The sequence below is a fragment of the Neolamprologus multifasciatus genome, chromosome 5, assembly GCF_963576455.1.
Source record: "Neolamprologus multifasciatus chromosome 5, fNeoMul1.2, whole genome shotgun sequence".
In the NCBI taxonomy this organism is placed as follows: Eukaryota; Metazoa; Chordata; class Actinopteri; order Cichliformes; family Cichlidae; genus Neolamprologus; species Neolamprologus multifasciatus.
In genome coordinates this window covers 10602177-10890534 of record NC_140443.1, presented here as the reverse complement: position 1 = coordinate 10890534, position 288358 = coordinate 10602177, and the positions used below count along the sequence as shown (strand labels likewise).

General features: G+C 39.8%; 12 protein-coding genes and 3 long non-coding RNA genes across 22 annotated transcripts in view; 4 read left to right on the top strand and 11 right to left on the bottom strand.

Annotated features, from left to right (window-relative positions):
• cpne1 (copine I) overlaps window positions 1-10138 on the top strand; it is a 25580-nt gene extending 15442 nt beyond the window's left edge. For 2 of the 4 annotated variants that reach the window (XM_085159276.1, XM_085159277.1), the window contains exons 2-16: window positions 2631-2759; window positions 2851-3030; window positions 4014-4088; window positions 4176-4247; window positions 4634-4717; window positions 4920-5009; window positions 5094-5192; window positions 5275-5361; window positions 5823-5882; window positions 6096-6229; window positions 6408-6462; window positions 6641-6695; window positions 7156-7289; window positions 7377-7613; window positions 8280-10138. In XM_085159276.1, the coding sequence (XP_085015402.1) occupies window positions 2631-2759; window positions 2851-3030; window positions 4014-4088; window positions 4176-4247; window positions 4634-4717; window positions 4920-5009; window positions 5094-5192; window positions 5275-5361; window positions 5823-5882; window positions 6096-6229; window positions 6408-6462; window positions 6641-6695; window positions 7156-7289; window positions 7377-7613; window positions 8280-8396 (1608 nt within the window). In that variant the 3' untranslated portion in view covers window positions 8397-10138. Of the gene's footprint in view, window positions 1489-2630; window positions 2760-2850; window positions 3031-4013; window positions 4089-4175; window positions 4248-4633; window positions 4718-4919; window positions 5010-5093; window positions 5193-5274; window positions 5362-5822; window positions 5883-6095; window positions 6230-6407; window positions 6463-6640; window positions 6696-7155; window positions 7290-7376; window positions 7614-8279 lie in introns of all 4 variants that reach the window. The other 2 variants (XM_085159274.1, XM_085159275.1) reach the window with 2 other exon arrangements.
• Window positions 10139-11450: 1312 nt separating this feature from the next.
• Window positions 11451-60582, top strand: fer1l4 (fer-1 like family member 4). The gene is made up of 48 exons (XM_085159269.1): window positions 11451-11981; window positions 13762-13817; window positions 30166-30254; window positions 30838-30937; window positions 31029-31126; window positions 31253-31297; window positions 32043-32207; window positions 32352-32412; window positions 33213-33344; window positions 33423-33485; window positions 33587-33671; window positions 33752-33920; window positions 35498-35675; window positions 36339-36525; window positions 36926-37005; window positions 37835-37960; window positions 38177-38243; window positions 38925-39031; window positions 39344-39452; window positions 39750-39978; window positions 40395-40527; window positions 40617-40717; window positions 40839-40926; window positions 41014-41130; window positions 41241-41393; window positions 41768-41975; window positions 42196-42320; window positions 43524-43658; window positions 47376-47549; window positions 47829-47939; window positions 48045-48206; window positions 48344-48515; window positions 48663-48775; window positions 48901-49017; window positions 49314-49353; window positions 49739-49839; window positions 51230-51364; window positions 51437-51556; window positions 51695-51822; window positions 52196-52366; window positions 52889-53043; window positions 53359-53540; window positions 53622-53806; window positions 53936-54053; window positions 54990-55113; window positions 55407-55711; window positions 55950-56050; window positions 56639-60582. Exons 1-48 carry the CDS (start codon window positions 11903-11905, stop codon window positions 56817-56819), a joined length of 6180 nt encoding a protein of 2059 aa, XP_085015395.1. The 5' UTR covers window positions 11451-11902; the 3' UTR covers window positions 56820-60582.
• LOC146518099 (uncharacterized) lies at window positions 42327-43112 on the top strand. The gene is made up of 2 exons (XR_014874062.1): window positions 42327-42675; window positions 42893-43112. It is a non-coding gene; the product is annotated as an uncharacterized LOC146518099 (long non-coding RNA).
• On the bottom strand, window positions 42715-46411 carry LOC146518098 (uncharacterized). The gene is made up of 2 exons (XR_014874063.1): window positions 44368-46411; window positions 42715-43932 (listed from the first exon to the last, which is right to left on the bottom strand). It is a non-coding gene; the product is annotated as an uncharacterized LOC146518098 (long non-coding RNA).
• Window positions 52925-60643, bottom strand: LOC146518096 (uncharacterized). Its single transcript, XR_014874061.1, has 6 exons — window positions 60506-60643; window positions 56445-56698; window positions 55359-55569; window positions 53880-55109; window positions 53701-53794; window positions 52925-53037 (listed from the first exon to the last, which is right to left on the bottom strand). It is a non-coding gene; the product is annotated as an uncharacterized LOC146518096 (long non-coding RNA).
• A 206-nt stretch (window positions 60644-60849) lies between these two features.
• unm_sa1614 (un-named sa1614) lies at window positions 60850-82620 on the top strand. Of its 2 annotated transcripts, XM_085159767.1 has the most exons (28): window positions 60853-61905; window positions 65820-65892; window positions 65983-66128; window positions 66728-66802; window positions 67028-67077; window positions 67196-67325; window positions 67414-67499; window positions 67589-67664; window positions 68131-68211; window positions 68302-68399; window positions 69487-69556; window positions 69692-69779; window positions 69958-70006; window positions 70388-70560; window positions 71774-71907; window positions 74767-74858; window positions 74943-75129; window positions 75305-75390; window positions 75495-75610; window positions 76186-76253; window positions 77024-77131; window positions 77541-77823; window positions 77931-78101; window positions 78224-78287; window positions 79048-79091; window positions 79658-79812; window positions 80244-80369; window positions 80958-82620. In XM_085159767.1, the coding sequence occupies exons 1-28, from the start codon at window positions 61780-61782 to the stop codon at window positions 81030-81032; spliced, it is 3030 nt and encodes a 1009-aa protein (XP_085015893.1). In that variant the 5' UTR covers window positions 60853-61779; the 3' UTR covers window positions 81033-82620. The 2 variants fall into 2 exon arrangements, with proteins under 2 accessions (XP_085015891.1, XP_085015893.1); XM_085159765.1 differs by having other exon boundaries at window positions 60850-61905; window positions 65820-66128.
• st3gal8 (ST3 beta-galactoside alpha-2,3-sialyltransferase 8) lies at window positions 82100-111302 on the bottom strand. 2 transcript variants are annotated; one of them, XM_085159768.1, is made up of 9 exons: window positions 111168-111302; window positions 97112-97451; window positions 96862-97018; window positions 96646-96784; window positions 95212-95405; window positions 94880-95059; window positions 92631-92676; window positions 90027-90146; window positions 82100-89153 (listed from the first exon to the last, which is right to left on the bottom strand). In XM_085159768.1, exons 2-9 carry the CDS (start codon window positions 97260-97262, stop codon window positions 88923-88925), a joined length of 1218 nt encoding a protein of 405 aa, XP_085015894.1. In that variant the 5' UTR covers window positions 97263-97451; window positions 111168-111302; the 3' UTR covers window positions 82100-88922. The 2 variants fall into 2 exon arrangements, with proteins under 2 accessions (XP_085015894.1, XP_085015895.1); XM_085159769.1 differs by having other exon boundaries at window positions 96862-97015.
• Window positions 111303-147650: 36348 nt separating this feature from the next.
• LOC146518093 (uncharacterized) lies at window positions 147651-150941 on the bottom strand. Its single transcript, XM_085159405.1, has 2 exons — window positions 148041-150941; window positions 147651-147891 (listed from the first exon to the last, which is right to left on the bottom strand). The coding sequence occupies exon 1, from the start codon at window positions 150869-150871 to the stop codon at window positions 148403-148405; it is 2469 nt and encodes an 822-aa protein (XP_085015531.1). The 5' UTR covers window positions 150872-150941; the 3' UTR covers window positions 147651-147891; window positions 148041-148402.
• Window positions 150942-153037: 2096 nt separating this feature from the next.
• LOC146518092 (uncharacterized) lies at window positions 153038-156587 on the bottom strand. Its single transcript, XM_085159406.1, has 2 exons — window positions 154944-156587; window positions 153038-154794 (listed from the first exon to the last, which is right to left on the bottom strand). The coding sequence occupies exon 2, from the start codon at window positions 154647-154649 to the stop codon at window positions 153180-153182; it is 1470 nt and encodes a 489-aa protein (XP_085015532.1). The 5' UTR covers window positions 154650-154794; window positions 154944-156587; the 3' UTR covers window positions 153038-153179.
• An 86-nt stretch (window positions 156588-156673) lies between these two features.
• Window positions 156674-176046, bottom strand: LOC146518091 (protein SSUH2 homolog). Its single transcript, XM_085159409.1, has 12 exons — window positions 175589-176046; window positions 171707-171787; window positions 171556-171631; window positions 171343-171472; window positions 170603-170663; window positions 169632-169753; window positions 168541-168603; window positions 168372-168451; window positions 166478-166570; window positions 166256-166361; window positions 165590-165697; window positions 156674-158801 (listed from the first exon to the last, which is right to left on the bottom strand). The coding sequence occupies exons 1-12, from the start codon at window positions 175599-175601 to the stop codon at window positions 158661-158663; spliced, it is 1074 nt and encodes a 357-aa protein (XP_085015535.1). The 5' UTR covers window positions 175602-176046; the 3' UTR covers window positions 156674-158660.
• A 1492-nt stretch (window positions 176047-177538) lies between these two features.
• On the bottom strand, window positions 177539-205088 carry LOC146518090 (protein SSUH2 homolog). Its single transcript, XM_085159408.1, has 15 exons — window positions 204499-205088; window positions 203844-204414; window positions 197702-202607; window positions 189160-197098; window positions 185570-185650; window positions 185419-185494; window positions 185206-185335; window positions 183991-184051; window positions 183429-183550; window positions 183122-183184; window positions 182958-183034; window positions 182577-182669; window positions 180353-180458; window positions 179963-180070; window positions 177539-179344 (listed from the first exon to the last, which is right to left on the bottom strand). Exons 4-15 carry the CDS (start codon window positions 189242-189244, stop codon window positions 179204-179206), a joined length of 1143 nt encoding a protein of 380 aa, XP_085015534.1. The 5' UTR covers window positions 189245-197098; window positions 197702-202607; window positions 203844-204414; window positions 204499-205088; the 3' UTR covers window positions 177539-179203.
• Window positions 205089-207402: 2314 nt separating this feature from the next.
• On the bottom strand, window positions 207403-222036 carry LOC146518089 (protein SSUH2 homolog). The gene is made up of 14 exons (XM_085159407.1): window positions 221784-222036; window positions 221510-221606; window positions 219717-219797; window positions 215960-216040; window positions 215809-215884; window positions 215596-215725; window positions 214504-214564; window positions 213930-214051; window positions 213539-213601; window positions 213375-213451; window positions 211409-211501; window positions 210317-210422; window positions 209901-210008; window positions 207403-209207 (listed from the first exon to the last, which is right to left on the bottom strand). Exons 2-14 carry the CDS (start codon window positions 221520-221522, stop codon window positions 209067-209069), a joined length of 1152 nt encoding a protein of 383 aa, XP_085015533.1. The 5' UTR covers window positions 221523-221606; window positions 221784-222036; the 3' UTR covers window positions 207403-209066.
• Window positions 222037-225351: 3315 nt separating this feature from the next.
• On the bottom strand, window positions 225352-244583 carry rem1 (RAS (RAD and GEM)-like GTP-binding 1). Of its 2 annotated transcripts, none has more exons than XM_085159410.1 (6): window positions 243727-244583; window positions 242615-242731; window positions 238196-238575; window positions 235134-235216; window positions 232871-233090; window positions 225352-232764 (listed from the first exon to the last, which is right to left on the bottom strand). In XM_085159410.1, the coding sequence occupies exons 3-6, from the start codon at window positions 238539-238541 to the stop codon at window positions 232487-232489; spliced, it is 927 nt and encodes a 308-aa protein (XP_085015536.1). In that variant the 5' UTR covers window positions 238542-238575; window positions 242615-242731; window positions 243727-244583; the 3' UTR covers window positions 225352-232486. The 2 variants fall into 2 exon arrangements, with proteins under 2 accessions (XP_085015536.1, XP_085015537.1); XM_085159411.1 differs by lacking the exon at window positions 243727-244583 and adding an exon at window positions 238947-238984 and having other exon boundaries at window positions 242615-243423.
• Window positions 244584-249960: 5377 nt separating this feature from the next.
• LOC146518087 (uncharacterized) lies at window positions 249961-253937 on the bottom strand. Of its 2 annotated transcripts, XM_085159412.1 has the most exons (5): window positions 253883-253937; window positions 253133-253296; window positions 250958-251238; window positions 250379-250462; window positions 249961-250264 (listed from the first exon to the last, which is right to left on the bottom strand). In XM_085159412.1, the coding sequence occupies exons 2-5, from the start codon at window positions 253246-253248 to the stop codon at window positions 250134-250136; spliced, it is 612 nt and encodes a 203-aa protein (XP_085015538.1). In that variant the 5' UTR covers window positions 253249-253296; window positions 253883-253937; the 3' UTR covers window positions 249961-250133. The 2 variants fall into 2 exon arrangements, with proteins under 2 accessions (XP_085015538.1, XP_085015541.1); XM_085159415.1 differs by lacking the exons at window positions 253133-253296; window positions 253883-253937 and adding an exon at window positions 251941-252072.
• A 1132-nt stretch (window positions 253938-255069) lies between these two features.
• Window positions 255070-263331, bottom strand: pnp4a (purine nucleoside phosphorylase 4a). The gene is made up of 7 exons (XM_085159404.1): window positions 263084-263331; window positions 260840-261003; window positions 260083-260186; window positions 259090-259265; window positions 258638-258828; window positions 256308-256387; window positions 255070-256185 (listed from the first exon to the last, which is right to left on the bottom strand). Exons 1-7 carry the CDS (start codon window positions 263104-263106, stop codon window positions 256033-256035), a joined length of 891 nt encoding a protein of 296 aa, XP_085015530.1. The 5' UTR covers window positions 263107-263331; the 3' UTR covers window positions 255070-256032.
• Window positions 263332-288358: the final 25027 nt, after the last annotated feature.

Here is a 288358-nt window from a genome sequence, read left to right as displayed (position 1 = left end):
CTGTTTGGTCTCTTCTTCTGATCACCGCAGTACATCTGCTTCATCATTCATTCATTTAACTGCAGCTGCAATAGCACTTCCGGCCCAAGTATGTGATCTTCAATATAAAACTAAAACGTTTAAGTCTTAAAGCACATGATCTTTTTTCCCTCAAACATAAAGTCAGATGAAGAAAAAAACATAAACAATAGCACCCTCCCCCAACACACATTATCTTTCTTATAGCTTCGTTACAAAAGAGCAATGGCAATTCAACTTTGGAGGACATAAAAATGAGGTTGAAAGCTTGAAATAGATATTAATAAAAGATTTTTCTATTAGGTCAGTTTTGAAGTGAAATTTGATCATAGCACTCTGTATCAGAAAGGGAAAAATAAATCTTAAATTGGAAATGCATACATAAATCTCCAAATATTGCTACATCTCTATAGAGATGTCCAGCATGTTTACCCTCGTAAACATGCTGGACTTTAGCAAAAACAATACACATATTAGGATGCATTGTTCAGCCATGATAATTTAAACTAAAATTAAGTGGACTGAATATTATCTCTGATGGCATGCAGTCATGATCATTTATAAATTACTTGTACGATTTATAATCCTCAAGGATTATGAATTTTGTGTGTAACACGTCTGTTAAACATTTTTGCATTATTGCACTGGGATATGCTTTAATCATTACCATATCTTTAAGTCTTGTTGTGCTTGTGTTTGGAAGTAAAGCCTTAATTATGCAAGATCTCGGGGACTCTGGACGTTTTTCTCTCTGTCCTGTCATCCTTGTGTTTGGGGTTATCATCTTTGGTTTGTTGTTGGTGCAGTAATCTTTGCAATAGTTTCCACGTTTGCTGCAGCAGCTTAATTTCGAGGCGGGTGTAATAATAATATCTTCAGGCTATGCTAAGGTTTAAAGGCGGTGGTATGATTTCTTTTTTGTCGTTCTTGTCTCTGTACCAACATTACTACTAATATAATTATTAATTACTCAACAATGTGCATTATACCTTGTCGGCTGTAATGTGATTGGAAAGTTAAACGAGTGGGAGGATTGATTGCGTTTGGCGTTATTGAGCTTTTATTGTGAAGGAGTCTACAGGACATGTGAAAGGTAGTAACGTCACCATACTCTTGTTCGGGATCAGAGGGCGTTACTGACAGTTGTTTTGGCCAATCAGGAGTCGAGTACGCAACCGCATGTTCAATCAGAGAATAGTTAGCCTGGCCACCACCCTCCGTGACATCGAAGGCTTTCGAGCAACGACAAACGGAGTTATTTTCGTCTCAGTTACTCAAGGCTTGTATTGTGTGGTGTGTATTTTACTAGACATCCTGATAAACTGGTCAGATAACGTTTAGTGAGCGCTTTAGTGTGTTTAACAGAAAAAACAAGGTGTAGTTTCCGTTCGCGGGTTGTGGGAGTGGCTGTACACCGCCCTCGGTTTTTATTCCTGTTTGAAGGGGATACAATATAACGGATCCAATAAGGTGACTTTTAGCTTGATGGAATAATTCTCTAAATGTGTGTTTGTGCGAGAGTGTGTGAACTTTGTGTGTTGGAGAATTGTGCTGGTTTAACTGGTTTTACAGGTCAAGTCAAATCTCCATTCAATCTCATACTGATGTTGCCTTTAATGGACTGCTACTCCTTAAGTTCGTGCGGGTGGTGCCTTTACCTGCTTCTGCTCCTTTTGTTGATTTAGTTTGTAATGAAAACGGCACATCAAGTGGCAGATGGTGAGAATATGTCACATGAGTTGTTATAGAAAAGCCTGACTGACTTTATGGCTGCTGATAAAGACGATACCGCCACATTTCCTCTGTTTATTGAGTGTCTGAGACCGGTGGCCTCTTTTGAATGTGGAAAAGATAAATGAATACAGTCATCAGAGATATGCTGATTTACATTTGGGCTGTTTTATGACTCTGTGGTGCAGAAAGTTGCAGAACACAAAACTAAGATCTTGCCAAACTTCAGTTAAATTCTGCAGCTGTTTGTGGTTAAAGAGTGATTGCATTTGTGGTGTTTTTGAGCTGCTGTTTCATTTGGGGACATCTTGGGGAACTCGGCTGAAAGTTTCCGGTTTAAGTGGCATACCAGTAAAGAGGTTTTGGCTTGCTACCAAAAGGAAACTTATCAGGATTGCAATATAAAATAATTTGTTTTTATTTTTAATCAATATGATTAAAGTATGTATTAATGTATAATGAGTGGAACAAAAGTGGCACAGCACTTAGGTTATATAAGGTAACCGACTCACTTCCTGGACCAGGTGGTTGCTTGCAAAGACCCAGTATGGTTAAAAAAAAATCCTGTTACCAACGCGTGTTTTTGAGCAGATGTTTAACTAATGTACAGGAGCAGGAGATGAGAAGAGTATGATAGTGATTAGACACTTTCGGTAACCTGAGGCTTTGTGTTTTTAGTGATTCAGTGCTTATGGATAAGCATTGGTGTTATTTGCAGTTGTGTTTTTCTGATACAGGGTACTATAACTGGTGTAAAGACACACATTTCTACTCTTGAATGACTATTTTAACGTTACAGCTGTCACTGTAAGCTATGCTGATATTGAACTCTTAAGTTCTGAAATATGCTGATTTTAATTTCTTTTCTGCTCCTCCTTCAGATGGCAGACTGTGTCAGCAAGGTGGAGCTGAGTGTCTCCTGTGCTAACCTGCTGGATAAAGATGTGGGGTCAAAGTCTGATCCTCTGTGTGTCCTGCTGGAGAGCACTGGAGGAGATAAGTGGGCTGAGGTAATATGACAGTCGTGCTTCAGAACAGAGCTTTGTTTGGCTTCAGACTTCATTCTAATGTGAGAATCCTGTTGGTGTTCCTCTGCGTCAGTTGGGCCGCACTGAGCGTCTGAAGAACAACTCCAGCCCGTCCTTCAGTCAGCGTCTCCGACTGGATTATCACTTCGAGAAAGTTCAGAACCTGAAGCTGGGTGTCTACGACATCGACAACTCCAGCTCTGACCTTGGTGATGATGACTACCTGGGAGGGGTGGAGATCACACTTGGCCAGGTACACACCTAATGTGATCAGCTATTACTTTCAAAGAAATACCAGATTTATTAGAATCTATTTTTCAGTAGACTAAGTTTCAGCTCTTCAAAATGCAGTCAAGCTTTTTATATATGTATGTGTATATATATATATGTGTGTGTGTGTGTGTGTGTGTGTGTGTATACACACACACAAAAATAAGAGAAAGGCACACATTAGAGTACAAGTTGCAAAGTGCTTGGGAGTAGTGCAAAAGAGGGGGTCACTCAGATTAGTGAGGTGGGTGGGCAAGGGTGGGGTACTTTTTATAAAGTTTATACATTTTTCATAAATGTATGTGACATCAATCATATCACAAAACTTTTACTATAAAGTTACTGAAATAAGTAGATGTACTTTCTTTATTGAAAGTGGAATTGTAACTCATTAACTTTCATTAAAACTTTTGTTGGCAACGTGTCAGAAACTAGCTGAAATGCAGAATATGACCAAGAAATAAACAATTTGAGATGCAGGAAATGTTTCATGGTTTTTAATTATTGTGCAAAGTTGTTGCAAATAAATTTTCTTTTAACTAACATAATGATTCACGATCAGCTGTTCCAGTCTTACAATGTGTAGATTATTCAATGCAGATTATTCTGCAGTTTTCCAATGTAATGCTGGCGCCCTCTAGTGGTGTCATTGAACCATTACGAGCTATGCTGTCTGTGCTGCAGCTGATTGGCTGTTTTTAATTCTGAAATGGCGTTTTGTTGTTTTTTTAAACTTACAGATTCAGGTTGAGTCTACTGGTTTGAGGCATGCAAGCTGATATAAGATTATAATCTGATATCCATTAAAATGTTCAAGAACACATTATTTTTGTTAGACAAGAAACTAAAAAGTTCCTCTGAGGTCAACATTGCCCTCTGCTGGACAAACTGTGTTATGCAAATTCAGGTTTGGGAGCTGGCTGTCAATGATTAAGCTGCAAACATTACCTTCTTTGTGTGTTCCAGATAGTTTCCAGCAAAACTGTGACCAGACCTCTGCAGCTGAAGAAGGGCAAACCTGCTGGGAAGGGAACCATCACTGTATGTAGAGTATTGCTGTACTGAGAATAAAACAAGATTAAGATGACTGTGACTTTAACATAAGTGTGTGTGTTTCTGTGTGTGTAGATCACAGCAGAGGAGATAAAGGACAACAGAGCCATTGAGTTGGAGTGGGAGGCTAAAAGCCTTGACAAGAAGGTATCTTCTACTTCCTACTTTATTTAATTCTTAATTATTACTCAGTGAGGTTTGATCTCATGAACAGCTGCTCTGGATGGCTGATGGTGTTTCTTGATACTCCCCATCGGTCTTATTTTTCCTCACCTTTGTGCTTAAAAACATCATTTAAGTGTATTTTTTAGCTTTTTAATTTTGAGCTTTTCTTAGACTCTCACCTCAAGCAGAATTATTTTTATTACAAAGCGTTTGGTAATGTGTACTGAATTTTCCTTTTATATAGCTGAGCCACTGATGACATGCAGCTATATCAGAGTATGTGTGTTGCTTTCTAATCTACCCTCACAGCTTAGTAAAATGCATCACCAATAAATGAGATTGCAGCATGCTGTCCTCCGTTTGTTTAGGATACGTTTGGGAAGTCTGATCCATTCCTGGAGTTTTTCAGACAGGGAGATGATGGAAAATGGCAGCTGGTCCACAGGACAGAGGTAAACACACATGCACACACCTTATTTCATGTGAGAGATGGCTGTTAATTGCTATGATCCTTCTCAAACTCTTTCTTGTTGCTGAAATACAAAATATCCCCAATTTAAACATCTAACACTCTTAGCTTAGCTAACAGAAAAAATATGGTGAAGATGACCAAGATGAGGACGGTTTCTGTGTATTTGTGTTTTCTGTTTGTAGGTTGTGAAGAACAATCTGAATCCAACCTGGAAGAAGTTCACCATCCCTCTGCAGACTTTCTGCTACAGCGACCTTGAAAGACCTCTGAAGGTTCCACCAATTAGAATCCACCTCAGTTCATGACAGCCAATCAAATGTGTAACTGTTCCATTAAATCCTGTCCTTCCTTTGCAGGTGGATTGTTCTGATTACGACAGTGATGGATCTCATGATCTGATTGGTTCTTTCACCACTAAAGTCTCCGATATGCAGAAAACAGCACACGGCTCACCGGTGAGTCCACCGATGATAAGACACGTGACGTATTTTAGTTTGCTGCTGAGAGGTTATTGAGCTGTGCCGTGTTGTTCTCCAGGTGCAATTTGACTGCATCCATCCTGAGAAACAGAAGAAGAAGAAGAGCTACAAGAACTCTGGAGTTGTCTCTGTCAAGAGCTGCAAGGTAGACTACATGACACACGGTTCTCTTCAAGGGGTTTACTTTTTTAAAATTTTCAACTTTAAAGGAATTCTCATTTAAATAAAGTTAAAATCTCACTTTTTTTAATGGGGACCTGCCCAAGAAAGTACACATTACATGGTTATTAACATTATAAAATCAAGTAAATCAAAAACATATATCAGATAAAAATAAACAAATGAGAAAACGATGTGCATAAAGTTCAGCTTAGGGATACTAATTCTACTCTTCCTTTACAGTTACTGTGTAAACCACTGTCAGACAGACTGAACAGATTCCTCCTCTCTTGAACTGAAGTTTCTATTCATTGAGTTTTCTTGAACTGTTCACTGCTAATCAGAGCTCTGTTAGCTTGGCTTGTTGGTGACTATTGCAGTGACGGAAATGAATCTTTAGTAAAGATGCATGTATCGAAACATGATTGATTCTCTGTTTGTGTGCAGCTGATCACTCAGCACACCTTCCTGGACTATGTGATGGGTGGCTGCCAGATCAACTTCACCGTATGTCAATGCCAGCTCACATGCACACATTTTAAGTGGTGTAATTTATCTAAGCAAGCTCAGTAACTCAAAGATAAATAAAATAATTTGTTTATAGGGTGGCTTATCTTTGTCATTTGACTTTTCAGCTACTGATCACAACTTATCAATCAACTTGAGCAGTTGAAAAAGAAGTTAATAAACTAACACAGTAATTTTATGTGAACATTTTAGGTTGGGATTGACTTCACTGGCTCTAATGGTGATCCTCGCTCACCCAACTCTCTCCACTATATGAGTGCAGATGGGCTGAACCAGTACCTGTCTGCTCTGTGGTCTGTGGGCCAGGTGGTCCAGGACTATGACACGTCAGTACTCATTCACTACATCCAAACAACTTCACATCTCCAACCTGAGCCTTAAACTCTAAACTCTGCTGCCTTCTAAGCTCTTGTTCTGCTCCCCTGACTGCACTCTAACCTCTGGTGAAATGAAAATGTTTCTGATCTTTATGTCTAACAGTCATTATTTTGTTTCCTCTTTCAGCGATAAACTCTTCCCAGCGTTCGGTTTTGGAGCCAAATTACCTCCAGACTTCCAGGTCAGCTCTCTAACCGACCAATCACAAAGCCTGTTTCTTTAGTTTCTATTTGTTTCTGAAGTGAGAGATCATTAATTCCCTGAGGTGTAAAAATTATTTTGTAATTTTCTGATTTGATTTCGTTGATCTAAATCAGTTACGTCCAGTTTACTAAACTGTTCTACTGTTGATCCTACAGGCGGCACACCACGAATTCGCCCTCAACTTCAACCCAACTAACCCTTACTGCCAAGGTACACACACATTTACTGTAGCTCAAAAGTGATATGATTTACTAGATTATTCCATTTAAAAAAACAGGTGAGGAAAGAATTAATTAAAAATTTATTTAAGATAGTTTACCTGTTATTTGACAAAAAATTGCCTTTAAAAAAAAAAAAAAAAAGACTGTACCCTGTACCCTTAGTCATGAGTTTTAACATCTTATTATATATCAATAAAGATGGTGATTTGATGAAGATTAGAATGGGTTTATGGGTTTTTCCAAAGGTAGCTGCATAGGAAGAGATCTCTCTCACTAACGTCTGATGCACACACAGTCATTTTGTTCTGAAGCAGACCTGAAAAATGACAGAAACCGCTCAGTTCAAAAAAGAGAAACATGGTTACCCTTAGTAGGCATCCAAGGAGGGAAGAGTTAACAGATTTTCTTTTTAAAGTTTGGTTTTTCTGCTTTGCTGCTGCCACTCTTAGGCATCCAGGGGATTGTTGAAGCCTACAGGATGGTTTTGCCTCAGATCAGGCTCTCTGGACCAACAAACTTCTCCCCCATCATCAACCACGTTGCCTCCATTGCTGCCGGTGCCGCACAGGCTAATGCTGCCGCTGTGAGTGAACTCATAACAACTAAAGCTTAAGACAATTAACCTGAAATACACAGTCTAACTTGGACATGTATCTTCTTGTCTCTGCAGCAATACTTTGTCCTGTTGATCCTCACTGATGGCGAGATCACTGACTTTGACCAGACGAGGGACGCCATCGTTCGGGCATCAAGACTCCCCATGTCAATCATTATTGTGGGGGTAGGACCAGCTGACTTTAAGGCCATGGAGCTTCTGGACGGAGATGACGGTGTGCTTAGGTCAACAGTTGGAGAATCAGTCGCCAGAGACATTGTCCAGTTCGTGCCGTACAGACAGTTTGCAGATGTAAGTGTGATGCATAAGAAGACTAAAAGAAAGTTCAGGCTCAGTTACAAAGGACTCATTCCTGTGGCCTATCATTTTAATTTTTTTAATTCTTTAGTTATAAATTTAATATTATTCCAACTTAAAAAAACTATTATGCTGAAAACCTGAAAGATAAACAGAAACAAAACTTCTTATGCCGACACGACACAAAGCAGATTTTTAGATGCTTTAAACTAAAACAGTGCAGTCACTGTGCCTAAATAGACAAATATAGACAGAATTAAAGTGGATTCTTGCTTGAATTTAATGAAATGCAAGGACATTATTTTTTTTACATCTTCCTCCAGAATGACATCTTTTGTCATCCAGTTTTGTTTTATTCTGAAGTCTGACCCCTCCCTCCAACTACCCTGCTGGATTTACCTGTGTACTTTTCTAGATGAAGGGATATTTCTTTCATAGAAATGATAAGTCTCTACATTCCATTCATGCAACCACTCTCCTCAGAGAGGGCACAAAACAAAAATGCATCAACAACAGAAAATAATTTCTTAATTTAAAACCTGTTCAGGTCTAAAATAATATACTCTAAATGTTAACCTGTCTCTGGGGGTGAAGTCATTTCTGTGCATGGACTCTGTGGTGTTGGAGGAAATCATTAACAACGTCTCTCTCTTTTTCCAGGCTCCTCAGGCTGCTCTGGCTCAGTCTGTGCTCGCTGAGGTTCCCAATCAGCTGGTCTCTTATTTTAAAACGAGAGGGCTGGAACCACCAAAATCTCAGGCTGCTGCTAAACCCTAAACCTAAAAATCCTAAACATTCCACATGCCTTAAAGCCCACCCTCACATTCCCCAAAACCACTCTCCAAAACCGAAGGCCCACCCTCATGTCATTCCAACCCACCGCTAGACCACATGCCCCCACTCGGCCTTCAGCCACAAAGTTGACCACTCTTCAAGGACCACGCTGATGTGTTAGCCAATCGCAGAACAGCACCCAGCTGTTAGCCAATCAGGATGCCACAGGAAAACATCCCAGTTTTGTTTACTCCATTTAAGAATGTCTTTGTTTCCAGATCTTCGTCTTCTATAGGTGGAATGATAATCTTAGAATAGAAATGGCAGATTATTTATTCCTTCTGCTGCTTCCACAGTATCTATGCAGATCACATGTGTTTGTTAGCATGTGTTTGAATAACAAAGAGCCACCCACACACACAGGGCAAAAGTGTCTTGTTTTTGTTCCACATGTATTCTAACAGAAGAAGAAAGTTACTGACAGAGGAGAAGTGATCTCTAAAATCTGTACAGATGTCTGGGTTTTCTCATTCGTTTAAGTTTTATCACAGCAGCCCCTAGTGGACATGAGTGGCACTGCAGCTCCTGGTTCCTCAGCTCTGTGTGTGTGTGTTGCTCTGATTAGCTTTTTTTAATGTGCCAATACCTTGCACTTTGCTGGAAGATTATATTACAAATGATATATAGCTTTACACCTACCGCCTTACTATAGACTTTAATGCTGCCTTATAGTGTAGCCTTAGTTTAGCTTCTTTCTTGCTACTTGAGCCTGAATGCTTCGGTATAGCTCTCTTGTGCTGCTGGTTGTTAATACTGCCATTTTGGCTCCCAGAGCTCCATTTTGCACATTATGTCAGTAACATTTGCAGGTTAGTGGTAAATCTGAACGTCTGCAATTCAACTGCAATCAATTGATTGAAATAGTCGAGGTTGAATGTTAAAGAAAATATAATGTGTGCTTTATAACAAAGCAATTAGTATCAAACATAATGTGCAAAGTGAAGTCAAACAAAGTTTAGAACAATGACAGTAAAGTGCCTTTTTGAATAAACCTGAAAACATTTCACACTTGAATGATTCCTGGGAGCCAAAATGGCCACCTGTGCTGCACAGTGACATCACTGCTCTATTTAGATCCTATGCAAATAAGATGTTTTTGAAGTTGGAAAAAAATTGTTTCCAAAGCAAACACGAACACTTTAAAACATGAATTTTATTATATATAGTATTCAAGCTTGAACTCCATATCACAGCAACATGTCCAGGCTTTGTGAAGGATTAATGCCAAGGAAAACATGAGATGAAGAAGTAAGCAATTAATAATCAGACTAAGCTTTTATGTAACTGAAACGCAGTGAAGTCGTAAAACAGCAAGCCTTGTGGACATTTTAAGAAGCCTCGAGATAAACATGGCTTCTACAGCCTGGGATGCTGGGATTTAAAACGTGTCAAAATATGTTTACAGCATAGTCACATTTAATTTTGTTATAAAATACTGTTACCACAGCTTCAGCTGTAAAGACTTCTAAACAATTATTAGATGTTGTGCCTTTTTTTGTTTTTTAAAAGATTAGCAAAACGAAGGAGGAAAATGGGGAAAAAGAAGTGCTTGGTTAAACTGAAACGCTCAACTTTGTGGTCAGTGTCTTGAACTCCAAACTCATGGGGTGGCAAGATTGAGCTTTTTTTACTCATGTCACATCATCACTTTTGCGCAAGATGTTGATTTTAAAAAAAGAAGAAAAGTGACAGTTGTTAATCAACGTTCGCTTTTCACGGCTAATTTTAGGTCAAATTCTTGTACTCTGTATTGATTGTATTTTTATTTTAACTTAAGCCAAGATTTCTTGTTTCAGTCTCATGAAAGTGCTGGTTTGATTTTCTTCAATTAAAACTCTGAGAGATCAGATCTCCAGGGGAACAGGTCAGGCAAAAGTGATCAAACACGTTGTTTTATCTATTTTTAATCGAAACAGTATTTCACTCGCAGGAAGTGAATCCTCTGCTAATTTTGTCACAGAAGTTCAGAGATCAGCTGAATGGGATAAACTGATTCTTATTAAAACACCATCTCCCTTGTTTTGCTTTACTGTTTGCCAAAATCCTTTTCCTTGCAGAACTGACTATAATTATCACAGCAGCGCACACAACTACTGTATTAACAGCTGTGATCAGTTCAACAGAAAGATACGTATCATTTAAATACATTTTTAACAACGGGTTCCACATATTGGACAAAATCTGGGCGAAAAGTCAGTTTTTGTCTTGTATTCTTTAAATTTCTTTTCTTCATTTCATGATCTGCTCTATGCCAAGCTTTAGATTGGGAGCTGCTGGTTTATTTCTGCTGTGGCAAAGGGGTTAGGGTTGGTCTTAGAAACAGGCCTGCAGTGTTTGAATCTTCTGCAAACAGAAAATTCTAAACTGTTGTAGAAAAAGATAATAAAATCAGAACAATAGTGATTTCATTTTGGTTGTTTTGGGGTTTTTTTTGTACCAAACATTAGTAGATTCAGTAGGAAGCTTTTTTCTTTCAGGTTGTTTTTCACCCTCACCTGGTGCTTCTAAAGAAAGGGAAACTTCTGTTTTCACACGTTGAATACTGAAATATATCTTTGTTCTAGTAAAACATATTTTAGGAGACAATTGTTGATCATATTGATTGGTCACATGGTGCAGTCATCTCACAAACCCACAGCAGCAACAAATTAAGCTTAAGATTAGGTATTAATAATGATAAAGCACCACATCTCCCATAGTATTCCCACACTGCTGCAGGCTGTGATTAGAATAGTTTGTGGAGCCACAGCATAATGTGACTAGCAGCTCCACTGCTTGTTCGGCTAACTATCAACTTACCTGTGTAACTAAACCAGTATAACCAATAATAAACCTGTCTGTGAAGAATGCTTTTCTCAAGATGGTAATAAAAACTGGGAAAAGGAAAACATGGTGTTTTGTGTTTCATTGGAAGAGCTGCTGCTGTTCTTGTAAAAACATCATTTTCTTCTTATCTTTACTTACTGAGAGAAGGATGACTGTGTTTGTTTAGCTAGTCTACCTCTCAGCATGAATGATTTCTCACACAAACATACTGACGTTCATATTTCAGCTCCATCGGGTTGAAATGGAGGCTTTTCTCTTTATATTCAGTCGAACACACTCAGAGCTGGTCAGACTATCTGATCAGCTGTGCTGGAATCAAACATTTGTTTCCCCATCATAGTTCATCGACTCAAAGTTAAAACTGCTTCCTGGAACGGTGCAGGTGAACGCTGCAGAAGCCTGGAGTGTGTACGTGTGTGCTTTCTGAGGAGGAAACTAGTTGAGCAACTGTATTTGCTTTCTCAAACATTTAAAAGGACCTGCCCTACACACACTTTAACAAGACTAACTGTACAGTCACACACACAGTTTCATACCGCTGAAGATTGAAGACTGAGAAGAAGCAATGAGTCGACTTCATAAGAATATGATGTAAATAGAGAGAAAAACGGGTGTCTGTTATCATGTCCATCACTGTGAATCTGAAGAGGATCTTTAACCTGCCAGGACGATCTGACAGAAAGGTCGAAATCTGCTTCAGAGGTCGGTAACACACAGCAGTAATGTCCGCACACACCTTTGGTCTCTTTGGCACATTAAATGAAACAAAAGTGTGAGGACACACATGATCTGTGTTCTTGGTTTGCTTTATTGAACTTCTATCGGGTTTTTTTTTTATCGGAAAAGTAACAGTACCAAACTGTAAAAATACAGCAATGTAAATTCTACATAAAAATACTGAAAGTATAAAAACTAGCAGAAAAGTGCCAATAATTTAAAACAAGTAAATCCAGAGTATTACATTTAAAAGCTGCATTACTGATTTGTAATTATGGGTTTTTATTGTGGTGGCAGAGCAGTGTAGAGTTCATTGTCACTGCGTTACATCTTCTGTTTACATTTGAGACTCTGACGTTCGAGATAAACTGTTTTTTTAAACTTCAGCCAATCCTTGATTTTGTTCTGCTTCACTTCCTCTGGAGGGACACTGGTAAGAGGAGGAGAAATGGGAACAAATATATAAACTACAAACAGATGTAGCAACTGAAACAAGTGAAAAGTTATTTTAGCACTGCTAGCATGTGGAGATTTATATATTCAGTTTATTTTTAAGCTGAGAAATTCACAGCATGAATTTAAATTTCATACAGTGAACAAATAAGAAAATCATTCATGGAGCTCAGATGATGAGTAAAAACACGTTGAAGCTCAAATGATTGACAGGATTAAAGAAGCATTAAACTACACAAGGAGGATGTTTATTGTTTGGGTTCACATTTCCAGTGTTTTTTGTTGCTGTTGTTGTTGTTTTAATCAATTTTATCTAGTTTTTCCTGATATCTACTGATGATTTTTTGACGTGGTCCGAAGCCAACTTCGGCCTTGACTGAAACCAGCTTATTGTTTCATTATTGCCAGCAGCTGTACTGGTGTAAAACAGGCTGTGCTAAGAAGAGCGTTAAAGTGTACTCTGTGATGGTCTTTTCATTACAGCGTACAGAAACGTTTATTTGTCAGCATTTGAACAAACATTAAATTGCTACACATGTACACGTATGGGTGTTACTCAGTCAACATTAAAATAAGTCCCTATACTGCAGAGGTGAAGTATTCAGATGCTGATGCGTATATTATCAGGGATTCAATTAGAAGTAAAGGCAGTGCATTTAAAGTGTTTAAGTAACTGTGACCACCACACCATTATAAACTGGTTTTAGAGTGTTTTATTGATGCAGTAACGTGTAAATAAAACATTGCTGTACTTCAGTTGGTGCTATTTTGTAAGATCTTTATAATGTTTTCATAATCTTACAATCTGTTTATTATCTCATTCTAACAACTGCTCTGGTTTGGCTTTGTAATAAATTCATACTATGATGACGATGAAGTGAAAATAATTAACAGTGAATGAGCTTTTGGCCAAAATATATTTATTATATATATTATATATAATTATTGTAATTATTAAAAATAATACCATTTACATTACTTTGAATTAAATAGTCATTAAAGCTGTATTTGTAAATGTTGTCAGATAGTTTAAATTAAAACATATTTAAGAATAGGATTACTCATTTCTGTGCAAAAAACCAATGAGGTACATTTTTTCTGAAATGTAGCTTGAAATGATGAAAATTACAGCAAGTTATTGAATTACACATCTTTTTTAAGAAGAAAGAGACATGTAAAAACAAAGCAAAAAACAAAAAAACATAGCCACAAAGTGGAACATTAGACAAGGCAGTATTGTTTTATTGCTATGTTTATATTTTATTTACAGTGTGCAGACAAAAGCATCACAGTCTGTCTGTCTTTCCTTCAGGTTTCACCCATAAAACCAGAGTCCTGCAGTGTCAGAATGTGGCTATCTTTAATGAGGTCAGTAAACCATATTATGCTATGGACATGCTCATGTCATTCAGAAAAGCGCCAGCTGGATGTATTCCTGTAAGCATATTCTGCAGATGAACATTTAAAATCTCTAACCAAAGGATTTTTGGTGCTGGAAGCTTTCTGGTTTCCATCTGCTTTTTTCTTGTTTTCTGAGCACCATTGAACAATCACAGGCATTAGTTGGATTTGGGTAAATGGTCTATGCAGACCTCCAGAGTCTAAAGTTACCAGGCTAGCTTACCCGTCCTCATAATCCCCAGATGTATAGTTACCTGACAAATCTGCTTTCCAAAACTATCTTCAAACTATGACCAGTTATAAACCCAGTTCCTTGAAACCTGCATTTTTCTCTAATGATCTCCAGGGGGCGACTCCTCTGGTTGCACGAAGATGCGAGTCTGTCTATAAAACAATGACGCTAAATCGTATTTTGACTTTACTATGGAGTTTTTATTCTCAGTCTGTATTTTGAAGTCTTCCTCAACACAGCGAGATATTTAATTTGTAAGTTAGATTAAAGCAGGGGTTAATATAGCTGTAACAAAATTGCGATGGAGAAGCTGGCACTTATACCATGCTCTCAGTTTCTCAATTCAGATCCACAAGTTAGTTGTGTCAGATTAAAAAACAAACAAAACAATCAAAAAAGAAAAGCGTGACGAGAAAATGTTTAGCTTGCATTTTCTAAATAGGAGGCCACAAATCAAAGGGAGGCATCAGTATCGATCGCTCGTTTCTCGTGTGACTCTGGCGTTTAAAGAGATGTCTGTTCAGATGGGAGTGCGGAGATTAGCCTTCATTCACTAATGGAAGCCCACATACACATGATTTATGCACAGGTTTGTGCATACACACTTTTAGTAAGTGAGAGCATGTGAGATTTCAGATCAAATGATTTTTCATCCTTTCTGTCTGTTCTGCTCTGTACTTCTTTGTTTATTGTTATCAGGACCACGTTGAACTGGGGGCTGTTTGACACGTCGGACAATAAATGGTCAGTTTGAGGCTCCTCACAAAGACAGAAACGCTGTGCGTGTGTTGGAGCTGGTAGCTGCTGCTGTTTGCCTGCTACAGATTGAAACTTTTTTAATTAAACTGATATGAGAGTGTATCCCTCCTACAGTGCACACACAGCCACTCCTTCAGCACACACGCCTGCTACTGGCATGAATTGACGTTAATCTGCTTCACTCTGTTAAACCGCGCTGCCAGTCAAACCGCGCAGGCAGCACGGTGTGATGGGTGTGACGGACAGTGTGTCGGGTGTGATGGCAGGGTGTTTCTAATCTGTATGACCGATGTGACGTCATGCAACCTTCGCAGACAGCAGCACCTTGTTACGTCACGCTGAGTGGTGTGACGGGTGTGACGGCAGTGCGGTGTGACTGGTGCGAAGTCACACAGCCTTCACAGAAGGCGGCGTGGTGTTAAGTCATTCAGCCTTAGCAGACGGCAGTGCGGTGTTACGTCAGGGGTGTACCATCTCACCCTCAATGTCACAAAAACAGAAGAGATGGTAGTGGACTCAGGGCTGGACTGGGACAAAAAATCGTCCCGGGCATTTTGACTAGAGACCGGCCCACCAGGTATTATAGGAAAAACCATCAAGCCTTTGAATGAAAACAAACGCTGTTGTCACAGTGATGTACACTGTCGTGTTGGTATATATGTATCAGTCTAATAAACTTACACCATCCTCCCTATTCTGGTACTCTAAACAGTACCCGAAAGTAGACTGCTTGGTCGAGTTAACCTCCCGAACTATCTACAACACATGGTGAAAACCTGAAATTAAGACAAAGACTAGAGGTGAGACATGATCATTACTGATTACTGATGACAGATTTAGATATATTTTCATAAACCATTCATTTGCCACATCAATAAACAGCATGGCAGGGCAAAATATTTTTTCTAACATGGTAACCTTTAAAAAGTGAAAAGAGACAGAAAGACAGGTGAGAAAGAATAAAACTTAATTGACTTTTTGATGGCATTTTACACACAGTACTGGTACAGAATCTAGAAAATGTGGGAAAATACTGGCATCATATACAGTACTTAGCTACTTCTGAAGAAATTGTGATGGGACCCTAAAAAAAATTACTATGTATAATAATGGATTTCTATACATTTTACATCAGATGAAAACATTTGTTGTAAGATTCAGATAATTATTTGTTAAAAGCGAGACATTTTAAATGAGAATAAGAAAGAAAAGTATTTCTTTGTGCCCTCCTTTCCCTGTTAATGCCCTACCTGGGCCCCTGGCAAAACTTTGCTAGATCCGCCCCTGCACAGTTGCCAGCTGTCAGCTACTTAGAAAAGGACCCTGGTGTTATTTGTCTCTCAGAAACAGTTCATAACTTCCCTTCAACTCATTCATGTCACCTAAAAGGTAAACCTGTTTCTCCATCACCTGTTCAGCTCTGATGATTCAAGACATTTCCTGGTTTCATCTTCATGTTTCCCTCTTCATAAATAAATTCTAACAACAGCTGATCAAGCTCAAACGTGCTGCTGTTGTTTAGCGCGACATCCGCTGGTTTCCTCTTTCTGGCGCAAAGTGGGCGATAAACAAACAAAAGAGAAAAGCCGATCAGCTGATCATTGATCAGTTTCACAATTGAAGTAGGAACAGGAGAGGGAGGGGGGAGAATGAGAGAAGAAGAGGCAGCTGTGCAGCAAAGACAAAGAATAACTGCAGCTTTGTGTCTTTTTCATTGTAGCTGAAGTCCGGGACAAACTGTGTTCCTTTTCACCTCAATACCAAACGCTCAATATTTTCTCTGAATACGAGACGATTCCGTTTTTTACGGGACGGTTGGAAACTCTAATAACTAACCTTATAAATAAAATAAGATAAAACAAGTTCAACATCAATAATATCATAGCACCCGCCCAGCAGTATATAAACTCCGTCATGCTAGCTAGTACACAGTACAGTTATTGTAACTGACTGTAAAAAGTCAACATAACAAAAATAAACTCCACCTAAACTTGGTTTATATCTGACCCAGATAGACTGCAGGTCAAAACTTCTTACCTGAAGTTCAGTTCACCGCCTCGGGTCTCTGCTCCTCCTGCCTTTCCGTCATCCACCTGCCAGCGTGTTGCATCTGCTGGCCTCCACCACTCGCTAATGTTACTGAATCTGTGGCAGCTCCGTCATAGCCACTACCAAACAACAATTGAGTTATTTTTACACATCTCCCAGCATCTGGCCAATCCACCACCTTTCGGTGTTTATACCTTTACGAAAAAAAAACCCATCGGCCCATAAAAACAAAAAATTACCATCGGCCCACCGGGCAAATGCCCGGTATGCCCGATGGCCAGTCCAGCTATGGCGCTGCTGTGGAAAGATTGAACAACTTCCGTTTCCTAGCTGTACATCTGGCGGAGGATCTCACATGGTCAGTTCACACGAACAACATACCCCTTCATAGACTACGCAGTTTGACGGGTGTGACAAACCGTGCTACCCATGACACTGTGGAACCCGTGAAACCGCGCTACCCGTGAAACCGCGCTACCTGTGAAAATGCGCTACCCATGAAAACGCACTACCCGTGAAACTGTGATACCTGTTAAACCGAGCTGCCAGTTACAAACATGCAGGCAGCACGGTGTGACGGGTGTGACGGCAGCGCAGTGTGAACGGTGTGAATGCTGTTTTGTGGTGTAACATCATGCTGCCTTCGCAGACGGCAGAGTGGTGTTACGTCAAAGGTGTGTACTGAACTTGTATACGTCCCGCAGCGCGGTTTGACGGGTGCGAAGTCATGCAGCTTTAGCAGAGGGCAGCGCGGTGTTACGTCATACAGCCTTTGCAGAAGGCAGCACGGTGTTACGTGAGGGGCGTATACTGAGCTCTCTCCTGTCCTCACTCTACACCTACGACTGCATGGCCACTGGTATCTCTTATTTCATTGTGAAGGAGGATCTCAGTGCCTTTAAACTCACCCTCAACCATCTCACCCTCAATGTCACAAAAACAGAAGAGATGATAGTGGACTTCTAGAGGTGTAGTAAAGCACATACCCCGATCACCATCAATGGCGCTGCTGTGGAAAGAGTGAACAGCTTCCGTTTCCTAGCTGTACATCTGGCGGAAGATCTCACATGGTCAGTTCACACGAACAACATACCTCTTCATAGACAGCACAGTTTGACGGGAGTGACACTGCGCTACCCGTGACACTGCGGTACCTGTGAAACCATGCTGCCCATGAAAACGCTCTACCCATGAAACCGTGATACCCGTTAAGCTGCGCTGCCAATAATAATAATAATGGATTGGATTTATATAGCGCTTTACAATGCCATTATTCATTCACTCTCACATTCACACACTGGTGGAGGCAAGCTACGGTTGTAGGCAAAGCTGCCCTGGGGCAGGCTGACAGAAGCGAGGCCATCGGCCCCTCTGGCCAACATAGGGTAAAGTGTCTTGCCCAAGGACACAACGACCAGGACAGAGAGCCCGGGGATCGAACCGGCAACCTTCCGGTTACAGATTCGCTTCCCAACCCCCTGAGCCACGGTCGGCTCATTGTAGTTTGCGGACCATTGTTGTATGGTCCGCAAACTATAATGGTAATGGTATCACCAAAGGTTAATCCCGGATGTGACTGGTGTGACAGCAGCGCGGTTTGACCGGTGTAATGTCATGCACCCTTCGCAGACGGTAGCTTGGTGTTACGTCAGGGGTGGATACTGAACTCTCATGTACTCACTCTAAACCTATGACTGCACGGCCACTAATATCTCCTAATTCATTGTGAAGTTTGCGGATGACACAACAGTGGTTGGTGACGGTTACAAGGAGGATCTCAGTGCCTTTAAACTTTATTGCTAAGAGAACCATCTCACCCTCAATATCACAAAAACAGAAGAGATGATCGTGGACTTCTAGAGGTTTTGTAAAGCACATACCCCGATGTGCTGTGGAAAGAGAGAACAGCTTCCGTTTCCTAGCTGTACATCTGGCAGAGGATCTCACATGGTCTGTTCACACGAACAACATACCCCTTCATAGACAGTGCAGTTTCACGGGAGTGACAAACTGCGCTACCTGTGACACTGCAGTAACGGCGAAACCATGCTGCCCACGAAACTGTGCTGCCCGTAAAACCGCGCTGCCTGTGAAACCATGCTGCCCATGAAACCACGCTACCCGTGAAAACGCACTCATACATCATACAGCATCAAAGGGAGTAGGGCCACTGTCAGTCATCTTTTTTAAACAATGTCTTTTTTATTAAGAGGTTTCCTTTTATACACATAAACATCAACATATATATTATACATATAAACAGAAAGAAAAGAGAAGGATTACAGATGATCTGTACATTAAGGTTAAGTAGTACATTTTACCTGGCAGCACGGTGTGATGGGTGTGACGGACAGTGTGTCGGGTGTGACAGCAGGGTGTTTCTAATCTGTATGACCGATGTGACGTCATGCAACCTTCGCAGACAGCAGCACCTTGTTGCGTCACGCTGAGTGGTGTGACGGGTGTGACCGGTGTGACGGCAGTGCGGTGTGACCGGTGCGAAGTCACGCAGCCTTCACAGAAGGCGGCGCGGTGTTAAGTCATTCAGCCTTAGCAGACGGCAGTGCGGTGTTACGTCAGGGGTGTACCATCTCACCCTCAATGTCACAAAAACAGAAGAGATGATAGTGGACTTCTAGAGGTGTAGTAAAGCACATACCCCAAACACCATCAACGGCGCTGCTGTGGAAAGATTGAACAACTTCCGTTTCCTAGCTGTACATCTGGCGGAGGATCTCACATGGTCAGTTCACACGAACAACATACCCCTTCATAGACTACGCAGTTTGACGGGTGTGACAAACCGCGCTACCCATGACACTCTGGTACCCGTGAAACCGCGCTACCTGTGAAACCGCGCTACCTGTTAAACCGCGCTACCCGTGAAACCGCGCTAACCGTTAAACCGCGCTACCCGTTAAACCGTGCTACCCGTGGAACCGCGCTACCCGTAAAACCGCGCTACCCGTTAAACCGCGCTACCCGTGAAACCGCTCTACCCGTAAAACCGCGCTACCCGTGAAACCGCGCTACCCGTGAAACCGCGCTACCCGTGAAACCGCTCCACCCTTAAAACCGCGCTACCCGTGAAACCGCGCTACCCGTGAAAATGCGCTACCCGTAAAACCGCGCTACCCGTGAAACCGCGCTACCCGTGAAACCGCGCTACCCGTGAAACCGCTCTACCCTTAAAACCGCGCTACCCGTGAAACCGCGCTACCCGTGAAACCGCGCTACCCGTAAAACCGCGCTACCCGTGAAACCGCGCTACCCGTGAACCCGCGCTACCTGTAAAACCGCGCTACCCGTGAAAACGCGCTACCCGTGAAACCGCGCTACCCGTGAAAATGCGCTACCCGTGAAACCGCGCTACCCGTGAAAACGCGCTACCCGTGAAACCGCGCTACCTGTAAAACCGCGCTACCCGTGAAAACGCGCTACCCGTGAAACCGCGCTACCTATAAAACCGCGCTACCCGTGAAAACGCGCTACCCGTGAAACCGCGCTACCTGTAAAACCGCGCTACCCGTGAAAACGCGCTACCCGTGAAACCGCGCTACCTGTGAAACCGCGCTGCCCGTGAAAATGCGCTACCCATGAAAACGCGCTACCCGTGAAACTGTGATACCTGTTAAACCGAGCTGCCAGTTACAACGTGCAGGCAGCACGGTGTGACGGGTGTGACGGCAGCGCAGTGTGAACTGGGTGACTGGTGTGAATGCTGTTTTGTGGTGTAACATCATGCTGCCTTCGCAGACGGCAGAGTGGTGTTACGTCAAAGGTGTGTACTGAACTTGTATACATACAGCGCGGTTTGACGGGTGCGAAGTCATGCAGCTTTAGCAGAGGGCAGCGCGGTGTTACGTCATACAGCCTTTGCAGAAGGCAGCACGGTGTTACGTGAGGGGCGTATACTGAGCTCTCTCCTGTCCTCACTCTACACCTACGACTGCATGGCCAGTAGTAAGTTCACACAAACAGCATACACCTTCACAGACAGCACAGTGTTACGTCACGCAGTGCAGTGTGACGGGTATGACCGCAGCGAGGTGTGACCTGTGTATCCGATGTCACTGGTGTGACGTTACGCAGCCTTTGCAGATGGCAGCGCGGTATTACGTGAGGGGCGTATACTGAGCTCTCTCCTGTCTTCACTCTACACCTACGACTGCATGGCCACTGGTATCTCTTATTTCATTGTGAAGGAGGATCTCAGTGCCTTTAAACTTTATTGCTAAGAGAACCATCTCACCCTCAATATCACAAAAACAGAAGAGATGATCGTGGACTTCTAGAGGTTTTGTAAAGCACATACCCCGATGTGCTGTGGAAAGAGAGAACAGCTTCCGTTTCCTAGCTGTACATCTGGCAGAGGATCTGACATGGTCAGTTCACACGAACAACATACCCCTTCATAGACAGTGCAGTTTCACGGGAGTGACAAACTGCGCTACCTGTGACACTGCAGTAACCGCGAAACCATGCTGCCCACGAAACTGTGCTGCCCGTAAAACCGCGCTGCCCGTGAAACCATGCTGCCCATGAAACCACGCTACCCGTGAAAACGCACTCATACATCATACAGCATCAAAGGGAGTAGGGCCACTGTCAGTCATCTTTTTTAAACAATGTCTTTTTTATTAAGAGGTTTCCTTTTATACACATAAACATCAACATATATATTATACATATAAACAGAAAGAAAAGAGAAGGATTACAGATGATCTGTACATTAAGGTTAAGTAGTACATTTTACCTGGCAGCACGGTGTGATGGGTGTGACGGACAGTGTGTCGGGTGTGACAGCAGGGTGTTTCTAATCTGTATGACCGATGTGACGTCATGCAACCTTCGCAGACAGCAGCACCTTGTTGCGTCACGCTGAGTGGTGTGACGGGTGTGACCGGTGTGACGGCAGTGCGGTGTGACCGGTGCGAAGTCACGCAGCCTTCACAGAAGGCGGCGTGGTGTTAAGTCATTCAGCCTTAGCAGACGGCAGTGCGGTGTTACGTCAGGGGTGTACCATCTCACCCTCAATGTCACAAAAACAGAAGAGATGATAGTGGACTTCTAGAGGTGTAGTAAAGCACATACCCCGAACACCATCAACGGCGCTGCTGTGGAAAGATTGAACAACTTCCGTTTCCTAGCTGTACATCTGGCGGAGGATCTCACATGGTCAGTTCACACGAACAACATACCCCTTCATAGACTACGCAGTTTGACGGGTGTGACAAACCGCGCTACCCATGACACTCTGGTACCCGTGAAACCGCGCTACCTGTGAAACCGCGCTACCCGTTAAACCGCGCTACCCGTGAAACCGCGCTAACCGTTAAACCGCGCTACCCGTTAAACCGCGCTACCCGTGGAACCGCGCTACCCGTAAAACCGCGCTACCCGTTAAACCGCGCTACCCGTGAAACCGCTCTACCCCTAAAACCGCGCTACCCGTGAAACCGCGCTACCCGTGAAACCGCTCTACCCGTAAAACCGCGCTACCCGTGAAACCGCGCTACCCGTGAAAATGCGCTACCCGTAAAACCGCGCTACCCGTGAAACCGCGCTACCCGTGAAACCGCGCTACCCGTGAAAATGCGCTGCCCGTAAAACCGCGCTACCCGTGAAACCGCGCTACCCGTGAAAATGCGCTACCCGTGAAAATGCGCTACCCGTGAAACCGCGCTGCCCGTGAAAATGCGCTACCCGTGAAAATGCGCTACCCGTGAAACCGCGCTGCCCGTGAAAATGCGCTACCCATGAAAACGCGCTACCCGTGAAACTGTGATACCTGTTAAACCGAGTTTCAGTTACAACGTGCAGGCAGCACGGTGTGACGGGTGTGACGGCAGCGCAGTGTGAACTGGGTGACCGGTGTGAATGCTGTTTTGTGGTGTAACATCATGCTGCCTTCGCAGACGGCAGAGTGGTGTTACGTCAAAGGTGTGTACTGAACTTGTATACATCCCGAAGCGCGGTTTGACGGGTGCGGTGTCATGCAGCTTTAGCAGAGGGCAGCGAGGTGTTACATCATACAGCCTTTGCAGAAGGCAGCACGGTGTTACGTGAGGGGCGTATACTGAGCTCTCTCCTGTCCTCACTCTACACCTACGACTGCATGGCCAGTAGTATCTCTTATTTCATTGTGAAGGAGGATCTCAGTGCCTTTAAACTGTATTGCTAAGAGAACCATCTCACCCTCAATGTCACAAAAACAGAAGAGATGATAGTGGACTTCAAGAGGTGTTGTAAAGCACATACCCCGATCACCATCAATGGCGCTGCTGTGGAAAGAGTGAACAGCTTCCATTTCCTAGTTGTACATCTGACGGAGGATCTCACATGGTCAGTTCACACGAACAACATACCCCTTCATAGACAGCACAGTTTGACGGGAGTGACAAACTGCGCTACCTGTGAAACCATGCTGCCCATTAAAACGCTCTACCCGTGAAACCGTGATACCCGTTAAGCTGCGCTGCCAATAATAATAATAATAATAATAATAATAATAATGGATTGGATCTATATAGCGCTTTACAATGCCATTATTCATTCACTCTCACATTCACACACTGGTGGAGGCAAGCTACGGTTGTAGCCACAGACTGACAGAAGCGAGGCTGCCATATCGCGCCATCGGCCAACACCAGTAGGCGGTAGGGTAAAGTGTCTTGCCCAAGGACACAACGACCAGGACAGAGAGCCCGGGGATCGAACCGGCAACCTTCCGGTTACAGATTCGCTTCCTAACCCCCTGAGCCACGGTCACCCCCCTGGAGAACTATTCCTGAAGACTACTTAAAGAAACGACGAGAAAGCTTTTCTAAAAGGGTTTCTAAAGAATAAAGAGGGTCATACCAAACACTGGCTTTCAAGCTCAATAGACTGTACAAACAATGAATACACGAGTCCGAGTAGAGTTGACTTTTTACTCAGAATCTTCATTTGACAAGCGGTGAAAACTGTAGTTGAAAAGAAATACAGAATAGAAAAAATGACCGTTTACATAAATATTGAATCACGAAATAACTCAAAATGTGACCTTACACCCTCGTGTTAGCTTTAGCAACAGTAATGATCATCAAAACTGCCCTTTTTTTAAAACCTGTACAAATCAACCTCCATGAATCACAAATAAAATATAATTTTTAACAAATACCGCTATTTATGCCTTTTTAACACCTTCATCATGAAATATATAAACTTACGCCGTTGCCTCAACAATGTTCCCAAGTGGATGGCTGTGGATAAGCCTCAGAGCAAGGACCGCATGTCACTCTCCCTCTTAGAGCAACCAGGAAGAGCAAGTAAACAGGAAATGAAGCAATACAGGTAACCCACCAGAAAGTGGGGTTATTAGCAAGTTCACCTTCAAAATTAAAGCTTCTTAACATTTTTAACTCTTTTTACTGTTCTTTTTAACTTAAATACATACAAAAGAATTATTTTAAAGCAAACATTAAAGATAAATGACATAAATGCCTTTGAGGCATCACACGATGAATGCTATGAACGGAGAATGCTATGAACTGTGGAAGCTACGAACTGAGAACTACGAGGCCAAACTATGAGCATGAAACTCTGACTGAGTGTTATGACTAGGTGCAAGATTTCATGGACGGATCCTGGGAATGGAAAAAAGGGGCAGCGGCTTGGATGGAGGTACGCAGTCACTATAATGAGAGAAGACAAGCAGTCAGTGGCAGTCTAGTGAATCATAGCCAAAGGATTTGACTGTGGTGGTTAGGGCTTACGCGTTGCAGGTGAAAGTGTCATGCGAGGAGGGGGTGTCCAAAGGGGTCCGGGTGAGGAGTGTCCAGAATATACTTGGAGCAAGGGACTTGGCAGGTAGGCAGGCAGGTGGACAGCCAGATGACAGAACCAGCGTCCAGGCGGAGATGTGAGTAGTTCAGCTTGGGAAGCGTGACTGCCAGCTGGGTCCTATGACAAAGAAAACACGGTGAGGAGAAATGCAGTTATTAAGGGCTCTCACAAGGGCTTGGCGGCCTAGCACTAACATGAGTTAGCAGTAGATCTGGCAGAGGTCTGTTGTGAGTGCTGGTCTTATATGCTGGTGACTTGATTGGAATCAGGTGTGAAAGCTGATTGGAGTCTCTGCCTGAAGGTGGAGCCCAGCAGAGTGGAAAAACCCCGCACTCACCCGGACCATGACACTATTTCCATTTTCCTGCCAAAATGTAAAAAAATGGGGGATGGCTCAAGACTTTTGCACAGTATTGCAAGTATTATATAAAAAAAATACAAACCTGGGAGTTATTATGTTTCTCCCAAATATTTATTTGTGTGGTTGCAAGTGACAAATCCTTTTGTAGGGTTATCACTACTCATTTTTGGCTTTTCATACGTCATTTCATGCCATGTAGTCTTGATGAATGACACACTAAACCTTACTTTCATGTGAACACAAAACATGTAACGGTTTTCTTTTTAACAACATGAGAAAAGTTTAAAATGATCACTGACGTGACATAGGATACGTGTCTGCACGCTTTTTATACTCAGTCCCATAACATGTTGAGACAGTTACAAAATCAGCTTCTCCATTTTCCTTTTTAAAGTGATCTCATGCTGTGTTGTTTTCTGGACCAGCATGCTGTTTTCTGCAAATATGAAACACTGTGCATCCTTTTATGGATAGAAAATATCTTTAGATAGGATCTCTAAATGCCATCAGCAGGGCTAAAAATTAGGTTCGGTCATAGCAGAGCTCTATTTTGAACATAAAGTTTCACAGGGGACAGTCTTTAGAAGCAAGCCACTTGAGATTTTTCACTCCTAAAATGACACAGACTTCTATATTTGTTCAATCACGCAATTTTTATTTATTTTAATGTAGGCAACTTCACAAGTGTCACGTTTGGCGATACTGAAATAGGTTCATTGGCCTTTACAGAGCTGTGATTTGTACATGTGGTTATATGTAGATGTAAATGGGATAGAAAACAAAGACAATATTGCTCTCTGATCATCTTTCCGAAAAAATATAGAAACTAAAAGCTGAGAATGAGCTTGTGCAGAACAGTTTACAAACAGTGAGCATGCATTATAAGTGCAAAACTAAAGGCAGTTATGTAGAACAAGCTTATTTGGGCATAAAAACAGAAACATTCAGTGCATACACAAAATTTTGCTTAATTCGTACAGTGCTTTGTGGAACATGCTCAGAGTAAAGGGGGAGGTTATGTTTAAAAACTGAATATTGTTACTCTGCCAGCTGTGGGCGGAGGAGAACGACATTATCTGGCTTGTGCCTTGTGCCATAAAATGCATTCAATTACTGTGAATGTACTTTAATCTGCCGCATAATATTTAATTTAAATAAATCAGGACCATAAAAATATGTTTTAGGATGAATCACAGTTTTACAGTTGGTCAGTAGCCTTTAATTTCTTTTACATACACACACACAAAACCACACAAAATATGTAAAACTGTTATTTTAACAGAAATGTATAAATGCACCCACTGGACATGGCACTAAAATTGAGAGAAGGAAAGTTCAATGAAGAATATATTTTTTTCTTAAGACAGATGTGATAGATGAATCCATCCTCCTGGCATGGCTCACGGTCTGTTAGCTGGTTGGTCCACCAAACTGATCAGGTCTAAAATATTTAAACAACAACTCAACATGAAGGTTTTGATAGACATAACAGCCCATCCAATCCCAGACTGAACTACAACACTGGACATCAACAAATTCTGCTTGTAATCTTGTGACATTTGGTACAGACATCATGCAGAGAGGCTGTATTGTTCAGTTAATTCTGATTCATTCTCAGGGATGTAACTACCATTCACAGTCCTTTATAATCTTTATTATCAGGTCATAGTTTGAATTTATCTAAAGTTGTCATTTATGACCAAAACCAAAAAGTCCAACATTTTAACTGTATGACATGTATGTGTGGCATTTTATCGAGCTGCATTTAGAGTTGTAACTGTGACAGGATTCCTTCCGATAAGCTTTAAGGCGACTTTTATAGTGAGTTCACACAAAAGAAAAAGGTTTAACAAAATGACATTATTGTGTGAACAAAATGTCATAAGACATGAGGAGATTCAACAAAGCTGACAAACTACCAAACCGAGAAACTCGTGCAGAGATTCTTTACTAGTCTATGAATTATTTAATGACATAGAAGGAAGACAAGAATATTTCAGTGCACAGAGGCAGAAACTGTACTTGAAAAAGAAAGCAAACACCATCAATTATACATCCTGAGTATGAAGATAGCAACGGGCACCTTTTTCTAGTTACTTGTGTTTTTAGAGCACAGAAGGCTACAAGAAAAGCTATCTGACCGAAGTTCTTAAATGGGAACCATGACCACGGGCTAATCAGAAATTAATGCCAAAACCAGAAATATTTACGGGGTCTTAAGTATTAAAAGTATTTTGATTGGAGCATTAGGATAGGATGGTGATGACATTTAAGCACAGATTCACCCATGAGGTGAGCTACTTATAATATTTTAATCATATTTATTTATTAATTGGGCAGCACAGTGGTTAGCACTGTTGCCTCACAGCAAGGAGTTTCTAAGTTCAATTCCACCACCAGGCCAGGGTCTTTCTTTGCAGAGTTTGCTGTTTGCCCAGTTTCTCCCCGGATATTCCCACAGTCCAAAGACATGCAGTTAGTGGTTAATTGGAAACACTAAATATCCCATAGGTTTGAATGCGGGAGTGAATGTGAGCGCGAATGATTGTCTCGATGCGTTAGCCCTGTGACAGACTGGCAACCTATCTAGGGTGTACCCTGCCTCTCGCCCTTAGATAGCTGGGACAGGCTTCAGCACCCCCGTGACCCTGAGAGGGATAAGCAGAAGAGAGTGGATGTTTATTATTTTTTATATTATGCATTCTTCTATTTTATTTTTAATTTAAATATTTGTTTTAATGCACACACTTCAGTTTAACATGTTTCCAGGACAGAGCATGACACTCATGTGCTGCATAGAGAGCTGTTCATTTCCAACTAATGCCCCTAATTGGGCTTTTACATCCAACATGAGCACACTTTAGTTTAACAAGAAAAATATTACTACATTTATAAAAGTACAAGAATGTAAAGTCGTATTATAAATAATGAATAATTGGCTGCAGTTCTGACTTGCTTTAAAGAAAAGAGAGCTTTCAACATTCTTCCAAAAGAGATATATCTAAGATGATACATCTCTGCCAAATGTCAGAATACAAGTTTATGGTACCTAATGAAGCACCTGGCAACATTTCTGGGCAGCAGAGATTTTGGCAGCATTGCTGTGACACGGTGTCAAAAATACTCTCTTTAAACTTGACACACTCACGCGTATTGCCATCTTTGGTGTCCCAGTGGAGTGAAAACGATTCTCCACCAGTTAGATGGAGATCTCACCTCATTATTGGCAATGTGACACCTATTCCTACTCCATCAGCAATGCTCCCTCCCATGTGCAGTGGCTCTGTGATACAATGTCTTTTCTTAAACTTGATACGATCAACCATTCTCTCTGAGGCAAACCCACAACTTCTCACATGTGGAAAGCCTTCCTGACACATTTTAGGTCATTATAATCCCCGTCTCCAGATAGTGTCCCCCATCCATGTTCTCCCACCTTCTTGATTCTGTATCTATTGACTTATTAGTTTTTTCTTTTACTCTCTTATTGTTTCTTCTGTGATTGATTTTGGAAGTACTTTGAAAGGCCTTTCCGCCAATAAATACATTAAAAGAAAAAGAAACACTATTTCAAAGATGAAAAAAGAAAGCCGAGTAAAAGCCTCAGTCTCATTACATAACCTCCTGTTTGTTGATAAAGTAACACAGGAAACTCTTGTGACGTGATCATGAGTATCTGAGTATATATTTCTTTGCTTCTGAGTCAGACATCTGTTTGTTCTTCAGGTGTGACCAGGTGAGTGTATCTGTGTGTGTCTGCCACACCGTGATTAACAGCTGAAGTGGAAAATGTCCAAAGTTCTTTCCTGGATCTAGATTTTTCTATTTGTTTAAGGCTCAAATTCTTTTAGTACAACAATTACAAGATGTCATGCTGAGAAAACAGAAATATTAACATTTGAAATAAAAACTGAACTTTGACAAATAAATGAAGCTAAATAACTGTGAATCATGATGAGTGATGAATCCTGACAGATTTGTTTCTTTATGACTTTTATCTGAGAATCCCAGCATGTTAATTAAAAATCATGACGTAATTGTCAAACTGCATCATAGAACCATATTTTGCTTTTATCTATGCTTCAGATACAAGAAGTGTGTCTGAATATGTAGGCACCGGAGGCATTGCACAGTAGCTGATACAAAGTTTTACACAACAAATGTGTAAACCAAGAATATGAAGATGATTTGGCACAAAGATAGTGTGGTTTTATTTTGTTTTTCCTTACTTTTTCACATCTCTTTATTGAATTTTCAAATATATTCTGGTACATAAAAATACACCCCCAATCCATCCCAACTCCTGAACTATTCCCACCCCAGTAGGCTACAGTTATGGTTTTATGGATGTATTATTTATTTTCACAATAAAATGAAGTACAGCTTTCTTTTCTTTGGGATAAATATTATTTTTTGAAATTCTGAGTGACTTCTATTAAAATAAATTCCAAAAAATATTTTCTAAACTGTAAAAAAATCACTTAACCCAGATTTTTGACTCAAAGTGTAATTTTTTTCCCTTCTTGTTTCCATTTTTTTTTTACTCAGACTTACTGGGTTTTTTGGTTCAATCACTGCCTCCAAAAATGTCCTTAGTCAAGGCACTGAAAGACTGTTATTAATGCATAATGTTTTAAATGAAATCAGGTCAGTATAAGTGTAAAACTGTGGAAAACTCCCGTTCTTGATTGTTTTGTGTTGGGGATCTTAAATCTTAGAGTGTGTTTTAAGACCATTAATGGTTTTTGTTTTGAGTCCAGTTTTTTTTTAAAGAAGGAATTGTACAAATGACTGCAGCTCTGGCCAAAGACTCGTTCAATTTTTTGTTCAAAAATGTTTTTTCGTGTAGATTTCTACCAGCAGAATGATAGACATAATCTCAAAACAAATCTACTTGTTGTCGTTGTGTTTAGATGTCAGAGGATCTATAGTGTGTTTTATAGTGTATGGAAGCATAATTACCATGTTTGTAAACCTCTGAACGAAGCTCAGTCATCTGAATTCAGTGAAGAATTCATTAAATACATTCAAAACTGTGTGTGTGTGTGTGTGTGTGTGTGTGTGTGTGTGTGTGTGTGTACTTGCAGCATTTCCGATGGCCTCACTACGGTAAAGAGATCAGTACTGAAGTTTTGACCGTCAGCGTTTACAACTGCAGTAAATTCTTCTCTAACAGGTAACACACACACACACACACACACACACACACACACATACACACACACACACACACACACACACACACACACACTCATCCAACAGATTAACAAAAACTTCATCATCACATCTTATTATCAATTTGTCATAATGAAATAGTAACTAATAATGATAATTAATAGTAAAAGGTAAGTCCTTGGTGAGTTTATGGGGTGCTTTCAGTTATTATGATGAACACTCACATGTCTCTGCTGGGAGGACCTAATAACATAGATTATATACACAGAAATGATCATATTTGGATGAGAGGGTGGAGTGCTAACCCTAGCAAGCCTGATTAGCATCCTTCCGTCCATGATCTGTGCACAGACACAGATTTGCTAATTATTGTTATTCAGCCCTGCAGTTGCTCCATGAATAAGATGTGAGAAAAATGAAAATGAAGTAATGAAAAGTACCTGTGATATTAGAGTAGAAAGAAAAAGAAATTCAGTTTTGACATGTTTATACATTTTTACTTTCTCTGTATTGACTAAATTGTATTTTTAAGCGTAAATATCAAATGCTGTTGTGTAAGTTATACTGAAAGCTTGTTTTTGTAGACTACTTGGGAAGCTGATCATCAGCCTCCAGCATGTCGTGACTTCTGGGAGGTTGGTAGTACGGGAACCGCTCACCGATGCCAGCTACAGCCTGACTGATGTGAGGACGCACAATCACACACCGTGCTGTATGAAAGTCTGGATTTTAAATGCAAACACTCACCTCTGGTTACATCTCCTTCTTTCTGTAGATCTACATAGAGCTGGAAATTCGGTTTCATCCACTTGAAGGAACCGCAGGAACCTGGGATGGACGGGACTTTCTGAGCATAGATGAAGAAAAGGATGAGTAAGTAATATATGCTGGACAGAAAAATCTTTTTTTTAAATCTCATCTGCATTAAAGACCTGTTTTATGAAAGCGGCCACTGCAAGATGCTTTTAGCTTGACTAGTTTTGTTCTTTTGTTCTTCAGATCAACTCTGGTCATCAGAAATGAAGGAGCTGATGACATTGAAGGGTGAGAATTAACATCACTTACACAATCTTTAAAGTGAGCTGACACCAAAGCTGCTCTGTACATAGAGTGAAACTCTTCTTCACAGGAGTCTCCGATTCATTAATCATTCAAGCTTTTTATCAAGCAGTCAGTCTACAGTAATGTCAGTTTATTTATTTTTATAGCCCGATGTATCATGCATAAAGCTTTAATGGGCTTCACATGCATAATAGCATATTAAAAATAAAACAAAAGAAAATAAATATTTAAAGAGTCACTGATATATTCAAACAAACAAACAAAAAAAAGCCCAAAGATACCACAAATACAAAACAAAGAAAAAGAAGAAACAAGAAAATCATCTCAGGCTTGATGATTAATTAATCTCTGCTTCCATCCACCTCGACCCCTCCCTCTGTGGAGGCCATAGGTCTATGATAACATCTTCCTCATGCTTTCCCTTCATCTTTCCTTCATTATTTTGAGTCACACTTTCACTCCTTTTCATGTGTATAGAAGTGTGTATGTTAGAATGAATGTGTGACCCTATGTGTCTGCATGCTTATCTTTGATATGTGGCTTTTATTCAAACTAGGAAACACTTTGTAAGTCCGTGTTTTTTGTTATTATTATTATTCACAAAAGTGTGGCAAGCCTCTCTGACCATTCACGGTGTCTCACTCTAGTCCAAGCCCGTGCACTGCTGGAATAACATTCCTGTAAATCGTGGTTGAGTTTGTCACTGTGTCTCATATTTTCCCATCAGGCAGCGGACAATCGGCCGCCTTGATCAGTTGGACAGAGAGGCTCGGCGCCTGGGGCAGAATCTGCTTCCGAGGGATGAGGAAGATGAGGATGATGATTACGATGATTACGATGATGACGTGATGGACATGGAGGCTTCGAACATCATCTTTACTTCTCTGCTGAGGTAAATCAGGTTACCTTCTCTATGTTATACTACCTGTAGCTTATCTGAGTGAAGTTGAAATGATTACTGTCTGCTGTTTTATGTGTGTGTGTGTGTGTGTGTGTTTGTGCGTGCGTGCGTGCGTGCGTGCGTGTGTGCGCGCAGTCGCTGCAGGCCGCTGTCTAAAAGTTCTGTTGGAGCGATGCCCAGAGTCCAGAGCTTCCAGGTGAGTTCATTCAGCTATTTATTTCTGAGGCTGGTGTTTACAGGACAGGTTCAGGTCAGAGATGCCAAACATGCGCACGCAGACCACAACCTTTTCTCAAGATGGGTCCAATCCAGCCAACTGCCTGGCTTTGCAAAGAGAGAAACCTGTAGGAGAAGAACTTTTGAGTGTATTTTAGAATATTGGAGTTTTATAATGGAGTTAATATTTTTTATTATCTGTTTTGGTTTACTTCTTTACATACCATGAAACAAAAACACATTTCTTACAGTTTTTATGTAAAGGTCTTACTCATCTGGCTACCTTGCCATCAAAATGGGATGCACATAGCCCATAAACTAAGATTTGACAACCCCAATTAAGTAATTTTTCCTCCTTACATTTGCTGGGAAAGTATTAGGAATCTTGTCCCAGGTAGCCATTAATTAAAAGATAAAGTTTGTCTACAGGATAGAGAAATGCTGCTGTAGTCAGTGAAAGAAATCTGTCAGAGTATTTCATAATTAATCAATCATACATAGAAAATATTCAGTCTTTATCAGTGGGAGAACCTGTAAAACCTGTGAAACAGTTAAAAGTCCAAAATCTGTGCCCTCCTTCACATTGTCCAAAACACTGCAGTGGGCCAGATTTGAGTCTTTTTGTCAGGCCAGTTCTCGCCCCTGTGCCTTATGTTTAACACCAACATGTGCTTTAGATAAAGTCAACAGACAGACCTGGATATCACTCAGTCCTCTATCATTACACACTATAAAGACCATAAATGTGAATTGTGTGTGTGTGTGTGTGTGTGTGTACAGGTAAATGTGAACATCCTCGAGGCCCAGAAGCTGGTTGGAGTGAACATCAACCCAGCAGTTTTCATCAGCGTAGGAAACCAGAAAAGACACACTGCAACTCAGAAATCCACCAACTGTCCGTTCTACAACGAGGTACAGTGGAGTGGAGATAAGAGCAGAACACAGTAGACTGCAGTAGAGTCCATCACACTTTTTTTTCTGTTCTTTCAGAACTTCCAGTTTGACTTTCAGGAGGCTCCACAGACTTTCCTTGATAAAGTCATAGAGATAAAGGTCAGCTCTATTAATTTTCCAATTGTCTCTAATAATGTTGCCATGGTGACATACTTGTGGGTATGGCCTAAGTGAACACCTGTGATGTTTCTTCCTCTCAGGTGTTCCACAGGCGGACTTTGGCCTTCCTATTGACCCACATTGGAACCTTCAAGATTGACATATCTACCGTGTACAACCAGCCGGGTATAAGTACTTTTCACAGTGTGGTACTCTGATCTGACTACTGCAGTACTCACTGACCTCTTTTCTCTCTGCCGCTCCAGACCACCGCTTCTACCAGAAGTGGGCTCCTCTCACTGATCCTGCGGATACAAGGTCAGGGATCAAAGGTTATGTCAAGGCCAGCCTCAATGTGCTAATGAAGGGGGATACTCTGAGCATGCCCAGTCTGCCACCGTCCTCCTCGTCTGGAGCCACCGAAGACATTGAAAAGTCAGTTCTAATTCAATCAATAATAATCATTACCAATAACATAAAAAACAGAAGATGTAAAGAGAACCTGTCATTTCTAGTCTGATACTTTTATTATTATGCAGCAATTTGTTTTTGTCTGAAACAAGCAGTTTTAGTTCCCTTCACACTCAACCTCCCTTTATACATCGCCTTATTGTTGCCCCTCATAAGAAACGGTTTGAACAGCAAGTTGGGCTTCTGTATTCAGAGGAAATGATTGTATTGGCTGCACTCTGCTGCTTTCTCTGGCATCATGTCGAGTCAAGACAAGGAACCGACAAGTCATCTCGCTCTTCTAGCTCTTGATCCATCACAATTCAATGATAAAATGAAAAATGTGGCAATGAGGACCTCAAGTCATTCTGTGTTTGAGTAATTCTGAGCAGTGCTGCAGGAGGAGCAGTGATTTTTTTGAATTTTAGCTTGCCATGGTATAGCAGTCCTTGGGCCAACTGAGCTAAAAACTGCCTGAAACTGAGTGTTTAGAGCAGTCTAAAGCCCGTTTTTCCCTAAATGGAATTATTTCCACATTTGTTGACATCATGTTTAAAACAAAATTATACACCCCCTAATTTGAGTATGAAAAATACAATAGCTTCCTTGTTTAACAAAATAACGCAGTCGTGAATGCAGAGATTATGACTTAACAAGGCCACCTCAGTCCTAGCAGACCCCTAAAATCAAGTGTGGGCACAAATAAATCAACACCACCTCTTATTGTTCTGGATAATTTACCTAATGGAAGCACTTAAGTATTATTAAATTCCGTTCTTTTGAATTCTTTTGGCGACAGAGAAAGACTGGACTCAGAGTGGTCAAGCTCAAAACATGATCTTTATTTTACATTTCCGGAAATGGAGACCTGAACACACAAACACACAAGCTCAGGTCTGAAAGCATTAGAAGCCAGCATGCTTATATAGTTCTGCTGCACGTCACACAAACATAGTTTCGATATAAACAACTCCTTCTGTGTTACTAGTTCCGCTTTTTCTGTCTGGTTTCCTGTGATTTATTAATATGTCTCTGCACTAAACTTCCCCTTTCTTTACTTCCCCTTACTGAAGTCTCTGTTGCCAAGGCAACCTGTCACCCTCTGACCTAGTTTCTTATGCCTCTATTACAAAGTACAAAAGACAATATAATCAGAAAAGCATTAAGAATATAAATTTATATCGTAACAGTATGAAATAAAAGAGGTTCTAGGATTGAGCCCTGGTGAACTCCCTGTAAAATAATGTGTTTCAGTATGTTGCCCAAGGATATCTGAACATACAGAAGGGATCAAACCACGTTATTTCTTTCTAAACTTCAGGATTCACTGTGTTTAGATGACGTTATGAGATGGGGTCGTCTGTCTTGCTAGTAATTTTGCTCTTTATTCTAAAGGTTCCAGTTTGCTAACTTTTGTCATGAGTTCAACCACTAAACTTGTGGACGCATCAAATCTCAGCAAAACAAAAACGCAAATCTCGTTGTGAACTATTAAATCTGAGATTGATAAAAACATACAGCACACATCATCAGTAGGTTGTGATATTGTGTTTTTCCTGCAGGAACTTGCTGCTTCCTCGTGGTATGCCTTCTGAGCGCCCCTGGGCTCGGTTCCGTGTCCGGATCTACAGGGCAGAGGGTTTGCCCACCATGGAGGCGGGGCTAATGGGTTTTGTGTCTGTCACTGACAGGACTGTATTCATTGACCCCTATGTGAAGGTGACCTTCGCTGGCCAACAGGTACTCAGATATATGTACAAATGTTGTTTGTGGTCTGAGTGCTGGTTCAGAAGCATTGCTGAAACAAATTTTCCTGCATTTCAACTTGTGTACCAAACTTTGGTTTCTTCTATTGTCACATCTGCAAGAAAAACACAAACAGGATGTTCACAGCTTTATAATATTCATAGGTCAGTTCTAGAATTGCAGTAAATCTTTTGTGCTCATTTTCAACTCTGTTTAGTTTTGCTAGAGTAGCTTCAGAGATTAAAATCATCCTTACCTATATTTTACTGGGCTTGCTTAGCTCCTCCCCCTTCAACCCAACTTTTTTCTAATTAGTTCACCTCCACAAACAGAAGGTCTGGACAGCCTGCAGGTTGGGCTTTCATACTGACAGCCTAATCTTGACCACATTAGGGATGTTCCTTCTGACTGAATAAATACAGAACCAGGAGTAGAAAGAACTGTCTGATATTGAATGTTTACAGCAGTCTAAGGCCTCCTTTCAGCTTGAAGGGTTTACTTGTACATACACTGACATCACTATCTGAATTGTTGGCCATGTATCATATATCACAGAAAATAACGGAAAGCAGAATACATGTTTTTAAGTTGTTTTGTTTTTGATAACAATGTTTGGAGTTGCCACATTTCATAATCTTTTTGTGTGTCTGCTTTCAGGGGGAAACATCTGTCGCCACTGCCACCAACTGCCCAGTTTGGAACGAGGAGATCTCCTTCATTGAACAGTTTCCTCCTCTGGCTCAGCGAATCAAAGTTCAGATTCTCGATGACTCTAAGATGGGTGACATCGCTTTGGCAACTCACTTTCTTGACTTGCAGCAGATCTCTGACCCCACCAGGAATGGTGTGACCCCAGATTTACACTATCTTAATAAAACAATGCATAATGGGTTTTTCCTTAATTCTATAAAAAATGATGAAAAACTTAAAAATCAAATCTTAATCTGCAAAGATAACCGAGTATTTATCACTTCAACACTTCCTGCTCACTTGTGGTATGAAACAAAGCTTCAAGGAAGCTGTGATCAATGATTAAAAATTGTATTATTGGTAAACTGAAAAGTTTTAAGCAAAGCAATAAGTATTGACAAAATGTTTTTTTTGTCCCTTTTAAATACAGCCAACGTTACATGTTTGTCATACCGACATTATTTGAAAAATGTTATTTTGAAAAATGTATTATGCTAAAATGTATTATACTATTAATTGAAACAGCAGAATTTCTGTCCCTCCTTTGTCTGCAGGATTTAACCCCACCTTTGGCCCAAGCTGGGTTAACCTTTATGGATCTCCTCAGAACTCCACCCTTGGAGATGTCCACCAGGTAATATACACCCAGCAAACCAGCATTAAGAAAGGCAGTATAAATATATAAAAAAAAATCTCCTCTACCATCCAAAGTCCCCCCAGAACTTACAATTGTGTTGTCCTTAGACAGAATAATATTGGCTACTTTCAACTACTGACAGTTTGTATGCTAAGCTAATGTAACCTAATCAGCTGCTGGTTGCAGTTTTATACACAACATACAGAAAAAAGGCTGAAGTTAGTTTTCTTACCTACCCCTGAGGGATGAAAGCAGATAAATCTCATCTCTAAATTTCAATTTTTAAAAAACTTCCAAGCATCTTGTGGAGTCATCCGCAGGAATAATATGTAGCCTTTGCAGGATTAAAATAATCGTAACTAGAGGACTTCACGCTAATTTGTAACATAAAAACATCACTGCTTTCACAATGCTACTTAGAAGGAGAAGAATATTACTATATTGGGAATCTAAAAACCCGCCCAATGTGTCCCTGTGGTTTGGCAACCTCAGTTAATTCAATTACAAATAATAAAATACAATCTCTGAGGGTTTAGGGACAAATCCAGTGCTAACATACCTACATTGTTTAAGACTTCAAAACTTGCCCACCTAGCAGCCCTATCACATTAACATTTGTGTGTTTTATGTGTACATGTGAACTATAGCATGCAGGTCACGGCTTCAGCAGTAGTAAACCTATGCGAATACTCGTTTTTTTTATGGACTGGTGTCCTACCATGTGTTCTGGGTGGGTGTTTGGTATTACTTTCCACAGGGAATGTGGAGGGGGAAAATGTAACAATGACAATATGTATACTGATATATCTTTTGCTCACTTCTTCAGGCTTTGAATGAGGGTCTGGGTGAAGGACTCTTCTACCGTGGCCGAATCCTCCTCGCTCTCTCTATGGAGGTCTATTCTTCCTCCTCAGCCATCGCTGCAGACACAGGCTCTGCTGCCTTGGGAAAGGTACCTGAACAGCTGAAACTTCAGTAACAGTCAAAACAATTAGCAAACACTCCAGTTTATCAGCAGTATTTTCTATATGATGTTTCGCTCTAATCAGGATTTTGGATCTCAACAACAACAACATGTAATACAATGTTATTTAATTTTATTGCTGGCCTGATTTCTGCATTAATGACGTTACCAATTCATTTGTGATTCTATAATTTGCCCTTAAAGGTGAAAGGAGCCCTGAGTAAGCTGGGATCGAGGAAGAAAAGGAGCAGTAAAAAAGATAAGAAGGAAGGTCAGTCTGCGGAAACTGAGAGAAAATAAACTAAAGTAATGTCTAAGCTGCCAAAGTGCATTTTTTTCAAGAAAAATTAGATCACTGGAGATGAAGGGACCTTTTCCAGTCATTTTCAGCTCTGTGCTTTTGTTCTTGGACTCACTTTGTGTGAGTCTTGATGCAGACCCCTAGTTCCTCTTCTGACTGATACACCTTCCAGCGTCTTGTTACCGATTGGCTCACCCATCTCATAACCAAAAGATCGGGAAAGCAGGTGATTGGGACAGCAAAGCTGTGCACCTGACATGACCATAGAAGGGTTATTTACTTTCTTTGACATCATACAGATTCAACAATTGAAAAAAAGTGCATTTAGCACAGTCTGAAGCTTGAGAAAAAAATCAGGACTTTATGACCTCCCCCGGTGGCACCTTAATGAGTTTGAAGTAAAAGGAAGTGAATTCAGTTTTGGTGAACGAGAAGAAATTCTGGGGGCAAAACTGTTTCACTAATATTCTCAGACTTCTTTGAAAGCTGAGCTGAAACAAAATGTTTTATCTTTTAACACAATATGTTTTCCTTTATTTACTGTGAATAATCGAATCCAATGACAAAAAGTATAGTTAGGATAAAAAAATAGGTTAAATGTTAAAGAAGTACAGAATAAAGGAATCCACTTGTTTTGCTTCCTTCTTGTAGCAGCAGCGTCTCAGGCTGCTAGTGGACCTGATGAGTCAGGGGAGGCGAGTGTTGAGGTACCAGAGGCTGCGACTGTGGATGTCGAGGAGATCCACCCTCTCCCAGAAGTGAGTACCAATTATACTGTGATAACTGAGAATATTTTAAAAAAAATATATATACATATATATACATATTTTTTGTTCTGTTTTCAACACTGAGATCAAATTTTATCTTTTCTCATTTTGTTTCTGCTCTTCCCTTCTCTGCATATGTAGAGAAATGAACGTAATTTTCTGCTCATCACTTTAGAGAAGTTATATAAAATCTTAGACATATAATCATTATGCTGAGACAGTAAAGTTATTTAAAACATTGTATCACCTGCCTGAGGTGAAGATAGCACAGACCTCAGAGTTTCATCTTATTTTCCTCCTCAGGGTCTCCTGGGACAGAAGGAGGAGTTTCTGCTGTTTGCATCTCTGTTTGAAGTCACAATGATGGAACCATCTGTAGGAACCAAACCAATAACCTTTGAACTCTCCATAGGTAAATGTGGTGGTCAGTTTGCAGGACATGGGAACTGCTGGTTTAGTCACTGTGGGTCAACAGTTAGATATTATCTTCACTGATAGTTTATCTGATTATTATTTTCTTAGTAAATTGTTGATATCAGAGATTGAGCCAAAACTTGTAAATTGATAGCTAGACAAACCTTCTGTGGTTGTGAGGAAGAAACCACAGGTTGCAGTGGCCGCTCTGGTTTTCGCTGCCTGGGGCTCAAATTTCACATTTTATTTGCAACGGTGAACCCTCGAACTCCAGGTACTGATGTGTTTTTCACAGGGAATTATGGGAAAGCAGTACAGGTTAGGAAGTCAAAGAAGAAGCAGAGGAAGGAAGATCTGAGAAGGAGCAGGGAAGAGCTGAGGAGCAGCAGAGAGGATCTAAGCGAGGAGACTCGGAATCTGCTGGATTCAGAGGACGAGCTGGACCGAGAGGAGGTTCAAAGTCCTGAACCTGAGAACAGATCTGTGTCTGCTGCCATGAGGCCCCAACCCACCGAGTACAGCAGGTAACCTCTGCCCCCTTTAGATTACTAGGACACGGTTCATCACAATTTTCTAACTTTAACTTAAGAACATCCAAGATGATGTCTGTTTGGAAAAAGTCTTCCCATTGTTTGTCCATCCCTGGGCAGAAGCTCTGCATTAGACAACTTTCTGCAGAAATAAATTAATCACATTGTGATGACACTTCTGATAAATATTGTAGAGTTCATTCTTCAAATACTATAACCCATGCAGCACATTAACTGAATTAATCAATGAACAGTGTTGATAGAAGATGCATGTGAACTATGTAATTCTGTCATCTCACGTCTTCAGATGATAACCCTGTGTCTTTTCCAATACTTCGATTGCCTGTATAAGGAGATTTTTTTTATATGTGACCCTAACATGACTTTCATTATGTCTTTTGGCCTCTAAGGTCTTTCCAGTGTCTCCAACTTCATCCCCCATTAGTGAAATCGAAGCCTTGTTTGTTTGTCTGGAGTCAGTTTGAAGACCACAGCTTTCGTCTCTATCAGGCTAACTGGCTGAGCAAGATGGCAGACAGGCTGGTGAGACTCAATGGATTTCCAATTTCAAAAATGAAATTATATATGTTAAGTTATGCATACAGTGCCATCCGTGCTCTCTCTACTTTTAGGAGATTGGTCTCGATGAGGTGGAAAAACTTTTGAGGAGGCCGAGGAGTAAAGCAAAGCAGCGACTGGATGAGGTGCTGCTGGAGCTCGTGGTCTCCTGCAAGTCAGTGTCCTCCTTCTGAAAGCTGTATTAGAAATGATTCAGTTTAGTTTGTTCTGATCTAACTTTATTTGTCTTTTGGTCTTTTCACTTTTCTAATGTTCCCCCTTCTTTCTCTCTGCAGACAGTTCAGTGCTTTCTCTGAAAAGAGATCTCAGTCGCGTCCCAACAACCTTGATAAATGCAGAAGGAACTTCATCAAGAAGAATTTGGTGAGTCTGTTCTCATGTCCTTCCTTTTCCCATCACCATCTACCTGCCTGTTTCTCTCTGGCTGATTGAATGTCTTACTTTGTCCAGATACTGCTGGCCAGGCAAGCAGTCAGGACCAGGCGAAGGATTACAAGACGGACTGCCAAACAGCGGCTAATGGAGAGCAAGAGACTCCTCAAGAAGCTCCGCCTACTGGCTGTAGAGGTCAGAGTTCAAAGAGTGTCACTGATAGTCACCAAAAAGATGTTAAAAATTGCTATATCTACAATATGTTGCAAGTTTGACATCTACTGCCCACGCTGTGCTGTCTTCAGCCCCAGAGTACCATCCCAGATGCTTTCATATGGCTACTGAGTGGAAACAAGCGACTAGCTTACGTCAGGATCCCGGCCTACTCCATCCTGTTCTCATTGGTGGAGGAGCAGAGGGGGCGGGACTGTGGCAAAGTCAGCACTCTTTACATGAAGGTAACCATTTAGTCTCTAGTCATCAGTGAAACCCATGATAATTTGCTTCAGTTAAATCCAGCACTGGTAATACCACTAGGGGCAGTTTGTTTTGAAATAAATTCATAAATCAATGAAACCACACAAATCTGTCAAAACTTATAATATTAACAATATAGGTGCGATAAAAAATAAAATAGCAATGATAACTTGACAGTAATAATTATGACAAGTCAAAGAACTTTTGTAGAGGTCCATTCTCACAACGGATGAATAAAGTTTGTTTTTCCAACAGTAACCTGATAACAACAAAGATAATTCACCTCCTCTCATGGTCACGCTCTAAAGTCACTGATGTTTCCCATTTCATCCCATTTATCTGTCTGTCCTTTTAGTCTCCGGGAGGTCCAGCAAGTGAGATCTTTGTGAAACTTGAGGTCTACCTGTGGCTTGGTCTTACCAAGTACAGCAAAGAGGTCATCAGTTGCCTGCCTGAGGACTTTGTGCCAGTTTATGGGGAGGACATAGGAGAGGGAGAGGAGCAGAGGGGGCTTGTTGATACGAGTGGAAGGAGGAAGCTTCCTCTCGGACTGTCCTGCCAAGGTGAGTCAGCTGAAACGTCTGTGTGTTGGTGGAAGCTTAGCATCCAGGTGAACAAAAATAATCTTATTAGAGAAGTAGAGTTTGCAAACATTTAAAGTTCCCTATAATAAATTGATAAATTTGTACTTCTACATAAAAGCCTTGTAGCTTCTTTTATTTTGACTTGTTGATCGTACAGTTTCAGCTGTTTGTTCATGTTGGTTTTGTTCTTTCTCCACAGACCGCAGGTACTACCAGCTGCGATGTCACCTGTACCAGGGGCGTGGCTTGATGGCTGCAGATGATGATGGCCTGTCAGACCCCTTTGCCAGGGTGGTCTTCACCACTCACTGCCAGGTCACAAGGGTAGGTACAACAGGTTTAACAGTTGTAAGTGCAAGTGCAAAATAAAGTAATCGTTGAGGCTAAAATGAGCTAAACTGAGAATTAAGGGTCACAAAAAAAGATAATCATTATTGGGTCTCTCTTTACATTTACCTGCCACTAAAGTCATCTGTTGATCTGTTTCTTTTTTAACATACTATTAGAGCAGGGCGATATGACCAAAAATATTTATCACAATATACATTTGAAAATTTGCGATAATGATATAACTGACGATATAATTGACACTAGACAAAATACTTTACAACTCCACAACTTTATTAGTGCAAAAAATCCCATCAATGTGTTTTCACTTAAACAAGCAGCTGCTTTTTATGTGCATTAAAGTTATATATAAATGTAACAGTGCAAATTCCTTGCTGACAGTTTAACCAAAAGGTATTTCCAGTGGAAATTGACCGACATATCCTCAGCATAACCATGTATAATATCCACAAAACTTAAAAAGAGGTTATACACACACAATACGGTAATATTATGTTGAAGCACAGTACGTATCACTCCGCGAGGCTCCGCCTACGATAGCCGTAAAGCTCCGACAATCCATCAAGCGGTGCGGCTTCGTAGCTTAGCAAAGTTGTACTAAAACATTTGACAGATTTTCGAGTGCCGTGTACGACATAAAATTGTTTCGAGGTCAGTAAACACAACCAGAATTCATACATAAGGCACACGGGATTATAAGGGGCACTGTCGATTTTCAGAAAAATCAAAGGATTGATTTTAAGTGTGCCGTATTTTCCAAAAAACACAGTAATAACGACGGCCCGCTAGCATGCTCTACCAAAAATAGTGCTTTGTTGTGTATCTGATGGACGAAAGCTAAACCAGTTCACCACCACTGAAGTTGCAGCATTTTTACAAACCAATTCTGGTTCATCTGTTTCATCCAACGATCCGCTTTTGCTCTTCTCATTCTGCTTCGCCGCCATGTGCGTATGTAAACATAAGCACTGCGCGTGCGCGTTTAACCCATATTCTATCGCGATATTTCATTTTCCTATCGTTGCCCAAAATTACACCGGTATTACCGTGAACGGTATGATATAGCCCAGCCCTACATACTATCATGGGATCTTTTACCAGAGCTCGTAAACTTTGCACCTGCTGTTCGTCATCCTGAAGCCCACAGAAATGGTGACACACTGTTTTTGATATGTACAGATGTTGCCAGACACACTCTCTCCTGCCTGGTGTGAGTGCTTGGTGTTCGACAGAGTTCTGCTAGAGGGAACGAGAGAGGATCTCCAACAGGATCCGCCCCTCATCATCATCAACATCTACGACTATGATGCTGTGGTAATGTTATTTTTTTCGTTATTATATTATTATAAAATGTTATTATAAAATAATATAAAATAACTTCATTTTTTTTTTAAATAGGAAATATTATCTCACACTTAGTGAGAACTTTAGTTTATAAGTTTATAACGGATTCATATACTAATTTCCAGCTCCACATATATATATACTTGTGTAACCCGTTCATGTGTTACGCCCGTCTTTGCGTGTGTTCTGGCGTGAAAGTAAGAGGCAGGAGACAGTACTGGGTCTTTGGCTCTTTACTGCACATCTGCAACACACAAATAAGTGTCTGTTCTGTGTGTGTCACGCGACTGCCAGTACACCTCTCCTCCGGCTATGCTGAAAGGAGCTGTGCCCGCAGCTTCATTAACACTACAATAATATAATAAATCAAATACAACAAATTGTTTTAAAACATTAACTTAAGCTCTCAAAAACAAAAAGCACAAAATAAATAATATGTCACTGAAAAATCATTAAAAACAACTTATAAGAGCAATAAACAGAATAATTCAAAAACAATTAAACAGTCAGATAAATACAATTCAATAACCAGGACCCAATATTCTAGTGCTTATAGTTCAAACATTATACTTCAGTACAATTATATTAATAACTGCCATCTAACAGGCAATACAACACTGTACTTATAAAAACAATGAATGAAAGACTGCATCTCCAAAACATAAGAACATCTCCATACCTGCAACACAGAAATAAGTGTCTGTTCTGTGTGTGTCACGCGACTGCCAGTACACCTCTCCTGACGAAGGAAAAAAGAGTGCACGCTGTTAAAAAAAACTGCAGCGAATACGCTCACAAGCCGCTAGCGATCAGGCTAACTTAGCATGCTAGCATTTCAGCTGCGTTCTCGGCTAAAACTCATCAAAAGCGTATATTAGCGAACTCCGCCCTCCACAAAACTTATCCCGAATGAGTCTCTTAATGACAAACAAAAACGCGGCGGTTCGGCTGTATTCACATTGCAGCTTGGGCTCTGAACAAACTTTAATTAGCAGAGAGCAACGTGGCAGTGACTTACCTCCGGCCATGCTGAAAGGAGCTGTGACCGGGGCACCCATGCACGCGCCTACGTCACCACGCAGCGCACACACACACGAACGCACACAGACTCAGATCACACAGGTGGGAGATTGAAATGCAAAATGACATATTTAATTTAAAAAAAAGTTGTTTTGGGTGAAATTCAAAAGTATTTAACACATATGTTACACTTGGACTGTACTAAAGTAGCTTTGCATGATAAACAGTTCAAAATAAGTGTTATTTCTCTTATATTTCACCTTGTTGGAGCCCCCCAGCTCATCTGCTGTCTGACACAAATCTTCCTTCTCACTTAAAGCCACTTTTATACTGCTTGTCTGTTTGTCTCATAAACAGAAGAGTGATAGCTTTTGTCCAAGAGTTTGACATTAGGCACTTATAGTAGTTTAGCTCACAGGGTTTACGTTCTAAACACTTTGGCTGTCTGTAACTGGAACATCCAACACTGTGTCAGTATTTAAAACAAGGACAGACATAACAGGTATCCTTTAGCAATCTAGTAGGTGAGAGCTAAATGTGTTTCCACAGCTTTCATAAGTGTTTTTTTAATGAATGGAATCAACAAATTTTCCCTATTTAGACTCTAAGTGGCTCACTGTCATTTTTGCACAGTGAATACCATTTGATTTCTCCAGAAGAAGAAGGTGGAAGAGGACCTGTTAGGGTGGAGGTATACACTGCAGAAGAAACGTGAAAGACAGTAGAAGCGAGACAGAATATATGTGGAAAGGTGAAGATTAGGGATGGGTATCATTTAGGTTTTATCCGATACCGGTGCCAAACCGGTACTTTTGAAACGGTGCCGGTGCTTAAACGGTGCTCAAACCGGTGCTTAAAGAATGGAGAACACAAAATTGGTCCAAAAACCTCTCATGTTCAGCTGTTTTTATTGTAAAAAGATAACAATGTTAGCCTTTTCTGCAGCTATAGGGCATATATGATATCACTCTTGGCTGGAAGCAGTGCTTAAACAATGGAAAAAACAAACTTTGACCAAAAACCTCTCATGTTTAACTGTTTTCCACTTTTTCTTTGGTCATTTTAGCCTTTTTGGCCAGGGTGAAGGGAGTATCTGCCATCAAACAAGAAGACAGCTGCATGTAACTACGACAGTGTTTGCTAGTTCACCTTACATGCATTAATGTAATAACGTGGTTAGCCTACTCAACGTAAATTACACACGAACATCATGAAGCTACTCACGCAGAGAAGAACGGCTGCTGCTGCCATCATCATCCGTCACCATCACACCCGCAGTAGATGCGCTCGGTGTGAGGTCTTGCAGCAAGCTATCAAATACGGCGCATTTTTCTGCTTTAAAAAAAAAACGCTATGCGTCGCCAGGTGTTTAATCGGATTTGAGGTGTTACCTCCTTTGACAGTATCACAGTATCACCTTAAAGCACTTGTTGCAGGCTGCTGAGTTTGCATATTTTGCTGTGAAGTACAGCCAGACTTTTGACCGCTTTGTCTTGGGCATTTTTAATCTGTAGCTCTGCTCTAAAAGTACGTACGTACCTGGGCCCGCCTACTATACTCGGAAACGTAAAATGATTGGCTAGAATTCAAAGTGTATGACATCTCAGAAAAAAAAGCACCGAAATGAAGCACCGAAATGTGCGCTGCTTTTCGGTCTGGTTACTACCGTTTATGTCAGAACCGGTGCCATCATGGCACCGGATACCGGTGTTGTGCCAAAAAGTGATTGTCTGCCAAAAACTGATTTCCACTGTTTCTGTGTATTTTTTATGTGTAATATCTTTACGTATGTTCGTAAATAGACTTCGGTGAACAGGGGATACAAAGGGGTTACATAAAGAATTAAAAAATTATCTGTTTTTTAAGTATCTTTACAACTTGTACTTACATTATAACCAATCCGGTCCTTTATCCCCACTTAAAATATTTTTACAGAACTATTGTAATATTTGCTGCCATTTCTGCTGTCCTGTTGGGCAACTTACTCTTACAAAATACATTTTTAATGTTAATTAGATTTTTTTTTACTGCATAAAAAAGGTTATATAAAAGTCACTGCCAAAAACTGATTGCGGCTTATATCTTGTTACACAAATGTTGTTTGTGGCTCAAGATGACTTTATGTCATCCATAAGGGATCCATTTGACATATGTTTAACATATTATAGCCCAACAAGTTACTTATAGCACTTTAAATATGAGCAATCGCTTTTTGGCAAATACCGGAAATCAGTTTTTGGCAGACAATCACTTTTTGGCACAACACCGGTACCCATCCCTAGTGAAGATGGATCGAGTAAAGGCAGTGAAGGTGAATGGCTTTAAAAGGAGTCAATGATCCAAAACAATGAAGAGAGCGCAAGCAGGGTGGAGTGGGTCGAGTAAGTGTCAGGGGTGATTTGTCACACAAGGTCAGCAGCAAGAGTGAAAGGAAAGGTTTACAAGATGGTAGTGAGAACCGTGCTATCATGTTGGAAATGATAGCACCGGCTGGTAGAGAGAGGAAGACGCTACGGATAGGGTGAGATGGAGGAAGATGTTCTGCCTCTATGTCAACCTCTTATGGGAGCAGGTTTTTTTAAATGAAATGTTTTAGTATTTGCCACATCGTCGATTTATTATTAAGTGATGTCATAATAGCTAATGTGTGTGTGTGTGTGTGCGCAGGGTGGTCCGAAGCCTCTGGGTCGAGCTTTTGCTGAGCCTGAGTTTAAAACTGTGGAGCAGTTGTATGAAAAGCCCCGCCTCCGTTTCTTTGATGTTAACATGGGGAGGGTCTCTGCTGGAGAGCTGCTGGCTGCCTTTGAACTCATCGAGTTGGACTACTCTGGGTTTGGAGAGGTAACGACTGTCAGCCAGTCACAATTTTAAAAAAGTAAAGTTCATATTTAAAGCGAGGATTCTGGAGTAACAGTCTTTTTTGTTTCTAATCTGATAGAAGATCTAATGACAAATCTCAATGAATTTGGTTAATAAAATTAAAGAGGAAAAAAAAAAAAACATGGTCGCAGCAACTAAGTTTAGTTTCCTTCAAATCAGAAACGTCTTTTACATAGAGACACAGGTGGTGTGTCTGAACTGATCAAACATAGTGAATACCAAAAACATTTCCCCCTGCAGCCCACTCTCCCCAGCCACGTGGACCCGCAGGAACTGAACTACGATGAAGAGCACAATTTTTACCTGATCCCTGAAGGAGTGCGACCTGTGCTGAAGACTTTCAGGATTGAGGTCAGGCACACATGGACACACATAGTTTGTTGATGTGACGCAGATGGATAATGTGGACTTTTGGCTTATAGGACGAGATCTGTGTCTTTGTTTGTGTGCGTTCAGGTGCTGTTCTGGGGTCTGCGGGACCTGAAGCGAGTGCACCTCTTTGAGGTGGAGCACCCTCAGGTGAAGATCGAGTGTGCAGGACGACAACTGGAGTCTGAGGAGATTGAAAGCTACAAGACTAACCCAAACTTCAAAGAGGTGGTCCACTACATGGATGTGGTGAGTTACTAGTTAAGGATGCTAAAGAGAACGATTCTGGTATAAAGAAAAGCAGAATTGTACGAATTCAGAACAGGTGCAAAAATGTAACATTTCATTTCCTGTCCTGTTCCTCTTCCTGCCTGTGGTCTGATTAGGAGCTGCCGGAGGATTCGTACCTGCATCCTCCTCTCACAGTGTTTGTGGTAGAGCATCGAGCGTTTGGCCACCTTGCACTGGTCGGGTCCCATGTGGTTCAGAACCTCATGGACTACGGCCCGCGTGAGGTTGCTGGGGAGCCAGAGGAGGAAGAGGAGCCCAAGCCAAAGGGTAAGACCTGCAAAATTAGTCTAATGTTGCTCTCTGAAGCTGTTTCCTGAGAATGCAAGCGAGTAACTCGTACTATCATTTGTTTCCACAAGGTTTCACTAGACAGTGTTCTCAGCATCCTCCAAAAGTTTTTGTGTGTCTTTTCAGCGAAGAACAGTTCAATGAAGATTGACCCTCTGATGTCAGTGAGGAGTATGGGACTCAGCAACCTTTCAGTCAAACAGTCCAAGATTCCCATCAACCCCTTAAAGCTGGTTAATGTATGTGTGTTAATCTCCCACTCACTTTGCGCTGGGTGTTAAAAACTAGGAACTAGAAAGGTTCAGACATATTTCAAATCAAATTTCAACCATCCACATTTTAAAAATATGTTTAATGTCTTTAGGCACCCCTGAAAAAAATTAGAAATAAGGAGGAGGAGCTAGAGGAGGAGGTGCCTGAGAAGGAGGAGTTAGACTGGTGGTCGAAATACTACGCCTCACTGGAGGAGCTCGAGAAGCAGGTGAGACACTAATTTACCTGTGTACCTGTTAATTTTCCTCATGGACAAAAAGGTTAAATGTAGATATAAATTTCAAACAGAGCCGTGGATGCATGCGAGGCTTCAATAATAGTTCAAAATAACTTAAGAATCAATAAAATTCTGCTTAATTAAGACTTTCAACAAGAGACCTCATGTTTAAATAATTTCTTTACACTGAACATGTGTAAATATATGTGCTTAAGCTTATAAGAAATAAATAATCTCACTAATTAGGACATTTTTCAGTCATCCTAATGTTCTGATCCCATCTGCAGGCTGCTGAGAATCTGGAGATGGAGGAACAAGTTGAAACCGGTACAGTTAAACTGCTAAATTTAGTTCAATATTTTACATTTTCCACCCACGAAAAATATTAAATAGTCTGTATTATTTTATATTATTAAATATCAACAACACATCATCTGATTATTTTTACTTGTAAAAATATTATTACAAGTATTTTATGTTTCTTTAAATCTGAATGTAGTACAGCTTTTACACAAGTACAAGGATCGTATGTTTAACAGAAAACACATTCTGACATAAAATCTTCTAAAATATGATTTTATTCTGCATTAGGCATCCCAATCCAGAAAAAATCCCAACAGTCCAAATGTCTAAATATAAAATGTTGATAGATATATATAACAGAAAAAGCACGTGTGTGTGTGTGTTTAATAAAATGTTCTTCTTTGCACAGACGGAGTAAATCTAACCATGGCGAACATTGAAGAGGAAGAGGAGGAAGCCGTCCTTGTGGAGGCTGAGCCTCCCAAACGCAAAAAGATTGCAACACTAAAGGTGTGACTTCACAATCGATCCCCGACCTGAAGCAGCTGATCCATAATCATAATCTTATGGCCACATTACTAAAAGGAGTCTTTAGGATTCTGTCAGAAAAACAATTACAAACTGTTTTGGTCCCACACTGATATGTTAACCGTAAAGTTGTGAACTTGGAGACCTCCGTTCACTTGGATTGATCCATCCATCCATCCATCCATTCTCTTCCACTTATCCAGTTCAGGGTTGCAGCGGGCTGGAGCCTATCCGAGCTGTCTTAGGGCAAGGCAACCTGTCCAGGATGTTGCCAGTCTGTCACAGGGCTAACACATATTCAGGCAATTTCATAAAATCAAAAACTCGTCATAAACATCTTTTTTGCTTTAACTGTTAATAGGGTGTCTAAACTCAAGCCCACATATTATATTTTGGCTATATTGGCTTTTAGAAAAACACATCTGTGCATTTAAACGCTCACAACAAATACAAAATCCAGAGAACTCACTGTAGGCTTCTAGAAAAATAAAAACACAGGAACATTTGCAAGGCTTTTAGGGTTCCCCAGTTGCCAACCTTTCCAATCAATCAATCAATCAATCAATCAATCAATCAATCAATCAATCAATCCTTTATTTGTCACATGCAAAGTTTGCACCTGAAGTGAAATTTGGGTAGAAATGTTAAATCAGTTGAAAGTACTAGAAGTTGTGAGTCAATCCACATAGACGTCATTGTTAGAATACTGTTAGCATAAAAAATTACATGTCTCAATGTTACAGGCAGTTTAAAAGTATCTTGGTATAATCTGGCCCTTTAAAATAACTGCAAATACAACAAAGGGATTGCATTATATTAATGCTTAAAGCAATGCATTATTACAGAAAAGGCCCCTTTGAGTGATTCATGCGCAGCTGTAGCTGGCATCATTCTGCAAGGCTTCACCTCTTCTGCACTGACCACTAAACTCTGGTCTGGATCAAATTTGTGGTGGTGGTGATTGCCTTACAGAGAATTTTTAATGAATTTACCTTACAAGTGATGTGACTTGTTGTGTGATTCAGTCCATCCAAGCAGACTGACCTCAAGTTTTGGTGAGATAAATTTTGCTTTTCGTAGTCTAGCACTAGTTGGAAGATACCCGTCTGCTGTACCTGCAGATTTTATGTGTGCAGCTTACCACAATCATCTGATAACTTGGTACTCCAGCTTTTTAAATTTGGCCCCTTCTGCCGTCCCTACCAAAACAGGATGTGGATGGCTATTTTTCTCAGGTGCACTGTAGCTTCAGTTGTTTTGGGTGCGACTATTTTCTGAGTCGAGTCTTTTCCGCAGCCTTGATGCCGATGAGTAACAACAGAGCAGATTTGGCACATTTTTCTCTCTGTGTTGTGTGTTTGTGTGTGTTCAGCTGTATGGAGGCGATCTGGAGTCAGAATTCAGTCAATTTCAGGACTGGCTGCGGGTTTTCCCTGTGTATAAAGGTCGAGCAAGCGGTGAGGATGATGAGGAGGATGAAGAGGCGAGGCTGATGGGAAAATACAAGGTAATGTATACAGAGCTGTCTGTGTATTATTCTGGTAAATAGTGTTTATTATGTACTTCTCTCTCTCCCTAGGGTTCCTTCCTGGTTTATCCGATTGAACCAGAAGACACTGAAGACACCAGCTGTCAGATCATCAAAGGAATCCCCAGAAACTCACCAGTTAAAGTCTTAGTTCGAGTCTACATTGTCAAGGTCCTTCTTGCTTACACAAACAGCTTTGTGCATTAGATAACCAAATTCACATTCTTGCCTGCAGCTGCATTGCACTAGGTTGATATCTGTTTGGACCCAATTGATGTTTATTTCCTGCTGTGTGTTTGGTGCCTGCAGGCCACCAGCCTGGCTCCCACAGACCCAAATGGTAAAGCAGACCCTTACCTCGTGATCCAAGTGGGAGAGCAGAATATGGACACCAAAGATCGATACATCCCCAAACAGCTCAATCCAGTATTTGGAGAGTCAGTACCGTAGTTATTATGGTTTTATCTTTTATTTTTTGCTTTTTTGTGGAACTGCTTGTTTTATTACTGTTAGTGTTAGTATTGGTTATTCTTTTTACTATAATATGTAACATTGTCTAATTGAACTTGTCTGAAGTTCTTGAATCTTAAAAAAAGCCTGAGACTGACATCCCATAATCATTTGCACCAAAGTCTCCTCAGACCAGTTGTGTTGGAAATTTTAAGTTAACAAAGAATAAAATTGCACAACTTCAAGTTGTTTTTATTTAACTCTAGTTGTTTGATGCGTGTCAGTCTAGCTGTATTTGATTCTTTGTTTACCTGCCTATATGTCTTACTGTCTGTCTGCCTTACTGACTCTGTATCTCAGGGTATTTGAACTCACAGTGTCTTTCCCACTGGAGACGGAGCTGGTTATCACAGTCATGGACCACGATCTTGTGGGGGCCGATGACCGTATCGGAGAGACACGGATTGACCTGGAGAACCGGTTCTACAGCAGCCACAGAGCCTCCTGCGGTCTGGCTCTTTACTACGACACGTTAGTACCGCAAATCATTCAAGGCTCTGGACAATGACACTTTAAATTTAATTCTACAACTTGGACACGTAAAACATTATTTTGCTTCTTACTGTGTATAAACTATATTTTATTGTATCTCACTCATTGTCATTTAAACATAACAATAACTTCAGTACTCAAATGGCCTCCACAGTCCAAATGAGCACCTTTGGCATAAGATGGAACAGACGATTCACATCATGGATGAGCAGCTGACAAATCTGCAGTAACTGAGTGACACTGTCATATCAATACGGGCCAAAATCCCTTAGGAACAATTCCAGTACCTTGTTGAATCTTTGCTATAAAGTATTCACCCTGGAATGCATGTGATTGGTGCTTTGCAACAATCTCACCAATATAATTTTTTTCAAAAAAATTTAAAGTTTAAAGTGTTAATATAATTCTGACAGTAGGGTCAAAACTGGTACTAGCAATGTCTACTTGATGAAGTGGCTGGTGAGTATATATGCTTTGTCTCTCTGCTGTTTCTCACTCCAGTGATGGTTACAATATGTGGCGGGATGCAAAGAAGCCGTCAACTATCTTAAATGAGCACTGCAGGAAGTACGGCATCCCGTCTCCTGAGTACAGGCCATCTGAAGTCAAAGTCCTCAACAAGATCTTCAAAGTACCACCAGATGCGATACCTGAAGGTAAGACAGAAAGAAAAGGAGAGACAGGTAGGCTGCGATTCAGCTAGATCTAAATAGACTTTAGTACTAAGTGAAGCAGTGCTTACTCTGAAGCCAAAGTAAACAGTGCATAATTGTACATCTGTAAATGAATCATAATATCACATACAGTACAACATCATATTGTTCCATCTAGCAGCTCTGAAACGGCACCATAATCATTTTTTATTTCTGCTGCTCGTCTCATACAGCAGCCTCCAGCTCTCATAATACTAATAACAGTAATGGTAATAACAGCTCTAACAACACTGCTGCTGCCGCTGTTATTGTTATTAGACCTGCTGAAGAAGAACCAGCGGTCTCCAGAGGAGGAGGCAGAGATACAGGAGCATGCAGCCCTGAGTGTGCTGCACCGCTGGGGTGAAATGAACGAATTCATTGCTGGAGTTGTTCCTCTGGTACCTGAGCACGTGGAAATCCGGTCTCTGATGAACCAGGACAATCCTGGACTGCCACAGGTAACCATACCACAGCATTAAGGACAACACACTGCTACAGGTGCAAATAAGTATATTCAGCTGTGTGTGTGTGTGTTGCAGGGCTATCTTCATATGTGGGTGGACATGTTTCCCACTGACATCCCAGCTCCGCCCCCCATTGACATAAAGCCCCGCCTACCTGAACAATACGAGCTGCGTGTGATCATCTGGAACACTGATGATGTGTTTCTGGATGACGTGAACCCGTTCACAGGCGACCCGTCCTCTGACATCTATGTGAAAGGGTTAGACACACACACACACACACACTCTAACTTGGTCTGCGCAGTCATCACGCCTACATCTTGATGGGCTTACCTCTGTGTTCCTGCTTAGCCTTTAGGGATCATTGTTCTGTTGTATTCCCTGTGCAGCTGGATAAAAGGACTGGAAGGAGACAAGCAGGAGACTGATGTTCACTTCAACTCTCTGACTGGAGAAGGAAACTTTAACTGGAGATTTGTTTTCCGCTTTGACTACCTTCCTACTGAGGTACACACATATTTTGGTGATGTCTGGACCTTTTAATATCAATTAGCCTTTGCTCTTATGTCTCCAGGGCTACAACCAGATAACTAATAAGTCTATAAAAATGTTAAAAAATATCATCCTTGAATCTTTACATAAAATAGAAAAGCAGAAAACTCCTTTTTCAGAATCAGTAAACATAAGTAAATGCGCTCTTTCTCTGGAGATGAATCATCTTGACTCTTATGTTCTTTCCTTTGGTGCTGCCCAGAAAAAGCATTTAAGTTTAAAAAAATTATTAAAGTACAACTTCAGTTATTTATAAAGCATGAAATTACAAAAATATCCAGGATATTTGTTTTGTACGGTAAAGATCCATGAAGATGACATAACCAAACCTCAGTGATCCAAGTATCCAAATGTATGAGGAAGGACCTGGCAAGAGTGGGGAGGAAAAACTCCCTTCTAACAAGAAGAAATCCCAGGGGATCGAGTGAAGGCTGTCATCTGCTACGAGGAGTTGGAGTGAGGGTAAAAAAGAGATCAAAGAAGAGAAAAAACTACTAGACGGAGATGCTGATCTTCTTGTGGTTCTAGTGGATGCTAGCATGTCTCATAGTGAGCCTCAGTACTTAGTAGTATACTCTGCACCTTATGTACTTAGCTGTCTACCATGTAAATTTCAGGGGGTAGTGCCTCAGCCTGAGCACAGCATGTTGGGTATTTACAGAACTGATGTTTGCTGTGATCGCTTTTGTAAACATTTGAGCTTCTGACCAGAAATATTACTGAGTTTCTCTATAGTTAAGACAGCAATTAAACAAACAAACAACCAACAGTGTCACAATACATGAAATATGTGTTTTTATCTGTTAGTTATTTCACATAGTTATGTAGAGGTACTAGAAAATGACTGGAGACGTATCATGTTTGTTAAAAATGCATCTTCTCCTTCTGTAGAAAGAGGTGGTGTACAAGAAGAAGGAGTCCATCTTCTCTCTGGAGGAGTCAGAGTTTCGTCAGCCGGCTGTTCTGGCTCTGCAGGTCTGGGACTACGATCGCATTGCTGCCAATGACTTCCTGGGTGAGGCACACAGGCTTATCAACACTGTCAATTAGGAAATGCTTAATAGCCCTTAAAATAATTATTAGACCACCACCCAATGTATGGTTTATACCACAGATGCCCTAAAGTAACAATCTTGGCAATTAACAAATGAATGTTTTTATGTTTCTGTAATAGTTATTTCAGTTTTATTCAACTCACGGCTGAGCTGTTATTTTTCCATCCACTGTTTAAAATGTGTCACAAGATTAAAGAGTCATTACCTCCGACTCTTCCACCAAGTCATTCCTCTTTTATGTTTCATCTGCTAGGTGCAATAGAGTTGCGCCTCAGCGACATGGTGCGACCGGCAAAGTCATCCGGTAAGTGTACGATTTCGATGGCGAAGGATCGGGCCAGCCCTCGATTCTCGATCTTTCGTGCCAAGAAGATGAAGGGCTGGTGGCCCCTGACTCGTCCAAAGACCGCCGAGGACTTTGAGAGGGAGGAGAAGGAGAAGGAGGAAGCCAAAAAGAAGGGACGCAAAAAGAAAAAGAAGAACAAAGACAAGAGGAGCCAGTTGAGAGAGGAGGACATCCAGTACACTGACAGCATGGGCAACACTTTCCTGTTAATGGTACAAAAATCCATCTGAATCACTTGTTAGTGTAGAAAGAAGTTCAAGAAGCAGTAACTACATATTTAGTTAAATTACAGAACATCTGTGTCTGTTGGCACAAGAAGAGAAATTTAAACAGGGTTTTTAATTCTGCAGCAGCAAAAGCTTTTTTCCACTTTTGGCCTTCTGGTCTTTGAGTTTATAACGGCAAATGAAGAAAATGAATTTTATTTAACACAAACTTGTCTCTATGAAGGGAAAAGTGGAGGCGGAGCTTCAGCTGGTGACATTGGAGCAGGCGGAGGCCAACCCTGTGGGTCGGGCACGCAAGGAGCCAGAGCCTCTGGACAAACCAAAGTACTGCGTGCACTACCACAGACACACTACAACTCTTTTTTTTTTTCAAGTTAATATATTTATACACTTGAATACTCTCTTAGAACTGTCTTTAACTTCCTTTGTTTCATCTCTAAATTTCCCTGATTAATGTAACTAAAACCATTTTCTTTTTTTTTGACTGATCTCTTTAGTGGTTGCTACAGCAGCTCATTTGCCTCCATCCCCGCTGTCTCCAGCATCTTCCTCTTTCCAGCTAATCCTCTGCATGTCCTCTTTTACTACTCTAAGAACCTTCTCTATAGTCTTCTCCTTTTCCTCCTGCTTGGCAGCTCCATATTGAACATCCTTTATCAAGTATATCCACTCTCCCTCCTTTACACATGTCCAAACCATCTCAGTCTCGTCTCTCTACCTTTGTCTCCAAACTGCTCAGCCTGATCTGTTTCTTTGATGTACTAATTTTGTAATCCTGTCGTTTCTGGTCACTAGCAGGGAAAGTTTATTTTGTGGTAAAACACTGATGTTTTGAATTTGGTGTGACCCAGCCTGTAGGCTTCCACAGCCAAGGCGTGAACACATATAAACTGTCTTCTGTTGTCTCTCCAGTCGTCCCACCACCAGCTTCGCCTGGTTCGTCAACCCGATGAAGACCTTCGTCTTCCTCATCTGGAAGAAATACAAGAAGTATATCATTGCTCTGGTTATCATCACCATCCTCACGCTTTTCATCGTCCTCATTGTCTACACAATGCCACAGCAAATCAGCTCTCTCATCATCAAGGGGTAAAGAAATGGATGGCTGGTTGTTGACCTGACCTGGCCCAGCATCCTTTTTATTCCTCACTTCTGTGTACCTAATCTGTATAACAGGTGATTTAATGTATTTATCCTGACTGCACTACATAATCAAAGAAATGTTTTACATTTGGATGAATCCATCCTCAGAGGAAATTAAATCTCTTTCCTCAGTTTGAAACCACACTGATCTTATTTACTAGGGGTGCAACAATACTCCTATCAATATTGAACTGTTCGATACAGTGCTTTCGGTTCAGTACGCATGTGTATCGAACAATACAAATTTTTAATTTATTTTATCAACTTTTCTTCTGACGATGCTGTCTGTGTTGAGCGCTCAGTGGATCTGCGCTTGACAGTGCAGCCTAGGCGGAGTAGTCGAATGCAGATTCACTGAGCGCAGGGCAAGCTAGCAAGGTAGAAGCTAAGCTAGTTGCAACATGGCAATTTGAACCTCCCCCACCCTCATTCAGATCTGGCGTTTGGAACTATTTTGGTTTTCATGTGATGTATGACCCTGAAGGTAAGCGCCTCATGGACAAAAGTAAAACGGTATGTCGGATGTGCCACGCAATGCTCTACATTGGTGGGAACTAGTGCGTTAGCGCAGTTAGCTCGTTAACGGAGATTTGCCGTGTGGTGGCGTTAACGTCATTTTAACGAGATTAACGCTGACAGCACTAGTGGGAACACAAGGAATATGACTGCACATTTACTCCGACATCCTCCTAGTGCAAAGACAAGTGGAAGCAGATAAAAACAACAAGCACGCATGCTACAAACTTTACCTGAGTCATTTAGACAGCAGTTAGCACATGATTCTCCATATGGGGACCTGATATGTTTAATATGCTGCTAAGAATATAGCCCAGAAGAAGCGTATAGTATAGCTTTTATTTTGGAAAGAGCCATTTCTCTGTAATAAACTCTCTTTTCCAAAGATGAGTGATTCCTTGATCAGATAGATTTATTTTTATTACTTTGTTGTTTCAGCAACATTAAATTTAAAAACGGTACTTTTGAGTTAAAATATATATTTATAATTTTAATAAATGACAAATTAAAAAGGCATGAACATTTTTTTGTTTCGAAAAAATATTGAACCCTGACACCAAAGTATCAAACCGAACCGTGAATTTTGTGTATCGTTGCACCCCTATTATTTACATGTATTTTATGAACTGTAAAATTGCGGAAACCTGATGTAACAAATAAGTATGTATGTTAAAATAAAACACTTTTCTATTCATTGTAATATGTCTAATATTGTGTATTATGCATAGTTAGGTTTATATTGGTGTTATAATTTGAAGGTAAGTCAAATAAGTACATAACCTTCTGGCATTTAGCAGTGAAGTCACAGACTGCAGACAGATGCAACAATCATACTCCATGAAATAGTTCCCATTCTTGCTGTGGGGCATATTTGAAGCCAATAAAGCTGCAAAAGTTCTTATTTTCCAGGGATTATATACCAATTAAAATAAATTATAAATACTATAAGTTATTTTTGCAAATAGATCCGCCTGGACACTGGGTTCTTAAATCTAAATATAGTGAAAGTTACTCCTATTTTCAAAGTTCTCGATCAGAGTATTTTCTCCATTGTCATCTTAACTTTGATCATGAATGCAGATGGACCTGACTAAGAAACCAATAGAAGCCGCATGTAGCAACCTGTCATTCATATGGTGGTGCTGCCCTTAAAGATACCCTGCATTATTGTCATGCTGGACACTGATAGGAACCCTCTTTTACAAAATGAACATGCATTCAATGACACAACAAACTGATCAGGAAAGGATTTAATAACAGCGCGCATTCATGACACCAAGGATCTTTTACTTTTACATTTACTTCTATGTAACTCCTGCTTGCTGTCAGAATTAACAGGTTTAAGGTTAGACCTGAAAGTTCCACCAAATGATCAAACGAAACCTGCAGAGTCCCAGTGAAGGAGATTAACTTTAATTTGCTTTTAATTCTATCCAATTTGGCAGTTTTTCTGGCTTCTTTTATGCACAAATTTGGTGTGCTAATTGTAGTGGGATCAGCGTCACAGCAGCACTGAGAGCTATACGATTTCTCAGTAACTGAAAGACAAAGCAATTTGCACCAAAACAATCTGAATTGAATGTCAGCTACAATAGATTCCTTACATAACGGATGGTTCTATTTCTGTGCTGCATTAAGCAATCTGTTTATGTCAAAGACAATGGCACAGAGTATAATTGCTGCTACATCGGCATCCAGCATCTACTATACAAGTAATACATGCAATGTAGTCCTATATACACAGAACATACAGCATGCTGTGTAATAGTGGTCTCATACATTGGGCCTTCTACATAACGTAATAGAAGAAAAAGATTTAAAGCTGCAATAATGCTGAAGGAAATCACCAACAGGAAAGTTAATTTCGTGAATGTTAGTGTATTTGGGTTGCGCTGTAAACTTTTGACTTTGATACATTTTTAAGTGTATCTGCCACTTCCTGTTTTTGCTCTTGGCAGATCACCCAAATAAGGTAAAAAAAAAAAAAAACCCATAAAAGCTGAATCTGCAGTTCAGGAATTTAATACTTGGTTCTCCAGATATTTTTCCAAAATATTTGACTCTATAGACAGCTAAGACAATGTGGTAAGGATTTGTCAGTGCTGATTTCTGATCTCTGCTTAAGTAATTTCTCTATCTTCTGTCATTGTGCCTATTAACAGCTATCACAGCAGAAAATTCAAGTTTTTTAATTCTGTAGAAAGGTGAGAAACAACATAATTATGAAGTGAGATGCCACGTCTCTACTCACTGTGGTTATGCAGAATTAAAACCACAGTTTCTTCCCTTCGCAAATAAGTTGTGAAATTAGATTAAGTCATTCAAAATTAATTGGCTGGGATTTGAACTGCAGGGACAGAAATGGGGCTGCCTCTGTGTAGAAGTTCTTGCACTGAAGTTATAGAGCACACATCATTTCTGTCATAACGACACATTTAGTCTGGTGTAGGAGAATTTTGCTACATCTTCATTTAAAAAGATGTACTGTTTTCTAGTTTGACTATCATATTTTCTTGGAAAAAGGCTCAATATCACACCTAACTTTAACAGTGGGACATTTTATTATCCCATATCTAAAACAGGCATCAAAGAACTTTGGATGTTTCCTCTTTGTTAGGGGTATTTAAGTAATACGCTGCACTCAGCTGTCAGACTTCATTCTTATCTTCTGTCAGAACAACAGGAAGTTGGAAGTAGCTTGTTTATAGCGGTTTGCTCTGATTGTTTCCCCTAAAACTATGATAATGATGGTTGATGCCAAGACAAACTTTGGCTTTTTGCCTCAGACACTACAAAGGAAATTATGTCAGAAGACGAATAAGAGGCTCAGTCGATACGAATAATTGGTAGTTCACGTCAGTGAACTGAGGCGACCGTGTAAAGAAGAGTGGACCAAAGTTCCTGCACAACAAGAAAGACCGATAAAGTCATACAGAAAACTTCAAGTTATTGCTGCTAAATTATGGGTCGTTCACAGAACTGGAGCGAGTCCAATGGACCTTAACTTTTAACATGCCTGTATACACTCTATGGATCCACTGGTGCAACAGATCCAATATCAGCAGATACCAACATCTGTCTGATAACAGTATATCAGCGAATAAGATGACATTTACTTACGTCATTAGACAACAACTGAACCTTGGTATCGCATCGGTTTTTCACTGGCTAAATGCTCAAAAAACGTGAAGTTTTTTTGAATTATTTTTTATAAAGATTTTTTGGGTTGGTTTGCTAAAGAAGAAAATAAAACTATCAACCCAAAATTAAATATATATATATATATATATATATATATATATATATATATATATATATATATATATGCATGAAGTCTTTGGATAGGTATTAGCCGCTAAACACCAGACAGCATTTATTGTTGAGTTTGTTTACATGCTGGTCCTAATTAAGCCTGCCGGCTGAAACCAATTTAATCTATTTTTTTTTTTTTTTTTTTTTAACTGAAAACGAGTCTAAAAAAGCACAAACATGGATTTTCAGATTGTGGGGTCTTTGAGTAGCTAATCCTGTTTTCATGGTTCCTTTTCTTTTGGAACTAACTTTAAAAAAAATGGCCGTTTGTGGAAATGTAACTCCGTTTGAGTGAATTAAGCGAACAACGAGAGGACGCAGGTGTAACGAGCTGAGGTTTATTTGGAGGAGCATGCGTTTCACACTCCTCCCGGTCAGCAGTGCGCGCGGCCGCGACAGAGGGCTCCGCCGCTGTACACCGTGAACGCGCCTCTCCATGCGGTTTAAATAAAGGAGCAAAAGCAGGAAAAGAAATATCTGTGACGAGAAGACATGAAGCTGCGGCTAAAGCCGAGAGCAGAAGCCGCTTTTATTGTCTCATCTGAGCCCGGAACCGGTGCCCGGCGGGTCCGGTTCTCCTCTCCTCTCCTCCGCTCTTTGTCAGCGGGTTCACACACTGACCACACACGGGCGGGTTTGCTGGTTTTCTCTCAATGAAGACGCTCTATCGGAGACCGACTCGATCTTAGGACGTCAGTGAACCGGCGGCGTTTTAATCTTTTGGTTGTTTCGTGCAGAGAGGCTGGTGGGCTTTCATCTGCTGGTGGGTTTAGCCACCTTTGTTTGGAGAAAAGAAGCTGATGCTGCGGTTCACTCACACTGACGAAGGAGGAATCACCCAGCAGGTCTTTAATTACCCATTTCTTTTTTTAAAATCAGCCAGTTGATGCTAGTTTCTCTTACCGGGACTGTGGGAGTCTGGACGTACCACTGATGGACTCGTTTCAGCTGTATTTTTAATTTTTGTGTGTTGTTGGTGACTCTACGTTGCGCTTGGTGTCCTCGGTCTTTTGTGTGGAACTGGTCTGTCAGTTCCGGACTGTCCTGGTTCTCTCCCGGTCCTTACCGGCCTCAGGAGCACAATGCCGGAGTGTGTGTCGGTATCAGAGTTCGTCCAGGAGGTTCAGGAGGACTGGAACTCTCCCACTACCTCCTCTTTCACCTCCAAGATGATCAGCTGCAGGAACACAGTCTACCTGCTGGAGGAGGTCAGTACTGACAGAGGAGGGGTAGCAGGTAGTGGTAGCAGTCTGAAGATGCTTATCGTGCAGATTCAACAGGACTGGTGTAGGCTACCTGATGAATGAGATTATCCGTACACGGTAAATTGATTATTTGGCTTCTAGCCTACATTCATGGCCGGACTAAAGTGCTCAGGGTCCCCCGGGGGAAAATGAGCAGCTGTGGCCCCCAATCAATCCTTCATACCAACCCCTCTTTGTGTGTAATGTACAGTTTTTCCTTTTAACCCTGTCTCCTACAAATGACAACATTTTTATATTATTTGAATGTGATTAACAAATCATAAAGGCCTTTGCACATTAATTGTTTATACATACTTATTGTAGATGATAAATGCCTGCAAGCATGAAACAGTTTATTCCTTTTAAAATTCTTCTTGGTACCAAAAAAATGTAACCGATTTAAATTTGTCTCCTTGTGAAGCACAGCACAGCCTTTCTGCTGTGTTTAGATGGTTCCCTGGTAGTCCTGCTTTGACTAATGCATTTTAAAACCTCAAACTTGCAAAGAGAGCAAGTATCAACTTGTGTGTCAAAGTGTAACAGCCTTTATATCGCTGTGAAGAGAGTTGGGTCAAAGAACTACGACACGGAGTGTGCGACCAGGAGTGTGCAGGTCAATTTCTTCGTAAATGGTAAATGGCCTGTATTTATATAGCGCTTTACTAGTCCCTAAGGACCCCAAAGCGCTTTACATATCCAGTCATCCACCCATTCACACACACATTCACACACACATTCACACACTGGTGATGGCAAGCTACATTGTAGCCACAGCCACCCTGGGGCGCACTGACAGAGGCGAGGCTGCCGGACACTGGCGCCACCAGGCCCTCTGACCACCACCAGTAGGCAACGGGTGAAGTGTCTTGCCCAAGGACACAACGACCGAGACTGTCCAAGCCGGGGCTCGAACCGGCAACCTTCCAATTACAAGGCGAACTCCCAACTCTTGAGCCGCGATCGTGATTCATGAGGTTATGCACTATGAATTTATTGCCATTGATGGGTTTCCATTAACTAACGATGACCCCTGGTGCTTAGTGTTGTTGGCTTTTCAGCTTGCTATTCACAATTTCATTTAAATGTCTGTGCTACTTATCCCAACCTTTTGACACAAACAAAGACTCACCACACTCTTGTTAAACAGACTAATCCACATTATAACACACAGTTCTGATGGTTGGACTGTTTTACCTCGATATGTCTTTTAACATTTGTTTAGTCACAGGTCTGACAACATTATGGTTTACAAAATATTATCCATTGAGCGGCTCCAGAACTCTCGCTGCTGTGCAGATGTTTCATTATTTTCACTAAATTTCAGGGCCATTTATGAAAGAAGTTGCAGAAAATGTTACCTCTATATAATGCTATTGCAAGAAGCTTTTGACTGTCATGACTGGGTTTCATGACATTGACCACCAGCTCAACACTTGGTTCTATAGGAGTACAATGCAGGCCTCATACAGTTTGTATGCCCGCACCTCCTTCACCACCACCACTGCCTCCAGCTGTTTTCAAGGATCATACTGAAGCATTCCCAAGCCAAATGAGATGCACAAATCTCCAGGAAGGCATCCTGGTCAAATTGCCCAAACCCCTTCAGCTGTTTTATTTTAACAGCAGTGATTGAGCTTGTCGCCATTATATTGAGATCAAAGCCGCTGTAGACAAAAGCTGTGTAAACTGGGCAGTGTTTTGACAGGTGACAATCATTTTTACTAGTTCAGATATATTCTTAGTTACTGCGTACAGAAAAAGTAATGCATTTGTGTATTACTGTACTTTGAGGAAAGTATCAAATTCCTTATCAAAAAGCAATCTACTCAACTGTTTGCTAAATTCGTGCATTGTTTTTAATGACTATACTAGAGCTACATCTTCCATGTTTTATTTATTAATCAAAAACATGAATCTTCTTATTTACTGTCAATCGCCCTTTGAGCTAACATGCTTATTGGTGAAGAAATGTGATCATTTCTGTTAGATAAAAGCTTCAGTCACTGAAGTAAGTCCAGCTTTTGTACTTCATTCACAATCAGTGTTGCTGACACTTTGAGTTTTTGGAGGAAGACACAGAATCATGCTATGCAAAATTTGTCAAAACACAAGGGGTGCAAATGGTTCTTTAGATCAGCAGATTGGTAGCATGGCTAATTAGCACAAAGCTGTTCCTTAACTACTACTCATCTTATATTTGCAGATATGTTGTTTACAGCCTTTCAGAACATCCTTGAATTAAAACAAAAAACAGACTGTATCTCACTACGAAGTTTGACTAAAATACCATTCTGCAGTAACAGCAGTTTCTTTTCCATTTGTCTGCCACGACTTTCATATCACCCTTATAGTTTACAGTGTGCTTGCAGGATTTCAGAAGGAAACGCGGCACAAAATCATGAAATGTTTACATCCGAGTTTTGACTAAACCTCCCTTTGCATGCATATTTGCAAACATTTTGGACCCTTCATCCGTAGACTCAATGGACTGAAGCCCTTTAAATATTTACATATACAGAAGTAATTTCTTGATGTTAAAGTGATTATAAAATGTTCTAACTTTAGACCTAATCTACTAAAGGTCTTAAACAGTTTGTAAATTTGCTCTGCTACTGTGTGAGGTCTGAGAGCTTGAATGGGGATGCCCCTCAAGCCAGCAGGCAGCACAATTCCCTCAACAGTGGAGCTACTGACCCCGAGCCTGGCCTCAAAAACACTGCCCTTCTGCCCCAAACATGTACCCCCAACAGTGTTGGCATATGTTACCATGGCAACAGATTAATCATTCACAGCTATGGTTATTTGATGATAACGAGAAGGGGCCAGAGGGATAATTATTTAAAGGATGTTCTAGCTTGCACACTGGTGCTGCATTCAAAGGAGGCTGAAAAACTGTAAATTACAGATTTAATTTTATAATTTCTAATTATTTATCAATTTTTTTTTTTAGAATAAACACCCATATGGTGGCATACCACCTGTTTATAGTGACATTTATTCTATGTGTGGAAAGTTTTAAAGCCACGAATAATAAGCAACATATAGACAGTCCAAGCTTGTCCAAAGATAAATTCCCAACAGGCATAGATAAATGTTATTTCACTGTTTGACAATAAAGTAGAGCATATTATTAATGCTATGAATACCCCAAAATCTGCTGCAGAAAGGGTCATTTGTTTTGTTCCTGTCATATTTTTTTGCATAATTATCACTTTTCTTTCATTTTAATGGCATTTATGTCAACATCTAGGTCATAAGTACACCTTTGAAAGATGAATGTGAAAAAAATAAATGGTAAAATTTGACATTTTTGGTGGTTTATTGACGTAACACAGTATTTTCAACCCTAACATTTCCAACTGCAATAATAACAACCATCAATCATCATTTCCACACTCAAGTTATAGTGTCAAAAAAAAAGTACTTAATAATCAATAAGAAGCAGCAGCGCATGAAAACTGGCAGCCACCATCTTTCTCTTCCAAGTGACATTAGAGTCCTACGAATGGTCGCCTTCCCTTTGCAGTAATGTGGATTTAATATATGGTCTGACACATTCAGGAATAATCATGTAGAAATTGTTATACAAACTATTAACCTGTTAACCTGCCGAAGGTAAAAAATTAAAATCTTCTCAGAATGGGGAGAAGAGCTTCACTGTGGAGTTTCATGTGGAGATTTTTAGTGATCAGACGATGGTTCTCACACAGGAACGTTGCTGTCATCAAGCGATATCATCAAGTTTGTCCTCTGTGTGTTGAGTCAGCAGGTGAATTACTACCACCTCCCCTTCATGCACATGTACACACACATGCACACACTGCAGGTCCACACACTCTTTATTAATGTGTGTATGTTTTTTTTGTTTTTTTTTCCAGGTTCTGGACAGCGACAGGTTGGTGCTACAGAAGATGAAGAAAGCTGCAAAAGCCAAATACACATCAGGTCAAGGTACACACCCCAAAATATATATACACACACACACACACACACATGCACATCCCCGTATTGTTCCCTTTACTAACAGCATTTCTGTGTCAGAACACGTGTCTCATTTGGAGCAGTACATTAACGCGATGGAGAAGCTGTCGGTCAACTGTCACTCAAACGGAGAGACGGAGGTTGGCTCCGCCTTCTGCCGCCTGGCGGACTTTTCCAAAGAGCTCCTCTCTCCCATGAAAAACCTGGTGAGTGATAGCAACAAAACACCTCCAGCTGATGAGTTTCTACTTAAAAATCTGTAACTTCAGTTCGAAAAAACCCTTAAAATTAGTCTTTGCTCTAGTTTGAAAATATCTGCCTCCTTCCTTTACAGAAAGCCCCATGCAGAGGAGCGCATAATGAGTTCATTTGCAAAATGACTGACTGACCAGCATCAGCTACATAATTAAATACAGACTTTTTGGTTATGTGTTATGGCGAGTGTATTTTATTATCATTTATTGTCCAGTTATTCTGGGGTTTGAAAATGAGGTACTCATATTTTGATTGCTTTACTTAAATCCACTGTGTTGGTGTACAGAAGCAACATTACTGTCACTGTCCGATTAAGGACCTAACTTAAGACCAAACTGTAGTTCTAATTACTATACATCTGGACGGCAGTAGACAGTAGTGAGCTCGTGACACAATCCTTGTGTCATATGGTTTTGTGCTCTCTGTCAAAGTCATAATCACCTAAACTGTCTTAATGTTTTTCGTGTTAAGCAGTTCATAGTGTTACACATGATGGCTTTGAGCAGTATGTGTTTTTCCCTTTAGATAACTTATGTTTCTCTTTGTTCAGCTAAAGAGCATGCTCCACAACATCAACTTCTTCTTGGACTCTCTGGTTAAAGGAGACCTGAGGGAGGTGAAGGGGGTGAGGAAATTCATCTTTGCTTAGTGCATTCATACCACCTAAATAACTCGTATGAACTATAACAGTCACGAGCCTCTGGCCAGTGTTTCTGTCAACATTACACCAGAGTTCAGTCAAAAAAAATGAATCTTTGTAGTCTTTTTTTACGGTTTAGCCTCAGGACGTTGCTGCTTGTGTTCAGTAAGGTTAATAATTCTAATTCTAGTTTCCTTCTGTGTCTCCTAGGATCTGAAAAAGCCTTTTGAAAGAGCGTGGAGGGATTATGAGAGCAGATTGTGAGTGACACTGAATCAACTTATGTTTATTTGCTAGTATCTAAGACTGGAAACTTTAATACGTTTGTATTAGGGGCAGGAAGATTTTTAAATGAAAGTCTTTAAACTGTGTGTGCAGTAAACAGGTGGAGAAGGAGAAGAGGGAGTTAGCTCGGCAGTATGGGATGGTGAGGAGTGAGGTGAGCGGAGGAGAGATCGCGGAGGAGCTGGAGAAGGAGAGACGCTCCTTCCAACTGAGCATGTGTGAGGTCAGTGACTCTTCCCCTTCATTTCCATTCTTATTTTTTTTTTAAATGTGCAGCTTTCCTTCAATCGCTTCTTGTCTTTTTTCCTCAGTATCTAATTAGGGTCAATGAGATAAAGACGAAGCGAGGAGTCGACCTTCTGCAGAACCTCATCAAACACTACCATAGCCACAACAAGTAGGAGCTCACACAAACACAGCTTTGGCAAAGCTACATACAGTAAACTGGAATGGTGCGATTTACTACATCTTTATGTTTGTGTTCAGTTTCCTGCAGGAGTGTGTTTCCACCACTCAGAGGCTGAAGCAGTACATGGATGAGCTCAACGGAGTCCTGACCACGGTACAGGAAGTGCTAACAGCAGCAACACTAGCAGCAGCCTTTAAGTGCAGCTGGCAGACTGTTAATGATTTGCACAGAGATTAAAATCAAGTCATTTACTTTTAAAAAATTATTATTATGAAGAATACAACATACAGAATAGAGAGGGACATTACATGAAGTAAGAAATTAAGTGATTTACTCTCTTTTTGACTCTCCTTTTGGAGCCAGCCTTGAGGAACTATACTTTGCCACTTGGTTGTGCCCTGTCTCTGCAGTCACATGATCAAAACTCATCCATTTATACAGTAACTGATCAGCTCCAGCTCTCTACATATGTAATATACCATGAGAAGTAAACTTGTGATGATTTACTCCAAAATTAAAAATGGAAATTTGCTGAGTGAGATTTGGACGGTGTAAGCGCGGCAGCAGCATGTGATCCTGGATTAGCTGAGCTCTGCAGGTGAGCTGTTTGTGTGTGCAGGTGAAGCAACGTCAGGATGAGGAGAAGAGACAGCTGTGCACACTCAGAGATCAGCTGAGGCCGGTCGTCCACACGGAGCAGGTCAGAGACACAGACACATATGTGGGTTATATCGCTGTTTGGACATGCAAAATAATGAATGTGTGTCTGCACATGTGTGTGCGCGTGTAGGACTCTTTACCTAAGCAGGTGTACAATATGCATCAGCTGCTGGGAGACAAACAGTACGGGACGGAGAGAACGGGATTCCTCTACAAGAAGAGTGACGGGTAAACACACAACATAAAATAACCTGCACGCCTTTTTAAAAATTTACAAAGCAGTGCAATTAAGTTAAATGCCTCAATTACTCTTAATGTGCAAACTGCATTGGTAGTACTGATTTATTTTAAAAAATCATTTAAATTTTAAAAACAAAGTGTTGATAAAATAGGGCAATTCATATAAACAATGTTAAATAGTTAAAAATATCTTCACCTTGACCAACATTTGTTCCTCGACATTAATAACGCATTTAGAAAAATGTATCTGACTTGTGCTCTTAATGGAGTGTCCTTAAGCTTTTTGGAGCTACTGACTGTTTGAATTTGAATAGTTCTTGGAACACTTAACCAACATCGGCCTGCAGCTGTTGGTTTAATGTTGTTATATAATCATGGTCATTGCATCATCTCCTTTTAAAGGCTTGTGTCTCATAGCTTAAGGCACTCTTTTATTCTCACTTTTCTTTCTAATATTGTGGCGTCTTTACCCTACAAAATGAAGTGCCTTGAGGCAGCTGTTGTGAACTGGCGATATAGATATTGAACTGACAAGGAGCGACATTGCACATGTGCTGGATTCGTACTTACATTTGTGTGTGTGGATTATGGAATGGTAAGAAACCGGCCTTTGTAATTTGTTCCCTCCAGACTGGTCAACGTTTTCCAAAATATTTATGTTGGATGGGGGAAGATGCTGCATTTATTGTGAAAATCAGGGAACAGAACTCTCTGTGTGCACCTACAGACTGTATATAAAACATGGCTGTAGATTTCGGGTCTGAAAGGACGTTTAAAGGGAGAGTACCTCAAACTTATGCTTTTCTAAGGCCTCAGTTACACATGCGACTGGTTGGCGACCCACTGGAGACCAAAGTTTGTTAGGGAAAATGTGTATTCCTTGACAGTTACTAATTTGCTGTAGACAAGTATGTGTTTCAAGCTAATGAAGGGCTACTCTGGCAATCTGCTAATCACCAAAACTATAGGGTGGTCTTCCTTATTGATAAGTTGCTACAGAGCGAGGGCACTAAGACGCTATTAGGTCAGTGCTATTAGGATCACTAAAAGGACTAAAACTGTGTTTGTGTTACAGGTTGAGGAAAATGTGGCAGAAGAGGAAATGTTCAGTTCACAACTGTTACCTGACCATCGCGCATGCTACTGTGAGTGCGTGTGTATAAATGTATAAAGAGATAAAAACAGCAGGAAAAATCTGTGTGGCTTAGTTCTCTTTGCTGTCTATGTTTTTTTTTTTAAATTAACTGAATCTTATCAGCAGTGTTCTTTCTGCTTTTCAGCCGAACAAACCTCCCACCAAACTCAACCTGCTCACCTGTCAGGTTAAACCCAGCGTGGAGGATAAGAAATGCTTTGACCTTATTTCTCGTAAGAGTGTCACAAATTTTTTAAATGCTATTCTACATGTAAACTAAAGTTGTACATAATTTAACACAAGATAAAAACTGTATGTATCCAAATATAAATTTAAGTTAAATGCATGTAATCAGTATTATGTACTGTATAAATACGTCTCCGTAAGTATAAGAAACACTTTTTCCTGCAGATAATCGGACCTACCACTTCCTGGCTGAAGATGAAGCTGAGTGTGTGGCGTAAGTAAAACTTTCTTCGGGCAGGTTGTTAATGGGCCACTCTGCCAAGTTTACACGTACAGTATGAGTTATGTTTCTGCAGGTCTTGGGCAGTATGATTGCACATGTGACACTAGACACTTAACATTACAAGTCTGAAAATGTTTAGTTAGACAGAAGAGGAGTTTCCTTTGTTGCTCTACAAACTTTGCACCTAAAGAAGTGAGATGCATGTCTCTTGAAACGCTGTCATAGAGAGGTTGGACTGAGATGTCAGCGGCCGTGTGTGTTTTTAATATAGTAATGGTGGTAAATTGTCGGACTACTCTTTTCTTGTGGTGCTCACATAATCTTGGCTCTAAAAATGAGAACGCATTATTAAGAAGTGTTGTTTGTTTTCAGCTGGATGTCGGTGCTCACTAACAGCAAGCAGGAGGCTCTGAGTATGGCTCTGGACGGGGGAAGAAAAGGGGGAGGAGGGAGTGAGAGCAGCGTGGAGGATCTGACCCGAGCCATCACCGATGACATCAAACGGATGCCGGGAAACAACAACTGCTGTGACTGCGGCGCACCAGGTAATCAAACCAACAAAGTACACTAGATGTTATGCCGAAGAGATTACTGGATTAATTGTGTCATATTTAATCAAGTAAATAGCTGAAAGATTATTTTGTGGCAAATAAGACAGTTGAATGAATAGCTTAGTTTAATTCCAAGCTTGTATTTAATATTTATCAGCTAAATGTTATATAATTTCTTATTAGCAGTCTGTATTTCTACAATCAGGTGGTTTGTGCCAAGGTAGGCTTTTAATGTGAAAAAATCTGCAGGAAGTATTCGGGTGAGCTCTCTCGCTAAATGAAAATAAAACTGAAGTTGTCATTTTTGGCAACTTTGTCAATAATCACATCGATGGCACTCTGGGCCCCCTTTCCTCCTCCTGTAAAACACATGTAAAAAACCTCAGTGTCTACATTGATGGTTCTTTTAAATTGAATAAGCAGGTGAGTGCAGTAGTCCAGTCCTGCTTCTTTCAGTTTAGACAGCTAGCCAAGGTAAAGCCATACCTCCCAGCTAATATCTTTGAACGTGCCATTCACCGTTTCCTTACTTGCAGATTGGACTACTGCAATTAATTGTATTTTGGTCTCAACCAGGCCTCCATTCATCGTCTTCAGATGGTCCAAAATGCAGCTGCTCGCCTGCTAACTGGTACCAACCGGAGAGAGCATATAACCCCAGTTTTAGCTTCTCTACACTGGCTTCCTGTCTCCTACAGGATCCAATTTAAACTTTTACTTTTTGTTTTTAAGTCACTTAATGCCCGAGCCCCTTCTTACCTGTCTGAGCTCCTTTCTGTTAATGCTCCATGAAAAACCATGAGGTATAGCTCAAAATTAATGCTGTCCATCCCAAGGACTAATCTCAAATCTCGTGGTGATAGAGCCTTCTCTGTGGCAGGTCCCAGACTCTGGAATAGTCTTCCTCTAAATATTAGATCGCCACAAACACTTGATCAATTGAAATCACTACTAAAGACACATTTTTATGCCCTGGCTTTTAACACACTATGACCCAAGCATTTTGATCTTATTTTAATAGTTTTAGTTATTGTTTTAATTCTTTTATTGTCCCATCGTTGTTTTATATTGTTATTATTGTTTTACATCGTTTCTTTTTAATGGCATTTTTATATTGTTAAGCACTTTGTGCAGCATCTTCTATCTGGAAATGTGCTATATAAATAAATTTGACCTTGACCTTTGACCTTGACCTCTCTTACTGTAGATCCTGGGTGGCTGTCTACAAACCTGGGTATCCTGACCTGTATTGAGTGTTCAGGCATCCACAGGGAAATGGGGGTCCACGTCTCCAGGATACAGTCTCTGAGCCTGGATAGTCTGGGAACCTCAGACCTGCTGGTAGGTCAGACCTGTTAGCTAATGAGCTTATCAGTCATGCTTTCCAAGTGTAACTGGGTTCACTTCTGAAATGCTACTGTGCAGGGCGTTTACATGTGCTCAGCTGAGAACTGTCATTAGCACGTGTCATAGTTTCAGTTAGCTTCGTGAACAGTTATCAAAGACATTTCTAGAGATAAACTCTCAGGTGGTTTCTACGTTTAGAGTTTTCCTGCTGTGCATTTCCATTGCTTTGCAGCTGGATCTTTAATATTTCAGTGCAGTGTGGTTTATTCTGACATACAGTGGGGCAAAAAAGTATTTAGTCAGCCACCGATTGTGCAAGTTCCCCCACTTAAAATGATGAAAGAGGTCAGTAATTTGCACCAGAGGTACACTTCAACTGTGAGAGACAGAATGTGAAAAAAAAATCCATGAATTCACATGGTAGGATTTGTAAAGAATTTATTCGTAAATCAGGGTGGAAAATAAGTATTTGGTCACCTCAAACAAGGAAAATCCCTGGCTCTCACAGACCTGTAACGTCTTCTGTAAGAAGCTTTTCTGTCCCCCACTCGTTACCTGTATGAATGGCACCTGTTTGACCTCATCATCTGTATAAAAGACACCTGTCCACAGCCTCAACCAGTCAGACTCCAAACTCCGCCATGGCCAAGACCAAAGAGCTTTCGAAGGACACCAGGAAAAGAATTGTAGACCTGCACCAGACTGGGAAGAGTGAATCTACAATAGGCAAGCAGCTTGGTGTGAAAAAATCAACTGTGGGAGCAATCATCAGAAAATGGAAGACATACAAGACCACTGATAATCTCCCTCGATCTGGGGCTCCACGCAAGATCTCATCCCGTGGGGTCAAAATGATCATGAGAACGGTGAGCAAAGATCCCAGAACCACACGGGGGGACCTGGTGAATGACCTGCAGAGAGCTGGGACCAAAGTAACAAAGGTCACCATCAGTAACACACTACAACGGCAGGGAATCAAATCCCGCAGTGCCAGACGTGTTCCGCTGCTGAAGCCAGTGCATGTCCAGGCCCGTCTGAAGTTTGCCAGAGAGCACATGGATGATACAGCAGAGGATTGGGAGAATGTCATGTGGTCAGATGAAACCAAAGTAGAACTTTTTGGTATAAACTCAACTCGTCGTGTTTGGAGGAAGAAGAATACTGAGTTGCATCCCAAGAACACCATACCTACTGTGAAGCATGGGGGTGGAAACATCATGCTATGGGGCTGTTTTTCTGCCAAGGGGACAGGACGACTGATCCGTGTTAAGGACAGAATGAATGGGGCCAAGTATCGTGAGATTTTGAGCCAAAACCTCCTTCCATCAGTGAGAACTTTGAAGATGAAACGAGGCTGGGTCTTCCAACATGACAATGATCCAAAACACACCGCCCGGGCAACAAAGGAGTGGCTCCGTAAGAAGCATTTGAAAGTCCTGGAGTGGCCTAGCCAGTCTCCAGACCTCAACCCCATAGAAAATCTGTGGCGGGAGTTGAAAGTCCGTGTTGCTCGGCGACAGCCCCAAAACATCACTGCTCTTGAGAAGATCTGCATGGAGGAATGGGCCAAAATACCAGCTACTGTGTGTGCAAACCTGGTAAAGACCTATAGTAAACGTTTGACCTCTGTTATTGCCAACAAAGGTTATGTTACAAAGTATTGAGTTGTATTTTTGTTATTGACCAAATACTTATTTTCCACCCTGATTTACGAATAAATTCTTTACAAATCCTACCATGTGAATTCATGGATTTTTTTTTCACATTCTGTCTCTCACAGTTGAAGTGTACCTCTGGTGCAAATTACTGACCTCTGTCATCATTTTAAGTGGGGGAACTTGCACAATCGGTGGCTGACTAAATACTTTTTTGCCCCACTGTATGTAATGTTACATGTTAGAAACTTGGTTATTTAATGTTAATTCAGAGAAGAGATTTATATCCATGCAAGACATAATAAGTTCCAATTCTCAGTCAGCAGTGAGCTCTGACAAACTGAAAAAGATTGTAACGTTACATCTTGATGCATTCTCAATCATCCAGGTAAGTAAATCCCCAAAAGTTGATTCTGTTCATCTGGGCGTAGCGTTTTCAGTGGGGGAAACGTTTCGTCACTCATCCAAGTGACTTCTTCAGTCATGACTGAAACTAGCCATGAGTACCGTTCACAGAGAGTGGAATGGCTGCAATCACAGCATTGTAAGATGGCGAAAGATGTACCCTAAGGCCCCCTCCTCGATTCAGAGATTGTCTTTCACCTTTCACGTAAATGGCCTCCTTGGAACTGACCTCCTAGCCCATTGTTCCTTTAGTGGTGCTAGTTTCAGTAATTATGCAAATATACTGTTTATAAGGTTGGGGAAGCCTGCAATCAGCTGAGACTGAAGAAGTCACTTGGATGAGTGACGAAACATTTCCCCCACTGAAAACGCTACGTCCAGATGAACACAATCAACTTTTGGGGATTTACTTACCTGGATGATTGAGAATGCATCAAGATGTAACGTTACAATCTTTTTCAGTTTGTCAGAGGTCACTGCTGATTGAGAATTGGAACTTATTATGAACAGAATCAACATTTAACTCAATCCAGGTGGGATTTGGTAATGGACTGGCTTCTCATCTACTGAAGTGCATAATATTAATCATCTGGGTTTTCCTTTTTTAAATAGCTGAACACAGTGTAAACACAGTGTAGTGTCCCCCAACTAATCCAATCTAGCTTATTCTGAGTTTAAAAATCATGATGATTCTTATTTTTGATACAATACCCACTGAATGGGTATTACATGGCCCTCATGTTGTTTGCCCTTGAGTGTGAGCTCTCTCTCTCTCTCTCACTGTATCTCCCAGTTGGCCAGGAATGTCGGTAATTCTGGTTTTAACGAAATACTGGAAGCCAACCTGCTGAGCCCGTCACTGAAGCCCTCTCAACACAGCCACATGTAAGAGACGAACACAGGTCCACACACTCAAAGGAAATATTTCACACTCTAACAAATCTGATGTTGTATATTTTTGACGTGCAGGCCGGAGCGTAAAGACTTCATCCTGTCAAAGTATCAAGATGTTAACTTTGTGAGGCGGAGTCATAGCTCTACTTCAGCGCTGCGACTTCGTCTGCAAGAGGCGACCAAGAGCTGCGATATCTACACTCTGATCCAGCTGTACGCTCAGAGGGCAGAGCTGAGCCAGCCACTGCACGCACACATACAGGTAGCTAAACACACTTTATACAGGCACACTGATGTGCATGTTGGATTGCACGTACACACATACAGATATAAAAAACCCAGCTATAATCAGCTACACGCGCACAGCTACATTAGGATGCAAGGTATTAATAATCTGGGAACAACATAATCTCAAGAGATTGTTTTCTTGCCATCAGGAGAAAGGGGAGACGGCGCTCCATTTAGCTGTCCTACTGGCTGACAGGACATCACTGCACATCCTGGACTTCCTGGCTCAGAACTGGTCAGTCTGCTATGGAAACCTTTGTTACACCTCAGTGTGTGTGTGTGTGTGTGTGTGTGTGTGTGTACCTGTGTGTTTACCTGCATCTTTTTCTTTTTTGTCAGCTCCAATGTTGATATACAGACATCAGCGGGAAACACGGCGTTGCACTACAGCTGTCTACACAACAAGACCGACTGTGTGAAGCTGTTGCTGAGAGCCAGAGCCAACACACACATCAGTAATACACACACACACACACACACACACACACACACACACACACACACACACACACTAGTATAATGTATCTGTCAGAGTTCTCATTTATCAGTTGAGCATCAGCTGTGTGTAGAGGTTATTTAATGTCATTCTGATAAAGCATATGAGAAAAATGTCAGACTCTTCACATCCAAAATAATCTGAGTTCACCAGGATTACTGTCCCAAAGATAAAACACTATTTATTTCAAACAACCACATCATCCAGAGGTTCACAGTAAGGATTGCAAAAACAAACTAAAGATAACCTGAAACAGAAGATCAGTGTCTGTAGAGCTGTAGGTCTTCAGCCTCACTCTCCATGTAGCGTCACCTGCCTTCTGCACCCATGCCTATCGACTCCAGCCAATAGATGAGGCCCAATAAAAAAACAACAACACAGGAGGACTGTCAGACAATAAGTAAAACACACAGTTTTAGTGTCCTCATATTATGAATATAATAGAAGTAAGTTTTTTTTTTTGAGGTCTTGGATAAACTGATGATATTTAGTAATTATTTCATTATTAATTAATATCTTAACTGTTTATTTCAGAAAACGAGTTAGGAGAAACCGCTCTGGATGTCAGCCGCAGGTTGAAGCACACCCATTGTGAGGCACTGGTGAGGTCATCGCTCTGATTACAGATTCACATCAGACTGTCTGATAAATCAGTAACCACCTGTTATACTGTGTTATCACCATATTTGACCAAGATGCCAGAGGACTAAATTACTAGTTTTTTAATTAAAAAAAAAAAATGTATTTAGCAGGATAAATGATGGTCTGTTACTATAATTAACTGCACAGCAATGCATCTTATATCTTTAAAAATGTATCAAACATGGTGAAAGCCCCAGTTTAGTGAGTCATATAAGTGGAGGTGAAGGCTAGCAGACTATCTTGTCTATAGTGAGCTTAAGTCACCTACCTGTTAATTTTATTCTGTGTTTGAACTTGATTTTGTATTGCTGTTGTAGCACTTAATATTCTTATTTGTTTTACTCTCTTGTAGTGGTTTGTGAATGTTTGCCTGTGAAACTGTACTTATTTGCTTACCTGTTAACCAAAAGGCCTTGATAAAGTTTCACATTGAACACCTGTGTAGTTTTTATAAAAGAGTAAAACAGATACAGAGCTGAAACTAATTATTTTAGCAGGTTGTAAACAAGTGAATTTCTGTTGTAAAATCTGGCATTTTAAAGGCAGTCTATAGAGAGGCACCTAGTTTTTGGAGCTATCCTCAACTGACCATCTTTTACTCTCAGCATAGATTGTTAAGCAGCATGCAGTCAAATACTGCTCAAACCTGATTGGTCAGTAGCTCTTAAAGCCTTGTCCCTTGTCTTTGAAGGTGATTCTCATTTACAAATATTTTACTGTGTGTGTGCAGTTGCAGAAAGCCCAGTCCAACCAGTTTGACCATCACATCCATGTGGAGTACGAGTGGAGGCTTCGTCATGACGACCTGTACGACAGTGATGATGACTTTGATGACAAGGTAACCATGGCAACTGACAGGCTGCTGAGTTGAGATTTTTACAAAAAAAATGTCCTCAGAGTAATTTAAATGATGTCACTGCCTTTTCTTCGTGTTCTGCTTTCATATATAAGTACAAGGGGGATCTGTTACTTGTATTTATAATTTACTCTACTCTGCTATCGGAGTTTTGCACAGTTCACAATTTGAGATAATCATTATTTTATTGGGTTATGGTGCAGCCCATTGGTTTGTACTCTGTTTGAAATAAACATGTTTGGCTCCCTTCCTCGTTAGAGTAAAAGTCTTTGTGTATAAAATCTGCAGTTTAGTCATGATGCTCATAATGAGTTTTAAGCTGTCGATCTTTATAAATTGTTCACTGCTTTCTCTCTGCTAACGTCTTCATGTGCTTTACCCTCTGTTTCAGAATGGTCCGTTGAAAAAGGAGCGCTCCACTTCCTCCTCATCCTCCTCTTTCACCCCCTCCTTCTCCTTCTCCTCCCGTCCCTTCAGCTTCAGTCAGTCCAACTCCTCCTGTGTCACGTTGTCCTCCTCTGGAACACCCGGAGGACCAGCTGGAGGCCTTCTCAGTGTGGGGAGGAGACTCGCCATGGCTATGGAGCTTCACAGCCATCCCGCTGGCTCTGTCCCCAGCCCACCACCTCCTCCTCCATCCTCTCCTGCGCCCCCGCTGCCTCCCAGGGTCAAAGGTCAGCTCATATAAACATTTTTTAAATGTTTTATCTGGTTCAAGGTCTTTCTCTGGCTTTACCTGCTGCCTGAATGAAAAACCTCAATGCTCTCTTTTGGCTTTCAGCTCCCAATGTTCCTCCTCCTCCTCCACCTCCGTCTGGAGGAGATGGTATGGGGGAGGAAGAGGAGGGAGAGGGTGAGGTATTCTTTCCCCTGACAGGAAATAGAAGGATTACCCCTCCCTCTCCCATTGCTGTCCGACACAAGCGGAGCTGCTCTGAGTCCAGCAAGCATGGTAATATCTGAGAGGCACACTGTAATTAATCAGTCAGAAGGATACTGTGTTATTAACTCTCTCTCTCTCTCTCTCTGTGTGTGTGTGTGTGTGTGTGTGTGTGTGTGTGTGTGTGGGTGTAGATTATGGGTTGCCAGCCAGTCCCAGGATATACAGTGGTCCAGACTCCTCCTTCAGGAAGTGTGTGTGAGTATCCACAGCACTGCATCGAGCACATCCAGGAAGAATCTGGCTCATAACCAGTGTTGTGATCATCATTGGTGCAATAGCTGCTGCAATGATGATGATCACAACACCGGTTGCGTCTCTTTATTATTATGTAAAAGTGTGTTGTTGTTGGTTTTTTTTTTTGTATGAATACAAACTCCAGGAGCACTACAGGAGTTTGTATGTACAGTCCAGTGTTCTAAAATGGTCCACTGAATTTTGTTGTGTTTTTGTATCCTAGCTTTAAAAAAAAAAAAAAAAAAAAAGCTAAAATTTAACCTTTGCTTATGAAGCTTATAATTGGATGTGCGATGAAGGGATGTCTCACAGACCGAGGTGCTATTCAGCTCATGTTGTTGTTCAGAATTCAAACCCGTAGAACAAAGTTTTAAGCAAAATAGAAACAAATGAATTTTAGGAGAGATCCTAAAATTTGAATTTGTTCAAAATCTGTCAGAGTAAATTTATTGGGACAGACAGCAGATATGAATATTGTTGGTTTATTATTTCATACATAACTGTAAAAGAATTAAAGAGGCCATAAAAGGTTAAAGCTGGAACTTTATTCTTATAATTATGAAATAAACAAAGTGAAGCAGTTTCTACTTAGATGAATTGAGATTGCACTGACCTCTGTTGGATAGGAGGTGAAATACAGGTCAGTGTGATGAGCTTCAAAACACCACAGACAATAACACGGACTCCTTCTCCTCTTCCCTGTCTGTCTCTGTTTTTCCAGTCCAGCTTCTCCTCTCAGCTCACTGACTGAACGATCTGACAGAGGTACTTCCTGTCCCAAAACGTCTTCTGAGACCTGAGTCTGTTTTACGTATCAACAGTCTGTTAAATCCATTATGCCTACCCGTGATAAATGTTTACAGACAGCGTGCACCTACAGTCTTTAACCAGAGAGCAGACAAAATCTGAGGATATATTTTGGCTTCTATGAGTTTACACTGACTTCTATGATAGTTATTTTTTTTATTCAAACAAAATTTATCTGAGGATTTGCTGCTTTTTCTTATTTGTGTGTTAGTTTTTGACTGTTCCAAAAAAATGGCTATGTTATCTGACAAAGAAGTGAATTGAATTTAGAGATTAATATTCACATTATTTAATATATGTAAACATGCATTACTTTACATGCACAAAAACGCATTATTAAAAAAAAAAAAAAATTATTTAATTTAGTCATTTCAGGTTATTTCAAACTTAATTATGACTGCATTTTAATGATTATTTTTTCTCTATTATGAAATTGTAAAATATATATTTTTGCTTATATTTAATGTAATAATTGTCCCTGTATGAATGAGAATGTACTTAAAACCTGAATCTTTCTGTCTGAGGTTTTCGGAGGGCGGACAGTGAAAGTGGCTCCTCCCATTTCCAGATCCTCAACAGTAAGGCACCAATAAATGGCTCTCCATCCAATCAGCGCTCTCAGAGCTTTGAAAGTGAAAGCAGAGGCTCCGCCCCTCAACCACTTCCTCGTAGATCACTGGTGAGATCTTTGAAAATATTTAACTTCCCATCAACCTTGCAGTGTTTTTATGTTAGGAAGGGAAAAAAAAATCACAATCCAGTTGTTTCCGCAACACGTTTGCCATCATCTTTCAATGCTGTGATTACAGCCATTGCCCAACTCTCTGTGAATAGTACTCATGGTCTTTGATCAGTGGTGATGACAATTTGCATAGTAAGGATCAAGAAATCCTTAATAGTAAAGGGGTATAATTCAAATAATTTGTGTGCAGGTACAGTAGTTATGCAAGCAAAAGGTACAAAGAATGAGCATGAAATGAAAGAAGTGAATCGATATCATATTTGGACAATAGAGGAACAAATTCCAATTGACAGTACAATTAAATTATAACTGCTACACTGTGATACATGAGCAATAATGTTACACCTGATTTGGTTTGTATCAATTAGCCTCGAGGAGCATCCAGTCGTCGGGTTCAGGCGCTGTATGACTGCCAGGCCGACCACCATGACGAGCTGAGCTTTTCTGAGGGCCAGGTGCTGGTGGTCCTGGGACAGGAGGACAATGATTGGTGGGTAGGTATCAGTATCACCAACCCGGCCTCTCATTAGAGCCTCGGCCGGCGGGTTGGAGAAAGTCTCACAGTGTGACCTCATCTGTCCTCTGAACTTAAGTCTGTACTCCAGCTGAAACATATGCCCAGAGGCCTGTTCTGGTAAGGAGAATTTAAAGCTTATAGGATAAACTTTGGGTTTAGCTGGATTTTCACTGTTAACAAAGGTGGTTCAGTTCTTGCTAGGATACTCTAACCTGTGCCAGAGCAGCTTATATTAGTCATCAGCATGTATGAAATCAAACTGCTATTAACTAATTCTCTGCTCTTGAACCTCAGTAACTTTTATAGATCATCTTTCTATGATGAGCATTAAAAAGAAATATAGATTTTTTAAAGTATACGTTTTAATGTTGATATTACTTTTGCTTCAAAAGTTACCAGGGCTCAAAATCAAATCTTTACCCCTCCTTTAGAATAAAAAAAGAGGACATAATACGAAGGTAAAATTTTGCAGTGATCCACCCAAGTGGCTCTCACTCTTCAAACCTCTGTTTGACTAAATTTCCAGTGAACATTAAGGTAAACATATCTCTCTCTCTCTGTGTAGCATGGTTACATAGAGGAAGAACCAGACCAGAGAGGGTTGTTTCCGTCCTCATTCGTCCAGCCGCTGTCTGACTGATGTGAAACCAGAACTGGGCTGACCTCAGACCAGCACAAATCCAGCTCACCGCAGAGCTCTGGAGAACCAAACCACTTCAGAATACCTGATCTGCAGATGGACCAGGTCAGATGTTCAGAGGCTTCAAATGTTCATGGTCCTGACACTGTTGTGACAGCAACCGGTGTTCCTCATGCCTTCAGTTACCATGGAAACATTATGGATGACCTTCAGTAAAGACAACACATTATTTTTATGTGGCTCCAGTTAGGTCAGGAAAAAAAACAATGAGACAGCCTCGGGCAGACCAAACAGCCAGCACTCGAGGCTGCTGTAGCCCGGACTTTATTTATTTATTTACTCAAAAAGCAAAAAAATATTTAAGCACAAAGGGCAAATCACAAGAAACAGCATTCCCCTGGATTTTTATTCTGAAGGTAATCTGGGCCTCATTTTCTTTTGACTTTATTATAATTTATTTATGTTTTCTGAATTTGTGGCTAGCCAAAACACACAAGCTACTGCTGCCACATTTTAGGTTTCGATAGACCCGGACTCAGGCCATATTATTGATCAGATCTGTTGGTTACAGCTGCTTACCCGGATAGCACAAAAGACTCTGAGATGCCAAGGACCAAAGCTCTAAAGTGAGATATGAAAGGTGGACTTCATGGGAGACTCACATTTCCTTCCAGTTGCCTTCGATGTCCCAAGAGATCACATCGCCTCAGTGAACACAGCAGTGTGTTGCTGCCACGTTTGCAAAATGAATTTACTCAGTGCTCAAGTCTCAAAACTTCTCATCATAATGAGTTACTTCTGTCGTGATTAAATAATTCTGTTTTAAGAAGAACCTTTGTATTAACATTATAACCAGGGATGGAAAGTTTTATTATTATTTTTTTATTTGGCTATTAGAGAAAAATAAGACCTAATAAGACTCAATCTCAATAAAAGTACTGAGTTATTTTAGACATATTTAAACTTAAGCAACAATTTAAAAAAAAGCAAAAGCTTATGTAATATACATATATACTCAAGTAATGGCATCAAGCACAAAAGTAAAGCACAACAATAGACAAACTTGGTACTTTAAGACAGTAGAATTTAATCATTATGCATAACCTGCATGTGTTGGATATAACTTTTAAGCTTTAAGAGAAAACACAAATCTTCTTAATGTATGTTCACTAATAATAATTGGATAAGAGTTTTTAATGTTACATGTTTTATTTTCCCATTAACCGTTTGTGTAATTCTTTTATTTAGTCCGTAATAGTGAGCTAAGCACCGGAACTTCATATAGCACATTTTTTATGATTTGAGTAAAACTTTTAGTAAAATATAGAATAAGCTCTACTGAGGCACCATGTTATGTGGTACATTTAATGAGGCAAAAAAACAAAAAGGGAATTGTGTACTGGACATCCTAGCATAATGTAACTAACACCCATTCAGACTGAATTTAGAACAGCTTTTTGCTTTTTAAGGCATTATTTGTACTTTAGTGACCTGTGGCCACTCAACTTTACTACTTCCATTCCTGGTTACAACAACATATCAGCTTATAATAACCCCTGGCAAAAAGTTTGGACTTATTAAAAAGAGTCTTCTGTCTAGCAAATGAACAAATTGTTTAATTGCTCTGGCTTTATGAAACATGCCTCAACCAAATGTAATACTTTTTTGATAAAGAAGATCATCAAAGTACCTCACCTCAGGCTTATGCAATGGCCTGAGCACATGTACTGGAAGGGACACTAATTTTGACAAGGAGGCATTTTGCTCAACTCATTTTGCTCTGTTATTAAAAAGAAACATCTAAAAAAAAAGTGTGTGTACACAAAACTTTAAAGAAAAACGAGCAACTGTATCCATAATTCTGGATGAATGACCTCTCCTTAGTTCCAAAGAAACACTAAGGAGAGTACTTCCACAAGTCCAACCTACACAGGCCCATGTGCGCCTCCAAATGTCAAACTAGTTACTGCAGTTGTTGCAGAAGCAATGAGCTGCTGTTAACTGAATAATTAACTTGAGCTGCAGTAAGTCAAGCATGATTCAAATTAAACATTGTTGAAAAATGTCAGTAGAATTCAGCTGACCTTCGTGAATAGACCCCCAAAGCTCGCCCATAACATCAACACTGGGTTTCATCCATGAAAAGAAACATTCTCCATCAAGCTGATTCCAGCTTTCTTGTGTAACAGCTGACAGATGAGCTTTGCAGGTTGGAGAACATTTTTTTTTCCCTAAAATAATTTTGCCAGGGATTGTAATAAGATCTTTCCTTATAGCATCTCTGTATAAACTTCTTGATTTTTTTTTTTCTAAAACATTTTCATGAAAGAAAACAGTTCTTGTTAAAGCATCTTCATTTAAAAAAAAGAAAAGAAAAGAATTTGGCATAGTGGCAGAAATTCATTGGCGTAAGAATCAGCTTTTATAGACAAACTCCACAGACGATCAGTTCGGCTCTTACCTCCAGAGTATGGACAATTTTTCAAATAGAAAAACAAAAACCCATGAATTCTGTTTTTTTTTTTTAAAAAAGGTTTTATTTCATTCAAAGTGACAGCGGTGGATTCAGGATTTTTATCTGTTGTTTCAATGCTTCTGTCAGGTTGGCCTCTATAAACGGACTGATAATCAGCAGGTTTGTTAAATGAAACTTACATGACGAGCCGAATTAAAGCTATGGTACCACAGGCCGAACACGTTTGGTCACTTGTTGTCACTTTGTACTAAATCTACAGCTCATGTACAGATGTTTATAATTGAATTACGAGCAGTTGACTAAGTGGATATATCTGCACCTAGCAATGGAAATAAAACTCTACATTTGAAGACTGCAGAGAGTCATTGAGCACAACTTTGGATTTAAAGTCACAACAAACTCCTCTGTTAAAGGTGAGGAAGTAAACTTGTTTACAACAATCCAGCTCAGGACTCAGAAGGGCTGCTGCTCTGTCGTTTTATGGCACATTAAAGCATTCCTCATCTGTGTGTAAACTGGATAATTTCCCAGGTAATTTGGCAGGAAGTTTCCTTCCCTTCCTGGACAAGGCAACAAAGTGTTAGATCTCAGCAGTGAATGGAAAAAGTTTAGAGCAAGCAGCAGATGTTTCATATTAACATTAAGGCTTCTGGCGATGCAGCAGTTGGATTTACAAGACACTGACTTGTTCCAGACAGATAAGGGTAAATGCTTCACTCAAACTAACACCAATGACAGAGCAACAACCTCCAAATGAAAATTCAGCATTTGATTTTTTTGAGAAGTCCTCAGCCTGCTTGTGATTCTCAAAGGGTTGTTTTTTTTATTTTTTATTCCTCCATTATTGGTGTCTGACTTTTGTTTTCCTTTGTGGCAATAAAATAAATAAATTTAAAAAAAAAACCCTACCAACTTTGTACAGTTATACTTGGTAAAGAGGAGTGTTGGACAACACATTGTATGAACATTTTTCTTTGGAGCAGATTGAGCTTTTCACTGAACATCAGTCACAGGGTGGTTTCACACTGGCTTATTTGTATATATACGTCTACATTGTCACCACAAATATGCACGTTTTTGTTGCATTAGAACAGCCTGTTAACGCGCCAACCTCATTACTACAGCAGGTTGTTTGTTTCTTATAACAGCCATTTTTTTAAAGTACACATATGCACAGAATTACAAAGCAAACAGTTGCGTTCATCAACTTGTGGTTTAAAAAGTACATCCAGTAGGGGGCAGATCAGAGACAAATTAGACTCTTCATGACAACCTTAAAAAGTCCACTAAAAAAATAAAAACATGATAAAAATGTCCCCCAGTTTTCACCGGTCTTAAGCCCAGAATCGAATACTATATTTACCTCCTGCCCACGTCGATGATGGCACATGTGACCCAACTGTGTGAAGCCCAAACGCCATGATTCCTCAGACTTTATATAAAAGACATAATAGTTTCTGTGACATCACCCACTGGTTTCTGGACAGTGCATCACACTGCATCCATTAGTCACCATTTTGTCTTGGTTAAGAGTCTGCCTTTGTCGACATACTTCAAAGCTGCCATGCTCCTTTTCCCCAATCTTTACAAAACTCACATGTTCTCAAGGAGAAACTACTCATACTACTGTGATGACTGCTACTAATATAGAATTTCTTAATGTCAAGAAGGAAACCCAAAGTAGAAATGCTTTTCTCTAAAGGCCACTTGAGGCTAGCTTCGAAATGAAATAAAATCACATGTAGGCAGCTCTAACTGCCAAATTTGAATAACATGGCCTGATGTGCCTGATTGTACTATCAGGCAACAAAAACGTCTGTGGTCCAATTTTGGTGAGCAGAAGCTTGCATGCTTTTGGATTTTGTTTCTCAGTCTGTTGTTTAACACTAATCTAAAGTCTAGTTAGTAACCAGGCTTGCAAACATCAGCTGGTAACTGTCATGTAATTAATATATCCTTAGCATTCTTATTTTCTTATTATATTGTTTTATGTACTTTAATAATGAAGGTTTGTAGAGAAAAGGCCACTTTTGACTCATAAACTAAGTGCTGAGCCAGACTGAAAACAGGAAGTGTAGAGCTGTACAGCATATTAATAAATACAGGAAGCCAGACAGAAAAGAGAAACTTTGCCATATAAGCAAAGTTTCATTGTATTGAAACTGTGACGTGTAAAGTACCAAAATAATACCTATATGAGACACAGTTTATGATTCTAATGTTAGAGATCCTGAGACTGGCGTTTTGGTCTGTGCAGGGTTCTCTCTCTTCCAGAAGATGATTGAATAAAAAGAAATATAAATGTTTTAACACACTATGAGTCGGTTTTCTCTGTTCTATCATGGGGACAAAAGAATCGGGGTTAATATTTGGTGTTTCCACCTGGTTCGTTTGTGTCCCAATTTGAATTTCTTCTTAACATCAGGAGAGTTGACATTGAGACCAGATCAGCGGCTGCCACTCACAGATAAATTCTTCTCATTCTTCGTCCCCAGTGTGGACATGGACTGTGGGATGTTACGCTGCAAGTTTGATTTTCGGGAAAAGAGGTAGAGTGTAAGCTGCTTCTTCATTGCATGTGTATTTTTATAGTCAGGTTTAATTCATGCATCCTTGCACTGAGCTGTGGATTCAAACTATCGCACTTCTGATTCTTTCCAAAAATAATTTCACATGTAACAATTTGTGTATGTGTATGTTTTCTATTCATTCACGTAATTGTTAGTTCATGTATTTATCTTTCTCTTCCTTTTTTTTTTTGTGATGTGGTGGACAATCCTAAACCTCCATGAGTTCAGCCTCCATTTTCAATCCAATTATATGGTAAATGGTAAATGGCCTGCATTTGTATAGCGCTTTTCTAGTCCTTAAGGACCCCAAAGCGCTTTACACTACATTCAGTCATTCACCCATTCACACACACATTCACACACTGGTGATGGCAAGCTACATTGTAGCCACAGCTGCCCTGGGGCGCACTGACAGAGGCGAGGCTGCCGGACACAGGCGCCACCGGGCCCTCTGACCACCACCAGTAGGCAAACATGGGGTTAGTATCTTGCCCAAGGATATTTGGCATGCAGCCAGGAGGCAGCCTGGGATCGAACCACCGACCTTCTGATTAGTGGCTGACATGCTCTGCCACCTGAGCTACAGCCACCCCATTAATTATATAATTATATGCTGTACTCTCTCACTCGAACTTGTCCGGGCTTGACCTCTCACTGGTCCCTGTCCCTCTTCTCACAGTGTCCTGTGTGGCCTTCAAATCTCCAGCAAACACAGGCCCCACTCAGCTGTTTCTTCTTCTCTGTTCCTTCTCTGTTAATCTTTCAGCCTTTTCTTGTAGGTTAACTCCCAGCATGGCAAATATCACGTCAAGTGCCTTCAAACAGTCATGTCACTTGTCAAGTTTCCAGCTTGTGATTCAAAGCTCCATCAGTGGTATTCATACATGCTGCTGCTTGACCCTTCAGTGTTATAGGTCAGTTGCACTGTCTTTTGCCTGCTGTTAACTCTTCAAGTCCACTGTGTTCAGACCCCAAAAAGAAGCACAGAGAACCATTGTTCCAGAAAATGTGTTTAGGAGATTAAAAGCTCGTAAGACACAGGTTAAATGTGAGCATAAAAGATATGCGCTGCCCGTTAAAGGGGGCGAAGAAACCAGGCCTAAAGTTTAAAGATGAAACAGGTTAACTCTATAGAGGATGTTACCAAAGGTTGACAAAATAATCTAGGACCTTTTACCAGAAAAGCTACTTGTATCTGTTTGGAGTTTACAGTGTACACTGAGGGAAGTCAGGAGTGGTTTTAAACTGGGATTGAAAGAACAATACAGTATCCACATCTGAACCAAAGAGTTCACAGTGAAATGTGGATTAATAAATATTAGGTCTCTCTCCTCAAAGTCTCTGTTAGTACATGACTTAATAGTTGATCAACAAATCGATTTACTCTGCCTTACAGAAACCTGGTTGCAGCCGGATGATTATGTTAGTTTAAATGAATCAACACCCCCGAGTCATTCTAACTACCAGAAACGTCGAAGCACAGGCCGAGGGGGCGGTGTGGCAGCAATTTTTCACACCAGCCTATTAATTATCATGGGGACAAAAGAATCGGGGTTAATATAACATAGCCCTCCTCCCTCTTTCCTATGCTTCAATAACCGAAGCATATCTGAAGAAGATTGGTAGTTTATACTGACACTGAATTTACATGCTTTTTGCTGAGTTTATTTAATAATAATCATCACGAGGTGCACCTAGCTCAAGTTACAAGCTATGTTAGCCTAAGCAAAATTAACCTCCTGGAACTTTACTTAGAGAGCATAAAGGTCGTCACGCTCACCTTTCATTCTGTGTACATATTACAAGTTTCCATATTGAAGTGTATCTGACATGCAGACTAACAGTGATATTACCTGTGATGTGCCAATATCAGCCCTTATATTTCCAATAACTAAGTTTAGGTTTCAAGTATCACCACATTTTGAGTATTTTTGTATTGACGTGGAACAGAAGGACTGGTTCTCCTGACTTTACTATTCCCATGAAGGTTGGATACAACAGGGGCTTATGTGCGTTGATTAGAAAAGTAAACCAAACTAATATCTCCCTATTTTGGATTAAATCAGCTGCAAACCTTGAGACTGCAGCAGACTGCTGAATCACACAGGCTGAGAACCAAGACAGGACAGGAAGTTCCAAGTATCATTGGCTTACATTCTGAAAATGCAGAAGTAACAAGGCTTAAAAAGTTTGTCATGATCTTCTAGGTCAGGACGGTTTGTGTTAAAATTAGGATCAAATAAAATGGAGGGATTATAAATGATATACAATGCAAGAAATCGTATGTGGCCAAGTGAACACTTCCTTCACTTGGCCTCTTTCCACCATTTCTTCTTAAGGAAAAAGTGCTTTTATTTAAAAAATTTAAAAAAGAAGAAGAAAAAAGGTTATCCCTGTGTACCTATAAAATCCAATAAAAACAAAGATAGGATAAAATAAAGTTTGTGGTTGTTTCCAGCTCACAGCAAAGGTCTTTGTGGTCTATCCCAGCAGCTGCACATGTCAGGAAAGTTGGTTTTAGGTCTAGAAAAACAGACTGATTTTTTTTTTGTTGAGCTTTAACTTCTTTCAGCCAGCAAATGTTGGAAGAGGCAGGGGATCTCTAAATTAGATAAGCCTCACAGATGTATCCACAGGTAATTCAGCTGTCTGAAAAGCTTAACAACATTCATTAATCCAGCATTCCTGGATGTCTGACTCAAGGCAGTTGTGGTGACTGACAGAAAAAGTGCAGGAGTCTAATTTCTACCCAAAACAACAAATGTATGGTCTAAAAACTGGCTCAGATTTGGTTTTTGAGTGCCAGAGGACAGCCAGGTGTTTTGACGATCAGCCAGGTAGAGGTCAGTTGAGTTTATGTGCCAGTCTGTCGTTGGTGCCTAGTTCTGTCTGCACGGATGTGGTTGTGTTGAGGTGTAGAGTGATCTTGCCTTCGTTGGCAAGGTGTTGGATGATATGACTCTCAAAATCAGCGCTGTGGACGCCGGTCTTCTTGAAGGCTCCGGCAAACTGATTCTTCTCCCAGTAATGATGCCAGTTTCCTTGCTTGTCTGCACCATAACCAAACACTGACACCTGCACAGAGAAAAGAAAGCTATTTCATCAACCATGCATGACACACTGCTGACAGGTCATACTGATACTAAATACATCCCGCTTTTATACGCTTCATTTCATGTGTGACTTCTAACCTCACATATTAATTTTTGTGTGAATGCTGGAAGGCCCGGGTTCGAATCCCGCTTATGGCAACATTTTATTCAGTTAACAGTTCAACTTTTTAAACTCTTTTCAACACAAATTTCAGCTTCTTCACCCCATTTCAGCAGAATTTTCAGTTTTTTCACCTCTTTTCAGCACAAATTTAAGTTTCTTCACCTCTTTTCAGCACAAATTTAAGTTTCTTCACCTTTTTTCAGCACAAATTTAAGTTTCTTCACCTTTTTTCAGCACAATTCAGCTTCTTCTGCACAGTACACATTTTTTCTCTCATCACATCTTTGTTTGGGACCAGAACTGGTTTGGCTCAGTGGGATGAGCAGCCGCCGTGAGACCCGGTAGCAAAGGTTCGAATCCTACCTGTGGCGGTTGCCGCACATCTTCTCCCGCTTGCATGCACTCTGCTTTCTTGACACTCTTCAGTCTACCCTTTCAAATACAACTGTCTTCAGCAGTTCAGCTTCTACACTACTTTTCAGCAGATAATTCTGCTTCTTCAGCTGTTTTTTTAGCAGATTCCACTACACGGCATTCAAACTGCATTTTCGCAGGAAATGCAACTTTTTCTAGTCTTGGTTGTATTGCCATGACTTGCTAGTCTGGACATGCTACAATATTGTTTGGACTAGTCTGGTTTTGGTTAGTAACACCATATTTTGTGAATATACAAAAAAAAGAAAGAACAAATGTGGTCTTTCTCTCTACACCCAGTCTTTACTTTCCTCTTACCTGGTCACAGACATGCAGAGCAAAGACGATGGCCAGCATGCCGGTGGATGGGTAGCGACCATGATGCTCGTTCCAACGTTCATGAACATACTTAAAGAACACTGGGTTCACCACAACAACCTACACACACACACAGAGTTTGTTTAAAATTGACATGTTTTACACAAGAGTAGGTTTGCATTGCCCACAGTTCCAAAATAAGCCCTGTGTACTTATAAAAAGACTCTTGTTGCAACCCCTGAGTTTATCAGGGTAGATATGACAGAAAATAAGGAAATGCATAACAGGTCATGTTTGAACATCAAATGTAGTGGGGCATCTGTGTCCAGATCAGACCAGACGTGTGTATTTCATCATGTGTGGTTTCTGGTATAGACACGTCCTTCACTCTCACTCGTCTTATAAAAATACTTCCTCATCACAGAGGAACCATTTCGAAACTCTATGATGCTATTCTGTCTTTTAGTAACCACTCTAATGTTAAGCTTATGTGTACGTGGGAAGGAGAACTAGGAATTCAAATACATGAGGAGTCTTGGGAACAGGCTATAGCGAGGGTACGATCTTCCACCTCCTGTGCTCGTCTTGGACTTATTCAATTTAAGGTCATACACAGGGTGCATTTCTCTAAGTCTAGACTTTCTGAATTGTATCCAGAAGTGGAAAATAAATGTGATAAATGCCATGGTTCTCCTTGTCACCTTAGCCACATGTTTTTTCTATGTCCTGAGCTACAAGGTTTCTGGACAGGGTATTTTGCTATTATGTCAACTGTTCTTGGGGTAACTCTTCGTCCTTGTCCTCTGATTGCTGTATTTGGGATTCCTGTTCGCTCACTTACACTTGATTCCACACAAAAGGATATTATAGCCTTCACATCCCTATTAGCCAGACGTCTAATATTGTTGCATTGGAAGTAGGGATGGGTATCGAAAACCGGTTCTTGTTGAGAACCGGTTCCCACTGTTTCAATTCCTTGGAATTGTTTGCCATTTTTGCAAACGATTCCCTTATCGATTCCAGTCGCCCCAAATGACGTCACCACGTTGCGGAGCGTCATTTACCTGGCAGGAAACATGGCGGCTCAAACGCTAAAAAGTTTGGTTATACTTTACGAGAACGGATGACAACTTGCAATACTTGCAAAGTAGATATTTCATTTAAGGGAGGAAACACTACGAATATGCAAAAGCATTTGCTCACAAAACACGCGATAACCTTAAATGAATGTCATGTTTTTAATTCCGCTCCGGACTCGTGAACCTCAATCCAGCAGCAGCGGTAACATTTGCACTTCCTCTCCTGTTAATGCGGCAGGTAAATAATCAACTAACAGTGCATATTATGTTAGCGCGATCTGCCTTATTACAAAACCTGCCATTACTGTGCGTTTAGATGATCATGATGAGAGAGACAGACAGAGTCTGGCTGGCTCAGATGCTGGCAGTTGTCACTGCTGTCTACCGGTAGCGTCTCCATTCAGGCCAGGATAGACGAATGTCACCGCGCAGTGACTAAGTCTGTGGTAAAAGGCTTGAACCCATTTGCCACAGCAGATGCCCCCGATTTTCGGTAAGTGAATGTGTTTAATTGTAGGCAGGGACATTACTGGATATTCTTGTGTAGTTGCTACAGAATAATTTATGTTATACTTTGTTATTGCTACAGAAGAATATTTATTTTATTATTTTACATTTACAATTTTTTTTTCCTGGGGACCCTGTGACACCCCATTGAAGAGCCGTAGGCTGGATCTCTTAAGATCTCACTGTTGGGTTTGTAAGGCCATGTTATTCCTAAATTTCTATCTTGTTCAAAGAGAAGATATAAAACAAAGATCTAAGCTAATTGACCTTAGTGTTCTCCTTTTTTTTGAAAAAATAATCGATAAGAGAATCGATAAAGAATCGAATCGTTAAACAGAATCGAAAATGGAATCGGAATCGTGAAAATCTTACCAATACCCATCCCTAATTGGAAGTCTGTTAAGTATCCTACTGTTTCCCGGTGGCTTAAAGATGTCATGTTTTTTTTAAAACTTGAAAAAATTAAATATACGTTGAGAGGTTGCACAGCCAAATATTTTCACAAGTGGCAACCCTTTATCTCTTATTTTGCTAGTCTAGAGGTATTGCCTGTTTAAATGTACTTCTGCTACTGTTATATTCCTCTAATATGTTTGATGGTTGTGTTGATCTGTGTGGGACGGGGGGGGGGGGGGGGGGGGGGGGGGGGTGTGTCTTTCTTTTAGAATGCGTTGTTTTGTTTTTTTTCATATATAAGTTTATTTACTTAGAAAAATGAAGAAAGGTTGATTGTATTTCGGTAACTGCAAGTACTGTTGTTTTCTTTTTTTCAATAAAAATATTTTCTCAAAAAAATAAAAAAATAAAAATACTACAAAGATTTATTTGCTTATCTTTGTTCCCTTATTCTTTAGCAAATGCAATTGTAAAAATCTTGTAAATACCGGTAGATAAAACTAAGAACTAAAAATAGGAGCAGCAGCAAAAACAAAACAAAAAAAAAGGGTGAAGCTGAAAGTAAAAATAGCAAAAGAAAGCGCTGTAGAGAAAACAGAGATCAGTCGAGATTATAATTTACCTTGTCTTTATCAGCGTGCACTCTTGCTTTCACCCTCATGTAGGTCCTGAAAAAAAGACACATACACACACACTTACATACAGGTCATATATGTTTAGTGTGTCATGTTTCTTTTTATCTTTTTGCATTCATGTATATTAGTGTATAAACATATGCAACTCTTACTTTTCATCTATCTATCTATCTATCTATATCTATATCCCATTGTGTTATATTTAAATGTACAGAAAGCGACTTCTCTCGCATCTGCTGCTGTTCTTGCTGATGAGTTTGTGCTCACTCATAAAGCCTCGTTTACTGGCAGTGAGAAGCCACGGGTTAGCGCTGTGCAACAGCCCCACACAGCTAAAGTGTCTGGGTCCAGGGAAAACCACGAATGTTTTTACTGTCATAAAACTGGACATGTGATTGCTGACTGTTTAGCCTTAAAACGCAAAACATCAAATGCTCAGCAACCCAAAGGGGTGGGTTTTGTGAAAGCTGAGGCCTGTAATGAGGTGCCGGACCCATGTTTCGAACCATTCATTTTTGATGACTCAGTATCGCTAACCGACAATCCCTGTGATTTAAAACCTGTGCGCATTTTAGGGATACTGGAGGTTCTCAGACTGTCATCCTCTCGAGTGTTTTACCTTTTTCTGCTGAAAGTGAATGTGGTTTTAATTCTGTTCTATGGGGGACTTGTTGATTTGAATAGACTGTGCAGACTGTCCCTCCTGCCTTTGCCCTGCTGCCTTTGAACCTTTGTTTTGAGTAGCTGCCGGTGAGATGTTTAGGTGATTAGTAAAGCTGCACGATTAAGCGTTAGAAAATCGCGATCTCAATTCATACTTATGTGCGATCTCATTTCCAAATGACAACGATTAAAAAAAAAAAAAAAAAAAAAAAAAAAAGACGACGACGATTGTACCGCATTTTGATCAGGGACGTAATCTGCATGAAAACAAGCGCTCACTCTTCCTGCTCAACAAATGACAAGGGCGGAGCCTTATACCACGTGATACAGAAGCTGGCTGCTAAAATTGGCAGGGAAAAACAACGGAGAGCACGTCACGGATGACAAGAAAGTGACAGGAGAAAATCCGTCCCGGTCAACCACCCAAACATCAATAACGGGAACCTTATACAGCGCTTCCCTATATCCGTCGAACTCCCGCAGGCACAAAGAAATTACGGAGGCTATTACTTATCACCTGACCAAAGATATGGCTCCATCAACACTGTGCAAAACGAGGGATTTAGGAAAATGATCAACACCCTAGACAAACGCTACACAGTGCCGTCCCGCAACTATTTTTCTATTGTTGCACTACCTGCTCTATACACGCAGTGTCGAGCGACGGTGGAGATGGAATTTCAAGCAGTACAACATTTTGTGACAACGACAAAATGTGAGACATTTGTTGTTTTTGTGTTTATTTATTGTTTTTATGTTCAGTCTCAACTGTTACGAAGCTAATGTGCAGTTAATAAGCGCAATAAATATTTATACTGGAAAAGAAAATCGTGAGAGAATCGTGATCTCAATTCTAAGCAAAAAAATCGTGATTCTCATTTTATGCAAAATCGTGCAGCCCTAGTGATTAGTGTTCTACTATTGCTATTAGCGTTATTTGAATATATGAGTTGTTTTTTATGTTTGTTTACATCACCCCATTGCCTAGTGAGTTGTTTCACTAACGGTTTTCAGTTGTGGTAATAAACCTTCTGTTTTTCTTTTGGTACCGGGACACGAAAGTTGAGGCTCAGGTTTGAAATTGATGGTTTTCAGGGTTTTTATTGTTAACTCTGTTTCCCTGGGTATTTTTCCCATGTTGTAGTTGTGTGTCTTATTTTGAAAGAAATATTTACGCGTTACCATAGCAACCAGAGAGCATTAAGGGGCAGAGAGGAGGATGTTACTCTCAATGTTGTTGGCGCTGCTAATAAAGTTACACAATCACAGTGAATTTGCGTTTATTATTATATTTACCAAATACCACAGTTTTTTCTTGGTCGTATCCTTTTATTTTGTTGTATATATCAGCGACACCTTAAAGGCCGGTCCATGAAAATACTGACATTAAATCCGTGGCGCAAAAAAAAGTTGGGGACCGCTGGTCTAGACTCCAGAAGTTTAATTTTAGATTTTTTTTTAAATAAACTTTTCCCTCTTACATCAAATAATCTCTCCTGTCTGATATGTTTTTTGATGTCTTTTTGATGGATGCATGAAACAATGAGCGTACTTGTTTTTTTACATATCGTACATTTTGACTGTTCCGGTGGACAGCGCGCTGGTCAGCCACTCCAGGTCTCTCAGTTTGAATGGCAGCAGGATGAGGCTGGTACCATTACTGATGTCCACTGCACTCTCTGGGTACAGGAAGTGATGCGTCGTCCGACGACCGACATCTTCCTCAAACCCTTTAGTCACCGCCTTGTTCATCCTGAAGAAAAAAAAACATGAGGAGGGTGAGGGCTGTGTGCATGTGATTGCGTGTGTGTGTGTGTGCATGTGATTGCGTGTGTGTGTGTGTGCATGTGATTGCGTGTGTGTGTGTGCATGTGATTGCGTGTGTGTGTGTGTGTGTGCATGTACCGGAACACGGAGCCATGAGAATCAATGAGTGCGCCGTGTCCAGAATGCCGTAAGTTGCCAGAGTTGCCAACCACTGCACAACTACGGCAACGTGAGGGCACGGGCTCCAAGTCTATAGAGGGTGGGGATATGACCTGGAACATCTTTGAGATCACTTCCTCCAAGGACTGATCGTTACCGGCCCGTTGAAGACTCTGTGAAAGAGCAGACAAACACTCAAGTAAAACATTTGCATAATGAGTCACGTTAAAAATTCTTAAACTTCCAGTGTCAAAAGGCTTGTTATTGGTGCTTATCTCTGTCTTTCATGACAGTAAAATAATTTTTAGTTAAATCATTTCTTAATTTTAAAAAAGAAGCAGGTGAAAGAGTACTGACACCCCTCCCCCCACCCGCGCGCACACACACACACACACACACACACACACACACACACAGTTTACTGCCTTCTGTGGCCCAGACTAATTATGTTAGCAGCATTACTGGCCTCCTCTTTTTAATCTACTAATGGTTTCTGCAGCAGGAGTTCATCTCTCTAAATGCAGGAAAAAGACTCAGACATTTGTCTTCTCATGCAAACTGCAGCCAGTCTCCACAAGGACAAATTCAGGCTTCTGAAAATACAAAACTTCATAACTGGTCTTGACTATTTACTGCAACATCATCCAGTATGTTACAAAATATCTGTTGGTCTTTCAATTTAAAACAATGCCCAGAGATTAAGCTGATTTGCTGTTGAGTCATTGCCCCTTTGAAGGCTGCAATGATTTCCTGTGAATCTTCTTTGTTCATAAACTAAAGCAAAGGAAATCAAGGGAAAAACTGTAAATGACTTGGTAATTATTTACTTACTTGCAATAAAAGCCATTTACTGTAAAAAACAAAAAAACGCCTTGTTTATTTATTTATGTAGTTTAAAAAAAGCTTTACAAAAGTTGAATTAACAAATGATGCATTATTTTAAAGACAGTACTGTTGCTTAAGTAGTAGTAGTAGTACTATTTTAATAAAAAAAAACACTGATAATTCAGGCTAAGTTTATAATTTGGACATTACCATTTGCAAGAAACTCTTGTTTTATTCACTATTCACAGAAAGTGTTTTGGATTTAGAGTTTAAGTAAACAAAGCAGTCACTGCCACTGGAGTTAGTGACCCTGCTGGCCATTAAAAAGCCACAGTTCTGCTTTTCACATTTCCTGGTTAAAAGGGACAATAACATTCAAAAGAAAGGAAACTTAAAGGGAAAGGAGCTTAAACAGCTTGTTTCAGACCAACCTTCAGACCTTTGGGGGCTACACTAAGGTGGAGTATTAGATAAATAAGGATCATTTTTTAAAAAGTGAATTGTGCAAAACTATCTAGTCCAAGAATAAAAATGTAGATTTGGAAATAATGAAATAAAATCTGAACTATCACTACATTTTGTCCTTACCAGCCACCATTGAAGTGCATCAGAGTCAAAATTATTGCCGGTCTCTTTGATGATGGGCTGCTGTTTAGCGTCGTAGCGCTGGCTGAACCATGTTGACCCATTGTTGTCTGAAATACAGGCATCAGAGCAGCCACACAGCCTGAAAGAGCACAAAACACAGGTGTCAGACCAGGGTATTAGTGGAATATGCAGGGTTACAAGTGTTACATGTCATACTTAGCGTTTTTCATAAGCTGCTCCTGAATCACCATCTCTTCCTCCTCCTCGTCATTTTCTTCCTCAACTATCTCTTCCTCAGTGGGACCAAAGGGAATTTGTTCAGGTTTCAAGTAAGGAGGGTCCTGACCTGAAATTGGGCCTGTGAATTCAGCTGCTGGAAACAGAAAAAAGTTCAGGCCGTGTGGATCAATACTTAAAAAACAACAACAAAAAAAACCCCCATTCATTTCTCACACCCGCTCTTCACCTGTCATCCTGCCACTGGGCGCGCTGTGGCCTCTGGGCGGAGCTGCAGGCTGCAACAGGAAATACCTCCTCTGAATGCTCTGGCTGGCAATCATGAGGAAGAGGATGGTAGCGATCACCAAGGCAACACAAGCCTTCCTCCTAACAATCATTGCTGCACTATGGGTGTTCAGCAGGAAGGGCGTGTTCTTGAGCTGTCAATTGACCAGCTATGTCAGCATAGTGGGAATGTGTCACCTGCTGTCATCTGGACATTTTCCTTTGTTCTGTCACGACACCACTCGGCTTTTTCTCCATTAAGGCTGAGACCGGTGTTGCTTTCTGATTGGTAGATACAAGATCTATTGTTGGAGACACAGTGAATATTGCATCATTAATAATAAACTAAATATGTGAAACATGCATTTTTTTATTTATTTTATTTTTTTTGCATTCTTTGCATTGCAACTCAGCAGTGTTTAAATACCTTAAAAAACACTGCAGAACTGACTAAAGATTCCATAAAAATCTGATACTGACAAATCAGCCACTGGCAATCACACTCTCTTGGAGCCCAGTATCAATCTATATTCAGATCATTTGAAAAACCTTAAGCAAACAAATCGCAGTGCATTTCTGTTTATTCATAAAAAGCCAAATATAGATTAAAAAAATAATATCATAAAACCAGGGGAATATCTGGAAACTGATCATCTGTGACATATTATAAAATTATTATTAGTTCATTCAATCCTTGGAAAATTTGTGCAATATGTAATTTTTTTCCAACTGACAACAACTTCCTATTGGACTCAGTCCAATAAATGATGATAGTCGGTATATTGTCTCAGGTACTTTTTGATGGGCGGAGCAATGTAATCATGCACGGACTGATTTGCTTGTTTAGAATCTACAAGTTTTTTGGAGGGAATGTTTTACTTTCTTTACTTGTATGTTTTAGAACAGGCTTTTCCCCGCAGCACGCCATTTAATAAATACTCACAAAGAAAACGGCGGCCGTTACAACCTATCTCTAAAAATGTACAGTTTCATGCATTGGTTAAAACACTCGACTCCAGGTACACGACGCCCAGCTGAAAACACTTCACGCAAGTCGAGCTGCCCGAGATTCTCAGGATTTACAGAAAATGTTAAATTTTTGTGATTTATATCGTTGTCAGGACGATAAATGTCTTATATCGGGATATGAGATTTTGGTCATATCGCACAGCCCTATATCCATATGATATATTCTGTATTTATACAGTGGCTTGCAAAAGTATTCGGCCCCCTTGAACTTTTCCACATTTTGTCACATTACAGGCACAACCATGAATCAATGTTATTGGAATTCCACGTGAAAGACCAACACAAAGTGGTGTACACTTGAGAAGTGGAACGAAAATCATACATGATTCCAAACATTTTTTAGAAATAAATAACTGCAAAGTGGGGTGTGCGTAATTATTCAGCCCCCTTTGGTCTAAGTGCAGCCAGTTGTCCTTAGACATTGCCTGATGAGTGCTAATGACTAAATAGAGTGCACCTGTGTGTAATCTAATGTCAGTACAAATACAGCTGCTCTGTGACGGCCTCAGAGGTTGTCTAAGAGAATATTGGGAGCAACAACACCATGAAGTCCAAAGAACACACCAGACAGGTCAGGGATAAAGTTATTGAGAAATTTAAAGCAGGCTTAGGCTACAAAAAGATTTCCCAAGCCTTGAACATCCCATGGAGCACTGTTCAAGCGATCATTCAGAAATGGAAGGAGTATGGCACAACTGTAAACCTACCAGGACAAGGCCGTCCACCTAAACTCACAGGCCGAACAAGGAGAGCGCTGATCAGAAATGCAGCCAAGAGGCCCATGGTGACTCTGGACGAGCTGCAGAGATCTACAGCTCAGGTGGGGGAATCTGTCCATAGGACAACTATTAGTCGTGCACTGCACAAAGTTGGCCTTTATGGAAGATTGGCAAGAAGAAAGCCACTGTTACAGAAAACCATAAGAAGTCCCGTTTGCCACAAGCCATGTGGGGGACACAGCAAACATGTGGAAGAAGGTGCTCTGGTCAGATGAGACCAAAATGGAACTTTTTGGCCAAAATGCAAAACGCTATGTGTGGCGGAAAACTAACACTGCACATCACTCTGAACACACCATCCCCACTGTCAAATATGGTGGTGGCAGCATCATGCTCTGGGGGTGCTTCTCTTCAGCAGGGACAGGGAAGCTGGTCAGAGTTGATGGGAAGATGGATGGAGCCAAATACAGGGCAATCTTGGAAGAAAACCTCTTGGAGTCTGCATAAGACTTGAGACTTGGGCGGAGGTTCACCTTCCAGCAGGACAACAACCCTAAACATAAAGCCAGGGCAACAATGGAATGGTTTAAAACAAAACATATCCATGTGTTAGAATGGCCCAGTCAAAGTCCAGATCTAAATCCAATCGAGAATCTGTGGCAAGATCTGAAAACTGCTGTTCACAAACGCTGTCCATCTAATCTGACTGAGCTGGAGCTGTTTTGCAAAGAAGAATGGGCAAGGATTTCAGTCTCTAGATGTGCAAAGCTGGTAGAGACATATCCTAAAAGACTGGCAGCTGTAATTGCAGCAAAAGGTGGTTCTACAAAGTATTGACTCAGGGGGCTGAATAATTACACACACCCCACTTTTCAGTTATTTATTTGTAAAAAATGTTTGGAATCATGTATGATTTTCGTTCCACTTCTCACGTGTACACCACTTTGTGTTGGTCTTTCACGTGGAATTCCAATAAAATTGATTCATGTTTGTGGCTGTAATGTGACAAAATGTGGAAAAGTTCAAGGGGACCGATTACTTTTGCAGGCTACTGTATATGTGTGGTATATTTATGCGTATATCCTTACTCTCATTCCCTTTTATTGTATCTGGAATATGCAACTTCTGTCGGTGCTGTACTACTGGAAACTGTATTTCCTGGAGGAACCCACCCGACGAATTAATAAAGTTTCATCTAATCTAAATCGCACAAAAGACTTAACATTAAAATCTAAGATTTTTTTTTTTATATCACTGGAAAAAATAGCTTAGGAGTTTTTTCCCGTGTAGGAAGAGAGTAAGCAGCTACTGTCAGTAGCTGTCTTATTCACAAGGGGTCACCACAGTGTGTAGTACCACAGTGTGTAGTACCACTTGTTTGATTTGGTAAGTTTTTATGCTGGATGCCTTTCCTCATGTAATCCCAAATGGATTTAGATTAAGGTGTAGTAAACAAAGTGGTAAGTGAAACTGAAAAAAAAAAATAGTTACACCTGTTACAACATTTTCAGAACAAGACCAAACAAGTCAGCCTCATGACGAATGATTATCAACATTGATACTTTTCTCTTCAAGTCATCCACTCCAGATGAGAAGAGTGGCACTCAAAGGACAAAGATTCTGACACAAAGGCAACTTCCTGGATAAACATAACTGCACAGAGCTTAGAGACCCCTGGATTTGTTGAAGAAGAAGAAGATGAAGATGATGAAAGAGACAAAACTGGAATCAAAGAAAGTGATTTTCCCCCACAACGTATTTTCAAACTCTTGTAACATATTCCTCTGTAATATGTGAATCTCTGAGCTTCTGTACTGATGTATCATTAAAATGGTTGTAAAAAGCAACACAGTTGAACACTTGTGTCCTCAACCCAGTGGCTGCAGTACAAAGACCAAGGTTACAAAAATCAAGAGGTGATGAATGGTGCAGTTTGCCAGGCAGTGCACAGCGAGTATAATGGGGCTGTAACTGTATGCCAAGTTGGAATGTCCAAACTTGCTCCAGTACAAAGAGCTTTTAACACAGAGGCAGCTCAGAGCGGATATTATGATTGGCCCTGTAATTCCACACAGGAGGCAGCACACGGACCAACGTGTCTGCTAAAAATCCACCCTGAGAATTAGGAAATGCTTCAAACATCCTTGGGAACAAAAGGGGGGAAAGTTAATTCAAGCATAGTGGTCACAGTAGTAAAAAGTCTCGTATATATTATTATATTTTTCCAATATGCACTGCCCATATATTGGCTTCTCTTTGATGGCCTCTTGTTAAATCTGTTGAATTTAAAATATTTCCTCACACATACAAAGTCTTGAATAATCAGTCCCCATCTTACCCCAATGCTTTAAAGCAAAGTGCAGCAGCCAGTCTGAGACTCGGTGTTTTGTAGAAACTGCACAATAAATTTAAGTAAAAAAAGAAAAGAAAGAAGAAGTGCGATGTAGCAAATTTGATACAAAATACAACTCGTACATGCAAATATTTTATATTCTTTTATTATTTTTGAATTTATTTTTTCCCCCATTTGATCAGGAGGTTTACTAAACACTCCATTTTCAATTCCATGTTATTAGCTTAACCTTCAAGTACCTTATTTTTCCAACAGAGCACTTGGCTCTCAGATTAGGAACCACAAGTAAGTCTGCCGAGTCTGTAAAAGTAGTATGTGAGGCAGAGCCTTCCGCCATCAGCTCCGTCCCCTGTGAACCAGCTAGTTGAAAAGATCAGATATCTCTCAAAAATGTCCTCCTGTTTTCTCTCCTGATGAGTCCATGTGTCCATGCAAGCCAAAAACCACATCTGTTAGAACTGCCAGTTATATGTGGAGATGTGGGACGCAATTAAAGCAATGCAGATTTAATTAATCATGGTGCTCATAACAATATTAACTTGTGTGTATAGCTGGGGAAGAGACCTAAAAGTCACCTAGACTGGCAAGCGATCACTGATTGCTTTGACCACGGTCGATCTCCAAAATCATCATCTACTTCCACAGACCTATGGAGAGGTGACACATTGTTGTTATTGTTGGACAACATCTTCCACACCAGGAGGAGACTCTGACAGCACTGAGCAGCTCTTTCTGTGGCAGGCTGCAGCACCCACAATGTGGGCAGAGGTCTTTCCTTCCAACTGCTGTCAGACTCCACAACAAAGACTGGAAATGACCACACACGCGCAGACAGAAACACACATAACCAATAAACCATGGTGGCCTTCGCTAGTCTCGCTTATGTGCAGTGTAATCTTTCTGACAATTATGACATATTATTTTACTCTATTTCAGTCTTTCTCAAACTGTGTTACTTGGGCTCTCTATGGTGGTACACGGGAAATCTCTATGCAAAGATGACACAAGAGTTCCCGAAGCTCTTCTGGGAGCTGGAGTCAACCAGAAAACGTTTAATGTTTTCTACTTTGTTCTATTTAATCTGAACAAGCCCCTAAAAAAAGGCAGTGATCACTGTCGGCCTCTCTCGGTTTTTATTACCACTGTTTATTTTAAAGCTCAGCTTTTAAAACCTTATGATGTAACTACAGCCCAGCCCATGTAGCAGTATATTAATTGCTAACCTTGTATTGTGGATGGATTGTCTCAGTATTTCTCCTGACTGAAGTTTGGTCTGTTTACATCAACCCGACAAGCAATTGGATTTGTCCCTAAACATCGGGAACCCTCGTGTTAGCGTTCATCCTCCAGCTTCACTGTGCTAATGTGTTTATGTTATGCTAACCCTAGCTGTGTAGCTATCCACCACATAGTACATCATTAAATACCAGCTAGCCCAACTTCAACTCCTACAAATGTCACTGCTGTTTAGTTTCCTGTCTTCATTTATGTCGTAAGTGATAGCAGAGCTGTACGTTTTAATTTTTCTGAAATCCCTCAATCATGGTGTATTATTTAATCTTAAAAGTTTTTTTTTTTTGGGGGGGGGGGGGGGTAGACTTCCCACGTACCACATTTTGAGAACCACTGTATTAACACATAGTGAGTGAGAAAGGTAACTGAAGAAGAAATACTCAATGCATCTTGGGAATCCCACAGCAGCCTACGCCTATTGCAGCATAACTAAGGGAGGATTCAGGGTCACCTGATCCAGTACAATGTGCTTTAGGAAAAAGGAAAGCCTCTTGTCTTTAAGACATTCCTGCAGTGTAACTAATTGTGTGTGTTATCTGGCTTCATGTGTATAGAAATTTCTTTTACTTATGTATTAATCACATTATTTTATTGTATAATGCCTTGGTGCCACTGGATTTTAACAAGTCTCAAATGTTGAAAATGGGGAACAAAAACAAGAAAAGAAAAAAAAAGAGAGGAGTGTAGAAATGTGTGTAAAAGTAATCGTCTCCAACTAGCGGAAGGTGGTGGTACTGCAGGTCACCAGCTCCCCTAGGGTGGACACACAAAAAATTCTTTTTACCAGAATTGTTGATAAAAATAAACAAAAAAAAAAAAAAAAAAAACAGGAAGAGGGTTTGGTGTTTTTCAACGTAGGGCAACTACAGTCTCACTTTCTAGGTTTTAAGAAAGGAGAGTTTAGAACCAGAGAGAGGAGATGTGTTGTTTTAAGCAGTGATAAGAATGATCAAAATGTCTCATAATCGTGGGATCTAATTGCACGATTTACAGCAGGACACACTGCTGGCTAATGTTTTACTTTTTCTTACGACAGGGCCTGGAGTGAAACTACTCCAGGGGAGAATCCCTGGGAATTTTTAAGAGACAATGAACAACTTTATTGTGCATGTCTAATTGTGCTAAGCTGACATAGGGCAAAAGAGGGTTTTCTGGGGAAGCTTTCATTTTTAAATTGCAGAGACCGTGACATGAGGGATATGGAAGGATTGACTGAGGCGCAGATGCAGACCATGACCAGGAGAGAAGGCTTCAAGAGGACCAGTGAGAAGCAGGAACCATCTCCAGGACAACTGACAAACGACAGTGGGCTGCACCACTGAACCTCCAAAAGATTGTCACGAGGAGTTTTTGAACAGCAAAATCTTAAAATAAAATAAAGAGTTTCTACGTTGACGTTGAGGAAGACTACAGGAGTGTACGACTTGCTCTGCTCCTAATCTACAGCTGCGTTGGAACAGAAATCGAGGGATGGAGAGAGCATGCCAAGCTCCAAAAGGGAAAGCGCAAAGGGAGATCAGCGCTGGAATTATGACTCTGTAAATGGCACAGACACCAGGAGCCATGACCGTGACTGGGAATGACCACCTAATGCTGTTTCACTTTGCCATGCAAAGTACTTTGACACTCTGGAGAAGACCTTTCTGTATCATTGTTGTTGCCATTTGCATGTGAGAGCTTAGATTGTGGGGAAGATTAAAGATGAACAAAGGGTGTTGAGAGAACAGTAAAGTGAGCATACACAGTGTGAAACTCCTTTAAGTGTACAATAATGTTGATGTGATATACAGAATGTCAGGAAAGAAATTCTGGTATTAATGTGATTCTTTGATTTAAGAATCAAAGGGTGGGATTGTATAGGAATTTCTTTTACTTGTGTATTAATCACATTATTTTATTGTATAATGCCTTGGTGCCACTGGATTTTAACAAGTCTCACACTCATACAGTAAGACAAACGGTGGGGGTCTAGTTAGGAAGTTGGGAGAAGCAGACAGCTCCACAGGAAGAATCTTTTGTCTCTTTGAGGACTCTGGAAGGTAGCAAGGGAGTGTGAACCTTAAGGTGTGTAACAGCTGTACTGCCTTTTGTTCCTGGAGAAGGTATTTAACTGAGAGCCATGTTAGGCTCAGTGAGACTGCTGACCGTCTGCCCCGCGGTCATGTAGGCTCTCCACAAGCTTGGTTGTCTGTTCTTTGTGTGTTTTGATTAAAGAATGTTAGCTACCGCTCACCGCTCGTCTGCAGGCTTTATTTAAATGGAAAACTTCCACAACACATGGATCGATAGAGCTGGGTGTCATCTGCTTAGCAGTGAAAATCTATGCTGTCTTCTGATGATACTGCCTATACTGAAAACCTATACTGATGATACTGCATTTATAATGTGAACGGAATTGGTCCCAACACTGAACCCTGTTGAAGTCCATAATTAACCTTCCCAGTGCGGGTAGGTTAATTATGTGTGTGTGCGGGTATATGTGTGTGTGCGTGTCTCACCCTGCCATAAATGGTATCAGCAATTGTCAGTTTTACAGAAGGAAGTTTGGACTATGGAGATGCTTGCCAACCCTAAAGTCATAAAAGTTAAGAAAAGCTCTATGTGCAAGTTATGGTCATGCAAATGTGTCTGCCCGCCTTTCCATTTGGACAGCAAGCACGTCACTGGAAGCAGATGACATATGCAGCTGCTGAATGCCTATTGGTTGACAAATGGAACAAAATAGAGAAAAGAGCAACAGCGGAGTTCGTCCAGGAATGGGAGAAGAAAACAAACTAACCTCCTAAGACCCGAACTCTTTCATGGCATGCATTTTTAATTTCTCTTTATATTTGGGCTGATTGGGACCTGATAAATGTAAAAACAAAGAATTACGTGATATTTCTTTTACCTGATTTTTGTTTAAGAAAAATAGGACCCAGTCTGTCTGTCGCAGGGCTAATGCACAGAGACAGGCAACCATTCGCACTCACATTCACTCCCGCATTCACACCTATGGGCAATTTAGATTGATAAATTAAAATAACCCCACAAACTGCATGTCTTTGGACTGTGGGATGGACAGTCATTCATTTCCTCTTCTGCTGGCTTCATGCCTTAAGTTTTTCATACATTTGTAAACCTGTTCAGAAAACCTGTTTCCCTTATTAACGAAATAGGAAACATCAACTTAAGGCAGGGGTGTTAAACTCCAGGCCTCAAGGGCCGGTGTACTGCAGGTTTTTGATGTGTTCTTGATCCAACACAGCTGACTTGAATGGCTAAAAGAGCTCCTCAAAATGTCTTGAAGTTCTCCAGAGACCTGGTAATGAACTAATCATTAGATTCAGGTGTGTTGACCCAGGGTGAGATCTAAAACCTGCAGGACGCCGGCCCTCGAGGCCTGGAGTTCGACCCCCCTGATTTAAGGCAATGTAAATATCCCAGAGAGTTGAGAGTTGAAAAGACAGTGGAGGGTCTGGATGTTGTTTTAGGGTTTTCAGGATGGGGAAAAGGGACAGATAATTTCCTGTCCCATGAACACATTGCAACAACAGGGCTTCCTGTCTTGCTTCCTCCCCTTCTCTGTGATCTCTGACACCTATTTTGAGAAGTCCCTTTTGCGTTTATTAATCCCAATATGCAGCACCAAAGGTCTCTTCAGCTGATGTGTAAAAACGTCCAGGCAACTGCGGACGTTCACTTTAACTGGGTTATAGTGGAGTCTAAAGCTCCATGTTGATAAAGCAAATTAGTCAGCTGACAAAGCAACAGCTGCTTGCTTTCTCAAATTTCTGTAAAAGGAACAAGGCCTTGTCGAGACCCATGGAAAAGTAAGTACAGTCTACTTGATGCGATCAGACCAGATCCTCTGATGTAATAAACTCTTTGGCTCACAAAAGTTTCATTACACTTGTACTAATGAGCTCAGCTGTTACAGACTCTGGGAAAGTTTCACTTTGTATATAATAAAGAACAGCTCTAATGACTGTGACACCGTCAATATAACATTTTAGTTAAAGGGGAAAAAGCAAAACTACAAACACTTGTTTGTAGTTGCAAATTTAAGTTAAAATCTTGCACTCTTGAGCCCTGCACACAGCAGCTGTTGCCTTCCCCAGTCTTTCATATCACTAACAATTCCCCCTCTCTTATATTCTTGTTAAAACTGCAGAGCCTCATATGCTTCCTCTAATGTAAAAAAAGGGGAAAATACTAAGAAGAAAAATAAGTCAAATTAAGTTATTATTGATAATTTCTGCTTTTCTTTATAAACTGTTTTATAACAGTTTCTTCCTGTGATATAGCTAACTAAACTGCTTCACTTCAATACAAAACTGTTGACCAATAGTCTACTGATCCCGACAGATAAGATATTCAACAGTCCAAAGTTTTGTTTAGCCTTCCTGTGTTCCTGTATTTACACGCAAATTTACATGTTTCAGGAGAGACATCTACCACGTCCAAATCTGGATCCACATACCGGTTTACTGCAGCAGTAATAATATGCTTACCATGAATTTACATTGATAAGGTTAGAATGACTTTTGATGCTATTATTGATTCATTTTAAAAGGCCTAATTCTTTCTTGTTGAACTCACTGACTCCAGATCAATGTGTGAACTCCCATCTAAAATGAATATTGAGCACCTTGTTGATGCACACTGTTCATTCACAAAGGAACAAAGTAAACACTAAGCACAATCCTTTGTTAGATACCAGGACTGTAGGAGTATTTAAGTTTCCTTGAGTATAACAGAGACAGTATTTTATTTCTGCCATTTTCAGAAGTATAGCTGAACTGAAATAGGAAAGAAAGTGTGTCAAGCTCTTAAAAGTTTATGAAGGTAAAAGCCACATGTGCGTTGAGCCTTTGAGAGGACAGTGACTGATATAAAATTAATTCCTTGGGTCCAAGTCTGAACCCTTAAACATCTCTTTGAAGGAGGAAGGATCAGCCACGATGTCCTAAAATTGCACTTTGTACAATCCTCGTGAATTACACACTACACCAACAGTCAGAAACGCATTCCCTAGTCTTTCATAAAACACGCCAACTCCAAATTTAAAACCTTGTATTTATCTTCAAACGGTCACTACTGAGGAAAAAAAACATTCTGACTTTCAGAAATGTAACTTACAGCGGTCCTCACCAAGATAGACGATCGACTATACACACAGCACATTTTAACAGCAATACAGCACAGAAAGAAGAGAGGCTAAAAAAAAAAGCTTGCTCTCATATCCGGTACAGGAAGCCTTGACTCACAGGCATGATTTTTTGGGGGGTGGGACCCTTATTACATATTTTTACTGAACCTAAACGTGTCATTGTCCTGTTTTTCTACATAATGGCTGTCCTTGTAGTCTGACAGTCCATTTTATAAAAAGACAACATCTATTCAGCATTAAGTATTGCCACACAAAATTCCTCTGACTCTGAATGTTTGGTGAGGAAATGAAAATGGATTCAGGCAAATGAGCAGACAGTGAGTCTGTAAAAACCGACTTAGTCAGGCCTCTATAATTACTTTAGCCCCAACCCAGTCTAAAAAGAAAAAAAACAAAAACACTAAATGACCACACAACCTGCTCCACTGACTATCATTACATTACATTCAAGTGTACCATTTCAGTTGTCACATAAACATAAATATCACAGACAGTCCCAAACATAATTACACGGGGAGTTTTACTGGTCTGGCACACCTATGATCAAAGTGGGCTGTAGCAAGTCCTCGATATAAAATGAACCACAATTCTGTCACTTCTTTGAAGTTTTGAACATAAAGCACTGATTTTTTTTTTTTGTTCTACCATTTGATTATAAACAATGCAAAGCAGGAGAGCAATAATAACTGGGACTGTAAAATTAAATACAAGACAGTCAGTATCATAGACATGGCTATATGTCCGTGCCCTTCTTCTGTAAATCAACAGCTGGTTTACAAATACATAATCGGTTATGGTAAAATGCTAGGACTGTATGGAACACAGTGACCTTGAAAGTAATATATTCTGAGCCCTGTCAGTTCAAAATAATTTGTAGAAGTCTTGATGTGTTTGTCCCTTCACCCTCTGATTGCTTTCTTCTTCTTCTTTTAAATTCTCTCACCAAGTGGCAAGTGGTCTCTCTCCCGTCAGCACTGGCCTTTCCCTTCAGTTACTTTTTGTAGTGTTGTTTAATTATTATTTAATTTAGAACTTACTGCAAGACCTTTTTTCTGCTTACTGACATTAACTTAGAGGATAAGCCTGAATGACGGTTGGTTCCAGGCCTTTTCCCTCTTTTGTTTGAATTTGCCATGGTGCCATCTCCCTTATTTGTGTTTAAGTGTCTTGGGTTCCTTTGATCCATGAATTTAGAGACCACAACAAAAGGTACACGATGAAGCCACAAATACTACTTGCCAAAGACCTGCAGAGCAACCGAAAATAGGGACGCATCAGGTATCATACAGACTCCAGTAGCACAACTGGCATCTCTGACACTCGGCTGATCTAATTTAATTAAATTGAATTTAGGGTTATTATATGTACATTCATCTTGCATAGGCGAAGCCCGCTGCATTCCAAGAACTAGAGCCAACACAAAAACAACAAATAGTCAGCAGTCCAGGGGCATTTTACACTACCACGCCAAGGTCTGTTTATTTGTTTGCCACAGTTCATGACCTGATTGTGATGAGGCAAACACTGGTCTAGTGAGCTGATGAGGAGGCACATCGCCCTAAAACCGACTGGAAAACTTCTATTGATCCTACAGTTTCATGATGAGATGTCAACAACAACTAAGTGATTAACTGCTATTACAGCGATACTGCAATGCATAATATTGACAGCCAGGGGAAGATGACAAAAAATTATATTTAGCACAGTTGCTCTGTTGTGTGTGTTTTGCTGCAATGGTAAATGTCCTGAGGATTAATTAGATTTATGTTGATAAGGTGTCTGGGACAAAACTGCTGATTGTTTCCAGGATGTCAACAGGAAACGCTGTAATGAAGAAGTGCTACGCACAGACAATCGCAGGCTACCAGCAGACTAATATCACAGAGATGATAACAACCTGGAGTCAAAACAGGCCACACTGTCAACAGCACAAATATTACAGCAGCTGCTCTATATAAACACTTGATGGTCTTTTACCAGTAACACTAACGCTGAACTCTACAGTAGGGCAGCAACAATACACCAAGAAAACCTCAACACATAATATAATATTGTTAAAGCACTAGCAGACAACAGGCCAACTCCACTCCAAGAGCACATTAAATGCACACAAAGCAGCCGAGCACCACCAACTGTAATCTATAAAGACTCAGTAAGATAACTACAGACTAGCGATACACTGAAGTTAGATGTGGGAGGAAAATAACACAGTAGAGTGCAGCTACGTGAGCGCAGCATAACAGAGAAGTACTATTAAATATACATTTTATGTATGTATGCCTGACATTTCTCCTTAACTTCCTATTCAAAGAAGTTCTTTTTTTTCGATACCATGGTGTACAACAAGCTATAACTAGACTTTTTTTTACTTTTACATTCTTCGCTCCGTGCTTATCAGTATTTATCCTCAGGGTTGTAAATAAGGGCACCGGTTTACATTGGTTTACTTGTAAAACTATCATGCAAATACATTATTTTGCTTGACTAAGCATTATAAAGGCTAAGTAACTTGTACAGTTTTTGATGACGCTTCTGCGTGGAACCAACTGAAGGCTTTACTGGATGTCCCACACTGTTACTGTTAGTATATTCTTTGAGGGGGCGGCATTACATGAATCTTCTGGTAAGGTCCTCATTTCCTCATGAATAGATGGGTGGGCGGACAGACTTCTGACAAGCTAATGAATATTACAGGAGTAATATGAGCGATAAGTAAAGTCTATGAGGCAAGCTACAACACACAGGATCACAAGACTATAGACATACTGTAAACCTCCCTTAGGTAAAATATATTACAAGTACAATAAAAACAAACAGTCCGTTTAAACAGATAAACTACAGCAATATTTCAGGAATACATGAAGCAGGCCATTATAGCTAAAGGTACATCAAATACTGCAGAAAGGCATAGAAGTTGACAAATGAGAATATTCTAACACCACCATGAAAATCGCTATTATTATGTAGGACAAGCAAAAATAAGCTAAAATATGATAGGGATGCAGCTATAAAGACCAGAGCAAAGTTCTAAAATAATTTTAAGGAAGCAATTTGTGTAAGTTGTGGTTCCTTAAAATTGGATATACAAAGAACTGCAACTGCATGTCCCCCAGCAGCAGACGGGCAGCTACAAAAATAGAAAAGTACAGACCTCAAGTCTGAAGGTATTTGTCCCCAACCCACCCCCCAACGTTATCTGCCTCCTTCTAAAGTATCTCACGCCTTTTCCTTTCCTTTAAAAATCACAACACAAACAAGCAATCCACGCCAAGAGAAAAACAGCACAATCCGGAGTAAACCTGGCTTCAAAATGCGTTAAGTTTTGGTGGAAACTTTAAGAAGTTTCTAGCCCGAGTTACGAACACGCCGTTACTCAGAATGATTGATACACGGCTTTAGACACATAACGAGCCAGTAAACGGCCGGTAAAACCGCACAAAGCTCCGAGAAGAACAAACCGAAAAGCACTTACACGAAGGAGCAGCAGCTGCAACACACACCAGTTAGATTTTCTTCCTTTCTGTTAGAGGAGCAGCAGAGCTGAGGGAATGATGATGCAGAACAGAGACCCCACCCACCGGGAGGGGAGGGGCTTGGCGAGAGAGGAGATTTTTTTTACCACCCAAAAAACATTTTTTTCTTTCTAACGGTGCGGTTTTTTGGGTGTGTTTGTGTTACAGGCATGTTGCAGAGTTGAGTCTTTAAAATTTTGCAAAATGGCAGCAAAGAGTTTACAGATTTATCTGGTTAGGCCTTCTCGGCTTTGTTGAGAAAAAGCAAGGAGATAAAATCCAACAATAGGTTCAAGTATAGGTTCTTAGATCAGGTTTGATTTATGTTAATTAAACATAAGTTATGAGCTTATTAGGTTAATTTAGGTTCTTTTTAGGTAACCTGTAGGCTGTAGCTAGTTTTCAAGAATTAATACAAGTCAAAGTAATTTATCTCTGAACTGAAATAAACCTGTGTGTATATCCCCATAAAGAGAAGGAAGAAAAAAAAGAAGCTTCAGTAATTTTATCTGTAGTTCAGTCAGCTGAAGTCTTAGAAACTTAATTGGCCCATATTTTAATGTCATGCATTTCATTCCAGTGGTTTTTGGCACTCACATTTATGAGTTTCTGTTCATTTTGTTTTTAAGCTGCAGATGAGACCAGGCCATAAATTTAGCCAGCTAATATATTATCACTCTGTAAACAATTACCAATAATAGTGGGAAAGAGTGTTCAGCAATGTTCACTGAAGGGCTGTACTTTAAATGCTTTTAAATGTAGATGTAATTTACAATGGCATTCGGGAACTATAGGAGCCTGTGATATACTACTACAATATTTCTTAGACTGCCCTGTAATTGTTCTAGAAATGAAGTCTGTTTAAATATGTTTCCAGATGACTTCAGTTTCTCCTTAACCAAACTCCATTCAAATCAAATCAAATCACTTTTATTGTCACATCACATGTGCAGGTACACTGGTACAGTGCATGCGAGTGAAATTCTTGTGTGCGAGCTTCACAAGCAACAGAGGTGTGCAAAAAAAAAATATACAATAACATAAAACAAGCAAAATATAAGAATGGCTAAATCTGAGAGTAATAAATATATGTACAATATAAGAGTGTATGCATTACTGGATGTGTATACTAAATATGTTTTTCTACGTGTGTGTGTGTGTGTGTGTGTGTGTGTGCACGTTTATATATATATTTTACAAATTAAATAGAGTAAACAATAAAATAAAATATATAAAATATACAGAGGTTGGTAGAACATGTGCAAAACAAGTGGCATTTATATACAGTGTGGAGTGTTGAATGTTGAAGTTGAAGTTCCAGTAGTAAGGGTGAGGTGTCTATGAAGTGTTCAGCAGTCTGATGGCCTGGTGGAAAAAGCTGTCTCTCAGTCTGCTGGTACGGGACCAGATGCTGCAGAACCTCCTTCCTGGTGGAAGTAGTGTGAACAGTTTATGGCTGGGGTGACTGGAGTCCTTGATGATCCTCCCCACTTTCCTCAGGCACCGCTTCCTGTAGATGTCTTGGAGGGAGGGAAGCTCACCTCCAATTATCCGTTCAGAGCACTGCACTACTCTCTGGAGAGCTTTGCAGTTGTAAGCGGTGCTGTTGCCGTACCAGGTGGTGATGCATCCAGCGAGGATGCTCTCAATGGCATTCGACTATCCCTTGGTGTGTTAGAGTGAATACTTTTTTATGTTTTATTTTCATATGGCTATAATGAATAGTGCCTTTGAGTTCTCGCCACCATTATCATGAAAATTAAACCAGCCGGAACTATGAATTTAAACAGCTTTATTTATATGGATTAGGGTGAGGGGAGGCCCTAAAGTTGATGAATTTACTCACAACACACTCATATTAATGGTACTTAAGAACCCGATTATCTGCACACACGTTGGTAGTTTCGTGTTAAATTCAGTCTTAAGTTTTTTATTTTTAATTTGCACAGCTGCATCTATAAAAAACTGTTTTACTGGATATTTTCTAACAGACCTTAATCTTCAGTACTGATCATTTAACCTCCAAAGATTCAGCCCTAGTATTGCTCATGTTATGATGAGGCATGGTTTGAATTCAAAACTCAGAGACTGAATAAGTAAACAAGAAACAAAGAAAGTTTTTTTTTTTATTTAGACAGAAAACTAAAGCCTACGATGTACAAAGGTTGAGTGATGAAAGCAAACTAGAATCCGAGAATGTCCAAATGTGACCACCACATTAAAACGAGATTAGACACTCTGACAAACACTGGAAGGAGACCGAGAAGCAAATGAGGTACTCTGCTAAAATTAATGAAAGTGATGACAAAGCAAGTAACGTAAATAGATCACACAAAACAAATGACTACCAAAATAAAACAGGAACACCTGAACAGGGAATCACAGAACACAGAGATTAAATTTTGATAACAAGATATAAACAAAAACTCTAGAAACTAACATTAAGTTTGATTAAACCAGTCTGACATTAATCAAAAGTAGGAGATTTAAAAAAAGAAAAAAAAGAAAAGAATAAAAGAACATACACACTTACACGCCAAAATCATAGAAACCTAGATTACATGGACAGAAATATAATAAAAAAAAATCACCTTAAAAAAATGCACAGTGAGGACGCAGAAGAACAAAACTCAGTTATCGCTTCAAATTTTTTAAATTCCTGGACCCTATAGAAACTCTTGCAAGAAGCTGCTGGGTGGGGCTTCTGTGCCCCCATTAAAAGCTGTGCGTCCTAGATAACTATAGTAGTGCTCTCTATGACATCACATACAGCTGAGAGTTAAAAAAAAGACTCAAAGAGAGAGTTTATAGCGGTCTAAAACCTGAACCTTTGGTTTAAAGGGATTAATTTAACACCCACTGAACATTTTTTTTAATGTTGCCCATAATTAATATGAACATCCGCTATTGCAAAATAATGTGATCAAAAACAAGGACAACAGGCTCTTTTTAACCATAATGGCTGCTTGGGTTAATGACGAGGCTGATTGTATTTTAAGGGTTAACGGGAGCGAAGCAGTAAATGTTTCCCCCTGAGGCCTCAGCAGGTTAATATAGCCATGTAGGCAGACAAAGCACTGCAGTGTTGTTTTGTTTGCCTAACATTTATATTTTTAACATTACAAACAGGTTTTGTGGAGAACTACCTGACCTTTTGTAAAATGTAAAACACATTCCCATGGAGCTTTGTCTTAGGAGTAAATTATCACTTTGACAGCAACACTTCCTCTGTCTCAACTTTCACACTACAGACAAAAAGGACTGAAATACAAATAGAGAATCACATGAGAGATAGTTCATGGCGCCTTCTGCACACGTGTCTCTGTCTCGCATGTGTGACTTCCTGTGAGATAACTATATCAACACTTAAAGGCGATCGTGGCTCAAGAGTTGGGAGTTCGCCTTGTAATCGGAAGGTTGCCGGTTCGAGCCCCGGCTTGGACAGTCTCGGTCGTTGTGTCCTTGGGCAAGACACTTCACCCGTTGCCGCCTGGTGGTGGTCAGAGGGCCCGGTGGCGCCAGTGTCCGGCAGCCTCGCCTCTGTCAGTGCGCCCCAGGGTGGCTGTGGCTACAATGTAGCTTGCCATCACCAGTGTGTGAATGGGTGGATGACTGGATATGTAAAGCGCTTTGGGGTCCTTAGGGACTAGTAAAGCGCTATATAAATACAGGCCATTTACCATTTAAAGGACTAGATGGCAGACACATCTTTATACGATAGGAAAAAGAAAACAAATGAGACAGGCTTCAGCATTTGCCTCGAGCTGATAAGGAATGCCTCAAGCAAAACAGTAGTTTAGCTGTTTTTTGTTTGTTTTTGAGGTGCTGTACTGCAGAAAAGGGCATCTCACAGTTGATCTGATGGTGACGTCTGCACAATGTCAGACTGCACAGAGACAAGGTTTAAGGATTTAATCCAAATGAATTAAAGTAAGTGACAGTGACAGATAAATGAGAGACAGCACAGCTTTCCACTTTTCACTCCTCAGTTTTATTCCTTTTGCTAAACAACACAAACAACCGTAAACACTCGGAGATTTTCCCAGAGTCATTTCACACTTTTTAAGCAGAAATTACACAAAATAGTAACATTTTTTACAGATGGTATTTCACTAATATTGAAATAGACTATATGACCAAAAGTATTGGGTCACCTACAGCATCTATCCATAAGCTTCCGCTTATCCTTTCCAGGGTCATTGGGGCGCTGGAGCCTATCCCAGGGCAAGAGGCGTGGTACACCCTGGACAGGTTGCCATGCTGTTGCAGGGCTAACACAAAGAGACACAGACAACCATTCGCACTCACATCCACTCACAGATTCACTTTAGGGCAATTTAGATTAATCAATTAACCTATCCCCACAAACTGCATGTCTTTGGACTGTGGGAGGAAGCCGGAGTACCCGGAAAGAACCCATGCAAACACGGGGAGTGCATGCAAACTCCACACAGAAAGACCCTGTGGTGGAATTGAACTCAGGACCTTCTTGCTGTGCTGAAACAGTGCTAACCAACGTGCCACCGTGCTGTACACCTACAGCAGTGGTTCCCAAAGTGGGGGGCACAGAACCATTGCGGGTGATGAGGCATATCTTGCCTTTGGCTTCACCTACACAACGGCGGTGCCAAGGAGGGCATTCCCGACAGAATTTGTTTCCCCTGTGTTGGTAGCACGCACCGGGCTGTCCAAATCACAGACAAACAGGATCCCACATTCTTGATTTTTAGTTCACAAACACTTCTTATAATAAAATTTTGGCAATGTTAGCTCTTTATACAGTAAAGTTACAGTGAGATACAAATAATATCAGGCTGATCTTGTCGCAATTTATTCCCCCGGTTCAAATCACAGAAAAACAGTATCCCACAATTGTGTTATGTTTTTGAATCTATTTTGCACGGAGACATTTTTTTGAAAAATGTATTGATAGCAATGTTGAATATTATTACACAGTAAAAAACAAACAAACAAAAAACCAACTATATGTAAAAATAATTACACCATAAAGATGAATTGTTTAGTGGTTTATTTTATTGCAGCCTGTAATTTATTGCAGTTTACTTTTATTTGTGTAACTGTTTACAAAAGGTTTGAGACTGAAAACAAATATGTTTGTGTGTGTTTGGAGGATGTTTTTGTGCCGGGGGTGGGGTTCCTGTAAAAAAACAAGGGGGGGGGGGGAGCTTAGCAAAAAAAGGTTTGGGAACCACTGACCTACAGGAACTTTGATCACTGCCTATTCTAGATCCACAGGCATTAATTTGGAAATGGGTTGAAATTTTCAACCCTTCAGGGCTCTGTGTCTCCAAGTCAAGCTATCATAGCTTAACGGGCCTTGCTTTGTGCACTGGGAAAAGTCGTGCTCGAACAAAAAAGGGCCTTCTCCCAAACTGTTTCCACAAAGTCAGAATCATGGAATTGTGCAAAATATCCAAAAGGTTTAAGAGACCCATTCCAGCCACAGAAACACAACCCCATGCTTTTGTTGAGTGCCTTGAAAATGATCTGTAACCCAATATTTTTGTCTGTATTGTGTATCTCTGTGTTTTCATCATCACCATCAGCAGCAAGGCAGAAAACACATGCGCTCGTCATCTCTTTTTGACATACATTTAATATCAGTCTTAAAAAGTCAGATTAGACGTTCATGTCCTTCTTCAACACATTATTTCTGAACATAATGTCCACGTTAACCCAAATATCCTCAGTCTCCTCTTTATTTATTTACCATAAAATATGCTCCCCTTAAAAAAAGGCGGGCTTGTCTTTACAACATTGACTAAACTCCTGTATAGTTAAAGAAAATAATTATAGCTAGTGCGTTCTTCATGCTTCAAAAGAACAAAAATAATATATTATTTCTATTTTCTTAACCCTTTCACACATGCTGGTCACTACAGTGGACAGCTATTCAAAGGCTGTTTTCTTGTATATGTGTCAGTGTTGATGGTATACTTGCACATAAACCACTACATTGGACACTGACGTGTCACTCCATACCCTGCCACCCACTGGTCGTTTAAGGTTACTGTAGATGTTTGACGCGTTTCATTGTAATTATTGTTATTTAACCCTGTCATGCGTGAATTATGGCAACCTCCATCAGGAATTTTCATTTGTCTTTTCATGCCTAAAGATGAATAAAAATACTTAAGAAAAAATCCTGATGGAGGTTGTCATAATTCATGCATGAAAGGGTTAAGTTGGCTGTCCAGGTTTTCAACCACACCTCCTGCAGTTGATGATAGAAAATACATTTACTCAAGCACCTACTTATGTAGCTGGATGTTACTTTTAGTTTTTCTGTTAGTTAATACATTTACCTTGTGACCGCTCAGGAGGAAATGCTGCATACATTCCTTTGCAGATTCAGAGTACTAAGAAGAAACATACAATTATTTTCATTATAAATAAATCTTTTTGTACTCAAATGCTTAACTGAATTTTAAGATGTATGATTTTATAGTGGGATATCACTTAACTTATCTTACCAGTAAGATAAGTGAGTGGCATGTGTCACATAGCTCATAGGTAGGAAAAAATAGAATACAGTGAAACCTGACAGCTCAACTCATTGTTCATGCTGTACAAGACTGCTTTGGCCATTTTTATTGACAAAAGAACAAAAAGAATATATTATTTATATTTTCAGCAACTGGCTGTACAGCTTTTCAACCACACTGGCAACAGGTTTTCAATGACACCTCATCTCACCCAAGCTCTTGAAATCAATTGTAAAAAAATGTAGTTGTTCAAACACATGCTTGTGTAGTACACTGCAATGCTAAACTGAATTTTACGATTTATGGTCTAGCACCACTCTGACTTGATCATTCTACTGGCTTGCTTTTTTAGGGTTTCAAATAGGATTTAAAGGTCTGCGGTTAATATAATGTTCAGACATCTGAATGCTGAAAGCTGAAACTTCATCCTTTTTTAAAAGGTGTCTACCCCAGAAGTTGTCAGGAAAAGTCAACGTCACGAGCATCTATATGCAAGAGTGGTGATGATGTTAAAATCAGAAAATGCATTTAAGCATCAAAGATTTTTCAAATGGCATCAATTAGTGGAGATTATCTTACTGAAGAAAAACTGCTAAGGATCATACAAATTTTCTTTCCCCACACAGATGCGATTTTATGCAATAATTCAAAACCTCTTGTATTTGTTCTCTCACCCCAACTGGTCTCAGCAGATGGCCGCCACTCCCTGAGCCTGACGGAGTTTCTTCTTGTTAAAAGGGAGTTTTTCCTTCCCACTGTCAAGGTCAAGGTCAAGGTCAAATTTATTTATATAGCCCATTTCAAACAACCGATGCTGCACAAAGTGCTTAACAATATAAAAATGGCATTAAAAACCAACAATGTAATACAATAATAACAATATAAAACAATAATAGGACAATAAAAGAATTAAAACAATAACTAAAACTATTTAAAATAAGATCAAAATGCTTGGGTCATAGTGTGTTAAAAGCCAGGGCATAAAAATGTGTCTTTAGTAGTGATTTAAATTGCTCAAGTGTTTGTGGCGATCTAATATTTAGGGGAAGACTATTCCAGAGTCTGGGACCTGCCACAGAGAAGGCTCTATCACCACGAGATTTGAGATAAGTCCGTGGGATGGACAGCATTAATTTTGAGCTATACCTCATGGTTTTTCCTGGAGCATAAGCAGAGAGGAGCTCAGACAGGTAAGAAGGCGCTCGGTCGTTAAGCGACTTAAAAACAAAAAGTAAAAGTTTAAATTGGATCCTGTAGGAGACAGGAAGGCAGTGTAGAGAAGCTAAAACTGGGGTTATACTCTCTCCGGTTGGTACCAGTTAGCAGGCGAGCAGCTGCATTTTGGACCATCTGAAGACGATGAATGGAGGCCTGGTCGAGACCAAAATACTATGAATTGCAGTAGTCCAATCTGCAAGTAAGGAAACGGTGAATGGCACGTCCAAAGACATTAGCCGGGAGGTATGGCTTTACCTTGGCTAGCTGTCTAAACTGAAAGAAGCAGGACTGGACTACTGCACTCACCTGCTTATTCAATTTAAAAGAACCATCAATGTAGACACTGAGGTTTTTTACATGTGTTTTACAAAAGGAGGAAAAGGGGCCCAGAGTGCCATCGATGTGATTAAAGTTGCCAAAAATGACAACTTCAGTTTTATTTTCATTTAGCTTTAAAAAATTTAATGACAGCCACTGTTTGACGTCATCAAGGCAGCGCAATAAGAGCTGGGGATGGTCTGACCCTGCTTTTAAAGGTAGATAAATCTGCAGATCATCAACAAAACAGTGAAATGAAATGCTGTACCGCGAGAAGATGGAACCCAATGGCAACAAATAACAGGGCAGGACCTAAAATAGAGCCTTGAGGTACACCGTATTTAAGAGGCTATTTTGGAGTTATTGGGGCCCATATTGACATAAAAAGACCTTTCTGACAAGTAGGACAGAAACCACTGTAGGGCAGATCCTTTTAGGCCAGCATGAAATTCTAGCCGTGATAACAGGATGTCATGGTCGACCGTGTCAAAAGCTGCTGACAGGTCCAACAATAAAAGGGCAGCAGGGCTGCCAGAGTCCAGAGTTAAAAGAATATCGTTAAAAACCCTTAAAAAGTGCAATCTCAGTGCTATGAAGTGATTTAAAACCAGATTGAAAATTTTCAGAGATCATATTAAAGTCAAGGTGGGCCTGGAACTGTAAGTAGACCACTTTCTCCAAAACTTTAGACAGAAAAGGAAGCTTCAAGATTGGCCTGTAATTGGACAGAACAGTTTTTTTAAGAAGAGGCTGAACTATAACTTGTTTAAAGCATGATGGGATGCAGCCTGTAGCAAGGGATGTATTAATTCATCTCAGGATAAAAGGCCCAACAGTATTAAAAGGGCTTTTAAGCAAGCTTGGGGGGAGACAATCAGAGGGACAGTGTGATGATCTTAGGTTACTAACTACCGCAGTCAAGTCATTAAGGGAGGCAGGATCAAACTGCTCTAAGACAGCTAAGCACATAGGAGAAAGACTCGGATTTGAGGCAGCAGATCTGTCGCCAAAGTGCTTACTGATAGGAGGTCATATGAATGTTGGGGTTTTTTTCTCTTTATGTATTACTGTACGGTCTACCTTACAATATAAAGTGCCTTGAGGTGACTGTTGTTGTGATTTGGTGCTATATAAATTAAATTGAATTGAATTGAACTGAAAATTGAAAATTTTTAGTTTTTTTAGCTTTTGGTCCAAAAGAAAAAAATTAAATGAAGATGCACATCTATAAAACTGTAGACAAAACAACCTAAATTGAAAACAAGATGCAGCATGCACATAATAAAAGATGCTACAGGTGAGATGCTACAATATTATCTATCCACCTTCTAATATTTAGAAGGCAGCACACAAGAGGAAGATTGAAGACCACTTTAACAACAATAACTCACGACCGGTATGGCATGGAGTTTGGCACTTAATCAACTACAAGCCTGGCAATACCACATTGACACGGCGTTTCTGGAGGAACTGAACCACTTCTTTGCACGCTTTGAGGTGAAGGGACCAGAGGCAGCCACGGCTAAAATATCGGACGACAGCAGCAGCCCAAGCTTCATGGTGCAGGAATATGAGGTGAGGTGCACACTGAGGGCAGTGAACCCCAGGAAGGCCACCGGTCCAGATGGGTTGACCGGAAGGGTCCTAAAAAAATGTGCAGACCAGCTAGCTGGGGTCTTCACTAAGACCTTCAAAGCTTCACTGTCCCAGTCCTGCATCCCGCCATGCCTAAAGGCAGCCACAATTGTCCCACTGCCTAAGCGGACCATTAGCAGCCTCAACAACCACTGACCAGTTGCTCTAACACCTGTTATCATCATGTCCTGCCTGCCACCCACACTCGACCAGGTCCATTTCACATACAGAGCTAACAGATCAACTGAAGACGCCACCATTACAACACTCCACACCGCCATCTCTCACCTGGAACAACAGGGGCGTTATGCCAGGTTGCTCTTTGTTGACTTTAGCTCTGCTTTTAATACGATACTCCCAGACAGACTAATAGTAAAACTGCTGGATATTGGAGCTCCTTCTACCACCTGCCACTGGATCAGAGACTTCCTCTCAGACTATGTACAGAGAGTTAGAGTGGGGCCTGATCTTTTCCCAGCCCTCAGCCTTAACACCGGCTCTCCACAAGGCTGTGTACTGAGTCCCCTACTGTACACTCTGTACACACATGACTGTGTTAGTACCCACCCTGACAACGCAGTCATTAAGTTCGCAAATGATACCACCGTTGTGGGGCTCATCTCTGGGGGAGACAAGACGGCATATAGAGCTGAGGTTCAGAGGCTGTTGGATTGGTGTGCAGACAAAAACCTGGACCTCAATATCACCAAGACAAAAGAGCTGGTAGTCAACTTGCAATAAACATACATTTATTAAGCCATTCCTTTGTTCATACCTTCCTTGCAACCTATAAATCCACTTTAAGTTAAGTTACCTTGTTGTGTTTTGTGTTGTGTTGTGCATGGAGCCGACAAGGGAGTTTCCAATTCCGTTGTACTAGTGTACTGTGCAATGACAGTGAAGACTTATCTTATCTTTATAAAGTTCAGTTCCACCAGAGGCGAGGTGCCTCTTGCAAGATGATAAGAACTGCTGTCTGTTGTCTTGCAAGAAGCAGATTACACCCTGGACAGGTCTGCAGTCTATTACAGGATTCAAAGAGCATCCAATTCAAATAATAATGGCTTGCATGCAGAGGTGTATATTAGCTTTGGAAGGTCTGTGTGAGTTGAGCTGCTTCATTTTTTAAAGTAACGTTTAGGAGTCTTTGCAGTGAGTCTGAGCTCATTATGTGCTAATATTGTGTTTTCAATACAGTTTAACAAATGGCTAAAAAAGTTGGGTGTTTGCTGAAAGCTGAGGAAAGATTTTATTGTCTTTATGTTTTAATGTTTCTCATGCCCCAGAAGACTATTGATATGTATAACTGTGCTTTTCATGTTTTTGTGTTCAAGGTGCTGTGGGTTTATTCCCCTTTGTTTTTTTTTCCTTATAGGTGCAGCAGTTGGCAATGACACGTATTTCTTTGGCAACTGAACAAAACTTGGACTAGTCAGTTTGTAGTTCTTTGTATGGAATGAACAATGTCATTGTTTAAATAGCTTCTTAGTACCAGGCACCTACCTCAAACATGTTACTGTCATTACTAATCAGTTACTTGTAGAAAAAAAAAACAAAAAACTTTTAACACATTTTTTAGTAGATGCACCTATGGTATCGATTCAAAATGCTACATCATCTCATTCTCGAGTTGTCACATTCACAAGCTTTTCAGCAGAACCTTTGACCTTAGGTTTTCAATTACACCTAATTCTCTTTAGGTCATAACCACCAGGCCCTTCGGAACCTTTGACCTTAGGTTTTAAATTACACCTAATTCTCTTTAGGTCATAACCACCAGGCCCTTTTCCTTTCTTCCTTCTCTCAGAATGCATTTAAATACTGGGCAGACTGTCAGAAAAACAAATGTACAGAGGGCAAATATAGAAACTTTTCATGGACACTTAGAGCTCAACAACAACTGACCTTTATAGTGATCATAGTTTATTTTAGAGGCATTAGATGTTTAGCATAAACCACAGAATACATTATTTAAAAGACAAAGTATGAAGAGGCTTCAGTAAATGTAAAAAAAGAAGAAAAAAATTCCAGTCACACCTACATTAAAATTGTGGAGTTTCAAAGGAATTGTCACAGATAATAATTCACTCATTCACAGAAGACAATGTTTTCCAGTGTCAAAGTTAACTTTGACACCGGTTTGTCAACGCCAAACTACTGTGCAGGTAATTTGTATTTAATCCTCTCCTCTCTGTTATAATATAAACTGCTCAAAAATTGAAGATTGCAATTGGCCGACATTTCTTGGCACAAGAGAAGAAAACAATTAACCTAGATAGCATTTTTTTAAACAAATGTTTAAAAGTTGTTTGTTTTTTTCACACAGGGTCAGGTAGGATTGGATAGCTTTTTCCCTTAATAAATGAAATCATCATCTATGGGATCAATTATCTACAGCAGGGGAGGGCAATTAATTTTCCCAAAGGGGCATATCAGAACGCTGAGCTGTTTCAGAGGGCCAAACCAACAATAACCTGAACTTAACTATGTTCAGTATTATGTCACTAATTAACAGACTAAGGATATTCTATTAGGGCAGCACGGTGGCATCGTGGTTAGCACTGTTGCTGCACAGCAAGAAGGTCCTGAGTTCAATTCCAACATCAGGCCGGGGTCTTTCTGTGTGGAGTTTGCATGTTCTCCCCGTGTTTGCGTGGGTTCCCTCCGGGCACTGCGGCTTCCTCCCACCGTCCAAAGACATGCAGCTTGTGGGGATAGGTTAATTGGATAATCCAAATTGTCACTAGGTGTGAATGTGCGAATGGTTGTCTGTCCCTGTGTGTTGGCCCTGCGACAGACTGGCGACCTGTCCAGGGTGTACCCCGCCTCTCGCCCTATGACAGCTGGGATAGGCTCCAGAGACCCCCGCGACCCTGAAAAAGGATAAGCGGAAGCGAATGGATGGATGGATATTCTACTACAATAAAGATATAAAATTGTGGAGTAAGCCAAAAATACAAGTCATAAACAGGAAAACAACAGATAGGATCAAGATCTGATCTACAGGATGGTGACGTAGCAGGTTGCTGGATTGTTGTCAGCACTGACTTTTTGTGCGTGTTTCAGTACACGTAGACGTAGGTGTTGCCTTTCCTCTTGCAGTTCACCTTGTTTACATGTTTTGTTTAAGACAAAGACACATACACAGACACTCTCTCACACACACATGCACACACACTCACACCAAGTTGACTTTTGATTTATATATCTGTGCATTTTCCTTTTTTGTTTGTTCTAGGTGTTGTATGCACCCCGCCCCCTTTTTTGTTACAGGTGCAGCAGTTGGCAACACATTATCCTTTTCAACACATTAAAACAGGAACACCTGAACAGGGAATCACAGAACACAGAGATGAAATTTTGATAACAAGATATAAACAAAAACTCTAGAAACTAACACTAACTTTGATTAAACCAGTCTGACATTAATCAAAAGTAGGAGATTTAAAAAAAGAAAAAAAAGAAAAGAATAAAAGAACATACACACTTACACGCCAAAATCATAGAAACCTAGATTACATGGACAGAAATATAATAAAAAAAAAATCACCTTAAAAAAATGCACAGTGAGGACGCAGAAGAACAAAACTCAGTTATCGCTTCAAATTTTTTAAATTCCTGGACCCAATAGAAACTCTTGCAAGAAGCTGCTGGGTGGGGCTTCTGTGCCCCCATTAAAAGCTGTGCGTCCTAGATAACTATAGTAGTGCTCTCTATGACATCACATACAGCTGAGAGTTAAAAAAAAGACTCAAAGAGAGAGTTTATAGCGGTCTAAAACCTGAACCTTTGGTTTAAAGGGATTAATTTAACACCCACTGAACATTTTTTTTAATGTTGCCCATAATTAATATGAACATCCGCTATTGCAAAATAATGTGATCAAAAACAAGGACAACAGGCTCTTTTTAACCATAATGGCTGCTTGGGTTAATGACGAGGCTGATTGTATTTTAAGGGTTAACGGGAGCGAAGCAGTAAATGTTTCCCCCTGAGGCCTCAGCAGGTTAATATAGCCATGTAGGCAGACAAAGCACTGCAGTGTTGTTTTGTTTGCCTAACATTTATATTTTTAACATTACAAACAGGTTTTGTGGAGAACTACCTGACCTTTTGTAAAATGTAAAACACATTCCCATGGAGCTTTGTCTTAGGAGTAAATTATCACTTTGACAGCAACACTTCCTCTGTCTCAACTTTCACACTACAGACAAAAAGGACTGAAATACAAATAGAGAATCACATGAGAGATAGTTCATGGCGCCTTCTGCACACGTGTCTCTGTCTCGCATGTGTGACTTCCTGTGAGATAACTATATCAACACTTAAAGGCGATCGTGGCTCAAGAGTTGGGAGTTCGCCTTGTAATCGGAAGGTTGCCGGTTCGAGCCCCGGCTTGGACAGTCTCGGTCGTTGTGTCCTTGGGCAAGACACTTCACCCGTTGCCGCCTGGTGGTGGTCAGAGGGCCCGGTGGCGCCAGTGTCCGGCAGCCTCGCCTCTGTCAGTGCGCCCCAGGGTGGCTGTGGCTACAATGTAGCTTGCCATCACCAGTGTGTGAATGGGTGGATGACTGGATATGTAAAGCGCTTTGGGGTCCTTAGGGACTAGTAAAGCGCTATATAAATACAGGCCATTTACCATTTAAAGGACTAGATGGCAGACACATCTTTATACGATAGGAAAAAGAAAACAAATGAGACAGGCTTCAGCATTTGCCTCGAGCTGATAAGGAATGCCTCAAGCAAAACAGTAGTTTAGCTGTTTTTTGTTTGTTTTTGAGGTGCTGTACTGCAGAAAAGGGCATCTCACAGTTGATCTGATGGTGACGTCTGCACAATGTCAGACTGCACAGAGACAAGGTTTAAGGATTTAATCCAAATGAATTAAAGTAAGTGACAGTGACAGATAAATGAGAGACAGCACAGCTTTCCACTTTTCACTCCTCAGTTTTATTCCTTTTGCTAAACAACACAAACAACCGTAAACACTCGGAGATTTTCCCAGAGTCATTTCACACTTTTTAAGCAGAAATTACACAAAATAGTAACATTTTTTACAGATGGTATTTCACTAATATTGAAATAGACTATATGACCAAAAGTATTGGGTCACCTACAGCATCTATCCATAAGCTTCCGCTTATCCTTTCCAGGGTCATTGGGGCGCTGGAGCCTATCCCAGGGCAAGAGGCGTGGTACACCCTGGACAGGTTGCCATGCTGTTGCAGGGCTAACACAAAGAGACACAGACAACCATTCGCACTCACATCCACTCACAGATTCACTTTAGGGCAATTTAGATTAATCAATTAACCTATCCCCACAAACTGCATGTCTTTGGACTGTGGGAGGAAGCCGGAGTACCCGGAAAGAACCCATGCAAACACGGGGAGTGCATGCAAACTCCACACAGAAAGACCCTGTGGTGGAATTGAACTCAGGACCTTCTTGCTGTGCTGAAACAGTGCTAACCAACGTGCCACCGTGCTGTACACCTACAGCAGTGGTTCCCAAAGTGGGGGGCACAGAACCATTGCGGGTGATGAGGCATATCTTGCCTTTGGCTTCACCTACACAACGGCGGTGCCAAGGAGGGCATTCCCGACAGAATTTGTTTCCCCTGTGTTGGTAGCACGCACCGGGCTGTCCAAATCACAGACAAACAGGATCCCACATTCTTGATTTTTAGTTCACAAACACTTCTTATAATAAAATTTTGGCAATGTTAGCTCTTTATACAGTAAAGTTACAGTGAGATACAAATAATATCAGGCTGATCTTGTCGCAATTTATTCCCCCGGTTCAAATCACAGAAAAACAGTATCCCACAATTGTGTTATGTTTTTGAATCTATTTTGCACGGAGACATTTTTTTGAAAAATGTATTGATAGCAATGTTGAATATTATTACACAGTAAAAAACAAACAAACAAAAAACCAACTATATGTAAAAATAATTACACCATAAAGATGAATTGTTTAGTGGTTTATTTTATTGCAGCCTGTAATTTATTGCAGTTTACTTTTATTTGTGTAACTGTTTACAAAAGGTTTGAGACTGAAAACAAATATGTTTGTGTGTGTTTGGAGGATGTTTTTGTGCCGGGGGTGGGGTTCCTGTAAAAAAACAAGGGGGGGGGGGAGCTTAGCAAAAAAAGGTTTGGGAACCACTGACCTACAGGAACTTTGATCACTGCCTATTCTAGATCCACAGGCATTAATTTGGAAATGGGTTGAAATTTTCAACCCTTCAGGGCTCTGTGTCTCCAAGTCAAGCTATCATAGCTTAACGGGCCTTGCTTTGTGCACTGGGAAAAGTCGTGCTCGAACAAAAAAGGGCCTTCTCCCAAACTGTTTCCACAAAGTCAGAATCATGGAATTGTGCAAAATATCCAAAAGGTTTAAGAGACCCATTCCAGCCACAGAAACACAACCCCATGCTTTTGTTGAGTGCCTTGAAAATGATCTGTAACCCAATATTTTTGTCTGTATTGTGTATCTCTGTGTTTTCATCATCACCATCAGCAGCAAGGCAGAAAACACATGCGCTCGTCATCTCTTTTTGACATACATTTAATATCAGTCTTAAAAAGTCAGATTAGACGTTCATGTCCTTCTTCAACACATTATTTCTGAACATAATGTCCACGTTAACCCAAATATCCTCAGTCTCCTCTTTATTTATTTACCATAAAATATGCTCCCCTTAAAAAAAGGCGGGCTTGTCTTTACAACATTGACTAAACTCCTGTATAGTTAAAGAAAATAATTATAGCTAGTGCGTTCTTCATGCTTCAAAAGAACAAAAATAATATATTATTTCTATTTTCTTAACCCTTTCACACATGCTGGTCACTACAGTGGACAGCTATTCAAAGGCTGTTTTCTTGTATATGTGTCAGTGTTGATGGTATACTTGCACATAAACCACTACATTGGACACTGACGTGTCACTCCATACCCTGCCACCCACTGGTCGTTTAAGGTTACTGTAGATGTTTGACGCGTTTCATTGTAATTATTGTTATTTAACCCTGTCATGCGTGAATTATGGCAACCTCCATCAGGAATTTTCATTTGTCTTTTCATGCCTAAAGATGAATAAAAATACTTAAGAAAAAATCCTGATGGAGGTTGTCATAATTCATGCATGAAAGGGTTAAGTTGGCTGTCCAGGTTTTCAACCACACCTCCTGCAGTTGATGATAGAAAATACATTTACTCAAGCACCTACTTATGTAGCTGGATGTTACTTTTAGTTTTTCTGTTAGTTAATACATTTACCTTGTGACCGCTCAGGAGGAAATGCTGCATACATTCCTTTGCAGATTCAGAGTACTAAGAAGAAACATACAATTATTTTCATTATAAATAAATCTTTTTGTACTCAAATGCTTAACTGAATTTTAAGATGTATGATTTTATAGTGGGATATCACTTAACTTATCTTACCAGTAAGATAAGTGAGTGGCATGTGTCACATAGCTCATAGGTAGGAAAAAATAGAATACAGTGAAACCTGACAGCTCAACTCATTGTTCATGCTGTACAAGACTGCTTTGGCCATTTTTATTGACAAAAGAACAAAAAGAATATATTATTTATATTTTCAGCAACTGGCTGTACAGCTTTTCAACCACACTGGCAACAGGTTTTCAATGACACCTCATCTCACCCAAGCTCTTGAAATCAATTGTAAAAAAATGTAGTTGTTCAAACACATGCTTGTGTAGTACACTGCAATGCTAAACTGAATTTTACGATTTATGGTCTAGCACCACTCTGACTTGATCATTCTACTGGCTTGCTTTTTTAGGGTTTCAAATAGGATTTAAAGGTCTGCGGTTAATATAATGTTCAGACATCTGAATGCTGAAAGCTGAAACTTCATCCTTTTTTAAAAGGTGTCTACCCCAGAAGTTGTCAGGAAAAGTCAACGTCACGAGCATCTATATGCAAGAGTGGTGATGATGTTAAAATCAGAAAATGCATTTAAGCATCAAAGATTTTTCAAATGGCATCAATTAGTGGAGATTATCTTACTGAAGAAAAACTGCTAAGGATCATACAAATTTTCTTTCCCCACACAGATGCGATTTTATGCAATAATTCAAAACCTCTTGTATTTGTTCTCTCACCCCAACTGGTCTCAGCAGATGGCCGCCACTCCCTGAGCCTGACGGAGTTTCTTCTTGTTAAAAGGGAGTTTTTCCTTCCCACTGTCAAGGTCAAGGTCAAGGTCAAATTTATTTATATAGCCCATTTCAAACAACCGATGCTGCACAAAGTGCTTAACAATATAAAAATGGCATTAAAAACCAACAATGTAATACAATAATAACAATATAAAACAATAATAGGACAATAAAAGAATTAAAACAATAACTAAAACTATTTAAAATAAGATCAAAATGCTTGGGTCATAGTGTGTTAAAAGCCAGGGCATAAAAATGTGTCTTTAGTAGTGATTTAAATTGCTCAAGTGTTTGTGGCGATCTAATATTTAGGGGAAGACTATTCCAGAGTCTGGGACCTGCCACAGAGAAGGCTCTATCACCACGAGATTTGAGATAAGTCCGTGGGATGGACAGCATTAATTTTGAGCTATACCTCATGGTTTTTCCTGGAGCATAAGCAGAGAGGAGCTCAGACAGGTAAGAAGGCGCTCGGTCGTTAAGCGACTTAAAAACAAAAAGTAAAAGTTTAAATTGGATCCTGTAGGAGACAGGAAGGCAGTGTAGAGAAGCTAAAACTGGGGTTATACTCTCTCCGGTTGGTACCAGTTAGCAGGCGAGCAGCTGCATTTTGGACCATCTGAAGACGATGAATGGAGGCCTGGTCGAGACCAAAATACTATGAATTGCAGTAGTCCAATCTGCAAGTAAGGAAACGGTGAATGGCACGTCCAAAGACATTAGCCGGGAGGTATGGCTTTACCTTGGCTAGCTGTCTAAACTGAAAGAAGCAGGACTGGACTACTGCACTCACCTGCTTATTCAATTTAAAAGAACCATCAATGTAGACACTGAGGTTTTTTACATGTGTTTTACAAAAGGAGGAAAAGGGGCCCAGAGTGCCATCGATGTGATTAAAGTTGCCAAAAATGACAACTTCAGTTTTATTTTCATTTAGCTTTAAAAAATTTAATGACAGCCACTGTTTGACGTCATCAAGGCAGCGCAATAAGAGCTGGGGATGGTCTGACCCTGCTTTTAAAGGTAGATAAATCTGCAGATCATCAACAAAACAGTGAAATGAAATGCTGTACCGCGAGAAGATGGAACCCAATGGCAACAAATAACAGGGCAGGACCTAAAATAGAGCCTTGAGGTACACCGTATTTAAGAGGCTATTTTGGAGTTATTGGGGCCCATATTGACATAAAAAGACCTTTCTGATAAGTAGGACAGAAACCACTGTAGGGCAGATCCTTTTAGGCCAGCATGAAATTCTAGCCGTGATAACAGGATGTCATGGTCGACCGTGTCAAAAGCTGCTGACAGGTCCAACAATAAAAGGGCAGCAGGGCTGCCAGAGTCCAGAGTTAAAAGAATATCGTTAAAAACCCTTAAAAAGTGCAATCTCAGTGCTATGAAGTGATTTAAAACCAGATTGAAAATTTTCAGAGATCATATTAAAGTCAAGGTGGGCCTGGAACTGTAAGTAGACCACTTTCTCCAAAACTTTAGACAGAAAAGGAAGCTTCAAGATTGGCCTGTAATTGGACAGAACAGTTTTTTTTAAGAAGAGGCTGAACTATAACTTGTTTAAAGCATGATGGGATGCAGCCTGTAGCAAGGGATGTATTAATTCATCTCAGGATAAAAGGCCCAACAGTATTAAAAGGGCTTTTAAGCAAGCTTGGGGGGAGACAATCAGAGGGACAGTGTGATGATCTTAGGTTACTAACTACCGCAGTCAAGTCATTAAGGGAGGCAGGATCAAACTGCTCTAAGACAGCTAAGCACATAGGAGAAAGACTCGGATTTGAGGCAGCAGATCTGTCGCCAAAGTGCTTACTGATAGGAGGTCATATGAATGTTGGGTTTTTTTTCTCTTTATGTATTACTGTACGGTCTACCTTACAATATAAAGTGCCTTGAGGTGACTGTTGTTGTGATTTGGTGCTATATAAATTAAATTGAATTGAATTGAACTGAAAATTGAAAATTTTTAGTTTTTTTAGCTTTTGGTCCAAAAGAAAAAAATTAAATGAAGATGCACATCTATAAAACTGTAGACAAAACAACCTAAATTGAAAACAAGATGCAGCATGCACATAATAAAAGATGCTACAGGTGAGATGCTACAATATTATCTATCCACCTTCTAATATTTAGAAGGCAGCACACAAGAGGAAGATTGAAGACCACTTTAACAACAATAACTCACGACCGGTATGGCATGGAGTTTGGCACTTAATCAACTACAAGCCTGGCAATACCACATTGACACGGCGTTTCTGGAGGAACTGAACCACTTCTTTGCACGCTTTGAGGTGAAGGGACCAGAGGCAGCCACGGCTAAAATATCGGACGACAGCAGCAGCCCAAGCTTCATGGTGCAGGAATATGAGGTGAGGTGCACACTGAGGGCAGTGAACCCCAGGAAGGCCACCGGTCCAGATGGGTTGACCGGAAGGGTCCTAAAAAAATGTGCAGACCAGCTAGCTGGGGTCTTCACTAAGACCTTCAAAGCTTCACTGTCCCAGTCCTGCATCCCGCCATGCCTAAAGGCAGCCACAATTGTCCCACTGCCTAAGCGGACCATTAGCAGCCTCAACAACCACTGACCAGTTGCTCTAACACCTGTTATCATCATGTCCTGCCTGCCACCCACACTCGACCAGGTCCATTTCACATACAGAGCTAACAGATCAACTGAAGACGCCACCATTACAACACTCCACACCGCCATCTCTCACCTGGAACAACAGGGGCGTTATGCCAGGTTGCTCTTTGTTGACTTTAGCTCTGCTTTTAATACGATACTCCCAGACAGACTAATAGTAAAACTGCTGGATATTGGAGCTCCTTCTACCACCTGCCACTGGATCAGAGACTTCCTCTCAGACTATGTACAGAGAGTTAGAGTGGGGCCTGATCTTTTCCCAGCCCTCAGCCTTAACACCGGCTCTCCACAAGGCTGTGTACTGAGTCCCCTACTGTACACTCTGTACACACATGACTGTGTTAGTACCCACCCTGACAACGCAGTCATTAAGTTCGCAAATGATACCACCGTTGTGGGGCTCATCTCTGGGGGAGACAAGACGGCATATAGAGCTGAGGTTCAGAGGCTGTTGGATTGGTGTGCAGACAAAAACCTGGACCTCAATATCACCAAGACAAAAGAGCTGGTAGTCAACTTGCAATAAACATACATTTATTAAGCCATTCCTTTGTTCATACCTTCCTTGCAACCTATAAATCCACTTTAAGTTAAGTTACCTTGTTGTGTTTTGTGTTGTGTTGTGCATGGAGCCGACAAGGGAGTTTCCAATTCCGTTGTACTAGTGTACTGTGCAATGACAGTGAAGACTTATCTTATCTTTATAAAGTTCAGTTCCACCAGAGGCGAGGTGCCTCTTGCAAGATGATAAGAACTGCTGTCTGTTGTCTTGCAAGAAGCAGATTACACCCTGGACAGGTCTGCAGTCTATTACAGGATTCAAAGAGCATCCAATTCAAATAATAATGGCTTGCATGCAGAGGTGTATATTAGCTTTGGAAGGTCTGTGTGAGTTGAGCTGCTTCATTTTTTAAAGTAACGTTTAGGAGTCTTTGCAGTGAGTCTGAGCTCATTATGTGCTAATATTGTGTTTTCAATACAGTTTAACAAATGGCTAAAAAAGTTGGGTGTTTGCTGAAAGCTGAGGAAAGATTTTATTGTCTTTATGTTTTAATGTTTCTCATGCCCCAGAAGACTATTGATATGTATAACTGTGCTTTTCATGTTTTTGTGTTCAAGGTGCTGTGGGTTTATTCCCCTTTGTTTTTTTTTCCTTATAGGTGCAGCAGTTGGCAATGACACGTATTTCTTTGGCAACTGAACAAAACTTGGACTAGTCAGTTTGTAGTTCTTTGTATGGAATGAACAATGTCATTGTTTAAATAGCTTCTTAGTACCAGGCACCTACCTCAAACATGTTACTGTCATTACTAATCAGTTACTTGTAGAAAAAAAAAAAAAAAAAACTTTTAACACATTTTTTAGTAGATGCACCTATGGTATCGATTCAAAATGCTACATCATCTCATTCTCGAGTTGTCACATTCACAAGCTTTTCAGCAGAACCTTTGACCTTAGGTTTTCAATTACACCTAATTCTCTTTAGGTCATAACCACCAGGCCCTTCGGAACCTTTGACCTTAGGTTTTAAATTACACCTAATTCTCTTTAGGTCATAACCACCAGGCCCTTTTCCTTTCTTCCTTCTCTCAGAATGCATTTAAATACTGGGCAGACTGTCAGAAAAACAAATGTACAGAGGGCAAATATAGAAACTTTTCATGGACACTTAGAGCTCAACAACAACTGACCTTTATAGTGATCATAGTTTATTTTAGAGGCATTAGATGTTTAGCATAAACCACAGAATACATTATTTAAAAGACAAAGTATGAAGAGGCTTCAGTAAATGTAAAAAAAGAAGAAAAAAATTCCAGTCACACCTACATTAAAATTGTGGAGTTTCAAAGGAATTGTCACAGATAATAATTCACTCATTCACAGAAGACAATGTTTTCCAGTGTCAAAGTTAACTTTGACACCGGTTTGTCAACGCCAAACTACTGTGCAGGTAATTTGTATTTAATCCTCTCCTCTCTGTTATAATATAAACTGCTCAAAAATTGAAGATTGCAATTGGCCGACATTTCTTGGCACAAGAGAAGAAAACAATGAACCTAGATAGCATTTTTTTAAACAAATGTTTAAAAGTTGTTTGTTTTTTTCACACAGGGTCAGGTAGGATTGGATAGCTTTTTCCCTTAATAAATGAAATCATCATCTATGGGATCAATTATCTACAGCAGGGGAGGGCAATTAATTTTCCCAAAGGGGCATATCAGAACGCTGAGCTGTTTCAGAGGGCCAAACCAACAATAACCTGAACTTAACTATGTTCAGTATTATGTCACTAATTAACAGACTAAGGATATTCTATTAGGGCAGCACGGTGGCATCGTGGTTAGCACTGTTGCTGCACAGCAAGAAGGTCCTGAGTTCAATTCCAACATCAGGCCGGGGTCTTTCTGTGTGGAGTTTGCATGTTCTCCCCGTGTTTGCGTGGGTTCCCTCCGGGCACTGCGGCTTCCTCCCACCGTCCAAAGACATGCAGCTTGTGGGGATAGGTTAATTGGATAATCCAAATTGTCACTAGGTGTGAATGTGCGAATGGTTGTCTGTCCCTGTGTGTTGGCCCTGCGACAGACTGGCGACCTGTCCAGGGTGTACCCCGCCTCTCGCCCTATGACAGCTGGGATAGGCTCCAGAGACCCCCGCGACCCTGAAAAAGGATAAGCGGAAGCGAATGGATGGATGGATATTCTACTACAATAAAGATATAAAATTGTGGAGTAAGCCAAAAATACAAGTCATAAACAGGAAAACAACAGATAGGATCAAGATCTGATCTACAGGATGGTGACGTAGCAGGTTGCTGGATTGTTGTCAGCACTGACTTTTTGTGCGTGTTTCAGTACACGTAGACGTAGGTGTTGCCTTTCCTCTTGCAGTTCACCTTGTTTACATGTTTTGTTTAAGACAAAGACACATACACAGACACTCTCTCACACACACATGCACACACACTCACACCAAGTTGACTTTTGATTTATATATCTGTGCATTTTCCTTTTTTGTTTGTTCTAGGTGTTGTATGCACCCCGCCCCCTTTTTTGTTACAGGTGCAGCAGTTGGCAACACATTATCCTTTTCAACACATTAAAACAGGAACACCTGAACAGGGAATCACAGAACACAGAGATGAAATTTTGATAACAAGATATAAACAAAAACTCTAGAAACTAACACTAACTTTGATTAAACCAGTCTGACATTAATCAAAAGTAGGAGATTTAAAAAAAGAAAAAAAAGAAAAGAATAAAAGAACATACACACTTACACGCCAAAATCATAGAAACCTAGATTACATGGACAGAAATATAATAAAAAAAAAATCACCTTAAAAAAATGCACAGTGAGGACGCAGAAGAACAAAACTCAGTTATCGCTTCAAATTTTTTAAATTCCTGGACCCTATAGAAACTCTTGCAAGAAGCTGCTGGGTGGGGCTTCTGTGCCCCCATTAAAAGCTGTGCGTCCTAGATAACTATAGTAGTGCTCTCTATGACATCACATACAGCTGAGAGTTAAAAAAAAGACTCAAAGAGAGAGTTTATAGCGGTCTAAAACCTGAACCTTTGGTTTAAAGGGATTAATTTAACACCCACTGAACATTTTTTTTAATGTTGCCCATAATTAATATGAACATCCGCTATTGCAAAATAATGTGATCAAAAACAAGGACAACAGGCTCTTTTTAACCATAATGGCTGCTTGGGTTAATGACGAGGCTGATTGTATTTTAAGGGTTAACGGGAGCGAAGCAGTAAATGTTTCCCCCTGAGGCCTCAGCAGGTTAATATAGCCATGTAGGCAGACAAAGCACTGCAGTGTTGTTTTGTTTGCCTAACATTTATATTTTTAACATTACAAACAGGTTTTGTGGAGAACTACCTGACCTTTTGTAAAATGTAAAACACATTCCCATGGAGCTTTGTCTTAGGAGTAAATTATCACTTTGACAGCAACACTTCCTCTGTCTCAACTTTCACACTACAGACAAAAAGGACTGAAATACAAATAGAGAATCACATGAGAGATAGTTCATGGCGCCTTCTGCACACGTGTCTCTGTCTCGCATGTGTGACTTCCTGTGAGATAACTATATCAACACTTAAAGGACTAGATGGCAGACACATCTTTATACGATAGGAAAAAGAAAACAAATGAGACAGGCTTCAGCATTTGCCTCGAGCTGATAAGGAATGCCTCAAGCAAAACAGTAGTTTAGCTGTTTTTTGTTTGTTTTTGAGGTGCTGTACTGCAGAAAAGGGCATCTCACAGTTGATCTGATGGTGACGTCTGCACAATGTCAGACTGCACAGAGACAAGGTTTAAGGATTTAATCCAAATGAATTAAAGTAAGTGACAGTGACAGATAAATGAGAGACAGCACAGCTTTCCACTTTTCACTCCTCAGTTTTATTCCTTTTGCTAAACAACACAAACAACCGTAAACACTCAGAGATTTTCCCAGAGTCATTTCACACTTTTTAAGCAGAAATTACACAAAATAGTAACATTTTTTACAGATGGTATTTCACTAATATTGAAATAGACTATATGACCAAAAGTATTGGGTCACCTACAGCATCTATCCATAAGCTTCCGCTTATCCTTTCCAGGGTCATTGGGGCGCTGGAGCCTATCCCAGGGCAAGAGGCGTGGTACACCCTGGACAGGTTGCCATGCTGTTGCAGGGCTAACACAAAGAGACACAGACAACCATTCGCACTCACATCCACTCACAGATTCACTTTAGGGCAATTTAGATTAATCAATTAACCTATCCCCACAAACTGCATGTCTTTGGACTGTGGGAGGAAGCCGGAGTACCCGGAAAGAACCCATGCAAACACGGGGAGTGCATGCAAACTCCACACAGAAAGACCCTGTGGTGGAATTGAACTCAGGACCTTCTTGCTGTGCTGAAACAGTGCTAACCAACGTGCCACCGTGCTGTACACCTACAGCAGTGGTTCCCAAAGTGGGGGGCACAGAACCATTGCGGGTGATGAGGCATATCTTGCCTTTGGCTTCACCTACACAACGGCGGTGCCAAGGAGGGCATTCCCGACAGAATTTGTTTCCCCTGTGTTGGTAGCACGCACCGGGCTGTCCAAATCACAGACAAACAGGATCCCACATTCTTGATTTTTAGTTCACAAACACTTCTTATAATAAAATTTTGGCAATGTTAGCTCTTTATACAGTAAAGTTACAGTGAGATACAAATAATATCAGGCTGATCTTGTCGCAATTTATTCCCCCGGTTCAAATCACAGAAAAACAGTATCCCACAGTTGTGTTATGTTTTTGAATCTATTTTGCACGGAGACATTTTTTTGAAAAATGTATTGATAGCAATGTTGAATATTATTACACAGTAAAAAACAAACAAACAAAAAACCAACTATATGTAAAAATAATTACACCATAAAGATGAATTGTTTATTGGTTTATTTTATTGCAGCCTGTAATTTATTGCAGTTTACTTTTATTTGTGTAACTGTTTACAAAAGGTTTGAGACTGAAAACAAATATGTTTGTGTGTGTTTGGAGGATGTTTTTGTGCCGGGGGTGGGGTTCCTGTAAAAAAACAAGGGGGGGGGGGGGGGGGGGGGGGGGGGGGGGGGGAGCTTAGCAAAAAAAGGTTTGGGAACCACTGACCTACAGGAACTTTGATCACTGCCTATTCTAGATCCACAGGCATTAATTTGGAAATGGGTTGAAATTTTCAACCCTTCAGGGCTCTGTGTCTCCAAGTCAAGCTATCATAGCTTAACGGGCCTTGCTTTGTGCACTGGGAAAAGTCGTGCTCGAACAAAAAAGGGCCTTCTCCCAAACTGTTTCCACAAAGTCAGAATCATGGAATTGTGCAAAATATCCAAAAGGTTTAAGAGACCCATTCCAGCCACAGAAACACAACCCCATGCTTTTGTTGAGTGCCTTGAAAATGATCTGTAACCCAATATTTTGTCTGTATTGTGTATCTCTGTGTTTTCATCATCACCATCAGCAGCAAGGCAGAAAACACATGCGCTCGTCATCTCTTTTTGACATACATTTAATATCAGTCTTAAAAAGTCAGATTAGACGTTCATGTCCTTCTTCAACACATTATTTCTGAACATAATGTCCACGTTAACCCAAATATCCTCAGTCTCCTCTTTATTTATTTACCATAAAATATGCTCCCTTTAAAAAAAGGCGGGCTTGTCTTTACAACATTGACTAAACTCCTGTATAGTTAAAGAAAATAATTATAGCTAGTGCGTTCTTCATGCTTCAAAAGAACAAAAATAATATATTATTTCTATTTTCTTAACCCTTTCACACATGCTGGTCACTACAGTGGACAGCTATTCAAAGGCTGTTTTCTTGTATATGTGTCAGTGTTGATGGTATACTTGCACATAAACCACTACATTGGACACTGACGTGTCACTCCATACCCTGCCACCCACTGGTCGTTTAAGGTTACTGTAGATGTTTGACGCGTTTCATTGTAATTATTGTTATTTAACCCTGTCATGCGTGAATTATGGCAACCTCCATCAGGAATTTTCATTTGTCTTTTCATGCCTAAAGATGAATAAAAATACTTAAGAAAAAATCCTGATGGAGGTTGTCATAATTCATGCATGAAAGGGTTAAGTTGGCTGTCCAGGTTTTCAACCACACCTCATCTCATCTCCTGCAGTTGATGATAGAAAATACATTTACTCAAGCACCTACTTATGTAGCTGGATGTTACTTTTAGTTTTTCTGTTAGTTAATACATTTACCTTGTGACCGCTCAGGAGGAAATGCTGCATACATTCCTTTGCAGATTCAGAGTACTAAGAAGAAACATACAATTATTTTCATTATAAATAAATCTTTTTGTACTCAAATGCTTAACTGAATTTTAAGTTGTATGATTTTATAGTGGGATATCACTTAACTTATCTTACCAGTAAGATAAGTGAGTGGCATGTGTCACATAGCTCATAGGTAGGAAAAAGTAGAATACAGTGAAACCTGACAGCTCAACTCATTGTTCATGCTGTACAAGACTGCTTTGGCCATTTTTATTGACAAAAGAACAAAAAGAATATATTATTTATATTTTCAGCAACTGGCTGTACAGCTTTTCAACCACACTGGCAACGGGTTTTCAATGACACCTCATCTCACCCAAGCTCTTGAAATCAATTGTAAAAAAATGTAGTTGTTCAAACACATGCTTGTGTAGTACACTGCAATGCTAAACTGAATTTTACGATTTATGGTCTAGCACCACTCTGACTTGATCATTCTATTGGCTTGCTTTTTTAGGGTTTCAAATAGGATTTAAAGGTCTGCGGTTAATATAATGTTCAGACATCTGAATGCTGAAAGCTGAAACTTCATCCTTTTTTAAAAGGTGTCTACCCCAGAAGTTGTCAGGAAAAGTCAACGTCACGAGCATCTATATGCAAGAGTGGTGGTGATGTTAAAATCAGAAAATGCATTTAAGCATCAAAGATTTTTCAAATGGCATCAATTAGTGGAGATTATCTTGCTGAAGAAAAACTGCTAAGGATCATACAAATTTTCTTTCCCCACACAGATGCGATTTTATGCAATAATTCAAAACCTCTTGTATTTGTTCTCTCACCCCAACTGGTCTCAGCAGATGGCCGCCACTCCCTGAGCCTGACGGAGTTTCTTCTTGTTAAAAGGGAGTTTTTCCTTCCCACTGTCAAGGTCAAGGTCAAGGTCAAATTTATTTATATAGCCCATTTCAAACAACCGATGCTGCACAAAGTGCTTAACAATATAAAAATGGCATTAAAAACCAACAATGTAATACAATAATAACAATATAAAACAATAATAGGACAATAAAAGAATTAAAACAATAACTAAAACTATTTAAAATAAGATCAAAATGCTTGGGTCATAGTGTGTTAAAAGCCAGGGCATAAAAATGTGTCTTTAGTAGTGATTTAAATTGCTCAAGTGTTTGTGGCGATCTAATATTTAGGGGAAGACTATTCCAGAGTCTGGGACCTGCCACAGAGAAGGCTCTATCACCACGAGATTTGAGATAAGTCCGTGGGATGGACAGCATTAATTTTGAGCTATACCTCATGGTTTTTCCTGGAGCATAAGCAGAGAGGAGCTCAGACAGGTAAGAAGGCGCTCGGTCGTTAAGCGACTTAAAAACAAAAAGTAAAAGTTTAAATTGGATCCTGTAGGAGACAGGGAGGCAGTGTAGAGAAGCTAAAACTGGGGTTATACTCTCTCCGGTTGGTACCAGTTAGCAGGCGAGCAGCTGCATTTTGGACCATCTGAAGACGATGAATGGAGGCCTGGTCGAGACCAAAATACTATGAATTGCAGTAGTCCAATCTGCAAGTAAGGAAATGGTGAATGGCACGTCCAAAGACATTAGCCGGGAGGTATGGCTTTACCTTGGCTAGCTGTCTAAACTGAAAGAAGCAGGACTGGACTACTGCACTCACCTGCTTATTCAATTTAAAAGAACCATCAATGTAGACACTGAGGTTTTTTACATGTGTTTTACAAAAGGAGGAAAAGGGGCCCAGAGTGCCATCGATGTGATTAAAGTTGCCAAAAATGACAACTTCAGTTTTATTTTCATTTAGCTTTAAAAAATTTAATGACAGCCACTGTTTGACGTCATCAAGGCAGCGCAATAAGAGCTGGGGATGGTCTGACCCTGCTTTTAAAGGTAGATAAATCTGCAGATCATCAACAAAACAGTGAAATGAAATGCTGTACCGCGAGAAGATGGAACCCAATGGCAACAAATAACAGGGCAGGACCTAAAATAGAGCCTTGAGGTACACCGTATTTAAGAGGCTATTTTGGAGTTATTGGGGCCCATATTGACATAAAAAGACCTTTCTGACAAGTAGGACAGAAACCACTGTAGGGCAGATCCTTTTAGGCCAGCATGAAATTCTAGCCGTGATAACAGGATGTCATGGTCGACCGTGTCAAAAGCTGCTGACAGGTCCAACAATAAAAGGGCAGCAGGGCTGCCAGAGTCCAGAGTTAAAAGAATATCGTTAAAAACCCTTAAAAAGTGCAATCTCAGTGCTATGAAGTGATTTAAAACCAGATTGAAAATTTTCAGAGATCATATTAAAGTCAAGGTGGGCCTGGAACTGTAAGTAGACCACTTTCTCCAAAACTTTAGACAGAAAAGGAAGCTTCAAGATTGGCCTGTAATTGGACAGAACAGTTTTTTTTAAGAAGAGGCTGAACTATAACTTGTTTAAAGCATGATGGGATGCAGCCTGTAGCAAGGGATGTATTAATTCATCTCAGGATAAAAGGCCCAACAGTATTAAAAGGGCTTTTAAGCAAGCTTGGGGGGAGACAATCAGAGGGACAGTGTGATGATCTTAGGTTACTAACTACCGCAGTCAAGTCATTAAGGGAGGCAGGATCAAACTGCTCTAAGACAGCTAAGCACATAGGAGAAAGACTCGGATTTGAGGCAGCAGATCTGTCGCCAAAGTGCTTACTGATAGGAGGTCATATGAATGTTGGTTTTTTTTTCTCTTTATGTATTACTGTACGGTCTACCTTAAAATATAAAGTGCCTTGAGGTGACTGTTGTTGTGATTTGGTGCTATATAAATTAAATTGAATTGAATTGAACTGAAAATTGAAAATTTTTAGTTTTTTTAGCTTTTGGTCCAAAAGAAAAAAATTAAATGAAGATGCACATCTATAAAACTGTAGACAAAACAACCTAAATTGAAAACAAGATGCAGCATGCACATAATAAAAGATGCTACAGGTGAGATGCTACAATATTATCTATCCACCTTCTAATATTTAGAAGGCAGCACACAAGAGGAAGATTGAAGACCACTTTAACAACAATAACTCACGACCGGTATGGCATGGAGTTTGGCACTTAATCAACTACAAGCCTGGCAATACCACATTGACACGGCGTTTCTGGAGGAACTGAACCACTTCTTTGCACGCTTTGAGGTGAAGGGACCAGAGGCAGCCACAGCTAAAATATCGGACGACAGCAGCAGCCCAAGCTTCATGGTGCAGGAATATGAGGTGAGGTGCACACTGAGGGCAGTGAACCCCAGGAAGGCCACCGGTCCAGATGGGTTGACCGGAAGGGTCCTAAAAAAATGTGCAGACCAGCTAGCTGGGGTCTTCACTAAGACCTTCAACGCTTCACTGTCCCAGTCCTGCATCCCGCCATGCCTAAAGGCAGCCACAATTGTCCCACTGCCTAAGCGGACCATTAGCAGCCTCAACAACCACTGACCAGTTGCTCTAACACCTGTTATCATCATGTCCTGCCTGCCACCCACACTCGACCAGGTCCATTTCACATACAGAGCTAACAGATCAACTGAAGACGCCACCATTACAACACTCCACACCGCCATCTCTCACCTGGAACAACAGGGGCGTTATGCCAGGTTGCTCTTTGTTGACTTTAGCTCTGCTTTTAATACGATACTCCCGGACAGACTAATAGTAAAACTGCTGGATATTGGAGCTCCTTCTACCACCTGCCACTGGATCAGAGACTTCCTCTCAGACTATGTACAGAGAGTTAGAGTGGGGCCTGATCTTTTCCCAGCCCTCAGCCTTAACACCGGCTCTCCACAAGGCTGTGTACTGAGTCCCCTACTGTACACTCTGTACACACATGACTGTGTTAGTACCCACCCTGACAACGCAGTCATTAAGTTCGCAAATGATACCACGTTGTGGGGCTCATCTCTGGGGGAGACAAGACGGCATATAGAGCTGAGGTTCAGAGGCTGTTGGATTGGTGTGCAGACAAAAACCTGGACCTCAATATCACCAAGACAAAAGAGCTGGTAGTCAACTTGCAATAAACATACATTTATTAAGCCATTCCTTTGTTCATACCTTCCTTGCAACCTATAAATCCACTTTAAGTTAAGTTACCTTGTTGTGTTTTGTGTTGTGTTGTGCATGGAGCCGACAAGGGAGTTTCCAATTCCGTTGTACTAGTGTACTGTGCAATGACAGTGAAGACTTATCTTATCTTTATAAAGTTCAGTTCCACCAGAGGCGAGGTGCCTCTTGCAAGATGATAAGAACTGCTGTCTGTTGTCTTGCAAGAAGCAGATTACACCCTGGACAGGTCTGCAGTCTATTACAGGATTCAAAGAGCATCCAATTCAAATAATAATGGCTTGCATGCAGAGGTGTATATTAGCTTTGGAAGGTCTGTGTGAGTTGAGCTGCTTCATCTTTTAAAGTAACGTTTAGGAGTCTTTGCAGTGAGTCTGAGCTCATTATGTGCTAATATTGTGTTTTCAATACAGTTTAACAAATGGCTAAAAAAGTTGGGTGTTTGCTGAAAGCTGAGGAAAGATTTTATTGTCTTTAAGTTTTAATGTTTCTCATGCCCCAGAAGACTATTGATATGTATAACTGTGCTTTTCATGTTTTTGTGTTCAAGGTGCTGTGGGTTTATTCCCCTTTGGTTTTTTTTCCTTATAGGTGCAGCAGTTGGCAATGACACGTATTTCTTTGGCAACTGAACAAAACTTGGACTAGTCAGTTTGTAGTTCTTTGTATGGAATGAACAATGTCATTGTTTAAATAGCTTCTTAGTACCAGGCACCTACCTCAAACATGTTACTGTCATTACTAATCAGTTACTTGTAGAAAAAAAAAAAAAAATACTTTTAACACATTTTTTAATAGATGCACCTATGGTATCGATTCAAAATCCTACATCATCTCATTCTCGAGTTGTCACATTCACAAGCTTTTCTGCAGAACCTTTGACCTTAGGTTTTCAATTACACCTAATTCTCTTTAGGTCATAACCACCACGCCCTTTTCCTTTCTTCCTTCTCTCAGAATGCATTTAAATACTGGGCAGACTGTCAGAAAAACAAATGTACAGAGGGCAAATATAGAAACTTTTCATGGACACTTAGAGCTCAACAACAACTGACCTTTATAGTGATCATAGTTTATTTTAGAGGCATTAGATGTTTAGCATAAACCACAGAATACATTATTTAAAAGACAAAGTATGAAGAGGCTTCAGTAAATGTAAAAAAAGAAGAAAAAAATTCCAGTCACACCTACATTAAAATTGTGGAGTTTCAAAGGAATTGTCACAGATAATAATTCACTCATTCACAGAAGACAATGTTTTCCAGTGTCAAAGTTAACTTTGACACCGGTTTGTCAACGCCAAACTACTGTGCAGGTAATTTGTATTTAATCCTCTCCTCTCTGTTATAATATAAACTGCTCAAAAATTGAAGATTGCAATTGGCCGACATTTCTTGGCACAAGAGAAGAAAACAATTAACCTAGATAGCATTTTTTTAAACAAATGTTTAAAAGTTGTTTGTTTTTTTCACACAGGGTCAGGTAGGATTGGATAGCTTTTTCCCTTAATAAATGAAATCATCATCTATGGGATCAATTATCTACAGCAGGGGAGGGCAATTAATTTTCCCAAAGGGGCATATCAGAACGCTGAGCTGTTTCAGAGGGCCAAACCAACAATAACCTGAACTTAACTATGTTCAGTATTATGTCACTAATTAACAGACTAAGGATATTCTATTAGGGCAGCACGGTGGCATCGTGGTTAGCACTGTTGCTGCACAGCAAGAAGGTCCTGAGTTCAATTCCAACATCAGGCCGGGGTCTTTCTGTGTGGAGTTTGCATGTTCTCCCCGTGTTTGCGTGGGTTCCCTCCGGGCACTCCGGCTTCCTCCCACTGTCCAAAGACATGCAGCTTGTGGGGATAGGTTAATTGGATAATCCAAATTGTCACTAGGTGTGAATGTGCGAATGGTTGTCTGTCCCTGTGTGTTGGCCCTGCGACAGACTGGCGACCTGTCCAGGGTGTACCCCGCCTCTCGCCCTATGACAGCTGGGATAGGCTCCAGAGACCCCCGTGACCCTGAAAAAGGATAAGCGGAAGCGAATGGATGGATGGATGGATATTCTATTACAATAAAGATATAAAATTGTGGAGTAAGCCAAAAATACAAGTCATAAACAGGAAAACAACAGATAGGATCAAGATCTGATCTACAGGATGGTGACGTAGCAGGTTGCTGGATTGTTGTCAGCACTGACTTTTTGTGCGTGTTTCAGTACACGTAGACGTAGATGTTGCCTTTCCTCTTGCAGTTCACCTTGTTTACATGTTTTGTTTAAGACAAAGACACATACACAGACACTCTCTCACACACACATGCACACACACTCACACCAAGTTGACTTTTGATTTATATATCTGTGCATTTTCCTTTTTTGTTTGTTCTAGGTGTTGTATGCACCCCGCCCCCTTTTTTGTTACAGGTGCAGCAGTTGGCAACACATTATCCTTTTCTATTTGTGCTTGTGGCAAAGTGGCTAGGACTGAATTCATTTACCATTTGTCACTTGCATATATTGTTATTTTGTGTTCTGTTATCTTATAGTCTATCATGATGCTTTAATGTAAACACAGCACATGTAACCTTGGCTCTACATACTATCCCGTGTCTGTTTGTGGTGGCATTGGTTATATTCATTTCATCTGAGCAAATTTTCTTAAAGATGAATGTCACTTCATCATTAATTGATTTGAATCTTTCATTTGTTTATGTAGTTTGGTTATACTTACCATTGTGTGTTCCTTTGAGCAGGTCCAATGTGTAAAACAGGTATATGGGAAGGGCCGCCCCAGTACTTCCTGATTTTATAGGATATCATGTCATTGATCATGTCAATTGTACGGAGCCCCGCAGGGGACATGGGAGGGGGAAAAAAATTAAGACAGACTTTTGCGAGATCTCGCAAAACAAACTCGGGATCTCGCAAAACTTTTGCGAGATCTCGCAAAACAAACGCGGGATCTCGCAAAAGTTTTAGCAGCATTCTTCCCGTTAGCTAATGGGAGGTCGAGACCTACTACAGCCGGGAGGAACACCGCTTTCCCGGCACGCAAAAGTTTTGCGAGATCCCGAGTTAGTTTTGCGAAATCTCGCAAAACTTTTGGGAGATCTCGCAAAAGTCTGTCTTAATTTTTTTTTCTCCCATGTCCCCTGCGGGGCTCCGTACAATTGGGTGTAAGCAAATGAAGGGGTGTTTCTTTTGTGTAAAATTGTTTATTTCATTTAAAATAACCTCATGAGTCCGATTAAGTGAAGAGATTGACTTTTCAAACTATTTAGCTGGGTGAATGAGTTTGTTAAGTGGAAAAATGATTTTATTCCTGTTTCTTTGTCTAGATTGTGTTATTTAGTCTACCCTGTTTTCCTAATGGTAGAGGTTAATGAGATCCAGGTGTGAGTGAAATTCTATATAAAGTAGGTGAGATTTTGACTGCCAGGTTCTTATGTTTTGTGAAACAATTGTTGAAAGGCAACACCAGAAAATAAAGAACACTTAAAAGAAACTTGAACGGTGTGCAGATGCTGTCTTTCTATCACTTTCCATGCTGCTTATGCTATGCTACCTCACAGTGCTTTGTCCTTTTATTGGTCCTGCTTTCTCCCCCATTCTTGTTTTCCTGTCTGTCAGCTTAGACACTGTCATACTATACATACAATGTAATAAATGAAATAATACTGATAGAAATGAACAAATACACAGATAAAAAATAAACAAACACATGAACAAGAAGTTTAATTTCTAAACTTTGTTATGTTTTCATACAGTTTACATTTTTTATATTTTCAAAGTCTCATATATATTTTAAGCATCTGTAACTAAACAGTTTCCTTAGAGCGAAACTCTACTGCCAGCTAGTGTTTTGAGGGTAAAATTGCAGAACAACACAGGCACAAAGGTACAAACACTGGCGACGATGCTGGTCTCTTGAATAGGCTATGCATTAGGCTCTAGATGGCCTCAACACAGAAGTCTAAATTAAGCTTTACGAAGCACATTTTCTCTACCAGTAAAACTAAAGATAATTCTATTTCAGCTTTAATGTATTACTTTTCAACTAGATTTATATTTTGATGAGACAAGGATATCAGAAGATGCCTTTTTAGTTTTCTCTTGGGCTGTGTGTTGGTCTACCTGCTGCAGAATCCTGGAGGTTTGATGTTCTTTTAACAAATGCTCAGAGGCCTGTGAGATTTCTGGGTACTTTGCAGTTTTTACTGTTAGCAATTTAGACTCACAGCATGTAATTTTTATCTTTATCAACTAGAGGGCGTCAAATCTCTCATCTTGGCCACAACATTCTTGCAAAAGACATTTTCTAATCTCAATGGGTATTTTTTGCCCTGGTTAAATACAGATAAGAAAATCACTCAAACATAGTGACTGAAAACAGTGTATTTGCAGGTGCACTTAAATAATTATAAAAACCTCATAATTATGAAATTATGAAACACTTTTTTTGCTAGTTTTACAAGAAAAATGTTCACACACCCCCACCACCTAACCCCGCCATTACAAGAAGTGTTTGTGAACTAAAAATTAAGAATTAGGGATACAGTTTGTCTGTGATTTGGACAGCGTGTGTTCCTGACGCAGGGAGTCTGCAGGGGAGACCTACCTTGGCACTCGTGCAGCTGAAGCCAAAGGGAAGATATGCTTCACCATTTTCTAGTCTTTGGCTTGGAAGGAAGTTGGTTTGGAAACATATTTGGCGATGCTTCATCTCCTGCTTTGCATTTGTGTGGGAGCCCTGTCAACCCCTGCAATGGCTCTGCGCCCACCCTAGGGGGCGGGCCCCACACGTTTGGGAAACTCTGTGCTTTTGAATTTCAAGATTTCTGCCTAAATTAGATTTGATAAATCTCTGTTGTTATTAATGGGATGTCCATTAAGAAATAACTTTTATTCGGATGCGGTACTTTTGCCACTTATGAAAAAATCTCAAAAACTAATGCATTAAATCGTTAAGTTAACTCAACTAAATATGTATTTGCCAGTTTAAAGGTAGCTTGATGATAATTTTGAGGACTGTTTCACAATCTCTTTGACGCTCTTGTGCAACAAGTCTTTGCAGATGTGTGAAAAAAGGGGCTGCCACAGTGTCAAAAAACATGACAGAAGACATTGTAGTGTTTTCAACGAGGATGTTGGTGACACCGAGTTAAACCACAAATGAAGACCCTGGAGTTTAGTTGCAGCTTGTTTAATTGTCTCCATGAACATGTGGTGAAAACTGAAATGACAGAAAATAAACTCCATCTCAACAGGCAGAAGCATGTTTACATCAATAAAGTGCATTACTCTCACTAAAACATTCATGTTAGCAAAATATACATTAATATCCAAAGCTATCTGCATGAACTGTCATATAAAGTAACTTACGGCGTTCCAGCCTGATAATTCGGAGTAGATGGCATTTGATTACATCTCCATACTGCCTTTAGCATGAGGAGCCTGCTTCTCAGCAAAACCGAGTGCTTGACCAAAACCGGAAGTGCTTGACCGGAACTGGAAGTGCCCCGCCAGAACAGGAAATACATTTTAGCGATATTTTCCTTTTAACTAAAACTTAAGTAAAGCATGAATTATTCATTTTAACAACACATATTAATTTTTTAATGGCAAATCTTTTTAGAATTATTTATTTCAAACTTATGAACCTATTTATTCAGAGAAATGCCTTAAGGGCAACACACTCCCCGCCTGGCCTTGGGAGGTCACTGTGCTAAACAAACATTATGCATTCAGTCCTTTGGCATGAGGAGGATAACTTCTGTAACTGGTCGCAAAAATGTCTTTATGCATCCTTGATCGCATGTCTTTACCTCAATTTTCCTTACTCGATCGTCCTTGCTTGGGAATGTGGCAGTGACCCTGGCCATGGGCCAGCTGTTTCGTGCAACCTGCTTGTCCTTGAGCAGAACCAGGTCACCAACTTGGAGGTTTCTGCGCGACCCGGTCCATTTCTGCCTTTGCTGCAATGTGGGTAGATACTCTCGCCTCCAGCGTGTCCAGAACTGGTTGGAAAGGGCTTGGACCCGTCTCCATTGTTTGTTGTAGAGGTCTTTATCTGAAAAGTCTCCAGGTGGGGATAGGAGACAAGATTTCTGCGTAAGGAGCATTGAAGGGGATAGGACAAAAGGGTTCTCTGGATCAGAAGACACTGGGATGAGCGGCCTTGCATTTATTATGGCTGTAACCTCAGCCATGAGTGTGCATAACACGTCGTGAGTCAGTTGAACCTTATTTTGTAGTAGCATGGAGTCCAGGATTCTGCGGGCGACTCCGATCATGCGCTCCCAAGAGCCTCCCATGTGGGATGCATGTGGTGGATTAAACTCCCAACTGCAGCCTTGGATAGTTAGGTACTGTTGGAGTGATTTATCCATTCCAAGTTCCTTTGAAGTGCTAATAAAGTTGGTGCCACGGTCAGATAGCAGCTGTTTGGCGGGGCCTCTCAGGGCAAAGAAGCGGCGGAGGGCGTTTATGCAGCTGGATGTGTCCAGAGATTCGATTACCTCAATATGCACAGCTCTCGAACTCATGCAGGTAAACATGATGGCCCACCGCTTACTTTCAGCTACTCCGCCCCTGGTACGCCTGGTTGTTATGGACCACGGTCCGAAGACATCAAGGCCGACGTAGGTGAAAGGAGGACAAGTTTTTAGGCGTTCAGGTGGTAGGTCCGCCATGAGTTGTTGTTCTTGTTTTCCACGTAGTTTGCGGCAGGTTAAACATTTGTGGATTACTGAATTGACTAGTTTTTTGCCGCCTAAAAGCCACAGCCCAGCAGCTCTGATTGCTCCTTCCGTCAGATGACGACCTTGGTGCCTTGTTAGCTCGTGGTAATGGCGAGTGAGCAGAAGGGAGATGTGACTGTTTTTTGGAAGAATTACTGGGCTCTTTTCAACACTCTCAATTTCTGCGTGTTTGAGTCGGCCTCCAACAGAAATGAGACTGTCCTGTAACATTGGGCTGAGCTTCTTGAGGGGGCTCTGTTTTGAGATTGGCTTGCCAGCATCAAGGGCAGAAAGTTCCTTCTCAAAGTATGCCTTCTGTGTCTCTTTGAAGATGACAGTTTTTGCTTGAGCAATCTCCTCTGGAGTTTGGGATAGATGACATTTGTGCCAGCCCTTACATTTTTTGTTTGGATTAGTCCCATTGAAGGACTTTACAATGTGGATAAGATTTGCTATAGCTCTGACTAAAGACTGAAAAGTAGAAAAGTGCTCAAAACGCTTACAGATGAGTACTTGGAGGTGAGTGACGTAAGTTTTTACTTCTGGTCTAATTTCTGAGTCCTTATCTGGTTCAATCAGGTCAAACGTTCCACTCAGTTGTGTTGTCTCTGCGGCAGGACGGTGGATGAAGGGTGGTCCGGTGAACCAGGTGGACTTTTTTAGTTGGAATGCCGACAGTGACCTAGACGCATGGTCTGCTGGATTTTCCTCTGTGCGCACATAATGCCACTGTTCTGGCTTTGATGACTGGCGAATGCGCTGTACTCTGTTGTGAACGTATGTGTAAAACCTTTTTGACTCATTACAGATGTAGCCAAGCACTACCTTACTGTCCGTATAGAAGTGCACTGCATCAAAGTCTAAGTCCAACTCATCTTGAATGAGGTCGGCCATTTCTGCTGCCAAGACGGCTGCACATAGTTCAAGTCTTGGTATTGTAGGTTCTGACAGGGGGGCTAGTTTTGCTTTGCCCATTATGAACCCAACCTCGACCTTCCCATCTGTTTGAATTGCCTTTAAGTAGGCTACAGCTCCTATGGCCTTAATAGATGCATCTGAGAATAAACACAGTTCCTTTCGCTTTGCTCGACTTAGTGAGGTGGATGTGTAGGTTCTGGGAACATGTAGTTCTCTTAGATCCTGAAGGGAATTTCTCCACGTTTCCCATCTGCTTTGTTTGTCCTCTGGAAGGGGTACGTCCCAATCTGAACATTCCGAAGTAAGCTCTCTGAGTAGGGCCCTTCCTTGGATTGTAACGGGTGCCAATAGGCCCAGGGGATCGAAGACGCTATTGACAGAGGACAATACGCCACGGCGAGTGAATGGCTTGCTTGAGGTGGCCACTGAGTAAGTGAATGTGTCTCTTGTTATTTCCCAAATGAGTCCAAGGCTTCGCTGGGATTGTGTCTCTTCACCACTTAAATCTAAGTTTTTAATGACAGGAGCACAATCTTCTGGGCAGAAGGCCTGCATAACTGCCTGAGAGTTGGAAACAAACTTATGCAGGCGCAGGTTAGATTCAGCGAGTGAGACTTGTGTTCTTTGAAGCAAGTCTATAGCCTCAGCAGGAGAGGGGACAGAGATCAAGCGTCATCTACATAAAAGTGCCTCTCCACGAACTTTACTGTATCTGCACCATAGTCTTTCGAACCTGCCCTGATGGCCTTGCGTAGTCCATAAATGGCAACAGCCGGGGATGCTGAGTTGCCAAACACGTGGACTTTCATCCGGTACTCGACAACTTGGTTGTTTAGGTCGTTGTCCCTATGCCACAGAAAACGGAGGAAGTTGCGGTGGTCTTCGCGTACCATAACAGTGAAACATTTGCTGTATATCTGCCATAATTGCAACACTTTCTGTCCGGAAGCGGAGAAGAACTCCGACAAGTGTGTTGTTTAAATCAGGGCCAGTCAGGAGGACATTGTTAAGTGAGACACCCAAGTACTGGGCGCTAGAATCGAAGACAACCCTGATCTGATTGGGTTTTTGTGGGTGGTAGACGCCAAATGTTGGAAGATACCAACACTCTTCTCCCTTTTCCAGTGGAGGAGCCACCTCAGCGTGACCATTGGAGAGGATTTTTTCCATGAAGGCCACGTAATGCTCCCGCATTTCAGGTTTCCTATTAAGCCTCCCCGGGAAAGTCTATGCCAGGGTGCTGGAAAGGAGAGTTCGTCCGCTAGTCGAACCTCTGATGCAGGAGGAACAATGCGGTTTTCGTCCTGGTCGCGGAACACTGGACCAGCTCTTTATCCTCTCGAGGATACTTGAGGGTGCATGGGAGTTTGCCCAACCAGTCTACATGTGTTTTGTGGACTTGGAGAAGGCATTCGACCGTGTCCCTCGGGGTGTCCTGTGGGAGGTGTTGCGGGAGTATGGGGTGTCTGGCCCATTGCTACGGGCCATTCGATCCCTATACAACCGTTGCAAGAGCTTGGTTCGCATTGCCGGCAATAAGTCGGACTCGTTCCCGGTGGGTGATGGGCTCCGCCAGGGCTGCCCTTTGTCACCGGTTCTGTTCATAATTTTTATGGACAGGATTTCTAGGCGCAGCCAAGTGGCGGAGGGCTTTCGCTTTGGTGGCCTCAGGATCTCATCTCTGATCTTTGCGGATGATGTGGTTTTGTTGGCTTCATCGGGTGAGGGCCTCCAGCTCGCACTGGAACGGTTTGCAGCCGAGTGTGAAGCAGCGGGAATGAGGATCAGCACCTCCAAATCTGAGGCCATGGTTCTCAGCCGGAAAAGGGTGGAGTGCCCACTCCGGGTCGGGGATGAGGTCCTGCCCCAAGTGGAGGAGTTCAAGTATCTCGGGGTCTTGTTCGCGAGTGATGGGAGAAGGGAGCTGGAGATCGACAGATGGATTGGGGCTGCAGCTGCAGTAATGCAGACGCTGCACCGGTCCGTCGTGGTGAAGAGGGAGCTGAGTGTAAAAGCGAAGCTCTCAATTTACCGGTCGATCTACGTCCCTACCCTCACCTATGGCCACGAGCTGTGGGTAGTGACCGAAAGGACAAGATCGCGGATACAAGCGGCGGAAATGAGCTTCCTCCGAAGGGTGGCTGGCATCTCCCTTAGAGATAGGGTGAGAAGTTCGGCCATCCGGGAGGGGCTCAGAGTAGAGCCGCTGCTGCTCCACATCGAAAGGAGCCAGCTGAGGTGGTTTGGGCATCTGATAAGGATGCCCCCTGGGCGCCTCCTGGGTGAGGTGTTCCAGGCATGTCCCACCGGGAGGAGGCCCCGGGGCAGACCCAGGACACGCTGGAGAGATTATATCTCTCGGCTGGCCTGGGAACGCCTTGGTGTTCCCCCGGATGAGCTGGAGGAGGTGGCTGGGGAGAGGGAGGTCTGGGCCTCTTTGCTTAGGCTGCTGCCCCCGCGACCCGGCCCCGGATAAAGCGGATGAAGATGGATGGATGGATGGATATTAAGGGTGCGTTTTAAGGAGGAGAACCTTGTGGCCGCCTGCTGTCTGTTGTTTGGTAATTGCTGGCGGGGTTCCGTAAATGGAAGTGGGGCGACCCAACTGTTGTCCACGTCTCTGTACATAGCATTGTCCATCTTTTTTAGAAAGAGAGTGTCCTGTATTGAGTGAGCTGGTTTGTTGTCATTATCTGTCCGGTTAAAAACCGTTTGACCCAGAGTTTGTTCGGGCGCTTTACCTGGCCTGTTTGTGTGTGGCATTTCTTTGAGTTGCAGAATGCTATTGCATGGTTTAAAAACTGTAGGGCGGCCATTTTCCAGAACGACTGTCTTCAGAGTGCTGACTGTAGGCTTATGAACATTACCCAGACAGGAAGAGGAAGGCCTTTCTTTCGTCCAGTGGTTTATTCCTCAATGTTCTGCATCTTTTGAGTGGGTGTGGCTTGTTATGCAGTGGGCAGTTCCGGCTAAAGTCCTTGTTAGGGGGAGAAATATTGGTTTTGTGTACAGTAATTGGCTTGCTGGAATTTAAGTTTTTTGCAAAAGGTTTTTCTGGTTTTAAGTTTTGCTGGTGGAAACTTGGATCATTACGTTTCTTTGCCTCTTTACATATGAATTCACAGAAGTACTCAAAGGGTGGGAAACAGCCTTGGTTGTTCTCTTTATATTGAGAGCCGTGTGACATCCACCTCTCCTGAAGTCCATATAGGAGTTTGTCTACGATTGGGCTAATTCCACGAGAAGTGTCCAGATAGAGTAGACCAGGCGGATGGCCGTCTTCCTTAGCGCCTTGAATCTCTTGCAGTAAATCTCCTAGTTCACGTAGCTTGACATGATCTTTGACTGTTATTTTTGGGAAACTGTCCAACCGTTGGAAAAGTGACCTTTCGATTATTTCTGATGCTGCATAACATTCATTCAGTCTTTCCCATGCTTTGCATAGAGCTAATGTGGGGTTGTTGACATATACTGAACGTATGCGTTTCACCTGATCACTTGACTCCCTCCCTAACCACTTCGTCATGAGATCTAGCTCTTGAATGGGGGTGAGTTGGACCTCAGTTGTTGCGCTGGTAAACGAAGAGCACCATGCTCTGTAGTTCTCTGGCCTATCGTCGAACTGGTAAAGGCCTGAGATTATTAAATCCCGACGTGCCATGTATTGGGCAAAGGGCTCTGCTTGATTTAAAATGCTGGCCGTGGTGTTATAGTTATGTTGAGGTATGAATGGTGAGCCGCATGGGTTGAGAGAGGTATTTTGTTTCTCCACTTTAGGTTTTGTTTCACCTTTCGGATGGCTGGGCTTATTTAGAGCAGCGATATTATCTTTGGTAAGCCTTGTTTCAGAGTCGATGGGTTGTGGCTCTAAATTGCCTTCTTCAGAGGGATGCCATGTTACAAATGTGTTGGGTGAACTTGCTTGGGGGCAAGAAGTGGTTGGTAATTTTTGTGGACTGGGAGATAGCTTGGTGTCCATTTGAGATCGTACATATTCATTTGTACGTTCTAATTTTACACTTTCTGATGGAGATTTTCTACTCTCAGGTTCTTCTTGTATTGCTTCAGCTTCCTCTAGCACTTCTGCTTCAGCTACAGCAGCATCAGCTTCCCTCTGTAATGTTAACACTTCTAGTTCCGCATCTATTTTTGCTTTTTCCAGTTCGCTTTGAGCTTTTTCAACTTTTTCAACTTTTAACTGTGCTTCTTTTGTTGCATAGCATGCTCTCACCTTGGCAGCCTCTGCTTTAGCTCGAGCATGGGCAGCGCTTACTGCTGATCCAGATGAGCGGCTGGTCCTTAAACTGCGTGCAGACTTGTTACTGGATGCCATTTTGACCGTGATGAATCATCAGTAGGCGCCTTTTCACTGTAGTGTTTTCAACGAGGATGTTGGTGACACAGAGTTAAACCACAAATGAAGACCCTGGAGTTTAGTTGCAGCTTGTTTAATTGTCTCCATGAACATGTGGTGAAAACTGAAATGACAGAAAATAAACTCCATCTCAACAGGCAGAAGCATGTTTACATCAATAAAGTGCATTACTCTCACTAAAACATTCATGTTAGCAAAATATACATTAATATCCAAAGCTATCTGCATGAACTGTCATATAAAGTAACTTACGGCGTTCCAGCCTGATAATTCGGAGTAGATGGCATTTGATTACATCTCCATACTGCCTTTAGCATGAGGAGCCTGCTTCTCAGCAAAACCGAGTGCTTGACCAAAACCGGAAGTGCTTGACCGGAACCGGAAGTGCCCCGCCAGAACAGGAAATACATTTTAGCGATATTTTCCTTTTAACTAAAACTTAAGTAAAGCATGAATTATTCATTTTAACAACACATATTAATTTTTTAATGGCAAATCTTTTTAGAATTATTTATTTCAAACTTATGAACCTATTTATTCAGAGAAATGCCTTAAGGGCAACACAGACATATCACTTTCATTTCACATCAAAAGAAGCGTAACTGATATTTATGTGGTTCGTATATCTGACTTCTCTTGCAAAATTCACACAAAAATATCACATCAAAAAATTTAAACAAAATTTTCCTACCTTGGCACTCGTGCAGCTGAAGCCAAAGGGAAGATATGCTTCACCATTTTCTAGTCTTTCGCTTGGAAGGAAGTTGGTTTGGAAACATATTTGGCGATGCTTCATCTCCTGCTTTGCATTTGTGTGGGAGCCCTGTCAACCCCTGCAATGGCTCTGCGCCCACCCTAGGGGGCGGGCCCCACACTTTGGGAAACTCTGTGCTTTTGAATTTCAAGATTTCTACCTAAATTAGATTTGATAAATCTCTGTTGTTATTAATGGGATGTCCATTAAGAAATAACTTTTATTCGGATGCGGTACTTTTGCCACTTATGAAAAAATCTCAAAAACTAATGCATTAAATCGTTAAGTTAACTCAACTAAATATGTATATGTAGTTACCAGTTTAAAGGTAGCTTGATGATAATTTTGAGGACTGTTTCACAATCTCTTTGATGCTCTTGTGCAACAAGTCTTTGCAGATGTGTGAAAAAGGGGCTGCCACAGTGTCAAAAAACATGACAGAAGACATATCACTTTCATTTCACATCAAAAGAAGCATAACTGACATTTATGTGGTTCGTATATCTGACTTCTCTTGCAAAATTCACACCAAAATATCACATCAAAAAATTTAAACAAAATTTTCGGGGGGTTTTCTAACATTTTTAGCTTATACCGTTATCTAAAATACAATTCATACAGAAGGCCAAAAACTACATATAAAAACAATATGTATATATAAGTGTGTGTTAGTTTGAAACTAAATGAAGGACAACTTACAGTAGAATTATTTTCAACAAGTAATTCTAAGTCACAAAAATGAGTTCAAGTTTCATGCTAGACTGAGCAAAAATACAAGTTGTATCACGAAAACATCAGATAGTTGAACCTGAGTTAGACAAAACTCTGGAGTTTCTAGATGGTGTCTGTATGCAGACAGTAAATATGGAGATATTTACTGTCTGCATACAGACAAATGCCTAACTGATGTCATTAAATATGTCAGCTAGACAAACAAATGTCACTGGAATGTTTAATTTTACCCTTAAATAATGCGTTCCATTGAGGGGTTTGGAGGTGAATTTCAGAGCATCACCAAAACATAATTTATATTCTTCTTTACATACAATATACGTGTAAGGCATATATGCCTTCCTCCCCTTTTTCTTGCTCCCTAACAGAACCATCTGCAAAGACTTGAACTGTTAAGTACTCAGATCACTGCAGATATTACAAAATCTTCACTTCTTTCTGTTTATCATCATTTTTATGCATCCCCAGCTTGATGGAAATATGGGAAAGAAGCAGATGAGTCTCAGAGTTTATTTTTCAGTTTAAGGACTAACATACCATTAATAAACCACAGTAATAACAGATAACATGTAATAACATGATCAGGCCCACCAGGTTATGAGCAAAAATGTACCTGTATGAAGGTAAGGCAGGCTATGCAGATAAAAGAGCATTCCACTTAAGTAAATGGTTATGTCCATATTTTAAATGCACATTTTTCTAGAACAATCTGGCGTTAGGGGTTACATTCAGAAGAAACAAAATTATAAAACAGAAAAGTTGGTGGTTATATTATCAAAATAAGAACTGTGTTACCTGTTTAACTAAAAACAAAAGTAAAATCTTCAAATGGTTAACAGAATACATATTTAAGTAAATGCACATAAAAATATTTTTATGACTGATTAAACATTAACAGTAGAGTATTTTAAACGTAAATAATTTCATCCTGAATATCACAGATAAGTAACAGCCAGCAGAGGGCAGACCCTCTGAAACAGACACTGCAGGATGCAGAATGCTACAGGATTTTTGCAGTCTTGAAGAAAGGCAGTCTAAAGGGTTGTGTGGTTTTGTGTATTTCTTTAGTTTATGCAGACATACGATATATAATAGATGGATATAGTCAATGTTCTGCATTGATTAGTGAAGTTCCAATGTGAAGACTCAAAGCCTTAAGTTGATGATTATGACTGCTGCTGTGTTGGTGCTTTAATACCTGATGTGAAAAAGGAGACGCATCACACACTGGCTTGAGGTATATCGTGTTTTATCCTCCTTTCTGACGGTAGTGGTGTCTTGAATTACCAATGCAACATCATGCTGTATTCAGTAAGACCAGAAATTAGCAACTTAAACTTAACTTCATTATAAAAGTCTACTGAGCTTACAGAGAAAGGCAGCTAACGGGCATTTTCTTATACATGTCTTTACATCTGGACTACATTTAGCAACTGGAAGAGTTTAAAAAGCTATTTAGCATGAGCTTTTATATACAGTCTATGGTTGCAATTATGTAAGCTAAAGATGTGAGGGGTCTTACTGTGACTCCTATTGTCAGATGTGCACCTGGAAAATAGTTATGGACACATTCAATCATTTAATTAACTGATTACAGTTGATTATAAAACTGTAATGTTTGAAATCTTTTATATTTTACAATTTTCAAATGCTGATAAGGTGCACCTACACCCCCCCCCCCCCCCCCCCCCAAAAAAAAAACATCAGATATTTTTTATAGAAGGAAGGAGTGCATGGTGAACTCAGGGTTGCTGCCTTAAGTGGAGGAGTTCAAGTATCTCATTGTCTTTTTCACAGTAGATGAATAAGACACTGTGGCAGATTTATAGACGGATTGGCATAGCTGTAGTGCGGACCCCATATTGGTCTGCTAAAGTGAGATGAGCGGAAAACAGAGTCGAGCTACTAATATGTCATTCAGTCACCAACTCGCTTCAGGCCATATGAACTGAGAACGTTTCCTTCCTTCTTTCTCCCAGAATGCATTTAAATACAGAAAAACATGTGAATAAAAAAGCAAATATAGAAGCTTTTCATGGAGACTTAGAGCTAAGCAATAATTAACCTTTATATTGATCCTCGTTTCTTTTACATATGTAGGATGTTTAGCAAATGCAACAGACACTGTATGATATCCTTCAATAAACATGAAAAAGAAAAGAATAAAAAAGTCCAGAGACGGACATGGCACGCTAAAATACTGGCGACTGTAGACAAAGATTTTCAGAAAGCGTGACCCCTGACCACTGAGATTCTAACTCGTGATTTTGGCATATTTAAGACTATGCCAAAGCATCTGAAATGAATTTCAGTCTGAACTTTGTCTAAGCTACTTCAGATCCTTAATTTAGTTCACTCCCACCACTATGTTTACTTTGGTATGATGTTCTTTATGTGGGATGCTGTTTTGGCTTTCATAAATCAAATGAAAACAATTATTTTAATAAACATTTCATGCGCTGATGTTAAAAGAAGAGAACAGTCTACAGGATGACGCAGCAGCAGGTTGCTGGATAGTCGTCAGCACTGACTTTGTGTTCGTTGCCGTACACATAGTAGGCGTGGGTGTTGTCTTTCCACTTGTAGTTCACCCTGGTGATGGGGATCAGCTCGACCGTCTGCCTCTGAAAGAGAGAGATAGAGGTGCGTGTCAGCTTGAGTAGGAAAGCATTAGCTTAGCTTAGCATAGACGAAAAGCTGGAGGAAAGGAAACACATCAGCATCATTCTGTCGTACGTCTTGACCGTCTCTGATTTGCATAAACATTAAATGGTAGATCATTATTAAACATTAATAATGATTGCTGTGACTCATTTGTCACAAGCTGAAATTTGTGGCAATGATTGAACATGACTATCTCAAAGACTATTAAAGATAAAGCTAAAATTTTAAAATATGTTTTTAAAATATGTTCAAATATGTAAAAATAAATATTTAAATATTTAAAATCTGAAAAAAGTGCAAGACTACTACAAAGTCCTATATATGAAAGCAAACTAATAAAAAAAACCTTCCCATTTCAAAAGACAGAAAGTGACAATTTCTAAATAGTATATAGTTATATTTTACAACAATGCTAAAATAAAACTGAATCCTTTTTAACATTAAATGATTATGATTTTCTTCATTTTTGTGATTATTTCCATTTAACTTTCATGTTTAATTGAGCAAATATTACAAGCTGTACCACAAAAACATCAGCAGATAGTAAAGATGGCACGATACCACTTTTTTATATCCAATACCGATATCATAAATTCGGATATCTGCCGATATGAATCCGATATAGTGTATTTTTTAAATATTTTGCTGCATTTTGTATAAGTTCACACTCAAGTTTAAAAAAAAAAACTAAAGCTATTCTGTTATACCTGTATGCAAAAAATACACTGCACCCAAAATATTTCATAGTTCAGCATAGTGATGTGCGATACCACTGATTTCCTTTCCGATCCGATACCAAGTAATATTCAGGATGGTATCGACGATACTGATCCGATACAGATACTTTGTACAAAAACTTATTTTATTTATTGTATCTCAAATTATAGCATCATAATGATTACAGGACATCAGATTTCTTGTTCTTATCATTTAATAATGCAGAGTTCTTCATATAGAAATAAAAAAACTGAAGTTGAACAGCTTGCCTGCCTGCAGCACTAAAGGACTCTGTGAGAGACGTCTGTCTCACCCTAGCAGCAGCTGTCCCCCTCATCCTCTTCAGTTCGCCTCAACATACGCTCGTCATATTCTGTGATATGATTTACTCTGAGGTGTTTGACAAGGTTAGTGATGTTGCCATACATGCACAACCATACATGCCAACCCTCCTGATTTTTCCGGGAGAATCCCGAATTTCAGTGCTCCTCCCGAAAATTTCCCCTAGCCACCATTCTCCCGATTTTCCACCCGGGGAACAAAATTGAAAAACCATATCGTAGAATTCATAGCGCGGTGCAGCCAATTCCAGTTTCCAACAATGGAGTGTTGCGGGTTCAAATATCTCTACAAATAACTCTCACCTAGAACACAGCCTACCTACAGTGTATGCAGGTGTGTGTGTGTGTGTATATATGTGTGTGTGTGTGTCCTGACCTTAATTGGCACTCTGTGTCACTTCTCACCTCACCCACTAACGCTCACAGTCAGACAGAGGCCACTCTCAAATGTGTAGCAGTTTACTAAAACTATATATATATGCAATATATTGAATAAATGCTGTAAATGAATGCCACTACTCAAAGCTTAATAAAAAGGATATAAATGAATAAAAGATAACAATGAATAACCTGGTTATTCAACTAGCATCATCCCACAGCTCCTCAAAGTAACTTACACTTAGACTCTGCTTTAGTTTCACTTTCACAAACACGCTCAAAAGCCTGCAGTTTCCTGTCTACTTTGCACAGAGTGTACTCAGAGTTAAGCCCCTCTTTTATAACCCAACAGAATCAGCACATACACATTTAAGATTATAACAAGCATTCAAAAGCATTTAAGATTATTGATTTAACTCAACAGTTTAAAGTGGTTATAACTGCACCTGTAATAAAGGCTAATTGGGTACCAATATGTTTAAACATCTGAATGCAATATCAATATTAATTATTAATGCAATGGTAATGATGATGATTATTAACAATAGCAGCAAAATATTTCTCTAATCCCCACAGGAGGCAGCGACTTAGTTTTAATATTACTCTTATTTCTCTTTCTGTGTCGCAAAAACACTTTTAACATATTTTCAGGTGAGAATGTAGCTGTGTAAACTTCAAATATCTGAGCCGACCGACACATCGTCTTCAAACCCCCGCGGTCTTTCGCTACTCGGGTTAAACATGATATATAAGTCACTTTGAAAACTTAAAAATGTTATTGTTTGGCTTTTTCAGTGTTTTATTTGTTCGTGACTAAATCGGTTTGGCTGAGATTAAAGTTATTAGATTAGATTCAATTAAATTTAACTTCATTAATCCCTCGGGAGGGTTCCTCCGGGGTTTTCACACAGCTGAATAAACGTTAAACAGAAAACTAATTAAACAAAGTGTGAGACGGTTGAGAGTTTACGTCAGTGCCCGGTTATATTTTAGATAGCAAGGAGCAGATGGCAGAGTTTCACTCCACCGAGGGAGCTCGTGACGTACTACCCGGCTTTCTTTAGACCACGAAGGCCGGGTCCTCAGGTGGAAGCAGCCTCTGAATTTGGACACCCCCACTGTTTCCGGGCCGGTGACATTTAAACTGTAACTGTAAAATGTATTTATCACCCCAAAACAGCCCTTTTGAATGTCTCCCTAATTCTGAGGTCTCAAGGTTGGCAAGTGTGGCCACAACACCTCACTCTTGGAGCACTTTTATGCCACATGTATCGCAAACCACGTCTCAGCTGTTTGTGGAGGTAAAATACGTCCACACAATTATGCTCAGCCATTGTTGTGAGTGCGCATGCCAGCGGCTGCGAGACACTTATACAGCCGTATTTCGCACATGACTATGAAAGGCGGAAGAGGAAGTAGTTCCTTTGAATGTACACAATCCGAATGATATAGTTTCTTTCCACTGTGTTCCTGTTAATGATAAACTACAAATTTACCCTAAATTACTAAAATATCTATATTTTAATGTGAGAATTGATTCTAGAACATAAATGATTGGTATCAGAGGAATCGATATTTCAGGATCGATCTGCACATCACTAGTTCAGCAATACTGATCAATCTAATAAACTTAAACCTACACCATCCTCCCTATTCTGGTATTTTAAAGAGTACTTAGCAGAAATATTAAACAACCTAACTAATAGGGTTTCCAACTCCCAGCAAAAAAAAAATAAAAATAGGGAACCACCCCCCACCCTCCGCCTCGTGATGCTTAATCGACGTAATTACCTTTAATTTAATGCACGTGTGAAAAAAAACAAAACAAAATGCACAGAAATCAATTATTTTTCTACAATAATTAAATAGATTCAACATCTTTCTTCAACAGAATTGCAGACTGCACAGATGGTACCTTTCCAAAGGAAAAAGTAGTATAGCTTACTAGGTTATAAATTTGACTTAATAGTTCCTATATACAATGATGGATTTCTATACATTTTACATCAGATGAAAACTTTGGGTGTAAGATTCAGATAATTATTTATTAAAAGCTAGACATTTTAAATGAGAATAAGATGGAAAAGTATGTCTTTGTGCCCCCTTTTCCCTGTTAATGCCCTACCTGCCCCCCTGGCTAAACTTTGCTAGACCCACCCCTGCACAGTTACCAGCCGTCAGCTACGTAGAAAAGGATCCTGGTGTAGAAAGTAATATTAATCTCCATAAGTTGATTCTGTTGATCTGGATGTAGCATTTTGTGGGAGAAAGGTTTCGTCACTCATCCAAGTGACTTCTTCAGTCTCAGCTGACTGCAGGTTTCCCCAATCTTATAAACAGTACATTTGCATAATGACTGAAACCAGCCCACTGAAGGAACAATGGGCTGGGAGGTCAGTTCCTTAATCATAATTATGCAAATTCTCATGACCATTGATCAACAACCACTGACCAAAGACCACTGATCAATGGCCATGAGTACCATTCACAGAGAGTTGTGGAATGGCTGCAATCACAGCATTATAAGCGTACACTATGTTACTCTGTTTGTGTCGGGGGACCCGATCCTTGGGGTGGACCAGTTTTTGGCGCAGCGTGTTTTGGGGTTTAAAAGCCACAGAGGCCCGGTGTTTAGAAAAAATGCGTCTCAACTGCTCCGATACTCCTGACACATATGGGATCACTACAGGTTTTTGGTTGGGCAGCAGTTGTCCTTCTCTCCTGGATTGGCTGGAGCTTTCTTTAGGTGCCTTTCCAGCTTTGACAAATGTCCAGCTGGGATAACCACATTTACTCAGGGCCGTCTTGATGTGCTGTTCTTCTGCCTCCCTGGCCGCTGTGTCAGTGGGGATGGTGTTCGCTCTGTGTTGTAGCGTCCTGATGACACCCAGTTTGTGCTCCAGTGGATGATGAGAGTCAAACCAGCCCACTGCAGTGGGCTGGTTTGACTCTCGTGGTTGTGTGTGTGTGTGTGTCATTATGCAAATGTACTGTTTATAAGATTGGGGAAACCTGCAGTCAGCTGAGACGGAAGAAGTCACTTGGATGAGTGACGAAATGTTTCTCCCACAACACGTTACGTCCAGATGAACAGAATCAACTTTTGGAGATTTACTTTCCTGGATGATTGAGAATGCATCAAAAAGTAATATTAAATAATTCTAACAGCAGCTTATAAGCTCAAACGTGCTGCTGTTGTTTAGCCGCTGGTTTCCTCTTTCTGGTGCAAAGTGGGCCAAAAACAAACAAGGGAGACGGGACTTGCGACAGAAAAGCCGATCAGCCGATCATTGATCAGTTTCATGATTGATGTAGCAACAGAGAGGGAGGGAAAGAGAAGAGGCAGTCGCTCCATATATTGGTTGTTATGCTTAACGTGGGAATGCTTTACAAACATTCAGAGATTAACTTACACACTTGCTTTACTTCTCTCTGGGATAACTTTCTCGGAGATGAAATGCCGGTTTGGTAGCGAGGCTCCAAGTGCTCAACCAGACCGCCGAGAGGTCTCGCGCGCCACAGCCGCTCTATCACGTGACGCATACTGCTCCGATGTGCTAAGGTTATGAGCTGACCATGGCACAAGTTTTTTTTGAGGCGCTTTCATGATATTTAATGGATTGATTACATTTTTTATTACCGATATGTAATATCGGATTGGTCCATCCCCAGTAGATAGTCTAGCTTAAATAGAACAAAATCCTTGAATTTACGTTCTTTGTAAATTGTACTCTTTATTTGTTTTTTTGTTGTTGTTGTTTTTTTTAAAATATGTGTATACTTTTCATTTTCAAGACCTACTTTAACTACCAACCACGTTGAGACCTATTGCCCTGGAAGAGTCTGAAAGATTAAGTTAAAATATACTAAGGCTACGTTCACACTGCAGGTCTTAGTGCTCAATTCCAATTTTTTGATCAAATCCAATGTTCACGTTTCTCCAACGTTGTCTTCCCAACAATTTCACTGGATGGCCAGGAAGTGTTCGCGATGTCTTCTCGGGCGCTGATAATTGGCGTCTGTCTTGTGTCAGTGACGTAAAAGACGGATTTAATGCGACATGACCGTTCAAACAGCAGTCGCTTTCTAAAACATCGGATATGTATCGGATTCAGTACCACATACGAAAGTGACCCAGATCGGATTTGAAAATATCGGATTTGTGCCGTTCACACTGTCATACCATGATCGGATATGGGTCGCATAGGGTCAAAAAAATCTGATTTGATGCGCTTTTGCCTGCAGTGTGAACGTAGCCTAAGAGGCAAAACATGCATATATTTAGCAAAATCATTTTCTTAGTCTTATGTGGGATAAACATTTAAACATGTATTGCACCGTTGTTTCCAACCTCTGATGTATTACTTGATATGGTTTTTTGAAATCGTTTTTCAAGATCAACTTTGACATTGGGTGCTAACAATAAAGGTCAAGGCCAAATATTTAGTCAACCAAGATATTCGTGTCCCCCCCAACGCCTTTTATATTATTGTGAAGTTTGAAGATGATCCATAAAAACTTGGGTGGGTTATATATGTTTTTGCTGATTTACATATTTTATGTGACCCTTGACCTGATTTTCACCAAAATTAAATCAGCTCGAGCTGTCCATTTGTGTGCTGGCATCTACCATCACACAAAATTAGAAAATGATATCTTGAAAATTGTTAACACTACACTGCTGATAGACAAACAATTCCTTTAGGTAGGCGGATAACTATATACTGTTCAGAAATAGTGACTAGTTGTCTTTTGCAAGGTCAAGTTTTTTTTTTATTAGTGTGTTCTCAAAAATGTATTCATTCATTTCAAGACACCTTCAGTCACGACGCACCACAAAACACTACATGTGGCCATCAAACTGTATATCTCCTTATGACACGTGGACTATTTTCACAAAATCTCGCCGATACTGTACATAGTATTGTTTTAACTTTGGAATATTTCATTTTAATTAAACAATGCACTCTGAAGGTCTTTGAAAACGTTACTTGTGTCAAAAGAACAAACCCCTCTGAAACCCCACATTGTAAATTACACCACAAACTTTCCTGGAATTTTAAATGTATGTGTCTCATCACACTCATGACACTTGTGATTGGCCCATTTGGTGCTTTTGTTTCTTCTACACATTTCTGGTTACTTCCAGAATTGTGTAGTTCGTGTTTTTTTGCAACTGACTGGGAGTGTATGAATCAACATAAAGAGAGAAACTCCCCCACCAACAAGCATTTTGGTGGCAAAATTGCAGAGCAACACAGGCACACTAGAATAGACCTTTTATTTCTCTCTTGAGCTGTGTGTCGGCCTACCTGCTGCAGAATCCTGGAGGTTTGGCCATACTTCGTTTGATGTTCTTTGATCAGACGGTCAGAGGCCTGAGAGACTCCTGGGTTTGGAAACCCAATCAGCGGGTAAACCTGAGGGATAAAAAAGAGAAATTAACATGCAATATACACACAGCTAACCCCAGCAATGTCTTTTACTTCTTACGTTTATGTTTACCTAAACTACATCTGGCTGAAGTGAGCTCCTGTTGTGGTATTATGTTTTACTTATAAAGATTAGTTCATCTTTAAAATGCAAAATTTGGAATACAGCATTCTAAACTATTGTGTAGAAATTACTGTGATGTAGTTTATTGTGTATATTTTGGTATGAAATTACTGAACTGAAAAGTGTGAAGCTACATTAGCTGTGTGTGTGTCTGTGGTTTTCATGGGGGCCAAAAACTGGTAGTTTACTATACTATACTATACAGCCATCGTTTGAAGGCATTTTTGAGACTCAAAATGTGGTTTTAGTGTCAGGGTTACAATTAGGTTAGGTTTAGGGTAAGGGTTAGGCAATCATTTTTGATGGTTAGGGTTAGGGTAAGCGGCTAGGGAAAGCATTATGTCAATGAGATGTCTCCACAAGGATATAAATACACACACACGAGTGTGAGTGTGTGTGTGCGCGCGCGCGCGTGTGCATACCAAGTTCTGGCTGTTCTTGAACAGCTCCTTCCCATTCACTGAGCACAGCTTATCAGTCTTTAAACCAGAGTTATGCTCCACCACATGGTCTTCCACATTGTTTTTCCTAAATACACACAATAACTATATTCATATATATGTAAAAAATCACAACATCTTCAAGAAACCTAGTAAAGCCACTGAATTATAGCAATGTTGGAACAGCTCAGTACTTGTACTCACCACTCCACTTTGAGCTCGATGTAGGTCAGCAGTTGGCGTTTTCCTTTACAGGTTTGACACTCATTTTTCCCTCTGCCATTACACTTACTACAACTAAACACAAACATAGACGTGACACAATAACCTTTTGTTTTTATTTTTGTCACATCAATATCTTCTTTAGGCCCTAGCTGGTGGTTGTTCTAGGTGGTTGACCACATAACCAGTATGCTGCTTTGCTGTATTTGATCACCAACAGTTGGTTTTCGCTGGCAGCAGTCTCAATGTTTTTGTTTCAGGTGTGACCACATATTGAAATTCCATATTGCATTTCAACAAACAGGCCTATCAAGGTTTTATTTCAGCAAGGTCCAGGTTTTGGAGGCGGTCTTCATACTAATGTTAGGCTGCTTCTTCTTCGCTTGGCCCATTCTGCTGTGGATGTCTGCTGTGGATGTAATCTGTGATCTGATTTTTGAACTATCAAATCAATGCGTTTAAATTCACTGCTTAATTGGGGCACCATTGAGATGAAAAGCAGCCACCAATGCTCTGTGGTGTTGATTTAGAGTCCATATGGCCTGGCAATGCAGGCATTGTCACAGAGGATGTCAATCACCTCTGCATCGTCATTTGTATCGATGAGCTGTCATCAGCAAACATTAGTCTTGAATCATACATCCATGAACATACATCATCCAAATAATTCTTATTCCAAAACTCATTTCTTCAAGACTCAACTGTTCCTAAAGCCAAGCCTGAATCGAATAAGAGTTTTTAAATGTGAATTGAAATCAGCTTTGTAATAATCTAAAATCATCTTTGGGAGGTGCTTTTCTAGATTTACCTGGATTTACCTGGCAGGAAAGGTTTGGACCATTCTTGTTTCCTTAGATCAGATTTATTTATTTATTTAAAATTCTAATATTTCTGTATTTCATTTATTATTTTGTGAGTATGTGTACGCTTATTCTGTTAATGTTGCTGCTTATCTTCACATCCTCCAGAACATAATTTAACAGATTCTATCCTTCACGTCTTTTAAAATAAAATAAAAAAATATATATATATATATATTTTTTTTTTTAATCAAAATTGAGTTATTGCGAGATGCAGATAGAGGAGATGATTGTGGTGCGACTATCTCTGCTCATATATTTATCAGGCAAGTCTGTAGTGCTAGATATCAAAAAGTCAGTTGTTGGTTCTTTTGGTTTTATTGCTGGTTGCACTGCAGACAGGATGCAGCTGCTCTGCACACAGGAGCAGACTCTGGTTCAAGAATTGTTTTCGTGGTTGTGTGTGTGTGTGTGTGTGGGGGGGGGGGGCAGTGCTAATGTCACGTCCACTTGTGCTTTCACAGCTTTGTTGTACTCAACAAACATCTTGTTTCCACTTTTAGCAGGATCAGTTTTCTTGAATATTTTGAAAAGTGTGGTGCTTTGCTGTTGGTCTGCCCTCTTGTAGCTCCCTTTTTAGGTATGAAGTCATCATTTGAGGCTGACACACTGCTCTCACTCTCAGACATGTCTGGAATTATCTTGTTGTGGAGTACATTAGGCCACTTAGTATCATTGATATTGATATTCTTGCTTTCTTAATCACATATAAATTTATACACTTATTATTGCAGATAGGAAGATATGGCTCAACCTTAACATAAACTCATCATCCCCGAGTTATCACAGTTATTTATATCACCTAAATTTTAAAAAGAGAAGAAAAAAGAATGGAAGTCTAGTTATGACTGCACTTGAATGGCTAATGAATGAATGAATGGCTAACTAGATATATTATTAATGGTTTACTGCATTGGATTGATTTGCTCTAAAAACATGTACTCATATTCTGAAGTAATAATTGCCTTTTTATTTATGGTAATGCTGTATGCGTTTTGTTCTGAAAAAAGTAGTACCTTTCTTTGCCTGTGCCATTGCAGTGACTGCAGGCCGCATCCAACTTCACTCCAGTGCCATTACACACCCAGCAAGCTTTCTACAAGGACACAAATAAGCAATTATTTTAACGTTACCACCAGAATTTTCCTGTCCGCAATTATTATGCATTGTTGAGAATTTTCTTACTTTTCCAGATCCATTGCACTCAGTGCATTGCTCTATACCCGTTGCATGGCAGGTGTTGCATTCCTAAAAACACACACACATACACACAAAAAAGTTAATAATAAGATTATTGTCACACTGACAGACACTTCTCCTAGGAATCAACACACACATTCCATGTTAACAGTTTAACTTCTAATCAGAGATCAAGCTAAATCAAAACTGCAAATAAAGTTGTGGTAGGAGTTTGCATATGCTCAGAAAAGGTTTTTATAGTCAAATGAGAAAAGAAAAAGAGCTATGTGGCCACAATGACAGGACGTATGTTTGGATTAGTAAAGGTGAGGCATTCAAACCTAAATGTACCAGCTGTTAAAGATGGTGGAGGTAGCAAATTCTTCAAATTCATCTCAAAACAACAGCTACATGATTGAAATGCTGGGTGCTCCAACAGGACAATGATCCCTAACACACATTGTTGTTCTTTTGATTGAGCCTTGGGGTTCTACACTGCTGAAAAAAAAAAGGATTGTTTATTAATCCTCACCTTTGACTCTGCATTTGGGTCATTTTCACATACAATCATGACACTACTGAAATGTCTTGAAGAACTGCTGTATTGAGAACCCTTGAACGCTATCGGTAACCCAAGAAACAACCTCCGGTCCTTTCAAGACCCTGTCAAACCCATGGAACATCTTTAGATTTGACAGCTGCTGACATCTTTTCAAGGTTCCCTGACAGCTTTATTGTGCCTATATATGCAACCATTACTTGAGCCAGCTCAATGCATTAAAAAAAAAAAAAGCTCTAGAAAAATCCCATGGACAACTAGCAACCCAATGAAACCTTTGGAGCATGACAATTCCTTACGTTCATGTAAGGACCACTGAAATCTATTCCTTAGACCTTAAAAACGTTTTCAAAGCTACTGTGATACTTAATATCACAGTATTGGTAGCGAGGCTCCAAGTGCTCAACCAGACCGCAGAGAGGTCTCGCACGCCACAGCCGCTCTATCAGATCAAATCCGATTTACATAATGAAAGTTGTGTCAGCCCTCTTAAAGCTAAAACCAGCACTTTGATAGATAGCTTCTGTTATTCAGTCACCTTGACAGAGGACGTGAATGGCACCCGGATCTTCACTTTATGGTCACTGAAGAGATTGGGGGGCGTGGCCTGGACCTCCCACGGTTGTGGAGCGGGCTGGGTGTAAAAGTCAGCAGGCTCACCTATTAATTACACAAGAGCTCACAGCAAGTGACAGTAAAAAACAAACAAACGGATGTTTAGGTAAGTTACTCCATTGCGAGTAGGATTAGGCAACGATGACCAAAAGAGGAATTCGTTGTAATGAAAGCAGAAGCAAGTGTGTTTCTCCAGTGTTGAATTGACACTAGAAAGTGTCTATATAGGTCCACTCTTTTGAGTGCTAAACATTTTTTACAGTGTTATATTTTTAACAGTAACCTAGTCAGTTTTAAAGATTAACAATGACGTTGAGCAGTGCTGATTTCCTAACACTGGACTATTACTAGCATTTTGAGTTATTTTCCAGTGCTGGAAAATCAGCACTGCTCAGTGTTAGTCATTGCTAACCTTTAAAACTGACTAGGTTACTGTTAAAAATATCACACTGTAAAAAATGTTCATTTAACACTCAAAAGAGTGGACCTATATAGACACTTTCTAGTGTCAATTCAACACTGGAAATTTTGCAGTGGCATTTTTCCATGTAGTTTCTGTTATGGTCCTGGGTCTGTTAGAAAGTGACTTTGAGTTTTTTTTTTAGTAAATCTTGGTATTGTTTGGAATTATATTCATGTATCTGTTCCCCATAGTGGAATATTTGTGGTATTTAGTTTCCTTCCATTGTTCAGTTTTCTGTAATTAGTTTGTTTTTGTATCTCCCTCCCGTTTCCTCTTCCCTCGTTATCTTGTGTATTTATTATTGAGTCGCCCCACTAGCTGTGATTTTCCCCATGTTTCCTTTTTAGTTCAGGGATTTATTTATTTTTTTACCCGTTTCTCGACTGCCTGTAAATTGTTCTGGACTGAATAAAATGAAAATGTGTTTTTACCTTCATATGGTTTCTGGGCCCACTCAGTTGACCTGGACTCAGTGAACGTCTCTAGACGGTACTAAGGAACAGAAAACTGACTTTACCAAGAGAAACTGGATGTGATGATAAGATTCCCCTGTCAACATACAACGAACTTTGTGAGCCTTCAGTGTGTTTCTGGATCAGGATGAAGTTGTATTAATGCACATGTAGATTTAAAAAAAACAAGAGGGAAACAAGTTAGGGTGAAAATATTTTGTAACAAAAAATATTATGAATGGTTGTTGTTAGCATAAAACTGTAGGTAGAAATAACTGATGTTAGCTTACTAGTAACAGCGTGGTGTGCATTACTGCATAACAAATCCAGCTGTAAGACTAATCTACAGTGTAGTTTTTGACCACTTGCAACAGCCCTGAAGATTTGTAATGAAATAAACTGTCAAACCCACAAAACTGCACAATTATTTGCTGCCATGGGGTTGGCAAAGTACTGCTTTAGTAGGTTTGGACACTTACTTAAAGCCCCCAGGTTTCTGAGAAAAAAATCATTATACATGTTAATTTTTCAACAGTTCATTATCATTCAATTATGTCCTTTGGTCAAATATTTGGAAAAAACATTTAAACTGAATAAAAGCAGTTCAAACCAGACCTCTTTAGTAGACTGATCAAGATAGTAAAAGGCAGATATGGAGGTAACTCAGTCCTCAGCATCACTGATGCTGACAGCATTATAGAAAGGGAACATTTAATCACCCTAAATGTGTTGAATGGCTCCATGGAGGTGATGACTCCCTGAGTGACCGGAGCGTCACTGTAGCAGCAATGAGACGACACAAATTCCTTGAATGCCTTACGAGCCTCATCCTCAGAAAGAGAGGGGATGCTACAAAACACATAAACTTTGTGTTAAACCAGAATATTCTACTGGTTGGTGAGCAGCTCAGAAACACAGATAATATGTCGTACCTCCATTCAAGATTTTCAGGGCCGGGTTGGGGTGGGGCTACTGGCTCCATGGGCATGGGAGGAGGCAGGAAACCTCCTGCATCAATGACAAATTTTCAAGTACCAGCAACAGCGTTAATGTGAGGAATTATGTGAACCGGGCTTTTCTTACCTCCTCCTGGCACAGTGCCTTCATAGCCGGGGACATTGCCAAACATGTTGGCTTGGGGTGCCATGACAGGTGGGTACATAGCTGGAATGAAAAACAAGAAACAAAAAATTCAAACCAATCTTCTGGGTGAAATTAAAACTAGTCATGTCTCCAGCTTTCCATGTTTACTTTTTGGTGCAAACCAAAGCTCTGACCAGGCAGTTTCTTCTTCTTGCCAAGAAACTGATTCCACTCTCTAGTTGGTGGCTGGTTAGCTTGGGATAAATACTAAAAGGGAAACAGCTATTCCAAATCTATTCAAAGTTAAAAAAAAAAAAAAAAAAATATATATATATATATATATATATATATATTTCTGAGGAGCTTATTAATTAGCACGTAATATCTTTGTGGTAGTGTGGTGTGGTTTCTTCTCAACAGCAAAAAAAGGTAAGACAGAATAGGTTAAGGGAGAGAAAGTTAACTGGTATAGATGTTGTGGCCTGGCTTATCAACCAGCACCTTTTTATCCAGTTAGGATAGGATGTTAGACCTCGAAGTCTCATGAATACCTGATGAATATAGTGGTGGCTCATGAGGTAGAGCATGTCATAGACTAATCGGAAGGTTGGTGATTCGATCAGTGATTCGAGCTCCAGTGCTCATGCAAAATATCCTTGGGCTACTAAACCCAAGTTTGTGTCCGATGTATCCACTGGAGCATGAACATGTGTAAATGTTAGATAGAAAGCACCTCGGGGTGTGAATGAGGAAAGTTTTACAAAGTGCTCAGGTAGAGTAGAAAAGCGCTAGGAACCAGTCTATTTACCATGAATACAGTGCCCAGGACACAACTGCACCCACATGTGCTTTGCAATTTAGAGGCATGCAGAGCGTTTATTGGTCAGCTATATCTTTTGTATGAGTACAGTGAAAATACACACTGTGGTACTGTACTCTACTGTGAGACCTTAAAGTACTGTATCACGCCATTACACCACTTGCGCTCACTCTTCAGGTTTACTTGTGGTTCCTAGAATATTTAAAAGTAGAATGACAGGCAGAGACTTCAGCTTTCAGGCCCCTCTTCTGTGGAACCAGCGCCCAGTTTGCATTCCAGAGACAGACGCTATCTCTACTTTTAAGATTAGGCTTAAAATGTTTCTTTTTGATAAAGCATATAGTTGGAGCTGAATCGGGGGACCCTGAAACATCCCTTAGTTATGCTGTAAAAGGTCGAGGCTGCTGGGGGATTCCACATGAATACACTGAGTGTTTCTTCTTCTCTCACCATTTTCCCCCCACTCATTAGTTATAATTAGTCACTGGCTCTCTTCCATAGCATGTCTTTGTCCTGTCTTTCCCCCCTCACCCCAATCGGTCACGGCAGATAGCTGCCCCTCCCTGAGCCTGGTTTTGCTGGGGGTTCCTTCCAGTTAAAAGGTTTTTCCTTACCATTGTCACCAAAGCGTATGCTCATAGGAGGTGGTTTGATTGTTGTTATTGTTGTTTTTTGTTTTCTCTGCATTATTGTAGGATCTTTACCTTCCAATACAAAGCACCTCGAGCACCTTAACTGTTGTTGTGATTAGGTTTTGTATAAATAAAACTGAATTAAACTGAATAATATGTCACAACAGTATCATCAACATTAGCTCTCTTTACTCCTATGAAGGAATATTAGGACCATATTAAGAAAAAAACATATTATTGATCATTTTTAGAATGAAGTCGAAAAGATTAAACTCGAAATACTATTTTGAGTAAAAAGTCAAAATGTGAAGCTGCTACAGCCTCTGCAAAATAACATGTGTTGATGTGTTAGTGAAATTGTACTTTAGAATCAGTTTTAGTTACAAGGAACTTAGGTAGAGTAGAAAAGCACTATATATTTAATTCAATTTATTTATATAGCACTCTTCTTCTGTATATTTTTATATATTTTATTGTTTACTCTATTTAATTTGTAAAATATGTATACACACACACACACGTAGAAAAACATATTTAGTATACACATCCAGTAATGCATATACTATTATATATTGTACATATATTTATTAGTCTCAGATTTAGCCATTCTTATATTTTGCTTGTTTTACGTTATTGTATTTTTGCACAACTCTGTTGCTTGTGAAGCTCGAACACAAGAATTTCACTCGCATGTACTGTACCAATGTACCTGCACATGTGATGTGACAATAAAAGTGATTTGATTTGATTCACAGGATAAAAAACACAAAGTACTTCACAGTAATATAAAAACAGAAATACATTGAGAAAAAAAAGGAACCAGTCCATTTACCATGAATACAGTATCCGGGACACAACTGCACCCAAATGTGCTGTGCAATTTAGAGGCATGCAGAGCATTTATTGGTCAGTTATATCTTTTGTATGAGTACAGTGAAAATACACACTGCGGTACTGTACTATGAAGTCTCCCATTGTCTCTCTGCTGTACAAAAATGGCATTTTAATTAAAATTTGATTTTTATTTGGTGTGCTGTAACCACCTTTTTTGGGGGGGGGCTTGAAAAAAAAAGGTGAAAAAAGGCAACCGAAACCCCACCACAGGTTCTCGTTTTTACTCATGACCTTTCATGACAATTAAACTAATGACTTTAAACCAGCAAACCAGAGAACCACTCAAGATTTTCCCTCCACTTCCATTTTGTTTACAATAAGCTACCACATTTTTAAATTCAAAATCACTGATATCTGTCTCTGTGTCTCCCTTTCTCTCGCTCTGCGTCTTAGTTGTGTCTCTTTTTTGTCTCCCTTACTTCTTCCCATGTTCTTCTCTTTGTTTCATCCTTGTCTCTTCAGCCTGTCGTGTGTTCCTGGGTTTGCTTATCTCTATGCCAATGTCAAGCTTGCGTGTTTTATTTAGTTAATTGTTGTTTCATGTGCACTGTGTCCAGCTTTGCATCCCGTTTTGTTCTAATTTGTTCCTGCTATGTAACTATGTATTTCCACTTCCCTTATCACCCATCAGTGTATATATTATCTCTGGCTTCCTATGACATTTGTCGGAGTGTCTGTTTTCCCACCCAGTGTCCTCCAGTGTCCTCCCTGAGCCCAGTGCATGCTCCTGGAAGGTCATCTGATTGTGGAGTTTTCTCTGTACTACTCTTGCAGCTGTTCCAGCATCTCAAAAAAGAATGAGTATGTTAACCTGACACCCGAGCAATTACAGAGGAAGGACTGGGCTCAGTAGTTGAAGAAAAAAAAAAAATCAGACACAAAAAACTGAAATTAGTGAAACAACTTGATTGTAAAAATATAAACAAAAAAATCTGGTTGTTTATTGCCCAAATTGCACTATGTACAAAACAGAAAGTTCCTGTTAATTCGGATTTTTTATTTTATTTTATTTTTTCAATTTCACTTATTTTTTGTCGCTACTACAAAGGCGAACATCTGCATTAAATTTTTCAGGAAATAGGGTTTAGATGGGTTAATGAGTTTCATCTGGAGTTTACTGTCCGAAAGAGAAAACAACTGAAGCTCCTTAAAAAAAACCAAAAAAACAGAAATAGATTAAAGCAGCAAATATATTCAGTTTAGTGAATGCTGAGGTTTAACGTGATTCTGACTTATTAATCTTCTCGCACTGAATGTGTTTATAGAAGAAACAGCGTTTCAGTTCTGTCAAAGTATTTTTCTTTCACAAAAGTACCCTTTTTCTCCTGCACAACTGTAAGCAAATAGAGAAAAGATGCACACGTTGGACTAAGAAATTTCAAGAGTCTAAGAATGCAGATTGTAATCGAAACACATTTACGGAGGTGGACTATCAGAAGCGGAGCCCCGCGCTTGCGCCTTTAATGGCCCGGAGGCGTTTGGTGGTCGGTTTCGTGATAGTTCCTAAAGTCTGCCGTCCTGTGTTTCAATTCTTACCTGCGCTGTTCATTCTGCTGCAGATCAATCACGCTGATATCAGCTGATTTTTATTGATCCGTTATAATCTCTCTGAGTTTTAGTAGTTATCCCCAGTTTCCCCTCCGTCGGGAGCGCGCAATGAGCACGGATAGCGGATCTAGTTGTAGAAAACGTGGACGACGCCCAAAACATGAAGCCAAAACGTCTCTACCGCCCCCTGGTGTCTGGCTGCAGTATGGGTCATAAACCCCGCCTCCTCCATGTTAGCGGATGGGACTGCGGTCAGACTAAAATAAATTAATTCTCCTCAGATACATGTTTTCCTAAGATTCTTTCTTTTGTTATCAATAGTTCTCATCACGCTGATTTATGTCCAAGGGGTCTCCTTTCCCATAAGTTTGATTCAAATTCCTACCGCGGTGATGTTAAATTGGGGCGTAACGTCATGGTAACAGCTTTGACTGGCAGCTGCAGTCACGGAGAAACTTGCGTATCTCTGTTCGGGAATAGCAGATAGAGCGTAGCCTCTGAGAGGAGGGCCAGCGTTTACGCTACGAAAACACGACCGAGTGTTTTAACCTGACAGCTATGGTGTTATTTTTGTGCCACTATTCTGAGCGCACGTAAAAAAAAAATTAAGCGCCTGCAATTTTTTTTTTACGTGCGCTCAGAATAGTGGAAGAAAAATAGCGCCATGGACAGCCTGAGGTGTTATTCAGTAAACTGGACTACCCGACAAAAGGACCCGAGGCCCCGCTGCACTTTTTCGGTAAGTTAAACGTGTTTATAAGCTAACCCATAACTACCGTCCTTAGCTAGGTCCTGAGACCTAGCTAGCTAAGATGGGCACTCGGTTGTCGGGGAAACTTGTTTAGCTAATCCGTGCAGGTGAATGAATTTACTAAAGAAATCAAGAAAAACGCCCCAGGTTGCTCAGTCACTAATTACCGTTACTGTACTTTTATTACAAGCATTATACTGTAAATGCAACAGGCTGCATTCTGCTTCAGCTCCTGTGCAGAACTTTGAGAAATTAACTTTATATTTCAGTTTGTGATAATTCTGTTCTCGTTGTGATTACAGGAGTTGCCCTCCATCCAGCATGTTCACATGTTAACTGCAAAATTAACTGATGAAAACAGTACAAAGGTTAAAGTTCCACATGTGCTGTTAGTGAAAGCTGCAGCTGTTTTATAAAGTTAAAGACAAAAAGTCAAAAGGATTACTCACCCCTGTAACTGTGTCACTATGTATATCAGCATTAACAGGACCTGTTTGGTGTTTCAGAGAGCTGATCTCAGACCTGCACAGCTTCCGTTTTAAACACTTGATGTACTCAGCTGCATGAGCATATTTGATTTTCTCTGACACGATTAAACAAAAACTGATGAAGGTCAAAGGTCACCACTTGTATGTCGAACTACAAACTTGTGATCTGGAATTCTTTCAGTTTTTTGCAGATGGTGTGTTATTTACCATAAAGTGATTCAGAGTTATTCATACCAGAGTAACCAGAGAGGATCGTATATTTTTAAATATATAACTTTCTACAGGACGGATTATAATATCTTTATGTAAAAGCCTGGAGCCTCTGGGGAGTATCCGAGTATTTATAACATTACACAAACCAAAGGTCTCCATCACAGTGTTCATGAAATGCTGGGTTTATCCATCTCCTGGGGCGGGCCTACGGAGGAGTGCTGAAGATTTCCCTGTGAGGGAGTTGCTGGTGAAGATCATGAGTCCTGCTTGGTCAATGCGATGAGCTTCAGTGTTCCTGTTGTTGCATAATGTATTACATGTATTACATAAACCAGGGGTGGGGAACTCCAGGCCTCAAGGGCTGATGTCCTGCAGGTTTTAGATATGACACTGGGTCAACACACCTGAATCAAATGATTATTTCATTACAAGTCCTCTGGGGAACGTCAAGACAATTTAGGAAGTAACTTAGCCATTTAAATCAGTTGTGTTGGATCAAGGACACATTTTAAACCTGCAGGACACTGGCCCTTGAGGCCTGGAGTTCTCAAACCCCTGACATAAATAAACACTCCAATATAAACAGAGACAGAGGCTATAATAAACCCTAAAGGAAACTATCATGCTCAAAAACACAATGAATCACAATACCCCAAATTCACGAAGAAATTGTAAAATAGAAGGATTCTAATGTTATAAAACCATAAAAATGTGTGACATGTTCTTACTGGCTACTACAACCCTTTAAAACAAAAGATCCTTAGGGCTCAGTTGTCCAAGGCACTAAATTTAGCTCCATTAGTTACCAAGTGCACTGAGCTACAGGGGAGCTGCTGGGCCTGCAAGTCTACTCACACTTTGGTGTGTATCAGAGGAAGTAGCCCTGTTGGGCTTTTGAGGCAGTTACAACTGGGCAAGTCCCCTCACACATCGGCTTCATCTAAGCTCTGCACTGACTGATAGGATCAGACAGCCAATCCAGACTTCCAGTATTGGGGGGATCAACACCACCAAGGAAAGTGGTTTTTCCCTTTTTGCCCAATAAAGGCAAAAAAAAAAAAAAAGAGTTGCAGTGGCTGGAGGTGAAACTTTGCAGACATGTAGTGTGAGTTGCAGGGAAGAATAATTTGTAGGGAATTTCCTGTCAACTATCAAAAATGATTTTATTTTGTCATTTTTTTTGTTGATTAAAATAACCTTGTTGAATTTGAGTAGAAATGTTTGCTGGAATCTTGCAGCATTTTGTGATGAAAGTTGGCACACATGTAGAGAAGGTAACCCAGAGAAGTATTCAACTGACAATTTCATGTAAACGATCAGAGATGACTTTTAATTTTTATGTAATGTTATATTCCATTGAGCATGTTGAATTTGACCAGAAATATCCTTCTCTAGATTTATGCAGTGGAATGAGATAAACACATGGACACAAATTTAGCCCAGGTTTCCAAAAAGAGGAATCCATTGAGAAAGTCATGTCAATTGTCAAGCATGATTTTTAATGAATTTTTCAATATGACACAGTTTTTAGGCACAGAAAAACAAGCGCTGTGTTAAACTGGTTGCGATACACAAATGGCTCTACTGTGTCAAGAAATGTGTGATGGCTCGGAAGTGAGAGGGTTAGGTTTTTGGCACCTTGAGTGTTCAGTTGTGAGAAGCCGAGATAAAATTGGAGTAAAATATTGGGATCTCTCGTGTCGTCCTTTGATACCTCCACAGTACAGTGTTTTTATTTTTTATTTTATTTATTTATTTTTATTTTAAGAAAATGTTGAACAGAATACTAGATACTGTTATTTTTCTAACACAGGTATGGTTTGCTTTTCTTACCCTAATAAATGAAATCATCATGATATATGGAAAAAGGAAGACTGATGTTAAAAAAAAGAGAAGAATGAGTACATGTTTAATTGCTTTTAGCTGTGTGTATTTGTCAGTCTACAGCAGGGGTGTCGAACTCCAGGCCTTGAGGGTCAGTGTCCTGCAGGTTTTAGATCACTCCCTGGGTCAACACACCTGAATCAAATGATTAGTTCATTACCAGACCTCTGGAGAACTTCAACACATGTTGAGGAGGTAATTTAGCCTTTAAATCAGCTGTGTTGGATCAAGGACTCACTAAAACTTGCAGGACACCAGACCTGTGGTCTACAGGATGATGCAGCAGCAGGTCTCTGGGTAGTTGTCAGCACTGACTTTGCACTCGTTGCCGTACACGTAGTAGACGTAGTTCTTGTCTTTCCACTTGTAGTTCACCTGAGTGATGGGGATCAGCTCGACCGCCTGCCTCTGAAAAAGAGAGAGATGGAGGGATTCATATTAAAGGAAAACTTTCAACAATATCAGAGTGCATCAGCTTGAGTCAGAATACTTTAGCTTAGCTTAGCATTGACCTCAAACCTTTATGTCCTTTTCTTTAACAAAAATCCCAACAATTAATTCCCCTTTTTTGAGTGTTTATATAACAGCTAACTCTTCAATCACCATCAAATCATTCAAGATGGCTTTAGTTATCTTTATAGGTCACCTTATCCCTCGAGCTTCTGTAGCAGTCAATTACTTGAGTAATTGAACAGTCTATTGATTTTTCTATTGACTAACTGAGGAATCAGTTAAGTTAAATATTTTGCAGAGGAAAGCAATAAATTGCAGAGTAACACAGGCACACCGACACAGGCTGGCCACTGGGGGTGACTACACTATAGCCTATAGACTCAAAACAGAAGTCTAAAGTAAACTTTGCACATTTTCCTTGCTGCTTCAACTACAAATAATGGAATTTCAGCTCAAATCAATTATATTTAAACTAGAACTAACTGCTGATGGAACAAGGATAGCTGTTTTCTTTCCTTCCACACTCTGGACAAGATCTGGATAATTTTTCTCTTGAGCTGTGTGTCGGCCTACCTGCTGCAGAATCCTGGAGGTTTGGCCATACTTAGTTTGATGTTCTTTGATCAGACACTCAGAGGCCTGAGAGACTGCTTGCGGTTTAAACCCAAGCAGTGGGTAGACCTGAGAGAAGAAAGAGTTTAATTCACAATATTCACACAGCTAACCCCAGCAATGTGTTTTCCTTCTCCCCAACCTTTCCTTTACATTTATCTCAACTACACCTGTCTGAGGTGAGTTCCTGCAGTGGCTTTATGTTTAATTTATGGAGATTATTTCAACATTTTAACATTTCAAACATAGAATACAACATTCCAAACGACTGTGTGAAACTACTGAGATGTAGTTTTTTGTATGAAATTTTGGTATTAGGATTCAAAGTGAAGCTACATTGTGTGTGTTTACCAGGTTCTGGCTGCTCTTGAACAGCTCCTTCCCTTTTACTGAGCGCAGGTTATCACTCTTCAGACCACAGCTCTGCTCCACCAGATGATCTTCCACGTGGTTTTTCCTAAACACAAACACACAGATATGAACTATATTCATGCTGTATCCATCAAATATAAAATATAATACTGATGTAACACACACTCTACAGGGTGGGCCATTTATATGGATACACCGTAATAACATGGGAATGGTTGGTGATATTAAAGTCCTGTTTGTGGCACATTAGTATATGTGAGGGGGCAAACTCCTCAAGATGGGTGGTGACCATGGTGGCCATTTAGAAGTCGGCCATCTTGGATACAATTTTTGTTTTTTCAATAGCAAGAGGGCCATGTGACACATCAAACTTATTGGTAATGTCACAAGAAAAACAATGGTGTGCTTGGTTTCAACGTAACTTTATTCTTTCATGAGTTATTTACAAGTTTCTCTTTGTTCACAGCCATTGACTGTCATGGTTCTGGGTCGTTTCGACCCAGCATTTTGAATTTCTTATGTTTTGGTTTATTTTTACATTATGGATTATTTTCTTATTCTCTGGTGCTTTGATCGTGATTATAAATATGTCTTATTCTTGGTGAGGGATTAGTTCTTCGGTAAGCTTTAAACAATCAACTTGCAGCATGTAATTTTGATCTTTATTGACTAGAGGGCACCAAAGCATCTGTCAAACCACCATTAATTCTCTTCCGCTTATTTCTAAAGAACTCTTATCTCAGATGAGAGGTGAAACGTCTTTTCTTTAGACTATGATGACATGGATGACCAAGAACCTTCACAATCATATCTCTTCTGCTTGTTCTTATCAGGGTTGCATCGGAGCTTGAGCCTATTCAAGCTACCATAGGTGAAGAGGCGCGGTACACCTTGGACAGACTGCTAGTCTGTCACAGGGTTAACACAGAGAGACAACCGTTCACACCCAAGGGCAATTTATAATCACCAGTTAACCTAACACCAATCCTTGGATGTGGGAGGAGGCCCGAGTACTAGAGATTTCAAATTATATTTGAAAATTTGCGATAATGATATAACTGACGATATAATTGACACTAGACAAAATACTTTACAACTCCACAACTTTATTAGTGCAAAAACAAAACAAAACATCAATGTATTTTCACTTAAACAAGCAGCTGTTTTTTTATGTGCATTAAAGTTATTTAATATAAAAAATTAACAGTGCAAATGCAAATTCCTTGCTGACAGTTTAACCAAAAGGCATTTCCGGTGGAAATTGGCCGACATATCCTCAGCATAACCATGTATAATATCCACAAAACTTAAAAAGAGGTTATACACACACAATACGGTAATATTATGTTGAAGCACAGTACGTATCACTCCGCGAGGCTCCTGCCTGTGATAGCCGTGCGAAACATTTGACAGATTTTCGAGTGCCGTGTACGACATAAAATCGTTTTCGAGGTCAGTAAACACAACCAAAATTCATACATAAGTCACACAGGATTATAAGGGGCACTGTCGACTTTCAGAAAAATCAAAGGATTGATTTTAAGTGTGCCGTATTTTCCAAAAAACACGGTAATAACGACGGCCCACTACCAAAAATGGTGCTTTGTTGTGTATCTGACGGACTAAAGCTAACCCAGTTCCACACCACTGAAGTTGCAGCATTTTTACAAACCAATTCTGGTTCATCTGTTTTATTCAACGATCCGCTTTCACCCTTCTCATTCTCCGTCGCCGCCATGCTTTTTCAGCCATGTGCGTATGAAGGCACTGCGCATGCGCGTTTTACCCATATTCTATCGCGATATTTCATTTTCTTATATTTGCCCAACATTATACCGGTATTACCGTGAACGGTATGATATGGTCCGGCCCTACCGAGTACCCACAGAGAACATTCACACTCCCTGACCAGATGGTGGAGTTGAACTCAGGACCTTGCTAATTTCTGCGGACTTTTCAAAGCCTTCTAAAACTTCTCCATGGACCATTTTAATGCCCGAAATAATTCATGGATATCTACCAAAAACAGGTTAAATGAATTGAAATGTATAAAAACTTTTTATATACTTCTGAAACCTCCTCCAGGACCATATGAGTTTTCCAAATGACTCCTAAAAGACACTTGAAGAACCCAATCTTCAAGGACTCTGATAAAGCCACTGAAATATAGGAACACTGAAACTGCTGTTGTACTTGTACTCACCATTCCACTTTTAGCTCAATGTAAGTCAGCAGTTGACGTTTTCCTTTACAGGTTTCACATTGCTTTTTTCCCCTACCATCACACTTTGTACACCTAAGCACACACAGACACATGTCTCATTATTTTGGTTACTTACAGACATTACAGATTTTGCTTTATTTTTTTAAAATATGGTATTTGTTTATTTTTACTTCTATTATTATTTTTAAAAATTACTGAACTTTTACTTTTTGCAGCATTTCTTTGCTTAGACATTTTTAGGGCATTTTAATCTAAGCATCTAATTAGTTACTGTAATTAATCGTATATCCCCAACATATGCACAGTCATAAAACTGGTATTTTTTCTGTTTTATTTTCAGTTTGTGTGACCATTCAGTACCTGTCTTTGCCTGTGCCATTACAGTGAGTGCAGGCTGGATCGGACTTTGCCCCACCATTACACATCAGGCAAGCTTTCTACAACGACACATAAAAGCAAATGTTTTAATTGTACCTTGATCAGACTTTTCATGTCTTATTATTTACTATTGAGAGTTTCCTTACTTTTCCACTTCCACTGCACTCCTTGCATTGCTCAGTACCTGCTGCATGGCACGTGTGGCATTCCTAAACACAAACACAAAAAAAAGTTAAAAATGAGCAAAAGGTAAAAGAATTTCACATGTTCATGGTTTTAAAGCCTCAATAAACTCAGGAAAAGATGAGCTGTAGAACCATCTCATGGACAACTAAAGATCCATCAAAATTCATCTGGAAAATTCTTTAAGTATATATATCTTCAAGCTTAAAGCTCAGAACAAAACTGCAGGTAACCCAGCACTTTGATAGATAGCTTTTGTTATTCAGCCACCTTGACGGAGGACGTGTAGGGCACCCGGATCTTCTCTGTGTGGTCACTGAAAAGTTTGGGGGGTGTGGCCTGGACCTCCCATGGTCGTGGAGCGGGCTGGGTGTAAAAGTCAGCAGGCTCACCTTTTGAATACACGAGATCACAGAAAATGACAGTCAATAAACTACTAGTATAGTAAGTTACTGCATTGTCAGTAGATTTATGCAAGGATCAATAAAAGAGGCATTTGTTATGAAAACCAAAGCAAATTTCCAGATTTAACTCTTTCAGGTAAAACACTATTGATTAATCAGTTGTTCTGGGGTTTGATTCATAATAGGCTCTGAGTATCACACTATTGTTTTTAATCCCTCACAAGGCCATAAACTTTGAGTGTGGTCAAGAACAAAGTGAAAAATGTGGTTTGGTAACAGGAAACAACAAAACTCTACCATCAGATTAAAAAGCATCCAGCCTTGCTCTATAATAACAGAACATGGTGGCTCAATGAAACAAATGAAAATGACCATTTTAATGGCTCCACATCAGGTTTTGATTTAACAAAATGAAAATGTGCGTTTACCTTCATGTGGTTTGTGGGCCCAGTCAGTTGACCTGGACTCAGTGAATGTCTCCAGACGGTACTAAGGAACAAAAAACAGACTTTACTGAGAGAAACTGGATTTGCTGATAACATTACTGTGCTAATTTCTCTATATTTCACATCAGAGTGAAAGTGAAACATAAGTTTCTATGCATCATGTGCAAGAAATGTCTCTCCCATTAAATCCTACACAAAATTTGTTAAACCCAATCAGTATCGCACATTATACCATACAATGTATTTCCGGGTTGTTGCCATATAACTGGGCATCATATTACTGCATAACAAATTTTGTGGTAAATACTTGGAACCGGTATTCCATATTCTTTGAGCTTCTTGCAAGAGTCTTGAGGATGTGATGAAAAGTTCTGGCAAACTACTACTTCAGCAGCTCTGGACACTTACTAAAAGCTGGTCGCACTTTCTATTACAGCTCAGTATTAAAGGGGTAATAGTAGGTTAACAAGTTAACCTACAAGGTATTTGTTTTAAATGTGTTTTTTGGATGTTGCAGCTGTATTTCCTGTTTTATTAGGCAAACTGCCACAGTTGTTTTCAGATAATAATCACACACTTTTTTTTTGCTTTAATAGGTTCTTAATATGTTATTAAATTTAAACAGGTGGTTTTGCATTTTGCAGCTCTGTTTCCTGATTTTTACACAGAAACTACCACAGGTAATTGAGGGGTAATAACTTAACACAAATTACTGCATTATTGCATTCTTGTTTCTTCCTTGTGAGTACACACTTTATTGTGGAGCTGTATTTCTGCAGTTTTTGGGTTCTCATTATCCTATTACATACATTTCTGGGCAATATTACTCAACTGTAACCACTGTTGCTACCATGATATTACTTAGATAATATTACAATTACCAAAGTGGTTATTACTTTGGTAATTGCATAGTAAAAACTTAGAAATTACCACATTATTACACTCTTTTTCCCCCTTGTTACCCTACTACTACCCCTGTATTACCTAGCTGTAATAGAAAGTGCTACCAAAAAATTCATTATGCATGTTTCAACAGTTCATTCAATTATGTCCTTTGGTCAAATGTTTGGAAAAGTATGGATAAAAGCATCTCAAACCAGAGCTCTGCAACAGACTGATCAAGATAGTAAAGGCAGATATGGAGGTAACTCAGTCCACAGCATCACTGATGGTGGTGATGGTGGAACATTTAATCACCCTAAATGTGTTGAATGGCTCCATGGAGGTGATGACTCCCTGAGTGACTGGATCTTCACTGTAGCAGATATGAGATGACACAAATTTCTTGAATGCCTCCCGAGCCTCATCCTCAGAAAGAGAGGGGATGCTACAAAACACATAAACTCTGTGTTAAACCAGAATATTCTACTGGCTGGTGAGCAGCTCAGAAACACAGATAATATGTCGTACCTCCATTCGGGATTTTCAGGGGCGGGTTGGGGTGGGGCTACTGGCTCCATGGGCATGGGAGGAGGCAGGAAACCTCCTGCATCAATGACAAATTTTCAAGTAACATCAACAGCATTAATGTGAGGAATTATGTGAACCGGGCTTTTCTTACCTCCTCCTGGCACAGTGCCTTCATAGCCGGGGACATTGACAAACATGTTGGCTTGGGGTGCCATGACATGTGGGTACATAGCTGGAATGAAAAACAAGAAACAAAAAATTAAACCAAATGGATCAGGTGACCCTGAATCTTCCCTTAGTTATGCTGCAAAAGATCTAGGCTGCTGGGGGATTCCCATGATGCACTGAGTGTTTCTTATTTACTCATGTTTTTTCCCCCACTCACTATATGTTTATACACTACTTTGCATTTAATCATCAGTTATTATTAACCTGTTGCTCTCTTCCACAGTGTGTTTTTGTCTTGTCTTCCTCCTCTCACCCCAAACAGTCATGGCAGATGGCTGCGCCTCCGTGGGCCTGGTTCAGCCAGAGGTTCCTTCCATTTAAAAGTTTTTTTTTCTTTACCACTGTAGCCAAAGTGCATGCTCATAGGAGGTTCCCTGATTGTTTTTTTTCTGTTTTGTCTGCATTATTGTAGGATTTTTAACTTCAAATGAAAATTGTCTTGAGACAACTGTTGTTGTGATTTGGTGCTATAAAACTGAATTGAATTGAATAGCTGGAGCTGAATAAGACTGTTCCTGCAGAGAAGAATGTTTGGTGCAATGAAAAATGATTATGCCCACACTATGGTTAGCCACGGCCAGGTGGGCTGGTGTATTTGCGGTGTGAACCCAAAAGCAGACACGGGAGAGGGAATGAGGTATAACAAAAGCCGGGCCTTTTATTGAGGCTGATTTCCAAAAGAGAAAACAAGGCAAGGCAAGTTGGGGGGAAAAGGAAAGCCTAAACTGGAATAACCTAAATTCAATATGAAAACTATGACATGGAACTCAGCGCATGCGAAAATGGTGACCAGAAACATGAACACAAACATGAAGCATGAAAACAATCCTGAGACTTGCAGTGACATGACATGAGATATACAGACAACCCGACAATGAAGAAAGAGAGACAGAGGACTTAAATTGTGTTAAAAAAATTAAAAATTAAAAAGTTAAAAAATTGTGTATGTTTCTGTTCTGTGTCCTGTATACTGTTTGTTTGTATATGTGTCTTTCTGGCTGCTGTCAAAACCAAATTTCCCCTTGTGGGACAATTAAAGGACTATTCTATTTTATTCTATTCTAAGTACACAGAAGGGTACACTCTGTTGAACAGTTCTTGTTTCAGGACAAACTGCCATGGCTGCGATACCCTCTACAAACCGACTTGTGTAGATAAGTTAGTGAAATCGTTCTTCAGAATCAGTTTTAGTTAGAAGGAAATTATTCACCTTCTGTGATATGTGATAAGTAAATGTGAAATGTAAAATGTAAAAGTAAAATGTGATAACTACGATGGTGCAGAAAGCTGCATCTGGTCAGAAGAAATAAACCCCACAGATTTTAAAGATGCAAGGATATCCGTTGCTACCCCCTCATGCAATAAAGAGTTTCAAACATGTTTGTTGTATGACAAGTATGATAATGGGGGTAGTATACTACCCCCATTTTCAGTGTTAGAGTAAACATTTTTTGTTCAGGTTTCTTTTACCATTTTCTCTCTTATCTCTTAATTTTAACAAACATTTCCGAAAAACAAACACTGATATGACAAGAAACTGCATTGATTTCTGAAAAGGGTAATAATGGTGCAGACAGCCCCTAAAGCAGACTTTAATATTTTGTCACAGACTCTGAAGGACTCCATCACCCGTTCCAGCAACTCAAGAATCAATGATTACGTTAACCTGACACATGAGGGATTACAGACGAAGGCACGAGGTCAGTATCTAGAAACAAAGACTCCAAAAACTGAAACTAGTAAAACAACTTGATTAGCTCTCTCAACATGACAGTGTTAACATCCATATCCTTGCATCTGTCCATTTACAGCTATTTAATTTTGTATAAATATGGTCAACTGTTCTAGGTTAGTGTTATTTTTCTTTCTGACCAGATGCTGTTTTCTGCACCATCTCTTCAACGCCCTTATACTTGTTACTAGTGTGTATGTGCTAAAACAGAAATATTTTCCATATCCTCAGTACGGTTTCAATAACTCATGCAAACACAGCATTTTGAAAAGGGTATAGAAGCCGTACCAGTTGTTTGACTCGAAACAACAAATTTAATCTCTACATTTCAACTTTAATCTCAAAATACTATTTGGTCTCTGTCTCAAAAGATTATTTATTATCATGTATTATTATTATTTACATCACTGATTATTTCCTGACTTTCATTATGCCTAAATTGAGCACATTATATTAGGTCTGCACTCCCTTTCTTCACTTGAGTTGATTAAACTTATTTTTAAATCAGTTACTGAAAATCTGACCTTGTTTTCTCTTTCAGAGTTTAGCAATCCATATGTGTCCTTATTTGTTAAGTCTAAAGCAGGGATGGCAAACAAATTTTAAAACTTGGGCCACACTCACCCCATTTTAAATTTAAGCGGCCGGACCACTGGCCCTTCCAACAATAGAAATAAGTTTAACTACACATGTTGGAGCTATTTGTTCTTATTTTTTATTATTTTGAAATTAGTTAACGTTTGTTGTTAGTTTACTTATATTTTGGGATTTATTTACAAGTTTATTTGTTGGTTAATATTTTGTTTCAATGTATGTTTGATGTTACTTTGTTAAATTAGTCAGGAAGAGCTGTAGGGCCATTTTGTTTTCTATAAATAAAGAGACTGGTAGAGGACCAGCATGCACTGGGGTGGGTTTTTTTTTTTACCAGAGCAGGAGAAGCAGCAGGAAGTAACAAAAAAAATGGATCGTTATTGTTATAAATAGCTTGTTATTGCTTGCCAAACTGGATAAATAAACCATAAAACGCAACTGTCAAGTTTGGACAGTGGACTTCTTTTGCCTGCCTACGAAATAGTATCTCAGTGCAGCAGTGGCTTGTGGACTTTTAATTGTGGGATGTTTGGTTTGTCAAACAAAAGGAATTGCCACTACAACACATTTAGCTGAGATGCATTAATCTAAAAGAAATGCATGTAAGTCTTATACTATCTCTTAGTTTTTCTACATGATAACGAAACACTGCTGACGTTAATGATAGAAATATGTCAGTATGACTCTTTGGAATTGTAATTGTAAGAAATAAATGTGTAAAATTACAGAAAAGAAATTGCACAAAGTACAAAACAGAAAGATCCTGTTAATTCGCATTTTCCTCCCAAATCCACTTACTTTCTGCTTTTCTTTCTTTTTTGTCCACTACAAAGGCAAACATCTGCATCGAATTCTTCAGGAAACAAGGTTCAGGTGGCTTGATGAGTTTCATCTGCAGTTTACTGTCAAAAAGGAAAACAAGTGGATCATGTTTGGAGATCCTCTTTTAAAAACTAAAATAGACTGAAGAAGCAAACGAATGCAGTTTAGTGAATGATGAAGTTTAACATGATTCTGACTTTTTAATCTTCGCACTGAATGTTTTTTAATAGAAGTAACAGCGTTTCAGCGCCGACTATCAGGAACCGACCCCTGCGTCTGCGCCTTTGAATAGCCCGCAGGGGTTCTGTGGTCAGTGTCGTGGTGGTTCCTCAGCCTGCTGGTGTGTCCTGTGCTGCCGTTCCTACCTGAGTTGTTCATTCTGCTGCAGATCAACCACGCTGATATCAGCCTCAGAGAATCCGTTACAGTTAGAGTCGTCCAGAACCGCATTTAAATAGTGAAATTCGGAACGCCCCCTGGTGGGAGAGCAGGCCCGCCTACCCCGAGTTAACGACCAAAGATAGAAGCAGTGAATGCAAACAATCGAAAAACTGTAAATCTTTATTTTTCCTGCGGTGTGCTTGTGACTCGCTCAATAAACAGCTGACCAGGGTCTATCCTGTGGCTGCAGTTAAGGCTGTTTTTAAGCGCAGAAAAACAAGCATTATATTGTGATACACCAATAGCTTTGGCAAGAAACAAATCCCGCCTTTTCTACTTTACTATTAGAACTCAGTTCATCATCATTTCATAAACGTATAAACGCGGCCGTTGGGGTCTTTTGTGCCGAAACCTGATCTAAATCCAACTTTTCAATGTTTCTTTCTATTTGTAATACATTTACCAATATTGATGAATAGACTGCATCCAACTGGATTGACACAATTTTGACTTTGAGTTATTGTACGTATCCTAATGAATATGTAAAATATTTATATAGAATTGTGATTTTACATTTGTCGCAATTTCTGCTCCCCTCTTGCCCCCTTAACCTCACTTGTCAATGACGTTTTTTTTTAACCCGGAAACTGATCGCAGCTTCTACCAATGTTCCTTCTGTCTTATAATGATTTGATATAATCCCTGAGGGATTTGTGTGACATTTGTTTGACAGATTATAGGCTAAAAACCTGTTTACAGCTGTTTGAATACCAATCATTTTTTGGCAAAACCTGAAAGCACCTGCTTTGAGTGCATTTTCTAATAACCTTTAGTTGCAAAAGACCCAATTTTCCAGAAAAAAACGCCTTTCAAAATAAAAATGCAAATTACATGTAAGAAAAAAAAATATATATAAAAATCCTAATTTCCAAGAGAGACCTGGACAGGGTATGTAGGGGGGTATGGTTGCAACATTGGGACAGTTGCAACACCCCCAATTCCATCAGTCAACAATAAGATAGGAGTCATGTGATCATTTCAGTGTTTACCCACTTCTATCCCTGACTTAAGGGCTAGAAATAGGGCATGAAGATTGATTTTACTGAGAAAAAGGGATTTTGATGTAACAACACAAAACTTTGTTTGCAGATAAAATGATATGGCTTACAAGAGATTAAATTCTGATTTCATAGATAAACTGTGATGCACCCCCTCGGGGTAACTATGCTAATACAGTTAGCTAAACAATTGATGACAGAGGTGGGGTGGGTTGTAACATATTTTAGAAGTGTTACAACATCCCCTTACATAAAACTACGAATAATTTATTAATTTGAATCATTTTACAGCACGCCTAGGCAGTGGTTAAGTGACACAATGCACACAATGCATTCTGGGATGACATGTAGCAGGGGAGGTGTAGCAGATTGACCCGGAAGTTATACAGAGTTCATTCCCGCCACAATGAAGGGATTTCCGGAAGTGGGGTCAGATGTTACCTTGGTTACATAGGCCTAATGTAGAGTAGTTTTTTTTTTTGAAAACTTTATACAGTCAGGCAATCTGAGAACAAAGCATGATGTATAGTCCAGCAAAGTCATGCTACATGTAATTAAAAGGACGGAAGAATGATGAATGATGAAGGAATGTGGCATTGCTGTTGTTGTCACATAGCCTGGTGTGAATATTTCATAGGAGCGGGTTTTAAAAAAAAGATTTTCTGATTCAAATTGATTCTAGCTTGAAAAATGCAATATTGATTCATTAAATGCTGAATCGATTTCTGAATAAATGTGTATTTTGTAAGAATTGCCAGAATCTCAGGTTAAAGCTATTTCAATAACCACCAAACAGCTAAAACAGCAAATGAAAGCAGGTAAAAAGATTCCACACAAAGATGTAAACACAAAGTGCGGACCCGACACTTCAAAATCTGTGAGTTGTCGGCTCCCCACCCGACACGCCGCCGGGGCTGAAAGCCAACGTCTCACAGATTCTGAAGCTGCAGGTTTTGTCACTCTTCAACCAAAACTGAATGAACAAGCAGCAAAAGAAGATCAAAACTATGCTTCAAATGTAATAAATATCATTATTTCCCTCTTACTTTTGCTGTTTTGCTTCCACCAAAATAAAAATCGCACTTCCTGCACAACTCTCTCTCTCTGTGTACTTCATGGACAGTTTTCCATTAAAATCTGTTTTGTGCATGATTCGCTTGGTTATTATGCACCAGTCTACCGTTGTGTACAGTGGTGTTGGCTGTTGTTTTTTTTTTTCAAAAAATGACCAAGAAAGCTTAATTTCTGCTGTTTAATTTCTACAGAAGGATGATTATGTTAGTTTAAATGAATCAACACCCCCGAGTCATTCTAACTACCAGAAATCTCGAAGCACAGGTCGAGGGGGCGGTGTGGCAGCAATGTTTCACACCAGTCTATTAATTAATGAAAGACCAAGACAGACTTTTAATTCATTTGAAAGCCTGATGCTTAACATTGTCCACCCCAGCTGTGAAACTCAGAAAACAGTCTTACTTGTTATCATCTATCGTCCACCTGGGCCTTACACAGAGTTTCTGTCTGATTTCTCAGACTTTATATCTAATTTAGTTCTGAGCTCAGATAAAATAATTATTGTGGGTGATTTTAACATCCATGTTGATGCTAAAAATGACAGCCTCAACATGGCATTTAATCTGTTGTTAGACTCAATTGGCTTCTCTCAAATTGTAAAAGAACCCACCCACCACTTTAATCACACTCTAGATCTTGTTTTAACATATGACATAGAAACTGAACATTTAACAGTGTTTCCTGAAAACCCTCTCCTGTCTGATCATTTCTTGATAACATTTACATTTACAATAATTGATTACGCAGCAGTGGAGAGTGGACTTTATCAAAGTAGATGTCTTTCTGAAAGCGCTGTAACTAAGTTTAAGAATATAATCCAGCCACTGTTATCATCGTCAATGCCCTGTACCAACATAGAGCAGAGCAGCTATCTGAACGCTACCCCAACAGAGGTCGATTATCTTGTTAATAATTTCACCTCCTCACTACGTACGACTCTGGATACTGTAGCTCCAGTGAAAACTAAGGTCTCTAATCAGAAGTACCTGACCCCGTGGTATAATTCTCAAACACGTACCCTAAAGCAGATGACTCGTAATCTGGAGAGGAAATGGCGTGTCACCAATTTAGAGGAACATCATTTAGCCTGGAGAAATAGTTTGTTGCTTTATAAGAAAGCCCTCCGCAAAGCCAGAACAGCTTACTACTCATCACTGATTGAAGAAAATAAGAACAACCCTAGGTTTCTCTTCAGCACTGTAGCCAGGCTGACAAAAAGTCAGAGCTCTTTTGAGCCAACCATCCCTTTAACGTTAACTAGTGATGACTTCATGAACTTCTTCACAAATAAAATTTTTATCATTAGAGAAAAAATTACCAATAATCATCCCACAGATGTAATATTATCTACAGCTACTCTTAGTACCATTGATGTTAAGTTAGACTCTTTTTCTCCAATCGATCTTTCTGAGTTAACTTCAATAATTACTTCCTCCAAACCATCAACGTGTCTTTTAGACCCCATTCCTACAAAACTGCTCAAAGAAGTCCTGCCATTGATTAATTCTTCGATCTTATATATGATCAACCTATCTCTAATAATCGGCTATGTACCACAGGCCTTCAAGGTGGCTGCAGTTAAACCTTTACTCAAAAAGCCATCTCTAGACCCAGCAGTCTTAGCTAATTATAGGCCAATCTCCAACCTTCCTTTCATATCAAAAATCCTTGAAAGAGTAGTTGTCAAACAGCTAACAGATCATCTGCAGAGGAATGGTTTATTTGAAGAGTTTCAGTCAGGTTTCAGAGTTCATCACAGCACAGAAACAGCTTTAGTGAAGGTTACAAATGATCTTCTTATGGCCTCTGACAGTGGACTCCTCTCTGTGCTTGTCCTGCTAGACCTTAGTGTAGCATTCGATACTGTTGACCATAATATCCTATTAGAGCGATTAGAACATGCTGTAGGTATTACAGGTATTGCACTGCAGTGGTTTGTATCATATCTATCTAATAGACTCCAATTTGTGCATGTAAATGGAGAGTCCTTTTCACACACTGAGGTTAATTATGGAGTTCCACAGGGTTCAGTGCTAGGACCAATTCTGTTTACATTATACATGCTTCCCCTAGGCAGCATCATTAGAAGACATAGCATACATTTTCACTGCTATGCAGATGACACCCAGCTCTATCTGTCCATGAAGCCAGATAACACACACCAATTAGTTAAACTGCAGGAATGTCTTAAAGACATAAAGACTTGGATGGCCACGAACTTTCTGCTTCTTAACTCAGATAAAACTGAGGTCATGTACTCGGCGCTGAAAAGCTTAGAAATATGGTATCTAACCAGATTCTTACTCTGGATGGCATTACCTTGGCCTCCAGTAACACTGTGAGGAACCTTGGAGTCATTTTTGACCAGGATATGTCCTTCAACGCACATATTAAACAAATATGTAAGACTGCGTTCTTCCATTTGCGCAACATCTCTAAAATTAGAAATATCCTGTCTCAGAGTGACGCTGAAAAACTAGTTCATGCATTTATTACTTCCAGGCTGGACTACTGCAATTCATTATTATCAGGATGTCCAAAAAACTCACTGAAAAGCCTTCAGCTAATCCAAAATGCTGCAGCAAGAGTACTGACAGGGACTAGAAAGAGAGAGCATATTTCTCCTGTTTTGGCTTCCCTTCATTGGCTTCCTGTTAAATCCAGAATTGAATTCAAAATTCTGCTCCTCACATACAAGGTCTTAAATAATCAGGCCCCATCTTATCTTAATGACCTTGTAGTACCATATCACCCTATTAGAGCACTTCGCTCCCGCTCTGCAGGCCTACTTGTTGTTCCTAGAGTATTTAAAAGTAGAATGGGAGGGAGAGCCTTCAGTTTTCAGGCCCCTCTTCTGTGGAACCAGCTTCCAGTTTGGATTCGGGAGACAGACACTATCTCTACTTTTAAGATTAGGCTTAAAACTTTCCTTTTTGCTAAAGCATATAGTTAGGGCTGGACCAGGTGACCCTGAATCCTCCCTTAATTATGCTGCAATAGATGTAGGCTGCCGGGGGATTCCCATGATGCATTGAGTTTTTCCTTTCCAGTCACCTTTCTCGCTCACTATGTATTAACAGACCTCTCTGTATTGAATCATATCTGTTATTAATCTCTGTCTCTCTTCCACAGCATGTCTTTTATCCTGTCTTCCTTCTCTCACCCCAACCGGTCGCAGCAGATGGCCGCCCCTCCCTGAGCCTGGTTCTGCCGGAGGTTTCTTCCTGTTAAAAGGGAGTTTTTCCTTCCCACTGTCGCCAAAGTGCTTGCTCATAGGGGGTCATATGATTGTTGGGCTTTTCTCTGTATCTATGAAGCGCCTTGAGGCGACTTTTGTTGTGATTTGGCGCTATATAAATAAAATTGAATTGAATTACAGAAGAAATTAAAACTTTTTAAATTGTGCCAAATTGCAAAACACTTAGGTGTGTCGTACAGATGATATTCAGTTGTACATCTCCTTTCAGCCCCAAGACGTTTCCAAACTACAGATTTTGCATAGGCGCATAGACTCCATTAGCGGTTGGATGGATGATAACTTTCTTCAACTTAATGAGGAGAAAACCAAAGTCCTTGTTTGTGCTCCCGATAAATTTGTGCCCAAGATTATGGAAAATTTAGGTCCTCTTGCTACATTTGGCAAATCCTCTACTACGGATCTTGGAGTAAACTTTGAGTCAGCTCTGACTTTGGAAGCTCATGCTAAATCTCTGGTTTGCTCCTGTTATTATCATTTAAGAAAAAGTGCTGAGTCCATTGTGTCATGCTCAGAACTCGAAATTGTCATACATGCATTTTTCATCTCGTTTGGACTATTGTAATTCTTTGTTCACTTCTTTATGTAATGCCTCCTTGGAACGTCTGCAAGGTGTTCAGAATGCTGCTGCAAGGCTTCTGACCTTGTCTTCCAAGTACTCTCATGTCACAGCCCTGCTGATCCAGCTGCAGTGGCTCCCCAATAAATTCAGAGTGTGCTTTAAGAATGACTTTGACATTAGGGGCTCTGCATGAACAGGCATCGACATATATCAGAGATCTTTAATGTCCATAAATTCCCAGCAGGTCCCTAAGATCATGTGATCAGGGCTTGCTGGTTGTCCATCATACCAGGCTGAAAACAAAAAGTGACAGAGCTTTTCAAACTGTTGCCCCCAGAGTCTCGAACTCTCCCCCTTTGAGCTTGGGATCTTGGGACTCACTGATCTCTTTTAAAAAACAGCTAATAATGTATCTGTTAAAACTTGCTTGTGGTTAATTTTTTATGTTTTAATTTCTCTCTGAAGTACTCTGTGATTTTTATCTTGAAAAGTGCTATACAAATAAAATTTTAATTACTCTGTACTTACTTATTTTGCTATGTATAATGTTAGTTTTTCTGAAAATTCTAAAAAATTTCTTTATTAACAAAGAAAACTAAAAATAGTCTTTATTCTATTTTATAGTTTTAAAATTGGATAACAACTGACAACAAAGCTAGCCAAGAAGCAGTGAATATGTGAAATATAAGAATATAACACCAGCACTGCAAATGTAACAAATATATGTTGACATAAAATGGTGTGCTATTTGAAATCTAAATGAAACAATGACACTATTTATTCTATTTATCTATTTCATTTAAATTTTGTATTTATTTTTTCCCCTAATTGTACAAATTACTCTGTGTTGGTCCTTAGTGTCCCAGAAATCATATTTATACACAACTAAACACAACTGGTGAATGTTTTAAATGGATGTTTTGTCACTTGATGACGAAACATCCATTGACATATTTGACATTGTCCTGAAATTGATGCCACTGAACTTATCAGCACTTGTTTTAACAAAGCCCCAAATCCCCTATGAGCAAGCACTTGGCGACAGTGGGGAGGAAAAACTCCCTTTTAAAAGGAAGAAACCTCAGACAGAACCAGGCTCAGAAAGGGGTGGCCATCTGTCGCGACCAAGTGGGGTTCAAATGTTCACTGAAAATTTAGTTTTATATAAATATGATATTGAGGCCAAATTACTAAAAGGTTCATAGCTCTCAAAATTCATCTGCAAAGGATTTCCCTAAGAGAGAGAGAAAGAGTGGTTAACAAGAACTTGAGGACATTACCTGCATATAAATATATATATTTGCTGTTTTTTTTAACAATGTCAGAAGGAGAGAGGCACTGAGGCACCGTCTTCTGCTGCACAACACAGACACTTCAAACCGCACCTGAGGACAAAAACTACAAGAAAAAAAGAAAGAAAAAGTAGCTTAGAACGATGAAGCGTTACAGGAGACGGCAGCACTGCAGAGGTGAGGACCGGCACCTGTTTGAAAGAGACAATAAACACAAACAGAGAGAGAGAGAGGAAAAAGTGGTTATTAAGAACTTGAGAACATTACCTGCATATAAAAATATAAATAATTATAAATTTATAGCTTTTTTTAAACCATGTCAGAAGGAGAGAGGCACTGAGGCACCGTCTTCCGCCCCCCGGCGCACCTGCTGTGCCTCTTTCTTCTGACAGGAACTTGCCTACACAGCAAGTATGAATGATGCCTGAGTGGACAAACACAACTCAAAGTTCCTGGCTTTCTCGGCTCCTCTGCAGAGGGTTTCCCTAAGAAGGTGGACCTAGCAGGGTCACCGGGGGACGGGGAGCTGTGCCTCACGGCCCTCACTTCGTCGGAGAAACCCTCACGCAGAGTTCAGAAACTTGTGTGTTGTCCTTGTGAGCCTCCACCATTTACTGATGGGTGCAGCCTGGACCATCTAGAGACAGACCAGACCAGCTGCACAACACAGACACTTCAAACCTCACCTGAGGACAAAATCTACAAGAACAACAGAAAGAAGAAAGAAAATGTAGCTTAGAACGATGCAGCGTTAAAGGAGACGGCAGCACTGCAGAGGTGAGGACCGGCACCTGTTTGAAAGAGACAATAAACACAAACAGAGAGAGAGAGGAAAAAGTAGTTATTAAGAACTTGAGGACATTACCTGCATATAAAAAAATAAATAATTATAAATTTGTAGCTTTTTTTTAACAATGTCAGAAGGAGAGAGGCACTGAGGCACCGTCTTCCGCCCCCCGGCGCACCTGCTGTGCCTCCTCCTTCTGACAGGAACTTGCCTACACAGCAAGTATGAATGATGCCTGAGTGGACAAACACAACTCAAAGTTCCTGGCTCTCTCGGCTCCTCTGCAGAGGGTTTCCCTAAGAAGGTGGACCTAGCAGGGTCACCGGGGGACGGGGAGCTGTGCCTCACGGCCCTCACTTCGTCGGAGAAACCCTCACGCAGAGTTCAGAAACTTGTGTGTTGTCCTTGTGAGCCTCCACCATTTACTGATGGGTGCAGCCTGGACCATCTAGAGACAGACCAGACCAGCTGCACAACACAGACACTTCAAACCGCACCTGAGGACAAAAACTACAAGAACAACAGAAAGAAGAAAGAAAAAGTAGCTTAGAACGATGCAGCGTTACAGGAGACGGCAGCACTGCAGAGGTGAGGACCGGCACCTGTTTGAAAGCAACAAAACAATAAACACAAACAGAGAGAGAGAGAGGAAAAAGTGGTTATTAAGAACTTGAGGACATTACCTGCATATAAAAATATAAATAATTATAAATTTGCTGTTTTTTTTTTAACAATGTCAGAAGGAGAGAGGCACTGAGGCACCGTCTTCCGCCCCCCAGCGCACCTGCTGTGCCTCTTCCTTCTGACAGGAACTTGCGTACACAGCAAGTATGAATGATGCCTGAGTGGACAAACACAACTCAAAGTTCCTGGCTTTCTCGGCTCCTCTGCAGAGGGTTTCCCTAAGAAGGTGGACCTAGCAGGGTCACCGGGGGACGGGGAGCTGTGCCTCACGGCCCTCACTTCGTCGGAAAAACCCTCACGCAGAGTTCAGAAACTTGTGTGTTGTCCTTGTGAGCCTCCACCATTTACTGATGGGTGCAGCCTGGACTGTCTCAAGACAGACCAGACCAGCTGCACAACACAGACACTTCAAACCGCACCTGAGGACAAAAACTACAAGAACAACAGAAAGAAGAAAGAAAAAGTAGCTTAGAACGATGCAGCGTTACAGGAGACGGCAGCACTGCAGAGGTGAGGACCGGCACCTGTTTGAAAGAGACAATAAACACAAACAGAGAGAGAGAGAGGAAAAAGTGGTTATTAAGAACTTGAGGACATTACCTGCATATAAAAAAATAAATAATTATAAATTTGTAGCTTCTTCTTAACAATGTCAGAAGGAGAGAGGCACTGAGGCACCGTCTTCCGCCCCCCCGGCGCACCTGCTGTGCCTCTTCCTTCTGACAGGAACTTGCCTACACAGCAAGTATGAATGATGCCTGAGTGGACAAACACAACTCAAAGTTCCTGGCTTTCTCGGCTCCTCTGTAGAGGGTTTCCCTAAGAAGGTGGACCTAGCAGGGTCACCGGGGGATGGGGAGCTGTGCCTCACGGCCCTCACTTCGTCGGAGAAACCCTCACGCAGAGTTCAGAAACTTGTGTGTTGTCCTTGTGAGCCTCCACCATTTACTGATGGGTGCAGCCTGGACCATCTAGAGACAGACCAGACCAGCTGCACAACACAGACACTTCAAACCTCACCTGAGGACAAAAACTACAAGAACAACAGAAAGAAGAAAGAAAATGTAGCTTAGAACGATGCAGCGTTAAAGGAGACGGCAGCACTGTAGAGGTGAGGACCGGCACCTGTTTGAAAGAGACAATAAACACAAACAGAGAGAGAGAGGAAAAAGTGGTTATTAAGAACTTGAGGACATTACCTGCATATAAAAAAATAAATAATTATACATTTGTAGCTTTTTCTTTAACAATGTCAGAAGGAGAGAGGCACTGAGGCACCGTCTTCCGCCCCCCGGCGCACCTGCTGTGCCTCCTCCTTCTGACAGGAACTTGCCTACACAGCAAGTATGAATGATGCCTGAGTGGACAAACACAACTCAAAGTTCCTGGCTTTCTCGGCTCCTCTGCAGAGGGTTTCCCTAAGAAGGTGGACCTAGCAGGGTCACCGGGGGACGGGGAGCTGTGCCTCACGGCCCTCACTTCGTCGGAGAAACCCTCACGCAGAGTTCAGAAACTTGTGTGTTGTCCTTGTGAGCCTCCACCATTTACTGATGGGTGCAGCCTGGACCATCTAGAGACAGACCAGACCAGCTGCACAACACAGACACTTCAAACCTCACCTGAGGACAAAAACTACAAGAACAACAGAAAGAAGAAAGAAAATGTAGCTTAGAACGATGCAGCGTTAAAGGAGACGGCAGCACTGTAGAGGTGAGGACCGGCACCTGTTTGAAAGAGACAATAAACACAAACAGAGAGAGAGAGAGGAAAAAGTGGTTATTAAGAACTTGAGGACATTACCTGCATATAAAAGTATAAATAATTATAAATTTGTAGCTTTTTTTTTTAACAATGTCAGAAGGAGAGAGGCACTGAGGCACCGTCTTCTGCCCCCCGGCGCACCTGCTGTGCCTCCTCCTTCTGACAGGAACTTGCCTACACAGCAAGTATGAATGATGCCTGAGTGGACAAACACAACTCAAAGTTCCTGGCTCTCTCGGCTCCTCTGCAGAGGGTTTCCCTAAGAAGGTGGACCTAGCAGGGTCACCGGGGGACGGGGAGCTGTACCTCATGGCCCTCACTTCGTCGGAGAAACCCTCACGCAGAGTTCAGAAACTTGTGTGTTGTCCTTGTGAGCCTCCACCATTTACTGATGGGTGCAGCCTGGACTGTCTCAAGACAGACCAGACCAGCTGCACAACACAGACACTTCAAACCGCACCTGAGGACAAAAACTACAAGAACAACAGAAAGAAGAAAGAAAAAGTAGCTTAGAATGATGCAGCGTTACAGGAGACGGCAGCACTGCAGAGGTGAGGACCGGCACCTGTTTGAAAGAGACAATAAACACAAACAGAGAGAGAGGAAAAAGTGGTTATTAAGAACTTGAGGACATTACCTGCATATAAAAAAATAAATAATTATACATTTGTAGCTTTTTCTTTAACAATGTCAGAAGGAGAGAGGCACTGAGGCACCGTCTTCCGCCCCCCGGCGCACCTGCTGTGCCTCCTCCTTCTGACAGGAACTTGCCTACACAGCAAGTATGAATGATGCCTGAGTGGACAAACACAACTCAAAGTTCCTGGCTTTCTCGGCTCCTCTGCAGAGGGTTTCCCTAAGAAGGTGGACCTAGCAGGGTCACCGGGGGACGGGGAGCTGTGCCTCACGGCCCTCACTTCGTCGGAGAAACCCTCACGCAGAGTTCAGAAACTTGTGTGTTGTCCTTGTGAGCCTCCACCATTTACTGATGGGTGCAGCCTGGACCATCTAGAGACAGACCAGACCAGCTGCACAACACAGACACTTCAAACCTCACCTGAGGACAAAAACTACAAGAACAACAGAAAGAAGAAAGAAAATGTAGCTTAGAACGATGCAGCGTTAAAGGAGACGGCAGCACTGTAGAGGTGAGGACCGGCACCTGTTTGAAAGAGACAATAAACACAAACAGAGAGAGAGAGAGGAAAAAGTGGTTATTAAGAACTTGAGGACATTACCTGCATATAAAAGTATAAATAATTATAAATTTGTAGCTTTTTTTTTTAACAATGTCAGAAGGAGAGAGGCACTGAGGCACCGTCTTCTGCCCCCCGGCGCACCTGCTGTGCCTCCTCCTTCTGACAGGAACTTGCCTACACAGCAAGTATGAATGATGCCTGAGTGGACAAACACAACTCAAAGTTCCTGGCTCTCTCGGCTCCTCTGCAGAGGGTTTCCCTAAGAAGGTGGACCTAGCAGGGTCACCGGGGGACGGGGAGCTGTACCTCATGGCCCTCACTTCGTCGGAGAAACCCTCACGCAGAGTTCAGAAACTTGTGTGTTGTCCTTGTGAGCCTCCACCATTTACTGATGGGTGCAGCCTGGACTGTCTCAAGACAGACCAGACCAGCTGCACAACACAGACACTTCAAACCGCACCTGAGGACAAAAACTACAAGAACAACAGAAAGAAGAAAGAAAAAGTAGCTTAGAATGATGCAGCGTTACAGGAGACGGCAGCACTGCAGAGGTGAGGACCGGCACCTGTTTGAAAGAGACAATAAACACAAACAGAGAGAGAGGAAAAAGTGGTTATTAAGAACTTGAGGACATTACCTGCATATAAAAAAATAAATAATTATACATTTGTAGCTTTTTCTTTAACAATGTCAGAAGGAGAGAGGCACTGAGGCACCGTCTTCCGCCCCCCGGCGCACCTGCTGTGCCTCCTCCTTCTGACAGGAACTTGCCTACACAGCAAGTATGAATGATGCCTGAGTGGACAAACACAACTCAAAGTTCCTGGCTTTCTCGGCTCCTCTGCAGAGGGTTTCCCTAAGAAGGTGGACCTAGCAGGGTCACCGGGGGACGGGGAGCTGTGCCTCACGGCCCTCACTTCGTCGGAGAAACCCTCACGCAGAGTTCAGAAACTTGTGTGTTGTCCTTGTGAGCCTCCACCATTTACTGATGGGTGCAGCCTGGACCATCTAGAGACAGACCAGACCAGCTGCACAACACAGACACTTCAAACCTCACCTGAGGACAAAAACTACAAGAACAACAGAAAGAAGAAAGAAAATGTAGCTTAGACGATGCAGCGTTAAAGGAGACGGCAGCACTGTAGAGGTGAGGACCGGCACCTGTTTGAAAGAGACAATAAACACAAACAGAGAGAGAGAGGAAAAAGTGATTATTAAGAACTTGAGGACATTACCTGCATATAAAAGTATAAATAATTATAAATTTGTAGCTTTTTTTTAACAATGTCAGAAGGAGAGAGGCACTGAGGCACCGTCTTCCGCCCCCCAGCGCACCTGCTGTGCCTCTTCCTTCTGACAGGAACTTGCGTACACAGCAAGTATGAATGATGCCTGAGTGGACAAACACAACTCAAAGTTCCTGGCTCTCTTGGCTCCTCTGCAGAGGGTTTCCCTAAGAAGGTGGACCTAGCAGGGTCACCGGGGGACGGGGAGCTGTGCCTCACGGCCCTCACTTCGTCGGAAAAACCCTCACGCAGAGTTCAGAAACTTGTGTGTTGTCCTTGTGAGCCTCCACCATTTACTGATGGGTGCAGCCTGGACCATCTAGAGACAGACCAGACCAGCTGCACAACACAGACACTTCAAACCTCACCTGAGGACAAAAACTACAAGAACAACAGAAAGAAGAAAGAAAAAGTAGCTTAGAACGATGCAGCGTTACAGGAGACGGCAGCACTGCAGAGGTGAGGACCGGCACCTGTTTGAAAGAGACAATAAACACAAACAGAGAGAGAGGAAAAAGTGGTTATTAAGAACTTGAGGACATTACCTGCATATAAAAATATAAATAATTATACATTTGTAGCTTTTTCTTAACAATGTCAGAAGGAGAGAGGCACTGAGGCACCGTCTTCTGCCCCCCGGCGCACCTGCTGTGCCTCTTCCTTCTGACAGGAACTTGCCTACACAGCAAGTATGAATGATGCCTGAGTGGACAAACAACTCAAAGTTCCTGGCTCTCTCGGCTCCTCTGCATTGGGTTTCCCTAAGAAGGTGGACCTAGCAGGGTCACCTGGGGATGGGGAGCTGTACCTCATGGCCCTCACTTCGTCGGAGAAACCCTTACGCAGAGGAGTTCAGAAACTTGTGTTGTCCTTGTGAGCCTCCACCATTTACTGATGGGTGCAGCCGGGACTGTCTAGAACAGGGGTGTCAAACTCAAATACACAGTGGGCCAAAATTCAAAACTGAAACAAAGTCGCGGGCTAATGTTAATATTTATTGAAAAAAAAATCTTCCTCTAGATATAAGAATGGATCTTTTCTTATGGACTCAAACAAGTTTTGCTGAAAAACTGAATATGGAACAAGCAAAGCTTAATACTAAACAATATATATATTAGCTGTATAATACCAGTAGGCCAGCTCTAATAGTAATTTGGTATTTGGCCCGCGAATTAGGCAATTAGGTGGGCCAGAGTTTGACACCTATGGTCTAGAACATAGGTGTCAAACTCTGGCCCGCGTGCCAAATTTGGCCCGCAGCCTAATTACATTTGGCCAGCGAAGCCATATCAAATTACTATTAGAGCTGGCCTAGTGGTATTATACAGCTAATATATATATATATCGTTTAGTATTAAGCTTTGCTTGTTCCATATTCAGTTTTTCAGCAAAACTTGTTTGAGTACATAAGAAAAGATTCATTCTTATATCTGGAGGAAGATTTTTTTTTTCAATAAATATTGTTCCAGATTGAATTTTGGCCCACTGTGTATTTGAGTTTGACACCCTTGGTCTAGAGACAGACCAGACCAGCACAACACAGATACTTCAAACCGCACCTGAGGAGAAAAACTACAAGAACAACAGAAGAAGAAAGAAAAAGTACCTTAGAACCATGCAGCGTTACAGGAGACGGCAGCACTGCAGAGGTGAGCCTGAGTGAGTCGTTTTTCCGTTAGTGAAAAAGAGAGAAAAAAAAACAAGAAAACTTCAGTTAGAAATCTGTAGGGTCGTTTCCTCTGAGACATGTTGGAATCTGTAAACAGTTACTCCGAAAACGTGTTTCAAAATACTTCTTTGGTGAACGTTTCAATTCTGCGAACATAAATGCTGCGATTAACGAAGTAAAAGTCGTTGCTTGTCACCCCTATTTATGGGTTTTTACGTATCAAAGGATCAAAGGATCCGATTTGTTGTAAGATTCCAAATATATGTGACGTCATCGTCCTGTGAGCCAATTAGGTTGTCATATTACATTTGTGGACCCTGGTATTTTTTTACTTGGCGAATTTATCAGTAAAGTTTCAATCTGTGTCCCGCCCCCCAAAATAAAAATACGTGTCATTGCAATAACCGATGTTTTCTACAGTCATTGGTGCTAGCTGATGCTCCCTGTTTTCTTTCCTTTTTTTGATAGTGTAGCAACGGTATTAATTAACTTGCCTATCAGTGACCTGGTTACGACTTGTTAGACCAGAACTATACCGGTCATGGAGGCTAACAAGGGCTGTCCAAAGAACATCTGGATTAAGACATAAGGCCTCAAATTGCACGGAGAATCTGTAAAAATAACGATATCGTAAATTTACTGTCTAATAAAAATTAGAATTATATTAATGCTTTTATCATGCGGTTATGCGATACCATGGATAGCTGCTGCCATAAAGTTGAGCTACAACAAACGCTCTCAGTCGCTGTTGCCATTGGCAAGCAGTAGCCGCATAGACACCAGTAGTTTTCCCTCGCTCTCGCGTGACGGATTGTTTTCATCTTCATCTAAACTAAGTACTGGTTGACTATTTTCATCCTCTCTCTCGGTTTGCTCTGGTTCAAACTGGAAAGGTTGAACGGAAGCCATTTCCAGTGCGCTGCTAACTGTGAACTCGTTGCGATGCAACCGTATGACGTCACTACCCAGAGTGCGTTCAAAAGTAAATAACAATGGCGGCCTACTGGTAAATCGGTTTTATATAAAATGTGCTTAAAAGGAAAACATTTGGCGTATTTTAATACCACATATATATTGTTGAAAGCACAGTACATATTTTAGCTAAAACTTGTCTTAATAATGGAGTTCCTTTCAAAGAAAGGGCAAGTTAGTCAGATCAGCCGTGGAAGAACATGAAAGACAACAATATTCCACATGTGTCCAGTGAACTCAATCCTATAGATGATTTGTAATGATTTAGAGTGGAGACTGAGACTAATAATGGGATTTCACTCAAGTTCATAGGCATGCGAAGCAGACGAGTGTATACTTTTGGCAACATAGTGTTTTTGTAGTCAAAGGAGCTTGCAAAGAAAAGCGTCTGGACTTCTTTAAGTTACTTGAAGACGTTTCACCTCTCATCCGAGAGGCTTCTTCAGTTCTAAGGTCAAATGGTGGAGAGTCCCAGATATAAACCTAGTGGGAGTGTCCCCCCACAGAGGGACAAAAGGACCCCCTGATGATCCTCTAATCGCCTGAGCCAAGGTGTGGAACTGGGTGTGGGTCCCAATCAGCCAGAGTTTCAGGTGAGTTCATTGTGAAACCTGGCCCCACCTTATCATGCGAATTCCTGAGGTCAGATGGCCCAGGGTGTGAGTGGGCGTTAAGGCGTCTGGGAAGGGATCTCAAAACTGGATTATAGATGGCAGAGAGTTGGTGTCGTAAACCACCGCCTCTGTTCAAAGATGGTCGCTCACAGTGGACATAGATGGCTTCTTTTACTCCTCTTTCAAACCATCTGTCCTCTCTGTCCAAAATGTGAACATTGGCATCCTCGAAAGAGTGTCCTTTATCCTTAAGATGCAGATGGACAGCTGAATCTTGTCCTGTGGAGGTGGCTCTGCTGTAGCGTGTCCTGCTACAGGACACGGGCACGGTTTACGACGGGGTGGTTTACGAGGCGGTGGTTTACGACACCAACTCTCTGCCATCTATAATCCAGTTTTGAGATCCCTTCCCAGACGCCTTAACGCCCACTCACACCCTGGGCCATCTGACCTCAGGAATTCGCATGATAAGGTGGGGCCAGGTTTCACAATGAACTCACCTGAAACTCTGGCTGATTGGGACCCACACCCAGTTCCACACCTTGGCTCAGGCGATTAGAGGATCATCAGGGGGTCCTTTTGTCCCTCTGTGGGGGGACACTCCCACTAGGTTTATATCTGGGACTCTCCACCATTTGACCTTAGAACTGAAGAAGCCTCTCGGATGAGAGGTGAAACGTCTTCAAGTAACTTAAAGAAGTCCAGACGCTTTTCTTTGCAAGCTCCTTTGACTACGATGACCTGGATGACTGAGAACCTTCACAGACATAGTGTTTTTGTCTTTCCCTGATGAGCCTCGGTAATAGTTTCAAAGACAAAGCTTTATTATTTGATTGTGTTTTTCTGCTGGCAAAACATTTTAATGTTCTATGATCCTAAACCAAGCACTTTATATATGTTCCACATTTTTTCATGTCAGAATCGCATAAGCAGCAAAAGAGAACAGGACTGTAGATAGTATATTAAATGGAACACATAAGGCAACATATTAAGAGGTTAACCCACAGGCTAATGCCATCATCTCATGTTTTTATTTCACCTTTCAACTGTGATTAGTCAGATTTTTTTCTAGAGGAAACATTTAATCACACATTGTTTAAAGTTGAAGTCACGTCTACAGAAAGTAGCACGCCATTGTTTTTGAAAGTTTTAGATGGATAAAAGGATGTTTTCTTGTAATACTGAAGATGCTATAGTGGCACATACTGGCACATGTTTGGAGTAAACTTTTTGGTAACACAGAAACACCTTCAGTTAGAGGCACATGAGGCTGGTTTTTGCCTTCAGAGCATAGCAAAAACCTTCCACAGGAAGTGAAATTAAGTGGGCAGTAAGGAAGAGTAAGTGTACAGCAATTGGTAACTATAGGATAGTAGTTTGATTGGCAACATCATTATATTACAAAAATCACCAACAGTAAACATTTCCTGTTAGTGTAAATGTGAAAACAAATAAACCCAGCCCAAATGTAGCCATCCTTCACAAAGTGCTGCAGTTTTTTACAGCGACTTGCTATAAACATTGTGTGAAGGTACATATTATATTCATAATTCTATTATATAAAAAAAAATTCAAATGTCCTTAAGTCCCTGCAAAAATTTGAATCATCTTCATCTGATATCTCCAAAGTATGATAAGGACACGCATGCAGAACTTGCAGTAAGTTGCAGTAACAGCGGAGGGAGATATTTTATTTCAAGCCTACATGAAAATAATCACAGGAAAGTGTTTAAACAGACATTATGAACCTATTTACATATATAAATATATATTATTATCTGCCCTGCTTAATCATTTCTGGTGATTAAGGACATTGGAATGTACATCATATGTTTTTTGTTCACTACTGACTTGGTGGCTTTAATATATTATCTACCCCTGCTGGTGATGCAACTTCTGCGTGCCTGTCCGTTTCACTTTTTGTAGAAGCAAAGTGTGAAATGGATGCAGTGGACCGGTGTGTCTTGTCCCGATTCGTGATTGAGGTGTGAGACAAACGACTGCTGGTCCAAGTGCGTCAAAACAATGATTTTATTAAACACTTGTGTGAAGGAAATACACCATCACAATCCTCAGCATAAATCCCCCAAAACAGCATACTTAAAATGTTTTTATATGTCAGGGTATAACGCCCCTTCATGCGCCAAAGCAGATACATAACATGCATAAGTTACAGTAACCACAGCTCTTCTGCTGACAACCTTTGACACACACTCAAAAAGACATTTTCTCCGTCTCCACGCCAGGTGCTTCCTATTGATCTTCTTATTCTCGCTTATCTCTGGAACATCAGAAACACATTCTACAAAAATTGTTGCTTATGCAGGCACAAAATGCAGTTACAAGCAAAATATATCTTAACTCGAACCTAGAAATGAATCTATATACTGTCTGTGTATGCAGGCGAACTGTCTCGACCTCACTGCACTCTGTCTCACCTCTCATCTCACCAGATAAAGCTTGTAACCTCATCCCAGACAGAAGGCCAACTCTTTCATAAGCACATTCTTACAATATATGTAATAACATGCTTGAAACTATATGTGTAATATATATTGAATAAATGTTTTAATCAAATGCCACTACTCAAAGCTTAATAAAAAGGATATAAGAGAATAAACACGATATAAAATGATATAATCCCCACAGTCTGTTATATGTTTTCCTATGAGACTGGGTTGTATGGATACAGTAGCTCTAAATGAAGCATTATAAGATGTGAAATATCACAGTTATTCCTTTAGCTTGACCACTTACATTATTGTGAAAAAGTATTCGCCCCCTTCCTGATATCTTACTTCTTAACATATGTGTCATACTTTAATGTTTCAAATCAAAAACGTTTTAATTCTACACAAAGATAACCAGAGAAAATACAAAATACACTGTTTAACTGATGATTTCATTCATCAAGGGAAAAACGTTAACCAAACCTACCTGATACTACGTGAAAAATACTGGCAGCCGCCAGTGCTAACCCTCAGTTTCCTAGTAGATGCACGGTGTGGTGTCAGGCCGAGCTTATTTTGCTTGTGTAGTGGCATAATACAAGGTTACCACTCTTGTGTCCTGGGTTCATTTCCTGGTGGTGCAGGTGTTTATATAATTTCCTCAGGGGTTTAATGAAGAATTGCAATTTTTAAGATATTACAGTGCCTTGTTCTTGAGTTATTACATTCACAAACTTGGGTGTCCACACCACCCGACCACATGCCTGGCCGGTGGGGTGACAACGATACCCCATCAGCCTTCTACGCTTAAGGGGTAAAAAGCAGTTGCTGCTAAACCTAAACTTAATAAGAGCTTGTGCGACCCTTGGCAGCAAAAACTGCAGTCAGACATTTGTGATAACTGGCCATGACTCTTTCATATCGCTGTAGAGGAATAATAGCCCACTCTTATTTGTAGGATTGTTTAAATTCAGCCACGCTCAAGAGTTTTTGAGCATGAAAGGCAAAAATCGCAATCTGATATAAGTCCAAACTTTTCTTAGGTCACTTTAAAACCTTCACTTTTTGTTCTTTATCTATTTTTTTTTTTTTTTTTTTAAAACCATTCAGAAGTAGACTCTATTGTATTTCAGACATTGTCCTGCTGCATAAGCCAAGTGTGCTTGAGCTTCACAACCCAAAGTGATGGCTGCACATTCTGCTTCTGAATTGTGTTTATTTGTGAGTCTACAGGATGACGCAGCAGCAGGTCTCTGGGTAGTTGTCAGCACTGACTTTGCGCTCGTTGCCGTACACGTAGTAGACGTAGCTCTTGTCTTTCCACTTGTAGTTCACCTGAGTGATGGGGATCAGCTCGACCGTCTGCCTCTGAAAGAGAGAGAGATGGAGGGATTCATATTAAAGGAAAACTTTCAACAATATCAGAGCGCGTCAGCTTGAGTCAGAATACTTTAGCTTAGCTTAGCATTGACTGAAAGCTGGAGTAAAGGAAATGAGCACTTTTCTTAGCCACGTTTTAGATTTGTGTTAATCTTCAATCGACCAGCTTCAAACCTTTATGTCCTTTTCTTTAACAAAAATTCCAACAATTAATTCCCCTTTTTTGAGTGTTTATATAACAGCTAACTCTTCAACCACCATCAAATCATTCAAGATAGCTTTAGTTATCTTTATAGGTCACCTTATCTCTCGAGCTTCTGTAGCAGTCAATTACTTTACTAATTGAACAGTCTTATGATTTTTCTATTGACCAACTGAGGAATCAGTTAAGTTAAATATTTTGCAGAGAAAAGCAATAAATTGCAGAGTAACACAGGCACACCGACACAGGCTGGCCACTGGGGGTGACTACACTATAGCCTATAGACTCAAAACAGAAGTCTAAAGTAAACTTTGCACATTTTCCTTGCTGCTTCAACTACAAATAATGGAATTTCAGCTCAAATCAATTATATTTCAACTAGAATTAACTGCTGATGAAACAAGGATAGCTGTTTTCTTTCCTTCCACACTCTGGACAAGATCTGGATAATTTTTCTCTTGAGCTGTGTGTCGGCCTACCTGCTGCAGAATCCTGGAGGTTTGGCCATACTTAGTTTGATGTTCTTTGATCAGACGCTCAGAGGCCTGAGAGACTGCTGGGTTTGGAAAGCCAAGCAGTGGGTAGACCTGAGAGAAGAAAGACAGAGTTTAATTCACAATATTCACACAGCTAACCCCAGCAATGTGTTTTCCTTCTCCCCAACCTTTACATTTATCTCAACTACACCTGTCTGAGGTGAGTTCCTGCAGTGGCTTTATGTTTAATTTATGGAGATTATTTCAACATTTCAAACATAGAATACAACATTCCAAACGACTGTGTGAAACTACTGAGATGTAGTTTTTTGTATGAAATTTTGGTATTAAAAAAAAAAAAAATCTTATTAGGATTCAAAGTGAAGCTACATTGTGTGTGTGTGTGTGTGTGTGTTTACCAGGTTCTGGCTGCTCTTGAACAGCTCCTTCCCTTTTACTGAGCGCAGGTTATCACTCTTCAGACCACAGCTCTGCTCCACCAGATGATCTTCCACATGGTTTTTCCTAAACACAAACACACAGATATGAACTATATTCATGCTGTATCCATCAAATATAAAATATAATACAGATATAACACACACTCTACATCCTGATGAATACAATACTACATGAATCAATCATTTCAAGTTTTAACCAATCAAGTTTCTATTGTTTTCAATTTAAACTCGCAGCATGTAATTTTCATCTTTATTGACTAGAGGGCACCAAAGCATCACTCAAAAAAACATTTATTCTCTTCCGCTTATCCTTAGCAGGGTTGCATGAGTGCAAGGGGAAGAGGTGGGGTACACCTTGGACAGGCGGCTAGTCTGTTGCAGTTCTAACACAGAGAGACAGACAACCGTTCACACCTAAGGGCAATTTAGAATCACCACCAGTAACTGCATGTCTTTGGACTGTGAAAGGAGGCCTGAGTACCCACAGAGAGCACTCCACTCCACACAGAAAGGCCCTGACCAGATTATGGAGTTGAACTCATGATCTTCCTGCTGTGATGCAGTGCAAGCCACCACACCACCCAAACATAGTTTGGGGCAGGGATAGCTCAGTAGGTAGAGTGGACGCCCCATGATCAGAAGGTCGGGGGTCGAATCCACTGAACGGCTACCCTGAGGTATCCCTGAGCAAGGTACCGTCCCTACACACTGCTCCCTGGGCGCCTGCTTAGTGGCTGCCCACTGCTTCACTGAGTGAAGTTTGTTTGAGGTCTGTCAAAACAAACAGACCTCAAACAAAACCTTAAGTATCCTTAATTAACTCTGCAAGTATCCAGGACATGTAGCATAAAATTGGCTTCAAGGGCTTTAGAAACAAATTTAAACCATTTAAAGGAGTTAAATTGAGTGTCTTTATATACTTCTGCAACCTCCTCCAGGACCATTTGAATTTTCCAAATGACACCTAAAACACACTTGAAGAACCCAATCTTCATACAGGAATCATAGGAAATATAGGAACACTGAAACTGCTGTTGTACTTGTACTCACCATTCCACTTTTAGCTCAATGTAGGTCAGCAGTTGACGTTTTCCTTTACAGGTTTCACATTGCTTTTTCCCACTACCATTACAGTTTGTACACCTAAACACACACAGACACATAACTCATTATTTTTGGTTACTTATAGACATACAAATTTTTTTTTTCCAATTTTTTCTTTGTTACATAAGTCCACATTGAAGTGAATAAAATCATTTAAATATGTTTGACTCAGTCTTGACCATTGTCGATTCTCTAGATTTTGTTTTAACTTTAAAAAAATCCGATATTTGTTTATTTTGTCAATATTGCTGCCCATCTTCAACCAGGATACACTCATAAAAGACTTTAATTATCAAATGTATTTTTAAAAGTTTGTTAAATAAATAAAAGTAACTTATGATTTCACATCCTGCTGAACATTTTTTGACTGATTTCTTCCTTTGCTCATATTTATTGGGTTAGATGATCATTTCTTTACAAAAAGTTATCCCAGTTATTGTGGGATAACTAGATGGCAGATGGGAGCAGACAGATGATCAGTTGAGTCTGTAGCGTCAGTTAGAAGTCCCTGAAGCAACAAATAGCAACAACAGCATTTTATTTCACTCTTTAAATTGTTAAACCCTTTATTTTATAAAACATTCATCTATAAAACAATTGTTTAATGAGGCTTTTCTTGCTTTTGTAATACTTCTACTTTTGCTTTTAATTTGAGTAAAATAAAGCATCATTGAGGACATGAGCAGAGATTTAAGCAGAAAATGAATGGACATGCAGAAAAAGAAGAAAAAGTGATTTATTCGGTGGACTCTTGAAAAGAAAGAGAAAAACTGCTAAGGAAAAAAAAAATAGGCTAAAGGTTATGACTTTGGTATGTTCTGAGGAAATGACAGACATACAAGTAGACCAGGAAAAACTTGCTGCAGGCTTGCAATGCCTCCCAGAGCTGTCACCTCCCAGAGGTGTCTCAAACCAGCTGAAACAAACTGACACTGTCCCATGACAGTACTGATGACATGACTGTGTGTGTGCGTGTGTGTGTGAGAAGGGGGTTGTCTGATTCCATTCCAATTTTCATTAAGCCATTCAGCACCACAGCTTCAGAATAAAAACTAAAGTTACTAAATAAATAGCTTTGTGATTGATCAACAGAGAGGGCCAGATGAATGCCTGAATGAAAAGCTTAGCTGTTAACTGACTGTAATTCAATTCATTATTCATGTTAGAACTTGCAGTCCATAACGCTGACAAACACGTTATGAAGCCATTTTTTCACAAGTTTATAAACCCTCAAAGTCTGAAAGTCTCACGCTCTGCTCAGTACATGTAAAAGAGTCACCTCATTCCCTGTATAGAGAAAAAGTCCATCATCATCCCAGCTGGCTGTTTTCTGAGTCTGATAAGTAGATATCTACTTCGCACAGCTCACCAAATAGTCTTCTAAGACGGAAGTGGGGTTTAAACTGTGTATTGTTGCGTTTGATTGGGTCACCTGTATCTGAAGGGGAAAACATGAGGTAGAGGCTCCATAGTATAGTACAGTTTTATTAATAGAAATTCACCTAGGGGCCAACAATCCCTACTGACATTATTTTCTACACGCTCACAACCCCAACATTTTCATGCAAATATGATCTAATCAAAATGCAATATATTAAGCTGTGTTTTTGACTTTAAAATGTTAATAGTGAATAAATTATTTGAAAACACAAATTCAGAACAATCAGAATCTAAAATCTATGAATTTCAGGAGACAATTCTTGTACTTGCTTGCCAACATTAAAAAAAAGAATAGGAGGTCTGATCCCAATTTATTAACACTGAATCATTTCAATTGTAATTGTTTAATTCAGCGTATCATTATTAGTTTGCATGTTTAAAAAGAAAAAGGTAGATGAAGATAATACAAAATATAAGCTTTGAAACTGGTGTTTTTTCTGTTTTATTTTCAGTTTGTGTGACCATTCAGTACCTGTCTTTGCCTGTGCCATTACAGCGAGTGCAGGCTGGATCGGACCTTGCCCCACCATTACACATCAGGCAAGATTTCTACAACGACACAAATAAGCAAATGTTTTAATTGTACCTTGATTACACTTTTCATGTCTTATTATTTACTATTGAGAGTTTCCTTACTTTTCCACTTCCACTGCACTCCTTGCATTGCTCAGTACCTGCTGCATTGCACGTGTGGCATTGCTAAACACAAACACACACAAAAAAGATAAAAATGAGTAAAAGGTAAAAACTTTTCAGAATCACACTGATGGGGAGTTCTCCTTAGATTCCTCACACACAGTTTGTGTTCTAATTAACTTCTAATTAGAGCTCCAGCTAAAGTGAAAACTACATGTGACTATAGCACTGACACCTCGTGCTATGTTAGCAACCAGCTCATTCAGGAACTCAAATCTTCACAGATTTCAAGTATCCCATTCTTTAAGTATATATATCTTCAAGCTTAAAGCTCAGAACTAAACTGCAGGTAACCCAGCACTTTGATAGATAGCTTTTGTTATTCAGCCACCTTGACGGAGGACGTGTAGGGCACCCGGATCTTCTCTGTGTGGTCACTGAAAAGTTTGGGGGGTGTGGCCTGGACCTCCCATGGTCGTGGAGCGGGCTGGGTGTAAAAGTCAGCAGTCTCACCTTTTAAATACACGAGATCACAGAAAATGACAGTCAATAAACTACTAGTATAGTAAGTTACTGCATTGTCAGTAGGTTTACGCAATGATTAATAAAAAAAGGCATTTCATTATTATGAAAACCAAAGCAAATTTCCAGATTTAACTCTTTCAGGTAAAACACTATTTATTAATCAGTTGTTCTGGAGTTTGATTCATAATAGGCTCTGAGTATCACACTATTGTTTTTAATCCCTCACAAGGCCATAAACTTTGAGTGTGGTCAAGAACAAAGTGAAAAATGTGGTTTGGTAAGAGGAAACAACAAAACTCTACCATCAGATTAAAAAGCATCCAGCCTTGCTCTATAATAACAGAACATTATAGAGCATGGCTCAAGGAAACAAATGAAAATGAACATTTTAATGGCTCCACATCAGGTTTGGATTTAACAAAATGAAAATGTGCGTTTACCTTCATGTGGTTTGTGGGCCCAGTCAGTTGACCTGGACTCAGTGAATGTCTCCAGACGGTACTAAGGAACAAAAAAACAGACTTTACTGAGAGAAACTGGATTTGCTGATAACATTACTGTGCTAATTTCTCTATATTTCACATCAGAGTGAAAGTGAAACATACGTTTCTATGCATCATGTGCAAAAAGTTGGACATGTTAAAATAAAAGCATATTTGTTGTGTCAGATACACGTTACAGGCGTTATGATTTTATTCACAATTGAATGTCACTTTAAAGTTTTTCAGGTCACATGTCAGCCATGTGCAAGTTAAGGTTTGTTTTAAACTGATGTGAAACAGTTTTTTGAACTGAGACTGTCCTCTTTGACAACACATCTTTGCCTTTATTTTGTCTCTGCATGCTCAAGATGTCATCACTTAGAAGGACTTTGTAATAACACTGCTCATGCAGCTATTGCCTGTCAGCCTGGTACTGTATGAGCCTTCAGTCTGTTTCTGGATCAGGAAGGAGTTGTATTAATGCACATGTAGAATGAGAAAAAACATCTTATTGTCAAAATAAGTATAAGATGGAGACAAATGGGGGTGGAAATATTGAATAACAAGAACTATTTTCACTCTCACTGTTAAAAGTGTAGAACCTGAGATAGTTGTGATATTAAATCCACAATTTGTTTAAACTTGTAACATACAACGTATTTCCAATTTGGTTTCATATAACTGGGCATCATATTACTGCATAACAAATTTTGTGGTAAAACTGGTATTTGGAACCGGTATTCCATATTCTTTGAGCTACTTGCAAGAGTCTTGAGGGTGTGATGAAAAGTCCTGGCAAACTACTACTTCAGCAGGTCTGGACACTTACTAAAACCCCTCAGGTTTTTGAGCAAAAAGAATCATTACATAGGTTTATTCTTAACAGTTCATTATCATTCAATTATGTCCTTTGGTCAAATGTTTAGAAAACTATGAGTACAAACAGTTCAAACCAGTCTGTTGCAGAGATAGTAAAAGCAGATATGGAGGTAACTCAGTCCTCAGCATCACTGATGCTGACAGCATTATAAAAAGGGAACATTTAATCACCCTAAATGTGTTGAATGGCTCCATGGAGGTGATGACTCCCTGAGTGACTGGTGCGTCACCGTAGCAGCAATGAGACGACACAAATTCCTTTAAAGCCTCACGAGCTGCATTTTCAGACAGAGAGGGGATGCTACAAAACACATAAACTCTGTGTTAAACCAGAATATTCTACTGGTTGTTGAGCAGCTGAAAGACACAGATAATATGTCGTACCTCCATTCAGGATTTTCAGGGGCGGGTTGGGGTGGGGCTACTGGCTCCATGGGCATGGGAGGAGGCAGGAAACCTCCTGCATCAATGACAAATTTTCAAGTACCAGCAACAGCATTAATGTGAGGAATTATGTGAACCGGGCTTTTCTTACCTCCTCCTGGCACAGTGCCTTCATAGCCTGGGACATTGCCAAACATGTTGGCTTGGGGTGCCATGACCGGTGGGTACATAGCTGGAACAAACAAGAAGAAACAAACCATTGAAACCAATATTTTGGATGAACTTAAAAATTTTCATTCACACTAAAGTTCTAACCGAACAGCTTAGGAGGTTTGGGCCCTATACCACGAACCTCGTTCAGCAAACATGCAGAACTAAAAGTCGAAAACAGAAAAGCCAGCTTTAATTAAGCTTGGCCTAAAACAAGCAAAATGTCCTTTGTAAAAAAAAAAAGAAAAAAAAAAAGGTGACATTTGATAACGGTGTAACACAATTTCACGCATCAGTGAATGCAGGCAAAACAGAAGCTACCTTGACATTATAAGTTCAGTGTTGACTTTGGCCACATCTTAATGTTTTTGCCATCTTCACACAGATTTTTCCCTTTCTATTTATTTTTATTTGGAATTATTAATTTTAGAAAAATGATTATATCCATCTATGGGAATATCAGTTCCTACTGACATGCCAGCAGAATAATGGCTCAGAAAACTAAAATTAAGATTACATTTACCTGACACTTTCCCCTTCTAAAAGACTCAAAACTTGCCAATGTTCCTAAAATTGAGTTCCAATGCTTTTGAGTAATTTTGAGTAAGCTAGCATAATTTTAACCTCAAAGGGGATTTTTTTTCCTTCATGTTTGTATACAAGAGAAACTGCTTAATAAACAAAATCTATATGTGTTTTTTGAAAGCTTTTTACAACTTACAGACTTTGTTCAAATGCTTTTGCATATTCGTAGTGTTTCCTCCCTTAAATGAAATATCTACTTTGCAAGTATTGCAAGTTGTTGTCTTCCGTTCACGTAAAGTATAATCAAACTTTTTAGTGTTTGAGCCGCTTAGGCACCGTGTTTCCTGCCAGGTAAATGACACTCCGCAATGTGGTGACGTCATTCGGGGCGACTGGAATCGATAAGGGAATCGTTTGCAAAAATGGCAAACAATTTCAAGGAATTGAAACAGTGGGAACAAGAACCGGTTTTCGATACCCATCCCTAGTCAAGACTTCACTTGTAAATGACACATTTTGGTTACATGAATTCAAGGGCGTAGATTTGGCATTTGGCATTGTGGGAACGAATGATTCAACCACCAAACCTGCCCTGTTTCTTTTTTTTCCTTTAAGTCTTTGCTTCTTGATAAAAAAAAAAGGAGAAATATACTTGCCTACATATGCTATTCTACATGCTTTTAAACCATTTAAAATTACAATTCATAGTTTTATATGTGAATTATATAATGTTAAGTTACTATTAAACAAATGACTGACTAAGTATTTTATACTTTAGTTTACTTCAACCATATTCCATATAAATCAGGTACCATACAAAAATTAAAATAGCTTAAAATACAGTCATGACAATAAAAGAATATGACTTTAATGACTTAACAACATTACTTCAGTTATAGTACACCAACATCTGTTATATTTTGGCACTAAGGGAACACTGAATGACCTGGTGGTTTTTGTCCATAAAACTACTCATCTAAGATTACCACAAAGTAACAGATCTCTTAGCAAAATTATGCAACATTTTAGGCACACTATTGCCCCGATCAAGTCAGTGAGCTGGGATGTTTTACTCTAAACACGAACTACTGTTACAGCAACAGACATGGACTACTGGTGTCCCACACAACAACTCAATGTCCACTATGTGAAGGAGCCAAACACATGCCATCTCCTCTCATTAATTGAGATAAACTGCTGCCATATTTGTGTCCTGCAGGTTTTAGATCTCACCCTGGGTCAACACACCTGAAACAAATGATTAGTTCATTACCAGGCCTCTGGAGAACTTCAAGACATGTTGAGGAGGTTTATATATATATATATATATATATATATATATATATATATATATATATATATATATATATCATAATAATCTGACAATACTATAATATTGGCCATATTATATTTACATTACCACAGTGAGATGACTTTAGTCTCATGAACAACAAGAGCTAATTGTTATTTACTAACTACTCTTGTAATGACTGTTCAGTACAGAAATGAAGCCCAACAATCATGTTTTACAGTCCTGTGGTCTCAGCCTCAGATACTCAACTAATCAAAGTGATGTCCTGACAAAAATGAATGACCAACAAAACATTTTTTTCTTCTTCATTTATGTCACACAATCTCGCGTTTCTCGCGGTTAGTATCATGGTTGCTAGGCAACCTGAACAGCGCGACGAAGGCTAGACCGTCCCATTTCACAAGCCTCTCACTTCCTCACTTCTCGTACTTATAGTACGTAGTACGCGTAGTGCGCGTACTTCAAGCACCCTGAATTGGGACACAGCCAACGTGTGCAGCTGAACAAGCCTGTTCCTGCACAGAGGAATTTGTGGTGCGAATGAAAGAGGGTTCTGCCCACGCTAGCGTTAGCTATTCCAGTAAAAACAAGCATGTTAACCTCACACCCAAAAATGGTGACAATATATTGTAATGCATCTCATTTTACTTTTGATATTAAAATTTGACCCCCTCTTTTTTGTTGTTGTATTAACTGTCATGTTTAAGTCAAATAAATGTAATAAATAAATAAGTCACCATGAAATCACAATTAAGGCAAAATACAGTTAATAAATTTACATATCAGAACAGAACTGTAACATGTTCTCCACTGCAACCCCTCAGGTTTATTTCTGATTCTGTCTTAAGTCAGCTGTGTGCAGGCAGGAAAGGACCCAAACGCACACTCACGTCTCAAGTAAACTCAAAAAGTGTAGGTGACACAAAGAAAATAACCTAAACTGGAATACTGGAACCTAATCGTACAAAGAGACACACAGGGAAATACACAGCCATGGATGAGGGAGATTGCAACGCTGGACAGAAGAAAACAAAGGGCTTAAATTAACAGGTAATGACGAGAGAACAGGAAACGCACACACACACAGCTGGGGCTAATTACACACAACGAGACAGAGGATACAAAGCTAAACATAAAACATGAGATAAGGTACCTTCAGAGTAAGAGAAGTAAAACAAAACATGGCACACACAGACAAGAGAAAGTAAAACTGGAAGTAATGGGAACATTCACAGAGATGCAGACAGACACAGAAACATGACTTAATGGGGAAACATGGCAGCCAGGGGAAAACAGAATAAAACACGAGGAGGAAATAAGACACAAGAACTCACACAACCTATATAAACACAGACACACGAAGAGAGACAGAGGCCACAAGGGGAAAATACTAAATAATAAAGGAACTAAACAGGATATATAAGAAACTCAAAACAGGACAACTAGGCACTGAAGAATAATAATAAGACTAACAAAGTGGACTTCTACACAAATCATCATACAAAATGACAAAAACACAACCCCCCCCCCAGAGATTCACAGTTTTTAAAGTTTCTATAAGTAGAATGGGAGGCAGAGTTTTGAGCGACAGACACACTCTCTAGTTTTAAGATTAGCTTAAGCACCGATTACTTCTCAACTCTCTTTTCTCTTTCACATACCACTATTACATACATAGTCTGAACTACTCGTTAAAAAGGCAAACATCTGCATAAAACATAAAACAGGCTTCATATAGGCGGAGGGGGGCAGGAACCGTCATCCAGCAATGATAAAGATCTTCAAGTTATAAAACAAGCTATAAAAAAAGCAGGTTAGGTTAATGCAACAACATTAATGTGAGGAATTGGGCTTTTCTTACCTCCTGCCGACACATTGCCTTCATAGAATGGGGCATTGCTGAAAGTGTTGGCTGAGGTGGGCATGAGAGGGGTATATGCAGCTGGAATAAAAAGAAATAAGAAACAAACCATTCAAACTAACACAGCGAGAAGTTTTTTTTAAATGCATTAATTAATTATCCTTTTTTTTTTGGTGGGGCGGGGGGATGTTTTTGCTTAGGATAAGGTGAACACTCAGAGGATGACATCAACATTGAAGTTTATTATGGATAATAAGTATTGTGTAAGCTGGGCCTCAGCAGTTGTGGGAAGGGAAATGTATGCTCATGTACCCAGGGCTGGTCTCTGTGCACTCTGTTTAAGAGAGGTCTCCCCTTCCAGAGGGAATTATTCCTTTTCCCCTTATCTTCAAGAATCTGTCTTAGCTCATCCATCCTTTCATGCATCTATTTTCTGCCGTTTTGGGGGGTTTTGGTCACTGAAGCAGCAGCCTGAGCAGAGAAACCCAGGCTTCCCTCAAACCAGCTCATCCAGGAGGACACAGAGACACTCACAAGTTAGGCAAGAGATATAATTTCTCTAGCAAGTCCTGGGCCTGCCCTGGGGGCTCCTCATGGTGGGACATTCCTGGAGTCCCAAGTCCTACTCTGAGCTTCACTTTCCTCCATCGTGTCCCTTGTCAGCAATCAGTCTAACTTTCCTTCTACAGTTCTTAGTATTCTTTATGACTTATTCTTCTGAGTCATTCTGGTTTGTTTGTTTGTTTGTTTAAAAGTCTTTCAGCCTAATTTCAATAGAGCTGAATACAACTGAAAGGGCTCCTACTTCCCCTTCTACATGTTGTAACAAGAACACTTCAGAGTCCTAGGTCATGGATTGCTTTTATCTACAATGGACAGTAGGTGGGGTCGCTTAGTCCTTGCTCAGGTGCTTGAATGCAGATATGTATGCGGGCAAAATAGAAGCTACTTTAGCATTATAACTTTGATGTTGATTTTGGCAGAGATTTGTAGATGTTTGTTTCTTTTTCTCTCCCATCTTCATACAGCTTTCTCACAGTCTCTCACATTCTTTCAATCTTTGTGCCGCCATCCAAAAGATAAATGTTACAGTGTGAGAGAATTACAACTCAATAAAATGCATAAACTAATCCATATCAATTTTCCATCCATATCAATAGCTATATTAAAATTGAATGAGGTGGTAATGCTGACAATTAACATAAGAAGAAAAATCCTTTTGGCTTTCTTTTACCAGCACCCTTTTAAAAATTAAAAAAAAGAAGAAGTTTATTTTAGAAAAAACAGGTATATCCATCTATGAAAAACAGAGTCATCATTTCTTTCAGGACTTAGGTCAAAGAAAAATCCTAAAACTAAAAAATATTCACATTGGAATCGTTTCCTCAACAAAATACAACAACCTCTGTTTATAAGTAAAGCTGTTCAAGCACAAATAAATCCCAGAGAGAAAATAAAAACCAAATGATGCAATTAACAGGTTAACTGATATCAGGTCGCCATTTAACAGAAGTTTAGGCAACAGGTTATTTAATTAATTTTTAAATTTAATTTAATCAGTGAATATTTAATTTTGTGTATTTATCTAGTCTCAGAATTTAAAAAAAACAAACAAAAAACTTCAAAGAAACCTTAAAAATGCACCTTGCATTAATATGTATATATTTGCTGGAACATATTTGCTGCTGGTAGTCGCGCCGACTACCAGAAGCTCATCCCTGCATCCTTCGTGTGTCCTGCATGGACTCGGTGTCTGTGCAGGGTCACTGCTGTCCTGCTATTTCACTTCTTACCTGCGCTGTTCATTCTGCTGCAGATCAACCACTCAGTAGACCAGCTCGGTTTTATGGTAACCACACAGGATCCGTTGATTTAACTCCGCCGCTCAACCTTCGAAATACATGTAATTGGGAACTCTTTGTATCAGCCCCTACGTCAAATATCAATATCAATAAACTAATGTTTAAAGGACTGTTTTCGTTTTTATTCCCTCACCAGCAGTGGTGGGTAAAGGTCTGAGGGTAAAGAATAAATATAAAGACAGAATTAAAACTATTCTTAGTCTACCTGAAAATTTGATATTTGGTCAGAGAGAACAATAGCGGCTCTGTTTTCTTCTGTGTCTCCTCTGTGACAGAAAGGAAATGAAGCCCTGCCTCTATCGGATTGCAAACATACCAACAAGTAACGTGTCAGAAGCTGTTTTTTCTTCTCCAGACGTGTTTGCACAGCTTTTCTATTCAAGTAACATTGTTCTCAGGTTAGTAGGAGGCGCCGACATTCCTGAAAAGTCATTTCTCATAATCCGCCCTCGTAGCCTCTCTCCCCCCTCCCCCCTCGATCCATGTTGGACTTTTCTACATGTTTAAGAAACTTTCACACATAAAATCTGTGCGAATATTTCATGCGTATTTTATATTTCGCACGAAATATATATTTCGTAATATTTGTAAGTATTTTTCGGACTCATCTATTCTTCATGCAGCTGTTCACACCGACCAAGCTCGATTTTCCCGATGTTTCGAAACAGATCTAACCAATCAGAACACTGCATTTCGCAACCAGCATAGCTCAAATCGCGTGCATGTACTGAATATACAATGAAACGGAAATAGTAAAATAATTTTAATAGTAAACTACCACTCAACAACAACAACTATTTTGCCTCAGGCACACAGCTAAATAGGCCTTCTCAGGTGTGTGGTCCCCACTCTGCTAACAAGAGCTTAAACTGCACTCTGACATCTTGAAATACGTTCAAAAGCGGCCATCGTACAGTTTCAGCTCCTGGATCAAAACATAAAATGCCTTCTCTGAGAATCTGATGAGCTCAGAATCTCCGTCTTTTTCTTTCCTGGCTTGGGAACATCAGGACCAAATTGCGCAAAAGCGCAACGTGTTCGGTGTGTCTGTATGATACAGGGCAAGTTACAGCCTATACACTACATCAGTGGCAAAGGCGGTGGTAGTTAAGGAAAAGAAAGAAAAATTAGATAAACAAAGATAGAAATTAAATGTTAAACAGGATGAGAGGAATAAATACTACAATAATTAGACCCACGTCTTAACTGTGGGACATCTTCAAAATGTTTTTCTTTTGCATTTGCACCAAATGCAGAAAAGCAAAACTGAGAGGCCATATATGAATGAACATATTGTGGGAGAATGAAAAACATAAAGTAAATCTGACTTTTTTGTTTGTGTATTGCTTTTACAAACTCGTGTATTTAAAGAGAAATGCAACTTTTTCAGTTTAAAGTGTGTAAATTCTTACCACTAGAGGTCACAAGATTACAAACTGCAGTCCAGTTTGCCAGGTGAGTCTCATCTATTTACTCTAGAGGAGGCTCTAAAACGTTTTAAAAGGAGTCTAATGCCAGTCAAAGACACTGTTCTACTTCATATGTTGTTGAGGATATCCTTAAATGTTCTGTTCGTAAGCCCCCCTTTTTTCCACTGTTAGCTGCTGTTAGCCAGCATTACTGAAAATGTCTTTCAAGTGGATCTAACACGGTTGAACTTGACACTAATTTAATAAACTCTCATACTGTATGAGAATGTGGTCAAACTATTTATTTATCAGAAGGAAAGTGTTATTTTTAGGACACTAGAGTCTAACATTAGCTGACATAAAGTCATAACTAGGGCTGGGTATCGTCACTGATTTCTAGAATCGATTCAATTCCGATTCACAAGGTCCAGAATCGATTCGATCCACGATTCGATTTAATTCGATTCGATTCGATTCACTTCGATTTGAATATGGGAAATTTTGACAGTCAGAAATATTATAATTCAGATCAGTACATTTACATATTTTTGTATCTATAAAAAGGAAGCTGACACACGCAAGACTTTATCAAAGGTGTGAGCGTCACAGCAGATGCCTTTGTGTCAAAGTAGCTGAAGATAAAACACAGAAACACATGAAGGTGATTTTTCCTGGCCTGGGATTTTATAAAAATATTCTGCAGTACATCAAAAACGAAAGAAAACCATTAATCAACATATGAACATTACCTCTGAAGTTACAGCTGTTTTATTAGAGACATGGCTAAGCATTTTGCATTTTGCATAATTTTAAAAAGTTTAAATTTGTTCAGCATTGAACGGCAGAAATTAGGTTTTCTTTTCGGAAGTATATAAAACGGAAAGAAAAAAAAGTCGGCCGATAGCGCTGTAAACAACGGTAGACTTGTGCGTAACAAGCAAGCGAATAATGCAGAAAACCGTACAGAGAGAGGGGGGGGGGGGGGGGGGGGGGGGGGGGGAGAGAGAGAGAGAGAGAGAGAGAGCTGTGCATCATGGTAGAAGCAAAACAGTAAAAGTAAGAGTGAATACATGACGATGTTTATGTGAAGTGTAGTTTGGATCTTCTTTTGCTGCTGGTTCGGTCAATATTGTTTGGAGAGACATCAAACTAACAGCTTTACAATCAGCGCATAAAGGGCGTGAACACAAAGCGCAGACCCGCCGACAGATCAGAATCAGCGGGCTGTCGGCTTTCAGCCCCGACTGTGAGAAATTCGACATCTGATTCTGATCCGCGGGCTGCGCTGTGTGTTTAAGTCTTTGTGCAGAATCCGTGTTCCTGCTCTCATTTACTGTTTTAGCTGTTTGGTGGTTGTTGAAGTTTTGTGAGATTTCACCTGAGATTCTGGCATTTCGGGCAAAATAAATTTATATTAAAAAATCGATTCAGGATTTTAATGAATCGATTTTACGTAATCCAAGCCAGAATCGATTTTAATCGATAAATCGATTATAAAAACCCACCCCTAGTCATAACCTGCTGTGTTGGGGGGGTTCTCGGGGCCCTATCCTCGGCTTGCCGCAGGGTCAGTTGCCCGCTGCCTGTAGTCCCCTGGCACTCATGCCTTTTGCTGTGGGAGCTCCATCTGGGACGGATTGATTAGTGATTGATTAATCATCAAGGAACTGACCTTCCAGCCCATTGTTCATTCAGTAGTGCTAGTTTCAGTCACTGTGCAATGTATTGTTTATAAGGTTGGGAAACCTGCAGTCAGATTAGACTAAAGAAGTCACTTGGATGAGTTATGAAACGTTTCTCCCACTGAAAACGTTGCATCAAGGTGGCATTTCCTTACCTGGACGATTGAGCATGCATCAAGACGTCTGGGACCTCCCTTTCCCTTGGCTTCCCTGGGGAGGACACACGTTTGTCATCAGGACATGTGGCCTCAGATCTTCAGCTTACTTGTGGTCCGTCGGCATCCGGTTTCTTGTGGGTTTCCTGTCCGTCTCTGGCTCCCTTGGGGGGCATGAGTGCATTGCTGTAATCTCTCACCCTCATTTATGAAGTACATTTCATCACAAACCCCGCATGTCCGTTTGTGTCATCCCCCATCCCCTTCTTTTCTGTCCTTTTTTCCATCCCCCCTTTCCCCCTGTTGTCTTCTATTTTTGCCAATCTGGACTTTATTCCTTGTCTGCTCCACCATAATATCCACACAGATAATAACACCAATAATAGAAATTAATTAATTAATTAAACAAAAACAATTAAAACACTATGGTGCTCCTCTTGGGAAAGTAAATAAGTTTGGCTCAACAAAGCATTCAGACCATGATTCTGCTTGCTACAACTGCTGGACAGGTAAAAAACAAAAACAAAAAAGATGTAGGGGCGGGGCCATATGGCAGGTTCCAGGAACTGGGTTACATGTATGTCATCAGTTTGCTAGAAGTAATTACAAAACTTTTTTTTATCCCCCCCCCCCCCCCCCCAAAAAAAAAAAACAACAAAAAAACAAAAACCAACAACTCAAAAAATGGCTGACTACATCTTTAAAGAAAACATCATGAAGGTCTTTTGCAACCAACATTCAGCCAGCAGGTGGAGCCACAGTATCATGAAGCTAAACTGCAGTCAGTTTACATTCCTGTAGATCTTCGTGGTGTCACAGTGAATAAAGAGGCAGAGTTACAGGACTGATGTCTGCACACTGAACCAGAGACATGGACACATACAGAGTGGAAACTGTTCAGTTTAAATAAACACAGGCGAGTGCTTGATTTTCTCTCTTCTGTACTCCATGTCGGCAAATCAAACGCAAATGTTTGAAATAGTATTAAGAATAAGCCTGAGGTCAGTGGCGGCGTGTTAAGGTGCAGATATACCCACAGAGGGTTTCTCTCAGTCTGTGACATTCAGGTTTGCCTGTTGCTCAGCAATTAGCCATGTACAGTGTTTCATGATTTTACAGGTAAAAGAACAAAGGGCCGAGCAGAGACTATTTTACTCATCATAGCTCACCAGAGACTTTAAAGGCAGGATGCCTTAGCCACATGTTAACACACTGGATGCCTTTTAGCAACATGTAGGGTTTAGATTGCGAGCCAAAAATGTGATCTTTTCCTAAACCAAAACAAGTAGATGTAACCCACCCAGATCATAAGCGCAAAAGCAATATTAAGACACTTGAGGCATAATATGTGGTGTGCTGGTTGGCTGCACTGTTTCAGCCTCTGTCACTCTGGCTGACTCCTTATGTGGGCGTCATCTGTTTTTGCTGGTGGTGGACCTATTATGCATGCTTGGGATTTCTCCTGTTACAAGTGTAAGTACAAAGATAAGTGTCTACTGGTAGACACTTATCTTAAACATGACCAAAGCTTTAAATAATGACATCAGTGCAAGTACAAGTAATAAGCTAGCTACAGGGAGGGACGCAAGACAGTTTACTTTAAGTGCCGGTCCCAAGACTAGATAAATAAGGAAGGTTACATCAGGAATGGCATCCGTCATAAAATCTTTGCCAAACCAAACATGAAGATGCTAAGATTTTCATTGGGAGTGACCAGGATGGATCAGATTAGAAATAAGTACATCAGAGGCGGAGGGTCAGCTCAGGTTGAGGATTTTGGAGACAATATTCAAGAGGGAAGGCTGAGATGGTTTGGACATGTGCAGAGGAGGGATAGTGGATATATTGGGGAAAGAATGTTAAATATGGAGCTGCCAGGCAGGGGGAAAAGAGAAAGACCACAGATAAGTGCCATAGATGTAGTGAAGGAGGACATGGGGAATGTTGGTGTGACAGGTGAGGATGCTGGGAATAGGTAAGATGGAGCCAGATGATCCACTGTAGTGACCAGTGTTGGTCAAGTTACTTGAAAAAAGTAATCAGTAACTATTTACTGAATACTTCCCCCCCAACAGTAATCCCGTTACTTTACTGATTACTTATTTTCAAAAGTAATTAATTACTTAGTTACTTTTTAAAAACACGATTTACAACCTGAATAGGTGATAAAGCGATAGGTCATTCAGCCCAATTCTACTTTTTCTGCATAATCCATCATACAAAATGTAATCAAATGGAAAAGTCTCTTTTTAAAACTTGTTTTATTAGTTTTAATCTTTTAACTTTATGCATCAAGCAAAAAGTTAATTATATGCAACATTCTCTGACTGGAAGAAATTTGTTTAATATTTAAACCTATATTCTGCACATTCCAGCACATAAAACATTTTTTTTTGTGTGTTTACATTCACTCTTTCAAATAGATGCAAGTAAAACACAGCAGAAAATAAATAAAATCAAAGACTAGCAGTCCTGTTGCTCTATTTTCACCTGTAAAGCAGGAGTGGAGTAGGCGGAGGTTTACCCTGGTGCAGGTGTGCCGCAGCGGTCAGTGGAAGAATCCGCGAGTTTCTCTGTGAATTTCCCATTACGTCGATATATTATCCATTGTTGATCTGCACACAGCTGTTGCCACGAACGTCGCACTCGCTTATGTCACTGTCATGAGACATTCTCGCAAAAAAAAATCACGATTTTAGTAACGCAGTAACGCAGCGTGCTTACGGGAAAGTGACGGTAATCTAATTACAGTTTTTGCAATAGTAATCCCTTACTTTACTCGTTACTTGAAAAAAGTAATCGGATTATAGTAACGCTGCCCATCTCTGGTAGTGACCACTAAAGGGAGCAGTTGAAAAAAGTACATGCACACGTATTCTCTGAGTGAAAATCTTAAGCTTCAGGATACTCAAAGTGCTCAAGTTTTGGACAGTTTTTGTCCATTGTTGGTTCTGTACAATGTAAACAAGTGGGAATATTCGTCATATAGCCACGTGTTTCTCTACTACTCTGGAAGAATTTAGGAATAAAAACTGATGGCGCTAGATATAAGCATAATAAGTCACTTTAAAGTTTCTATTCATAACAGATTCAGGAGGGAGTTGAACTCACAGTTCAGAGTCTGGTCCTCCTCCACTGAGAGGATGTTTACACCTCATTGTGTGTGTGGTGTGTGTGAGTGTGTGTGTGGTGTGTGTGCGCCTGGGAGCATGAGTGTGTGTATGTGTCATCCGGGTTGAGCAGAGTCATGCATTCTTTCCATTACCCTCATCAAATCAATGTTCAACAGCCCTCCTCCATCTACTGTCCCTGTACAGCTGCAGTGTGTGAGTGAGTGTGTGTATTTGTGTAAATGTATGTCACTGGAATGCCTGATCAATAAACAGATAGGATATTTGATCAGGAAAAACTGGGACGACCACCCTGTCGATGTGGGTTCCAGATAAACTGCTGCTGATGGAAAGCTGCTTGATGTTATTTCACAGCATGTCGGCTTCAATTCTGTGAATTTTTTAGTGACTGGTTCATTAGTCTTACTTTTCTTTGAGCATCGCCAACAGTCTGTGATCTTTAGCTTTGAGTGAAATACCTCAGCAGTGACTCAATAGCATTTTACACCAGGACAAGCAGTAAAAACTCAAACTTGTGTTTAGTGCTAAATAGCAAAGTGCTACACATTCATGATGTGCGGCATGATAAAAAGTTATGAATAATTAGTCCTCACCATATCTCACATACTTCATAGTACCATATTTTCTGTGCTGTCAGACCACAAGCTTTCTTCTGGTTTCTAAAGTTTATTAAAGAAGAAAAGAGGCAGAACTTTCAGCTTTCACGCCCCTTGTCTGTGGAACCAGCTGTCAGGAAACAGACACCCTCTCTACTTTTAAGATTGACTCAAAGCTTTACTTTTTGATAAAGCTTATAGTTACGGATTAGGTGACCCTGAACCCATCCTTTAGTTATGCTGCTAAAGACAGTTTTTTCTTTTTCTTTTTGTAATAATGTTTTTTGAACACTACTTTTATTTTGCAGGATTTTAGCCAAAGGAAAATTTGAATAACAGTGTACTATGTCTATGCTTCAGGACTTCATGTGATGCACTGATAACTTCTTTTCCCCTCTCCTCACCTCTTCTTTCTCTTGTTTTTCTTTCCCTTCACCCTCCAGCTGTTTGCTGCAGAGAACCCCCCTCCCTGAGATGGTTATAGGGACTTTTCCTGTTAATAGGGAGTTTTTCCTTCCTACTACTGCAAAGTGCTCGGTCATAGGGTCTTTACCTTATGGTATAAAACAACTAGAGGTGACCGTTGTTGTGATTTGGTGCTGTATAAATAAAACTGAATTGACTTGAACTGATTCAGTGAAAATTGCCTTTGGTGTGATAAAATGACCTACTCCAGTGCCATCCTTTTATTCTGGAACACCACAAGAGTAGCTTTGCATGAGTCACAGTTAAAAAATATAACTAAAACCTTCCTTTGAATAGCCAATATTTAGAAGTATGACAATGTGTAGCAACCTAATTTTTAAGTTTTATTTTTTAAGCTTAAATCCTTTAGTAAATCTTACAGTAAAACCTGATTAAAGGAGTTGAATATATGTCGCTGAGACGGTGAAGTTCAGAGGTGTCAAACATATGGCACTGTACGATAGACTTATATCCATCCTGCATGATAATTTCATATGTCAGTTATTAATGGCCTGTCGGTATCTAGGAACCGAATCTTCAGCCCTGCTTTGAATAGCAGAGATGCAGAAATATGTGCATGTAGCACAGAGCCATGGCTCAGTGTCTGAGTGTTTAAATGAGTCTCACAGGCCTGAATGTGCGCTTGAAGCCAATTCTTAATTTGCTAGATCTGCTGCTCACCACAAACAAGCACAACATTTTGGACTTTTAACTGTATTTTCATAAGTTTTCAGCTTTTCCTACTTATAAAAAACTTCCTATTCATACTACTCAAAGTAATTAAGCAATAAACAATTAACCTGTTGAACCCCAATCTCTGTACCTCTCTGAGGCGAGAGGGAGAACATCTGGTTTAACACGATATACTGCTGGATCTGTTATTTAAATATAGACATGTGCGGTATTGACAGAAATGTCAGAATATCAGCTAAAAGCTCACAAAACCATTTCAACAACTGCTGAACAGCTAAAACAGCAAACAATTAAAGCCCAAGTAAACAGATTCTACAAAAAGATGTAAACACAAAGTGCGAACCAACAGCAAAAGAAGACCACAACTACACTTCACGTTTGAAAAACATTGTAATGAATTCCCTGAATTTGACCACGATAAAAGTGCACTTCCTGCATAGCTCTCTGTTTGCTTTGAGACCAGTTTTCCATAAGAGATCTATTTTCTGCATTATTTGCTTGCGTATTACCACTCTACTGTTGTGTACAGTGTTGTTGGCCACTGTTTTTTTGTTGTTTTTCCCCCTCCAAAAATGACCTCTGACAAAAAATTCTGCTATTCAATTTCAAGGAAATTTCAACTTTTACAAATTATGTCAAACTGCAAAACGCTTAGCTATGTGTATAATAAAACCTCTGTAACTTTGTGAAAAACAGAAAAATTTCTCTTGTTCACTTTTTACAGAACAAGAAAAAAAAAGAAGACAAAACCACAACAACAAACTGGACAGTCTGGGAAATTAGCTGCAGGAACTATTTCTGTAATTTTATTTTTTTTATTACAATGTAAGTCCAAAGAGTCATGCTGACAGATGTTTTGATTTGTCACAGCAGGCTTTTATTTATCGTGTAGAAAAAGAGCCCAACTTATGATCAAAGTGGGCTGTATGTGGCCTGTGGCGTAAAGTGCTTTTAGAGTTTTTCAGGCCTTTGTCTATGTAGTAGCTGTGCACTGTCACCAGGGGGCAGTGTCAAAAATATGTGGGACAACTGGTCCCTTAAATTAGCTCCTGAAGTAAAATATTGTTTTTGTCTTTGTTGTTGCTCTCTCTGCATTACAACCTGCTTTTCAACCAGTCAATCATATATATTTTTTTGGAGGCTTGCATGCAGGTACATCCGTGTTGGTTGCATATCCATAATCCTTCATGTCTGTCTTACTTGTGCTCACAACATTCATATTTTAACAGTGGAAACTAGGAGTTGCTGTAAGTACTATGTGTTTCCAGCAGGTAGATGTTAGGTTTAATCCCATAAAAAGTCACCATCCCAAACACTCACCTGCTTTATGTCAACCATACAGAGATGTCAAGATGTGACTGTGTCGTCATGGCGACCTCTCAGTAAACAAACTCTTCTTCAATGGGCCACAGCTCACCAAGACAACAGTAAATATCCAGGAGGCCTGACAGTGTGTTTATGTGAAGTGAAACACAGATTTGATCCCTGGGTCTCCTGCAGAGAAAAGATTTTAACTGGAGGGAAAGAGTAAATCGGATGAGAATATTTAAGTAGTATATTTCAAAATAAATGAAACTGTACACTCTGAAAACAAATATGAAACTGTGTACACTGTGTGTGTGTGTCCTTTGCTTTTTCAAATTTAACCTGTAACCCAACAAAATGTTAGTTAATGTTAGTTTCTGATGCGCAAGTGCTTGGCTTACGCTAGTTAGCTAAAATAGCTAATGTTAGCAGCTTATAATAGACGAGAAAGCAGAAGAGCCAAATTCTGATCAAATTTCAGGTATTAAGAAGCAAATTTGGAGATTGGCGCTTAAAATGGCAATCATCCATCCACCATTCATGGTGGTTAGATGATTTAAAAAAAATCCTTTTCAATTTTAGGGCTTAAAGTTGAGGTGTACCAACACAGGCAATATCTGGTATCTGTTTTCACACCACAGCTCTTCTTATTCAATACTTTTTCACCATGTTTGCAGTGTTTATGTCCTGTTGGAGGTTTTTAAATTTACAGTAGAATTGATTGTTGTCTAATAAGACCACACCCTATTCAGTAGGGTGCTGCCGAGTTGGTGAGTGAAAACTCAAATCAGCAGGAATCTACATCTGTGCTATGATGCTACATGTCTTGTGGATTTAGCTTGTTAACTAAGCTGTCTAACACTCCATTTTCTAACTATGGACATCACTGGTTTCAAAAACCAAGTGACAGTCTGAGTTGATGTCACAGTGGCCACATGCATCCTTTAAAAATAGACACAAAAAGCAGTTAGTAAATTCAAATAATTTTCAAAAAAGCAGTTAACTTGGAAACAAATATTGCATCATCATAAATAATAACATATCAATATCATGTTCTTTGTGAAAAATGTGATTTTGAGATTACTATTCCTTTAAGACTTAATTAAGACTTTATTCTGCACAGTGGGGAACTAAAAACAGTCAAAACCTCAGGAAAACAACACAAGCGACACAGTGGAAACTACATTACATGATCCACACACACTGAACACACTCTCACAATGAACATTGAACACTTAACTGTTTGGTATCTCAATATTTAAGTCATCTGCTGTTACAGTTCCACAAATGTTAACACCAGATGCTCAAACATGATCAACAGGATCATAGTGACTATGTTACTGTCTGCTGATGTAGTTCACTGCTGAACTTGTCTGGCGCTGCGCGTTAGAATCACCGGAGACACTAACGTCCACATTATCACGACCAGAGAGAGCTCTAGTGAGTCAAAAAAAACTTGCTGGCAGACAAATTCACAGAACGGCCAAGTCGTGGCAGCTCTTGGACCGCACTTTCACTGCCATGCGCTGGTTGTTACGTGCCACCAGTCGGTCCAGGAAGCGCCGGGCCTTACAAGTGAGGCTCTCTTTCCGTTTATAAACGGAGCGCCTGCGTTGAATGGCCTCGGTGCTGTCTCGACGAAGGCGGATCTGTCGGACCACGCCCTCAAATAGCTCGGTCACGTTGTGCTGAAGCGACGCTGACGTCTCAATGAATTTGCAGTCAAACACGACTGCACATGCTCGGCCCTCTGGGGATAAATGCACACAGACATATTAATATAGTAGCATGAATTCATTATTAGTACTTTTGTGGTTTTTATGTGTTTTTATGTACGTCTTGCACTTGCACTCCACCTTCCACAGCAACTTCTCTCGATCGGACTAAGTCACTCTTGTTTCCTACGAGGATGATGGGAAGGTTTTCAGCCTGGCGGGTACGTCGGAGCGTGATGCGGAGCTCAGCAGCAGAATCAAAGCTTGAGCGGTCGGTGACCGAGTAGACGATGACGTAAGCACTCCCCACCTTCAGACAGTCATTGTGAGAGGGGCCATCCTCCCCCTCCTGACAGGAAACCTAAACACAGAGAAGGTTGAACCCAGACTTTAAATCAGATCTTATCAGCTTCTTTGTGAATACTCACATAATGAATGCCTACTTCTTAAGCTGCTTGTGCTGGACAAAGTTGTCCAGCTTTTTTGAGGACTTCAACTGCACACGTCTGTAGCCCCTGCACTGGTTTAGCTCATAATCCTCTACGCATAACCAGAAAGCTATGCAAATGGCCACTATAAATTATACTGCTTTGCAGCTCAAGAATTTTTTTTTTTAATGGTACCAAGGTAGAAAGAACTTTATTGTACAGGCTTTTTAGTACATTTCAGGTCATTTGCAACATGTTTGTTAAATTTGGTTATGACATTTGCTCCAACAGAACACTTTGTTCTGAATTTCACATTAAATGTGAAAAAAACAAACTTACTGACACACGTATTCATATTATTTGTATTTGTGCACTCCTTGAGATGTTTAGTTTTTGTGGTAGGTTTTTTTTTTTTTTTTTAATCAACCATATCTTATTTCTTTTGGTAAAATTCATTTTGCTGTGTCAAAGTGACAAGTTTATGTTTTAGAGATCCTAAAATAAAACCTTAATCAACATAGGAAAAGTTTGTTTTAAAAAAATATTATCATCTCGACACAGTTCCCTACCATTGTTATTGTTTTTTTATGTGCCTGTGAAACCCAGAGATTCAAACACTGTAAATTTCCTGGCCTGCCCTACAGCCTTACTCTGTAACACACGGACACACCATGGTTTTGAGTTCAGTTTAGTTTCAAACTGTCGCTTAGTTTCCACAATAATTTTATTTTTTTTTTTAAATAAAGTGTAGTGTTTGTAGCATAGTGTTTGTCTGTGAGATGAAATGATTTAAGGAGTTCAGAGCGATCCAAAAAACAACCAAACAATGGAAACATTTGAAACAGTAATACTGACATCCTCATCTTTATGAACAGATTCACAGAAGCTGTTGTGCTACCAAATCTGACCAGACTGCAACTAAAGACATTTCCTATACATTGTTGGTTTAGTTTGTTTTGTATGTACACGATGCTATTTTAGTTAGTTTTTGCTTTTTATTTAAGTCAGTTTTGTTAATCTCTTAGTTTTATTTTCAGTATTATATCTCTTTTCATTGTCGTACAGATAACTTGCAGCTGTATTTATCTTTGAATTTTGGAAATCACTGTACCATAATAAGGCTCAATAAGGGCTTTTGGGGTATAGAAAATTGGGATGTCTCAGTTTTCTGCAGCTGAGCGAGTCCAAAACAGAGATCATATTGTTTGTCTCTCCACTTTTAACTGAGAGGTTAAAGGATAACCTGGTATCTTTGACCACCCTTTTAATGAAATAGAGGTTAAAACCCATGGAAAAATCTTTAAAAAAAATGTGAAATTCGACAAACAAATCAATGCTGTGGTTAAAAACTTTCTTTCAGCTCAGAACATTCTCCATACTAAAATAATTTTTTTCAAGCACTAGATCTGCAAAGGGTTATGCATGCTTTTGTTACCTGTAGACTGGACTACTTTAATGCACTGTATACTAGAGTTAGTCAGTCACTGCAATTAGTTCAAAATGCTGCAGCCAGATTAATTACTGGGACAAAAAAGAGAGATCACATTACTCCAGCGTTGGCAGCCTTGCACTGGCTCACTGTGCTCTACAGAATCCAGTGTAAAGTTGCACTATTTATATTTAAAACCTTAAATGGTCATGTACAGCCATGCTGTATGTGGTAGACATGTGACGTCCCGATCATTAAGCCTACTTCCAGATCACTGGTGCCTTTGCTGTCATTTCAAGACTCTGTAACTGTCTTTCAATATTTTTTTTTCATCTTTTAGAAACTGCTGATATCTGCAATTTTGGTTAGAGGATATGTTATTTTATGTAAACAGCAGGAATGTATGTAACATGATTTTTTTTAGGCTTCTTATTGTTTTTTATGTAAAATCATTTCATTGAAAAGCACTTTTCAATGAGTGATATAAACCAAATGTACTTTCTAGTTTTAGTTACTATATTGACATTAACACACTAACACACTGTACCAGTTTTTCGTTCTCCCAGTTGTCCATGACGATGAGCGTGGTTTCCTCTCCATCTACTGTCAGTGTCCTCTCATATGTGTCTTCTGTAACATACAATAAATACAAAAAGACAGGTTTGAGAATCTGCTTTTGAGCTAAACGCTGTGATTGGCATGCTAACGCGCTCACATGTTGGTTTTTATTTTGTTTGGCATTTTAGCGTGTTTGCATGCTGACACTTGCTAATTGGCACTGAAAGTACCGAAGAGCAGCTGTGGCTAAAGGATATCAGCACCTACAGGGCTGTGCTTAAATAAAATCTGTTTAATGAAGTAAAGTAGGCTAAAAGATCAAAACCAACACACCATGCCACCATCAAAAGAAACTCAAGAACAGCTGAGAAACAAAGTCATCTGTCGGTCTAGGAAGGCGTAAAGCCGTTTCTAAAGCTTTGGGACTCTGTGGTGAGAGCTAACATCCACAAATGGAGAAACTTTTGCCTACCAAAATTACTCCAAGAGCAGATCAGCGACTTATCCAGGAGATGACAAAAGAACCCAGAACAACATCTAACAAATGGTAGGCCTCACTTGGCTCAGTTAAGGTCAGAGTTCATGATTCAAAAGTCAGAAAGAGACTAAAAGACATCCATGGGAAAACTAAGGCAAAAACTACTGCTAATCATAGAGAACACACAGGCTTGTCTCACATCTTGATGGTCCTCAAGACTTTGGGAAAACATTCTCTGCACTTACAAGACAAAAGTTGAGCATTTTGGCATAAAAATAACAGCATTCCATGAGAACATCATACCAACAGTCAGACAAATGTGAGGGTAGTGTGGTGGTCTGGGGACGCTTTGCTACAGGACCTGGACAACTTGCCGTAATTGATGGAACCATGAATTCTGCTCTCTATCAGAAATTCCTGAATGAGAATGTTTGGCTATCAAGCTTGTGCCCTAACACTCAAGTGCAATTGAACAGGACAATGATCAAGAACACACCAGCAAGTGTGGCTTTGTCGCAGTCTGGACTTTAATCAGATTGAGCTGCTCAGTCCACGCCGGAAAACCCTCTGCCCTCTTTGAAATGAATGCGTGTGAGCAGCAACACTGATCTATAAAGCATAATCTATTGGTTGATATTGAATTAGAGGGCAATGCAGGGAACTGTGCACTTTCAGAAATGCTAGTATATAACCTCTCCTCAACTTCATTTTCATTGGATGTGTGAAAAACTGAGCTGTGTGTCTAGGGTGGACTGTTTTTCCATTTTGCATGTATACAAACATACTGAAGCGGCAGTAAAGAAAGCAAAGAGGAAAAAAATGCAGGCAAAAGTTAGATGTTCAACTAATATGTGTCAAGCTATGCTCAGAAATTAGGCTGTAGGTGAACAAGCTGGAGATTCTCCTGATGGTGTATTTTTTTTTTTTTAATGTTTGAAGGGGGAAATAAACTCCCTTGGCTGTTTTTCTTTTTCTTACCATTAACATTTAGTTTGTCCTTTTTGGAACACAAGGCTGCAGCAGCAGTACTGCTTCTTTTTTGTTTATGGGTCGCACACACTATGCAACATGAAAGGTGGATAGTGTTACCCTAACATGAGCCTGAACCTGTCCCTCGGTCTCAGTGTTGACTGGACTATAGCGAGATCACCCAAATCTAGTCCAGAGATTTTAGTTTGAACCAAAGTGGAGCACTGACAGATGCAGCTGAACATCCCTGTTATCCCTAGAGCTATGACTAAAATAATAAAAAACATGATGGACCAAAAAGATACAACAATAAGGTAAACCCTGACAGCACAACCCACATAAAAATGAAACAGAAAAAAGCCAAAATGTTAATGTTTCAAAATGTTCTGTATGTTTCGTTGGAATAATACTCTGTAATGTCTGTGCTATGAATTACTCAGAAAAGAAGCCTTTTTGCATTCATCTCTCTGAAAATCAAACAATTACGCACAAATTATATGGATGTTGGAGGCAAATAAAAGATCAGTTTGAAAAGATAAAAAGGCCAATCAGTGATTAACCAACAAAAAAAAACAAAAGTAACAAAAACAAAACAAAACATGTAAACCCATGGATGTATGACCATTCTGAAAACAGCAGACAGACTCTGTGCCTCGCATCACGTCAGACTATCACCTGATCAATGCAGCTTATCAATTATGGCCTGAGGCCAGTCAACACGTGACAGATGATCAATTTCAGGCCAGCCAAGGTTGATCTCACAACAAAGTCAGAGACAGAAAGTGTGTGCTGACCCACTGTGCACTGAGTCTGAGTGTAAAAGATTGTGAAAGCATGGTTAAAAACTGTCTGTGGTTAAGGAATCCTTTTGGCTAATTTCTATTTATACAGAGTCAGTTGTCAGTTAACATATCTGTGGCTTGTGCTAAAGCTTTGCAGCCACCATCAAAAGAAACTCAAGAACAGCAGAGAAACAAAGTCCTTCATCTGTCGGTCTAGGAAGGCGTAAAGCCATTTCTAAAGCTTTGGGACTCTATCGATCTGTGGTGAGAGCTAACATCCACAAATGGAGAAACTTCCTAGGAGTGACTGGCCTAACATATCTGTGGCTTGTGCTAAAACTTTGCAGCATTTTTGATTTGACATTATGGTATTGCGCAGCAAAGGGTAACATCTCCATTTGTTCTTATGGGGCTGAGTTAACATCATGAAGTTAGTCTGGGATCATATGAAGACAATGAAAACAGAGAGACTGCTTGAATCCTCTGACAAGTTCTCCAAGAAGACTGGAGGAATCCTACCTGTAAAATACCCTGAATATGTGCACTGAATTGAAATAGTTTATTTAAGCCTAAAGTGTTTATAAAGGGCTTTATTTTAAAGAATCTAGATGTTCTTTCTGTACAATATTGAACTTCTAAAGGTGTTAGGTCCATCATTTTCCGTTTTTTTGGGCATCATTTTTTGGGAAACTTTAACCCTGTCAACTAAATTAAACAACACCTATACTACTACTACTAATACTAATTAACTATCTTAATTAACTAAAAACTATCAGTAAGTGTGACTTACTGACTTAAAAAACAAGTATAATAATGTCCCACCTCCAGGTTGTTCATCCTTGTCTGTGATCCCGGCAAAGATTCCTGCGAGGCTAGTCTTTCCGACTCCATGATCACCAAGCAACACTACTCTGTAAACACAGTCCGAATCACTCTGCGAGTCATCATCAGAGTCTGAACTCCACTGGGCACGGTAATGGAGGGACTTGTCTCCAGGGTGGTAGGATGCTGACTGTCCCAGAGGGGGGTGGTTGCGCTGGGGACGGGGCTGCTCTGGGTTGGGTTGGGTGCTGCTGGGGATCCAAGGTGGTTGCTGGTAAAGGGGATGAACTGGAGTGCTGCCTCGCCTTTGGAGGGGCTCCTTCTCTCTCTGGGTGTTGAGGGTCATGTTCCTACGGTAAAGGCATTAGGACAGGATGGGCCTGAGGGAGGAAACAAGACTGTTAATGGTTCAAAGGAAAATCTGGTCCAAAAAGGTCCTTGCAAACCTTTTCAGAGAGGCAATTTGTTGTCTTTCCCAAATAACCACCTCTGTTTTTGCCACAGTGATGTAGAAATGCACTCTGATTTTAAGTTTAGACCAGAGCAGGTAGAGAAACACAGCAAGACCTTCATTTGTCTGCTAAAAGTGTAGTCTATTTTTGTGGCATAATGTTAACTACTCTACACTATAAAATGCATAATAAAGCACCAGAGATTTCCTTGTTAAATAAAAGGTTAAATAAATAACAGTATTTCAAAAGGAGAGCGTGACTGTGTTCTCTGGATTTCCTGCCTGGTTTTATAGACTGACCTCCACAAGTGTATCCAGAGGGATTATGGCAGTGACAGCTGGGGAAGTTATGGTGGTCAGAATATATTGTAGAGAGGAAAAAAAGTTTATTTAGTTAATCTGAATTCTCAGAGCTCAGCTGTATTATTGGATTACATGGTGACTAAAAACAGAAACAATATATACAAATTCATCTTTAACTTCATTCATCTTTAATTTCACTGATTGTAGGTTTTAGCAGTAGTGCTTCAGTCTAGGGCTGGGCGATAGTCCCTAAAATTCATATTGCGATATAATTTGATGCACGTGCGGTAACAATATATATCACGATATATTCTTTTCTTCTGTATAACATATTTTCCACACTAAAAATCCTTTAATTTTCTCAAAAATCGAGAGTGTGTCTTATGTATGAATTCTGGTTGTGCTTACTGACCTCGAACCCATTTTGGCGTGCAGAAATCTGTTAAAAAATGTTTTAGTACAACTTCGGTAAGCTGCACTGCTTGATGGATTGTCAGAGCATTACGGCTGCCGTAGTGAGGAGCTTCGCGGAGTAATCTGGGTCCAAAACTCCGTCCGCTTCAGGTACCAAAGTCAAACAAACACTAAGAGTTAAAAACGGTCTAAATTATTTCATCTTTAATTAAATCATCAGCGTTGCTGCTTTATCGGGTGTAACAATTAAGTTTTACATCCATGCATCCATGAAAACAGAATTTATTACACTTAACGGAGTTAGAAGTTAACAGGAAGTTAGCTCACTAGTTTACACCTAAACATTTCATACCATGTTCTGACTGAGAGATTTTTGAAACTAATTCAAATGTACAGCTCTGCTACCACTTCCAACATAAATGAAGACAGAAAACTAAATAGCAGTGGCGTTTGCAGGGTTACTGAAGTTGGACTACCCGGTATATAATGATGTGCTACGTGATTGCTAGCGACACAGCTATGTTAGCATAACATTAGCACAGTGAAGCTGGAGGATGAACGCCAACTTTTTTTCCACTCGATAAAAATTAACGTGAGGGTTTCTGGTGGTCAGAGACAAATGCAATCGCATAGCAGGATGCTATACACGGGGCAAACTTCAGTCAGGAGAACATCTGAGATCATTCATCCACAATACGAGGTTAGTTATTAATATACTGCAACAACATGGGAATAGAGCAGCGGCGAGAAAATTCAACATTAATGAATCAATGTTATGGAAGTGGAGGAAGCGCAGTTTTTGGCTTTCCCCATATTTCAAAAGTGCTTCATCTCTTTACTATGACTGTAGCCCGCCATAATTTGCAGATGATAATGGTTTTAGCCGCTGCGATGCTTTCGACCAAAACAGGCGCAGCTTGATGACATCATCAACATGCGCTATTGCGATAGAGCGATATAGTCAAAATCTCTATCGCTGGCCAAATTTATATCGTTTCTATCGCCCACCCCTACTTCAGTCTTTAATGAAGATACATACTATAGACTACACTTAGACAGTTTATTAGATACACCTAGTACCAGATTGAACTTCCATTTTTGCCTACCTAGGTAGGCTGTGCTGCTTTAACAATGCTCGGTACTAAGAGGCCTAAGTGTGCAAAGAAAAACACCCCTTATACCATCACAACCCTACTACCGCCAGCATAAACTGGTAATACAAAGCAGTATGGATATATGGTTTTTATATTGTTTACGCCAAATTCATCGAAAAGTCGTAGCAGAAACCCTGATTCACCGGACAGGAAAATGTTATTCCAGTCTTTTACTCTACAACTTTGGTGAACGTGTGCAAATTTTAGCCTCCATTTCCTCTTCTTAGTTGACAGGTGTGGCACTTGGTGTGCTCTTGTGTTTTTACAACTCATCTGCTTCAAGATTCAATGGGATGCAAATTTGCATATCATTGTAACCAGTGTTTATTTGAGTTGTTTCTCCTCTGACCTCAGACATTAACAAGGTATTTTTGTCCAGAGCTCACTGGATATTTTCTGTTTTTCAGACCATTCAATCCCTGTAGATCAGTAGTCTGCAAAATACTCAAACTAGCCAATCTGGCACCAACAACCATTATGCATTAAAGGCACTTAAATGACCTTTCTTCTGTTGTTGACTGCTATGTGATTAGATATTTGAGTGGGTGAAAAGGTGTGCCTAATGCAATGGCCAGTGAATGCATAGAAAGAGCCTACAGATCAGAAAGGTGATGCCAATTCATGAGAACTTCATATCTGGATTTTTTTCTAATGTCCAGCAGTCAGCACTGCTTTGGTTTTAAAAAATAAATTTGATTGTATGCTGTATAAAGTGCAGGAGAAAATTAGTTTGCAGCTTACAACATGTGACAATGACAATTTACTTGTGAGTGCTCAGTGGCTAATTTAAAGTCTAATTTATGACAACATGATTTTCATCCAGTAAGTTTTCAAAAGTACTTCGTTCTCAGTGACGTCCACCCCTCGCCCGTGACATGTGGTTTAAAAAAACCTATGATCGTGACGGCCCAAAAGCTCACCTTTTGCTTAAAAATAGGTGTCCACAAATTAGTGACTTTATAGTGACTATGTCCATCATTTATATACAGGCAATATGTCTGCGTGCAAGTAAATTAAAAGCTGAAAGTACAGTTGATTATCTTTAGGGATTATTAAAAGATTGCAAGGCCATAGAAGGACTCAAAATGTGATAACTTTGCTGTGGACAGATAGCTGCCGAGCTAACCTTAAATAGTGTTTGTTTTGATGTAGGTTTTTTTTTTTTTTTTTAAATAAATGCATTTTTGAAGTGGTGTCTGAGTGACCTCACTCACTGATTTATGTATAGAAGAAAGCACTTTGCTAGGGAGCAACACAACAAATAACATGCCCTTGCCAATTAAGAAATTTGTGAACAATTTGTACAATGATTGCAGTTTCAAACAAAATTTACACCTTCATTACATTTCCATGTATTCTGTGGTATCACGTATCACTATCATACACAATACTTCATGCATTTCATTCAGTCATGTCATTCTTTGTTTAAAATGAGTTAAAGAAACCCAAAACTTTGTTTAATTAGATTTCTCTGCGAAAACAAATCCATTGAGACAATTAATACTATTATAACAAACATCACAGATGGGAATCAAAATTACAAACTTAAAAACATATAAACTCAAGAAACCTTCTGGAAAATGTCAAACTTAGGTCTCAATTCCAAAATATAGCTAGAGATCAAAGAAGGAACCAAAAGCGACTTCTCCTATGCACCAGAGAGCAGAGACACACAAAAACCCTCCTATAATGAATAATTAACACATTTAAAGGTGCCAAGTACAACAGTTAGTGGTGGTGAAGGCCGGGCAGACCAGGTGAAAGCTGCTGGTTGCAATGAAAAAGTTACAGCATCACCAGTCCTACAAAACTGATAAACTTGAAGCTAAGGATGAGCAGTAACAAATCACTCATGTAATACATACAATATACAGACCAAATAACTGTACTTGACTAGTGATGAACAACATTATTTGGTTTTACTTAAAGCAAACCAAACAAACTGAAAGAATGAGAACTAACCCTATACATGATTTTAGCTCTGAAAGTGAAGTTTTTTTGAATGAAATATCTAAAACTCGTTTATTATAGGGCTAATAGCTAAAAACAGGGCAAAATACACAGCATGTCTATGGATAGATAGATAGAGAGACTTACCATATACACTCCATGCACAGCTGCTTCCGTCCAGCTTCAGTAAACAACAGAACTGAACTGAACCCTGTCTCTCTGACTCTGTCAGTGTAACAGTACCCTGGTGCCACAGTAACCCGCCTAGAAAAAAAAAAGTTCCACAACAGCGTTAAAAATTCAGCAGTGGAATCACGGTTATCTACCTCCCCCAGTGTGTGTGTATGTGTGTGTGTCTCAGAGTGACAGCAGAGGAGAAACAGATATCTGAGGAGGGAGTGAGTGTGTGTGTGTGTGTGTGTGTGTGCGTGTGTGTTTGAGAGAGAGAGTTTTATCAGTGTGGAGGGCAGGCGGTTTAGGAAAACATTTTGGTCACTTCCTGTTTGACCTAAAAGACACAGTCTGGAGTAACAAAACAGCTCAGTTGGAATAGTCTAGTTTACAATTGATATGATAACTTTAAAAAAAAAAAAAAAAATTCTGGTTACATAGAAATAAAAGATACAGACAATACTTGCTCTAATTTTCTCTCATATGTTATAATGGTGGACACTTATATTAAACATGTTTAATCCTATGATTGAAATAATAATTTAAGGATGCTAAGGAGACCAAATATCAGGCTTATTTTTACTCTGCTTAGGTTTAGATAAAACAGACTTACAAAGTGCTTTGAGTGCTCAAATTGAGTAGAAAGGTGCTAAGTACCAGTCCATTTACTAGTTTATTAATGGCAATTTATCAGCTCCCTAACTACTGAAGATATAATTTTACTGCCTTTCTAAGGAATGAAAACAGCTGATTTTTAGGTTAGCAGAAAAATATTTCAGCTCTGAGGCTATTTTTTTTTCCAGCTAATACAGGTAAAACCATATGTTGTTGTGGCATTGTTTAGTGTTTGCGTGATAAAATGTTGATGTCACAGCTGAAGAATTTCGTAATGTGTAGTTTGAGGCAAGACAAGTTGCATGTATTGACAAAATACAGAAGGAGCACAAACTGTTAAATATGTTTTGAGACACCACCCTGTCGACGTACTAAAACTAAGTATAAGTTGTAGTTTGCTCTATTGGGGTAATTCCATAATGGAAATATCCAAATTGACATGGAGGGGACAAAAATAACACATTATTACCTACCAGTTGATGAAGTTTTGTATGGATTAGTAGCTAGTAGTCCTGGTGAGTTAAAATGATGAATTAAGACTGAAGAATATCTCTGCCTTTCGCAGATGACGTGGTTCTGTTAGCTTCATTGGGTAATGGCCTCCAGCTCGCACTGGAACAGTTCACAGCCGAGGTCAGAGACGTGTTCCTGCCCCAAGTGGAGGAGTTTAAGTATCTCTTGTTCCCGAGTGACAGGAGAAGGGAGCAGGAGATCGACAGATGGATTGGTGAGAAAAGTACTTAAAGACGTTCAGGTTTCTAGGACCTAATGTTAGCTGGCACGACGTTAGCTTATAATTTTATGTTGTTGTTTAGCTAGTTCTTGTTAGCTGTCTGGAGATGGGAGGGTCGCATGTCTGATCTGAAATGATAACCAGTTCCAACGATATTAAGAGTAAATAAGCAAGTTCATTTTTCATGTTAGAACCCTTACTAGTTCAGGAATGACACTTAAGGGGAGGAGGAAGAAGTTGAAATGAAGTAGTAGCGGAGGATGCAGATGAACAAGATCAAAAGGAAAACACTAAACACCACACTACAAAACTTCTGTACAAACAGACCAGAGGAGTCGCCCCCTGCTGGTCAGTGGGAAACGAGCAGGTTTAAGGCATTCAGTGAAGGCTTAATTCAGATCCAGAAGCCAGAGTAGACTAATTGCAATTGTCATGCTTTTTGCTTCCATTTTATTTGAATAACCCAAAGTTCCTAGAAAAAGTTATTCATGATTTTGTTACTTCCTGTCTGGACTACTGTAATTCCCTGTGCTTTGGTATTGAACAGTCATCTTTACGCTGCTTGCAGTTGGTCCAGAATACAGGATGCCATTATACGACCTTCCATGTAGAAATGAAAGTTTTAATAGCATGCCAAAGTTGGGATAAATCATATTCAAATTAAGTATTCAACATGAATATTTTCATATTCATTATTCTTAACTTTTTATACCTCTGGTAGAAATGAATTCCCATAGTTTACACATGAGCTGAGATGGAAAATTCACTTCCTCTGTGTCAGTGTGAGTGTTCTGACTGAAACTCAACACATTGCAGATGTTTAGCTTTTGTCCACCCCCTCAGGTTAAGAGTTTGAATATAAAAGGAGGAGCTTCTCTGTGCATTCCCATTTGTTTGAAATGTAGTTTCCTAAACAGCACAGTCTGGCACAATTGATTCATAACTTTATCAGTCAGCTAGTTCGTATCTAATGGATTTCTGATTTGAGACCAAAACAACTCTACCTTTCTACCCCCTCTTTTTGATTTTGCCATCCGCTGAGAACTGCATCTGGCTTTAATCAGGTGTAGACAGCTCATAGAAGACTCATGCCATCATTAGTTTTATGAGCTGGTTGAAAGCTTTCAGTGTTTCCACTTGTTTTAAAAACAAAAAGCCTTTAAAGGGCTTTAAAAAACAAATTTAATTTGCAGGCTTTTATCAAAATAATAGACTTGCTTTATACAGTACAACCTGTCCTTATGTTGTGGCTATTAACCTTCTCCCTTTATAAGGAAAATTTTACCAACAATCAACAAATAAACACTAAAAATCTAACAGTTCAGACTAAAAACAGCAGGATATCAATTAACCTGTTGTGCAGATTCTATGGATGTACACAACAAAGCAGAGTACCCCAACGACAAAGTGCCCCATTTTGAAGTCAATGGCCAGACTTAGTCACATCAGACAGTGTACAAAATTCCAGTCCAGAGAAGTCGATAAGACCACCAGTTGGCAGATTTAATTAAATCCCTCAATATTGTTATCTAAGGTGAAGTCAGTTTATCCAGGGGAAGAATTCTCAGAATCTCGTAATACAAATCGTCCATTATGGGTACATACCGGGAGGTCCAGTATTGAATCACCAGTCTAGCTATGTAAAAAAAATTACTATAGCATTAAATAAACATTATTTTTTAGCCACGTCAAATGACAGTATACAGTGGATGGAGGGCATGTGCAAACTGCACCATATCAATATGTTTTTTTAACTTCTTTTCAGAAGCTTTAGATCTTTGAACAATCCTAAAAAAAATATGCATGTTCTAGATTTTATTACATTTCATACAGAGGGTTTGTGTGCTGAGACTGCCCCACAGCAGTGATGTACCGTGCAGTCTGGATTATTTTAAACTGGGTTTCCCAGCCATCATTACTGTTAAGCATGGTCCGGGAATTTGTTATATGGCAGATCTCCATGCCTGATCATCAGTCTTGTGTCTCATGTCCTTCTGCCACTGATTTGTGATATGTAAATAGAAAGTTTGCATGACATAAATCTGTCTCATAGAGGCTGAGATATGATTTCCTATAAATGGTAAATGGCCTGTATTTGTATAGCACTTTACTAGTCCCTAAGGACCCCAAAGCGCTTTACACAACCAGTCATCCACCCATTCACACACAGGTGATAGCAAGCTACATTGTAGCCACAGCCACCCTGGGGCGCACTGACAGAGGCTAGGCTGCCAGACACTGGCGCCACCGGGCCCTCTGACCACCACCAGTAGGCAACGGGTGAGATGAAACGGAATCTAGCGTCAACATCGTCACACCTGATAATGCTCATGAAAATATGGAAATAAAGACATGTGGCATAAAAAATAGGAAAATACGTGCTATCTTGTCAAAATGTTTACTTAACTAAGACACTTCTTTGTCATTTAAAACTATATGTTTCAGTTTCAAAGTTAAAGAAAAATAATCCACTAAAGTTCCAAGAGTTACTGGGAACTCTTAAAGAAGAGCTACTAGCTGTAAAAGCAAATAAAGTACATCTATCACAACCTAAAAAAGAGAAAAAGTTATTTAGTCGGAAATGAAGTTTATGATAGAACAAACATACGGTTCATTTTATCACCCTGATTTTTAAGCTCTTATGAGAGCTCGGTTTGCACTGCTTTACTGAAAATCTGTAGAGGGCGACAGGCCTGCACTGCAAGGTTTAGAGGTTTAGTGGACAGCCAATTCATATCAATTTATCTCTTTTATTTGCAGAATGTGAAAAAAACCAAACATTTACCATAAATGGTAACATACATTAAGGACATTATCATACCTGTAATATACAACTCACTCTATTACACACAGTTTTTTTTATGGCATTTTCTTGTCTCAAGTTTTTTATTTTACTTTGTGTATTTTGGTTTTTGTATTTTTTATTTCTGTTTCTACAATTTTCTTCATATTGGAGCTGACAATAAAGCTAACTTTAATTTCTTTCCTTTTATAAAAATCTAATCCAGATGTCAAATAACAGTTACTGCCCAGTGATCCTAACCTTATACTTTGAAATCATCCTATGTGAGACATTTTGTAAACCATAAAGTAATCATCAAACATTTCCGGGAGACAAAATGAAACATGTTGAATGTTTTTCTGCTTTCATTTGTAAGTTTAAAGCTGTGTTTTGTTTATCATATTGAATTGTTTGGCTAAATTCCTTTCCTTTGGTAACGAAAATTCCAGATAGAGTCTGTATACATGTAGATTAGTTCCACTAAACAAGCTGTACATATGTTTCACTGACAGTAGTACGAGTATTAGTAGTAAGTCAGATATTGAGTTCTGCTGCCACCACATGGTCAGAGGAAGTCAAGCAGCGGAGAGTTTTTAAATATGTTTCTTCAGTGGCACAGCGAAAATCAAATTATAGTAAATATAGCAAAAAGAAAAACTAAAAACTGTTCTCGGCTTGTACCAGGGTGGCCAGTCTCTAGCGGGGTCGACTGCCTGTTGCTTCTAGTCCTCTGGGACTCTGAAGCTTTGTCCAAGTGTGGCCCATCTGGGGCGTCCTTGCTTCTCCTGCTAGGATGGACATGCTGTATGCTTGCTTTTTTTCTTACAGGTGCAGCAGTTGGTGATACGCTCTACATTTCTATTTGTGCTCTGTCCATTTATTATATTTTTCCCCATTTTTTCCCCCCTTTCCTTTTTTTTTTACCTGCCTGTCCTGTCTCAAACATTGTCATACTATGCCACATATAATGTAATTACTGAAATAACACTAATGACAATGAAAGTATTAAACAGATAAAAAACACTTGAACAATAGGAGCCTATAGAGAGTTTATAGAGTTCATCTTGAAAACCCAAAATGTGTTTGGCACAACACTGCATTCTGATCATACAGTGGTGTTCCTGATTTCCTAGTTTTTTTCTTATTTGTCACACTTACATGTTTTAAATCATCAAATGATTTTTAATATTAGACAAAGATAACCCAAAGTAAATACAAAAAGCAGGTGTTAAATGACGTTTTCATTGATTGAGAAAAGTTAGGCAAACCTACCTGGTCAAGTGTGAAAAAGTAATTAACACACTCAGGCCTGATTACTGGCAGAGCTGTTAAATGAAGAAATCACTTAAATATAACCTGTCTGACAAAGTGAAGCAGGCTAAAACATCTCAAAGAGCAACGCTTTTTGGAAGATGTGTGTTCTATTACATCTACATAAAACAAACACAGCATTTCAGAAAAGGAACATCACACCAACAGCGCTGTGGCATGACCTTAAAAAGTCAGTTCATGCTCGAATACTCTCCAGTGTGGCTGAATTACAACAATTCTGCAAAGATGAGTGGGCCCAAAATTCCTCCACAGTGCTGTAAAACACTCATTGCCAGTAATGCTTGATTGCAGCTGTTGCAGCTAAGGGTGACCCAACTTGTTATTAGGGAGCTTAGATTCTCAGATACAGCTTTATTATTTGACTTTGTTATATTTATTTGGAGCAAACAATTTAAAAATAGTTGTATTCTTCTATAAGCATCTTAAAATATGACACCTATGCTGTACTTGCTCATCTCACATCAAATTTGTACATAGACCAACTTGTAGATGTAAAAAACAGATTGTAAATAATCTTCCCTTAAACATCTCTGAGTCTGCAGCTGGGAGAATAAAAACTAAAACTGTCAGAAGGTGGCTATGTTGACAAACTAAAATGATTTCCATGTCTCCTTCATTAAACTGTGGGGCAGTATTATTTAAGCTTCAATGTTTAAATGGGTCTGTCACCTTAGAAAGAAACAGTAACATAGAGAGCATAGTGGCTAATTAAGCTGAATTTAAATTGTTATCACTTTGTGTGCTAAATCACCAGATTAATGATTTTCTGCAGCATTCATCACATTGTCTGTGGAGGTTCTCAGTCATCCAGGTCAGAGTAATCTAAGGAGCTTGGAATGAAAAGCAACTGGAAGTTTCTTGAGAGGTTTCGCCTTTCATCCGCGGAGCTCCTTCAGTCGCTTTTCTTTACAAGCTCCTTACATTCATCAAATCCTTTTTGCAACAGTGTTACATTGTACCATTATATCTTTTATGTTCTTTAGAGCTTTTTATTCACCATTTTATCATCTGATAATATCTCTGGAGTAGTTGCAACTTAGAGATCAGTTTCTGTGTAGGAGAAGTCATCTGTTCCAGAAAATGCCCCTTCTAAATGATCAGATACTGCAACACCGCCCCTTTCATGAGAATATGCAGGAAAAAACCCTGGGTTCCCTTGGCAAGCTGATAATAGTTTCATGTGACTGCTTATAGCGATTGCCAGTGTTAATGCCAGTGGATACAGATAATGGAAATATACCCTTGGTATGTTGAACTTGCTTTGTAGTTCAGGGCCCAGAGTTACAAAATCCATGAACTGAAATGGCAAAATAAATCCAGATAATTCCATGTCAGCAAGCACAAAACGATGATAACAGATAATTAAAAACACAAGACGACTGACTAATAAAGTAAAACAGGAAGTAAGCAACGAAAACTAAACAGAGAATCACAGATGTAAAAGTAAACTTAACATGGGGAAGAGACAGAACAAGAAAACCCAGTGTGTCCGAAACCCAGGACAACATTTCCATGCTGCGTTCATGCTTCAGGTACATTCACATACATTGATTTACAAGTGATAATGATCTCATCATTATTGTATTTCAAATGCATTAATGTATTTTAGTCACACTTTAGTTTTTATTGTATTCTATTTAGATTATGATTTAGTGTGCTAGGTTACACTTAATGTTTTGGCTGCTGTAACACAGAAATTTACCAACTTTATTTATCCCAAAAATTGGTATCATACTTTACCATATTTTATGTATAACTGTATACCATGATCACTTTTCTGTACTCGGCCCCTTTAATACTGCTGTACATTACTCCAAGTTAGTTTTCTAAATGATCATTTTAAAAGAAAGACAACTGATATTTATAGATTTTGGTGTAACTCGTTTAACTTCAGTAAAGAACAAGAATTCTTCCTCTAATGCTGCGTGTTAGTGAGGTCGCCAGCATAACTGTTATATGCTCTGCTGTTTTATTTGACAGATTCTTTCAGAATCTGATCAGTGTTTGTGTTTCTAATCTTCTGTCCCATCGTGCTACTTGTATTCCTCTGAGGATGCAGTGGATGAAGGACCCTTAGATGAGGAAGAGCCATGCTGGGATTCATGGGACTGCTGCGAGTACGTGTTGTTGGTTTGATCCACAGAAGATGTTTGATGGGATGCAGCTGGAGTGAAGGATATTAAAGCAAAAAATAAGCATATGAATAAATGACACTTAATATGTGGAAATATAATAACAGCTGAGTTTTTGATTTATGTAATTTGGATTTCATACAAACCTTTGAAATGTCTTTTTCTCTCATGTTGACCAGGAGCAGTCACCTGGAACCACTGCTGCAGTCTGTTATGAAGAGGATTCACAGCTGCACGAGAGAACAATCTGGATCAGTCTTCAGTCAAAATTAAATTCTTATCTGAAGCATTTCGGTATGTATTTCCAGATTAGTCAAAGCTGTAAAATCTGCAGTTCCCTTTAGTTACAGGAGGTGGCGATGCTTCCACACTCTCAATAAGGGACAACTAAAACTCTGGAAGAAATTAATCAGTATTTGTACTAGTATTACTAGTAGTATCAGTATTTGATTCAGTCTGACTTAATTCACTGCATACCAGTTCAAATGACTCTGCAAGTCCTTTTAATACTTGCAGTTTAAACACCTATTTCAGGACTATTGAAGCCATTTTGGGGTTTCAGCTCGACTTTGTGACACATTTTACTTTGTGTTATTCAGATGACTAAACATATATTCCTGACTTTTTAAACTTAATTATCATTTTTTAAAATGTATTTATATTTCTGGACTGCATATTAACTACTTATGACAATAAAAAAGTGAAGTGAATTTGGTAACACTTACCTCTTTGAGGATGAGAAGTGGATGTTGAAGCTTCTGGGTGTGATCCAGATCCTTCTCTAAGGTTCTTCTGAGGTTCTAATCCAACTTCCTTCACGAATTCTCCTCCAGTTTGTGATTCAACGTCCTCTGGGGATTCTCCTCCAGATGCCAGTCCTGCATTCCCCTGGAGAAACACTCTGTCCAGCAGGTGGTCCAGCAGCTGGTCTGCATGGTCGGGCTTGGTTCTGACAGTCAGTTTACGACTAGGTTGTTCTGCTGAGATCTGCATCTCGGTGATGTTTCTGAGGAATGAGATCCAACCGATTTTTTACACCTAATGAGATGATCAATATTTGTGGTCTCTACATCGTTGTAGCTATATTCCCTAAGGTCTGAATTAGAGAATTTGTTTCATCTTGGAAAAAGAAACACAAGAACTAGCTCTGTCCTCTGGATCCATCCAATCAGACTATACTAGTTTAAAAATCCCATTGAAGGGTAATTACACCTTCATATACTCCTTGAATCCTGCCATCCAGTAAGAGGCTATTTAACACACAGCAAGGTCAGTGGATATGGGAGAGACTAATCACTGCTCAAAGTTACTTTTAGGCTCCTTTTTTTCCACTGAACAGACAGCCAGACCTTTATGGCCCCTTGAGTTGGTTCCACATTGGTATCTGTAATGTAACAGATTTTTGTAATTTGGACTATATTATCCAGTAATACCAACAGTAAGATACTATAAAAAAGGTTATAAAACATTCACTGTAAATGGAAAATCATTTTGAGAAAACATGGGCTCACTAACTTCACTACTTTCATTCATTTTTACGCTAGTAAACCAGCCTGGGAAAAACTGACCAACAGCAGAGGAGATGTCCTTTAAAAGTCATAATTTTAACCTAAGATATCATTTAACCAAATACTTAAATCTATTTAATATCCATCCATTCGATATACTGGCATTATCCTGTAGAGGGCTGCTGTAAGCTGGAGCCTACCCCATCTGATGAAAGGTTTGCCTGAGACCTGAGCAGATCACCAGTTAGGCTAACACATAGAACGAGACAGTCTCAGTTTAGATTCCTCAACTGTGGGAGGAAACCACTGCACCACCTCAACAAGTCTTGAAGTGTCTACACATCTCCAGTATGCAAGCCAAAGACTGACGTCACCAGACTGGTCATGCTTGGGTCAACCATTACATCTGCTGAATTAATGTCAGGCTGCCCTACTTACCAGGACTATTCATTTTCTGACTAAGGCTCGGCCTCAGTGTGAGCGCTAAAGGGATAAATGCTGCCTGCAATGTCACATGTTATTGAATTTAAGGCAGACACACAGATCCAAACAAATCCAGTTTCAATACAAGGGCCTGGGTATTCTTAGAAATAACAAGTGATCATAATCAAAGCTGAAATTATAATTTGGTCTAAGTAACAGCATTTTCATACAACAGCTCTTGTGTTGGAACTGCAGTAGGTGGGACATAGGCTCAACTGTGACACATGAATCATGTCGATAGCCATATGTACTACAAAGGGGTGTCTTTGAGTGCCATGTCAAGTTTCAAGTCAAAGTGTCACAACAATGGCTGTTTTTATTCTTTTACCTGGCTAAATTTCCTGTTTGCCACCTCAGTTATAAGCAGTCACATACTTTGGGTCTAACAGAGATGTATGAATCTTATTTACACTGTAATACTCCTATGACTCCTGTTTAGAGCTAGCTGCACCATTGCAAGAAATGCACAAACTGGGAATTAAGTCAGCCAGTGTTGTGGTTTTAATGCTTAGCATGGTAGTTGTAATATTACATACAAAGACTCTAGTGTCTTATGTATCTATTATTGTAGGATCTACTGTACAACATAAAGCGCCTTGAGGCGACTGTTGTTGTGATTTGGTGCTATATAAATAAAATTGGATTGAATTGAATTGTGCCTTGTCAAAAATAGGAGAGCGAGTTTGGCTAATTTGAAATGTCAAAATCAATGCCAAAGTTGTATCAAAGCAGTTTGTACAAACATATGTTCTTGCAAAAAGAACCACGCTAAAAACACCAGACATTATTGATAATTGAAGGTTTAAAGTGACTTCTAAAATAAACATAGAAGAATAGTAGTTCAGTGTAAATCTAAATAACTGAATTGCAGAATTGAACGGCTGATTTTTATGAGGCAGCTGCTTTTACCTGTTTCTGATTTGTTTGAGGATGTAACAGAGGAGCAAGAGCTCAATCACAGCCAGCACTAGAGCTGCCAGGGATAAACAGAAGACTTCGTAGGTCACCTGCTCAGGCACTGTCATGGCGATATTTGGAAAGCAGGCAGCAGCAATGTGACGCTGATCTCCACACTAAACAACAGTTTGAGAGGTAGAAAAGGTAGAATAACACTGAACATGAACATTTTTTTTTTTAGATCTTTAATTCTTAGGACTAAATGTAAAAAGCCCTCAAATCAGAAAGCTCTACAATTTTTCATGACATGTGACGACCCTTTATCTGGCGATGAAGATCATCTGATTCACCTGAAGGCCTTATGTTAGGGTGTTTTGGTAAAAAGATTTATTCTATTTAAGGAATCTATGCCCTAAATTACTTTTTTATGGGAATAATGTTTTTCTTTCTTTCTTCTTTAAAGCTATCAATTTCATCCTCATGAGAAAATGTATAAAATTTTAATGGTGACAAAAGCAGCAATGTGACTGAAAAGAAAGCAAAGACACAATGAATAACATACAAAGATGCTTCAGTCACAGGCAGCAGTAAGAGGGGAGACACACTTTACAGTCTTAGTTCACTAGCCACTAATAGCCTGTAGTTGTTTTGATGAACAATGCACACTTCTACACTTGTAATCTACTTTAAAATAAATGTATTATCACATGTACACATATCAGTCACTGCTGTAAAGCATTTTCTGCTAATCTGTTTACGTACCAATGTCCGTTGTTGGTATTCTGCAACTGTAGTTTTTTCTGTTGCTTAGAAATGAAACTGTGCCATTCTTAGAAAGTTGAAAGTAAACATTCTGTTTGAATTCCCCAGGCCAGAACTCTTCTGATAGTCATGGTTAGTGACAATGATAATCTGCACATGGCTAATGTGAAAACATGAAAAAAAAAAACATGACTCCGAGGCATACTGCAGTCTCCATGTGTTAATGTTTGCACATTTTTGGAGCACTTGTTGTAGTTTTTATTGCAATAAAAGAAGCTGTGATTTGGCTGAATTACACACACGGGTGTAGTTTATTAGTGCAGGTGTGAACATACAAATACCAAAACATCATAAATGAGAAACAGCTTTGTACCTTTATCCCAGTTTCATGAAAACTAAAACCAACTGACTCACAGCAGAGAATTGCCTGATGGCGAACTTGCATTCAAAACCTGTTAACCTCTTTCATAAAGTATTCATAATCATAAAGTAACTTTTGTTTTCCTTTTTTTTTTTTTTTTTTTTACATTGGTCTGTGTACTCCCTTTGACTAGTGTTCTTCTGGTTAAAATTATTAGAGCTTAAAGGGGAATGTATCTGGAGTGGTTTAGTCACATGTTTGGTCTGGAGTCATTGTTAAGCCATTCGAAGGAAGCAGGGCAGAAGGATTATTCAGCTGAAAACTCATGCTCCAGGCACGGTGTTTTGATTCAGTTATAAAGCCAGGGCTGAATTGGTGTGATGTGGGCCAAGTGTTGATACCTATTTTTACCCTTATTACAAAATGCCAAATACATGTAATGCATTAGAACCTGACCTTGCGTGTTATTTTGTCATCAGTTGTTGGTGAACTAGGCTTTGTGTGTTTTACAAGTAGTTTTGCTTTTTGTGAAATTGTTTTTTTTTTTTTATCTGTTTTTGGTTCACAATAATTATGGCCATAAAAGGATTCTGATATCATTAACAAATAGCTGTTTATTTTCTTAATGATTTCCAGGTTTACTGCACTTTATTACACACACACACACACACACACACACACACACACACACACACACACACACACACATATATACATATATATATATATATATATATATATATATATATATATATATATATATATATAACTCTCTCCTTGTTGCAAAATATAAGTCCTGGCCTTGATGATCTTATGATCTTATTTCTGCAAAACTGGTTTCCAGTTTACTTCATTTCATTTAGAGCTGGGATGTCAAACATGAGGCCAAGGAGCCAGACTCCATTCTGTCCCACTGGTTGGCTTTGGAAGATGTGAAGCAGGGCATACATTTGGGACTTTTGTCTGTATTTCCATAACTTTTGCAGCTTTTTCTGCTAATAAAAACCTCCCCCGTGGCCATTTATAGTATACCAAAGTAATAAAGTAATAACATTAAATGACAGAAACATTCCTGTTTTTTCAATATCTGCTATAGTAATGTATGTGTTGTGTGGACCAGTTTTTCATTTAGCAGCAGCATTTCTTTATCATGTAGAAAAACAGACATACTGTTGAAATTGAGTGTCTTTGTCTTAAATTAATATATCTCAGGGATTAAATGTGTATTTAAACCTCTTTACGCTGAAAGGGGAGTTTCACTGATCTGGCCCTCTTGATGTGTCCGGTGGCCTGTCATGTAAAATATCCTTGATTTACAGGTTTATTACAGTAGCATCTATTGGACAATAGTGGAACTGCAGCTACCCAAACGAGCTAATCACAATAAGTAAGAAACAGAAAGCGTTAGATGTGGCAGTTTGTTTAATCCGATTAACATCAATCAGGGATTCAGTGACATACTTTACTAATACTTTACATTACATACAATTCTACAACAAAAATGTGCAAGATAATAATACAAAAAGAAAACTGTGTCTCATGTTTTTCATATTAAAGCACCTTCAAACACAGCGGTTATTGGTATATAAAGTTTTAGGATTTAAAGTCAAATATCATAAAAGAATACTTACACTCTGATTTACCCTGATGGAGAATATTAGGCACCATGTTGTTATAAATAAAGTTTAATTACAGCAAAACAAAACAGGAAGAAGTGCTAAAAATGTTGTGAATGCACCAGTGAAATATGTACACAATCTTCATGTGTTTTTGTGTGATTGTACGTTTTTCAGATAGATTTATTAATGTTGTCATTGTTATTGATCTCCATCCTGTCGATCAGCTCAGTCACCAGCTGCTGCACGGTGTGAGAGCGCAGCCGGCCGATTTCCAAGACGCCCTCGTGGTTCACGCTTTCCGTCTCCTCGTAACTCTTCACCACCTGAAGCAAAATGAGATATCACAGAGTCTTTGTAACAGAGTTACTTTTGTAGCCTGCAGCTTTGCATATGATCACAGTTATAGCTAATCAGTTTGTTGATCAATGACTCGGATGTGTACTACCTTGTTGGTGATCAAAGAGAGGCCAAAGACTCTCAGACCGCAGTGAGTTGCCACAACCACCTCAGGAGCTGTACTCATACCTAAAAAAAAAACCCCAAAACAGACCAGGGGATGTTACTAAAACTAGTCATGAAACAACTGATGATAATACTGATGCTACAGCAACAAATTTTCCCACTCAACCCTATAAATAGAGAGCATTTTAGTTAACATGGCAGATAACAGGAGTGAGATTATCTGATTGTAGTGCAGTGGGATCAGGGAGGGAACTGATAAGAATTTAGTGATTCCGATTCTGTTATTATGTTGTGGGTCAAATATTTGTGCATGTTTGTTGAGGTATTTCCCACCTTTGTTGTGAGCAGTGTTGGAGTCGTTACTCAAAAAAGTAATTATCACACATTACACATTACATTACTTAGTTAGTGCTGGGAAGAAGTAATTCATTCTACAAACTCATTACTCGTTACTTTCATTTTACTCTGTAAAATAGCTGAAACACACTGTCTCATAACCACCATTTAACAATATACATGTGAGACTAAAACCCCACAAACCAACAAATCCCTAATGAGGACACATATCTCTAAGATCTTTCTCTTAGTAGAATACAAAGCTGACCGCACAAAGCATGTATCGATATAGGTCACATCTTCTCACAAATACTTAACTAATACTGAGGGGAAAAAAAGCAATTTCATCAGTAAAATCTAGAGCCACCAAACTCTGTGACCTGCCAAGAGTTGTTATCTCTTGGCAGGTCAACATAACATTAAAAACTGTTATCTCCATTATCTAATGACTATCCTGTGATCATACTGTCTTGATTGTAACTTGTTTATCTCCTCACCAAAGGCACAGTTTAAGGGCTGGCTACAGGAAAAAGTTCATAACATGCAATGAAAGGCCATGTAGGAAAATCAAGAGTGCTTCCAGTTGTTCCAAAGAGCTGATGTGGGTCATATTTAAAATGGGCATAACAAGAGAGTGGTTGTAACAAATGCCACAACAGTTACCAGTGCAGAGAGTAGACTTCTGTGGTTTAGGGCAGCAGTCCCCAACCTTTTTTGTGCCACGGACCGGTTTATGCCCGACAATATTTTCATGGACTGGCCTTTAAGGTGTCACGGATAAATACAACAAAATAAAACTAGTACCGGTACCGAAAAAAAGAAAATTTATTCATAACACACGTGAAAAGACCAAGGAAAACCGAGTAAACGATAAAAACGATAACAAAAATAACGCTGAAAACCGATAAAAACCCTGAAAACTATACATTTCACACCTGAGCCTCAACTCTCGCGGCCCAGTACCAAACCGCTTACGGTCCGGTACCGGTCCGAGGCCCGGGGGTTGGGGACTGCTGGTTTGGGAATTGGCACTAAGCATAAATCGAGCCTTAGGGGAGATTTACAGTCTAACACATGTAGGTGTTTTCTATTCACATCGGAAATATTGATGTCTGATCCCACCAGGCATAAATGTAGGCAGAGCTCATAATGGGCTGGTCCTCACACCTGCAAGCAATTACTCCCCGGAGATTCATCATCCTGTTTACCAGACACTTCTTAAGGCAGCAGCTGTGAATCCTTCGTTGCTGGACTATTGTGCAACATTCGTTAGTGGAATTTTAGCTTTCGAAATATTTTGATTTCTCTTCATGCTTTGTTTGGTATTGACAATTTGTCCTTGTATATAGATTCTCTGTGTCCCGTCCTGAGACCCCGTTCATGAGTGTGGCAGTTGCAGTGTGGCGTGTGGGTTTTCCGTGTGGAGTGAGCTGACTGGAAGCGAGCGTGTGGAGCTGTGTGCGAGAGTGAGGACCCCGTTCTCCTGTCTTTCCTCGTGGACCTCTGGATTCCCTGGATCCCCTCTTCCCCACCTGTATATAATGCACTCGGTGTCATGTGAGTAAAGAACTGTTTATTGTGATTCATAGTCTGTGCTTGACTCTGTCCTGCTCTCAGACATGCTGGGGCTTGTCTTGTTCTTGTGCACACTAGAGAACATAAACACTGTGTGTGATATAACAATGATGTGACAATATGACATTTTCATATTGTACAAGTTTATACCGGTATTATCGCAGTTGATATGACTCAGCCCTGACAAAAAGTGCCACTAGTTAAATAATAAATATAACAATGGTACAATTTTCTTAAGTTGTCTTTTTTCCTGTTCTCCACAGAATTAAAACTCATTCGTTTTGTGCAGAAGATGACTCTTTTTGATATTTAAAGATCTCATGGCTGTCCATGCGGTGCTAACCTTAAGTAAAACTTTACATTTTTAGCTTTTCCATGAAAATGTGGCTGTACTGAACGTACCAACAGCGTCCACACCAAGCCGATGCAACAGTCTGGCCTCAGCGATGGTTTCAAAGTTGGGGCCACCCACCATGGCGTACACGCCTTCCTGCAGGACACTGGCCACACCCAGCTCTTTGGCGATCTCCATAGCAAGGCAACGTAGACCTTTGTCATAGCAACCAGACATGGCTGGGAAGCGAGGACCAAACCTGCGAACAAAAAATAATACGAAAATGGACTCGTTCTTATATAGCACTTCACTACCTAAACCTCATTCAACCACTGACACCCATTCACACAAGCACTTTTTTCTACGCTTAAATGCTTTCTGTCTAACAGTCACACACATTCACATGCTGATAGTGGTCAGGCTAGGGCCTAAAACAAATTTCACAACAACAGTAAAGAGCAGTAGACACAAAAAGACCTTTAAGACAGTCGCAACAATACATAGCCATCCATGTAATTACTTGTCATCGTTTGGCCCACACAGCGGGTTCAGACCGACCAATCCGGGAAAGTTGATGTGGTCTTTGATGATCATGATGTCTCCAGTCTGGAAGCCATCGGCCAGTGAGCCAGCAGCATTTGTGACAATCAGGGTCTCCACTCCGAGCAGCTTGAAAACTCGAATGGGGAAGGTCGTCTGATGGACAGACAGGAAGTTGGAGCCTCAGTAATGAATTGACAAACACAGAAGCCTCCTGTGAAGCTGTAACTCGCACACAGGCCTCTAGCTTTTAGTGAGCTTCCTTGCAGATGGTTATCTAGTAATGGTGCCCAGGAGTGAAATGTGGTTATTGAAAAGCAGCTTAGACAGAGTTCCATTTACAGGAGTGTCGTTATTTTTAATATTACAAAAAAAGAGAGTGGGTGTGTGTGTATGTGTGTCTAGGTTATAGAGGGAAACAATGACACCATTGAACAGCTAAAAGGCTGCATGTGACCAAATCCATGCATGACTTGGGCTGGCGTCTCACATGCGGCTGTACACACACACACACACACACACACACACACACACACACACACACACACACACACACACACACACACACACACACACTACAAGTTCAGTCTCATGCTGCTAATTACAGTTACATGTGTGCATGACTAAGCTTTTTTAATCAGCTCACTATGAGTATGTGTGTGTGTGTGCATGTGTAAGTGTGTATGTGTGTGTGTGTGCGCGCGCCTGGTGTATGTGAACCTTATTATGTGCAGTTTGTAAAAATTCTGTTTCCCTTTTCATAAGTTTTTTTTTTAAGAGTTTTATAATTTGTTGTTTGATCTTTGAGAAAATGTTAACTTATGAATTGTTGGTTTGGTTGGCTTGGTTCACACGTCTTCACAGAGCTGTCATGGAATTGGGGGAGTTTTGGGGTTTTGGTTTGAATCAGATTCATGAGGTCAGAAGGAAATGCATTATTTCAGTGAGGATCAGTGCATTTGCGTGCATGTACCTTGCAGAGAGAGTGTCCTTCATACATGTGGAAGCGACCCTGCATGCACACGCATGTCTTCCCCTTCAGTTCCCCAAAAACAAGCTGACCTGCATGACCCTGGACTGCAAACACAAACACATACATACAGGAACTTCTGATGTAACTATGCTGCATATATGTATTTCATATAGGCAGTTCATGCATTCTTTCCTTGTTCATATTAAAATGGTTTTAACCATTTAACTGCTTGTCTTGGTTAATTTTAGGATTTATTTTCTATAATTCAGCAGGTGAACTTACAAAAAGTTGCTGTTCGACAGTCTGATATTTGTAATCCCACATATCAATTTAATTTAAAAAAAAAGAACCTATAAAACAATATAACATATTCTTAATATGTTATATTAAGAATATGATCAATGACCATTGATCAATGGCTAATTTGCATTTTAATGACCATGAAACTGACCTCACAGTGCATTCTTAGTCAGTGGTGCTAGTGTGAGTCATTATGCAAATGTAATGTTTATAAGACTGAAGAAGTCACTTGGATGAGTGAGGAGATGTTTCTCCCATAAAAATAAATTAACCTCCTAACACATATATTTCCACATATTTTAGTTAGTTTGTTTTGTTCAATATGTGCAAATAGTAACTTCAAACTGCCTTGAATCCCATGTTAACATGATTAATATTTAGAAGATATGGGAACCAGTTCTTTTAAACAGAATAATGTAGCATATTTATCAGTCATTAACCTGAATATTCAGTGTACCTGTGCTCTGAGGGAAGCCTGGGATGTCAGCATAAGCAAAGGAGTCTTGACACTTCAGTGTGTCAGCGAGCATGCCCAGTCCAGTCCCACAGATGATTGCTACTTGGGGTCGGTGCTTTGTTTGGGACATCAGCCAGTCAGCTGTCTTCTGGTATTCGTCATGACTACGGACACAAAAAAGAAAGAATAAATATTATTTTGGAACATCATCATGATTCACCTCATCTTGCTTGTTTGAGTTGCTGTTGCTGTTTCCTCTGTGCTGGGATCTGTGTAGGCTCAATACATTTTGGATCAGATCCATAACATAAAGCTTACTTTGGACTAGGTCTGGCCTTTTATGTTCATGTTTTGCAAGACCACTGCCTCACTATATAAAGTATTTAAAAAATGACTTCAATGTTGAAGGGAAATAAAATATGGGTCACTAATAATAATGAAATTGGAGGGAATTATTTTCCAAGTTCACTGAAAGACCTAAAATGAGTTCAGTTTTTGGCCGCCTGTCCTGCACCTTTACTGTTTACCCTTGCTGCTTGCATTTTGAGTTACTGCAGGAAGCTGGGTTTTTTTTTTTAACTCACTTCTCACCACTTTCTCAGTCCCCAACAACAGATGGAGTCAACTTGTGTAAAAACAGTTCGCACAGCAGATAAAAAGGCAGCTATGTCTCTCAGGGAAATATGCAGGCCAACAGAGACTGTTTGTATTTCTCAGATGGAGAAAAACATAACTCCAAGTGACTGACATTAGGCAACTGTTTGCCAACAATTTCACAATATTTCTTGAGAGCTTAAAAAGAAGACAACCTGACGTCTTTAGGTTTTTGAAGATCTTTTGCCTCTCATCAAAGCGGCTTCTATCATTACCTGGAAGACTTAGAACCTACACAGACTTCACAATATGTAAATTTTCAGTTCACAACATGTTTTTACAAGTTTTAATCAAAATAAAGAAACTAAATGAACAAAAACAAAATCACTTTTGGGCCTTTTCTCATATAGATATAAACAACAGAGGATGCTCCAGTTTGAAATAATGAAGTCAGCATATATGCAAGTTAGCTTTTTGAGGGAGGGGAACTGCAACATTTCACAGATTAACATAAATAAGGATAATTTTTGAACTGTGAATCATGCACATTTCAAGAAAAAGAAACAAGGATTTGTAAATGAGTATAATAGGTCACCTTTATAGAAATATTTCAGCGAAAACTTAAGTATGAAAAACGCAGATCTTTAAAAGGATGTAAAAGATGTTTTGAATCATTCAGTTTGGGTGGACAGTCAGGTTAAACACTTTTTAAATAAACATTTTATTTATCTCAGAACATTTATTTGTTACAGCAGCCAAAGGATGAGAAAGAAAATGGATTGAAGAGATTATAAAAATGACCAAAAGAAAGACCTCAGTTATGAATGAAGAACTCAATAAATCACATAAGATAAAATGAAGAACTTGAACACTATTGTGGTATGAGCTGGTACAGATTTTCCATCTTTGTGACTGATGTTAGACAAAGTGTTTGGTGGTCAACTTCCATTAATTATCCATAGCCATTCTCCAAAGCTGCAGTCTTTTGAAAGACCTCTGTGTCAGATGAAGGAGGAATTTAAAACACTCCAGCAGCAGTTCAATTAAATTCGCTTGAGAAAAAAAAGTAAGATTTAAAAAACTCACCAAGGACAGCCAATGAAAATTAAGCTACATCTTTGCTGTCTTTTAATCTTTATTTCTTAATGTACACTTTACCTGTTAAATAAATCAGTAAAGGACCTTAAAAATATATTTAAAATAACTTATTATTTCTCCATAGACTTGATCCTTTCAACTCTTCTTCTCTCTTCAATTGTAAGGCTGTAGTATTGTGTGTGTGTGTGTGTATTTTTTTTTTTAATAAATTACTCAATATTCACTAAACTAAATGACTATGAATTGTGTAACAACAGACATGTTACCAGGTCTACCAAGTTGTAGCTCATGAGCCTAATAAGATGCTGAAAGCTGATTAACAGCTAAGCATGCTGAAAAATATAATACCTTTTCTCTTTGATTTTCTTCACATAAATCAGTGAAAATGTACATTTACATTTCAGGCCTCAGAAAACAAATCACAAACATACAATAACACAACACTGTCCTCACACAAAAAGTTTAGAAACCACGACTTAGTTACCTAATGGCACTGTATCAAGAAAAAGACAATATTATTACCTATAATACACAACAAAAAAAGTTTCTTACCTGATGTGCTCTTTGCTGTGCATGATGGAGCAGCCTCCGTTACTGTTAGTTTGTGTGTTTGTGTGTCTGTGTGTGTATGTGTATGTGCGTGTGTGTGTGGGACGAAGAGACGGTGCGAGTGCAGCCGGTTGATGCCGACCAGCCTACATATTCACATGGTCACATGCTCCTGATTGGTAGTAGCAGCCAATTGCAGCCGTGTTGTAGTAGTGAATGTGTGTGTGGATACGTAAATTATTTTTTGTTTGTTACACAAGCAGACCCCCCCCCCTTCTGAAGTCAGCTGTTTCACATTAGAGTTACTGTAATTCCTGATGTTCCAAACTTACACAGTAGTGACTGTTGTGACTCCTTTGAACATACTCACGCTTTAAGATGTTTGCACAGTATGCAAACAAATGGCTAATACATTATGTATACAAACAATAATAGTATTTATAGCACTGGTATTATAAAGTGCTGCTAAGAGGCTGCACATTCATTCCAGCTGCTTTCCACTCAAGACAACAACCCTGTCATTACTATAACACAGAGGTGTGTTTTAAACTACAGCCCTGTGCAAAATTATTGAGTCACCCCTAATACTTCATAGTTTGATTCCTAAGAGCCAGAATTATTATAAATTTCTAAATTGGTCTTAAATGTTGGTTCTTCAGCCTTTCTAAAGGTGTTTCAAGTTTTTTGTTTGGCGATTGGCGGCTTTTGGTTCATTTTTTACTCCGTTTTGAGTTTTGTTTGCCTATTTTCAGATGAATGTTTTATTTTTCATTCAAAAAGAACTCAAGGGATAAACCAGTGTTGTGTCTACACATAATAGAAAATTTAGCAAAGAACCAATTTTAAATGGTTCTTTAGGCACTTTGTTACTAGCAGCTTGTCACAAAAACAAATCATTTGTTCCCATTTCTGTAGTAGAATCTATTTTAAAAAAAAGCCAAAGATAGCAAAGATAAATAGTTTTGCACCAACAATGTGGTTATTAAAAACTTTCAAGCATGTTAAAACTGCCCGTTACTTTGTTTTTGCCTTACCTCCCTGCATTCATTGGCCATGTCTAAAAAATCATCTTCAAGAAATTGCTCCAAAACTGTATCCTAGAAAGTTGAGCTTTCTAACAAGTGTTTCATGATATAAAAGGGTTTGGGTTCTTTAAACCCAAACATGAAAGAATCATATGTTCTAATGTTAGGTCAAATTTGCCAAAATAACTTCACCTATCAGATCCTCAGATACTCTGTCCAAGCTGCAAACTCTGAGACTAAAGAAAACTAACCCAACGGTGTAGCCACAAACTGCAGTTCCTCTAATAGCCAGTAGACTCCCGTGCTAAAAAAAATCGAACTTCCGCTATGAAATTCACATTTTTACAGTCTTGTAGAAAAAAACACATCAAGCATCCATAAATTTAAAAGCCTTTAAGAAGGACTAAATATTTTTTGGCTGCTATAATAGACAAGCATGCTGACATCGTCTCTTGGTTCTCTTTCGGAGCATTTTTAATGGAATTATCAGGCTAATAAAATGGCTTTCTGTGTGGTATAGCCTGTTCAAGAAGTTGGCACCGAGCCTGGAATTATCTACTTTGAGATTTTCTTTCATAGCACATAACATGCAGCTGAATTTTAGGTAATTTTCTAAAGGCTGGATTAGCAAGCTGATATACTTTTTTATCAATAGAAAAATGTATACTCTTCTTATTTAAGTGTTCCAGCATTAAAATTATGAACATAATGAATTAAATACCGAAAAATGGTATTCATGTGATTCACTGAAAATTGCTTACCTGGTATATGCCAGCAATGTTTTTTAGCATTTAGGCTGTTAACCCAGTACACGAGCACTTCAGTGTTTCCCCATCCAAAATCTTTCGTTTGTGCTGCTATCCCAAGGGTAAAATCCACCTTTCATAGAGACAGGATCAATTAGGAAGCTAATTAAGCTACATAGTTCATAGACAGGTTAGTTACCACAGGTCAGAGAGCAATAATTCTCTTATCTATTTAATTAAAGGAGGTATTCCCATTACATTTGGGATGTGGTGTCTCTAAGAAACTCCTGAAATATAGTCACTATCAGTGTTGGTCAAGTTACTTGAAAAAAGTAATCAGTAACTAATTACTGATTACGTCCCCAAAAAAGTAATCCCGTTACTTTACTGATTACTTATTTTCAAAAGTAATTAATTACTTAGTTACTTAGTTACTTAGTTACTTTTTAAAAACACGATTTACAACCTGAATAGGTGATAAAGCGATAGATCTTTCAACCCAATTCTACTTTTTCTGCATAATCCATCATACAAAATGTAATCAAATGGAAAAGTCTCTTTTTAAAACTTATGCATCAAGCAAAAATTAAATTATATGCACCATTCTCTGACTTGAAGAAATTAGTGTAACATTTTAACCTATTTTCTGCACATTCCAGCACATAAAATAAAATATTTTTTGTGTTTACACTCAGTCTTTCAAATAGATACAAGTAAAACACAGCAGAAAATAAATAAAATCAAAGACTAGCGGTCCTGTTGCTCTATTTTCACCTGTAAAGCAGGAGTGGGGTAGGCGGAGGTTTACCCTGGTGCAGGTGTGCCGCAGCGGTCAGTAGAAGAATCCACGAGTTTCTCTGTGAATTTCCCATTACGTCGTTGCGCACTCGGTGCTTGTTTATGGGGTTTTTTTCGCTGTAAAAAGAAGTTTTCCTCCCACGCACAACGGACACTAATGTTTTTGTCACTTTTTATGGAATCAAACTCAAAATAAGGTCAGTACTTCCACGCTTTAAACGCTGCATGCTCATACTCTCTCCGCACTCAATATATGATCCATTGTTGATCTGCACACAGCTGTTGTCACGAACGTCGCACTCGCTTACGTCATTGTCATGAGACGTTCTTGCAAAAAATCACGGTTTTAGTAACGCAGTAACGCAGCGTTCCTACGGGAAAGTAACGGTAATCTAATTACTGTTTTTGCAATAGTAATCCCTTACTTTACTCGTTACTTGAAAAAGTAATCAGATTACAGTTACGCGTTACTGCCCATCTCTGGTCACTATAGTAATAAGACAATATTAGGAAAACTCGTCCATTCTCTTGCTAATGGCAGAAATCATCAGATCTCCAGGCTTTGTCAAACCTGTGCTTCTCCTGAAAGATTTGATTTCATCATCTGGATATTGTGAGGAACACATCATTGTTTTAGAAAATAGTTGTACAGACAAGCTGTGACCTAATAATTTAAAATGTCAGCATAAATGTGAGGTTCCCTTTCTATGGTATTTGTATGAATTTTAACTGCATTTGTATGTATATAGAGATATATTTGAGTTTTTCTTAGATCTTGTTTTATTTTTGTAAATCCCTTTTTGCAAACAGGGTTTTTTTCCCCCTAACTTTGGTATGTAGTTTTTTAAACATCTTACTGATCCCCCTCCCAATGTCTCTAAAAAAAGTCCTGGCCTGATGTGAAGCTCTTGCATATCATCTCAGCCTTCCAAGGTGCAAAAGTTGGTCGAGTAGTACTACTGAGCCTCGCTCTTTGACTTTACCTGGCATCAGCGTGCTTCAGTGTTTCAGCTTTGTTAGTTTATGTTTACATAATTATCTTGTACTTAAGTGAACCTCTTGCATGGACTCGCTCCTTGTTACATAGCTGGAGGCAGTTGGTGGCACACCACCTCTTAGCTTAATGTGTTTGAGTGTGTCTGTATTTTCTATTTTTTAATGACTGTCTCCGTCAATGGGTGTGAGGATCATTAATGTTAAAGAGACAAATGTTTTATAGAGAGATAATTTTATATAATATTTTCAAACTATCAGTATTATTGAATTCATACCTGAACAAGGCTTTACATATGTATTAATAAAAAAAGTGTACACTATAACATAAGAAATAACCACACATGCCTACTGGTTGAATATTTTTCTTATTACAGCACTTAAATTAACAGGTCATTGGCTAATGAGCTTCCAACATCTTGTGTATAAATTAACATGTAACAGATTTTTTTGGTTATATGCTTTCACATTGCAGCACGATTAGAAACATGTTTAAACTGTTTAAGTTAAATCTTGTCCACCTGAAGTCCATCAAGTCAAGACTCAGACTCAAGAGATGTGGGAGTTTAACGAGCAGCAGCTCGTCAGTCACTTCCCTTTTAATTGAAGCTCCACGTCCAGTCTCATGACTGCTAACATACCTCACATGCTCCCTCGCTGCTGCCCTGATCAGCTAATGCTAATGAGGCTCATGTGGGTTTGATGAAGGGGTACCAGAGCTGGACTGCAACCAGAGGAACCAAGCCTGCGGTCAGATCTGATACCACCTATTAACTGCTTTGTTAAAGACAAACGCTTATGGCAGCTGATTTATGTGTGCACTACAATTCATAAACATGCCTCTGATGATTGGATTATTGAATAAAATTATCTGTTTTCTTCTGCTTTACAACTTCAGGGTCACAGAAACTGGAGCCTATAATCATTAATACATAAAAACATATTTTGTATATATATATTGTATTTCCTTCCTGCACTCCTAGCTTGAAATGTGTGCAATGACATTATCCTGCCCTGGATACTGAAAAAAAAAACAATCATTCAAACTTTCTAAATCCACTGTAAATCAATTAATACAAGACAGTTGTTTTTATCATTGTTGTTTTAATAAGAGGAGGTCAAAATAAAATCATGCATTGTTTAAATGCTGCCGTTAGCTCTTGGGCAAACCACAGCCTGTTATTATTTCTGCATGGAGTAAATGGGTCGCATTCATGAATGACCTTCAAATATGTTGCCTTTTAGCAAAAGACTGAGGCACATGTGTATCTGTAAGGTCTTTATTATGGTGGTGGATAATTCACAATCACATATACAAGTAAAATTCTGGATTTAGGTAAGAAATCAAGTTCAACACAAAAAATGAATGCTTTTGTTTCTGTTAAGGTCTCCAGAAATAAAGGCATTCGTTTTAGCGTCCTGTGACTTTAAATGCAACTTTCACATTGAATTCACTCCTGTGTTTTCATTTTCCTACGCTGCTCTCTGTTCTGACTCTGCTGCATCTGTACGTTTAATGCTCAGCTGAACGTTCAGCATTACTGCATTCCTTCACAACCGGCAAAATGTGAAAAATGTGACTGCGTCCATTTAAATGTCAGATATCTGGGATTCTTCTACGTACAAGCAGCCGAACCTGCTCATTTCATTCCTGCTGCTTCAGCCCTGAGGCCTGGAAATGTCTAAAAGGTTAATTGTGTTCATGTGCACAGACGAGACAAAAACGTGACAATTGTGAAACCACACACAGGAAATAAATTCCTTTTTCGTGACTGGACTGGATGAGAACAGGACATAATGTCTCTAAGCACTAATAACGTCTAATGTCTTTAGATTTCTAAACTGGCACTAAGGACCATCTCAACATCTCATGTAAGATCAAAATGCATCAGCTCAAAACTGACTTTTCACACACGCTGAAGCAGAGTCGAGGCTTCCCACAGTACATGCAGTAAAACAGGAAGTGTGAACAAGTCACAATTTTAGTAACTCTTATGGCATAGAGAACAATGTTATCGTTAGCCCAATGTGCGTCACTTGCAGCCATTATCTGGTTCATCCTGCTGTTAAATAAGTTGCATCATACCAGCGTCCTGAAGTTATTTAACAGTTTTACTACGTTGCAATTTTCTCATTTTAACTTGTTAATAGACACCATTTAATCTGGAGAAATGTCAAGCTTAGATCCTAAAACCTGAAATCATTTCTTTGTGTCATGTAATGCCGTAAAAATCAGCATCTGGTTTATATCTGAGGAGGGTGATTACAAGTGAACTCTGTCGATAGCTACTGGATTGATTACCATGAAATTTGTAAACAGATATGAATAATATTTAGTACCATTGTCACCATCATTAGGTAAAATTTCAAAATTGTGTTAAATATTATGTTGTACAACAGTGTGGCAAATTTGTTTTAGTTTATAGGTCACATAATAGTTGCAAAACACTTGCCTTAGCAACCCTGTGTGTTTATACAAGGACATAATCAGTAATACTTCATACAGCAATTGATTAAAAAAATGTGCCTGTCTCCAAAATCTGTTCTCAGTCCCTTATGCATGCTAATATCAGGGTTATGGTTTTAATGGATGAGTCTAATATGTTCATGTAATTCTTATGCATCAGTTTCAATTAGTGTTTTCTAGCCATGGCCCTGTCTGATGTCTTAGAGAGAGAATATCCTCGATATGATCTTCCCACACACCTGCTGTTCAAACCTTCTGTTTGCAAGGGGTATCCACTCGGGGGAAAGTTCGGTTAATAGGAAAAGGCACTAAACTGGTCTGATTCAGACAGATGAAAAACTGAAGGGCTGCACCAAGGCTAAATATAAGATCAATCAAGATCATTGTTAGAGGTATATTATGCAAAGGTATCATGGTGAAGTGCAAGAATAAAAATATTGTGATGAAAGTGTCCATGATATGCCCACTTCAAGTACAGTGTACTTATTATTATCATGCTAACACATAACACTGAGGTGGTAACTGTTTTAAAAATATTGATTGATCTGGAGACTGTTTCATATTAGAAAGCCTCGTAAATAAAATCTCTTGGGCCACTTCTGCTCCCCAACACGGCCATATCTAGATTTCCCTTTAGACAAATATATAAATCACTTGAGCATGAATAATAGCTCATTCATTCAAACCAGTATAAATGATATAGGGTTTTTTTTAGACTTCATATTTTATCCTGGTTTAAACTGTGTTAGTAATTTAATTTATTTGACCCATTTAAAGCTGTATGTTATTGTTTTCTGTCTCTTGGTAAGTAGGACAAACTGTCGAATTCCTCGCAGACTGACGGTTTTCTCTAAAAACAAACGTGTGTGTGTAAAATCCTGAACACGTCAGAGAATATCTCAGATTCTCCGGGAGCTGACTCAGATCATCTCCTGATGGAAGAACGTCTTATTTTGTTTCCGTCTCTCAGTGAAAATGAAATTTGCTCGTGTCTCTGCTGAGTGTCGTAAGCTGAGTGCTTTTTCTGTCAGTGTGACGTCTGAGTGAAGCAGGAGGAACTGAGAGAGTTGAGATCTAAATGCCCAAAATAAGAGGGCCTTATTCCTATTGTTAAAAACTTCTTTTTTCTTTCATTGCAGAGATTAATCCTTCAGCAGGAGCAAAGGCCCATGGCCTGTGTTGAGTATTTGGTTTCTCTTTACGATTGTTTTTATTCCTCACATGACTTTTTCTCAATGCAACTGCATTGCCTGTGATTTGATTTTGAAGATCTCAGAAATAAACAGAAAAAAATGTTCTGCTCATGACATAAAAAATTAATTCAAATTACACAACTGGGATCACATGTGTGTCCGTGCAGGAGTGAAAGATGTAGGCCGAGCTTGATAAAATGGATAGATGTGTGGACATGTGGACAGTCACGATAATCAGAGGGATTGTGCTGTGGAGGAGGTGAGGCTGCTATCACTGGGTATTTTATAAGTGTACTGGCATTATTGTGTATGAATTATGTCAGTTATGTTTTGTGTAAACACTATGTCAAAGCAATTTAACATAGTGTTTATAAAAGCAGTTTACTGCAGTTTACTGCTTTTATAAACATATACCATGTGACTACAGTCATGCTAAGAAAGAATATTCCCTCTTTATCAACTCTGTATCTGGTTTTATATTAAGGTTATATTAAGGTCTCGTAATTAGGTAAATATCACCTGAGCTCAAGAACAACACATGACCTAATGACAGAATGCAGAAGCAGTATGTGAAAAAGTCAGAATTCAGTTGTTTGTAGACTTTATCAGTCTCTCATATGTTATGGAGGAATCTTTGGCCCATTCTTCACATTGCTGCATCGGTTTGTTGAGGTCTCACTACTTAATTTAGTTGAGGTCTGGACAGACATTATTATCCTGTTGCATGATCCAGTTTTGGCCAAGCTTTAGCTCTCTCACATTTGACTCTATAAATTTTATTTTTTTAAAATGAAATTTACCATAAGGCTACATCTTGATAGATGTCTCGGTTCCTAAAACGAAGAAGAGCAATGAGAAAAGAGGAGGCTCGCTGGAAGAGCTCTTCCCTCATGATGTATCAAAGAGGCATGACACACAGCTGGAAAACACATGCTAGGAGAAAACCACATACATAAGTGATGCTTTTGTATTCATGACCTTTACCATTTGTGTGATAAAAAAATTAAAAAAATAATAGAGAAAAATGGATCATATTCAAATCCTTCCTTCCTTTAAAATGAAACCTGTGAGCAAAGATGTCTCATTTTGTTAATTTCCTAGTACCTCATGTTCTCTGTTTGACTGAAGGCATGAGATATGAGGGCAGAAGTGAGTAAATGAGGATGTAAACTTACACATGAAGCGAAGGTGGAGAGAATAAGAGTAAACTAACAGAGTAGGGGTTTTTATCTCCCTCTGGTGGCTGGAAGGCACACTTCTCTGCGTCTAGTGACAGAAAAAAATCCTGACTGTGAACACTAATCAAACAGCTGCCTCCTTATTATCAGAGTTGATGAAAAATAGACCAGCTTGGTTTTTACATCACAGTGGAAGCTGAGAAACAGAGTTTTGAGTCAGTTTACAGTCTCTGAGATCTCACTGAAGTTCAGTGTCTGAGTGTCAGAATCAGGAATTCTCCACTGATCCATCACTGCTTTGGTGATTGTGTGTGTTTTGTTTTTTGGCCATTTTACAGCTTTATTTGAAAGGGTACAGTGAAGAGTGAGAGGAAAGCAGAGGGAGCAAGAGAGGTGAAGATATGCATCTCCATTTTCCCAAACGGTTGATTCTGTTCACCTGGGCGTAGCATTTTCAGAACATCACATCAAGAAGGCTCTGAGTAAATGTGATTATCCCAGCTGGACATTTGTCAAAGCTGGGAAGGCACCTAAAGAATGCTCCAGTCGGACAGAAGGATAACTGCTGCCTAAGCAAAAACCCGTAGTGATCCCGTATATGTCAGGAGTATCAGAACACTTGAGACACATTTTTTCTAAACACAGAGTCTCTGTGGCTTTTAAACCTCAAAAAAAGATGCTGCGCCAATAATTGGTCCACCCCAAGGATTGGGTCCCTCACACAAACAGAGTAATGTAGTGTACGCTATTGAGTGCCAGGAGGATTGCCAGGATTTATACATCGAGGAAACCAAACAACCTCTGGCGAAGCGGATGACACAACACAGAAGAACTACCTCGTCAGGCCAGGACTCTGCAGTCGATTTACACCTACAGGCCAGTGGACACTCTTTCAATGATGAGGATGTACACATCCTGGACAGGGAGGAATGTTGGTTTGAGTGCGGAGTCAAGGAGGCCATTTACGTGAAAAGGGAAAGACCATCTCTGAATCGAGGAGGGGGCCTAAGGGTACATCTTTCACCATCTTACAATGCTGTGATTGCAGCCATTCCCCAACTCTCTGTGAATGGTACTCATGGCCATTGATCAATGTTCATGAGAATTTGTATATTAATGATCAAGGAACTGACCTCTCAGCCCATTGTTCATTCAGTAGTACTAGTTTCAGTCATTATGCAATGAACTGTTTTTAAGGTTGGGGAAACCTGCAGTCAGCTGAGACTGAAGAAGTCACCTGAATGAGTGATGAAATGTTTCTCCCACTGAAAACGCTACGTCCAGATGAACAGAATCAACCTTTTGGGATTTACTTACCTGGATGATTGAGCATGCATCAAGACATCTCCATTTTGTTTGTATCTGTCCAAAGGACATTGGTCCAGAATACTTGTGATTCTTCCAGATGCAGCTTTGCAAACTTAAGCTGTGCCACAAAAAGATGCATTTTCATTTGAAAATGCATCTTTTTTTCTCCATTTTCCGTCCACATTGAGGCCCTCAGTGTGGCCTTCCGTCCACACCGGGCAAGGAAAATCTTAGTTTTCCTTGCCCTTTTTGGGCACAATGTGTATGAATGTAGTTAGGAAGTACTCAGTTTAGAGAAAGTGTGTGAATTTGGCATGTTGTATAGAGCACTTTGAGTAATCTGGGAGAGTAAAAAAAGAAAGAATCAGTCCATTCACTCTCTGAACAGAGTTTCGTCATGTTACTTTTGCACTAATATGTTCCGGCACATCTTATTACATGACTTGATTAAGGTACACATTAGGCTGACATCTGGGGCCAGAGCTGAAACTGTTTTGGGCCAGCACAGGACCACCAGTGTGTCTGCAACTGGCCTTGTGCTGGCCCATGTGTGGGCCACCTCTGGCAAATCAGATCTGGGCCACCATCACTCTTTGCGGTATGTGGGCCATGTGTAATCACATTGTGTGGGCCAGATCCGGGCCATACCAATTTTGCTATGTGGGTATTGGTAGCTGGCTTAAATGTTTTCTATTTGTTAATAATCATTCTCAATGTAGAATGATGAGCTTGTGATTGTTTGGAAATGCCCTAATAACCCTTCCCAGATTGATGTTTCTAAGATTATTGCTCATTTCCTGATTGGCATTGTGTTAGAATACACCTGAATGTTCTAAACCAGCAAACTGTCCAGCACTTGTCTGCTCCTACGGATCAAGTGCATTTGATTAAAGGCACCTCTTGCTACTCACCTGATATTCCCTAATTCCTGTATGCACTACTTTAGCATCTTGATTTAGGTTTTTGATCAATTCTGTATCAGTTGCATGAAGCTTTTTCATTTTTGACTGCCTTCGAACTTCGAATAATCCCCCCACCCCCACCCCGAAAAACCCCACCTCTCGTGCTCACTAAAATTAAACCCCCTGCAGTCCTCATGCTTGCAGATGCCTGCAGCTTCTTACTAAACTCACATAGAAAATTGTAGCTGCAGATGACTCGTGACCATCAGTTCCAAGTCACAAGTTTGGATGCCAGCTTGTGTATGACTTCACTGTAGTAAAAAGCACAAGATTTTTAGTTTGTAGTTTTGCCTGTACATGAGATTTTTCTTTTTTACAGTCATTGAATCCAATAACGCAAGTGCTTGAAAATGAGTTTATTTGATGAGTCAAAGAGGAAGAGTGGGCATTGTTTTACAACGAAAACATGTTCTGAAATTCTTTTCTTGATAAAATGTTATGAATATGGATATATCAGAGAGTAAAAACATTGCTTTTTTTAACCATAGGCATTCTTTTAAAGTAAAAACACTTTTGTTAAGTACAAAATTCTTCCAAAGCGAGAATATTTGTATGCATAAAGGTTTACCAAAGCAACATTTGAAGAGAGTAACAAACATTTATTTCATGTAGTTAATCGAGAAATTGCTTTCAGGTTTTTATTATTACATTGTTGAATTTTGCTATGATCATATCCATCTATTAACTCTGATGTTGGTCACTTAACACAGAAATACAACCTAAGGACTCCTGTTACATTAAATCAAACTGTCTACGTGTGTAAAATAGTTTATTAGGAGTGTTTGTAAAATTTGTGTGGGAGCCATGAAATTATATTTGCTGTTATCAACAAACATACTAAGCAATCAAGGAGAAAAACAGAGAAGGCTTTTCTCACTTCTCTGTTGTGAACCTCGTCTGCTCTTTCCTCCTTCCTGTGAGCCTGAAATTTACTTTAAGGTGACATCTTGATAGATGTCTCGGTTCCTAAAACGAAGAAGAGCAATGAGAAAAGAGGAGGCTCGGAAGAGCTCTTCACTCGTGATGTATCAAAGAGGCATGGCACACAGTTGGAAAACACATGCTAGGAGAAAACCACATACATAAGTGATGCTTTTGTATTCATGACCTTTACCATTTGTGTGATAAAAATAAAAAAAATAATAGAGAAAAATGGATCATATTCAAATCCTTCCTTCCTTTAAAATGAAACCTGTGAGCAAGGATGTCTCATTTAGTTAATTTCCTAGTACCTCATGTTCTCTGTTTGAATGAAGGCATGAGATATGAGGGCAGAAGTGAGTAAATGAGGATGTAAACTTACACATGAAGCGAAGGTGGAGAGAATAAGAGTAAACTAACAGAGTAGGGGTTTGTCTCCCTCTGGTGGCTGGAAGGCACACTTCTCTGCGTCTAGTGACAGAAACAAATCCCGACTGTGAACACTAATCAAACAGCTGCCTCCTTATTATCAGAGTTGATGAAAAATAGACCAGCTTGGTTTTTACATCACAGTGGAAGCTGAGAAACAGAGTTTTGAGTCAGTTAACAGTCTCTGAGATCTCACTGAAGTTCAGTGTCTGAGTGTCAGAATCGGGAATTCTCCACTGATCCATCACCGCTTTGGTGATTGTGTGTGTGTTGCATCATGCCTACATTCTTTGCAGATCCCAGTGGTGCAAACACACGCATGTTCACGCACACACGATCAAGCAGGTGTGAGATAACTGGGCTGCTTTTGTTGTTGTTCAAAGTGTTTGCATCAATGATCAGACGATCCATATTTATTGCAACAGCCAATCAAACCACTGCTTTCTCATGCCCTCCACTGGTCATGCCTTTTATTGTTCACTGTGATCAGTAGTTTGTAGACTAGACTAGAGCAGTGCCCACTTGGAGAAAGTGTACCCCGTGCTATTTTTCAGATTTCCCTTAAATGCTTTACAATCATAAGGGGACTGTTTTAACTCTTTCCCCCATAAAGATGACATTTGAAGACCTCCCTGTACCATTAATGATGAGTTTTCATACCTCAGTTTATATAGATAAAGATGCGGTTTGACAGCCATTTGATAAGTTTCCAGGTTTTTCCAAGGGTGGCTGCATAGGCAGAGCTCCCCTCACTAACTTCTGATGCAAACCCAGTGATTTTGTTTTGTAAGCAGGCCTAAACTACGACACAAACCATTCAGTTCAAAAAGGAACTTGTAGGCTTACTCCTGGGCTTTCCAGAGGAAAAGAGTTAACAAACACAGCACAGCTGCAAGGATACACTCGCTGAAAAAAGTGTGTGACCGTGTCTCTACAAAACAGGCAGATCATAATAAATTAAATAAAACATTAAAAAAATGCATCGTGTACCTGTCCAGTTACCTTTGAAACCAGTGAGTAATGACATTTTTTGAAAAAAAATGTTAAGTACTTTTTGTTCAGCTCTCATATGTTTTCACATCCCTTTAAAAGCCTGTTTCAAGGTAAAGACTGTTTGAGAGTTAAAGCTAGAAATAGCTTTTGGTTAGGGTTATGATATGTAGGGTTATGATATGCCACTGACCTTTGGTGTGTGAATATTTTTCTCAACTCACATGGAGTCGAGCACAATGCGGTCACTCTTTGGGAAACACAAGAGCAAGGTAACAGCTTTGGTTAAAAATGTGATTACTTAGAGCAACATTGCACTCAGATCTCCACCAATACACCTCCCAAGTTTGAAATGGATCAGATGAACGTTCATTGGAATAGTCAAAGAATAGATGGATGGACATGCAAAGATTTTGCCAATCATTAGCCAAATAATACAGAGCAACAGAAATGACTTTGATGAGAGCTTGCAGACTATTATTAGACTTCAACCTGCTGCTGGAATATTAACTGATGACTTAAAAAGTAAACTACCACTAAAAAAAGAAAAAAAAGAATAAATTTATAGACTTGTAGAATAATCTGTTGAAGGGGGAAACCCCCTCCTATTTCAAACAGACTGAGTTTCATGCACAATCTGTACAAAAAACAAACATAAAAACATTATGTGGCATTTATAGCGACTATTATAATCATTCACAATGTTAAAATGTTTGCAGCTTGCAGTACTTGCATTGTCTGTTACTTTTACACTGATTTTTATTTAACTTTATGTAGTCACATTTAAGTGTTTGATCTAAAAATAGTCCAATCATGTTATTAAAAATTCTTTAGTCAGGTTATTAAAGTGTGCAGCAAAGTACTGTCGTGGTTAGCAGTGTTACCTAAAAGCAAGAAGCTCCTGGGTTTGAATCAAACATCCAGTTGGGGCCTTTACTCTGCAGTACTCTGCAATAGACCAGCCTTTGACCCTATGACAGCTGAGACAAAGATATGCTCGAGCCCTCTCTGGAACCATAAATCAGATAAGGAGAAGAAAATGGATGGATAGTTAATAAATCTAACTTTTAACTGGATATCAGAGCTGACAAATTAGCACCTCAGTGTCCTCGGCCATGTGTGCATAAGTTGGTTCCTTATTCACAACTCTGTGAATCTGCATCACTCAGTGTTTATTGGCATTGTTTTTGCATAAATGTTAAAATCTCTAAAGTGTTTGGAAGTGAGGACTGCTGCCACTGCTGTTAGTGCAACTGTTATACATGTGACATCATGGCAGTATGAGGTCAACACACATACAGGAACAAGTCAACACTCTGTAACTCTTCTGCAATCAGAGGCTGACTTCATCCTTCAACCAGCCTCTGTGTCTGTGTGTGTGTGTGCGTTGGTCAGCGTTGCGTGTTGATTGCACCTCGTTACGGCAGAAAGCAGCCGGATGGTGATGGTGGGAGTGGGTGTGTGTTTGTTTGTTTTGTTTGTTTCAGTCGGAGGCGGATGGGTGAGTGAGTGTGTGTGTGTGTGTGTGTGTTTATAGGGTATTGCCTCAAGTTGCATTTGATGGTTGCACTGGAGAGCAATGAAACCACGGAGGCACACACACACACACACACACACACACACACACACACACACACACACACACACACTTGAGATTTAACATAGGCGTTAATGTAAATACAGAAGAAACATTAAATATTGTTTAGGTTTATATAACCTGATGTCAAAAACCTTTCTCTTTGACTCTGAAAATTCAAACATTCTTTCTTTTTGTCTTTTTTTTATACATTTAAGGAACTTTCATTTATTTTCTTAATTAAAATGAAACATCAGGAAGTCAGAGTATCTGTTCAGCTGCATGCAGCTTTAATACGAGTCAGTGAGGACAAACTGCTCGTCAGTCTAACTGAGCAGTCACAGCTTCTCTGGTGAATCATTTGTGTCATGTTGCAGTTTTGTTTTTGTTTTTTTTCACCGGGCATTTGGTGTTTTGGATTATTTTGTGGTACAGTTTCTCGGGTATCCTGTCAGCCAAACTTTTGCACTTACATTTACACCATTGGACTGTCCAGAATCACCATCAGGCTGATTCTAAACTGTCCAATGATGCAAATACAGAGGCAAGCTTTAGATGGTCTGGACATGTGCAGAGGAAAATGCTGAAGATGCAGTTTCCAGGTAGAAGAAAAAGAAGAAGACCACAGAGACATGGTAACCCCTAAAGGGAGCAGCCAAAACAACATTCACACAGAATGATGGAAGACAGGATAAGAAAAAGATCTGTTATTGTGATTGAGGAGTAATCACTGAGCGTTTTTGCCTTTTTCTTATTGGGATAGTCGTCCAAAGTTCTGAACCTCATTTTAAATAGAACACTTCAAGCTAAATGGACTGTATTCATCTTTTTTTTTCACCATATGAGGGAAACTGTCCCTGTTAAATATTCAATCTCCAAGACTGAGCATGAAAGGAGGAACTGGGGTGGTTGCCAAGTGGCTTGCAGATGTAGATAATATGATATTTGCCAGTAGGGTGTGTAGAAAGGCCGCAGCTGATTTGGGCTAGCACAGAAATCAGTTGATTTGGCAGGGTTGCAACATAATTTCACTTTCTGGCTTCTATGAACTAATGTGACTGCACAATTACATCAGATTGCAGACAGTTAACATTTAGATAGCTTTTTAATGGTGCTTTCAATTTATAAATTTCATGACAAAAACACCTAGTGACTGTCATATACAATCCTAGATCCCAGCAGCGGTCATAGAGCCACACAAGTAATTCTTACCTACAGTCATTTTAGAGTCACCAGTTAACCAAAGCCCATGTATGTCTTTGGTACCTGGAGAGAATCCAGGGAGAACATGCAAACTCGACAAAAACCCCAGACTGGATCTGAACCCAGGACCTTCTTGCTGTGAGGCCACAGTGCTAACAAGTGCTACGCTGTTCAAGTTCACATGGTTGCTTCTGAAATGTAAATCGCTGTTTTTAATACCCACAAATTCTGTCTATGTAAAACGATTCATAATTAATAAATAATAAATCCTTTTATTTATTTAAAAAATCTGACTTTCACCAAACAAACTCTCTAAAGAAGCAACAAATAAAACAGCCGAGCACCGTCAGCTTTCAGCTAAAAACATCAGAACCTGAATCATTAAAATAACCCTCACGTCTGCTTCTCTGCTGCTATTTATACTGTAACAGGGTTATGTTTGGGTAAATGAGGCGAAGATCTGAGGGTCCCATGAGAGGAAGAGTCTGACTGTTAATTAGCTGCTGATGTAACACACCTGGGGAGGCGCGTGCTGAGAGGAGCTCAGTTTTTTGATTGGACTGGATGAAAGGCCGAGTTGGTTTCACTTTGAGTCCCGCTTAGGTTGATGTTAGGTGGAGCTTTTCTGACTTCATGCAACAATAATGTAAATCATAAAGGTGCAACCACATCCGAGAGAGATCATCTTCTTGGAAGAAAAAAAACTGCCACATTTCTTAAGTTTAAATTGTCCTCTGTAGGGATGGGTATCGTTTAGGTTTTATCCGATACCGGTGCCAAACTGGTACTTTTGAAACGGTGCCGGTGCTTAAACGGTGCTCAAACCGGTGCTTAAAGAATGGAGAACACAAAATTGGTCCAAAAACCTCTCATGTTCAGCTGTTTTTATTGTAAAAAGATAACAATGTTAGCCTTTTCTGCAGCTATAGGGCATATATGATATCACTCTTGGCTGGAAGCAGTGCTTAAACAATGGAAAAAACAAACTTTGTCCAAAAACCTCTCATGTTTAACTGTTTTCCACTTTTTCTTTGGTCATTTTAGCCTTTTTGGCCAGGGTGAAGGGAGTATCTGCCATCAAACAAGAAGACAGCTGCATGTAACTACGACAGTGTTTGCTAGTTCACCTTACATGCATTAATGTAATAACGTGGTTAGCCTACTCAATGTAAATTGCACACGAACAACATGAAGCTACTCACGCAGAGAAGAACGGCTGCTGCTGCCATCATCATCCGTCACCACCACACCCGCAGTAGTGTCGGTGTGAGGTCTCGCAGCAAGCTATCAAATACGGCGCATTTTTCTGCTTTAAAAAAAACCGCTATGCGTCGCCAGGTGTTTCATCGGATTTGAGGTGTTACCTCCTTTGACAGTATCACAGTATCACCTTAAAGCACTTGTTGCAGGCTGGTGAGTTTGCATATTTTGCTGTGAAGTACAGCCAGACTTTTGACCGCTTCGTCTTGGGCATTTTTAATCTGTAGCTCTGCTCTACAAGTACGTACGTACCTGGGCCCGCCTACTATCCTCGGAAACGTAAAATGATTGGCTAGAATTCAAAGTGTATGACATCTCAGAAAAAAAAAGCACCGAAATGAAGCACCGAAATGTGCGCTGCTTTTCGGTCTGGTTACTACCGTTTATGTCAGAACCGGTGCCATCATGGCACCGGATACCGGTACCCATCCCTAGTCCTCTGTATATTTCAAAAGGAATATTGTACTTGTTCTTTTTTATGACTATATCTTTGTACAAAAATTACAGGTAAACCACTGATTTCAATTTTTTGGCCAAAGTTCCTGATTAAAAATTATAATAATAAAACAAAATTGTGTTTGGTTAAAGCTTTTTGTCACATTTCAGTTTCTATGGAATTCAGCAAGGTGAAAATTGATGTTGTGTTATCTTAACTAACAGATAAGGTAACGACTGAATGGTTTACAGAGCGACAGCAGAATTAGAGAAAAGCCCAAAAATGAAAATCAGCTTTCAAGGTAAAAAGCACAAACCCAACTTCAAGCAGCACAAATCAAATTGTTCAGCTAAGCTGTCGATTTGCATTTCATAGGTCTTCCTGAAAAGTACTGAGAGAGTTTGTTAATACGTTAGTTACAGGCAGGAGTGGACAGCCTGTAACTTTATGGCTAAAGTGCACGGTGACCTGCAAATATAAAGAAAAGAAAACAAATAAATGAATAATAACAAAAAGACATGGCAACATCTGGACATCGTACAGATGTCCAACACACCTTATAACATTTAAAACTAGAACATTATAAGACTCTCAATCTTGAAGCACAATGTGAACAAGAACTAAGTCCCTGCATCCAGAAGCATATATAGATCACATTATTTTGGACAATGGAGAGACAATTTCTCCTGATATTTATTCCTGTGTCAATGTAATATATATTTGTTGACAATGTGATGCTAAATTTCCAGTTTTACTCTGTGTCATATTGGTAAAAAACAACAACAAACAAACCCCCCAATACCATAAAAGATCCTTGAACTTGGATTCTGACTTCTGATTCAAAAGTTAATCAAGTCTACAAGTTTCAGCTCTTTGAAATGTTTTCAGTGCAAATTGTCCATAATTTTTAAGATAGCAAGCAAACAAACAGCAATAAACAACCCAAGCCAATCAAAATAATTTCACGATGAGTTAAAAAAAAAAAAAAAAAGGTTTAACTTGTCCAGCCAAAAGTAAATCCACTGAACATTGATTACCTGTTGTAGTCAAACGGCTACATACAGTGAAGATTGCTTCAGTCAAACACACACATGCATATAAAGTGTTACTGAATCAGAAATGGAAGATAGAAACCATCATGTAAAAATGTTATTGTTATAACAGCTAATATCATTTGATATCTTAGTTCTTTAGTGAGATCTACTCCATTTCTACACACAGCGTGGAGGTCAAAGTTCAGATACCTTCTTAAAACACAACTTCACATGTGCATACACAGTCATGTCACAGAGGATGGAGTCGTCATGCCGACAGCAGACATTACCGCTGGTTTCATCACAGAGACAATCCCAGGCTGGCCTCTGTGTGTGTGTGTGAGACTGTTTATAGAGAACTACACCCCCAACACACACACATGCATCCATACAGTATTTAAGTGTCTTCTTATCTCAGTTTTGCATCATCCCTGGTGACCTCTGTGTGTGTGTATGTGTGTGTGGGGATTACAAAGGAGGCTGAGACAAGATCAGGTTTCACTCTACAAAAAGAATCAAAGGAAAAGCACAACAATTATAACTGATAGGAATAATATGTACTGTAATGAGGCTATGGTGATTTTAATAATCTGAGAGATCATACTTTGAAGGCTTTAGTTGCTTTTCATAGCGAAGAGTACTTTGAAGTGATCATCCCATCTTGTGCAGCAACAATGGTTGTCTTTCATTTAGAGGTGCCAAAATCAGTTTCTAAATAACAGAAGAAGCACAGCGGTCTTGTGCTTCGATATGAACTCTTAAAGAAGTAACATATTTTAACGAGGGCTTATCAATGGCATATGATAGCATAAGAAAAATCTAAAATCCTGCTGTAAGTAATTTTCTATATGTGGAAATGTCTTTAATATTTATTCACTGTGTTCACTATTGAATAAATAGGTTGGCTTTCATGGGTTTTGTAAACTTGTCCAGAATTGCTGATTTGCTATCAGATCAGCATTTCATAATGAAAGTTCAGCTCATGCCTATTAAATCTTTCATTTCTTCTTTTTTTTTTCCTCCTGCCATCCATGCAAATTCCATTCATTTTAAAATAAAAAGAATTCCTGTTAATGTATTCTAATATGAAATCACACACAGATTAATTTTAAATTTTAAAGTTTATGTAGCCTATTAGCACCTAAACAATATTTCATAAAGCAGGAAAACCCAAAACAGATCAGTCTGCAAATGTAATTCAGCTGTTTAGGAACTTTTGTAATTGTTTTTCAATCATCAAGAAATCCATGAAATTGAATTTTTATGCTCATCTGCTCATTAAAATACTTCTTCAGTCCTTTAAATAGACAAAGTTGATTGTGCCACACTGTTGTTTACAGTACATTTTATAGTGAAGTGCCCGGACTTCACAGCTCTGAGTCACGTTTACAGTGCTGTTCATTTCTGGATGAATCATTTTCTTTATTGCAAAGTCTAAAAATTACTTATTATGGAGTGCTAACTATGCACTCTCCAGCTGTGGTGTAGAGTCAGGAGTCCAGAAACTAGCTCCCTGCAGCTTTTTAATAAATGTTTACAGTCTGATCAAATGGCCATTTCTATAACATAACACTAGAAGAAAAATGGCAGGACCATCCTGTGGTGAACAGTGTAAGAGAAAAGTATTGCTAAAAAGACTGGGACTTGTAAGACGTGTGCTTAGATCAGAGTAGCAACTATGTAAACACAACTATGAATCTGTGCCTCTGCAAAATTAACTGGAAGAAAAAGCTTCGTTTGGGTGACCAAAGGCTCAACTTTCCACAAAGCCAGTAAAAATTGTTAAAAAGGGAAAAAAAAGCTTTCATGTGCTTGAAAATCTGATTTGCTGCCACCTCTCCAGCACCAGCATGCACTAAATGGAAAACCATCTACTATCTGCACTAAATGGGGAACACATTTAAAAAAAATCACTCTACAGGACATCCTAGACCTTACTCCACTCACTAAAATGGATTCTGTTTTTACTTTGAGACAGATTCACAGTCAAAATTATTTATACGAAAATCTGTCTTTATTTGTTTGTTTATTTGTGAACTGCAGGGGATTGCAGTTTTGTCTTCCATAGACTGTATATAAATGATGGCCATGGCAAGGGACTCCTCTGGTTGCAAAAAAAAAAAAAAAAAAAAAAGACTTGTGAGCTTGCTAAACACTTTTTTGTTTCAGATTGTAGTTTCAAACCTTGAATGTAGGACGAGGTTAATTTGCTGGTAACTTGATGCTTTTAGAGTCAAAAAAGGGCATAAAGCAGCGTATGTTTTATGTTTTAACAAATTGTTACTTTATGGTCATCAGTTGTCAAGAGCAACATTCAAAGCATTAAACTGGAGGCTTTACAAAGCCTGATGATGTCATGGTGGCTACATCCATCTTTCAAATACAGTCTATAGATCTCATAGACATTTGCCGAAATGTAGGTGGAGAGTATAATACAGATACAATAGCAACATTCATTGGAAAAAACAAAACAAAACATCAGGCCTACTGTGAAATACACTCCCAGTCCCTAAAAAGAAAGGTTATATACTGTTTATTGCTGTGAGTTTAAAAGTGAGTGACCATAAATGCATGTAAACAGTTGATTATGTAATGAACAAAACCTGTTATATTGCACTTAGATGTGGTGGCACCAAGTGGCCTAGTTGTAATACATGAAAGTACACCTATAATATTCATGTAGCTCTTAAATATAGCCAATAGGAAACACTACTGTGGAAAAAAAATCAGCTATCAATTGATTTATGCAGCACTTAGCACAGACCACAGAGCGAACAGGTCCCAGGCGAAGAATACGCTCAAGGGTGTTTTATTGTCTAACCACCTCAGGGCTTTAACGGTCTTTAAAAGCTCCCACTGTTAGCCAAATTTTAAAGTCAGTGTGTTTCCCTGAGGCTCAACAGATCAGGATGCCCTGAAGCGAAACACAGAGAGGGAGAGACAGACGCTGAGAGAGAGAGAGAGACCACCAGAACAGAGCGGAGACCAGCAGCGGGTCCAAATACAGGAAGTTGATTGAAAGCTATAATACACACACACACACGCACAGACAGACACACAGTCACAGACTGCAGCTTTAGTCAGATGGAGATCAAAATATCAGTGTCACAGCAGCACAGGTGTTAGACAGGTGGTAATCCAGAGACTAAGGACGGTGTGTGTCAGAAAAGAGAACAAGTGTGTGTGTTTTAAATGAGTGTGTGTCTCTGCGTGTGTGAGTTTGTGCGTGCTGTGGAGTGTTGTTCTCGGTCTGTGTGTGTTCTTGTGGCAGGCCGTAGTTGAGTCAGACACTTGGCCTCTGATTTCATCACGTCGGTTATGAAAGAGACAGTAAAGTTTAACACACACACACACACATCAGACACACACATTCCTCTGTTTCTTCAATATTTCATCATGTGGCATAAAAACACGCTAACCATGTGGAGATAACCTGCTATGTCTGTGTGTGTGTGTGTGTGCATGTGTATATAACCAGGTCACTCATTCTCTTTACCTGTCACTTGAAATCTGTCCAATCAGAGCAGCGCTGCATATACTCAGAGGTGACAGGTCACCACACACGGGAAATCTACTTAACAAGGATGGGACCTCATTTCCTGTGGAGCAGCTGGTGTCTGTCTGTGATTACTGTGAGGATTAAAGGACAAGTTTGCCCACAGGTCCATACACACATGCTGCTCCTTCTGTTCTTGCTGTCTGAGATGCTGCATAATACCCACAGCCCTCATTATGTGTAAAAATGACTCCTAAAGTTCAACTGAACATAATATAAAGCTCAGGCACTCTAAGTCAAACAAATCAGGAGCCGAGTTTCCACATTTCTATTCTCTGCTGAGATACATATTACCTGTGCTGAGTAACAACATTCATTCATTTGAGTAGACGCTGTTTTATTTTTCTCCTAAAGTGAAATAAAAATGTATATATTTGTAAACAAAAAAGAAAAGATTTTACACATAAATATGATTTTTTTAAATAAAAATATTTTAAATCATAAACTTCTTTTTGACTTTTTCCATTTAACTTTAATTTTGTTTGCTGGAGTGATAGTGTGTTTATCCATGCTTACTTTTGTCCCTTTATTAGGTACACCCGTTCAGCTGCTTATTTAGGCATGTGGACATGGTCAATACAACCAAGCATGTGAATTAGGAAGAAAGGTGATTTTTAGTCACACTGAACGTAGCATGGTTGATGATGCCAATGTTTTAGAAACTGCTGATCTTCTAAAGCAGATGAGCTTCAGCAGCGTGTGACAAATGCCACAGATGCAACTCCTGTCTGCTAAGAATGAGAAACTGAGACTATAATTTGTATAGACTCACTAAAATTGGACAACAGAAGGTTGGAAAAATGTTGTGCAGTGTGAGAAATCTGGATTTCTGCTGCAGCATTTGCATGGCAGAGTCAAAATTCGGCGTAAACATGATGAAACACCACTGCCTCCGTGTGTGTTGTGAATCGGAGATTTAGGTCATGGCTGGGGCTGACAAATCTGCAGTAACTGAAGAAAAAAAGAATACAAAGAAAATATGAGCTTAAGTACATTCATGTATAGGGTGCAATCATTGTTTAATGTGTGAAAGTGAAGGGATTCACATTACATATTTGTAATTCAATGGATTCTGTTACTAATAAAGAAAAATGTCATTTAAAACATACATATACTGCATTAACCTGTGTGCAGATCTGGGCGAGGCAGGGAGGGGCTGAGGCATGTCAGCTGAAATCAAACAGGAGAATGTCACTGGAAACAAAACAAAAATTTAATTAAAGCCAAATGATACGTAAACAAAGCTGAATTCACGTGTTTAAACTGTGTTGGATTGTTAGAATACTGAATGATAATTTGTCATCTCAAACAGGTTGTTTATGAATCTAAATATACCCGAAAATGTCAGAGAGCTGCAATAATACACACATGTGCAGTGCAGGTGAGAGGTGTATCAGAGGTTTTAATGCCTGAAAAAACAATCAGACTCAGACAAACCGACACAAACAAGCGCAACTGCTGAGTGTCTGATTGCTCCAGGCTGAAAGGAGATTAAGGTGAGGGGTCAACAGGTGTCTGAAGCTGTGCAGGTCGGCAGTCTGTCTGAATGACTCCACGTTACAGACAATGTTGCGATTGGTCTGTGAGTGCCAGAGGAAAACCTCCTAGCTAGTTGATGGTGTTAATCAGAATCAGAATGAATTGTTTTCATATGTAAACAATGGGATTGTGTTTGTAACAATCTAAACATTGTACATGAATGTTGGATTGTCTATAATTTAGCAGCAATATAGAAAGTTTAATAACTTTCTTCTAGCAGCAAATGATGATTTTTCCATCCTGACAAATTTACTGATTCTTTTTTTACTGTTAAGTCTTAGCGTAAATTTTCAAAACATTTCAAAAGACATAAAACTTACGTGAATAGGTTATCAAAACAGCTGGATTCTTCTCATTCTTTTAGCTTTGCGGAACCAGGAGGGGGTGGGGAGTCTTCAGGTTCCCTTTTTCTGTGAAACTGTGTGTTCAGCACAGCTGCCATTAACTTGGGATAAACAGGTGCATTTTTATAGACAACGGAGGCCTGTCAAAACCCTGGAAATCATTAATAACTTTCCTTTCTGTGGTCTTCATCAGAAGTTTACTTACACTTATGGGCGTAAATCTCATGGAAATGTTTTTTAGCTGTTCTGTTGGTTTCGGACAGGATTTAAATTGTATAATATTTGACCGCTCTTCCTTTGTAAACAACAAGTTTGGAATTTCTCCTTGGCGGATCTTCACTGAGTTATTGGCTAATTTCATGAGTGCTATCAAACAAGAACTTTTTATGCTGGCAAAGAGAAACTACCAGTTCTCATTACTCATGTCATATTATAACCAACATGTTTTTAACTATGTGTAGACTAGAGAAAATACAAAATAAACTCTAACTTATACATGGAATTCTTATCTTTAAGGTTCTACAGTGATTCTACTCTGGAAAAAGAACATTTCAACCATTAAAAGCCCCAAATTACTATAATATTCAAGCCTATGATGATTGTGTGTAAACTTCTGACCGCAACTGTACATCACAAGTGAAAAGACTGTGTTCACTCAGTCTGACACACATGTTGCATTTCTGCTTTCCTAAAACAATTTCATTTTATTCATGTTTTTTGTCCTCTTTTTGTCTCAGTTTTGGTAACTGCTTCTCGCCTGTGGAAGAAACTTCCAGGTGACTTAAGAACAGACACAAACTTAAAGAGTTCCTACAAAGCCTTTCACTGTTTTTGTGATGAGTCAAATGTTGCACCTAACAATAATACTCTATTTCACATTTAATCCAAACAAAGACATTAAGCCACAGATTTCACAAACAGTGAATTTTTTTTTAGTCTTACATGATAAGAGTAGCCACTTCCTGTTAATTCATAGACAATGAGCATTTATTTAAGGAAACACAAAATAATGAAATATGAAGTAGCTGCTCTTTTATTGGTAAACAGTCATAATATAAAGCTGCTTCACTGCCCCGTTTAATAAAAGTTTAAAACATTTTTACTTTTTATCAGGAGTTTCTGTATTAAATTGCATTCTTTCCTTTCGTAACTAGCTTTGTGCAACTTATTCAACAACGTGATACATTTTTTGTTGAATCATACATTTCACAAGTTATCTTTAGTGTTTATGACACAAGCGGCTCTTTTGTGAAATCTGACTATTGCAGCTTCTGACGTCACATCAGTGCTGTTACAATAACTTCAAAATAGTTTGTTAAC

Bases quoted from the DNA above. Each gene is read 5' to 3' on its own strand.
- LOC146518087 (XM_085159412.1), bottom strand. From the start codon at position 253,248: ATGACAGTGCCTGAGCAGGTGACCTACGAAGTCTTCTGTTTATCCCTG. The intron at 251,239-253,132 runs GTAAAAGCAGCT...CTCATTCCTCAG, and splicing joins CTCAAACAAATCAGAAACAG to AAACATCACCGAGATGCAGA. The intron at 250,463-250,957 runs GTAAGTGTTACC...TCTCTCGTGCAG, and splicing joins CACTTCTCATCCTCAAAGAG to CTGTGAATCCTCTTCATAAC.
- unm_sa1614 (XM_085159765.1), top strand. From the start codon at position 61,780: ATGCCGGAGTGTGTGTCGGTATCAGAGTTCGTCCAGGAGGTTCAGGAG. The intron at 61,906-65,819 runs GTCAGTACTGAC...TTTTTTTTCCAG, and splicing joins CAGTCTACCTGCTGGAGGAG to GTTCTGGACAGCGACAGGTT. The intron at 80,370-80,957 runs GTAGGTATCAGT...CTCTCTGTGTAG, and splicing joins AGGAGGACAATGATTGGTGG to CATGGTTACATAGAGGAAGA.
- LOC146518093 (XM_085159405.1), bottom strand. From the start codon at position 150,871: ATGCAGGCCTTCTGCCCAGAAGATTGTGCTCCTGTCATTAAAAACTTA.
- LOC146518092 (XM_085159406.1), bottom strand. From the start codon at position 154,649: ATGGCATCCAGTAACAAGTCTGCACGCAGTTTAAGGACCAGCCGCTCA.
- st3gal8 (XM_085159768.1), bottom strand. From the start codon at position 97,262: ATGATTGTTAGGAGGAAGGCTTGTGTTGCCTTGGTGATCGCTACCATC. The intron at 95,406-96,645 runs GTAAGGACAAAA...GCTCTTTCACAG, and splicing joins ATGCACTTCAATGGTGGCTG to AGTCTTCAACGGGCCGGTAA. The intron at 92,677-94,879 runs GTACGATATGTA...TCTTTTTTTCAG, and splicing joins TCCACCGGAACAGTCAAAAT to GACCTACATGAGGGTGAAAG.
- pnp4a (XM_085159404.1), bottom strand. From the start codon at position 263,106: ATGCACAGCAAAGAGCACATCAG. The intron at 261,004-263,083 runs GTAAGAAACTTT...TTGTGTCCGTAG, and splicing joins CACAGCAAAGAGCACATCAG to TCATGACGAATACCAGAAGA. The intron at 260,187-260,839 runs GTACACTGAATA...TTGTGTTTGCAG, and splicing joins AGGCTTCCCTCAGAGCACAG to TCCAGGGTCATGCAGGTCAG.
- LOC146518091 (XM_085159409.1), bottom strand. The intron at 170,664-171,342 runs GTGATTAAATGT...TCTGTTCCTTAG, and splicing joins AGCCATTCAACACATTTAGG to TACCGTCTAGAGACGTTCAC. The intron at 168,452-168,540 runs GTAAGAAAATTC...GTGTCCTTGTAG, and splicing joins AGTGCAATGGATCTGGAAAA to AAAGCTTGCTGGGTGTGTAA.
- LOC146518089 (XM_085159407.1), bottom strand. The intron at 210,009-210,316 runs GTAAACACACAC...TTCTTCTCTCAG, and splicing joins TCAAGAGCAGCCAGAACCTG to GTCTACCCACTGCTTGGCTT. The intron at 209,208-209,900 runs GTAGGCCGACAC...TCTCTCTTTCAG, and splicing joins CCTCCAGGATTCTGCAGCAG to AGGCAGACGGTCGAGCTGAT.
- fer1l4 (XM_085159269.1), top strand. From the start codon at position 11,903: ATGTCCATCACTGTGAATCTGAAGAGGATCTTTAACCTGCCAGGACGA. The intron at 33,921-35,497 runs GTCAGTTCTAAT...TTTTTCCTGCAG, and splicing joins GCCACCGAAGACATTGAAAA to GAACTTGCTGCTTCCTCGTG. The intron at 56,051-56,638 runs GTACTGCGTGCA...TTGTCTCTCCAG, and splicing joins GAGCCTCTGGACAAACCAAA to TCGTCCCACCACCAGCTTCG.
- LOC146518090 (XM_085159408.1), bottom strand. From the start codon at position 189,244: ATGCGGTTCTGGACGACTCTAACTGTAACGGATTCTCTGAGGCTGATA. The intron at 185,336-185,418 runs GTACGACATATT...TGTGTTTTGTAG, and splicing joins CCTGAAAATCCCGAATGGAG to CATCCCCTCTCTTTCTGAGG. The intron at 184,052-185,205 runs GTGATTAAATGT...TTTGTTCCTTAG, and splicing joins AGCCATTCAACACATTTAGG to TACCGTCTGGAGACATTCAC.
- rem1 (XM_085159410.1), bottom strand. From the start codon at position 238,541: ATGACCCTCAACACCCAGAGAGAGAAGGAGCCCCTCCAAAGGCGAGGC. The intron at 235,217-238,195 runs GTGGGACATTAT...TGTATGTTACAG, and splicing joins CAAGGATGAACAACCTGGAG to AAGACACATATGAGAGGACA. The intron at 233,091-235,133 runs GTACAGTGTGTT...CTCTGTGTTTAG, and splicing joins ACTGGGAGAACGAAAAACTG to GTTTCCTGTCAGGAGGGGGA.